Source organism: Gambusia affinis, linkage group LG05 (assembly GCF_019740435.1).
Source record: "Gambusia affinis linkage group LG05, SWU_Gaff_1.0, whole genome shotgun sequence".
In the NCBI taxonomy this organism is placed as follows: Eukaryota; Metazoa; Chordata; class Actinopteri; order Cyprinodontiformes; family Poeciliidae; genus Gambusia; species Gambusia affinis.
In genome coordinates this window covers 21,652,116-21,913,577 of record NC_057872.1, presented here as the reverse complement: position 1 = coordinate 21,913,577, position 261,462 = coordinate 21,652,116, and the positions used below count along the sequence as shown (strand labels likewise).

At 36.9% G+C, this 261,462-nt stretch overlaps 1 protein-coding gene across 8 annotated transcripts; it reads right to left on the bottom strand.

Moving 5' to 3' along the window:
- Window positions 1-35,809: 35,809 nt before the first annotated feature.
- Window positions 35,810-194,311, bottom strand: sema6e (sema domain, transmembrane domain (TM), and cytoplasmic domain, (semaphorin) 6E). 8 transcript variants are annotated; one of them, XM_044116565.1, is made up of 22 exons: window positions 194,071-194,309; window positions 177,003-177,079; window positions 153,943-154,062; window positions 128,614-128,782; window positions 102,694-102,895; window positions 99,729-99,843; window positions 98,088-98,145; window positions 94,770-94,826; window positions 94,424-94,525; window positions 85,332-85,422; window positions 83,596-83,718; window positions 81,441-81,529; window positions 81,065-81,282; window positions 79,269-79,400; window positions 78,844-78,999; window positions 76,411-76,587; window positions 75,975-76,112; window positions 67,729-67,806; window positions 57,879-57,937; window positions 57,111-57,161; window positions 53,048-53,203; window positions 35,810-39,989 (listed from the first exon to the last, which is right to left on the bottom strand). In XM_044116565.1, exons 5-22 carry the CDS (start codon window positions 102,833-102,835, stop codon window positions 38,671-38,673), a joined length of 3,261 nt encoding a protein of 1,086 aa, XP_043972500.1. In that variant the 5' UTR covers window positions 102,836-102,895; window positions 128,614-128,782; window positions 153,943-154,062; window positions 177,003-177,079; window positions 194,071-194,309; the 3' UTR covers window positions 35,810-38,670. The 8 variants fall into 8 exon arrangements, with proteins under 8 accessions (XP_043972500.1, XP_043972501.1, XP_043972502.1 ...); XM_044116566.1 differs by having other exon boundaries at window positions 177,003-177,085; window positions 194,071-194,293; XM_044116567.1 differs by having other exon boundaries at window positions 153,936-154,062; window positions 194,071-194,293.
- Between the last annotated feature and the right edge of the window lie 67,151 nt (window positions 194,312-261,462).

Sequence of the window (261,462 nt, the reverse complement as noted above, 5' to 3'; positions counted from 1 at the left end):
AGTCAGCTATTTGTTACAATGTTATGTAATTCACTTCAAAGCCTTGAACATGTATTTGATCAGTGACTGCATGACTAAGTACTTCGAGTTTGGGATAATTTCTTCACAGCATTTTTCTGGGGGAAAAAAAATGGTTAAGCTCCCAGTGACAATTCAAAAAGGAGAGAAACCATCTGAAAAAGGGCATATTATCTGTCTCTGCTCATCAACAAATACTTTCTGTGACTATTTCCAAAAATAGTCACAGGATGAAAAAGACTCAAATACACTACGGTATGTCAGGTTTTTGAAACAATTCACTAGAATGAGTTATTTTAGTTCAATAGCAAATCAAGGACTGGTAAAGATGTCAGTCTAGACTCAATGTGACAAAAATACTGAGCTAAATTTAGAAAAACAAGGAGGTTATTTTTGGAATGCTGATGTAAGCTGCAGGCACTGTCTGTGTTTGCCATAAATAAGGTTATAAAGAATTCAAAAGGTGTTTGTGTAGGGGGAAACGAAAAGGGTAATAGAATCCCTTAGCTTTGAGAAAAGTCATTTCTGTTTGTCTTTTATCATTACTCTACTGAAAAAATGAACAGACATTGTATATTCAATTTTAATAATATATTCACTTCAAAGCCTTGAACATGTATTTACTAAAATTACAATTTTATTCTCAGACTTTGCATTTCTACATTGCTTTACATTAGTGAATAAGAGAATGGGATAAATGGCTGTGTGTCTTGCTTTTTTGTTTTTTGTCAAGAAATGCAAAGACAAATATGAACAAATAGAATGACTTAACGGGACACCAATAATAGCCAAAAATAAAAGTAACAAACGTTTTCATACTAATGGGGTCTTAATGTTGTTAATACATCTAAATATAAGGAACATAAGTGTGATAATAGGTAGACACACCCACCGATTTACTGATTCAGCGCAGAAATCTTCAAGAGTCTCAGCACAGTGATGTCGCCATTTCAATATTGCCAAATGCTCTTTATTTAGCTACGAGCATGTTGTAATAATCTAGCTGTAAAATATAAAAAGCCACCTTTGGGTTCAACACAGCGGGGCTCCTCGCTGTGCACGTGCATGCAATTAGAAACGTGTCCAAATTCCGTTTCTTTTCCTGCAACCGGTAAACCTTCCACACTTTAAATCTACTATTTTTGGTGATAAACCGCGTTAAAATGCCTCCAGTTTCAGTAGAAGCCATAGGAGATGCAGGAGAAAGTGAGCGAGTCCAAACACTAACCTGTTGTTATCAGGGGAGCTTCACAGTCTCCGTCAGCGGCAGATCTCCATTCCGGTGGATGCGACGGTATCCTTCAGCTTCCTTCACCGAAACAAGAGGCAGTAGCAAAAAGATGCGTCCCGGCAGACCGCGGGGATCCTCAGTTCTGGCAGAAAATAAATCCTTACTCTGGGTATTTTTTTTTCTGTCTTTGCTGACTGAGCCCGGCAGACCTCACCCTTTACTGCTACGCGATGTTTTTTTTGTTTTTTTTTTTCACGCCCCTCTCTCTCCTGACGCGCCGCTCATTGCCACAGTAACATGGTCACGGAAGTACCCTGTCGCTACTGGCAACCTGTTGCCATAGCAATCCTCCAGGTACGGTATGGATATTGTAAGTAGATAAGTTAAAGGTGTGGTCATGGTCAAGCTGAATGACAGATGTATGACAATGTACAGTTCCACACACATACATGAACACAGATGTGTAAAAATAGATGCATTACAATGTTACTACAGTAGTAAAATCTGACACAAGAAATTATACAGTTTCATCCTTCTATTATCTATACCTACTTACTCTCTTTTCATAAGGGTGCTCATATCCAGCGATCATTGGCTGAGAGGCGGGCTAGATCCTGGACATACACACGTAGCAGTCATATTTTTAGACTATGAGAGAAAGCTAAAGTACCAGGAGGAGAGAACCCATGAATTCACAAGGAAAACATGAAAACTCTGAGCAGAAAAAAACCAGGCCAAGATTTGAACCCTGGACTTTCTTGCTGCAAGTCAGCAGTGCTACCAACTACATCACTGTGCCTAAACATTTCCAACCAACATTTTAATTTCATTTATTCAGTGGCAATAAAATTCTCATCCCCAGACCCACTTAATTGTTTTCATTACCCTTCTCAATAGCCAATGGACACATTGGTCTACAGTATCAAAGCACTTTTGGAATTGCTGACCAAGTTTTTACATGTTTTCACTGTTATTTTGGTGATGAGCACTAAGTATTTAAGGTTGAAAGGCCTCCTTGCCATCATCCTAATATTCAGCTTCCTGTGGCATTCTTTCAATATTTTTATTTTAGAAGGCTAGAGTGTATAAGAACTATAATTATTTTTCTATGACTCTGTGTTTCCCTGGAATGTAAATATCCCCATAAATTAACAAAGTACTAGAGCTAACTTATCCCTATATTCAATTAGAGAAATTACAAAGATTAAAACAACTGAAACCAAAAAGAAGCATGTTGCATACACTTTGAGGATGCAGGCACAAAAGGTTAAAAACAATCTCCAAAGCAACTGATTGAGAACAACAGTTTTTTTTTCAGTATATCATTCTACTACCATAAAGGATGATTTTATTATGAGGCCTTGATGAAAGTAAATCTGGAAGGCCCATTTACTGTCAGTCATGTTTAGCATGTTAAAAAGCAATAGCAAGTACAAGGTAAGGTTATGCAACGTTCAATGTATGTTTTCTTTTTTTCTAAAACAGATAAATGAAGCAAACTAAACAAGGTTACCTTCTGAATATGGTGTTGGAACTATAGATTTATGTGTAGCACCTTGTAATTTATAACAAAATATGTTATAAATTGTCGGCTTTTCTCTGCCTTGTTTTTTTAGCTATATGAGCAATTTTTGGAGGGACTTGGAGAAAAATAATTACCATGGATAAAGCTACAGCTCCAGCAACAACACTAGGCAACTAAAAAAGAGCTAAATGAGAACATACCATGCTCAATATGACCTACCTGACCCGAAAAAAGGCAGGATTGCAGAACATATGGAAAACCTATTGTGCACAGCCACTAGGCTCTTACTGATGTGTCACCATCCTCTGATGATTTTATCACATTTGCTGATAACTACACTATGTTCTGGTGTCTGTACTGGCATTGGAGCCCAGTAGAATGCTATTTTACACCAAGGGGATCACACAACATGAGCACCGTGTTTTTCAGAAAAAGAAAAATTCCACTCACTGAACTGGGCATTATTATTTTCACATGCATGAGGAAATAGATTTGATACCTGTAAAGAACATCCTCACGGGCTGAAAAACTGACATTTCTGCTGGTTTGGTTGCAAGTCATTGGCAATTATAATGCAACATCCTGACCAAACAGTATGTCGTCTACAGTAATTATCTGTGTAATGATTGTCAAAGATAAAAAAGTTTGTTATTTAAAAAAAAATAAGTGTGCTCTTTTTTTGTGTGACTTTTTTAGTATTATTCTCTTATTCAGTGCTAGTGCTTAAGGGTAAAAAAGGGAAAATATTGTAACTTACCTTTTTTTTAAAAAAAAATCTATATCAGACCTACTTCTAACATTTTAACTTGATCTGTCAACAAGTGTGTCATCATTAGGCCTGTCATGAAATTTTGCTGAGCGATTAATTGTCTCACAAATTATTGCAATAAACGATAATATTGTTTGAAGACCTTTGTACACTGATTTAATGAAAATGACATAATAATGCATGCGATTTCCTGCCATAGATAGAAACTTTTTTTCAAAAGAACACTTAACACTGGAACTGATAAACAAAATAAACAAAACAACCAAAAACAACCAAAACCAAAAATAAAATGTATTCTCAGTCTCCATTAACAAAAAACGCACTTGAATAAAAACTAAACATAAAGCCAAAGTGGAAATAAATACTGCATTCAACCAAAAGAGTGCGGATTATGAAGTCTGTATACTATGTTGCCCTTTAGTAATCATTAGATTTAAATAGAGACGATGGGCACATCTGACTACCTGATGCAATAGTTCACACTACACGATTTTTTGCCCTTATTTTTCACCTTACAACAGTCTTAAAACATTGGTCTTCTAAGATTATCGCTTGCAATTTCGTAACCGATCATCCTGTAGTGTGTGGTGTTTTATGGTAGATTGTTGTGGCCGCTCGGATCTAAATCAGGGGTTTTCCGACTGAGAGCGTTAACGCAGCCTGTTGAATGTGACAGGTAGCCAATCAGAAAGCGTGAATTCCCCTCCATGCTTTCTGAGGGGAAATTACAGAGGGGAATCCCAAAAAGCTGACAGCGCAACCCGAAGTCCAGCGGACATTAGAGATGATATGTGGAAACAACAATAATGTTTCTAAAACATTTTGTGCAAAGAATACAGAAATGACGAGGGGAGGAGTTGGAGCGAAATTGCTAGTGCAGTTGATAAAGCCGGTAACTTTTCAGCTGTTCTTCCTTAACGTGACATAAATAGGTTATAATGATTTTCATTCAGTCAAGACTGACAATGGCAACATGCATTGCAGGTAGATTGTAGTAAAGCATTGATTAATGCCTGGTTTTAAAATTGGTTAACTGGACTTGTAGCCATTATTTTGTGTCCATTGTTGGACACCACATGGCACGATCGAACCCGATCGAACCCGATCGAACCGTAATACCTAGGATTTCTGTTGGCTAATGTGTGGTCTCTGAGGTTTTGAAAATGGGCCAACAATGGGCCAACAGCTCTAAGATTATGTAGTGTGTGCTGGGCAATTACACTAGGAAATGAGGAAGGGGGGTGTCAATGGAGAGCAGTGGAGTTGAGCCTTTTTTCATTCAGTGTCATCAACAGAAAGAGAAAAAGGCCGGAAGAAATGATAAAGCCGATAATTAAAATGAGGTTGATAGTTTTAATTTATCATACGATTAATTGATTTATTGTTTATAGCGACACGCCTAGTCATCATCACAATACTTCCTGCAGCACTGATGCTATCACTACAGGTATTGTGTACCTGCTTCAAATTCTTGATAACCAGGACCTGTACAGGGATAATATTTTGAATGCTCTTTTTAAAAAATCCACCAAGGACCCTAAGGTTTTGCTATCACAACAATACAATAAACACTACATATGTTCTGTGTATTCATAACAGACTTGGGGAGCTCTCACCCTTTGTCAAGTTGAATGAATTGCCCCCAAAAAACAACAAACTAAAGCAAAACAAAACAAAACACAGAAGACCTAGCAAAATCCCTGAAATGACAAGATGTTTCTGTGCACATTTCGCATCTGTTGCTACATAAAATTACATTCTGGAGGTCCGGGGTTGTGGGGTTGGATGCAATTAGTTTGTGTCTTGCTTACAAGAACAAAGAAAAGAAAAGAAAGATAAGAAAGTATTTTGTTTTATGTAACTCAGCTGCGTCCCACTGGTAGGCACAGAAACCGCTGAGATCTTGGAGGAAGCGTTGGTCCAGGATGTGCAGATTAATTGTGATGTGGAGTTTGGAAAAAGGTTTGAGGTTATAATATTTAGGAATCCACTGACAGTGTTCAGCAGTAGTGCTACGTCTCCATCTGGTGGACCTAATGGAGAACTACATGTGGGCAAACTTGATTTAATGTTTAGACTGGGATCACCTTGGCATTTATTGCAACTGACTGGCTAGTATTGATAATAATTCAAGCTTAATATTTTTAAGGAGTAATTTGATGGGGAATACTTTAACCAGAAGTTGATGATAAATACGATTTAAATATATTTCAATAAACCTAATCACTTTACACAGTAATTACTGTTATTCATCGACTCATCTGAAACTCACTAAATGAAACACATCTATTTTTCTTTATTTAGTGAAAACAGAACACAAACAAAAACTGAGAAAATATTTGATAGATTTTTTCTTAGCCTAAAATTACAGTGGAATGTTTCTAGCCATAATGTTAGCCGATTGATCAACTTTAAGCATTAGCTGTTTGGCTTACTGCTTTTATTTTTGTTTTTTTACATATAATTTATTAAGCTATGTGAATAGATAGCTTGTCGTGTAGATATCAGATTAACATAAAAGTTAATCTGATATCTGTGTCTGATTGTGTCTACCTGGCTGTGGATAATTTTGACACAGGTACTGATCCGCTCTGCCTGGGGGTGCCAAAAAAAGTTAATCTTTTATGTTAATCTGATATTAACATAAAATATCAATGTTAATTGCATAAATGTCAGGTCTCCTTATCCAATTTAAATGTAAAACTGTAATGTTGTCTTGTTTCCTTACCATAGTCACTTTTGTTCTGTGAAAGTTGCAGTGATATGCTAATTTTTCTTTATCACTAAGGCAGTCCAAAATGCAAACTGATCAATCAAAATGTATAAATTTATTCAGTGTTCTTTCCAAACAAACAATGCCATCTCAATTGCAAATGCAAAGACTGGGTCTTTCCCTTTTAACTACGAGGTTATTATATCTGTTATTATGTAAAAGTATCTAGTAATTTACTCCACACCTTCAAAGGTGACCTTAAAAGTTTTGACTACTCTAGTTAAATTTAGTCAATTTCGTTACTAAAACAAGTCGTTTTTCTTGAGTGTTAGAGACAATTTAGATAAAACTTTGTGTCTGAGAAAGTTTATTTCAGTTTAACTTTGCCTGTATGCCTTAGCAAGCTCAAACCCTTTTAGATGTGGGATGTTTTATCTTTAATTCAATGACTTCCAAGCCCTATCAGAAAGAAATTAATTATGTTAATTGTTACAAAATAATTGTTGGCTTGGCAGGCATTCTACTAATTGTGGTTGCTGCCTTTTTTCTCTGTCTATTGACAATTTCTCTCACTTTGTTGATAAGAACATTTGTTGGGTGATTTTTAAAAGTCTGAGTTAGAAATAAATTTTAGGATTAGGCATAAGAATATGACCACTCACTTAATGGTCTGTTGGATTCCAATTTTCTGAGATATTTAGAGGCCAAGTTAGCATCTCAGATTCATTTCTGTGCTTCTAAAGTAATTCCTTATCTTTCTGGTTTGTGGCAGGATGTGCTATACTGTTGAAATAGGGGAATAAGATTTGTGTGAAAGGATGAACATGATCTTCAGCAATAATTAGGTAGGTGGTACATATCAAAGGGACACCCACATGGATGTTTCCAAGAAGAATATTGCCCAAGGTATTACACTGCCTCCCCTTCACTTTCTTCATGTACTGCATTCTATTGTCATGTGTTTCTAAGCGACGGATCATCCATATCATGTAAAGGAAAACATAATTTCTTAGATCAGGTAATTTTTTCCCACAGGTCCACGCTCCAATTCTGATTGGACGGCCATTGTTGTTACTTTCAGCCATGAACAGGGTTCTCATGACTGGTCTGGGGCTATCCAACCTCCGAGGCATTGAACTTTGATACACTGTGTACCTGTTTGATACATGTAATAGACTACTCATAGTCAGGTTGAAACAGTAATTAGAAGTTGTTCCATCCCATCAGAAAACATCAGAAAAACATTATACAAAATAAAAACAACAACAAAAAAACCAAAAACGAAATAGCGAGTAAAGTGCCAAAACTTTCAGGCAAAACACTGTGGAACCTTCAGTTGGAACCTGCTCACTCAATCCCTCCCAGAAGCTCAGTTATTCTTTTATTTTGTAAACTGAACCTGGCTTGTGTCTACCTGGCTGTGGATAATTTTGACACAGGTACTGATCCGCTCTGCCTGGGGGTGCCAAATGTCAACCCAAACCACATCTGATGCTGTGGCACTGACTCAGAGCAACTAAAAAATAAAATACTTTTTATCTGTTGCATACACCTGGAGTTTCAGTTTCAGATTCTGTTGTCAGGGCTAAAAATTCAAACTTTCTGTTAAAGGTTGACTGATATTACTTAAGTCTTAAAACTTTGGATACGTGACTCAAAAAATCAGTAGTTCATGACATGGACGATATGAATCATTTCCCAGGGAAGCGCAGCCAAGGGGCTGGTATGCCTACGCAAACAGAAATATTGATCAGCTCCCCCAAAGGCATTTATTTATGTGTATGTATATCAGAGAGGAGAACACATTATCTGTGTTTGTACAGTAATAAAATGTGGTCTTACTACACAGGTGACCAATAACAATAAATTATCTGATTCAAACTTTCACATTAGGTATCTAATTAAAGGACTGCTTAACAGTTTTCTTTAATAAATCTTGAATGTATTTAATCATCTATATATTAAAATACGTAACTTTGCCAAAACTGCCCTTGATAGTTTTATACCAGACTAATATTGTAGCCGTATCAACTTAGGTTGGGATTACAGTGAAAAGCACAATCCTTGCTCTACACATTATGTGCTATATTGTCCCAAAAATATTTCTTCCATTTGTTTTACATACATAGCTTTTTATATTTTAACATAAATTTTAGCATTGTTCTGAACTTAAGTAAAAATTACATGTTTTGTCTATTTTATTTTTTTGCTCATTAACAAGAGAATAAAATATAATTAAAATGTATTGATGTTAAATATGAATCAAATCAGTTTCTATATTTGTACATTTCTTCAGTTGTATTTTTTATATGACATTTCATTCTGTTTGTCAAATATTATCATTTCATTTATTTTTATTGATTTTTGTTTGCATGCTTGTATCTTCTGCATAAAAACGTTTTATTACAATTCCTTTAATAAAGTCTAACTGACTTTTGATGTGAATTGATAGATCAAGAAATTAAGAGCTTTTTTTAGTCTTTCTTAGACTAAGATTTTTACAACATTGCATGCAAATCATGCAAACCAGGGCTCCACACGAGCCAATCTACATGTTTGGCAGGGGGATGAGTGATACAGATGGATACTTACATGCAACCATAAGCAAGCTTTCAGGCTCAGAATGAGGCAGACGGACGGTTTTGACAGACTCCCTCTTGTGTTGCAGGGAAGCTGGATTCCCATGAGCTTTAGCGGATTTGAATCCTGACAGAATCCATCTTCTCAGGCTTAGAGGATTTTATTGTGGCCAAAACACAACAGATGAAGCTAATCAACATCCAATGCTGGCTCCAGGATTAGTTTCAAAGTATGAGAGGTCAGAAATGGTGTCCATGCTACTTAAGAACAGCAGGTCGTTTGTTGCTTGAAAGCACTGCAAATGACACCAAAGGCTTTTACTCACATTTGACTTTGTTCTCCAGAGAATACGATTTTACCAACTGTTTCCATTTAGTTAGTAAAATACAGAGATAGACAGATGGCCAATTCAATAACCTGCCAAGGAGATTTTCAAAATGTCTGTCTTTATCCAGACAGCTTCCATAGATGACTACGTCCTACAGTGACAAACCATCTGGCGAATAAACTTCGACAGCTTCAGTCTAAAAACAGAATGCAGTCAAACAGCTTAAACAGTGTGGCTGCAACACAGATGAGTGAGCCTGAAGGCATGGAGCCTACCAGAAACTATACTGTAACAAGGCTTGGTGACAATGCTCAAATTGGGAGTCAGAGGAAGGTCTAACAGTGAGGTGGCAGAGGGAGGCTACTTTGGCAGGTTAATAGGCAGGAAACAATGCTGCAGAGACTCTGCAAGAAGAAAAGTGAGTCTAGCTACAGAGGCAAACTAATGAGAAAACCTACTGGGAGACAAAACACTTGACCAGAAAGTCTGAGTCCTGCAATATGAGTTCCTGTCTAGTTTATTAGAAACACACAATTATTATTAATGCTCTAACTCACTTATTGCTGGATGATGAAATATAAATGAAAACTATGGCAGAAAAAAATATTTAATTTGTATTCCCTCTCCTTTTTCTGGACAAACATATTCAAACAGAAAAATAACTATTATACATGGCCTTATGTACAAAAATGTATATTTCGAAAGAACAACCCATTCAATAGTTCCAATTTAATTAATCCCAGTTAAATTAAAGTTTAAGCTTGCATCCTGTGCTAAAAATGGATACTTACTTTTGATTAATTGGAGTGTTAGGTCAGTGATTCTCATTCTCCACAGCTGAAAAATTTATTAATTTGTTATTCCGGCATTTTCAAGCTGAAGTTAATTTACTCATGAACTTGCTTATTATTCACAACAACAAAATATCAATGTTTTGTGGTAGAGGATATGTTTAGAGTTTTGCACATAGGTCAACATTTTTAATTTAGTCTCATCTGACCGGAGAAGTCTCTTCCTCATGGTTTGTGGTGAAGGACTTTTTCAAGGAGTTTCACAAACTTGGCCCTCACATTTGAGTCCTCACAGGGTTAATTCATGATTGTACAGGGCTTCAAGCAGAATTCGATTTGGAGCTCCTCTTCTTCTTAAGACCATCCCAACTACAAACAGCAGCTTGATACAATTTGTTGTAATCTGGGAGAGAAGGCCAAAGCTTAATTTTAGCTTCAAAGCAATCACAGCTAATTAGTTTGCTGAGACGTATGCGTGAACAGACCAAGTTCAAACACAGATTAAACTTGTATAGCATCAGATTGTAACTATGGTAACATAATCAAACAATGAAGAATAACCCTAACCCTTCAAACTCTCACAAAGTAAACCTGCCAATTCAAATACAGTTTAAATAATTTGAAAATCTTTCATTTATATATGCTGTAACTTAAATTCAAACTTGATATTTTTCTCATTCTCCATCCATTATCTTTACAAGCTTATCCTAATAGGGTTGCAAGGTCATTCTCAATACTTAAATATGAACATTTTACATCCATAATCTATGGGAGGCCCCTGACGATCATGTACATCTGATTTGTATCTGACTCTTTCCAACATTTATGACATTTTATCTAACCAAACTGCTTCTCTACGGCTTCACCTCTGACCTAGGAGCCAATATGCTCCTAGGTCCTCTTGATGCTGATTGTTCACTGATAAATGTGTGAGTCATTTATACAAAGGTTAAATAACACACAAGTGGACGTTTAAGTTTAAATACATTCGTAAAAACACTTTTTACCAAGGGAGAGTGGGATTCAAAATACTTGAAAAGCAATCATTTGTGCTTATGCTCCTAAAATAGCATACTAAGAACAGTGTTATAACAATGACTCATGGATACTAACAGGGTTGGGCCAGGTCTAAATGTTCTCAGCCACAGTTCTGCTGGACTTAATGCTACTCTCATGTTAAACATAGCAGTATTAGTCATACTTTCGATGAATGTGTCAGACTCAGCAATCGTTTAAAAACAGCTCTTGGTTCCTGTTTTAACAGCTGCTTTGGCTGGGAGGTTGGATATTTGCATTACTTGACTTTTCCCTATTAAAAACACCTACTACAATTTACTGTATAATCATGTTGGAGCATATTAGACCATATTTCTAATAATTATTCATTCAAAACATCTCACTAACGATAGACTTCGAGAAACCTTGTAAGATTGATGTGTGAACTAAAAAGATCGCTTTTTTGCCTGTTGTTTGCTCTAACAGCATAACGACAGCTTTTCTAGAGGCTACAAAGTTTTCAAAAACATTTTCTAATAAAACTGGCGTATGTGAGAAAGACGTGTCAGCTATCCAACTTTTCAAACTTTCTGTTAGAGTTTCTTGAAACCCGCCTGCAGGAAAACTTCTGTTCACATCTGCCATTGACAGTACAAAAAGAGAAGCTCAGGGTGGTATTGATTTCCTTCTTTTCCTTCCTGGATTTTCCTCTGATGGGTTTCTTTGCTCGACATCTTTTCTCTTACAGTGGTTCATTGCTACTGCATTAAATGAGTGGCCCCATCTTCCCCTCAGCATTAATTAATAGCTTTGTGCTTCTTTCGGCTCATCTACTCCCATTGACTAATTGCCAACAGAAGCATCTTTGCTAATCCAATTCGGAGCCCTGAATAATCTCCAGGAGCATCTCAGGCATTATCGGGAATTTGTGGGAACCTGCAGGCCTAATGGCTACTGCACTTGCATTTTATTTATCGGATCTTGCAGACGGATATCTTCTCTTTTGAGGTTGCTTATTCTAGCCATACAACGTTCTTTGCACTGCAGGGCTGAGCAAATAAACCTGTTCATGAGAGACCTGTGAGAATTTTTGTTAGTATATATGTAAAAATTTTGATTAAGTATTTATCAGCAAGTAAGCTAATTTTAAACCATCAGAAGGATTTAGCAAATTTTTAGCTTGAAATATTTTTTATTTTTAGGACAAGTGAAAATTCATTAACATCCCAAACTTGTCAACCAGTCAATTCACACTACCTGCACAAAATGCTTTTCTTATCTTTTTATTATTCTGCACATTTTGAAAGGATGAGTGTTTATATAGTATGAGTCCAAACTGCACTGGCTGCATTTTAAAAAAGAGACATACTAAAAGACAAGCTTGTTTGTCTTTATGTTGTGTAATTATTCCAGCTGACTGGTGTTATTCATCAGAGGACATGTCAGTGGCGCTACACCTGGAGCATTTTATAAAGAGAAAATAGGCCATTTGATGTTAGTGTTGAGACTGAAATCATTTAAGCAACTCAACATGTGTGTTGTGTGAAAAGATACAGTAGTTTGACAAAATGTCAAGGCCAAAAACTTAAGGAAATAAAAACATTTTCCAAATAATACCAAGTCATACCCTGTCTGCACCCTACCTGGTGGCAGACACAATAATATAGCTGCACAGTGAGAAATTGATTCAGTTAAGTAACCAACAGTTGGAAAGACAGCTGAAAATACATCTTCTACTGCAGGAGTGTGATTAAAAAACATGTTTAAATTCAGAACATCTTACCTGCCAATTACAGAATGACCCGATATTTGACAAGGACACAAAAGAACAATGCAGATGAAAAACCAATTTCTGATCTGGAGGAATCTTGCAGAATGACTGAAAAGCCTTTCTGCTACAAATTTAGATAAATACTGCTGACAGGTAAGTGTTCCTGAGCTTCAATGTAGGAACCTGAATGTTTGCTTTAGACTTTTAAAATTAGCAGTTGTCACAACCCTGAGTTGTTGCAACCATGCTTTCTTTTTCAAAGTAGACTCTTGCATGATTAGATATAGTTTGTGTCACTTGTTTGAACAAAGATATAGATATATACATTTATTAATATTTATAAAAGTTTGAGGATATAAGGACAGGTTGCCAAAGGTCAGGCCGTCTCACTTTACCGATCTCAAAACTGGCATCAAAGGTTAGTGCTGTATTTGTACTGCTAAAACCTTTGTTTGTGCCAGCCTCAGTTTAAAAATATTAAAGTATAAAGGTCATCCAAAGGTCAAGCAACCTCCCACTCCTCCGGTGGTGGAGACAAACATTAGGCTCATCACAACTTTGGATTTTTCCTTCATACTTTAATGTCTTTCAAATATTTTGCAGCACAATAATTGCCCAACAAATTGGCACCATTTTTATTTGATTTTGTTAATAAGAGGGAACCTAAGTGACCTTTGATGTGGTGGTTAAAATTTTCATTAAAACCACTAAGTATGCTCAGTTCTGCATTCTGGTTATTTGTTCTATTAACTTCTTTATACCTGAGCTGAGGTACAGTAATAGAATTTAACTGTAGGCTTGAAAAAGGCAATGATGAGAAACTGGTATAAAACTTAACCTTCTACTGTGCTACGGTGGTTTGATGTTGCAAGATAAATGCATACAATGAAAAACGATATATTTGCTCACACTGAGCAGCAATTACTTGTAAACAAAAGAAATGGACTGTTCTTGATGACAACAGAGCTGAGGAGTCATAGACTGCAATAACTAAGTGCAGAATATTTGCATACATCCAGGTTTTCCTCTCGTTCCACTTTTCCCTCCAGTCAGTAACAGTAAATAAATAAACAAAGCTACAACATGAATTACATTTCTTAGACTTTTTGTCATTTCTAATCAAACATTTAGGGTTTTAGAACTTATCTCTGTAATGTTCTGCATCAACATTAGGTTGGAGCTCTGGTTTTCCAGCATTGGCTTTTGTTATTGGATTGAAGTGTATTTCCACTCTGTTCCCACAAGGTGTCCTTATGCAGCTATGGCTGTTTGTGCTGAGACTTTAGTATGTTTAAGAAAAACAACTGCGGTTGAATACTGCTTAGATGGGACTCAGAGGACAGTCAGTTAAGACCCTGATGAGTTTTTGCTTTCCAAGTTTTTAATCTTCTGAAGAATAATAGTCTGCAGTTTTAATAATCTGCAGTAATAGTGGCTTCTTCACTCAAAACTACATAAAGTCTAACATACTCTATATAAGTTATATAGACGTTTATATAGATGTATATGTTTGATCTTTAGTAGTATGTTTGAAGTTTTGACAGCTTCTATAGTTGTCAAAACTACATTCTGGACACTTTCTGTGTCTGGCTTTGTTAGGATATGTAAAAGAATACATGTGATTAATTGTGTTTTACTGAAAATATATTTGAAATGCGTTTATGTCAGAGCTGTTTTTAAGTAAATAAATCTAGGATTTATTCACAACCTAGGTTTCTAGAATTCCCTCCCTTCACCTCTGGAATATTGCCAAAATTAGACATATCTTGTCTAGGAGTGGCTGGAAAACTTGTCAGTGTATTTGTTACTTCAACTACTGTATTTTTTCTATTATCATGCAGTCATTAAAATGCAGGCAAAAGCCTCTGGCTGATCCAAAATGCTGTGGCAAAAGTTTTTATGAAAATTAGAAAGAGCGATATTATTTCTCATATTTCCCCAAGTGATCATAAAGGATGCTGGTTGACGAAACATGTAGAGATATATGGAAGTATTAAGTCAGCTGATTAAAAATGATACCTTTAAGTCAGTGTTAACTTATTTGTTTTTGCATCCTAGTCATTTTTCTATATTCCTACCCCTAGCTTGTTTCAGAGCTGAACTGTACACATTATAATTTACACTTTTAAAAGCTTTTCTCAATTTTTTTTTATACCACAAAATCTGCTGTTATTATGGCCTGTGTACACACATTTAACACCCTTTGCATGCATGAGCTTCTACGTAAAAATCCCAATATTGTTTTCGTCATTTGTGGCATTTCAAGCATCATACGAAGAAGCTGGTTGCCTTTATGTCCTACGCCAGTTTTGCTCTGCAAAAATTAATATCTAGAAAAGGTATCTTAATTGTAGGGTTGATTTCAATCCATCAGCGTTGCAATGCAAATACATTTTGGGATTGGATATAAACACTTAACTATGAATCAAGACCAAAGATCTAAACATGTATAAATCTAAATGAACTTCTTTGTTTACGGGAAATTAGCTAATTTCCTGCTTCTGCTTTGGTGAGAGGAAATCAACATTCAGCTTCTCCTCTCGTTCTTTGTTTGCCTCATAAAATGGTTCAGTGGCTTTGTCTTCATTTATTGTTTACCGTGCAAATGGAGGGCATCAGAAGCCCTTTCAAAGAGAGTGATCAGTCCATGGCCACTTGGAAGCTAATTGGTCGGATTAACTAACTTTCTGATTGCCACAACAAGGTTCTGTTGTGTCGTATCATTTGAATTAATGAGGCAAGTTTATTAGAAACCTGAAGTGACAGAAATGGAGGGGAAAAACTGTCGCTTCTCTCACTGCACTGTGATGAACATCAGTCACTTCTCCTCAGTGCTTAATCTCTGCTGAAGGGCCACATTTTCATTTAGTTTTAGAGGCTTTTTAGAATCAGTGAAGGCCTTCATTGATGATAAATTAGCAAGAATGTTTGGTACTCATGAAATTAGAGCAATATTTAATGGCACTCTGCATTCCTGTCAGTCAGACCAAATCTTTCACTCTGAAAATGTGCTAAACATAATTGATTTTATGCTGTTAGAGAAGTGCATGATCAAAATGTAAAAATTAAGTACTACTCATAGATTCTTCAGGCAAATAGACAAGAAAATGAGCCAATAAATCATTACCAAAAGGGTTTGCTGTAACTAAAAAGAAACCATTAGTTTAGTGGTTTGCAATAATTTTGGAAACGACATCACATTATTGGAGTGCTTGGTTTCTTAAGGTTCACTTACTGTATCAAAGGCTGGAAGTGGCTTAAATATTTCAGATTTGCTGCTTGAAGTGCAAACATACATTAAATACCAAACTGACTTGGTCCCTTTTCAGTTGTCAGTGGTGTAGAAAGCATTTGTGAATGTTAAACAATGCTGTTACATGTGCAGTTATGTGATCATATGCATACATACATCTTCCTCACAGCAGGAGATCACTGCATTGTTGTGTAGCAGGAGAGCTGGACTGTAAAGCTGCGCTTCTGTTTTCATTTTGCATCATGACCAGTGACAGATGTAGCCAACAAGTACAGCTTTATGCCCTTTTTAAGACACAATAGGAGTCCTGCTGTTATTTTGGTTTTGACAGTTGATTTTTTGCATCACTTCATATCTGAAGAAACCTTTAAAATGAAATATGCTTCTTTTCAGTTTTTATCAGAATAAATTTACATGCATAAATGCTAAAAACACATTGTATCATTCATTATGTAAATTACTATAACATTGTGTAAATTGCTTTAGCATCTCCTTTTACATATAATTGGAGACACTTAATTTGTGCTCTTGTACATGGTCCATCTTTATACAGATAATTAACTGTATAAAGTTAGAGTTAACTGGAGAAGATTTAACACCTATTTATGCTTAAGATCAGAGTATAGCGCAGGTGTTGGTCAAGGCATGCACAGCTAATTATAGCAAATGCATGCTAAAAATCTGTAAAACAAGAATGAGTATTCACATTCTACCTTCGTGCTTATTATGAAACTGCAGAATTTATGCATCTGACCCAAAGTCTTTCTGTCTTTGAGGCATGCATGTAAATATCAGCTTTTGTTTCACCTGGCTTCATAGACAAATATATGAAGCCAGGTGATAGCAAAGTGTCATCTGCATAACAATTGAGATCCATACTCTCTCCTGACATTTATGCCCAACGGAAGCCTGCAGAAAGTGGAAAGGATTGTTGTTGATTTTCCAAATCCATTAGATCAAAACATTAAAGAGAGTTTACACGTTTTTCTTCATTCATGCAAAAAAGCACAGTATGGTACCCTGTAATGCCGCTCTTAAGATTAACTTTCACCACCTGCAGCATCTACAGCTGGTGAACGTAAAGCATGGAAACACTGATACATGAATGTATTGATAAAATCACCAATCTACCAAATTGAAGACCAAATTCACCATGGCTACCATGACACTCATCACTGGAACAAACCCACTAAAATTTATTGCAATTGAATTGCATTTTGAAGCCAAATTTGGCTTCAAAAATGTTGTAATATTATTAAAATGTTTTTGCCAGGAAGAGGGTGTTTTCTGCAAGAGCTTTGATAGATAGTATTAGGCAATAAAGATAGATGCAGAAACTCAACACAAAGCTGCCGGCATCGAATACATGCTATCACTGTTCATAACCAGTTTGTTAATAGCACCTCCTCTCTGTGTAAAAGGGCCATTACTAATGTAAGCATATCTGTTGATACATGGAACAAGAAAATAAATAGGTGGAAGGAAAAAAGAGAAAGAAATCAATGAGGTGAGTCTTTTAGATCAATCCTGTGGTTGCTCCCATGGTTTCCATTTCCTTCTCACACACACTTCACACAAGCCTGAGTTCATTTATAATGACAACGACTCAAAATGTTGCTGCCTGCACAGAGAAATCTACATGCTTTAAAACCGTCATGTCTTCAATCTCATGCCGACGGTAATGATCCTGGGATGGCGCTTTTTAGGACATGTAATTTGAAGAAAAAATTAGCTTAAGCAAGGAGAAGAAATGTCTTACAGTGAATAGAGGAGAGAGATGAAAATAATGAAAGGGGAGAGAGCGAGTGGGGTGGTGTTTTATTTTTTTGTGAATCATTAGCTCAATGGGGCCGCTGCTGTTCCAGGGCTAATTGAGTATCAGCGTGAACCACCAGCAGACTAGCCTCAAAGCTGCTGCCGTCAGCACAAACAAGAAGGCGGGTGTGAAAGGTGAAGTTAGCAAAACTGAGCCGAAGGGTGGTCATGGATATTTAATGAAACGGAGACATAAAGCATCCAGGTGAGCTTATGCAAAGGGTTCTATATATGCATTTGCTTTCAAGATTAATCAGCTTGTTGACTTCCACTACAAAGACTCATGCAACATATGTCACACGTCACAAAATGTGAAAAGGGTTGAGGTGTAGGAATTATTTTGCATGACTTTGAATTGCTTTGCTGCTGAAAATGTGCTACATGAATAAAATGACCCTACCTCACAATATACCTGAGTACATGTCGTAGCCATGGAGTACCTTACAAAAGTAATCTTACTCTTAAAGCCTTCTCACATTTTGTCTCATAGAACCAGCAAGAGGAACTGGGCAATTCATAAAATAAGTGGGATTATAAGGAAAGAACACTAGGTGGAAATAGTAAAGTAACATCTCAAGGCAGAAAGTCAAAGCTTGGGCACAAATGGGTCTTCCAAATGGACAATGACCCAAAGCATGAAACCATAGGGGTTACAAAGTGGTTTAAGAATAACAAAGCTAATGTTCTGGTCTGGACCACAAACCTGACCCAGTCACACAAGTTCTGTTCGGAGGACTGGACCAGAATTATTGAAAACTACTATGAAGCTCATGGAACCTAAAACCTTTGATCCAAGTCAGTTAAAAGCTAAAGCCACCAAATAATGAGGAAATGTATGCATTCTTCTCAATTTGAAGACATTCATACATAATTTTCAAACATGTTCTCTCATTGTAGTGTTTTTTTTAATCAGATAAAAAATATTTTAAGTGATTTTAAATGTGTTAGTAGTAAGTTTGCTCTGATTTAACTTCAGAAAATGTATTTTTATTTGAAGTATATAGACTGTATTAGTTTGAAAGTCCATTCCTTTTTATTCCACTTCACACTTCTGCATTACTTTGAGTATTTTACATTACATCCCAAGAAAATGAACAAAAGTTTGTAACTATTACATGAAAAAAATGTGGAATAAAAATGCATAATTTACATTTCTGAAAATACACATTTGCAGAAATGTATATACTTCTGCAAAGCACCCCATGTAATCTTTAGGGATATTTCTGACCCAACAGAGGAGAAAAGGAAAGTATGCTGCTTTCTGTCCCCATTACTGTGGTTTAATCCCTGCAGGAAGAAACAACAAAAGGCTGAAATATTTTCCATATTTTCTATCTTTAACCTATGAAGTTAATCCCTTGTTAAGGATTTTATTCCTCTCCCAGTGAAGCATATGAGATATTCCCCGCCAGTGTTTGAGTCGTATAAACAATTAACTTATGACCTGCAGAGTAATCAGTTCTGCTGCTGACACTCAGGAGAAGCAGATGAGACTGACCTCACATCTCCACACTTTGGTTTAAGCCAGAACTGTGAGTGGATTGGTGAGTTTATAGAGACTACTGTCTAATCTCTATTTAATCCAAACAAATAAATCTCAGACATAGATTTGTGCTTTAACTTTATTATTTCATAATGGTAAGTTTGTCTTACTACATTCAACCTGTTTGGTTTCTACAGGCCATGTTAGACCAGGAATTTTTTTTTTCTTAGAAAGACGATATTAGACCTATTATTTTTTTTTTTTTTTTTGTTGTCAAAATGCCTAAAAGAAAACTGGTTACTGTTCAGAGATTACACAATTCAAGGGAGAGGTTTTCGCATTTTTTTATGCAATCAATTTATTTAGGATGAAAAAAATATAAGGAAAATAAATCATTTCACACACATTCAGTATCATAATAATCATTACAAAAAAATAGCTTCTCTTTACAAAACTTCTTAACTGGCCTAGGACTGTTTTAAAGTAGGATTTAAATTAAGGTAAAGCAAGTCAAACAAAATCCCATTAGCAGGTCTGCTGGCTTACTTAAGAATGATGAACTCCTAAACATTATCCAAACTTGCTGTTTTTCACTGAAGCTCTTCAGGTGTTAAGAAAATGTGCTCTTTGGCCCTAATGTAGGAATTTGACCTTGGCTCAGTGTTTGTCTTTCACTCAATTTTGTTATGTTTAACTTTCAAGGCATGATGGATGAATGGATATAACACACTAAAACGCTCCTCATCCCCACAAACCCTTGATTTTGGGTCATTTTATTACAAAAATATTCTCACTTTAAGCAAAGCTGTAATATAATCTTTAGAGTACAACTATTTTATCACCCCAGTTATTTGATGCTCCCTTCTATGCGACTCTTTGTTGTCAGTGAAAATAGTAGATCTGAAGCAGTTCAACAGACTGCTATTAACGTGCATGGTTGAATCTCCTTTGATGTCAAAATGTATAGAAAGTGTGGAGTTGTGAAGTACTTTATGTGTCTTTTTACACTGTCATGAGAATAACACTCAAAAATGGTCCCAGCAAAAGAAAGAAGAAAAAAATCCATACCAAAACATTTTTCCATTCTAATAAATGGAAAAAAAAACATCACAGGTTTATTGTTTTAAAACTCTACCTTCTAACATTTTACAAGAAAGCAGTCCTTCACATGGTTCCTAAGATTGTAAAGGTTGCAGAACCATGTTCTAGAAGTATAACAGCCTGCACTTTCTCTCATGTGGCAACCATGCTTGTTTTGCTCTTGCTATCAGAGTAAAAAGCTATATCTTTTAAAGAGAACCTTGGACCCCAAGTTTGTTGCTGTCTCCGGTAACCATAAGAACCAAAAGGAAACTAGCTGCCTGAACCTGGGAGTTTGAGCTTCTGCAGAAGAAATATGAGCATAGATCCTACACAAAAAGATAGCTTGTCTTTAGAGATGGGTGAGAGGGTTGTTTATTCTAGCTGCCAACGCTGAAGTTTTGCTAATGATAACACAGATGCAATCTCACACCACCACACCCTCTTTAGGAGGGTGTGGAATTAAACGTAGAACAAGGGGCTGCTTTTTCCCAGGCTACCATCTTAACAGTCCCGAACCCCCTTGAATGATTACTGTGATGGCTGACTATGACATATTAAAACTCAATTCCATATGAATGCTTCATTTTCCCTTCATCTATACATTGTGGAATGGTTGTTAGCATACCTTCCAGCAGCTTTTTCCCCCCTCAGCATTATTGCTAATTTATTAACCTATACCTTTTTCTTCATTATTGTTCTTTATATTTGTGAGTTTATTGTGGGCGACTGTGGCTACATGGTAGAGTAGTTGTCTTGCGATCGGAAGGTTGTAGGTTTGATTCCAGCTTCCTCCTGCCACATGTTGATGTGCCTCTGGGCAAGGCACTTAACCCCTATTTGCCTACTGATCTTTGTATCAGTGTATAAAAGTTTGTGAGTGCAAATGGGTGAATGTGACTCTAGTGTGAAGTGCTTTGAGTTGTCAAAATGACTGGAAAAGTACTATATAAGTTCAGTCCATTTATTAGATTTCTCATTGTTCTTTTCCTTTACTTAGTAGATTAGTTGAATGTTTCCAGCCTAGTTGAAGAGTTTATTGACTGAAGTATTCTAACTGGATCAGGATGTTTCTGTTTGAAGGTGTCTGTGTAGACTGTCTGTGTCTGATGTTTGTATGTTTGTGTAAACGCACTGCACAAACATACCACTTTAATATGGTTTCTCATTCCACATTGGCTGCATTATGACTTTCCAAGAAAGTAACTAATTGTGGATAATTGATGTTCTGTAAACATAACCTAAAGTGAACTTTTTTTTCCACATTTACTTGATTTAGAATTGGCAAAGAGTGGAAAGTTGTTTAATTTGGAGGGAGCCTGGGATTAAACAAAATTTTGGCTTTACTTTGTGGGGTTTTGCGTTTATTGATAATTTATCTTTGGTGAACACACAAAATCACTTCAAAGCAAACATTTTCAACAAACAGAATTTGATTAATTACTTAGGCTTGCCCACAAGGTTCTTCTTAGCAAAGACAACTATTTTGTTGAAGCTCAATTTTCAACACAAACACTTAGCTGCTGAAAATCAAAGAGCTTTGTAGGTGCCAGAATTCCAGCATGGTGAATGATGAGTAAATATATAGTAAAACAAAGCACAATGATTTGAAATGTTACATCAAGTCTGAGTATCTGCCAACTTGACCCCGGGGAGTTACTTACCGATGCTAAAGAATTATATTATAGCAGCTTTAAGGTCAGGGTTGTCTTTATAATGTTGTGGGAGAAAGGATCAGAAAGCAAAACAAATCAATCTTATTATTTTTTAAGCCTACGGCTGCAATTTTTGAAGTATTGATTGTGTGTTTAAATATGTGAAATGTTCAGTGTTTATGTTATTTGGATACTATGGTGTTGAGCTAAAACAATATGACCACCAATGGATAAATTATCTTGCAACAGGAGTGCAGTTCAGGGTAATAAAAGCACCAACTGTTACAGCAAATTGGAGCTAAACTCCACCTCAGAGGAGAAGCTTCGTCTTCGAGGGGAACCGCTCAATCCACCCAGGTGTTTTGCATAGCTGAATGGTTGCCATGGGAGATTCAAAGATTTCTCAAGCATGCATGAAAGAATCAAAGCAACACCACAGGTGTGTTTTTGATGGAGGAATAGCATTGGACAAAAAAAGGCATAATTTTCAATTGATGCCTTTTCAATTAATGAATCAATTACACATAATTAGTAGTATGAATGCCACAACTTTGATTGTTTTCTATTACATTATTAATGCTATTGTGATGCAGAAAAACATTGACAAAAAATGACAATTGATCTGGACTGTGATGTTGAACAGCGATTACTTTGAAAACAACTCTATATGACATTTAAACAAAACTTCTCTTCAAATGAACCAACTACTCATTAAAAGAAAAGAAAACAATGAAAGCACTCTTTACGCATCAGAAATATTAGTTTAATGTGTTGGAAAATGCATAAATTCAAACAACTGCTTACAGGTGTAGAGTAAGTAAGACCTCTTTGAACAGGTTTACAGCAACACACGTCTTCCACTACTGGTAAACTATGCTATTCAACACTGTAGCTGACAGCTGAGAGATTAGCTGTTGTGTTTTTATCGAGGTAAGTGAACCTTTTCTGTATTTTTCTGTATGAATTCGAATGTTGGTCTCTTAACTTTGATGGTTTATGGTACCAACAATCACTGAATATTTCTGCCTGCCATAACGTTTTTTCTCTCTAAATATTCACAGCATTTTTTCAAATCCAAACTATCACCGCATGAGTAAAATCTGTTTACAACCACGCATAAACAGGCTGAGATTTCCAGCTGAGGAAATCTAATGTGCCAGTATCAGTGTCTGGTTATTGATTCTGGCTTCTGTACCCATAGAGAAGGAAAAAGAAGAGCTTTCAGTTTGCCATGGGAGGCGATGCGAAACTACAGCCATATAGGAGAGGTTTTATGCATGAATAGCATGTTTATGGTCATGCCACAGCATCTCAATCTGATTTAATTCAAGACCTTAATTAGGTCACTTAAAATTTATTTATTTATTTTCTTGCTTTTCTCTTTGAATTAATCAGACATGGATTTGCTTGTGTGCTCTGGATCATTGTCCTGCTGTATAACCAAAGTGTGTTTCAGTTTACGGTCACAAATGGAAGGCCGGAGATTCTCTTTCAGGATTTTCTGGTGGAAAGCAAGGTCTTTTTCTGAAAAGCTACATTAATTTTACATCAGATGCAAGTGGACACACTTTTAAAACGTTGCACTTTTGTCTCAGTCCACAGAATATTTTCAAAAACATTTTAAGGATTTTCAAGATGTTATTTGACTAATTTGGAATGGATCTTAGACTTCTTATAGTCAATAATGGTTTTCAATTTTGAACTCGCCAATTGATATAATTTGTTGTTTAACAATGATCTCAACTCAGTTGGGGTCTAAGCGGATATAATTGTTGCTGCGGTCTCTTTTGTGACTTTCTGGATGAGCTATTGTTATGCTATTGAAGCAATGTTGGCCACCATTCCTTGGCAGGTTCACTGCTGTTTAATGTTTTCTCCATGTGTGGACAATATTTAATTGGCTTGCTAGAGTCCCAAATGACTGTGTGACTCTTTCCAAACTGATAAAATCAGCGACTGCCTCTCATGTGTTCTTGACTTTCTTCAAATAAGGGAAATTCTGTGTTGCATTTTGGGATCTTTTAGCTCAGTTTATGCAGTCAGGCACGTTCAACTTAAATAGTCTACAGGTGTCACACTGACCAGGTCTGGTTGATGTCAGATAATTCATGATTTGACCAGGAGAGAAATTATGTTTTCACAGAAAACCCAGGATGATTTGGATAGCCTTTCTCCCTCAATAAGTAATACCTTTAAAACAAACAAACAAACAAACAAACAAAAAAACATTACTTAGGTTCTCTAAATGTTAAAATTAGTTCAGTGGTTTATACCTATGAAAAAAAGCTAAAGACTTCTTTAAGAGGAGAAATACTTTTTCATTATGGGAGATGATTAGAGCCAAAAAAAGAGAAGAATTCTGTTTATTTTTTTTTTCTCAAAATTCTGACTTTAAGACATGAGGACATCTGTGTCGTCATGCCGGCTAAGAGGTGAAGTTTGCTCTGTTTTCTCCAACCTAAATATGGAAAATATGTTCTGGATAGAGGAGCTGTGTTCTGGAAAATGGTGTACAGAATTTCCAGTTGGCTCAGCTGGAACAACGAATGAGTCCAGACCTGCAGGGGAGCGCTGGCGGAGAGGTAAGGTGGAGTAAAATATAGAATATCTTGTTGACAGGAGCAGCGAGAGCAAGTTATGCCAGGCAGAGTGAGTGAGTAGAAGATGAGCCTTCGTGTGAAATCAGATCCTGGGTGAAACGGACAAGCACAGGTGGGTCAGTGTCTCCGGGTGAAAATGTTAGAACTGCTGGGTCCTGACTTGTCTGGCCAGTCTGTACTGGATTGAACTGGTCATACTGATACAGACACACTACTGTAGTGTTGGAGGTGGGCTCTGGACCAGGCCATGGGCACCAGGCATGTCAGGCATACCGCACACCTCCCAACTGGCGGCAGCACTTGTTTTGGCAAATAGAAGCTGATAAAATTATGAGAAATGACGCAGAAAGTATCACTTCAGTTTGGGTTCTGCAGGTTAAAATGGAATTGTTAAATGCAGCATTTTGGAAGAGTAGTAAAACCCCTTGGATCTTACACAGTGTACATGCATAAAATTGTGTGATTTATTGAGGGTTTTACAGGATAGTTCAAAACAAAGAAGAAAGTCATAGTGAGGTGAAAGAAAGGACATATTTTCAAAATATAACATCAGGTTTTTACAAAATAAAAACCTGAAAACCCATGACTCAATACTTCAACAACACCTACTGCTGCCAATTTTTGAGGTATATTTCCACCAGCGTTGCACATGAAGGGACAAATTATTTTTTATTTTTGCGACCCAAGCTTAAACTTGCATTGAGGCTTTGGTTCAGAAAGCATAACTGCAACAGCATATGAGTTATCAGAGTAACACAGATATAGAGGTTGTTGATTGTGCAAAGCTATAGTGCCATTAGATACAAGAATGGATGAGCAGAAAGGAATACAAACAGCAGCGGAAATGAAATTGTGATGAGATGTTTAGATGCAAAGAGCAGAAAGGAGCTTTAGGAGGAGACCAGCTAGTTTCTGGTCAGGCAAGAGCAGAATGAACAGCATCCTCCTGTGTCAGAGCTATGGGGCACCTGATCAACATCCAGTGAATTTCCACCTTGACTACAATGTGGGCTCAAAGTGAATGCACTTCGCAGTGTGAAGAATTATCCTTCTCTATGCTAAGTCCTTGATGTACGAGTTTGAAGAAGAGTCAGTGAATTGAATTCATGAATTCCATTTATCAATACCAAAATACATTGTGTATTTCTCATGCAACTAGACACTCTTTTCTTTAGGAGATACCAGGACAAAATGGCAACACTTGGTAACTTCCTTTATTAGCCTCTGTCTAAGCTACGCCCTAAAGAGGGCGTTTCCTAGTGTGTCATATTCTTTAACCCTAGCTTTCCTTTGCATTTTCTAATATGCCATTTCCTTTAGCTTTTGCTTAGCAACTAGCTAAAAGAGATAGAAGGAAAACACAGAATTATTTATTCTCAACATGCACACCACACAAAACCATAGTTGTACATCAGTTTCAATAAAAATGCATTGGCTTAATGTCACAGTGCTGCTAAAACCACATTCAGTCTATCTGTCCCTTCAGAGTTATTTTCCAGCAGAAACTACAATGTTTATGCCTGCCAACCTCGAGAACCTTTATAAATGTTCCGAAAAGGAGACTGTAAACCCAATGTTTGCAAAATTGCAATCACCAACTGCTAGGATGAGGTAAGACACATGGCTCAGAGCTCTGAACTGAGATGTAAGCCCTTCCAAGTCAGAGCTGAGCCACATTTTTGGTGAGACAATTGACAATGTGTGAACTAACATGGAAAAATAAGCCATTTCTGAGACTCCTGCCCAACAGTAGCCAAAAGGTTTTTTGTTATCCGCTTGGTGTGTCCTATTTGATCAGTTAGGAAGGATTCTCTGTGATGCACTAAGCCATGTGATGTTCCTGGCAGCCAAGAGTCCGTATGAAAGCTATAATTTCTCCTCTCATTCGCCTGAGCATAAAAGGCTTTTTTTCATGGAAGTGCTTATAAGAAAAACCAGCAGAGGTACATCAGATTGAAAAATGCAATCATTTTCACTGAAGCCTTTTTCGGGGAAAAGGAGTAAGCGTTTGGCTGAGTAAGGGGAAGTAGTGGATAGACATCTTAACAGTATGTGTGCTGGAGCTCCATGTGTTTCTTCTTCAGTGTTTATGGGACATTTAAAAACCTCCAAATGTGCAGCGGTTTACAGCCCACAAGTCCTTCCCAAAGCCCCGGGCGAGCTGCCAGCACAGGCTTACAGTTCAAATGGGACACAGTGGAGTGAGAGCTTGGAGTTTTAGCAGGAGAGGGGGGAAGCTGCTGACTTTTGTCTTAACTAAGCTTCCTTTATGCTTCAAATGTTGACAGTGTAAGCAGCTTCGCTTGCTTTTATTTCCATTTTAACATTAATGCATCTTCAGGATGTTTCAGAGTTCACATTTTATGTCCACTTACTGAGGCTATCAAAAGAGCTGAAACTGTTTCTCTTTGAGGTACATGTTCTGTACCGTCTGTGGACACATTCAGGCTTTAAAGAGACTTTTTACAGCTACAGATGATGATTAGAACTCTCCATATCTTGTTGCTTTTTCCCCAAACAGATAAAAAGAGACCTACATCAGAAATCAGCCTAGTTAGAGCCTTCTAGAAACCACTTCTGGACAAAGCAAGAAAAAAGACTTTATGAAACTTGCTGTTAAAAATATGCTTGAATTTGTGGAGTTTAGCATACAACTGGGAGAAACGCTCATGCATGCTTGCCTAGAGTCTGTCAAAAGAAAAATGGGGAGCAAAAAACGTTTTTACAATTTAGTTAAAGAGCAACTTTTGTGTTCACATCAGTTTCCTAAATCTTGTCTGAAGTTGACCAGGTTCAATGTTACAGAGTTCACTGCTTCAGCATTGCAGCACGAGATTTACACCTCAAAAGTGAATCTGGAAACATTTAAAAAGTTATATAAATGTGGCGACTTGGTGGTTAAACTTGGCTCACTCGATTCCCTTCTGGGTCCGGAGAATATAATCGGTGTGGTGATCCTAATCTTGGAATGATGACCTTGCCATACACTAAAATTTTTTTTATAAAAAAAAAGAAATAGTAAAGAATCACTTTAAGATGCTTCACTGAAGAGGCTCATTGCAACTGAGGTATAGAATAAAACAAAAGGACTAAATTTTACCACTTGGAGCTCATCACCACAAATAGATAGTTAAAACATCATCAAGGAAATGCAATTGAGAATTCTCTTGAAATTAGTTAACTGGTCCAAATTTTAGGTTTATATGTAAAGCTCTCATATAGATCTATTCAGTTAGCATTTGCTAATCAGAAAACCTTTACAAAACATGTTGAAAGAAATGGCCCAGGAGACAACTTAGAAATTTCCAAAGTGAACAAAGCTGCATACCAGTAATAAAAATAACTGTTGTATACTGTGATGAAAGGTTTTAAATCACAATTTTTTTATATAAATGATATATTTCAGTAATGTAAAAAAAAAAAAGTTCTTGGTGACTGCAAATGTAGCCTAATTAAAAGCGCTATTATTGGATAAATCTGAAAGCACGGATTTTACCAAACTCTGACAGCAGCTGGTTCTCTAATTGAAAGACGTGCATCCACTGAATCGACGCTTTTCACTTTAAACTCTGGAAATGAGCCTAATTGGAACAATTTCAGTATATTGGTAAAAAAAATAAAAAAAAAAAAAACAGAGGACACTGAGCAAAAGGAAAGTTCAGGGCTAGAATTTTAAACATCCATAAGCAGTGGATGTTTTTTCTTTTAACAGAGTTTCTTCAGCGCAAGTAGAAATATTTGTACTCAATGAACAAAAATCCAAACCTTCAGTCTATTTTTCATTAGGACTTTAACAATCAATTAAAGTCTTAATTCTTTAGTGCATTTGAAGATCAAGACAGTAGACTCATATGGGCTGTCAGTGCTGCTGCACAACAAAAAAATTACCTTATAGTTTGGTTCCATCTGTCATGCTGAAAATAATGAATAACTCTTCACCTATTAACCTGAGCAGCTGCACTGACACATGCTATCATATTCACCATCTATCCATTGAGGTATTGCACACTAACCATAAATGCAATTAATTTCATTTGTGGGACATACACTGTATGACATTCATTTTTAAGAAGAAAAAACGTTGTTTAACTTTTTTTTCCCAGGAATTAATCCAAAAGTGCACATGCATTGGCTGTGACAATATTAGTAGAAATAACTTTAGCTGCAACTAAACCCCCAGGTTTCTACCACTATTGCATAGAAAGAGATTGTTCCTATTTTGTCTTTGCAAAATACTTCAAGCTCAGCCAGATTGGATGGAGAGTCTTCGTGAACATCATCTTCCAAGTCTTGCAACAGAATTTTATTTAGATTTTCTGGAATTTGGACCATTCTAATAAATGGAAATGCTTTGAACAAACAAATTTCTTTGTAGCTTTGACCCTGTGTTCAAGGCTACTGTCCTTCTGGACAGCAGCCAAACCGGGTTCAAGTGTTTTGTGGCCTGTAACATGTGTTCTTCCAAAACTGCTTTGTGTTTGGAGTCACCCATCTTCAGGCCTTCTCAGAACATGAGCCTGATGAAACAAGCGTCCCCCACAGTATGATGCTAACACTAATTTTGGTCTCATCTGACTGGAGTACTTGTGGCAACTGTTAAATGAATCTTTTTGGCTTTCTTTCAGTAATGGCTTTCTTGAACTCTTTCTTGAAGAGTAAAGGGTCATAATTACAAATGTTTGAGATTTTAAGGATCAAAGCTCCATAAAAAAGTAAAGACTTACCAAGTATACATTTAATGTGATATCCTTGTGTGTGATTTTAGCCATTTTAAAGTACAATAAATGTGGGTATGTCCTAAGTTATTCTTCATTTTAAAGAACATATGACAAGCTCTTTCAGTTTAAACGGTTACATTTAATACCTCAAACTCACCAGTATTGTTACAATAGGAAATAAAAAACACAGGCTTTTATAGAGTGTCTTAACCTTTTCACAAGACTCATGAACTCAGTATCCAGAGGTTGTTAGATACAATGGCTTGGACTCCTACCACAAACATGTTAACTGTTACTCTTGCATTGCTTTTAGCCTAACTGCTTTATCACTGTTGCCTTGCAACAAGAAGGTTGTGGATTCACTTTCCTCATGGGGTTTACCTGTTCTGCCCAAAAATGCATGAGTTCTCTCATCAGCTTCCTCCCACGATCCAACATGCACGCTATACTTATTGTTATCTGAATGTTATTTTTTCATATTTGTTTATCTTTCATATTACATTTTTAATAATGCACAAGTTAAAATCAAACTTCATATCATAGGGAGAAATATTTAATTGGACTGGAGCTATTTAAAATGACTCACCAGAACTTCTTTACTGGCTTGGTGCGATTTTTGCATAGCTGTTTACTTCATTGCACAAGAAAGTGCAATATATTTTTCCTTCTTTAGAAGCTGGTGACAGTGATGAATGAGAAAACGTAAGGGAGGGATCTTGGAAAAACTCATGCAATGCTGATGCAGAGCAGGAGCGTGACTTCAAGTAGGGAACAAGGAAGTCTACGCGTGTCCTGAAATCAGAAATCATGTTCTACAAACATCTTTCTGCTTTTCTGGAGAAGAAAAAAGATATATATATGTATATATATATAAATATAAAAACACACTGGTAACCTGTCAATGTCGCTGAAATAATCACAGACACTGACATGGTGAGGGCCTCTCTGTGGCCTTTTGAAGCCTCTTCCGGCAGAGACATAATGAATTGTGATGCCAGCTGTCAGAGAGCTGCTGTCAAAGCGCAGACATGGGGAATTCAAAGTCATTATTGGTGCAAAATAATATTTTGGGGGGGAGGGATGCCAGAGGGTTGCAGGGAAGGTGTGAAGGGTCACGATGGAATAGCTGACAAAACAAAAACCCATTTAGAAATCCAACGAGTCACCGGTCAGACAGATTTGAGAAGGAAAGCGACCGTGCATGCACTGTTAATGAAAACAGTTTTTTCCCCATCAATCACATGGCTGTTTTTTTATATAGTTTTCTTGTTTTTTTTTTGTGCTCTTTTGCTGCAGAAGTGCAGAGGCAGTCACATCCGGTAACTGGATTAGAGATCAACATATTTCCCTGGAGGTCTACGTGGTGAGTTGACAACAAGAGAACACAGAAACAAACTCACCGCTTTAAACATGTACAATCTTGAGAGGAAATGAGTGATATGGATGCTGCTCCAGGCTACAGAGAGGCTGGTTAACTGGTTTCAGACCATTATATTAGATGCTCCTGAGAACACTAGACATCACAATTAGGATTTGAATATTCTTCAAAAGAGCAATATCAAACAAACAGTATATTTTTCTATATAACAATTAATTAAAAACAGCAATATGAGAAGCAGTTTCCTTCTTGTGATATTGTGCTCTATTTGAGTACATTTGTTATTTAACTCTAATAATATAACAGCTGCACCTATTTTAGTTTCCACAGTCATCAAATTACTTTTTGGCTCATTTCTATCTGCATACACTTCTGTTTTGTATTTCTCAAAACTAGAAAATGTAATTGTCACCTACAGTATAATTTTAAGCTTTGTTTTTTAACTTTCTGATCAGATATTAGTGTTCCATTAAGGATGTTAGGAAAAAAATAAAAATTTATTTTTTTAATGGAATAATGTATCACTGCAGATTTGATTTTAATTCAATATTTTACTGTGATAGATCATTAGGATGGTAATACAATAGTGCAGTAAAATACGGTTTTTAACTAAATCAACCATAAGAAAACAAAAGTGTTGATCTTCAAGAGTCAGAGAACAAGCAACAAGAAAATAAGTGCTGGCCTAAGCTTCTCTCCATTTACAGTCAAACCAATGACTCAAAGGCTTAATATACAACAGATTAAATACAATAGTTCTTGACTTGTAATAATATGTAAATATGTCGGAAGAATAGCAGGAATTTAAGGGTTTTATTGGGTTTGTTGGGACACATTAGAGTTGCAACAAATGCTGGGAACAAAGACCTGTCATATCTCCTGTTTGTTCATCTAGAATACAAAAATCTATCAGTGATATTTCTGCTAGAGTTGGTAATGTTTCCCAGCACTTGTAGTAGATCGAGGGAGCATCCTCTGACAAAGCTGGCCTTCCTGATGAGCTTATCCATCTGTTTCCTCAGATTTTAAACTGCTGCCCCAACATAAGGGAAATGTTAGTCTGCTTTACTTTACCTGTGATGTTGTTCTTTGATTTCTTTGGTTTTTCACAGTCCTCACATTTATCCTTGTGACACATTCCAAAATGCTGTCATGTAAACAAGGGATGACCCTTCTGGAGAGGCAGTGCTTTCTTTTTTCATGCTAAATAATTACATCAACCATTTATGCTGAGAGTTCAATAAGCAATACATATTTTAAGAGCTCTCTCAAACAATTGTTAGCTGAAATACTGGGGAAATAGGGCAAACTCCCCTGCTGTTTCCACCACTCCAAACATTCAGCAAGACAAGAAGACTGAATCTACATCAGTGCAGAGAGACTATGGTTGCGTGGCCTAGAATAAAATAGTTTGCAACATTCAGAGTAGTGGCACATTTGTTGAACATATAAGAAGTTGATATGCTAATGGCTTTAAAGAAAAAAAAAAAAAGGCATTTTTGCATGTTTAAATCAGTTGCTTCAGTGGAGTGACATAACCACCAGGTGTCTGACTAGAAATATGGAAACAGGTTTGAAAAAAATCCTAATTTCCCAGATGCCATGGGAGATCGACATGTGGTCTGTCGGAACCCAATAAATACACCGTGGATAATGACTATCCATCATCGAGGGTGGTTTCCGTCTTTATTTTAACCAACATAAGTCATCTCCCAGCAACGCTTTCGACCAGCACACAGCCAGGAACTCACACAAACAGAGAGATGATCATCTAATAGACTCCAGGGAGTATAATTGCATAAACGGATCAATATCACCTCATTAGGAGGACTGTTTCAGCTGAAAGGTCAATCCTTTCACTGGAACGCATTGTTTTACTCACACAAAGATACCGGCTTATCCGGGAACATCTCAGCTGCAGCAACAGTGGAGTGCTCTTCACTGACACTTTAGCAAGTGTAAAACCTGCTTTCACACCAGCAAAAAATTCAGCAATAAATGGAAAGTGACACAGATCAAATGTGTCAGTCATAATCTGTGCTATAATGTGTTTCTCATCTGTTTCCTTAGTTAGGCTGCTTCTGGTAAAGTGCTTTTAAAACAGACTTTTAAATAATCTACTGTGCTGTGAAAAAAGCACTTGTCCCCTCAAACATTTCTTCTCTTTTGAGTTTTTGTTACACTTTTATGTTTCAGATCAAACATGTTATAATATGAGAGTGCTAAATAAAGTTCCTGATTATTTCATTTATGATAAAACCAAAAAAATGCTTTCCAAACCAAACAGGCCATTTGTACAAAAAGTCCTTGTGAGATAAGTAGATTGACTGTAATTAGTAAGAAAAGTCACACAGAAGCCTAACTACAGCCAGATAAAAGAAATCAATATCACAAATATAAACCTTTCTGGCTAAAATACATCACATTGTGCTCTAATCTAAACCAATTCAAGAGCAAATTAAACATACAAAAATAACCACCTTATATCACTCTGGAAACTGTACAAAAACCCAAAACAAAACAAAACAAAACAAAACAAAACAAAAAGAGCAGATTCTATATGGAGGGTCCAGCTGGGTTGATGTAAAGATCTTCACAAATTAAATCATGATTTTAAGTCTGCTTTTTGTATTTACTCAGCTTATGTCTGTCTAATTATTACATCTGTTTGACCAAAACCATTTAGGAGTTGCAAAAAAAAAAGAAAAGAAATCTGAATAAATCTGTAATTCCTTTTTGGCAGCATTGCAGTCCTGAGGTGCATATTAGTTTTAAACTCAAAACAATTTTATTCACATAAATAACAACATAACTATTGTGGTCATAGATCCCTTTTGGTGGTATTCAAGTGAACTTTTATATAATCATATTCTTCTCTGAATAATAGCAAACAATCCCCCATATACAGCCCTCATAGCAAAATAAACAATACAAAAATAAAGTCTTTCATCAAGACTCCGAGCCTCTTGGTTGTTTTCTTACTGCAGGAGTGCCATCACACCATGACTCTTAATGCCTGCAGGGACACCATTAGCCAGCCTGAGTAAGCATGTGAGCTGGAATTTTACTGTAAAAAGGTTTAGGGCTTCATTTTCTTATATAAAAAAAAAAAAAAAAAAAAAAAACTATCTAAAACATGGTTCTACAAACTTCATAGTTAGTTTTAAGTTTATCTTAGAAGTTAAGATGTTATTTGTTTAAAATTAGGAGGCCAAACTTGTGGAATCCTTTTTATACAGTCTAAAAGGTTTTTAGGATTTACACGGGAAGATAAGGATTTTAAAGAGCTCATTTTATCTAGTTGATATAGCATGTATTCAGGTTATTGCCTAACTCAAATCTAAATTTAGTTTATATATTTTCTTTCTCTTTAAATCCACAGTTGTCGTAATAAACTATCCAAAAGATCCAAGTAAAGCTGACGCTAATTGAAGAGTTTTACAAGCTCTCCCAACATGAAGAAGGGGAGTGAAGTATTAAATAAATCCTTTAAAACACATCTATTTAATGCAATCTGTCTCCCAGAAAAAAAACAAATGTTAAAGTACCCAGTTGAAATTTAACTCTGACTGATTTGTTCAATAATATTATTATTACACAGCCAAATGTTGCTAGTAGACCATCCACCAGGCATTGTTATTCCCCGTACGGTGCTATACTGTGCTGACAATGCGCCAGCTAATTACTGCCTAATGTGTCTATCTTCTACAAATAGCTGGAAGCTGTAGCTGCACAGAAGGTGCGTAAAGAATGATACACCTGTGCATATCCTCAGTGCATCTCCACCAAAGCTCCTAATGTCTGTTCATGAAACATTCCTGCAATTTTCTGACTGTAATCTTTCTATTTAAACAATAACTTTTCAGATAATGCAGTCACAATGGAGATTGCGCTAAAGTTTAATCAAAATGGAGCACTTGTACAATGAATCTCTCAAAGATAGCGAAATAATAGTGACAAATAGTGAAATTGTTGATCATCCAACAAATTGCAACATTTTAAAGTCAGTGTTAATCCACTTTGAATCACGCTGTAGATATGTCAAAATTGTTCCAAGTTTGACATATCTACAGTTGTATATAAATGCATGCTTTCAAACCTGCGCTATGAAAAAATCAAATATTTATTTTGAAGAAAATGAACAATAAATGTCAAAAGGCAAAAAATCTGTCATCAAATAAAACAATGTTAATATATCATCAATTGAAACAAATCTGTCCACTGGGTGACATTCACACCATCTATAGAAGCAATGAGATTTTAGTACAAGATGGTTAACCAATTATCAAGCATTGAAACAAATATGTCAAAATCAAAAGTAAATTGCAATGTTGTTAGAACACAACTACATTTTACTCTCCCCATCCTTATACAGACACTCAATCCAATGCTAGGGCATGTCAGTAGTGAAACACATACTCAATAGACATGATTGGACTTGATGTGTCACAAAAGGGGCTTAATTTGCTTAAGTTCAAACCAAATTTTGAGTGCCAGTGGCCTGCGACTTTTAGATTTGTTTAATGTTTTAGTACACCTGAATGAATTAGATCATTAGCAGGACTCTGTTAATGACATCCTGAAGGGGTAATCCACCCATTTGATTTTGGTTTCTTTGAGCAACACGTCTAAAAGTTGCAAGAAACCACCCCTCGAGGACTGCAGTTTGATATCCCTGCTTTGGACAAAGATAAAATGTGTTCTAAGAGATGGCAACATTGATGGCAAGATAAGAAACACAGACAAATGCTTCACTTCAATGTAAACTTGTTAAAGCTATTCTAGAGCTAGAAGGGAAATGTATTGGATCTGTCTTCAATGCCATGGTAGTGTCATCTCTGCTTTCATCTGCAGAATGTTTCAGTTATATTTACCAAAAGTTTAATCCACACAGAATGGAATAAATCTCAAGAGGACAAAACTTACCTTTTCAAGGATAATCATGATTCACACTGTTGTGCTTATGAGCATTGTCCCTTTAGAGTGCAGTTGACATGATACTCTGTGACTGAAAGGGTCCATAGCGCGACACTGCAGACTGTGTAGTCATCACCTAAAGGGATCTTACAAGCATTACTTTGACACATTCACACAGAAAAGATTAGTCATATTTAGCATTTTATTTATTCCTATTATAAGAGACATATAATGGTATTTTTGAGACCAAATTTATAAGAAGTCAAGAGGCATAGCCAGGAAATCAAAGAGAAAAACATAATACTGAAATGAGATCCCGCCCAGAGATAATGTATTTACACAAAATCAAATACTGACAGAGCTTTTAGAGGTGAGACTTCCACTTTTCATTCAACCTATGACCAGCAGGTTTTAAAAAACAAAACATAACAGTTCCACTTCAACAGTGTAGCTGCCGTAATTCCTGTTATTATTCTATCACATGTTGTCTGAAAGGTTGTTTAATGCACTGGTGCTTGTTGATATCCAAATGATCCCCGTTTTCCTTTCATCTTACAGAATAATTGGTACAAATGTTACACTCTGCCTCTCTGGTTTGACGTATGCAAACTTAACTCAGTCAGAAAACATTTATCTTTGAGGCGGTAAATGGCACACAGATGGTTTTTATGGAACTGATCATGGTTTCAGTCAACCTTGAGTGTAGGGACTTTTCTGAAAAATATCACTGGCAAGTTGGTAAGGGTCAATATGTCCGAGGCAGAGTCGAACGGCATCACTCTTTCTGATGTAAATCCTCAAAACAAGAAATACTTTTGGCAGCATGTATCCCAAACAATTCCCAGCGGTTTATACAAGGAACAATCTCTACTTGTCAGTTCACAGGGTGTTGCACTTCTGTGGGATTCTCTGTATTTTTAAAGATGATACAAAAATCTAAACCTGAAGAAGCTGGGGAGCATTCTCTGTTTTCTTCTTTTCATAAAAGAAAAACATTAACAGGAAATTGGAAAACAGCCGTTTCACAAATAAAAGCTAAATGTTCAAGAGAATATGAAAGCCTCAACTAATGATATACCTGTGACTTCTTCTATCATTGGCTTATTATGGCTCAGAATTATTCATACCCCTGGCAGATTTAGATTCAGAAATATTTGGATTCAACCAAGAAGTTTTCTTTCCTGAAGAAGACAATTAAACTTAACTGTTGAAACCAGATATTTCCAACATTCTCAAAAGGAATGTTGAATCCTTTGAGGTTGGAAAGACTCCTTGCCATCACCATAATTTTTAGGCCCCTCAACACATTTGCTAGGACGATCACTGGGCAAATCCAAAATTTTTACGTTCAATCAGAATAAATATGTTTGGGAAAATAAAACATTATATTAAAACTAAATATACCGCAAAAATTGATATTCATGGGCTTACATGTGGAACTTTGAACTTCACCTTTTTAAACTTAAGAAAATAACACACACACAAAAGCAAACGCTTAAAGCAATGGCACTTACAGGAAAGATGACCCAATACATAGACAGTCAAACATGAATGTCTTCAGTCTCAGGCTGTGCATTATCTTTGCCCAACACTCCTCCAAAACGAGCCTCCGGTCCAACAATTTAAGAAAGGAAAATCAGGAATAAATGAAGCCGTTTCATTCCAAAACACTGCACGAGTCTGAAAAAATATTGTCTTTTGTTTATACATCTTCAAATTAAAAATGGCACGTTTTCAAAATAAGTCTTGGGTAAGAAAAATATTACTCCAAATATGCAAAACATAAGACAGTTACTAAGAATTTATCGCTACCTTTAGCCTTTGTCCAATTAGGTGACAAGAATATATTCTGGATCTTTCATTCTGGAATGAAACTCTTCACATAAACAATAGTGACAACGGTAGAAAATCAAACACCTACAATATACTGTAGCATAGTAGCCATTTGAGCCCCTTGCGTTAACCCTCCCGCAACCCCAGTTAACACACTATTATTAAATAAGGCACACATTTACACATACAGTTAAAATTTGGCTAGTAATTATTTCTTTATTTACAACCAATAGCCACAAAGTTAATACCAAGAATAGCTGGAGTCCATTGTTTTGCGCTGTGTCATATTTGTCATGTTTTCTAGGTCCAAAAGTATATAGTCTTGTTTGTATTCCTTTTTTTAAGCACCAATCTTAAAGAAACATTCTTAGGAACGTTAATGGACCCAAGTTTGTCACTTTTGACATGACATCAGCTGAGGAAAGAAAACGAGGGGAAATAAGTCAAGGGAATCTGGTATGGAGATGTATTTTTGTTGTATGTGCATGGCTAACATATCTTCAGCCAGCTGTCGAATTTTGTTTCTGCAAGGTTTGGTGTCTCCCATTTATTTCTAGGCAAGGTTTGGTATGGCCAAACAGAGTGTACAAGTAAGGCAAAGACAAACATACCATCAGGGGAATTTGTTGAATTTTCACCACAGGTTACAAATACTGCATATGTATATGTATACATATACAGTGTGGATATAAACACACATATACTGTATATACACACACATGCATAATATAAACACATTCGAGGGTGGGGTGGGAGGGGACTGGATACAAACACTACATCAAAAAAGGTTAAGCAAAAGCATGAACTGAAGCATTGCAGGAGCCTCTGGCTTTTAAGTCTTCAGGATGAGTGATGAGTCAAGTTTTGTCCTTCATCAACTGTCCAAAAGCTGAGTTGCATTGTAAATCCACATTGAGGACATTGGCAGCCTATTATAACAAGGTGACATCATGTCACCAAGGTCGGCAGTTCTATAATTAGCAAGAAGCTGAACAATACCAATATGGTACAAAGATATTTGTTGGACAAAACAAAACAAAAAAAGCAGAAATAAGTTTGGTTGAGGCTTTTGTCCACAGTGAGACGTGCTACCACGCAATTTGTTGTATTGTCTGATCAGGGTCTGCAACCTCAAACCCAGAGTAATTCAACAAAGAGAAGTTCCTCACAGATGACACAATGAGAGCAACTTCCTCTAGTCCAGGAGGTTCCTTTCTCAGTAGTTGTACTTGCCCTGTTCATTAACTGGGGATGTGGCAGGTATGAACAGGGGTTTTGGAGGGACATCCGGTTTGAGAGAGGATGACCGGCGGACGATTGCGCCTCGGTGCTGAATGTCGTGCTGTTCACCAGTATAGCTATGCTGGCGTGCGAGGTACCCATTTGGGATGAGGGGATAGTGAACCTCGCAAGCACTGCCTGTAGAGTTCATTCGTGCCAAAAGTGGTGGCGGCTGGTGAGGTCCGCCGCTTCGTTGGCTGAAGCTGTGCTGGCGAGGAATCATTCCTCCACCGCCTACTGCACCTGCACTGGGCATTTTGGTAGCTGCAGAGATTAGCGAGTGCCGCTGGGAGGAGTGCCTCCGCTCCAAAGTGGACTGATGGTGTGAGGGGATGTCAGGAGGAACATCCATGCGACGGGTGAGACTGTCCCGGGGTAGAGTGGATGAGCTGTAGTACGGCGCCGATTCCGTCTCAGGAATCTGAGGTTGAATTCGGTTGGCAAAGACAAGCTGTCCACCACCTCCGCAGGCCATCAGGCCTGATGGACTCATTAACTGAGAGGTCTTGCTGCCGTTTGGATCATGAATGTGTTTCAGCAGCTCATCCAGAGACGTAACCTCCATCACCTTCTGAGGGTAGCTGGGGTAAGGCTGAGCTAAAACACGTTCAACATTGTGGATTTTGCGTTCCTCAGGATGCAGATGACCAACTACTGGATGTCCATTGGACAAGCCATGGGAGTAAGGGAAAACCTGCTGGGGAAGCAGGGCCGAACTGGGCCTGGAGCTTATGTTATGAGACTTTGGTTCCTTTGCATTGTTGCAGTTCTGGTTCTTCTCCCACTGGTTCTTAAAGGCTTTCATGCTTTTAATGGGGAGTTCTGGGGTTGAGTCTGGTGTAGGTAAACCAGATAGCTCTGAGGAAGGATGGAGGTGATGATGGTGAGGATGAACCAGGTCCCCCATTGTCATTCCATGATGTCCAAATCTCCTTGCTGGGTGTTGCTCCTTACCATTGGTAAATAAGGAGTTGTAGATCTTTGGAGATGATACCTCCAACTTGTCTTCTTTACTCTGGCTGTCTAGGAGACCATTGAGCTTTGCTAGACTCCGAAGAGATAAAGCATGTGGGATTGGGGCTTCTGGATCCTTTGATAACTTTTTGGACTTGTGACTTGTGTGGTTACAGTAACACGAGACGAGAAACCCAGAGACAAAAGCTCCAAGGACAAAGGCCACCAAAACACAAGCGATCAGAAGGGTGTAATGGACACTGTGATTGGTTCGGTCCAGCTCTGGGGGTCGTCTCACACCTTTAAAATGAAAAACAATTGAGAAAAAGACATTTTAGTTAGAGTATTTCAGATTGAGATAAAATACAATAAAAAAATAAAAAAATAAAATAAAACTGAAAATTTAGTATATCCGGTATCAACTGGGACAGACCGGTTGTATTTACAGGGGCTTCTGTATGTGGGAAACAGCATGGGACAGGTGTTTGAACTAAGCTTCTGGCTTCTTCTTCAACTGTTAACAGATCAATACAACCTGCTTTTCTAGGCACAGCGTTTCCCTTCAGACTGGCAGAGGCTAAGAGCTCCTCAGTTGGAGAGAATCAGCTCTGAGATGAGTTAGAGCTTTAAATATTGATGAAAGCACAGCAGCAGGAACCTCATGTCATTTTCACAGACTGATTTCCAATGCAAGGATCAGGACCGAGAGCACCTGGTTATGATGAACAAGCCAAAAATAACAGCTTCGTCCAATAGTTCACAGAGCGTCGTGACTTTGCCAACATGGACTAAAATGAGGTTGTTATACTTTTCTTAAAGCCATTGGGGCATTTGTGGAGCATTGCACTGAAATCTCAAGGCTACTGAGATGAAGTAAATCTACCATGGAAATGTGCTGGGCTGTTGTGACCCTCGCACTGTGTTTGCCTAATGGCGTGAAAGGCAGAAATGATTGAGAAGAGTGAAACCTGCCACCTCTCATAATCAGAGCTCATTTGCAAAAGGCTGCTGCCATCTGTGGTGTCAGGCCCTCCTTTCCACCCTTAATGACAGTTTCTGTGAAACTGATTAGTCTGCAGCAGGAGGCTGGCGGAGAAGCAGTGAGGTGGGGGGGAGGAGGGATGCAGGTGTTGCAAACAAAAAAATTATACAGTTAATGAAAGCTTTGCAGAAGAAAACAGAAAACAATTAAGTCTAATGATATCTTATGAGATGCATAGAATGATGATGATGATGGGGGTAGTTCAATAATTTGGTTTGCATTAGATTTTAATCTGTTTCAATAAGTGACACAAACTTTCCATTAAATAAATGTCTAATTTATTTGGAAATCTTATTTGAACACACAGAACATAAGAAAAATGAAGAGTTAATCATCTGATTGCATGTCAGTTTTTGGCAAACTGGTTGGTTTCACGTGCCAATGAAGAGAAAATTAGTTTTTATCCAAAGGGTGTTCATTTTATGAATTATAATGAATTTGTTTGTTGGATACGTAACAATCAAATACAAATTCATTTAAAATGTTAAGCTGTGACAACACTGACTTATAAATGACTTAAGAGGATGGAAAATTTTGGACTAGTCAAAATTATCCTCACTGTTAACTTGATATTAATGATGGAACTCAATACATTTTTTTAAAGGTGCCAACTCCTCTTTGCACAACTTGCACAGAATAGGTTTTTCCAACATCCTATCAGATAAAATTTTTGAAGCAAAAATTAACCTCATGGGGGCCAAGAGATGCTACAATGTCATCTATCGTCAGATTTATGGTCGTACTAGAAATGGCTTTTACAACCTTTGTAAATGAAATGTGTTAAAATTTTTAATGCATTAAAGTGTAATTAATCAAAAGTGATGTGTCAAAGTCCTAGCCTCACATTACATATAAATGAGCATACAATACATGGTATAAGTTATATTTTATCGAGAGCTTTCCATGATATTAAAAACAAATACTTGTATATTTTCATTTAAATTTGTAATATTCTCAAACCAAAAGGTTCAGAACAAGGGTTGAGGGATTTTGTTTTGCCAATAAGATTTGTGATTTCACAAACAGTCCCTTTGGCAAAGACCACAGCATCTAAACACCGTCCTTCAGCCAACAAAGAATCTTCAAACTCTTTCTTGGAGGATTTTCAATCACCATTTCAATGAAACTTTCTGAGTCCTGTGAAATTCTTGTACGTTCTAGCTACCATTAATCTCTTTCAGATTTTCTTACAATGATACACTGTGGATCATTGTAAACACCCTGACTTTCTGTCTCTGCAATAACCTGCTAGGGAGTATTAAAGGATTTAGAGATCATTACCCTTTTTCACAAATTTACAAAAGTTAACTGATTATGTTATAGCCTACTTCCTTTTTCCCCCCATTCATTTGCTAGATATTTGACATTTGCATGTTGAATATATGCCAGATTGTTTTTTTTTTAAATTAATTCTTTCTTCTCAGAAAGAACTGCTCTAGTGCCACTGGCCGAAAAACCATTCCAAGGCATAACATTTATGATTTACAGTTTCAAAAGTGTTGTTCTAATAAAAAATCCAGTGTTTTTTTCTGCATACAATTTTGAGCTCCTCTCTTTCTAATACATGTTTAATTTTTGCTAGGAGGATAAAAGTCATGATTACTGCTGATGGCCAGCCAATGAAGGTCATATTTGCCTAAACTTCTACATCTTTGCAGTAGAGAAGTTAGGGTGGCTTAATGTGTGGTCTTGATTCAGTTTGAGTTTTGCATTTCTGTGGAAAATTATAAAGTATATACTGCTAAATTTGACATTGATTTTCACCTTGTTTGTATCTCCTTTGCTTTTGATGCCTGAGTAGGCCTGTTAATGAAATATGACTACTTATGATTTCTGAAAAAAAAGAGGCCATAGACTACATCCTGCTTATGTATTGGAGTCAGACAATCACTTTTTCTGGAAGTTGCTTGTGTGTAAAATAGGAAACTATTTTAAATGGTCAGTTGTATGAATTGAAAAAAGATTGAAACAAAACTTCATTTCACCACCAGAAATTTTAATCCATATGCATCTGCATGAACTTCTTAAAGAACCAACATTTTGTGGGATGCATATACTTTGTATGTCAATTCCTTTTATTTTACTACTCCAAATTGCAGTGAAATTTTGTCTGACAGGTGCCCAAACATTTGCATGCATCAGTGATGCTGAACAGAGAATGTTTCACTCATTCGACTTGATAATACTCCTTTAACTACCGTCTCAAACTCACAAAAGTACAAACAGATAAGATCTAATCTAATTTTTTCCGACAAACGCATCTGACACCCTGGAAATAATCAATATGGCAAGACAAGAGGGGTTTAATTTGGCTGATGATGTGGTGTTAAGATGTGATGGAAATCTAATCATCAGGCGCTTTCCAGCTAAGATGTTGCCATGCACTGCCACCTTTGAATGAATGATTTAAGCAGAAAGTTTAATTAAAAGTTTTGAATTCTTGGGTCATGTATTCTTATGACTGCCCCACATTAAGAAGTCATAAATCATAATTGTACTGAAAGGAGTGAAGTGCCATCAAGAGTGATGGTGATGATGAGCCTATCAATACATCAAATTTTAATCTTGCATGATTTTTGCCTCATTACAACAGCAACCAATCAGCTCTGAAGCCTCTCCAAGCTTCAAAGATCTTACATCTAACTGATCAGGGTGCCGGTGGTGATGCTGACCGCATGAGATGGTGAAAGTCTGCTCTCATCTCAGTGTGCACCTGGCTTTAGTCACCCTGACGTCTCCCTGGGCTCTGAGAGTCATCTGCTCCCGCTGGACCTCAGCATCACCTCCTTAAACTGTAGCTACAGGCCCGTTGAAGTGTTCCTCCTGTTTGAAGGCTATGACTCAAGTGGCACAACAGGAGGGGGTGAAACGCGCAGCAGAGGTAAACAAAACCCAAGCTTATGAACAGCCTGTCACAACATGTTTCATGAGCAGGCTGGATGACTCCATCAAGGGCTATGTGGGACATATGGTGCCACCCGTCACAGTGAAATTAATACCCTGAAAGTGAAGAAAGCAGCTAGCTGGCGCAATGGAAGTAATAGCCATGTTTATCTACTAACATTGCATTCTCTGAGCTGCCTCCTATGTTTTCACACCAGTACACATACGGCTCTGGTCACATATTTTGCACCCTCTTTTAAGATATATTCATCTTTCACTGTAGTCAATTTTTATATGCTGGAAAATATAGAAAAAAGTAAAACTTTTAAAATGAGTGTAGTAGTTAGAAAGAAACATCCCAAGAAATTACTTTTTTTTTTAAACAAATGTCAGGTACGGTTATTACTACCTGTTGATAACGGCCATACATTCCAATCAGAAGTTTTCAGGACCTTTGAATGAGAAACTGGCCCACAGTATGACAGATCATCCCTTATGCTGAACAGCGGGTCTGAATTGATTTCCAATAAATTAATTATTTTATCATATCCAAAACCCCTGCAGTGTTATTGAAAAGTTTAATCTCAGTCTCATCTTAATCACTGCTGTAAACCAACGATATCCCTGATGGTCAATAACATTTTGAACTGAACTGAAGTGCTTACTGAACTGTAGTCTTTAGCAAACTCCCACATCTATATTTGTTATGGTAGAACAAAAAACAAAAAAAAAAAACAAACCCCAACAACAACAAAACTTTCTTGCCTCCCCTAACATCAAGTGGTTGTTATGGATATCTCGTGACCGGAAAAAGCCACTCAGTTCTCTTAATGGTGGGATTTAAATGTATTTTCTGGCACGGATCATATCCCTGACTCCAACATCTCTCCGCCCGGTTTTCTAAAACTAGAGATTTAAAGAAGAGCAACAAAAGCAAGTGAGGTGGATTAGCAGTGCTTGCCAACAACTGATGTTGTCATCCAGGACCTGTTACTGTGAAATATATCTGTTGCCTGGATACAGAGTTGTTAGCATGTCATAAGAGTATCATACAGCAACAGTCTTCAGTCAGAGGCCCCTTTAGATTCGTTGCAAGACTGATTGCTAAAGGAGATCCTTCCTGCCCAAAGCATCTCCATCCATAGCAAATCCTTGAAGACACTGCATTACATGAGATATGATGGCATTCATTTTCGCTTTAGAATAAATTGAGTATGTTTGAATTGATTTTTTTTAATATCTTCCTCAATATCCTGCAAACTGAAGATGGTGGAAGGATGAGTGTAGATCCTCACTGGCTTTGTGGCTAGTGACTTGGAGAAACAGTTATTTTATGAAAAAAGATTATTTCCTATGATAGTATTTTTTCCCCCACGAAATAAATGTACTTAAAGGTTAGTTCCATAAAAGTCACTGCCACTGTATATAATTTTCTAAATCTGTTTATTTCCTTAAATTATCACTTTCCCTAGAGGCCATATTCAATCCCATTTCTTACACTAATTTCACAAGGTTCAATCAGTGTTTACACAGCTTGTGAGTCAGTTCTCTACTCTATCATTATGATATTTCAGTGTCAACTCAACATGGTCTCTGCTCAGTGAAGGTTTAAAATAGCGATATCCAAGTCTGCCAAAAGGTAAAAAAGACAGATGGGCTGCGTGAGTTGAAGCAAAGCAGGGAAGGTTTGAGAGAGACAGCCAGAAGGAAAAGATGAAGGGATGAAATTCAACTTTGGTTTAAGAGCAATGCGAATGTGAACGGACTCATAGAGCCATGAAACAGAGGAGCAGAAGCAAAAATAATGAAAAAAGAGTGAAGAGGACAACCTAAAGAACAGAGAACAAAAGAGGGCAAGGAGGAGATTTTAAAAGCAGAAGAGGTTAAGGGCTGAGGCAGCGTGAGAAGCAGGGAGCCTTGATGAGGTGATTGACAGTCACCCAGCTGGGGTTTGAATCTGGGTGCTCTGCGGCAACTGTGATCCACTATAAGGAAAAAAAAAAAAAAAAAAAAAAAAAATTCCGTAGCGCCATAGGACAACAAGCACTCTGTGGCTTCACCCACACCGATAAAAATAGGCTGCGCGGTAGCAAGGGTTTCCGTTGTGCCACGCTTCACTAATTGGTGTAAGTTTCTCTAAATGGAAATCTGCAGGTGATGAAATCTAAAAACAAAGTACAATGGAATTGCCAAAATGTGTGATAAAATAAATGACTGCTGTCTTTGCAAGCTCCCTAATTGACTTCATTAACAATACAGCAGCCAGAAGCTCTTTCATCTGTGACACCAATTACAGATAATTAGGAAAGTTTGAAATGCCATGCTTGCCTAATAGTGGGGACATTTTTTGTATTTTGAAGGACAATAAAGCTTCACACTGGAATTTAAAATATTGCTTAGTTCTTCTGAATATAGAACACAGAAAAGATTCCCAGAAAAAAAAGACAACATTCTGGTTCACACACAACTCTTAGATTGTTCCTGGTTTGTCCCAGGGGTGTGTTTAAATGATGTGAAACCTGCAGAGCAACTGAAGTGAGGATGTTCCAAAATAAGCTCTAATTAGATTCTGCTTCTGCAAGCTTAACAGAGAGGTGATTGTTCCATTAATGGGTACTCCATTCAACGAGAAGCCAAAGAAACAATATAGCCCCAGGCTTTACATACAAGTGTTTTTTCCCGCCAGTCTGCTAATGCTGAAGATTTATTTGTCCCACACATGGAAAAAAAAAACAATTTAATTGTTGAAGGAGACCCTGAGGTTGAAGATTCTAACAAATGAGCATGTTTCCTATTCTAAACCCCAGTTTAAAAAACAAAAATGTTTGCTAAACTTCCAGCAACATGGTAAAGGCAACAGTTTTAACAAACTTGAGTCTATGCAGAAAGAAGCTGTCTCGCTTACACAGAGTGTATATGCTGCACATGTACAAGATTCTGGCTGTTGACTTAGTAAATTCAATCATGTACACTTGTAATAGGAATTTGCATAATATTCCACCTCAGTGATCAGCCATTTAGATGCAGTTCTAAAAAATAAGAACGCAAGTAAGGGTGATATGGTGAAATTGAACAGATCCATTCCGATTGAAAAATTGTTGTAATCAACACCTCATTTAATTCTGGTGTGTGCTCATGGATACACAGTAAATATTTAATTACATATTTGATTAAATACTGGTAAATTAGCCATGCTAAAGGATCCGATGATCCAAACTATAGTAAATAAAGTGTTTCTGTATGTATGGCGTGCCTTGCTAAGGCATTCACACCTCTTCAACTTCTTCACATTTAGTAACCCCACAGCCACAAAACTCAATGTATTTTACTGCTAATTAAATTGATAGACCAGTGCAAGTTAGTGCAAACTTGTAAAGTAGAAAAAAAGAAAATGGATTTTAAAGGTCTTACAAATACAAATCTGAGAAGTGTGGAACATCTCTTATGTAGCCTCCTGTTTTCTAAAACCGCTGACTACAATTCAGTGCAACAAATTGCATTAAGAAGTCACCAAATTACAGAGTAATTTACTGTCATTATGAATGCAGCTGCTGTGTTGAAAGTTGCAGAAGTTTGTTAGAGAATTTTACAAACAGCATCATAAAGACCTGATATCTGTCATTGGTCTTTCTTTGGTTTTTCATCATCTACATCCATTCAGATAACTTGTATACTTTGGCAAATTTTTAGAAATGATGGCCTATCTTCATTATTGGCATAGTGGTGACTGCATCATGCTGTGAAGAAGCTCCTCTTCAATAGGGAGTGGGAAGCTGTTGAATTGTGCTAAATAAAATGTACGGCTGGAAGAAAACCAGTTTTGGTCACAAAATTTTTTTGACTGGGATGAAGGTTCAACTACCTCTTACAATCTTTAAAAGATACACTCACGTCTGCAATTATGTTAAAAATTTGACAAAAGTAGTGTCAATATTTTTTTGCAAGGCCTCATATCTTTGCTTTAAGTAGGACATCACTTTCAAAGAAGCAGTGTCAAGGTGGGTTTGGAAATCTTTGTTAATCCCCAAAATGAGAAAAATCTCACACCTTTCAGGTTTTATTGATTCAACATTTGAGATATTGATTATTCAATTCAAGATGACACTGAATTATGGCTTTCAGTGTTTAAAAGGAAAAAATAAACCTCTGAAAGCTGTCTGGACAGACTGCATAATAAATTTTATTAAACTGTCATTTCTTAGATAAAACATCTTTTGGTTTTTAAAAATTGTGTGCACCATTACATTTTGATAATGTACAGTAAAACTTGGATAATCATTTATAAGGCAATAACTTAACAGAAGCACATGCAAAGTCCTTTAATATTATTATTACATGCAGCTAAAACCATAAAAAAGAGGATAGGCTGTTTATTTAGCCATTCAGTGGTTGGCCAAACAAACTGCTTCCAGTGCAACTTTGATTGTCATTATTTGTATTTAAAAAGCAAAAAGAGGCACTGGAAAAACTGCGGCTGCACCAACCAACTTAAAGAGGCAGTTCAGGCCAAAGCCACTCTCCTTAAACTTGAGCACCAATAAGTATCATGCAAAAAATTAGAAAACTAATCAAAAAGAATCTAAATTTTGCCATGCAGTGTTTGCTTCAGAGTGAACTGCAGCTTTAAGAGATGGAGAAACTTGCAGAAAGCAGCTGCACAGTTTCAACCAAACTCAGTGAGGCAGATTATTAAAAAAAATAAAAATGCAGAGGTTCAGTGACAGTCAATTCAACAAGGGAGGCAGGTACACTTAAAAGGGTTAGTCCAACTAAAAACAGAAAAACGGAAAACAGGCAGATGAAGTAGGAGTGACACTCCCCAGAGGTCAGTGAGACTGATTGAAGAGTAAGGGGGTCAGAGCGAAGGGTCGGGACTTCTGCAGAGGTGGATTTGATCACTGTGGGCCCTGTGGACTTCAGCGATACTCAGACCTGGGTTTAAATAGCCGACATAGAAAGCTATTTTAGTGGCGATTATGGAAAATGAAGGGTTTGATATGTCCAATGCTTTTTAGGTCAGTTTTTACTGCATGTCTTGAGTTATGCTTTTGCAGATGTCATTTATAATAAAATGTAAATTGCTGAGGCTGAGCTGGATGGATGGAAAATGCTCCAGTGCTGCATGGCCTTTAATGGGCACCATAATACTGCGGACAATGATTTGGGTGGCTCACATCAGCAGATATGTTTCAGGAGTAAGATGTACGTCTGCACATCAAGGCTGGCTTGTGATAAATCATATATAGGAGACAGCCAGTGGGCCAGTGTGAATGTATAAGCTTGGTGAAATTGATTTGATCTCCATTTAACTACCATAATGAACATGTTCAGAATATGTAACATGAGCTTCTAAGATTTAAAACTGTATTAAATATTTTAACGTGCAGTTTTACTTTGAGTAGTTTGAGAGGTAGAAGTTCATCTTAAAGGGATAACGGCACAAAAAAGCAAAACTACTGAAAACATTGACTTTTGGGGTTAGGGTGAGCATTTTTTTTCTTAGCTCCATATTAAAATAAATAAATGTTTATTTTTTCATTTATTTATGTTACAATAGTAGACACAGACTAAATTTAACTGAAGCATTTTCTTCAGTCCATAATTTCTTTTTAAATCTGTTCAGAATTTTTCGGAACTTCTAATTAGTAATTTGTTAATATTCGTCATCCTGGGGTATGAATATGATGTGACACAGGTCACCAAGTCTTGATAATAACCATTATATGACATTTACATTTCAATCTGTTGTTTGTCATTTATGTCAGGAAACTGCATTTTCTGTCCTACCATCACTAGTGTAAATGTGTGATTTGTTAAATGTTGCCGAAACTGAGTGTGGTGACAAAACCCCAGCCGGGTTTGGCGACAGAAAAAGAAAACAGCTTCCTACTGTTGAGCATGATGGAAGATCTGTAATGCTGCGAGCTTATTTCTCATGGGAACATGATTAAAGCACAAAGACATGATCAAAGTAAAATCAAAGGTTGTTTTTGTTGTTACTTTTCTTTTGCATAAGATAAATCTTAAAACCAGCCTGAACATTAAGTAAAGGTACTGCTAAAAATCCACTGTAGGCTGTTTTATTTTTCACACCATGTGAGCTCCACAGGTTCTTAAAATAGAGACACCGTATCGGAAGCCACACAAATTCGTGCCATATCTCTGATGAGATTGAAAGTTTTAGATATTTTCAGGGTGGTTAGAGGGGATCCACAGTCTCAGCTAAGTGACTGACGATCCAGTCTGTGTCTGTTGCCATGGTCTTTAGATGTATAAATAACTCTTTAGAAAACTGGCTGGCATCAATATCCCCCCCTCAGGAAACCAGACTCTCCTCATGAAAAGGTTCAGACCGAGTTCACTCCCGGCTTTCCTTCTGTACTCTTTTAATGAGACAGAAAGTACAAGGTTGACTTGTCTCCATCATCGTCATCATCATCATCTCTCTATGCTGGTTAGATAAATTAGCAGCTAATCCCTTTTTCGCCCAGTCTAATTGACACTAGCTCATCTAAACTCGAGAGAGAGGGAGGGAAGGGAAACGTTAAATCCTAATAGAGGTTTGGAGGCAGAGGGAATGACCAAACCAGAGAGCTCTGAAACTTTTAAGTCCTAATGTGCAGATTTCTGTGTTCACACAAAGTGAACAGGTGGGTGTATTCCCCAGTCAGAAGCAGCTCTACTGCAAACTAACTTCTGCCCTTTTTCTAAATAGCAGCAAGTCAGCAGATTCTTGGCCTTTACTCTAAGTTTGCAATCTTTTACATAATATATTGCACCTGTGTGGATATGAGCAAATGAGTTGCTTCATGAATTTATAGTGGTACTCTTACAATAAATGTAGAGGTCTGTATTTGTATCTTGGTTCATTGAATGTTGTATAAGCTGTTAAAATGGTATAAAGTAAGTTCACACATTTGAGTGGATATTTTTTAAAGGTCAGAGATGACAGGATGATTTTGACACTAAACAGTGAAGAGAGAATTTAGCAGACTGGAAACGTGGTTGTCACCAATAGGTTGATGATCAATTTAACAACTACATTTTTCAGTCAATAATTACGGCTCCCTGGGAAAAGTCTAAGCATAGTAAAAACACCAGAGCTTAAAATATAAGTTAAATGATAAATTTATATTGTTTCATCTATTTTGATCCTTTTTTTATCTTTAAGGATGTTTCTTTTTTTATTTGTCTTGTGCATATTTGGACATTTTCAATAATAGTGACACAATCAAGCTGATTAAGTTTTTTTATGTATTGAAGAGAAGAGTTGTTCCATTTCCATTTTTATAATTACCATCTCTTTATCCTCTCAGCCACAGTTTCTCTGTGAATCTGCTTACAGTTTACATTACTAAGAGTAGATTCTAAAATCTAATTATGAAAGTCAATTTATGTTACAACTTTTATGATAAAAGGGTTGCAATGTTTCTCTGTTTTACCGCAGTGGTCATTTTAGTCACATTTGTGCAACTTTTATTTTCGGGAATGTTTTTCTCTTGTCCAGCTGAGATGTGTGACACTGTTGAAATGTTATCTGGTTCAAAAATGGACAAGAAAATAGCGGGGTAGGAGTCCCTCTTAGAACATGGATGCTGTTTCTTCCAGCTCAGCGCCTCTCCCCGATTATCAACACAGCCATCCGGCTCTCCTGATTGAAGCGCTAGTGTCAGTCTCTGGCAGAAATAGACTGCACTGCTGCGTACACTATACCCTATCCCACACTCTCCCTGCACTCATGTTTTCTGACTGCTGGGTTCAGATTCCTGCTGGTTATTTATTTGTTACGAGCTTTTCTTATTTAGGTCTGAGAAACTCAACATTACAGCCACAGAGGCTGTCTGTGTGAATGAGAGCTTATTTTATTTGCTGAGGTTTGTGGTCTTGTGACATGGTCTGTGTGTCCACACAACAGCAATAAGACCTGTAAACTGTGGAATAAGAGACCTTAAAAGTTTATATCTCTCAATCCAAGCTTCTTGAGGTCAAAAAACGGGTCAATGTCACAGTAGCTATGGCCAGAAATATATAATGTTTAGTGTATAGAAGAGCAGTCAAATGCTTGGCCTCAAATCAGCAAAGGTGCTTTATTATTCAATGCAATGGACTATTGCAGGGGACTCCAAATGGTGGACTGCAGCAACATCTTGACACAAATTTAGAGTTAAACTGAATCAGGTTGTTGGGACGCTTTTACTGATTTTTTTTTTTTAAAGCTTTCATTTTATTTTCTTTCTAGCCTTCTAGTAATCAATTTTATGAAACATCTTTTTAACCTTTATGGTACAGACAATACAACAGAGCTCTGGAGGTCCCCTGTCTCCCTGAAGAAAGAAGATTTAGTCAGGAGAGATTTAAGGCAAGCATAAGAAAAAATAACATAGGTCAGTGTAGCATATTTCGGTATAACTGTCTCGTAATAGAGAATAGGGAAGGACAGGGGAAGCAACATCTTTCAGACAGCTTGAACAGCTTGTAGAGGAAGAGTGGGCCAAACCAGCTGTTAGAAAATACTGACGTCTCGTAGTGAAGTGCAGACCTAGCTTGTTGCAAAGGTTCAACAACTAAATACAAATTTAAGGCTACCATCTTTGTTATCGTCTGTGGCATTTATGATCGTTTTTTATTTCAGGTAGTTCTGTTTTTCCCCCCGAAGTAGCCAAAATTATAGCAGCAAACTCAATTTTTTTGTATTTTTGTTTTCCAGTTTATTGCAATATTTGAAGGAGATCTCCTCTACTTGATTAGTGGAGTTCATTTAAAACAACACAGTACTGTTTACATCATGAAGTTTGCTGAACGAGAGTTAAAAACACTGAAACGCACCAGATTCCCTTTGTAAATTTTGAGTGCATTAGACTCATGGTCAGCTTCTCTGGAGTCATGCTTAACTCTGCATGTGAACAATATGCTCTTCAATTTCCACACCCTGAGCTGGAAGTGAGGCTGGCTGGGAAGTGATGCATCTCAGCATGTAACGCTGAGACTAATGAAGTATATAGGTGATAAAAGTTAATTAGCAATGCTTTGTGCCATTCACTGAGATTGAGAGTTATGTGTTAGTGAGCTAATCGAAATGATTGTTCACCCTGGAATAACATTTTCATTCATTAGCATGCATACCACCACTTGTATCCCTGAATGGCCCCAAAACAGGAGCTTATTTCTGGGCTCTAGTACTCAACATCATCCCTCTCATTAAAAAAATAATTTATAAAATTCAGAATATGTTTATAAAACAAGGGTATTTCACTTGATACAGAGGAGAGGACATGCTGTAAACAGGAAACTGTTGCACCAGAGTGAATCACTATGTAGTTATCTTTTTTTTTAGGTTAGTCTGGTTAGACGTGTGCAATTAGACGATCAGGGCCCAGCAATGAAATCCCCTGCAGGTCAAAGTTCAAAGAGGACGCATGTCCCTCCCCCTTACCCTCCATTTCCACACTGATTGGCTCTGAGTCAGGTGACCCTTGTTCCCCCACAGGGGGAAGGCGATCAGGACCTGTACCTCTTTCAGAGTCACCTGCCTCCTTTGGGAATGCCGCCCCATGATGGGTGGTGCTGGCGCTTGTGGGTGTGGTCTTTCCTGTGGTTGTAGCGAAGGGGGAGGAGGAGGAGGAAGGGAGGGCAACAGAGCGAGTGATTAGTGAAATGTGACACAGCGTGGAGAATAAACTTTAGAGAAATGAGGATGAGGCCTAAGTGGAAAAGAAACCTTCACCCTGAAACGATGAGCAACATGATGATCACACAGAACAGAAGTTAATGAGATCAGATCAGAAGTTTTCTCCTTACCTTCATGGGATATTTTTAGATTTTCGAACAAATAAAGCTCTGCAGATGCACGAAGAACAAATCCTCTATCACCAGTTGTTTCTTTAATACAGGAGACACTCCTGCCGGTGGTCTAATATTAGTAACGGGGAATTTGCATGAGTTTCAGACTAGTTCAAGTAAAATAATAAATAGCTGTTGCAGACATCAGCTCAGCATTCGAAGCAAATTGTCCCTTTCCAAAAGCTGATAGGAGCACCAATAAACCATTTTAGATGTGGACTCAAAAGGAGGAGTTGTAGCAAATATTCCAGATAGAACTCAGAAAGAATTTTCTTTTCCAGGTGTACATCCTTTATGCTTACAGATATACTTCCTATATAAACCAATTTGGATTTTTCTACATTTTGCAATGTAGAAAGATGGGGAAATGGTCCCTGCTACAATATCTAATAAGGGTGTTGAATTTGTATGCAACAAAAACATCTGTGAATGAAGGAGAAGAGAAGAACAAAGTTTACTGTCTCACTTGACCCACTAAAGGAGCTCAGAGCACATAGTTGAAAGGTGATATGTTGTCAAATTCTAATCTACCAGGCATCTGTATATCAAGGTAATGTGGTGAATTGCATGTGGTCGCAAGTATCAAAAAATGCACCCAGAAAATACAATTTCTTTGTTTATTTCTTCAATAACATGGCTGCATTAAAGAGTAGCTAAACAACATCAATGTTTTTATCCAGATACGGTGTATAAATTGGTCAATAAGAGTGTAATATGTTTATGCTCCTGTGGAAATGGTGAGATTTTTATGTAAACTATCTTAATTCTCTCTTAATTTTGGTTCATGTGTACATCGCGGCCTGACGTTCAGGTATAAAGTCACCTCACTCTGTCACGTGCCTCTGTGGCGAGTCGGAATTTGGAGTTGCAAGTACTGTTCAATTGTATTTTTCAAGTTAGCATTTTATTACTCATGAGTTTAGTATATTATTTAGCATAGCTCCGGGTTTGTTGAGTTAGTGTCTTGAACCAGTGGCTTCGACTGAGGAGGCTAAGGTTTGCTGGGCTCCATAAAGGCTCCCTTAACCTGCCGTGACAAGGTGGGTGAAAAATCCTCCATTTCAAAAAAACAATCTGTGGCTAAACTACCAGTTTTGCTCTGGTCACTCTCCATATTTCAATATGCCAAATTACGCTACGCTTTTCCTCGTTCTTATATCCTCGGCTCATCCACACGCCACGCTCCTTAGTGTATCTTGGCTCCACCCACTTTGCTGGAATTTTTCAGAATTTGTCAACTATGGTATTAAATCAAATTTACTTCTAATTTAGATCAAATTATCTCTGTTGTTCTGTGATACGGCCTGTAACAATATGTTGCAATTTTAACCACCCACCTTCTTTCACATAATTGTATTAGCCCATTCTGTCTTTACATGGCTTGCCCACCAATATAAACTCTCATCTTTCCTTGCACCGACTGCAAAACATTTTTCTCTGCTTGATGGGACTCGGTTCTTGTTGTTTGCTAGAAAAATCTGCTCTCAGAGCTGGCATGTTGAAAGACATCACATCAGCAGAAGAAAGATAGTGTTGCCCAGGTAATGTCATAGACAAGAAGAGCTCAGCATAAAAGGAATCCATTTAAGAGTTACCATCCAAGCTTACTCCCAACTGTCACATTGGAGCAGACAAGCACACAAATAAGACATATGCCAAGAAACATGCTGGGCATTATCTGCCACAGGCCTTGTATTATTAACAAAATTAATTTCAATGACACACTCCACGTCTTGACTGAACCAAAAGCTTTCTGTTGTCTTTAAACTGCAGTGAGCAGCATGCTGCTTTTGGCTTGGCCCTAAAGTACTAATAAGCCAGCAGTAACGTTAGCATTCTGCAGCACTGACACTTAGGCTGGAGGGAAAGTGATTGTTTTCTTCCTTGCTGTGAGCCAGTTGACAGTGTTCACTCTGAATGAGGTGCCCCGTCACTTCACCATCTGTGCTGGGCAAATTAAAAACTCACACCACAGGGTGTTTGGCCCCAGCAGCGCTACTACCTCATCATGTTTGTAGTCTATCAGAATTAAATTTTAGCAAAGTTAAATCTTATAAGTCCTATGTTTTTCCCCAAGTATCATGAGATACAAGATCAGAAAGTTAATTTACACAAGCTCCTCTGCCTGCTGTGATTGTGTAGGTGGCAGAAGCATAAAAGAAAGACATGGATCCTGTATACGTTTTTTTTTCTTTAAAGGAAGCAGAACCCCTTGTGATAACAGCTTTGTTCAACTTATGGAGCTTTTTATTGTCTCAAAAAGCCAATAACTGATCTTTAGTGGCGAGACTTAAAGGGCTGATTGTGTGAATCAGTGCAGAAAAAACCAACAAAAAACCCAAAAACAATTAGACAACATTTGAGGATCAGGGTGTATGATGAGCTTTTCAAACAGTGCTGTGAAGCAGCTTGGTTGTGAGAACCCAGCAGGATTAAGCTGTAGGATTGCTCATCAAATCTTCCTATCGAATGAGAGGCAATTCCTCCAGCTGGGAGGCTTATTGAGGGCAGCAGTGGTCCAGAGAGAAGGCTTTGGCAAGAACAAGGCCTCTTTTCAGACAACGAAACAGAGATGAACATGGTTCATCTGAGCTATATCGTGTTATCCTCCAACACGATAGGCTAAACTAATCAGCTGCATGGAAGAGTCTTTATATGTTATTTGAAAATAAAACTTAAATATGCCTGAAAAATGACACATTGGGTGCTTTAGATGTAAATATAAAGGCAAATGTTGCATTGTGAGAGCATCCAACGGCACCGCCTCAGTCTCATGAGATATCGCCATCCTCGCTGCATTTTGCTTTCCATTCCGGCTTTGCTGAGAGGAGCTGCTCAGCCTGGCTGGCGGGAGAAGTAATGGGACGTGACAGGGATGATGATCTTTCTTGATACAGGGCATTAGGCAGCTTGGCCAGCAGAGCTCCTGGTCCATCAGAGGAGTGATGCCCCACACAATGGCTTCAATGTTTAAACTGTCAAACTGGCAGAGAGAGCGAAGAGGCTCCAGCCATTTTGCTGCCTCACTGGAATATTCTGAAACCTCCCATGTTGTTAACTTTAAATATGCTTACATTCTGGATATGAAAGGGAAAAAGCTCATCCACTTAGAGAGAGGGAGTAGGTTTGAAGTTTTTCCAAGAGCATATAAACTCTGAGAATTAATCTCAGAATCTAGTCCGTATTTAAAAGAAAGCAGTGCGAGTTATCACATTTCAGAATCAAGTCTCACACAAAGGGAAGCCTTGACATTAGTTCTGAAACAGTGTAAGCTTCTTTTTAAAGCTGTTTTGTCAGGATTTTTTCCTGAGTCAAGTATTTCTGCTTCCTGAATCAAAATCAAGGAGCTTCTGAAACTAAATGTAAGGCAGAGGTGACTGTTAATAAGCCCAAAACATATTTTCAATTGCCTTTGAGGTTTTTGTACGTAATCACTCCAGAAATAGTTCTTAGGAAAATAATGCTTGAATTATGAGTCTCACACCATATTTTACAAAATGGTCATAAAAATAGCACCTGAGTATCAGAGATAAAAATAAAAAAAACCCCAACAAAATATATTCAAATAATACAATTAAATAAAACTCTGATGATCTGGATCTGCTAAATCAGCAGAAGCAGGTAAACAAAAAAATTGAAAAAATAAGTCCACTGACCAAAAGCTGAATCTAGCGCTGGGTTGTGCTTGCGTGTGGTCGCCAAGACATCTGTAGTAAAAAAAAAAAAAAAAAAAAAAAAAAAAAATACAAGTTATTATTACAAAGTATGATAAGTTACTGTATTTTGTTCCAACTTATATAACACAGCATGTTTATAAGCAAGTTTATATTACAATGTAACATACAAAATGGTCAACACAGTTTGACACAAAGGCTAAAAGCACAGATGGCAAACTTCAGTGGACAAAACTGCTTTTTACACACCAACTTAAGTGCTACTTGAGATGAGCTAAAGAAAATCTATGAAGAACTTTCATTGTAAAGCGGCATCATATGGGAATCGGCATATACTGTGAATTATGATAAGCCGAAGTTTTTCCATCCATCCATCAGAAGGAGATGGCAAGCAGCAATTGTTTGAAGGACACTAGCATCGTTTGGAGAGTCAAGTCGAAATTAAGCAGCTGCGCCTGGAAAACACACCAAAAGGAATGTGACATCTTTTTGGTGTGTTTGGGACAGTTGCAGTGAGACTCTTGAAACATAAAACACAACTTCAGACTTCAGAGCCTCGGTATGATCAACTCACTGTGATCAATGCACAAGTACAGATACTTGGGATTTTGAGCAATTTCTTTGAAATACGCTGAGGCATCATCATAAAAGGTACCAGTGATTTCCAAAGTGGAGGACTCCTTTGGCTACTTTAACACTAATCAGACAAAAACCTGCCGTGCATTAATACTTAAATGGATTCCGTCTCACCGTGACAGGTATCGGGGTGCTGATGGTAGCCGTTCTCCACGTCCTGTTCAAACCCGCCTCTGAACATAAACAAACACACACAAGCAGCAACAAAGAAACTTGTTAGTAAATTTACATCAATCCATTTCACTGTCATGTCCTTCCCAAACAAAGCACCTCTTTACAAAATTGATTTCACTCAGAGGACTGATTGGAGATCGGGAGGTAAGTGCACGACTCAACAATTTAATCTGTTTTGTGTCTGGCGAAGGTCAGCACGTTTCTGTTGTTGGGACAAAGGGGCACGAAGAACAATTAAATTTTCCAACAACACTGCAATGCCACCGTAGCATTTAGCAGATTATAAAAGTTTATTTTTGAGGAGTTGTAGTTTTCTGGGGTGACTTCTATCTTGCACCCAGGTTACTTATTTCCCAGTTTACTTGTACGCAGCACTTTTTGTAGCTGCATCAAGGCTACCACTGGTAAAATTGGTACCTACAGTTTCTCTGCTCTGCAATGAAGGCTTCAGTGTGTGATTCTGGAGTGTCAGAGAAAAATAGTGCAGAGACAAGTGTGTTGATCCAGAGCTACTGACAGAAAAACCTGTCATTTATTTATTTATGATATTTATGGAGACATTCCTCCTTCTGCTGAACCTCCTGCTGTTAATGGCATCAAGAGATTATGCAGAGAGTTGTTTATATATCTACAGGAAACAAATGCTCAGACATGGGAGAATTGCTGTCACAACCTTTTTAGTAGTTTGTTTACCATGGATTTTGACATGAAGAAATTGATTATATTTGGATACTCAAGTGTTAAGCATTAAATTATTTGACAAAACAATGCACTACTTCTCAGTGACTAAATAAAAAGAAAATATACCATACATATCTTCTCTACAACACTTTTATTCAATAATTTTTGGATGTTTATCCTTTTATGAAATACATAAAATAAAATAAAAAACCCCAAACAAAATAAACAAAATAAAATAACTGTGGTTTTTAGTCAACTTGATCAGAGAAAGCATAAAAAAAATAATAATTAAAACAACAATGCATTCAGTGATTGTCAGAGACATCTATTTGCTTAACATTTTTTCTATAAAATGTATCAAATAAATAAATATGAGTGCTTGCCTAATTAATCGTAGCTTTATATTCTTTGGACTAAATCTTATTTAACACCCAGAAACTGAGACACACTTCAATGAAGTGTTCTACTGCAAATGAAGAAAAAAAAAAAAAAACTTTCACTGAAAAATTCTTTTCACTTTTGTTGATGTAGCCAAATCCACCACCCTAATTCACCTTCTGAACCTTTTCAAACTGAACAGAAAGCCTGATAGCCAACTTTCTGCTGTGATGATTAAAACAAGTCTACAATTTTTATGCTGTTCTTCCTCATAAACGCTCAATCTCTCCGTTTCACATCCGTTAGGAATTGACGGCTCATCCAGACTCATCCGCTCGATGGTTGAGTAATGAGATTGAGTCAAGCGCCTTTAACCGTGGTAAGTTTCCCACCAATGCCAGTTATCCTCCCACACGGTGCATTGAACCAAAATAAAACAAACACAGACCTATAAACAGCACAAGCTCAAGTGTAATGATCCAGTATCCACGTTGCATAAGCATTCATGCACTCCTCTTCTCCTGTCACAAACCAATTAGTATGTGCATTGCACTATGTGAGGAAATAAGTTTCTAAATTACTTGAAAAAGCAATCAAAATGTCAAAAAAAGTAGAAAAAAACAATAATGCAGAAGGAAAAATAAACACCAGGCTGCATCTTAAAGACAAGTGAAGAGATGTGAGCACTCTGATCAGCTTATCATTACTACAACAAACACACCTTGTAAAGCAGAATGCAAACAACAAAATATTTGATGCACTATGAAAATAAATCCTTTAAATTAGCCTTGTGCTAAATATGAACATGGTTTAGCCCATGCTAATTATACATTTAAGTATAAAATGTTGCAGAAGAATAAAAAAAATAAGTCCACAACTCAAATCTACTTAAATCAAGATAAAAACATGTCAACCTCAGCAGGAGGCAGGGAACTTAATTTGACCAAATGCAGTGCACTGATGTTTGTAAAGGAAAAGCTGTGATGGCTAGTGGAAAAGCATGTTCCCTTTTTGTTTTAGAAAAACAAGACTGGATAGTAGTAATTGGCTTTATAAGCAGAAAGCAGTTGAACACAAACATGATTAATTTGTTTTAATTCAATCAACTTTCTAAACAAGAAACCAGCTACTTCCCCTTTATTTTCCCACTCTAACTGGTCCTCTCTAGGTAGCTAAAGAGTTGTTAGATCAACATCATCTAACAACATTGGGCAGTATTTTCACATGGCATGTTGGTTTTCCTGGGGGTTCATTATTTGGATTCTGGCTGACAATAAAAGAGTGTTGCACTCAGAGAGACCCTATTGATTTTACTCGACAGATCAGACATAAAATAAGCTGTTGGATTGCAGCCTTTAACTTTAATGAATGCAGTCTTACACAACAAGCCAAACTCTCATCCAGATAAGGTGAGTCTCTGCCAAATAAAATAACAACTACAAGATTCAAAAACATATGGAGCAACATACGGAAGATATTAGACAATGTGTAGCCAACTGTATCAAAAAACACCTATATGTGATAAAGTCACAAGAACTACATGCGTGTCTTTATTACAATATTAAAAATGTTATTGGGAAAGTGAATGCATTTGTAATTTGGAGACAGTCATAAAAGTAGGAACATATTTTATTATACATTACTATAAGTCTTGCACAGAGAGAAATTCTGGGACAGCTGCACTAAACATCTGGAGAAACAGCCCTGCTGCTTTCAGTCATGTCCAAAAATCTGGTGCAATTCTACTTGATAACTCATCTCTGAGAACTTGTTAAAATGTAGAACGAAAATGTAACCATCTAGCACACTATCAATTTTCACCAGTCTGTGCCATTTTGCGAAAATGACTAAGGATGCCTTATACAGTAAACTCATATTTTTATTCTGAACTCTTATCTGTAGTTTGTATACAAAGGGAAACTCAGAGATTGTCCTTGAGAAGTAGTGGTTTGTTGTTAGAATTTCATTAACTAGTAAGGTTGTATTAAATGCTCACATGTAGTTGTATTGAAAAAAAACAAACACTCTAATATTGGATTATTGCATTTCCTATAAAAAACACACTTTATGATTAAATAACAATAAAAAAAAAATCAAAGTTCTAGGGATATAAAGAATTTTGTGCTTAATTACATATTTATATTCATTATAAAACCGGTTATGGGGCATGCTGTGGTGGCGTAGGGGATAGCGCGACCCACATTTGGAGGCCTTGAGTTCGATTCCCGGACCCAGCGACATTTACCACATGTCTTCCCCCCTCTCCCTTCCCCTTTTCTGTCAGCCTACTGTCATATAAGGGACACTAGAGCCCACAAAATGACCCCCTAGTGGGGAAAAAAATAAAAAATAAAATAAAATAAAATAAAACCGGTTATAATAATTTTTTTAAAAAACACTGTGTCCTATTTTTAGTTATTTCCATAATTTGGAACTGTTTGTAAAACATGCACACTGCCTTAGCAATGCAAGCACTTAACAGAACTTTTCAGTTGATTTACTACAATTAAAGCTAAGACTTTTTTTTTAAAGCAGGCATGATAATTGCTTGTTGCTTGCTAATTTCTTTCAAAATATCAAGCAACAGACAAAAAAAATATAATTTTTGCAAAGAAAGAAAATTGGTGAATATTAAAACTAGTGTATGAATATTAATAAGTAGTTAGGAAACTAAATCAATCAACTTTCATGGATGTAATGCGAGATGCACCAATCTAAGCAGCTTTTTGTTTAAAAAGATTTTTCCACCTGCACACCACAGGTGATTTGCTTCCCTTTTCCTGGATCTGTTTCCATCTTTCTGCCTCAGCAGCCTTTTGTTTCAGCGTAAGGCTTTGGTCGAATGCATTATGGATGACACAAGACTAAACATCCAGAGAAAGGAAAAAAAGCAGAGTTTCAGCCACAGTCTTTTCATGTAAAATCTTTCTGTTCTTTCTTCTTTATCATTTTGAGCCACCACAAATCAGCCATTAAAATGTATGTCTCCTCTGGATAGGAAAGGAGGAAAGGAAAAAAAAAAGGACTGATGGTCCATGAAAAAAGTGAGTACCAGGAGGTAGATGACTTTGAGATTCTTCAAATCCAACTGTGGGCTCTGCTGCTGCCTGATTCACATCAGCTCATCATTCTCTTCTTTCATTGCTACTCTTATCATCCTGTATAATGCTCCTTCCTTTTTTCCCCTTTTCCCAGCTAATCTTCGGTTGCCTTGATAAAAACAAGCTATAGCCCTTCATGCAAGTCTAAAATCTGAGTGTCATATTCAGCTGCAGCTGATTGTTTTTTTTCTCTCAAATTTAAAAACCCAAATAAAAAAAGCAGACTTCTTTTTCCCCCTTCCATTATTCTAAAATATTATCTGCAAAATAAAATCTTTACCTCTTCTGCTCAACTCTTTTACGCAGACCTCAATTTTTTTTCCCCATTGTGATGTTTTCTTTCTGTGCATACAGCTCTCTCTCTCTAGCTTTCTGGTAGAAATCTGATACTGCTGTTGGGTTTGGATAAGATTTTCTTGGCTGATCTCTCCAAGGTTCTGGTCCACTGGTTTCCAGCGTAGCTTTGTCCTGCACACTAAAAGCAGCTCATAAATCAAACTTCGGCAAGGAACTCTATGGGCCCCGCTAGCGTGAAGCCACATCGGCACTTCCGTTGCTGCATTTACAGAGCACATCTCGCTGCACTTCAGAGAATGATCCAGCAACAATTGCAGAAGTCTTCATTTGAGTCAGAAAAATCTTTAAATGTTAATGAAAAAAAAAAATAAAATGCTTCCCCAAAGTTTAAGATGCTTCTTTACATTCGGTTTATTTAATTTCAATGACCCATCTTAAGAGATCACATTGGTTATTTCAGCCTGTGGTTGCCCAGACATGGAACTAAATAAACAGGCTATGATGCGTTAATGTGTTAAAGCTCACAGCTGTTTTAACACAGTTTGAACATCTGGGGGCGCTCATCAAATAGTGCTTTGTGGGATATTTGTTAACGTTTATCAACTTATCAAGGATTGCAAGATATGTTTAGTGTGTATTGAGCTGCAACTAGTTGATGAAATTACATCTGAAAACAAAGATATAAAATATAAATTAGGAGTTTGACTTTTTTCCCCAATTTAATGGCCATTTGTACTTGTCTCATCTGCCTCAGCTCCTCACCCTGCTGATAAAAACAAGTAGGTGGGTTTTTAATTTCCTTCATGTCATCATTAGCAGCCTTTCTTGCACTAGTTTATTATGGAGAGCTTTAGATAAAAGGAAAATCTACATACATTTCCTTTCAAAAAGCCTTGGAAAAAGACACTTCTACTTATGGACAAATTAATGTCTTTGACTGGCATTTTCTTCACTGTGAATGGAGCTCAGTACAAATACCCGATTGCAGCATTATTAATGGCACAAAACATACAAATTATAGGTATTACGTTTATTGGACGTGTGAGACTGCAAATCAAGACTGGTGCACTAAAAGGGGGTTGGAAAAATGAAAACAAAATGGGTATGAGAGACAAGCTTTGCAAGATCACATTAATATGTTGTTTGAGTCGCCTGCCACACATAAACTTTATGCTTTCCAGGGGTGAAAATTAACAAGTCAGACAAGCTGTTTTACAGGCCAATATGTGGTATATTTATATAAAAAAGTGAATGAATGAAAGAAACATGCATCAGAAGTTTACCAATAAAGTTATCAAATACTCAGAGTATTATTTTTTACTCTCATGTACAACAATATTAATAACAGCAAACAACCAAATATATTAGCTGATTCCTAATGGGCAAATATCAGAGTGCACAGACAAAACATTCAGTGGGGAAAAAAAAAAAAAAAAACATTAGTCCCTTTCCATGCAAGGGCAGAGAAAGTAATATGTCTGAGTGACCAAGCAGAAGATATGCAATAATTCCAGGTCGGCACATTTTTAGCCTTCAAGATAATCTACTGGAAAGCGGCTCCTTCTCCGACTCTGTGTGTGATGGCGATGCATGCAGATTCATGTCACACAGCAGCAACAGTTTACAACCACTACACATAGGAAGGAAGACAGGAAAAACACCCAGTGTGGTGATTTAGCAGCAGGTTGTACATCAACCACACAAGCACACATAGTCCTTGATGATCAGGACAAGAAAATAGCACTTTTAACAGCCCCCTTCCTCTGCCCTTTATTGCATCCATCTGTCGACCCAACCACCCATCCGTCTTCCTTCCATATTTTCTTAGACAGGGCAGCACACTGCTGTGAAACTGAAACACATGCAGACGAAACCCACTTCTTATTTTATGGGACGGGTTTCAAACCAACGGAAAGAGAGGAGTCGAGGTTTTGAGTAATTAACCTGTTCCTTGCTCATTGAAGTATAATTAAAATTTTACAGCAACTTTGTCCACTGACATGCACCAGTGGTATGAAGTGGATGCCAATCAAAAAGTATGAGATTGTCTTTAATCAATTAATTTTAAGCTTTGTCATAGTGGGTACCTTTCAAAAATTACCAACAATGCGACTAAACTCTTTACATGTGAACAACAAACTGCACCATTTCTGAAAGACACAACAAAACAACCATGATAATGATGTCTGGTCTAAGTAAGTAGAAGAAAGAGTTTAACACCAGCTACAGAAAATTCAACTGATATTCTCCAATATGTTCAACACAGACTGCATATAGATGCAACACAAGAATAGTTAAAGCTCTCAGATATAAGTCATTATAAGATATCCTTAAACCAATGTTACGTCACATTTTTCATTTCAAATTTTCAAAATTTTCCAAAGAGCTGCACAGTGGCATTTGTTAGTGCTGTTGCCTTGCAACAACAATGACATGGGTTCAAATCCCACCCAGGGTCTTCCTGAATGGAGTTGGCATGCTGTCAATGGATGGATTCTATCCTCCCACAAAACATGCATGTTGGATTAATTATTCTCTAAAATGCCCCTCGGTAAATGTGTGTGTGTGCGTGTGTGTGTGTGTGTGCGTGTGTGCATGGTTGTGTTGCCCAGTGATAGACTGGTGACCTGCTCAGGTCCAGGATGTACCCACTACCAACAGTTAGAACTTGGTTTTCAGATAAAATATGAAACCAAAGTAATTACATGAAGAAATCTTTGGCTTTAAACAATGTATTTTTCTCTCCTAATGCTCATCAACATTTTTGATATAAAAACAATGAATAGCAACGTGATGCACCTGGCATTAAAGGTATAAATAGCACAAAAAGCTCCCTACAAATGTCATTTGAAATGCTTCACTTTGTTGTGCTAATCTAACATCAGAGCTAACTCATTACCTTTGCCCTTCAGCTGCTCCACCTGCTCAGATGTTTAGAAGCTTGTTTATAAGTGGATCTATAAAAAACAGCAACATGTGCGCTGCATCCTCTCTTGGACAGAATTCACACACCGCAGCCAGTTGTCAACAAACAAGATTAATGCACAATATGAGTCAACCAACTATCAGAGTAGAAAGCAGTGATCAAATATTCATCATGTTGATGTTGCCCACTTGTCCAGTTCCAGATTAGCTATTGATTATTTAGAGGATGTCCTCGGACCAGATTAAATGGGCATCTGCGCAACTCATTGGAGGAGTTAGAAGAGATGTGAAATTTATTGCTTCTCCGTTTGCTTGACTGCACATTATTGACAAAGTTGCAAATCTGCCCTTTGATGCTTCAAGTTACAAAACTAATAATGTCATTATATGGCCGCTCATGCTATCAAACCAAGCAAATACCTCAGAGACTGATCTCACCACTTATTAACACTCAGACCAAAAAATAATTAACAGCTGCAACATCCTGCTTGGAGCAAATCTGAAAACTTTTGATCTTCAGACATTTCTTAATAAAGACAATAAATCACATCAGGCAGAAAATTACTGATGCAACATTTACAGGAAAAGAAACTCTCGAATGTTACATATTTAAACTCCTGTTAATTCAAATGTCTTAAAAAAGAACGGAGACATAGAAGCACTGTCAAAAAGTATTTGTTATTCACAGTCAGCATGATTTCATTTTTGCTCTCCAGTTTTAATTGGGATTTTTAATGAAATTATATAAATGCTAACTTCATGTACTGACATACAGCAAAGGTTTATTACATCATGATCTTTGATGAGGTTCCCAGGTAAAGCTTTGGGAGTGTAACACAGTGACACAGCATCACTGATCCTTCACCTTACCAATCATTTGGGACTGGGTGATTTTCTACATATGTATCTAATATTTACTTTAAAAAACTGACTCAGAGATCAAAAAGTATCTTCTTTATGCAAATGGCATGCTCTTTTGTATTCCCTTTCTTAAATAGTGGATCATAAGAGGAATGTTACATCATATCTTTCCCAAGGAAAACAAGTAATTAATGGATTAGCCATAGGACTTGACACCGATCGTATTCAAACAGAAAAGAAGGAAAAATAAAACTGGTTGAACTTGGTAGAAGAGCCAATAAATATAATCCTACTGATCATTTCTTATGATTCTTTAATGTGGGATTGTGTTCCTCAGGAAAAAAAAAGTATTCTAATGCCTTTTTTTGGCATGATTATACAATTTAAATTTTATCACGGTGATTACAATAATTGTGCATTGCGTAGATAAACATAAATAATAAATGTCCAGAGAAGTAAAGCAATAACACAAACAACAACAAAAAATATTCAACTTGTACGCCAAGTTTAGAGCAAGACATCCATACTCATTTTTACGTCCCTCAGACATAAAGTTATGCATTATTTTTGCAAAGTCGTCTTTATGTACATATTATACAGTACATACCAAAAGTATGGGCACAGCTGTGTGTCCATACCTTTGGTCTGTACTGAGTACAATATTATCTACAGACACAGTAAATGCTTTTGTCAAACCACACAGAAAAGCAAAATAATGCCCAACTAACCATTTAAAATTTCATATCATTGAAAGATGAGAAACACTGCGAATTAAAAAGGTCTTTTAAACATCCACAAGGGTCTAATTAATTAATTAATTGACTCCAATTGTTGATAATTAGTATATTGACATACTCCAATAAAACAGTTATTCCACAACAGGTCTTATGTCCACAATCCAACAAAATCTGCCACTTTAAACCTTCAAAATTTCTTCAGATTAGTCTATTTTTCACAGAATTCTATTCATAACCACTGTTAGGATTTTTCTTTTTTTTCTAAAGCATTTTTTAAACAACAAACAACTTTTTTAAGCAACAAATAATTGCATTTGGCTTTTGAAATATTAAAATTTTCACTTTATGTGAGCCTGGATCTAAACATGTAGCGTCGTCTCAATGCCTGTGTGTCGCTGTAAGCACTCCCCAGAACACTTTTATTTTGAAAAATAAGCAAAGAAACTGTCACTTTCCATACATTGTTAGCATTAAAGCTAATTGGATTAATTCAAACATATCTAAATAATTGTAAATTTTTTTAAATACATCTACTTTGGTACAAAAGACACAGGGACCTTCATTATTTCCTTTAAAAGCAGATTCCATTAGCTGGAGACTCTTGTGATAATATACTGCATTAGCACTGCTGTGCACCACATACGGGTAAATGACTTTGACAGGCTTTGACATGCACTTTAAAGTAATTCAGTCATGACAGCTAAGAAAGTCAATCATCACCTGATGATTGCATTGCCCTCCCAGGTTACAAGTATGAAACAGCTATTAGCACTAACTGTGTGTGTGCGTGCGTGTGTGTGTATGACTTACTTGAATCCAGGTGAGACTGTGACACAGCTGTCTGACTTGAGCCAAATGCAGTAAGGGTCCCGTGAAGACAAACAGCTTCTGCATAACAGACACAGGGAGATGGTTTGTTAGTGGAAGAAGGAAATGAGGAGACCATGAAGTGTGAAGAACATCGAGTTCACTGGATGTTAGTCTGGTAATAAGACACTAGCCTGCCACCAAGCCAACCAAACAACACCTATCATCCTCTTCAGCTCTGCCTTAACAAAGGCAGGAAAAAGACAGGATCTGTGCAGAGCCTGGCACAAACAGTGCACCTGAAATTCTAACCAACCGAACAATTCAACTTTAATTGCTGTGTTGTTATTTTTTTAGTAAAAAAAAATAAAAAATAAAAAATCTGTTTATTAAATAATGAACACTGAGAAATGTGATAATTATGGTACAGTTATTCTTTTATTACTGGATGAGAAGACTTTCTGCAGTTTCAGATAAGCATTTTAAAAATCTTCTGAAACTAGCAACTTTTAATAACATGATGTGACTTTTATAAATTCTTCTTTGGAACAATTTAAGAACTTTTTGTGTGTACCTTTAAATCTGTTACTGCTGTTACACATTAATTTTTCCAGTACAGGACAATAAAGGCCTTTTCTGTTCTATTCTTAATGAAAACCTTCCTCAACATATAAAAGGAGCTCTACCCAAATATATAGTGTATCTGTACATAATGTACTTTTCAATGGGCCAGCATTTCTGTATTAAAATGCTTTGATATTTTTTAACATTTAATATGTTTTAGCTGAATTTTGAGTTTTCATTATCTCAACTCAAGACATTTCATCCTTACATCTGTTTAAAACAACTTGTGTTGGCCATGTGCTGAATAAAACACCAAACCATTTTCAAAATTAACCAAAATAAAATGTAAATAAACAATCCTAAGTGTAATAAATCTATACACTTTAAGTTAAAGTAAATATGAATGATAATTCCTTCATATTTATATAAAAATGCTAGTTTCAGATTTAACCTGCTGATTCACATTTTTATTGATTCTTATTTTCTTTCCATTACAACTAAAAAATAAAAAAAGTTGTACTATTGTTAATGTTAAAGCACATGTTAGAGGCAGAACTGCTGGTCATATGACTAATCAAAATCTGAATGGTCATATTACAGTAGATCACACGCTTTATCATCAGCCTACAGTCAGAGGATTGTTCAATCATGTAATCCTGTCTGCTGTTCTGTCTATCCGCTCTGTGATTCAGGCAATAACACCGAGACTCAAACCTGTTTACATCCTGCCCTTAATGTCACCAGCATTAACCACAATCAATAGCCATTAGTCACAATCCCCACCAGTAAAGAATCACAACATTTAGAGCTTTTCTTCGACTTTCAGACCCGTAATTAATTTTCGTTGATTAAAACTTTCTTCTAATCAGTAGAATTCTATTTTCCAGCTTGATTTTTAAAGATATTGCTTTACTTTTCTCTCAGCTCAAGCTCCGTGGATCCTGTGACCTTCCTCCTACCATCACAAAACTCCACAGCAACACTGGGTGACAGCGAGCGCGTGAGCAATATTTTTCACAGCTGCACAAGTTATTGTCTGCAACAGTGTGGCATTCACCCAGCAGCGACAACATAATGAGCATAAAGTACACAGTGACAAAAGAACGACGGCAAACAATAAAACGCTTACGTGCTTCCTTCTGTGTCAAACCCAAACCTCCGAGGCAGTCAAGTTTAAATAAGTTTTAATGAGGGGGGGCCCCGTTTCGAGAGTCTGAAATGATTTATGAACAGTTGAACTGACGGTGCACTGTGTGTGCATCTTTATCCCCAGCCTTTAAAATCTGGTGAGGAATCCCACTGAGAACACATCAGTGTGTCAGCTTGGAGCAGGAGGAAATCAAGAGAGGAACTATTATTCCCCTGCTGTGCCTAGAGCTGGAAGCTAAAAATAAAGTGAATTAAAGACAGGAAGATTTTGGACAATGCTGTTTTTTTTCCATCTGCCAGATACTGGAATGAAATAAACAAAAGGTATAGCACCAAACAAAATATTTTAGGCTTTTATTTAAAAAAAGGAGCATCCCTCCAGTCTAGTTAGGATGATCTTGGAATGACTGTCAGCTGCTACACTGGTATAAACAAATAAAAATGAGTTATTTTGACTTGATTTATAATTTTTCATGATAGATTTTAAAGCAAGAAGTATGGGAAATTACAGGCAGATCCTTAATTAGATGGAGGTAGACTAACATGTCTATAGAGTTAATAAATTTTAAAAGTTTATTGAATATGACATTTAAAATTGCTTATCTTCAGTCACTCAGTTCACTAAGTGAAACACATTATGGTGATTAAATTATACATATAATATCTTCAAGCCTTCATTTCTGTTGATTATGACGATTTCCCTCCTAGAGCTAATGAAACACGACAACAAAGATTAGACATCAGACCAACAAAAAAATTATTTTAATTAAGAAAAGTAGGCTTAAAGAAAACTATGTTTAATACATGCCTAAAAGGTGTTATTTTCAAAAGACTCTTCATTCTGTCAAACAAGTTTCATCAGAGCACATATTCTAATTTGGAGTAAAATCTTGGCTTGGGGACATTCTGATGGAGTTTGCATGTTCTGCTCACGCATGATTGAGTTCTCTCTGGGTACTCTCTCTCTCTCTCTCTCTTTCTCCAGACTCTCACAATCTAATACAATGGATGTCAAAATAATTGGTTGCCTTAAATTGCCCTTTGGTTTATATATGTGTGTGGGTGCATGGTTGTTTGTCCTGTGTATCTCTGTGTTGTTGGACTGGTGACCAGCGTCTCTGGCCCAATGACCACTGCAGACAGACAGAAGCTCCCCTATGACCCTGCAAGGATAACTGGATATGTGACTGAAGGATAAAGTTACCGTACATGTTATCTCATAACCTTTAACTGAACAGTTCATATAAATAGATCACCTCCAAGTAAGGCAACATCAAAAGAAATATTTACCATATAACTCAGTGTTTAATAGTATTACAAAGGTAGAAAGAATACAGATATTTTTATGAAACTGACTTTCTCACGTCTATAAATTTACCTTTTCAAAATTGAGTGTTAACTTCTCAAAAGTGAATCAAAGCAGAATTTATTAAAGTTAAACATAAAAGAAGAGGCTTTTTCTTTGAATCAAACAGTTCACAGATTAAGGACCTCTGGTTACTGAAAATCTAAAATGACTCTCCTCACTGTGTGCGACTGCTAATATGTGGCACCGCATACTAAAGTGCTACTTTAATAAATTATTCATATGCTTGCCATAAGGTATATATGCAGATTTCTCTCCATTCTGCCCCTCTTTCCTCCATCAGAGGCATTCATTTACAACAATCTGACAGAATTAAACGACAACCCTGAAGCAACCTGTCTGGAACTTCAGGAAAAGAAGAACAGTGAAATCATTTTTGTTGGGTTCTTTCTTTCTTAGTTGTACAGCATGTGCAGTTCTTGAACCCAACAGATTTATATTTGTCCCATGCCGCTCCTTAAAACAAAACACCTTTCTGGACCTTACTCTCATGAACACACAAATGTGCGTGTGTGTGTGCAGGCTGAAACTGTAAGGAACATCAATACAGCTGCTGAGGGTCTCTGTGGCTCATATTCATGTTGGCAAAAATCTTTGGGATAAGAAAATTCAGACTTACTCTAAACTGCTCAGGAAAAACATTGTAGTACAGAAACAATTTTAACCCTGCATGTGCTTTTACGATTTAAGTATTTTAATTCCAACCTGAACGTAATGGGTTGAGTAATGATACTTTTTCCAATTTGTCTAGAAAAAAAAAAAAGAAAATACTATACTATTTTCTGTCAGGACGACAGAATAGTATGCCAGGGTATCAGAATTTTTTTTTTTCAAATCAAATTTCCTCTGTAGCCCATTTAGTATTAATGTACAAGCTATCTATTCAAAATCTGTTAAATATGAATCTACAGAAAAAAGGAAGGAGGGGAAGGCAGGAGGAAGAAAACAATACTCTTACATGCCTTGAATAATTTTTTCCACACTGCAAAGGAACCCCAAATAGGCCTATTTGTTCTAATATCCTCAGTTTGTATGTTCCCATGTTTAATGGCAGTAATTATGCAATTTTCCCTGATAGAGGAGCTGTTCAGTCACAGAGTGAAATTGTTTGCTACCTCTAAATGAAGTGTTTTGGGACCATTTTATCCCACATGAAAATGTTGTCCAAACAAAACAAATAGGAAAAGAGGCTAAATTGCAAAAGAAAATGAGGATATTGTTTTTATTTTTTGATCTTACAGCAGTCTCTTTGGTTTGAAGTTTTAGTTTGTAGGCACAAAGTAAGCCAGGATTGTGAAAAATAAAATATTTTCTTGTCAATTTCATCACAGGGTCATTTCTTGTCAATTTTCACTTGATTGTGACAACACCTTCTTAGATGTTTGATCCCTTATTATAGCCCTTATTATAACAGTTCTGACTGATCTAGAAGTTTTACCAGGAACAAACTTCCAGAAAACTGAACAAAACTGCTCAAACACTGAGAGCCTTTAAATCAAGACTAAAACCTCATTTCTTTAGAGTTGCCTTTGATTAATAATTAGAGAACATAGATTAAATCTAGTAATTTAATGTTTTTTTTTTCTTATGCTTTTTCACGGAAAGCACTTTGAACTGGCTTTTTGTTGAAATGTGCTATAAAAATAAAGTTGACTTTCTTAAAATATACAGCTTTCTGTCACTCTATGTAAGATTTATTAGTTAAAACTCTATGTTTAGACTAAAAGGTCTAGCATCTTTGTGGAGGATGAATCATGATTTGGCAATGATTAGAAGCATTAGAGGAAAAACAGAATGCATGTTTTTCTGATTCTATTTAAAAAAAGATAAGTTGTGCTCTAAATTTGAGCATAATAGTCTGACCTCATTTCAATGGCCCCCTTTAGGGATTTTTTTTAAGAAAGTAAATGTGACCGCTTATCCACATTATCAATCAAATGCCTATGGAAAGAGAAGCAGTAGATATTTTCTAATGGAGCAAGTTCGTTGAGTTCATATCAAACAGGAAATGTAACTGAAAGGACTTCTCGAGCTTCTAAGACTTACAGGGTTTGGGGCCTCTCCTCTTATTGTATTTTTTTTTATTAAAATTCCCCATTTCATACAGTTCCCTGCTGCTTCTTGAAATGGAAGCTTTTCCTTTTTTTTCTGAATCCTAATATTGGCAGTAAGACCCAGGGTGGAAAAAATAAAAACAGACCAAAACAAACAAACCTGATAATACTCCCCACAGCGAGGGGGAGAAAGAGAAACAAGCCAAGACTGAGAAAAAATTGGAGAGAGAGAGAGATGACGTACATCTGCTCTGGAGAGAAACGGATTCATTGGTGTGTTTCAGGAGGATATGGTGGCAGAAATCTGACCTCCTGGCTTCCTGATGTGGCTTTTGGGGGCCCCTAATCTAAACATGAGATATGCTGTGGTTCTGGTCTCTAAAAGGGATCAGGGAACGTAGCCAGTCAGACAAAAAGAGCTAAATCCCAGCCTCCAACTCCTCATTCCAGCTTTTCCTTCTCTCCTCTATCTTACAAAAGCCAATGCTGGCTACCAGCCAATCAGCTGGAACCAATTTCTGACTAAACAATGTTGAGAGCTTCTCCAGACCTTTGCAATGTGGGGTTTGCATGCTATGAGGGTATACACACTCCCAAAACAAGCTGAAGAAGTAACCCCTCCTCTGATTTTGATGGAGTAAAGAGTGGGGCTTGCAAGAGGCCAACATTCCTCACAGCCCCAAAAATAGATCATGAAACCGGAAACCAACTACATTTGCTGGGGCAACATAGATTTTGGTAAAACAAAGGAGCTGGAGTCAAAGAAAGAAACTAAGATTCAGCTGTATGCTGTTTTTTAATCAATGCTTTGTGCAAGTTTTTATTTTAAACAGTTTAAAACACTTAAAACATATAATAATCATGTTTCTGAGGTGGAAATAAGTATGATTAAAACCATAACTTCTTTCCAAATTGTCAAGATTCTTCACAAATATTTAAGAAAAGTATTGTTTATAAGACAAATTTTATTAAATGTTCATCTTTTAATCATATATCCAATTTGAGACACCACAACATTTTTTGTCACAATGACATATTAACAAATATTGCAAATAGTCAAAAATGTACTTTGAGATATATCCAGATTTGTACAGAATTTAATGCAATGATTCTAATAAACCTAATTTGCATTAACACATTTTTTTAAGAAAACATTTTTGTGAATCCAGTTTAGTTCATACAGTCAATGGAAACAACTAACCTTGTTAGAGAATGCAAGCTAATCTTCTGAATTGCTTCACCAACAAATTTAATTTAATATAATTTATTGCATACAAGTAGGAGGTTATTTACAACGGTTAAAATAAGTACATAAGAAATCAGTGTTTTAATTAGTAAATGTATTATTTTAGCATGAAATTCAAGGCAGGAGGAGGCAAAAACCCAAGAAATCCAAATATGCAACAAAATGATCAACAAGCCACTCCACAAATTAATGTGGACGGAAGTTTTATGGTGCAGAAAATAAGTACCAATAAACCTTCTAAAATTTGTCAGTGTTTTTAAAGCATTCCTGCTCCAGTTATATGAAATCATTACCAGTGTTGCGCAGAGTGGAAAGAGGAAAAGCAAGGACAGCAATGACTGCAGCTGATTTTCTAAACCTATTATTGTTCCTGTATGTACTCCTTGATTCATAATCGGGAAGTGGAAAGAACATGAATTCACCTTTTTAAAGCAAGTATTCAAAGAATACTTTAAATGTACTCAACAGACAAGAGAGAGATTCAAAAAGAGAAGCAGGTACAGTTCCTATCATAAAATCAGTAATTGATAAACTCTAATTATTTTATGTACAATCACTGCATACTACTAGAAAAAAGCAAGTAGAATATACTCCAAGGCTTGATGTAAATTGCAAGAATGTATTGGTTAATCAACTGATGTAAATCTAATTGAAAGTCTAAAGACAAGAAAATCAGAGAAAATCGACTCAAAACCTTCAGGATATGAAGACTTTCACGTGTGTGAAAGAATTGGCCAGAATCCCACCTGAGCAATGCACAGAGATACCTTGAAGTTACTATCAGAAAGGCTTTATAGTAAGAACTTTATGTCTTTATGTCAATTGGATTTTTTAAGCATAACTTAATTTGTGAACAAAGCTCTAATGATTTATTTGCAGGTGTTGATTATTTGGATTGGTTCTGAGATCTGGTTCAAATTTTATGTCAAATATATTTTCTGTGAAAAGCGCTGACATGTTCAATAGTATTTTTACCAGCTGTATATAGTAAAAGATTCATACTCAATGTTCTGAAACTACCCTTGGTCTTTGTGACTCTCCAGTGCACTGTGTAAAATGCAGCAGCGAGATTTTATGCAAAGAAAATAGGAACACATTTTGTATCTATTATTGCTCTCCCATACCAGCAGGGGTTCTGTGGTAAAATAGTAAGCACCAAAAGCATCAGAGTTGGGGATGGGGATTTGCTGAGAAGAATTTTTTCTTGTAAAGAAAATATTTCTTGTTGTAACTCTTTCATGAGTTACATTTATTCAGAGACAGTTTGTTTACATGCTTTCCGTGTTTTTTATGTCTGTATCTTCACAAACAGGAATCTAAAGTTTTGAATCTATAGATTTGATATAAATGTTATTTTCTGAATTCTAGAAAATATAGAAAAACATAAACAATTATACAGCATCAGTTGGAATGTAACCATGGTGCCATTTTTGCGATGACACTACATTTTTGATGTTTCACAAAGGCCTAATAGCAACGTACTTAATATCAGAGCTAAATATAAGCTTTTCACAATTCTTCCTTGTAAATAGCTTCCTGTCCCGGAATATGTAGGTCTTCCTACTTCCCAGAGTAAAAACAAAAAAAGGGGAAACCATTAAAATATTTTAGAACTGACTTGGACACTATTGAGCTACCTTCTTTAGTAATATACATATATGCACTATAGTCACACTTCCCCAAATGCGCTGGACATTATAGGCAAACAAACTAGATGTTGATTACAGCAGACCAAACAGGGATGGTGTGAATGAACCCCAAATCAACACAAATCTGTATGAGCAAATCTCAGTTCTGATCTTTGCATCTCTAATATTGTGAATTCTCTGCATGATACTAATACTTTAGGCATATTTCCCAAGTTACTCACTTCTTGCAGTTTGTGTAGTCATGGCAGCGGCTGAGCGGGACTCGGATCACACAGCTGGAGAATGCCACAAAGAGAGCATGATGATCCCGATCCAGCTCCAGACCCAGAACCCTCCTGTCCTCCCCTTGCACGTTACACCTGAGAACATGAATCAAACAAAAACGGCTTTGCATGCATTTTCTCTACTATGCAACATGTCAGAAATAAATTTAAGTTCATGTTGATGAGAATTTCAAGCTGTGACAAAAGATGGGACAAAAAAATATTCCTCCAGCTGTATAAGACGATGCAAAGTGTTACAACAGACCAAAGATCGAGTGGGAGTGACTGATCAAGGCAGAACAAGGAGGAAGTGGAAGAAACAAAAGAAAAGCAAATGAACAGAGCAATAAAGCCATTGGTAAATGACACTGATATAAAGGATGTGTTCTCTAACTTGTTTGGGTTGTAGACGTCGATGTCTTCCAGTAGTTGGGAGTTGAAGGAAGAGTTGGCTCCTTCTGAGCTGGCCAGGATCTTCAGAACATGACCATTATCTGAGCCCAGGAACACCACCGTGTAGTTCTTATAGGGTCCAGCTGATGTGTCCACAGCTATCTGGGTCAACTTAAACCTTAATGGGATACAAAAGGAAAAAACAAAAAAAACAACAAAAAAAAACAATTAATTCTATTTGCTGGGGAAATGTTGGTTTTCAGCAGTAAACAAAATAAAGAGTGGGCGACCACTGGGCTCATTGTGTAAATCCTCAGTGCGCAATCAATTCATCTGCCAACACACCATCCCCTTCTTCCATCGCCTACTCCCTTTAATCCCTTCATCCTATTAATGCATCTATCTGTCCACCCACGACTATTCAATCGATGCATCTTTCATGCTGTTCAACCACTTTCCCACACTCAGTCTAGTTTTCAGTCCCAGATTTCAACTTTCTCTTTGCATGACGTTGTTTGACATTCACGAGGTTGTCTGGTGGCTGTTGCTTCATTTGCAGCAACACTCTGCTTCATATTCACCGTATGCTTGTGGTTCCACCAGGGATCTGACCAGTATCACCGTCTACTGCAGGCTCCACTGGAGCCACTGGGACTCGCAGGCTTTGCTGAAGGGCACCTTGAGTCCACTGTCTGTTCATTCATTTTCTATGACTGCACTTTGACATCACGGCACGAGGATTTAAACAAACAAATTTCGACTAATAATATTTTTGGCATGACATTACTTCTGGATCCTTTCCCCACAGACTCTGGGAGCACTTTCTGTGCCCTCATTTGTCCCTGAGTCCGCCTCCCAGATGGTCCCACACAGGTTGCTGTGTTTACCCACACACACTTGACTGGCACATCCCTGTAAGGGTTCGGCAGTATGGCGTGATGCGTCTGTGGTGGGATTTCATTTATCTAGCAGGTCCCAAGGGAAAAAACGCAGCAGATGTGATGTTTTTGGCTCCAGATGTGAAGCGGTACACGTTTCCCCAGTGTGGAGACACAGCAGTGTCTGGCTGGCTGTCAGCCTGGCTCTGCTTCAGGAAGCACAGAGGCAGCCCCTGTATGCTGTGTGTCTGCGTGCGTGTGTGTGTGTGTGTGTATGAAGGCTGAATCTGTGTATCTGATGTGTGCGTACAACCCCTGTCTGAGGCCTATGCTGTGGTGAATGAAACACTTGTGGCACTTCATGATTCCATGTCCACCGTATCATCGTCTGCTATCAGTGGACTCTCAAATGTCACAACATGCGAAGCGCTCTCCCACACACCGACGGCTTCCTGCCTTTCGATGCACGCTGCTGTGCAGCGCCTGCAGGTCAGGGCTGCACTCGAAAAAAGACCCTCTCTCTGTGAGCCTTGCCTTTGATGTGGGCCGAGATCGACCGCTGAGTAAATTCAATGGGTTTTAATGAGGTACAAGGTTGAGCGTTCCACCTGAGCTCCCTCATCTATACCAATCAAGAGTCCTGCGTGTGAAAACACCGCTGGTGTTGGACATTGTGTTGTTACAGAGAATAAATGCATACAGCTCATTAAAGAATTGACCACTGCTTCATAATCCTCAAACACTGAAACACAATATGGAAGTTAGTAGGTGATGTTTTTAATCTGATTCAGCAAAAGGGACACTATATGCTTCTGTAAACTGTTGAAAAATAAAGTTTGAGCGCCCCCTGAAAACTACAGTAACTTCTGAAATGATTACCTGAGTGTTCAGTAGAGAAGACCTATGCATGTGTTATAAATCTAACTATAATTATATCGCTGTTGTGACTGAGATTTTAAAACAATTTTTCCACTTTCTTGCAATTATATTGTACTACATGATTGTGACCAATCAACAGTTTAGGTGGAAAATCTACAGTTTGTTTTGTTCTTTTGACAGAATGCTAACATTCAATCAAAAGTTACTTCAATAAAATATCAGCGTTTCAGTCAGCATGCTTGAGCAACATCATTATTGCACAATTTGGCATATTTTTTCCTCTGACAAGTTTATTTCTGTTTCAGTGAATTTGTGCAGGGTATATGTTTCAGTGAAGTTGCCAAAGATTTTTAAATGATTCATCATGTTTTTGATGAACATGATGAATCATCAGAAAAAAATTGCTATTATACAGTGGTGAGTAAACTTTTAATATCAGCTGTAAATTACAGTTCCAGTGGGCCAGTTAGGGCCAGTTTGATGCTCAACTTTAGCGTATGTGGAAATTAAAAAATGATAACCTCTCTGTTCATGATGAGTTATTGTAACAAACTGATAAGCTTAATAACATAGGACTGATGCATTAAGGGATTAAGCAATTGCCTGGTCTTCTTTCCCACAAATTAAACAATTCCTTATTTCTATCATAAGTCCGGTGATTAGAGCAAATTGCCTACCTGCTGGTGGTGCGGGTGAAGAAGGGTCTGTCGTTGACTGAGGGGACAGATTCATCCATGAGTGGATACGACTTGATGAAGGTCAGTGTCTCATCTGGGAAAGTGGTGGACGACTTGTAGGTGGCTGCAGAGCCTTCGCCTGCACAGCTGCCTGGCCTGTACAATAACAGTAAAAAAAAAGAGAACAAGACATAAATCCTGTTCAACAAGCACAGATGCAAAAACACTTGCAAGCCATTTGTTTTTCCGCGAAGAGCAGGCGAGCAGAACAGGTGTCTTATGTGCGTGTTTTGTTTTATTATTTTATATTTTCCACAAGACGTCTAAGCATAATAATGACAACAGCTGCAAAAACTCTTTTGTCAAGCACACAAAAACATGCTGGAGGAAAGTGACAGTTTGCAGCTTAAAGACGCATCACTCACCTTGGCTTTGGGACTTGTTCTTCTAGAACAGGTGTCCATGCTGACTCACTGTTTCTCTGCTCTTTGAATTTTCCATTAAAGGCCTTCTCTATGTCGTCCATGTAGAAACCACACACTGCCGAGCCGGTGATGCTGTCCCAGGAGAAGGAGTTATTCTTAATTAAAATTATTCAATTTCACCACACCTGTATGTATAACTGAGGTTTAATCAAAATAAGAGCCACCAGGATATATCTGTTTACAATATCTATATAAAGTGTGTCTAAATGCTGCTAAAAAATCAAATGCATGTTGGGAGAAAGCTGAAGTTTTAGAAATTCTGTGCATTTAAACCAGTGCATTCATCTTCCTGCTGAGGATCCATAATTATTCATAGGCCTATAATTTTAGAGACGGCCTCAAATGTTAAAACCTGACTTGATGTCCCAACCATCATTCCAAAATAAAGCACCTTCACACTTTCCGGCATGTGTAGTAAAGATGTACAAAAATTGTTAAGATAGATTAATCTTTGTTTGCAGTAACTTATTGTTACATTCAAGAACATTAATTCATTGTGGGGAAAAATCTCATGGTAGGGGAAATAAGAAACAATTGGTTTTAACAAACTATCTGTACAAATAATACATTCATAATCACTTTGAAAAATGTAACTGAAGCCATTTTGTAATTTCTATTATCTCGTAACCAGTGTTTAAATAAATCACAGTCATTTAACCATTACAAAAGAACTTTTATACAATTTTTGTTTTCTTTTTTTGTGGTGTGGATGGTCTATTTTTTAAAAATTTCCTCTCAACTAGACTGTACTGTTGTTAAGTTTTACACTTTAGAAGACAATACAAAACACTTCCATTATTTTCCCTGAAACACCAGGGCATGTTAAACAAAACATTAGTGGTCTTTGTCAGACAACTGAAAAAAATGGCAATCAATAGCTCTTTTATTAGTATGACGATTTAAATCATATGACCAAAGCAGCACTTAGAAGGCAAAGTCCTTGTTTACAAATCTTAGCCAATAAATCTATTTAGATTTTGAGTGTCAATTGACAAAATTTCACTTTTTCAGCCTCCACATATAAAGTCAGTAAAAATATAAATAAATAAATAAATAAATAAATAAATAAATAAATAAATAAATAAATAAATAAATAAATAAATAAATAAATAAATAAATGCATAAGATATGATCTAGAAATATTGTGCAAAGAGAAAATCCATCTTTCTGTATACTCCAACATTGCTGAATGTTACTGGAAAAACTGGGTTGTAAGTATGAAATGAAGGGAGGTCAATAATTGTGGCATGGGAGATTAAGTAAAAATAAAAAATAAAAAATAAAATTTCCCCTTGACTAAGGTAGTTTACTAAAATACTTGTGAATGATACAAACACTTTTAATCTGACTGAGAAACTGGAGAAATTGTTTGTATGAACAGCGTCCATGTGAAGTAATGACATGATCATTTAATCAGATAAAGAAACCAGAGCGGTTTGAATGACTGATTGCACCATAAGGTTGTCACTGATGCAAGACAGGCGCAGTTATGTGTGTAAATTGAGGATGTGAATTGAGATGGACACAAACAACCTTTAAATAATTAAGCAATTATAATTATGATTAAAAGGACGCTGCTGTGGACCAGAAATGCTACATTACCTTTAGTATTGTACATTTCTTTCACCTTCTCCTGGTCATACAACAACATTACATGATCTGTACATCAATGTTGTGACCTTGCATGAGAAAGATTTGCTTAATAGTCACATCCAGATAATCTTCCTTATCCCCACCTGTTTGCTTGTGTGGTAAAAACTCCAAGAACCGCAGGCCGGTGGTTTATCTGGAGGACATTGGTCAGCGACTGCAGAACGTCAAAGTAAAAGAAAGAATCTCCAGGGACAGAGCAATTCAGCCGGGCTTTCAGGAAAGACGTCCAGTACCGTTCCAGGACCCGCGGGGAACCCCCGTTGTCATTCTTACACACTCGTGCAACCCTGGAGAAAACAACCTGAAGAGACAGGAGCAGAAAAATCCTCAACCTCTACCAGATGATTTATAATCCAACACAACCAGTGTTGTGAGAAACAGAGGATGTGATTTGCATGACAAGCGATGCTGTTGTTGACATTCATTCTGCTTAGAAATAAAGCTGTTTATTCCGCTCACCTTGCCGAGGGTGGTGTACTCCACTGCAATCTCGCTGAAGAAAAAGTACACATAGTTCCCATACTCAATGGCGTGAAGAAAATGGGGTTCTAAGGACGGAGAAAAAGGCCCATCATAAAACACGGTTTGAGTTATGACTTACTTCAAATACAGCTCAGCTTCATGAGCAGCCTGAGAGTGAATGTGGTAAACACAGGGCTCAAAGAAATCTTCCTTGATGTGAAATTGCACATTTGCATATTGGGAAAGAAGCGGAAGAATAAACAGTCAACAGAAAACTATTGTACCAAAAGAGCACAGATGGTCCAGGATCAACGGTCACATTACATTATAATCAGCTCGAGTTAGAAAAGCATCAACCTGGCACAGACGTTTTCCAAACTGTTCATTAAGATTCAATCTTCACCAAAGTCTCCCAAAAATTAATTTTGGTAAAAAAAAAATTGTTTTAGATTTTGCAAAATAACAGAAGTTCAAAAACAATAATCAAAAGAAGATGAAATAGTTCTTTATGAACATTGTTTTTTAAAGAGGATGCAGTATTTGTGTGGTTAAACTTAGAATCCACCTTCTGGATCCAATCGGGTGTGGAGATTAGTATTCCTAAATATAAATGAATTTGGATGGTGGTGTAGAGCCACTTGCTCTACACCACCATGTAGCAAGTAACTCTATGGTGGTGTCCTGCATCAGGACCATCCCTGATGCAGGACCATCCTTGGACCATCCAAGGAGTGGATGCACTGTGGCATCTGTGTGCTATTATCCCTACAAAGCTGTTGCAACTGACAGTCATAAATCTGTACAATAACAATGTTAGGGCAGATTTTCAGTCATCAACAGAAGTTATGACTTACTTCAAATACAGCTCAGCTACATGAACAGCCTGAGAGTGAATCTTGTAAATACAGGGCACCGAACCTGGACTAGTGCTTATTAACCACAATAAAGACAACAATGTGTGAGGTGCCAGAGCAGCAAAAAGTGGTACAATTTGTCTTAATTATCAGCCGTTATTCATTTATCTTCCACCATTCTGTTCTTCCAATCCAGTGCTTTTAGACAGAAGTAATGCCAGTGTTTTGAAGTACTATTAATGTGGAAAATTGACAAATTATTTTTAATTTTTTTTATTTTTAAATGAATTAAATGTATTCTATTTAGAGGGTTGGTTGTACTGTGGACCCCAGTTTATTTGCGGGTCAGTACTCATGGATTTAACTGTAGGTTTATCTGTCAAGAGTAACTATAAATTGTTTGCAGAAAATCTTCTGATTTTCAGATTTTTTCATAGAGCATTATTGAAAACATTCAAGAGAAAAAAAAAACATCTAGGGAAGTTGAATTACACAAGCACAACTCTACTTGGCATGCTATTCACTGGTATTTTGATTCATTTTCCTATTTGCAATGCTCTAAGAGTAGAAACAATAAAGACCATGACTGTTAGCTTTTGTGGTAGTGCTAAGATGATTTGCACTGTGTGTGTTAATGCATATTACAGTAAATTTGGTACTTAAACTATTAAAATACACATACGTATTTCAGAGCCTGTCTCAGGTAATTGCAAATTTTGGTGGCAGTGGATTATGAACCCCGTGAATAACTGGGGTCCATTCTACTTATATAACTGCCGGTATTATGAATAAAAATGGTAAAAGAAGTTGGCAAAATTTTTCGTAGTTTCCTACTGAGTTGTCTTGGAAACCAGGACCAAATGGTAGGAGTAAAGAATGCAGATAAGATGACAATGTTCAGGCTTAATCCATTTTAATAAGTGAGATGTACAATCAGTTCTCCTTTTAGATAAAATAGGCTGCAGACTTTACATTCTGTACTTTTCTCTATGTTCAGACAAGCAACTTCTTAGAGCTCTGAATGTGCTTCAAATATTAAACAAGTACAAATGAAGAAGTAGAGAATTAATCAGCCACCGGCAATCAAGAAAATAATATCCAGACATCTCATCAAATGCAACTAATTTTTATCAAAGCTTCTTGAACCTGGTTCCACAAAACAGATTAATGAGCATCAAAAAAACTCTGTCAGGCCTGAAAATTATTTACAGATTTGGACTGATAATGTTGACAAATGGAACAAATGGAATGTGACTGGGTCTTTTCACAGCAGCCTATAATTACATCTGGATGATTACCTCGGAGCCACTTGGAGTCATATTTGACTGTGCGCAGAACAGGACTACTTTCTCCCAGACTTCTGTAAATGACTGCATCACTCGCCAAGAAGTCAGTCATTGTCGCAGAGTAGAAGTCACCACCTGAAGGACACAGAAAATTTAAATAAACCAGAGACTGACATGCACTGTGGGGGAGCACAATTCCGAAAGCTTGGCTTTAAATGTGTGTTTTGATAAAAGATGGCTGCTGATGTTCTTTAAAAGGAGGCTAAGTAGAGCAGATGTAGGCGAACATGCCAGTCTGAATAGCAGCAAGTGTGAACTTTGCTCAGATGTCAGTGGAAACCTGGCAGCTTTAGAGAGCGGATTTGGCTCTCGCTTCTTTTCCGAGTTTGACCCCAGCGTGTTCAGGGTGTATCAGTTTTCATTACTGCTAACATTAGCAAAGAGACTGTAAATCCAACTGCAAATAAGAATCGTAAAGAGGAAACTATAAATTATCTCCGCTGAAGAGCCAAACGTTAAAACTAAAATAACACTCTTAACCACACAAGCCTTCAATGATGTATTCTTTGTCGACATGCACTTTAAATTAAGTGTCATCTTTTGTTTCTTATTGTTTTATAAAGTAAATCCAATAGGAGTGACAAGATTTCTAGATAAAAATGTTGCACAATCCAAAAACTCTACTGTTACTGGTCAAATAAGGAATATTTCCTTTTTTTCACTTACTGATTATTTATTGGTGAAATAACAAAAAAATATATCAGGTTGACTGCAATATCCATCCAGAAAACCAGCCATCGTATTTTCTTTAAATTGTGTTCCTTAACACCCAATTTAAAAATTTCAACGCAATTTTAAACATCATTCTAGCATTCAATTCAGAGTTCAACTAAAAGGTCATTGCAGGCTTTTTTGAAGAATCTGTTCTGCTCTCTTCAAAATCTAAATTAATCAAATCTAAATCGTAAAATTATACACTTACTGGAGAATTATTAAGGCATAGTTTAGCTATAAAGCGTTTGCTTTTTTAGTGAAAGCAGATAAATGGGTTATTTCCCCGTTATATTTGGCATTTAAACCGTCTTAGGTTTGGCTCTACTCAAACACTGCAGTACACAAAGAAGTTAAACCTGGAACTAAATATTTAACACTGATTTCAGGTCCTTTAAAAACAAAACAAATTGTACCTTCTTTAAGGCAGAAAAGATATTAGTACTAGCAGCAGTAGAAGCCATAACATTAGTTCAAAGTTTTCTTAGATTGCCATAATTTGTAGGTGTTTGTGGGGTTTTCTTCACTGAATATGACATATGCCTCAAGAAATACATGTTGCAAGTCATGGAAATACTCTCCTTTCTTTATTTCACATTAAAAATCTATGAGGCATTCAGTATTGCATGGCTGAAAATGAGAGCAGCTTGTTTCTCACAGGATGGGCGAATAAACTTGGTTCAGACTCAAAACATCTTCAAGCTAAATTTCAGAATAGTAGCTGAAAGGTTCTATAAACTTTACACATCGTCATCGAAGTTCAGATTCTGGGAGCAAATCGAAGGTTTCTGTATTTCCAATATGTCGGGAGAATAGGTAGGAAAACGTAATACCTTCAGTGTGACATTAGATGTTTTGTTCTTAGCCTGACCTGTACAATTAAAATGCACTAAAATCAAACAGGACCAGTGGTTGTCTATTCTATGAAAGTTTTATTTTGAATTCAGTGAAATTAATGTCCACTTTGGACTACTCACCTGCGAAAAGGCCAACATTAGATTGGCGGGATTCGAAGGGACATCGAGCCTGTCCCACTACCTCCTCACCTTCCTGCTCCAGGGTCGACATCTTAAACAGAGAGAAAGCTTAATCAATCAATCAAGTTTATTTGCATAGCACATTTCAGTAGCAAGGCAGTTAAGTTGCGCTACATAACTAAAATTGAAAATGTTATAACGAGACCACATACAAAGTTTTAGGGCTAAGGGTCAAAAGCTAACACCAGCAAAGCTCTGCATTGTGGCTGCACCACTGATGACAAAGAATCAATTTGTCCTGTATATCAAAAGTCTGAAAAAAATGAAAAGTGTAGCTGAATATAAAGGATGAGCACTAAATCAATCTGCAGTAGTAAAAGGCAAAACATGCACCATAAAGATTAGTTTTATTTGATGCATTATATGTGGGTCGTTTCCATAAAAGCAGTGTGTGCAAGTCCCGCTGCTCAGGCAGACAGGCCAGTTTATCTCCCGGCCGCAGATATTAAGCTGCTATTTTCCAACCTGCTGTTAACAAGGTTGTAAACTTCAAATACGACAATGCATGAAACCCAGCAGTGCGAGTGTTTGTGGGCTGGGAAAGCTAAAGGAACACAGAGCAGGTTTAATGCCCTTTGTGGCAGTAAGGTGACAAAAATATACACATACTGCACATTAGTAGCCCATTAACACGGTGGCTTAGTTTGTCATGTAAATCTGATCGACACGTTTGTGTAATTACTGCTCTATTGTTATTCTTACTGCAGATTAAAATAATTGATTGGTACTTTTGCATTCAATATTTATAAAACAAAACTAGGACTGTGGGGAAAAAAAAAAACGCGAATAAAAACTGGATGGGCATTGCGAATAGTGATGTTTAAATTTGGCGCAAATAATAACTTGGATCCGACAAAAGACGTATTTCAGGTCACTATTTTGGTATTTTATCAATATGTGTAATTGGCATTAGTTTAACACAAACCAGTTCTGTTGTTAGAACCTCAAAATAAAACATTTAACTTCTATGTGCTGGATAAACACCAACAACAATGTGAATTAGACTTAAAAATATATGAAATGCAAGACAATATCTTCACCATCATCTCTGTACAGCTTTAAGAATTCCAACTGCATTGCAAGTTTGACTTCTTTTGATGAAAAAAAAAAAAACATACGGCACTATTTCCAATTTTATTGTACTCCGCTCTGCTGAAGCATCAAAGGCAAACTTTGATTGGATTTGTTGAGGTTTTCACAAAACCATGTTTCAAAGTTGCAGAAATGAAACAAAAATATATACCACAGATTTCCTAATGCTTGATTCCAATGTTTAGGATGTAGCAACAGTTAAAGGGCAATTTCTCACAACTGCAGCAATATCTAGTTTGTCCTCTGCAGAGCAGCTTTAGTAAAGATGGTGAAGGTTAAGGTGCTGGTGTCTTTAAATTAAATCTAACAAACTGCTGCTAATTTAGTATTTATGCTAATACAAAGGCAGGATCTTGCAAAAACATTTATACACTTTGAACTTCACCAATTTTTTCCACATTCCCACATCAAATTTCAAGATATTTGGGATCAAACTCAAGCGAGTAGGATAAACTCTTACTGCCCCCAGTTACAATTTGTAAGGCCGACTTAGTGTTTCAATATGTCCACTACTTGCATTAGCAGCATTAAGGTCTGGTGGAAACATGTTTAATTTATAAGAAACACTTCTAAAGTTTCATTCACGTAAGCACTGCTTTAACGGTAAAGTAAAATAATTTGGATTCAAAGTTCTTCAGAAAGTGTGGTATGCACCGTTAAGACTTTCTTCGGGATGACTGCATTCTGCAAAGCTATTATAACCATTGAGGTATTCCTTGAAATAAAGTCTAGCAGTGTTAAGAACGTTAGGAGAAATACTGACTTGAAGACGACAGAAAGTTTTGCAGTTTAGACTCCAACCTGCTGTTTTTGATGGGATTTTTCCGTTTTATTGAAATAGGAATCAACTGTATTACACAGACTTAACAACGACTCAGGGTTTAGTTAAATAAAAATAAATTCAGAAATTAGAAGTGATAGTTCTGCACATTTGTGAAGACACCGCAGGGTCATTAGACACAGCACAGAGGAAGACAGACGGTTGTAACGCTTTAAGATTTTGTTTCATCATTAATGCATGCTGACGACAGCCTTTCTGCTGTCTACACACCAGCTGTCTCAGCAGCCTGGGCAGCAAAGCTGCCTATTCATAGACAGGCATCCACTCATGTCTTTCACAGCCACACAAATCTGATTCAATCCTCCACTCTCCTGCACATGTCCTTTCTGTGCAGTTTCAGAAACAGATTCCTTGTTATGATTTATATTTCTTCCCTCTTTCTCCAGCAATCTGAACAGCCATTTCCCCTCCTTTTTCAGACGAGGGAAACAGATGAGGAGTGCAAGGCGAGAGGATGTTTTGGTAAAGCTGTAAATCAGCAGCTCTTTTTATAAAGGGAGTCTGTGGCAGGAAGATGATAACGTGTGAATATAGGTCGAAACGCAGCCCTTTAAACATTTTACATCAACTTCTCTGCAGGACCGCTGGCACATCTGAGCCAGAGTTTGAATTTGGAGAACATCCAGGTAATGTCAACCTGTGGAGAAGCTCTGCTTACTTCATAATCCCTCAGACTGCTCCGGGAATCGGATCAAAACTATGAAATGTTGACACTACGACCTCAAAAAACATGTAGAAAAAGTGGTAGCTTAAAAAAAAGACCTTGTTTAAAATGTTTAAAGGTTAATATTTACTCATTTGGAAAGTCAGTTTGGAGCCTGAAATATATACATAATAAAATGTATATATTATACATTACATTATACATTATACATTATATACATGATGTGCTGTGAAAGAGTTGAAACAACCCTGTTTAAAACTGAGGGAGAGTTTTTTCCACTGAAGCAGACTCAGTGCTAACCAGGTCTGGCTCTAGAGCCAGTTCTTACTTTGTATTAAAAAAAAAAAACTGCAAAAAGCTAAAGTGGTTTTCCATGACAGTCAGCTTGGAGCTACTTTATCACATCACTAAAAATGTCTTTTAATCCTTCGTAGTGTTATGAAAACTGTTTATCTATGCACACCGTTTATATCAGTATCGCTCTAAGCTAATGTCTCAATATCACCGGCTTAGTTTCTAACTGCTGATCTAAGCAACCTCCGGATTTATGAGCACACTTAGACGTCTCAAACTTTGATCTCCTGCCTCAGTGTTTCATGAAGCACTACAAACCAGGTCCAGAGCACAGAAAATTTAAGGAAGGATTTGTAAACACACACAGAGAGTTTACAAATGAGCTCACAAACTGTATACAGATTCAGCTGTAAAAAGGTGATTTGGAGTGCATATCTGTGTGGTGTATTGACCAGTGAGTTAGACTTCAATAAGTCATTTCTGCACATTTTCTAAATCTTTTCTTTGTTTATATTTCTTAAAATTTTTGCAATTACTAACTTTATTTTAATTTTAGAATTTTCCAATAGGTTAATGGTTTAGAACAAGGCTAAAAACTTTAGGGTTACTGTGTTACTGCATAGAAATAAACAGAAAACATAGTCTGGACAAACCTCACCTATCAAAATATACATCTGTGCTTTATTATATCAGATTTTTTATATACATAATGTAGTTCTGGGGGTCCTGGGCAACGCACAATCCAAGTATTGAGGCCTTAGTCCTCGTACCAGTGGTTGCAGGTTCGACTCCAGGCCTGGCAACATTTGCAGCATGTCTTCCCCCTTTCTCATTACCCTCTTTCCTGTCAAACTACTTTCAAATAAAGGCCACTAGAGCCAACAAAACCTTAATATATATATGAATAACTTGGTTCTGTTACAAGTTAAATGGCAAATTGTTTATATATGTTGTTCAAACATTGATAAAATATCAAGAATGAGGTCAGGGCTGAAGCAGAGTAAACATCAAGAGGAAAACAAAAGTCTTTTAGCACTATCCACATGGATCTCAAGGGTCATAAGTGTGAGTTTTGCTGGGAGGACACTAGAGGGTTAAAAGAAGGAGAACATGAAACAGTGAGTTTATTTTCTTTCGATGCCAATACAACATCATGAAGCTAAGTGTTTTTAGTGTTTTTCTTTCAAATTAGGCCATAAAAAATTATTTAGCTTGCCAGTTTTCATGGATCCCTCATATTTATCGGTTTTGGTCCATATGTTTCTATCAAACTCTGATGAACCAGTTCCCAGCAACAGTGTAAAGATTTAAATGGTCGTACACGGCCAGAGTCACTACTTAAGGCAAAGGAAAACCAACTAACAGAATCTTAGAAACTGTCAGAGAACCACCAGTAGCAGCACACCAGCTGTAAATCATTACCTACAAGAGATTAGGAAGATATCACAATTATGTTAATGGGTGCAGTTCTGCATATTTTCAATACTATGTGGAACGTCACCCTCAAACCTCAGTAGATGAGGCAAGCTGTTTACTTGAAGAATTGTGGAGATATGAATGTGTGACTATTTATCAAGAAAATGTTCCAATCCATCTCACTTTAGGCTTTCACTGAATTTGTGGCATTTATTGAACAAGTCTCCCTTTATTCCATGACTTCAGCATTTACAGCTGGGTTGTCTTAGAGCCAACCTTAAGGCACAATGTCTTTTTATTTACTCTCCCACACCCTGTGGGCTTGATAGCTCATGGAATACCGCTGCAAGCTATACTCAGATTAATAGAGAATGCTTGGAGAGAAATCTTCAAAAGATGAAGATGAAAGACAAGCAGAGGTAGCTTTGTTACTCCTGGAGACATGGGGCAGCAGATGGATCTCCAAGGTATGAATAGAAAGAAGATTTTGAGAATGAGTACTTAATATAACTATTTATTCTAAAATATTTATTTTTCCAATTCATATGCATTATAGTACTGGTAGAGAATGTGACTTATATATAAATAGTAAGTAGAAATTATATATTTAGTGAAGAGAGGTTCAGCAAACACATTAGGATTTAATATTCAAATAGAGACAAGTCCACACATAATCATACACAAAAATCCTGATTCTGTATATAATTCAGTTTGTCAGTAATTGTTTGAGACAGTGTTGGCATGATTAAAGCTTTCAAAGTAAAACATGACCATTTCAGGATTTATATTCTTCACACAACAGTTGTAACAAAAAAGGTTTACAGTGTACGTTTAGAAAGTTGCAACTGTTGCATATATGTCTATTTTAACCATTGCATTACTTCATATCTTTCTTTTTAAAAATTTATTTCATGTTAGTTTCACACATACTCTTCTTCAGTATTATTAGGTACATACAGAAACGCTTAAGTCTCACTTATGTTTCAATTTCAATTGATTATGATTTTCTGACAGTTTATTTTATTTTATTTTATTTTTTTTACAGTAAACTAGGAGCAATTTGAAAGGAACAACTTTAAATCATTAGGTGTTGAAGTAGAAACAAAACATCTACATTTCCTCAGCCCAATAAAATGCTGAATATTAGTTTTACACTAACTCTTCACGTGTGTCTTTGATTCACTTGTGCCAAGCTGAGGAAAAAAAATACATCCTTATTTGGGTTCCATAATTGAGACATTTTCACTAAATGCTCCTTGCTCATGTCTAAAAAAAGAAGAAGAAAAAAACAAAGATGCATGCTGAACATTTCCTACCTTTACTATCCACTGTGAAATACCATAATCTTTGATAATTTTATCAACAAATCATGTTCATTCCAGTGAACTTCTCATCTTCCTGGTAAAGCCACTGAAAGCTTGAGGAAGCACAGATTCTCATCACCTCTGACACTTTAAACTGGGGCAATTCACTGAGGATGTGGGAGACTTAAATTTTGTTCGCAGTTTTATTTTGTTTAGGTTTTTTTTTTTTTTTTTCAGACTCCTTTGCACCGTCAGATTTACTGTGTTGCATGAGTTGTACTCCCTCTTCTAATGATCCGGCATGAATCATAGTCCAGACGGGTGATGTCACCTCCAAGGTCACGTCATGCTGGATTTCATTCAACAAAAATCAAACCGTAGGAGTTTTTCACAGGGAACTCATCTAGAAACGATCCAAAATTAAGGCAAATTTATTTCGTTTAACCAACAGCATCTGTGATTTATTACAGGCATGATCACTGGTAAATAAAGCTGAGGTGAAACTGGCACAAACTTGCTTTTCCCACTCCTACTTTTTTCCTCCTTCTTCCTTTTCCACCCTCAGCTTCATTGTGCCAGAGGTGTAAAAGGAGCAACCATCAGCGTATTCTGTGTTCCGTCAACAGATTGCTTCTCCCTGTGTCTTGTTGAGCCAACATATTTTTCACCAACATAAAATACAAACATCAGCTGACCATGTAAAACATAAATACGACACCCACAGCTGTGTGATCAGTGCTGACCTGCTGCTAATATCGAAATAACCGCTTGATCACTTTTTTCAGCTAAAAACATCTGATGCTTCATATATGCCAACAAGAATGTCTGTTGATGCTAACACTTGAGAAGAGTTTCTCTGTATAAGTGCTGAATTTGTGTTGGAATCCTTCCTGTAAATACATTAAATCAGTTGTTTCATATGCACATAGTCAGTGTGAGTTCACAGCTGTTTGGAGGCTGAAGTGCTGACTGACTGACTTTCTTTCAAGATGACAAATTCTGCAAAGACCGTGGGTCGACCTCACTTTGTAGCAGCTTCTGTGGGTGTCATTTCACAGGAGATTTATTATAACTGTAGCTTTTGTGGTTCAGGTCTCCCAAACTATCAAGATGTTCTCAGTAAAGTGGGAGAATGCTGAAGCTGTCTAATCTGATTATAACAATAAAAGCATTCGCTAGATCCTTATTGAGTAATAAAGAGATGTTTTTCTATAAACTAATGTTAACATAATGTGTCAACAGACTTCCACTAAGCACTCTTTGGATTGCTAATTGTATGAATGCCTTTAAAAATATGACAGACAGGCGGGTATGTTACGGTGAAATCAGTCAGGGTCTCTTTAGCTGTACAGGATTAATTACACACAGAGAGAAGATTGTAATTGGAATTATTTCAGAATTACATATAATAAAAATATGACATTTCATTTATTAGATTAAAATGTTACATAGGACCAATTAAAAATGACATTGAAATACAGAAATGTAAGTTTGATGAAAGTATGATGTATTTGTGGGAGTCTGCCTTTAAATCAGCTTTACCTGCCTCAGTTTTGACCTTGTCCTTGACAAAGACACTCAAAATGGATGAGCAACTATTTCCTAGCTAATTTCAAGATGGATAAATATGTAACGATCTTTATTAGAGAAGAAGGTTATGAAATCTGTTCCATAACAAATAATAAAAAAAAAAAAGTCAGATTGGAAAGCCATACAGTGATTGAGAAGAAGACTTCTCATACAATAAGTCTACCATGTTTTCTCTTTTTTTTTTATTATTATGTATTACTCTATTTTTTATTACCTCCTCAATGTCCCAGAAGAGCCTGGGAACAAACTTTTAGGCACAGCTGAACAACCTTACTGTCATTACAGTTAATTTCGTAAGTGATACCGCCGCTAGCTTAAAGCAACACTGAATCTTTAATAGACTATAAAACAAGTAGGCATGGAAGAAAATAAACTGGCATCATATTGAGATTAGCATTGCATCGGCCACAGAGATGCACAACAATAGTGGTGATGATTAAATAAAAACAAAGTTTGTTATAATGAAGATCTTTACTAAACAGACTTTATCATCAGATTTGAGTTTTACTTATTGCTTTTACCCAGTCTATAGAAAACCACAGTAAGCACTGTGTAGAAACTAGAGGTTTACATGTGATTTGCAAATTCTCATTGGAACGCAAAAGGGCACTTTGATTAAACCACATTTTTTGTATTTTAGGCAGTAAGCTAGAGATGATCAAAATAAATCCTGCTTCTTTAAAAGCACTTGAAGAGCCAACATACATCCAAATCAGACACCTTTTAAGAGTAAATGTTATCCAAATCAACATTTTTTGCAAATAAGCTGTCTAAATTGGTTCTTAAGTGTGCTACTTTTATATGTTTGAGCACACTGTGATATGTCTGTGTATATTTGCTTAAATCTGCAATATTTTGCCAAAACGCAGTCTCAGTGCTGCCTTCTTTGGTTTGAATGTTGGCTACTGCAGTTGAATGTTCCTACTGGTTAAAACGCTACAGCTTTGTTGATGTCTACATCACAAAATTTGACTGAAGGCAAGGTTATGCTTTCATAGAGGGGTTAATTACCAACTTTGTGAATCATCTTTCCTGTCACTTCACTATCAAATAAAGGCCACAAGAGCCAACAAAATTCTTAAAGAGAAAACATTAAAAAAAGAAAAACATCACCAATACAGATAAAGATTCCCAAGGTGAAAGACTTAAGCACCAAATCCTATCTGAACATGAATATGCAAAATATGTACTATTCTCTACACAGAAAGTTCAAATAGATACAATAAACCTGCTTCTGAATCTACGTTCCAAACTATCAAAAATTGCTCGTCTGCTTCACCATTTACTAAAGCAAATTTATCATCATCAACCTTGCTGCTAAAAGTTATCCTCATTGTGTCGAGTCAATTCTTACACATGTAAATAATGTGTCAATAGTAAGTTTGTACTGCGACAGACTGGCAACCTGTCCAGGGTGAACCCCGCCTCTCGCCTGGAACGTAGCTGGAGATAGACACCAGCAACTCTCCCGACCCCATTAGGGACAATGGTGAACAGAAAATGGATGGATGGATAGATGGAGTAAGTTTGTACCAAAGTTTATGTTACTGAGTTGTCTAGAGGAAGTTTATACTCTATTATCCAGCTGTGTTGTTGTTACCTGTTGTATCAGTCTGTGATCTGAACATACGAGTTATAAAGGCAGGGCGACACTAATGTGGCAAAAGTGTATCATTTCCATTTAAAAAGAAAAAAAAAAAAAAACACAACACAGTGCAACTGAGAGGATGCAAGGACACTGCCACAAACACAGTGTCTCATTATAGCCCCAAAACAATCACTTATCTGTAATTGAGGCCAGCAGTCGGCACACAGCGGTGCAGTAACTTACCTTATAGTTACGGCAGGTGGGATTGAAGGCATTGGTGCCACAGGCAAACAGAGTTTCGTCATTGCGTGGGACCAGCACTTTGATGTAGTTGTAACATTCATCCTGTCAGGAGAGGATAAGCTCAGCATTATTGCAAAGCAATAAAATCAAATGAGGTTTTAGCAACTTCCTGCAAGACACAAACAACTTTACTGCTCAACAGCACATTATTCTAATCTTTAGGTTTCTTAGTGCAAACTTCCACTGTGCTGAAAACAAACATGGGCCAAGGAGGATTGTAGGAGAAATCAGACCAACAGCACAAGTAGAGAGATGAAAATATATTTCTCTAGATGATGACACTCACGCTGTTCTTCCCTCTCACAGTGCACTTCGCCACATCCTTCGTCTTCCAAGTCAGTTTCTGGAAAACAACAAGACAGGCAACTGTCAGCTTGAAGACAAGACTCTTTCTCACCATCTCAGCTTCCGTCGCTCCCAGTCGTTCAAGTGCCATTACAAGACCGCTGTGATAAAAATCTCATTAATTTCAATAAAACTGTTGTGGGGGAAAAACAAACAGGGAAGTATCAGGGACCCCCGCAGTGCCTGAGCGGCTCATCAGTGGGCAGCCAAACACTGTGGCTCCTCAGAGATAAAAATCACTCAGAGATAAGAACCAATCCGTGAGGCTGTGAATACAAGAGAAACAAAAGACTGCAAAAGAGGAAGCTCAGATCACTTTACAGCCTATATGAAGAGGAGTCAATTAATCCCAATTAACCTTCTGGCCAAAAACAAATTAAAAACAATCCTGCCCTCCATCTGCAGACATGGAAACAACTCACACTTTATGTATCACAGCCTCATACATGCTGAGCTGGTACAAAAAAGATTCAGCAACTTGTTAACAAGCTTTGCCAGCCGAAGGATTAAAGCATTCCTCCTCGCTGTCAACTAATTTACGGATAAAATTCTTCCGAACCTCCTGCATTCCTCTGAGAATTCAAGCAGTTGTCTACATGTCTGCGTCGATTAAGCTCCATTTCTGCCAACATCTCATAACAATATATGATCAGACAAAGTTTGATGTCTTCCTCAGTGGCATGATAGGGTGTGTTGGAACAGCCCCCGACCATGAAAAGCCATTTCCAGTCCGTAGGTTAAAACCGCTGTTGCTCAGCCATCACTTCTTTTAAATATCCCTGAATTTTATCCAGGATAAAACAAACTCTGATTTCCTGGAATCCGTTTAAATGTGCTACAAATAATTAGCCTCCAGATATTATGCAACTTCACATTTATAATTCCTTGTTTTTGTGGCGAATCAATCAAACTGTTAAATTAACCTATCTGTTCTGTGGAAACACCTCACCTTTGATTTTACTGAGAGATAAAATATGCTTTTATTAAAAAGAAAATCTCACAACCAGCAAATTGAATGCTGGAGGCTATTTGAAAATATATAAAGAGAATACTACTTTTAGATTCTATTACTGAGTTATTGTCAACACCTTTAGATTTCATTCTTTCTTCTGTTTGTCTCGAGATTGGTATAAATAAAACAAAGTTGCAGAAGAAAAAACAGGGAATGCAAGGTTCAGCTCTGATTCCAGACCGATGTGAAACAAAATGATACCACAAGGCTCCTGTACTTTGAGTTAATATCTATTTAACTTCCTGCTGATGTGCAAAAACATGACAAACGTTTGCAAAAAAATTAGTTTCTAATTTTATAATTATTTTCTCAACACGACTCTGATTTAATTTTGTGAAGAACTGATACAATTCAGTCAATGTCAGCACTATCGTAATATTTCTGGTCTCCTCTAAGCTCGATTTGGTTTACTAATAAAAAAATACAGCCACTCAAACCAGGGGAGATCAATGAAGGGGAGAACGTGAATGAACGCCTGGTGTGAAAAATGAAGAGGCGGTTTAAAATGAGCTTGCATAAAGGGAATGGATCTGTGATGAGAACATACCATTTTCTGGTGGTATGAATCAGTCACACACTAATGATCTAGTGGAGATGGATAACAGAAAGAAAGGAGAATGAGAAGGAGAATATGGGAACAGGCTTTATAATTTTCCACTCAGTTGCTGCCGCTATATTGGAGACTGGAGAAGTTTGAGTGAATGAATAAAGAATGCATCACGTTCAAACATTTAATACTAAGCTTCTCGCATAAGAGGAGAACAATGTGGTGCTTAGAAGTTCCCATTTTCATTGTGCAAAAGCCTTCACCCAAATCAGCAGCTTAGATCATCCTTGACATCAAGAAGTGCCCTTATCGAAACAAATATTCATGTTTGGGGCTAATCTAAATACAAGCAAACAAAAAGTTCAGACCTCAGAGAGCCTTTATTTAAGTGCAATCATGTTTGACAAATGAGATTCAGATAGGGGAGAACAAGGCACTGTAAGAGCAACAACAACACAATTTCATTTGTGGTAGATGCATGTCTGGAGAGAGATTGCTTACTACATGAATGAAAAAGAAGGCAAAGTGTAGAAAATAATCAGGCTCAAACATTACAAGAAGTTGCTTTTTTGTGTAAACAGTGCGATTCAGAAAGAAAAAAGAAATGCCTTGCATAAATAACTCGGGGTGCTCCATTCCTCACCTTTAAAAATCACACCAGTTATTCTCAACACACAAGGCTTACTGCTAATGTTATGCATGACATCAGAAAAACATGTCACTGAGATACTATTATTAATACTATGATGACAATATTGATGACAATACACCCCCATATTTCTTTTTTATTTATTTCCCATCATTGCAATGACCCCACCATTTCCTGTGGACTTTAGCATCTCAGCCACAACAATCAGATCTAGTGTGGGCATCAACCATTATTTAAGTTCCTCCCTCCAACTGGCTAATTATATTGTTGACAAGTAGATTTTGAATGCATGGTATCTAAAATACATCAGCTTACTAAAACCACATTAAAGTAATCCTTTGCAGTTGCAATATTGCAAACTTTGATTGAGCAATGACAGCTGTGACTTGAAGCATTATGAAGATCAAAAGCTGATGTACAAGTTATGTTGGATATACACATGACATACATCAGATATCATGTGTACATCATACATTTCCCCAACTTATTAATGTGCCTTTAGAATGATGCTCACAATGGAATAATTTAAAGCAAAGGTGAAGGTTAAGCGAACAACTCATTTTTTTGTTGACATATTTTAAGACTTTAAGACAAATTATCAATGAGTAATATCAAAAAAGGGAGCAAAGATGCAAACAGTAGCCTAGCACTTAAGCAAATTTCTGGCTCATGGTCAGCCAGAGCAATTCACTGTAAGAAAAGTAGACACTGCAGTAAACAGAACATCAAAAATACTAATGGACCATGTATTCTTATATACAAGCAGTGCAAACTCCAATTTTGCCCACTAATGGCTAAAAGTGACCAAGCATAGGTTAAGAATTATTGTTGTAAATAATTCCAAAACATCATGAAATCAAACACCTGAATATCAATCTCTAAGTTAAAAAAAAAAGTATTTGCAAGAGGAAAATAACTAACCCAATGTGGGATACGAGGGATAGAGAATCAGCTGTAAAATCTGAAAAGAATAATTTCATATACATTGTATCACATAAGGCAAACCAGCAGAAGCAGATTTTCAATCATGGCAGTGAAAATATTTTCCTACCTGCTGTGGGATTATCTGCTCAGACGAGGTGCCAAGATTGATTGCAAAAACATGGTCCCTGCAAGAGAGAGGGAGTCAAGACAAAAAACAGTCATCTCCTCATGCCTTTATTCATTCTATAGGCTTTCTGAATACAGACTTCAATAATATTTTGATCTCAGCAGTTCAACCACAAAGAAAGAAACTAGCTTTGATTTCACTCAAAGAGATTGATCCCAGCTTCACGCAAACATCTAGATGGTGGAAAAAAAAAAGTTTGGCTTCAAAACCTTACAAAAGTTTTTTTCCCCAGCTATTGACAAAACCCACATGATTCACTAAGTGGAGTGAGGCACACTATGTTGCATGCAGCTGTGGAAAATATTAAGCCAATTTACGTAGATCAGGGCTCTCTATACCTTTGTAGATGGATTTCTTGGCAGGCGGGGTGCTGCAGTTTGGAACGAAGCCAAATGCTGAAGCAGAACTTGTTTAGCAAAAGGGAGAAGGAAAAACCTTGCGCCTTTTAGAAAACTACCTAATGGAAACTTAATGGTGAAGATTACAATTAGTGAAGGTTCTAGCAGGCCAAGAGGTGCCACAGAAACAGAAATAAATGTAATTAAAATATAAAAACCTGATTAGGTGTTAAAATTAAGCTAATTTAAAGACAGTTTCATATTTAATCATATTTCTTAATCCTCCTATTTCAAAAAGTACCTTATCAGCCTCATTTATACACACATTAAAACCAAGACATGAACTTATAAAGTTCACTTTACTTCTTTGTTCATTAAGTTTCACATTTTGTTGTTAGCCCTGCTGCCTTTCAGTAAGAAAGAAAGAAAGTCTTACTGCATTAAATTTTCCTGTTTCTGTAAACCAGATTTGGTGTTAGTCTTCTCAATCTCTGTTGAACACATATGGTGAAAAGCTACATCTGAACATTATTAATTAATGCTGTTCACAGTTGTTCTGGATGTAATGATTTTTCAGATGACATACTAACATTTTCCCCTCACTAAAGTTGCAGAGTTAATAACTAAAGTTTGCTTTCTTCATTTAATTACTGCTATATTCTGAAATATGTTGTTCCCCTCAACTCCCTGTTGAGTTCACAAGTCAGTGAATCAGGTTTAGCAGCTATATGCAAAATGTGAATATGCCCATAAATGAACCATTTTAAAAATGTACTAAGTAGTGGAATTGGCAGTAGTTCTGTGGCTTTTTCATATTAGTTTATATGATATTAGAACCACAAGAACCATTTTTTTTAAATTGCCCTGGATCATAAGATTACAGTATCAGTGGGTAATTAAATTTCGATGATAGATCTAGATGAGAACTTTTCTTTTTCTCTTTTTGTTTTTTAAGTTTTCTCTAGGTGTTCACATACATCACATTCCACAAATTTGGATATAAAAAAAATTGAATTAACCTACAGTAATATGGTTATGATTTCTCACTTATCAGGCTATTTTTAATAGGAAAGAAATAAAAAGCTATTTAATCAGAAGCAAAAACTAACTGACTGAGAGTACAACAATTTAGCATCCACCCTAAATGCCAGCTTTCCTTTGCCTGAACATAGAGGTGATCCAGAATAATAAAATTTCAAACAAAAGAGATTTAAATTACATTTATTCCAGAGTCAAGACTAACCGAGCAGCGATGTAAAGCATGTGGTTGATCCGCAGCATCCTCTGGAAGTCCAGGCCCAGGCGGATAGTGTCGTTGTCTGACATGAGCCCCTGAAAGCTGGGGTAGAGGTACGAGGCTGCATGGGTTGAAAGACGGAGTGAAGGAAACATTTCAGTGGACGCAATACAATAAGTTATAGCAGAGCCACATCTCAATACAGATTAAAACCTAAAGTAGCAATGTAAAGTTGGAATGATGTAAATGACAATAAACAAGGCAACATTAAAACTAAAAGGAAGCCTTTCCCCCTATATTTTTCTTTTAAGTATCAGAGTAATGGAGATGTGTAACAATAGGCAGATATTCAGCCACCGTATAATTATTACTCAAGGTGATAACCTAGATTATTCTGCACATAAAATAATGATTTTAGTGTATGCTAATGTGCACTTGTAGAGGTGGATAAGCAAGCAAAAAAAAAAAAGACTTCCTAAGTTGCAAATTAGGCACTTATGTCACCAAAGTCAATCTGATTTAAATAAATGGCTTCTGGTAAGAGTTTCTGAACAGACACGCCTGGGGTCTGTGCCAAGTAGAGACAAGGAACAAAAACAAAATCATTTCAATGGAGAGACTGTCTGTCTGGGTCAACTTGCATTAAAATAGCAATCATCTGTTTCAGAGGTCACAGGAGTTTAATTTGGTGCAGTCATGAGTGCTATTTAAATAGTTCCACCTTGCAAAAGAACATTTTGAATCCACAGACACTAGAGGAAAAAAAAAGGTACACTACAACTTGAGAGAAATAAGGTGTGTTCAGGCATAAGAAAAATCTGAGTGTGCTGTTGCACAAAAATTGCGAGATAAGATGAAGCCAGTGAGCTGGAGCAAATAGAAATAGTGATACATCAGCTCCATGTTCCATTAAAGAGGATTTTCATTTTTACCTTCCTCTTCTACTGAATGTAAATTCCATTCTCCCCCCATCTCTTCTTCAACAGCACATTAACTCACTAGACGCTTTAACAATGAGTGATGGTGTCCAGAAGTTTAAATGACAAAATGACAGCCTGTCAGCAGATTGAAGTCCCTTGAAAATACTCCGTACTAAACAAAAACATCTACCAACAACAAAAAAGCGCTTTAGGCTAAAATAAGACTGGGCCACCTCAAAGCAAACACCGAGACATCATCCACATCAACCATGGAAGTCAATAGTTATAGATTAAAATCCTGTTGTAAAGAAATGTATATTAACCATGCCAAAACTATTCAATGTCCTCTGTACATTACATTCCCTGGGAATTCATATCCGATATAAAAAATATCAGATATGAATATTTTTCACACACAGGTTTACACAGAAAGCTACTTATAAAGCATGTTTACACAGGGAATGATTAAACTATACGCTCTATGGCTTTAACCGCTGTAAAGAATTAGCTCATCGTTTCAAACCAATAAGCTGTTTTGAAGTAATGCAAAGTAGATGAGCAGGAACATTATGTGTTCTGCAACTTGCTGAAAGGAGTTTTGATGGAAAGGACCACATAAAAGAAGAATCATTAGCTACAGTCATTGGTTTTCTGCGGCATGGCCTTTGATCAGTCAAACGCTTAAACCACTCAGAACATCAAGCTAAGAAACTAATTCCAAAGAAAAGTCCCCAAATAGCTTTGACTTTTATGAAGGAAGTTTCAAGATAAAACATCTTCACTCACTTTAGAAGATTTGCTGACTTTACAGTCCACACAATCTGTCACAAACAAGATTATGATGCTAGAATTGTCCCATTTCTCACAAATGGAGATGTCACTTAGGTGTGATTTCATAGACTTGATTCAGACAAAGTAGTATGATTCATAATGGACATGTCAAAGTTGTGAGAGACCTTGTCCCACTCTGTCACCTGCTTGAACCAGAGGTGACAAATTGCTCTCATTACACCTGGGATGCAGCTCCACATATAGTACTATTAGTGCAGCTATTTCTGCTAATGGTTGCGTTCCTCTACTCCAGATAGATCAATTACAGCATAAGGGCCATCATCTCTGCCACCTCTTAAATCAATTATGGGTCATAATGGTTGGTGGCCAAGGCCTCTTCTGTAGACCTCTCCAATGACAGGATATTACAGATGATTCTCTTGGATATTATGTTAAAGACAGTGTGTCAGACATGTCAAACTGTGCAGTATAACCTTTTCTCAAGTTTTTATTTTATTGTGGTTTTCAGTTACATTTTTTTTTCCATTAGGTTCTATTGGCTATCACTGAAATTGCACTGATATTCAAACAAAATGAATGATCTCAAGTGAAATATAATGAATTTATAGCAGTCATTGTCACTTTTATTTCCTGACTGTCCTCCTGCAAAGTTCACTCTGTTAGCAGCTTCAGGTATTTTAGGTATTAAGTTATTAGAAAACAAATAAAAATACATCTCTCAACCCTACGGTTTTATAAAAGGACATATTTTCAATAACTGCAGTAGTTTTTTATGTTATTACTGTAATTTTCCCTTATAGTACAAGTTTTTTTTTTTTTTAAATGGGACAATACATATTAGTGAACATTTATAGGTTGTCAAATTTATCAAACACAGAAAAAAAGCAGAAAAGAGTTGTTATATATATTTAACATATCAGATGCAAACAGTTGTAACTAACAAGCAATTCAGTTGAAAGTTTAGAGCTTGGACTTGCTAGTTTTGTCTGGTTTGACAGATTTTTTGGACAGTTCAAAATGCAGCTCAGATTCTGCATTGTGTATTTTCTCATTTCATACCAAGATGAAGAAAAAATAAATAAAATGAATTCAAACCCTATAACAAATCTCTGCACAGTTACTTTCAACAAACACGGTCTTACACACATCCACTTTCACTAATGCATGCTTCCAGCTGATGATATATAATCCCTCACCTTGTTTTACAATTACTCCTGGAACAAGGTTCACCATGGCAACACAGACGATTTTGAACTTACTTTCTCTGCCCACGATGCTGATTGGTTCCAGGTCTTGTGGAAACGGTGCAGCTCCCGAGGACAGCTGAAGTAAAAAGGCGGCTATGGTGGAAGCCAGAAAGGCTGGCAGGATGGGTCGAGGCGATCCGGACGTCAGCCTCATTTTGGCAGAATATGAAACTTCACTAGAAACTCATGGTTGACAGCAGGCTCCCCAACTCACCTAAAAGGAGAAATAACATGGCAAAATAAAATAAAATAAAATAATTTACAATCCATGCTAAACTAATGGGAAATAAACTGGACTTTCACATTTTTTTTATTGATCCATGTTTAAATTTGATTTAAACAATGAAAATTAAAGCAAATAATTAACTAAGCTATATAAAAATATGTTTTTATTTTTATTTTTTGTTTTGTTTTTACATTTACTTCAAATCAATTCAGAAATGGAACATTGAGCATCTTCTCAACTACTGAAATAACAGCAAAAAAAAAAAAGAAAGAAAGGAAGGTTATGACATGTCAGAAAAAGCACCAGCACACAATAACGAGCTTTGAAGAAACAGGCTATCGGACCACCTGCGACATTCACCATCCAAGGATGTCTTTCAGAGCTGACACGGCACTGTTACAGCCTTCCATCACAACTTCCTGATTGCGGTGAGAATATACAGCACACCTTCAGGAGTCTAGTGACTACATGTCCTGAAGTGACAGGGACAATGTGCCAGCAAAAAGGGGTTTAATTAAATTTTTTTGTAACAAATTATTTGAACTGTAAAATTGTCAGGACAGTCTAATAAAAAAAGACCATTAATATGAAGGAGTTTAGTCTTGGTTAAAGAAAGGATGAAGAAAGAAATAGTTTAGGTGATCATAAATATATACATTAAGTGTGTCAATGTCAGAATCAAAGTCAGAAAACATTAACTCAAAGAAATTGGTATTCTTCTTTGTGGTCTATCTTCATTAAGCACATAAATGTGCAAAATTAAAATTCATCAATCTACTGCCACACACTAATACTTGAAGAGTTTCGACAGCAGGTAAAGGGAATTAAATCCTGCAGCTGAAAGGATGCAAAGCTCAGCATTGTTCTATGAAGACTGAATGAGCCCCAAAGGAATTATGGGGTTTATATAGTCGACCTACTGTTAGTTCCAGGTCATGAACCATAGAGATAGGAAAGTGTAACCAGACTAATGACTTCTGAGAGAAAGGAATAACTCTAAGCTGGAAAATTTTAAGTAAAGAAGAAATAAATCGTCCACACTCAGCAGCAGTTTTCAGTAATTTAAGTAATGCAAAAATTGCCTCTCATTAGAGAACACAGAAATAATTGGATAACTTAATGTATTTGCCTTTATTTCTATCAAATAACAGGATAACTTAATGTATTTGCCTTTATTTCTATCAAAGATTATTCTTTTAGATGCTTTTATTCAAATGGGGAAAAAAATAAATTCTTTTTTTCCCCTCCCCTCCAGGGGGTCTTTTTGTGGGCTCTAGTGTTCCTTATATGAAAGTAGGCTGAGAGGAATGGAGAGGGAGGAAGACATGCGGCAAATGTCGCTGGGTCCAGGAATCAAACCCACGACGGCCGCGTCGAAGACTCAAGGCCTCCAAACGTGGGTCGCTCTATCCCCTACGCCACCACAGCGCGCCCCGGGAAAAAATAAATTCTAATCGTAAACATATTAATCTTAACTGCTAATACTAAAAAATATTGACACTAATGTTCTAAGTTGTTCTTCAATTGTTCCCAACGCTCTAAAAGACATTCTGTTGTATTTAGCTGTGTGTTTATTGTTTGTGTTGGATAAGAAGTTGTATCAGGAATCTAGAAAAGTGTTAAATGATAGCAAATAACACCCAACTAAATAGGTCTTCTGATACAAACATCATGTCAGGCACTTTAAAACAAGACATTGACTTTTTCAGTCAATGTCCTAAAAACACATTTAAAAAGTCAGCTAGTTTTACTTTGCTTTAAAGTTGCAAACATTAAAATCAAGGCTTTCTGAAGCTGTAATTTCAAGTGAAAACATTGGAAGTTACTCCCCAAACCGAATCCAAATAAAACCCACACATTTAAAAGTGGAGCAATATCTCTATAATAATAAATTCTTTATTTGCTCTCCTGTTTCCTTAAACTAGTCACTAATCATTACATTTTTAATATTTCTTTAAAAATGATGTATGAAATGATGTTCAAGTGTAAAAAAATGAGAAGTATGTTATTATTAGCTAGTGTTGCTATTAGTAGATATCCTGTTCAATGAGCACAAAAACAGGGAAATACAGCTGTTCAACTTGCAGCTGGAACACTGTGAAGTTGGGTGTGACTTTATTCCCAGATCCAAGTTCTGACCTCAGAGTAAAAGCTAACAGCAAAGAATGCCACCAGCACTTATCCCTGGTTCTCCACCATTCATTTCAGGTCTCTCAAATGATTGTGTTTAATCTTTCTTTTGAACAATGTTTGTTTTAGCCAAACTTTGAGTATGAAGACCCTTATGCCACAGTTTGAGAACCATGGGTCTAAAGGTGACATAAAAGGTGATTATCGAAAGTAATAATCAAACAAAAGCTCAAAGAGAACAAGCACATTTGCTGTTAGGTTTGTTTATTAGATGAGCTCTTGGTTTCAAGGGGAACTGGTAAGTTCACATGTGCCAAAAACAGCAAATATTATATATTTTTCTTTACATTTTCTAATATCCAGATGTTCTATAACATTTTGAAATTATTTGCAGAAACTAACTTGAAGTTATTTTAAAAATAATTTGGTAGTTGGTAGTATTTTTAAAGCTCAGTAAATCATATAGACTCTTTAATTCCCCAGAATATGCCTGCATCAAACTCCAAGTTCCATCAAAACAACTCAAGACAATAACTATTTTTCCACTTACTGGTAATTTGTCTCTGAGGTGTCAAAGAGGCACATATCTGCACCACTAATAATAAACATATCCTAATTTTTCATAGAATCAGGAGCATAGAAAAATGAAATAAGAAATTCAGAAACCAAAAGCAGAGAATCTAAAATTAACAATGTCAGATTTGGAACCAAAGGGAATACAAGACGCACTGACAGTTTTATCAAGAAAAATATGCCAAGGCAAGAAACTGTATCTAATTTGTTTATACTGGTGGTAAAAGTTCTTGTATTTGGAGAGAATAAAATTCATTTTATTTAGTTGATGCAGTTAGTTGAGAATTTACTTTAGTTTACTTAAAAACCATAATAAAATGTCAGTCTGGATTGTTGTCATAAATGTTTTGTATCTGATGCTGGTTGGCTGCTACTTTAAACTGTGATGACTTCAACTAGTGCATAAGTTTGTCCAATATACTGGCTACACTGCAAGATTTTCCCACATTTACAAACTTTGTCACTTGGTAATACAACTTTAGCCACATGTTTTTAGGTGAGAACAGAAAGGAAGCCCAGAGAGAATACAAAAAGAACAAATTACAACAGCTTGTGCTGCAAGCCTTACACAGTATATGAGGACAATATCTCATAGGCTGCAGTGGTTTGCAAGCTTTTTTTATCTGATAACCATGAGTTTAAACATCAAAGCAATCCACAGAATATGACCAACGTCTGTTATGGACATGCTCAACCGGTCTTCGTGTGCAGCACATCCAAGGAACATTATTTCCGTGTAAAAAAGATCAAAATCAGTCTGAACTCATTGACATCCAACTGAACTCAAGGAACACTGCCAGGAGATGATGATGCATGCAAAACAAGACAAGGCAAACTGGTTGGTCTGAACTCTTGTAGATCTGACATTATAGAGAGTGGAGCAGATTTTCAGGTCCAATGCAGATCACCAATTTCATTTTCAAACTTAAACTAAATAGAATACTCTATAGTTCCAACTCAATTATCTAAATCAGACCTTTCAAATTAAATTAGGTTGATGGTGTTTTTTATAGAGCTCATTGAGCTCAAAAGGCATCCAAAAAATTGTGAAAACCTAGCAAACATTCACGAGTCAGATGCATCTCTTTCACGTACCAAAACCGAGCTGCTGTATTACATTTGGAACAGAAAAACAAATTTCAAATATGATACTAAACTGCTGAGGCAATAGGATGTGAATAAGTTTATTCAACAGAGAGATATGTTTGTCACATTTACCCTAAATGGTTGCAGTAGGAACAGATCAGCTGCTGAGATCCCTTGTTTACCTGCCATGTAAATGCACCATTGAAACAACCCCAAGTGGAAGTGTTAACTTTCTTAATTAAACCTAACAGAGAGTCGATGGGTTAATGACTACGTGTCTAAAGAGGGAGTGGGTGGCTGATGAGCTGACAGCTGTCAAAGGGAAATAAGCCACCACTTCTCCCATCCACTACTTGCTCTCTGTGTTCGAGGGTTTGGAATGGAGGGCCCCGATCGTTCGCTTTTTAATGAACTGGACTTGTTAAGCCATCTGGGAGACATTGACTGTTGTACCGCTTTAGAGGGTAAAGGCTTCTGAGAAGTGGGGGAACCTTATTGATTATCTAAGATTTACATTGATGAATAGAAAGCTTTGTATCTCTGGGCTGATATGAAATGGTTGTAAAGACATGAGGCATTTGACTAACAGGATAAATGAGTCGACACAATTTTATTGCTTTATAGTCCCCCGCTTGTTCTGGTAATACAGTCTCATAAAATGTAATTTAAAATTCAAACTTCAATTTTGTCCTCAATCAGCTCCATTGCTTTTCATGCATCTGTCTAATCTTAGTATATAACTATATATTTAACCAACACCTGATGCACACTATTAAAAGCAGAGCATTCACCTGACTCAGAACTGCTCTCTGGTCTTTCTGCAATTTCCCAGTTGTATGAAGACTAATCTGCAAAACTATAATAGCCAATGAATATTTTATATTTATACTTGTATAGTCACCAAATGGATATCCCTGAGCTTAGGGGGAACTAATACAGACACTGACAAATTTATTGGCACCCATAGGTGTACTTAAAAAGTCGCAAATAAATCCCCTTTCTTCCTGCACACCGAAAAATTAAAAACAAATTAGAGTACATTAACTAAGACAGGATAAAAATCCCAAGTTAACAATTAATTATTAACTGAAGTCCCTGGTGGCATATTTGCCAGTACCCCAACAATATCTTTAAAGAAATGAAACTAAAGCATTATTTAGGTAGTTTTAAAATCCTTTTATGTTAGCCTGACTTTGTAGCAACTTCTAATTTGTAATGCATAACTTTCTGTTTCTCTGGAATACAAGTAAGTCATGACACAGATGCATCCGTAGTTAATCTTAACTAATGCCAACCAGCCTGGATTTGTACCCACTCACAGTGATGAAGATGGCGAGGATGGTAAGGGAAAAAAGCAACATTTCACCAGAAGCAGATCTTGGTATCACCAATACCCCTGCCAACCATTGGATGCCATTTACATGCCAAGCAATTGTTTCAGAGGGATGACAGAAAAAAACATTTTCTGTTCAACCACCTTTCTTTCTACAAGTGTAAGAACATTTGCTAAATGCTATTAGAACTTTGCCTGGAACTGTGTGCTTTTGTAAAAATGAGACTATTCTGCAACAAAACCTTCAGGTGAGCCTGGTGGGCAACAAAAAATGAATATGTGCCTCCTAAAGCCCACTGTTACACATTGTGACTGATCTGGGATATTATGAGCCAGTTTTCCTTCCAAAGAACTTGGGAACCTTGGCAATGGGATAGCTTCAGGCAAATGCCAGAACATTTTAGACAAGAATCTGACTAACACTTCCAGCAATATGGAAAATGGTTATTGCAAGATTAGCAGAATAATGTTTAAAAAAAAAAAAAAAAAAAAAAAAAAAAAGATCCAGTAAACACATCATTGACAGCAGGGAGATCAATAATTGTGACAGAGGGGGAGGATATATTTCTCAACATATGATTTTTCTTCTGCTCTAAAATGTACTACAATCAAACAGTTACATGTTTGTAAAATTTGCAGTGGAACATTATGTTACTGCAGTAAAAACATTACCGTAATTTATTTTAAACCTTTTTGAAACATGTTTACAATGAGAGCCAGCAAGGTTTCCTGTGTCTGTATGCCAAGGCACTTTTCACTTAGACATATTGTTACATAGAGTGGACCACCATCGAATTGCGGTTTAGTATTGCAGAATTTGTTGTGAAACACAACCTCCAGTTATTTGTAAAAAAATTGGTGATTGGCAGAATTTTCTGTACAGCCCATCTAAATTATTCAAAATAAAATGCAGCTTGGGATCCTAAAATACCTCAGTGCAATGTGACTAGACACAATTTTGGCTGGGCTTTGCAAAGAATCCAGAGCGACATTCATTTTCCTTGAAGCCGATTCCTTGTATCACCCAAATCGTGATACAAGGAAGACTGTGAAAGTTAATGCCAAGATGATTTCCACCGTGAGTACTAATGCATACTAGCACATATTTGGTGTCTGTACTATTACAATAGGGATTCATAAACATTTTTAGAAATGGTCTCAAGTATTTGGAAATTACAACCATTGATGTGTGGCTCTCCTCCCTATTTCCTACAAATACAGTGTTCCACTGTGGTTGGCACAAACTTGGACCTTTTGTAATGTTTAGACATTATTAGTCACATCATCACTTGAACCATAATAATGCCATAAAAGGTGATCAGGTAAATACATCAAGAATTAAACATGTTTTATGAAATATTAGGATTCAGAAATGAAGCAAAGAAAACCATAGGACATTGAAGGTTTAATGAGTATCAGAAGAAACAATTGTAATATTGTATGTGATATGTGATGTTATGAAATGTATGCAAGAAAAAGTATGACTGAGTTTCAAGTAGGGTTTCTGCAGCTCCTCTCGTAGCAATACCTTAGCTGCTTCGAAAAAAGCCTTTAAAGTTTGATAGTTGTGTTTACAAAGAGGTGAAGTTTAAAACAAGCAAATCAAACCGTCCATTTTGTGTGTTAGGTTTTCTGGTTCTCCATGCTTTCCAGGGCCTGTCTGCACCCAATGGTTCCAATGTCTTGTCAAAACAACCACATGTGAGTTGAAATGTGACAGGAGGAAAAGCAGCGCATGACAGAAATGGTTGTTTGTCAGACAAAGATTGTGTTGTTGAGTCCTGAGCCACGTTGTCCCTCCCAGTTCTCCTTTGGTAAGATTCATTGGACCACTGATCTGATTGCAGTCTCATGACAGAAATCACACAGCTCATCCCAATCAGATCCAAGTTATTTTTCTCAAACACTGGTATCATTCTTACATTGGGAGTTAACACCACAAAAACCATCAACAGCTGACTAAGAAAACTGTGGAACTGAATTTTCTGCAGATGAATATAACATTGTACTTGAATATTACCATAATATATGTATTTTTAGCAATTTCTTTCTGTACCTGCAGGTTATTGCAACTCTGCTCTCAACCCAGCAAGGCTGAGGAAACCTTTGCTAATTAGATTTCCAGTGGTTAAGCATCCAGACGTTGCCAGGGCAAACTGGAACTGGGATCCTGGAGCTTTGAACAACAATTGAGAGAACAACCCCCACAGGAGAAAGAGGTGGATTCTATAGACTTGTGTTCACGTGTGTGTCAGACATGGTGCAAGACTTATTCCAGGGTAGATACAACCCGTCCTAATAAAAAAATGCCTTGGCAACAGCAGAATTGGGATAATGACTGAGACTTTGAAATTATGAGTCCAAGATTTAGATGTAAGATTTTTAGTTAATAAAAAAAACCCTGAATCTTCTATCAAAGTATATTTTGTGTACCTCTACTTATATAGTGAAACTCTAGAACTAGACCTCCAGAGCTACCTGACAAGATAGACAATTCAACAAGTCGTCTAAGCAGCTGAATAAAAACATGTTAGATAAAGTTGTTGATTTCTGAATGTTTCAGAGATCCCACAGTGTCCAAAACAAAATGGCTTGAGGGAAACATTTTATTAAGTTCATTAGCTTTTATGGTTGAAGAGGAATGACGGGTGGCTTCTTGCATTTTACAAGGAATAGAAAATCAATGGTCCCTTTAGGTCTAGAGTACTTGGATTAATATATCAGCTGCCTTGTGTCAGTATGATATTATTTTTACTCCCCAAGAGCCTCCATTGTGTCATTGTAGGAAGAGGAGAGGATGGGATCTGGCCTGCGATGCATGTGTCAGGAGGCTGGGACCCTCTTTGCCATTCTGCCACTCAGTTAGTTCCCAAGGGAGCACTACTCTGACCTTAGTATCTATGAAATTCAGACAAGTGATGGGTTGTCCCCTCGCAGGGGCCATTGACTGTCACCCCAAGTCAAAATACTGCTCCTCTGTTCTCAATGAATAATCCCTACAGATTAGGATGTGCTTTATACTTCAGCTTCCATGACAGATCTTAAGAGAGTTTGTGTTAAAGTAAAGGCATGCTGATACAAAGAGACGGAAGCCCAAGAAACTATGTCTGGACTGCTTTGATCCAATTTTCTCCTTGTTCTATAAGAATAGAAATAAAGATGTTGGCTTCTCATAAAGATTGAATATTCGATAAAAATGGATGTTGTTGACTGACACTGAGTGCACTAGGAATTAGTCTTAGGGAGCAGCAGGAGTGCCTCCAGTAAGGCTTGCTCCCAGGACTTCTTTATTCAGACAAAAAGCTGGCCAGACTTTACACAGAAGGATCTAAAGCAGGATTCAGACAGTGAGGCGGTACTCTGATCGATCGGTAAATCGCTGCAGGCATCATCCATCGTCTTCATGTCTATTTGCAATGGGAAAGAAAAAGCCCAAAGGACCATCAGAGAAAAAGGGATTGGGCGTGCATCAGTGAGATCCCTTTCATTTGTCTGCCTGCTGTTAATTATTTACATTAATCTTCAGAGAGACCTATAACTCCCCTAACCCTCTGTGCCCTCTGTCAGTCAAGATGCACCTTCAATCTTCTGGGGTGCTCATGGTATTTAAAATGAGGCTTGCTCTGGTGGCACCTAATCAAATAGATATGTTAAAAAATGCTGGGTGGCATTTGTTCACACCAATAAGCCTCAACTGTCTTTCAAATCTCATATATGGAAGTGAATGTTAACTGGCATCCAATCTCTTTGGCATCAATAATTCAGAATGTTATAGGGACACACAACCTGAACCCTACATTGACAAAACTCCGAGCACTGTCACTCCCTCAAGGACGTCATAACTGGATACTCCTTTGAGGCCCTAGATGTGAAATTCAGCGCAAGTTGAGAAAAAGCTGAGTGTTTCTGTTTTCTGTATTTTGCGTGTTTTCACTTTTACCTTTCTACTTGAGGGTCTTTAATCTGATGTAGCAGCTGAAGTAAGCCAACTTATCCGCTTGAGGAAAACCCCAGGGGAATGCTTAGAGGTGGATGCTGAAGTGTTTAGGTATTCTAACTTTCCCAAAGTGCATTTTGCCAAAGAAAACAGAAAATGTGTTCCAGTGCTGAAATTTTTTCAACTTCACATTTTACTTGACAGCTTTCACTTGTCATACAACTCACTTACCAATGCAACTCAATAAGTTAGAATACCCCCCCAAAAAAGTGTAGAGCAGTGAAATATTTCAGATTGCATTTTATATAGATTAATCAATGACAATCATCAAATGACAGACAGCGTCAAAAGTGTTTCATCAAGGCTAAAGAGAAAAGAAAATGGAATGATCTATATTTCACTTTGTGAGTTGGTTTACTAAAGTCAATAAACTTTTTGATGATATTCTGATTCATTGAGACAGAAATGCTTCCACAGTGGAGGATTGTAAGATTCATATTGCAAACACTTTCATACATCAAGTGAGGAAAAGCCCCATATCATATAAAAAAAAAAAACAAAAAAAAAACAAAGAAAACAAAGAACACAGGAAATGCAGGAAGCCCAGGAATTTGCCTGCATTATAAATGTAGTTTGTATGAGTGCCATTGCATTCATTTGCATGCTGCCTGTCCAAGTTTGGAATAGTAAATAGTAATAGTAAATCAAATGTTTTGATTTCTCTGTTACTAAGGCTTGACTTGCCAGATGCAGATTCTTCTGACAGCATCTTGAACCTAAAACATTTGAAATAAATACTTGAAAACAAAAGAAACATTTCATCCAAGTTGGACAGAACCACAGAGGGAATTACACTTCTGTTGCCCAAATGGCAACACAGAGAGAGCAAGTAGCTTAGTCTGCCAATGAGACTGCTATCTCTGATATGGTTTTACAATCAGCAACATAAAAAAACTGTGGTGGGCAAACCTCCAAAATCCAATTTCTGTCACAACAGATGCAGTCAAACATAAGACTTAGAGACTATTACATTTGTTTTCAAATGCAATCTGTGCATAAACTGGAAACTAAAAGTATGTAGTTATTGCAAAATACTTTCAAATGTCCCCACATATAACTCCTTGTAAAGATGTTCCTTCCTGTTTTGTTCTTTACTTGTCATTATTGTGTGCCATACACAGAGCAAGTCAGGGTTTCTTTGATCTCCATCTTCCCTTTGGTACAAATGATTTTCTAAATAATGTTACATCCTGAATGAGTTATCAGTCTACCGCAGTGTTTTTGCCTTCTATTAAAAGAAATAAATTAAGAATCACATCTTTAAAGGTCAGTCGATCACAATGTGCTACAAGTGATAGCAGAACTAGATTGGTACCTTTTTTTTCCTGTGTAGATCAAAATGTCTTCATATTAAATAATAATCTTTTGATGTCACTGTGATGCAAGAAAAGGGCCTCCTGCTTCCATCTCTTAGTCTTGACAAAAGAGGAGGCCACAGATTTAGCTTTGCCAAAGCTGAGATTTAAACTCCAACGATAAGACACAGGAAGACAGGATGGCGGAGACTTGATCAAAGGATGATAAAGAGCTATGAAGATTCCTCCACTGCCTTTATTCCTTGTTAGTGGAGGTAATCACACAGCCGTCAACGTGAAGATCCATCACTGTCACGTTGTCCCAACAGGACTTTCAGGACATGAATAGAAAGAAGAGGCAGCACAGGCCCAAGGGACAAAAGAACATTTGGCAATATTTATTTTAAATGAGAAGAAAAGCAATGAGCCCTGCTTTTATAAGCAAAGGGTTTTAGCAACCTGACTGGTCTATGCTGATGCGGGAAAATATAAATCAAGAGTAAAAGTGAGGTTTCTTGGTGAGAATGCTTCTCAGAGATAATGGCATCATCATGCCGGTGTGGTTCTCCATTCCTAGGAAGATTAAACACTTTATCATTGTCGTTGGGACAAACATACTCTACGGCAAGTATCCAACCAATTATTTGTCGTTTTTTTTCCACTCAAACCAGAGATCCACATGTCACCTTCATCCCACAAAACAAGCTTTAAAAAGGGAAGATGAAAAGAGACAGCAGTCTTATCAGGACAGTGTTACCTTTCAGGGGTAGTAGCCCACGGTGGCAGCTGACCTCACTTTTATTACCGCTGTCTTTTACTGATGATATCATCCAAACCCATACTGAAGGCCCCCGCAGCTTCCGACCTCAGTTTATCTCATTTTATGGCTGTAAGAACTGACTTCTACAAAAAAAAATAAAAAGCCAGTAGCCACAGGCAAGCATACGCCAAAGAGCAGTGAGGCTCCTCGCACCTCATCAAAGCCTGCAGCGAGTCATGGAACATGTACGATATAAGGTGAGAGAGAGGCATCAAACAAGAAATAGGACATGAACAGTGACAGCAGAAAGACAGAAATCCCAATGAGGAGGGAAGAGAAGACAGGAATGACAGTGTCTCATAGCTCGCTGATCTGGAAGCATTTAGACAATAAATCCCAACTTTCAGATTGACAGGCTGTGTTTTAACAACAAACTATAATTACAGGAGCCACAAAACACAAGTGAATGTGCAAATCCTGGTGTCCAGTCTTTCAAATACATTTTCTGTAGTTTTCTTCTGAGATTAATTAGGCACTCAGAGAAGATCACATTCTCCGTGGCAGTCTCCTGTGGTATAAATTTGACTTTGAATCAAATGCAACAAAATTTTTAGTGTCATCATTTCAACAGGTGAAATCTGAAGCCAAGAGACCAAGTCACATGTCTGTGAAGTTTCATTTTGAAACTGATTGAGCTGATCACAGAAAGAATCCCATTTTACCTTGGATCCATGTTCAAATCCTTTAAGCTTCATCAGCTTATGGGTGCAGCAACAAGAAGAAGTAGTCCTACACAGGGACCTGTTTAAGATTGTAATTATTGACAAAGACAAAAACTCAGACCAACTAAGACCTCTTAATTTGATCAAATATTGCATCAACAGTCAATCATTTAGCACCACTGTACAGTTGATAAATAAGGCAAGTCTCACTGGATGTATCTTCAAGTAAATATTTTGAGATTTTTTTTTAGATTGGTCCATTTTATATCTGCCGAACTTCTCAATTATATTGTTGGTAAAATAAGCTCTGAGGGCATCAATCAAAGTTGTCCACTATTTTGGATACATGAGGCCCTACTGGCACTTCACTCCATCAATTGGGTGCTAATCTTTACGCATACGTCTACTGTGACTGAATTGTGTGTTAACGCATGGCCTTGATCCTGGTATAGATAACATTGCCTTTCCTAGGCTTAAAGAGGATAAGGGCTTATCTCTGTTAAACCTCCAACAGTCATTAGAGGCAGCAGAGCTTCCTTAGAAGTCCATCTAATTGGGGCTCAAATCGTCTCTCAAGCCTTACTTTCCTCAAACGCTGAAATCAGTGCAATGAAGATGTATTTCACTGGCATTGGATCAAGAATGTCATTATTTTAGTGTTAGCATGAATAATACCACTATAGAAAAAAAAAGTTTTATCTAAAAGGGTCAACTTTTCTGAATTTATATTTATTGAGATGGGTAACATTTGAAAACACTCTACCTTGACAGACTGCTCTTTCAAGTTCCCCAAATCAGCAGTACTTCTTCAAGGCTTTATGTCACGCTTCAAATAAAACTACAATTCATACTAGTGGATCAAAGCACTGCACATTATATTTATCTGTCAAATCTCTCAATGTTCAACAGAAGCTGTTTTCCCACTTACTAGAGAGTCTCCTTCCAACAGTCCACACATCCTTCTCCTCCCTTTCTCCTCCCTCTTCATCTTTTCTCTAGCTTTGACCAAGCAGTTTTAATAATAGAAAAGTGAGGGGACAAACGAGGCCATCCATAAAGAGGCCAGACACCGGCGTGAGCATGCTGTTGAGTCTGGGTGGTGGTGTCATTAAGTGCAAGTGCGTGATAAATGCACTGTGCTTGTCGGATTTGAGCTTCTCATTAGTCTGTGTTCAGGAGCAGACCTGGGGCCATTACTCTTGCAGCTGCCTTGACAACAGGCTGATTGTGTCTGCGTTCAAGAGCAAAATAAAGTGGATTTCTATTGTAAAACTTGTATGCAGACAGGCATTTTAAACAAGGCATTGCACCTTTTGGGAACCATCGTTAAACATCTTCCAGGTTCAGACAATAGTTCTGCTGAATTTAAAACTTCCACTTTCCAAAGGATAATTCCAAAATTTTAATTGGGTTAAATTGGTTAAATAAATATTACCAAAATAACACCTAGAATGTTTGCAAAAACCAGACACATCTTCAGTTTACTTAGCCACTTGTAAACTCACATAGGAAATCGGCCAACTTATTAAGATGGGGAAAACAATTTGTGTTCAATCATCTTGAACACAAGATGACTTTGGTGCAATTTATTAAGATTTCCACACATACACACACACCACTAAATGTAGACATAGATCTTAATGTAGACATTAAATGTAAGGAATATTATTTGAAAACTTTGAATCAAATTATAATAAAACACCCTTCAAATAAACAGCTTACCTTCATTTTGCTGGGATGTGGTTGAAAAATTATTATAACTGATCAAAAAGCCATCCTAAATGTGCCTGAAATGAATTGTTTTTGTTTGAACTGCATATGGACAGGTCATCTGACCAAAAAAAGTATCCAATATTTTCAATTCTAGATAAAGATAAAACACCAGCTAACCTGAAATAGCTGTGAGAAAAAGATGCTCCTGGATGTCCAGTGTTTTAAGGGTAACTGCTTCAGTTTGTTGCCTTCAATATTGGAGTTCAGTTTTTAACAGACTTGTCAATCAACAATCACCAAAAACATTCCTCAAAAAACCTTTAAGAAACTTCTAGACCTATTACTTAATATAGTCTGGCTCCTTGAAGGGAAAATCTATACAAAGCCCCCCCCAAAAAAAACAGCTAACATTGGATCAATAAGAACAGACCAGTTTTGGTTTCAGGTTTTAAAGCTTTGATTAGAATTTCAACGTTTTGACGTGGCTGGAAACCAAAATGCCACTGTTATGATGTTGATATGAATAAGATATGAGGCTTCAGAAATGTGGACACATACACATTTCTGAAAAAGCTACACATCACCAGATATTACACTTCAGTATCTTAAGACACAGAAAAAAAAAAAAAAAAAAGATCTCTTGGACATTATCCCCCAAAACTCTAAATCTCTATCATTTCAAACATTCTCTTCTGCAAGTGTAAATCTAAGGGTGTTTCCACTTCTAATATTCTAGTAGACTCAGCTATGAATATGGAACAAATTTGCAACATTTGTTACGTTTTCAGCTGGTGCAGTTTGCTTTCATATAACACTGTGCCAAGCAAACCAGATCCTGGTCTTTGGTGTGCTCTGCATTAACATTTGCTTTCAAACCTTTTACTTTTTTTTACAATCAACAGGGCAAACAAACCAGCAATAGATTAAAGCAGACTTTTGCTTTAATAAGCAGGGCTGGTGTGAATGCACCCTAAATCTTACATTTTTTCTTAATCCCATAGTTTCCATTTGTTGTCCTTAAAATGTTGGTTTTAAGTTTGCGTAAAAACTGTAACACAACTCTGTAGTTTAGTCTTGTATGTACTGCTATCCTTAAAATTACACCACATATTTCAAATGGGCCTGAAATGAGAATGTGCCTGAGACATTTACTCCAAACTTCTTGATATATTTTGAGGCAACAAACCTATTAATATCTACTGAAGATGACAGACTGATAATGTGCGAACGCAGCAGCTGAAATTCCAGTGCAGAGCAAGTGTGCGTGCCTGTAAGAGTCACTGCTTCATACCATTCATGCTTCATATTTCTGATACATCTGGCTTTGATAAACAAAGCATAAAATAACTTTAAGAGTTGTTGACTTTTGTCTGAAAAGCAGAACTCTTTGAACTGAGTTGTTACCAAATTTTCCTGAAACAAACCATAAGAAAAGCTTACTCTAGAGGTAATCTTTTAGCATAACCAGAAGTATTTCAGTGACAATGAATAGAATAAAAGTATATAAAATAATACATTTTTTAAATATTTCACACTTTTTATGTATTTAATCATACTGCATACCAAATAGACTCTTTAACATCTGGAGTCTAAATACCTTTTTTAAAGCAAGTGTTTATATATTGCAAGACATTTGATTGCTGAAACAATTAATTGGTTTACTCGTGATGAATCGATTATTGAAATAATTGTCAAATAATTCAGTAACTAGAATATAGACTCAAAAAGATAATTTGTTGAAATAGCACCTCCAGAGCAGTGATATATGTCATAGCTTTTAAGATGAATCAAACACATTTGCCTGTAAATATGTTCTACCCAAAATTCAAGTGGTGTAAATTTAGCTTCACCTGATTCCATTTCTCTAAATAATAATAAAACATAAAAAAATCCAACTTACGCCTTTTGTTATAAAATTATTAACTGGTAAATTAAAAACATATATGTTAAACACATTACTTTTGTGCTGTATTAATTTTGAATCATATCAGAAGGGTCTGAGCTTTTCACATGTTGGTGTTACAATAAATACTTTTTTAAGCTCCATATTCATCCTTTGCTACAAATGATGAGCATACAATAAAGGGAAGCTGTGGTATTGCATTTTAGCCAGTAACATGCTTCGAGTATTTCATTTGCCAAAAAAGATACACACAGTACACATTTCATCTAATTACGTGTATAACGTCAATAGAATGCTTGTTGATGAAAACTAGAATGATAGAAGCTCATCTGTAAATGCATGACCGCCTCTCTGTGGTATCTGACAGCAGATCATGCTAGAAGCCACACCTACTGGGTCTGCCTGCCTGTATCTGTGGTTAAGCCAGTCGTCTGGTTGTCTGGTATCATCAATTCATAGAGACAAGCATCTGTCCAGGTCTCCTAACTGTACCTCTGTCCTCACTGCCTTTTCAGGCTGTTCTGCAGACAGCTATGTGCTTTTGGCTCAGCAGTGGAGCTTATCACGATCAACACAGGAAATGTGAAGCCACATAGAGCGGCCGCTGACACTTTAATTTGTCACCAGCGATAGGGTTTGTCAAACTATTCATGGAGTTCATCAGCCACCTGGCTGTATTTGCTCACTCTGTCGAAGACTTTTCAGCCCTCTTGAGAAATCTTCCACCACCACGACCTTGATGCTTAACTTTGGCATATTTTTCATGAGCAGGTGCCATGTTCCTCCTCAGCGCAAGACCCTGTGCTGGGTAATGATGAAGTTAAATCAGTGCTTGAAAAAAAAATATATTCCCTCAATAACTGAGACAATCACTTAATGCAAAACAGTGTTATGGTTACAGCAGGGGGGGGGGGGGGGGGGGATAAACAGCTGAAGAGCCACTGGAAACTCTCAGGTAAATGGAAAGAATGACTTTCTGGAGTTCAAGGTGAACATCTTGGAAGCATTCACAACAATCTTAGCGAAAGGCTTTTCCTGGCATAATCACCATCACAAGCCACAAGGAGTAATTGTTACCAGTTTCCTCTACAACGATACATATCATCAGCTGTCAAATTCTGTTCATGAAACAAAATACATAACTTGCTGAAGTTTAAACAATGCATGAGAAGGAGAAGTAAAGGGTGTTAGTGTCATTGAAGATGGCATTATTGTATGGTGGTACGAGAAAAAGTGGTATACTATCAGAAACGGTTCATCTACAGAGTTGTTTTTTAAGCAAATCATCTGTCAGATTTACAGTGGTGCAGAATAAAATGTTATTCTGTCAGAGGTTAGACAGGCTCGTCCGTGATGACAGACAGTCAAGTAGCTGAAATAACCACTTGGTATATCCAAGGTATTCAGAACATGTCTGAATGTGCGACACATAAAACCTTAAAGCACATGAACGGCAGAAGACTAGACAGGGTGCCACTCCCATCAGATAAGAACAGGAAACTGAGGATACAATTTAAACAGGTACACCGAAAATTACCAGACTGGAAAAAAATATAACCTTGTCTGTTGAGTCTTGATTTGCAACTCTCAAATGGTAGGGACAGGAATTGGTGCAAACAAAGCATGGATTTATCCTGCTTTGTACTAACTGTTTAGGCAGCTGGGTAAGGATAAAGAGGATCATTTTTTGGCATGCTATATGACTCTTAGTTCCAAATGAGAATCATTTAATTGCCATAGCTTAAGGAAAATCTTCATCACTAATATGTTACATTTATCAGGATAATGCATTCTAATTCTGTGAAAGTTTAGAGCTACTCTGATCTTTGAAAATCAAAATGAAGACCACATTATATAACAGTATTTATTTTACATTTATATAATTTAGGCAACACACAAAACAGTTTTTACAGTTGGAATAATGTTGACAATATATTGTTGGTCTTTAGATTCAAAATTCATTAAGTTTCAGCACAGCACACATAAAAGTGTATATATAAACACTTGCTTCCTTGACCTTACATTGCTAATTTAAAAGTTTGATTCCTGAAATATTTTATCTTCATAGCCAATGGCCCACTGGCCTTCCAAAAACCAAACATTTGGCCATTTTACAAAATTAATCACATCCATGTTCTATTTAAGCTAAGGCTTCAGGTAAAGAAATGCTTCGCTGAAACCATTACCAACAAGATGTAAGCATAATAGAAATGACAAGTAAATTAGGAATTGGTTGAACTCTTCCTGTCTACTTTCACATCCACTTTCCATAAGACAACAGAAAAACCCCCAAAACAAAACAAACAGAAAAATGGTTGCGTTCGAAAACGATGCATCACTCGGCAAACAGAATGAGATGATTCACTTTAATCTCTGAGATTTAATTTCCTTACTTCTGTCCAAGTGATTTGCTACTGCAGATGTCTTCTCTCTATGCTTAAGCCCTCAGGCCATATGCTCCAACTACACAGACTATGAAGCGAAGGGCTTTTAATCAGTCTTCTCAATGATGGAGCACATTCTGTCATTAGAAGACACAAAGCTTTGTTTGAGTCTCTCACTTCCAAGTATTCCAACTGAAGTTAGGTCTGAGACCCTTGCACCTTTCAGTGCATTGTGTTTTTAACTTTGTGGCTTTCTCCTCTATTCGAGGTGGTAGCCGTCCTAATGTTCACAAACACATTTTGAAGTTTATTTTCGTAGGGACAGTCTCATAAGAACACTGTTAGCATTGATTAATTTTGTTCTTGAACTTAACTTTAATTGTTTCCTATTACAACACGCACACTTGTTTTCTGGGAAAGAACACATGCTGAACCAAAAAAATAAATAAATAAATAAACATAAGAATACATGAAGTGTTTATTCAAGGATAGTTGGAATGGAAAAATGGCTACCATTACAAAGAGCTTTTGATTTTACATCATAGTTTCAGTCTAATCCTTGTCCTTCCAATCCAGTTGGAGAAAAGCATGGAAAGAAAAATATATTGTTTTCCTTTTGGGCTTCACGAAGCAGCTTGATACACCATCAAGCTGAGTACACAGCCAAAAGCTGAAGAAACAATCCCCCCTCTATCTGAAGCAGCTATTTTGGATCTTATCCAAGGAATCAAATTTAATATGAGTTGGATAAAGGTTTTTGACACATTGCATTAATAGGGAAACATGAACATGAAGTTCCTCAGCACAACTGTTTGCTTTTTGACAACAAAATCTAGATAATTTCTGCATAAGGGCAGCCAATTTGAGAATGTAGTTATAATAATGCAAAGGTCGCATAGCCAAAGAATGAGAGAAAGATGTAAACATATAGCCTAATGATACATTTTTAACGTTACTGACAGATCCATTATTTATTAATTGACTTATTGTTGACACGAAATGATGAATAAATAACAATTATTCCATACTGGAGTTCTGTACTTCAAGTTTAGATAGTTTAGGGCAGGGGTCACCAACCTTTATGACACAGGCAGCTACTTCACGGGTACAGAGCAACATGAAGGGCTACTTCTTTGATACAGACATAAATTTTCTTGGCTCAGCCTTTATAACAATAATACATATATGTATATATGATTACATGCTGCCTGATCATATTAATATTAGGGACTATTCACAATAGTTATCAGTAATGATTTACCATGGGAGCTATGGTTAATTGCTATTATGTGATCAGAGGTTCTTAGTTCACAGAGTTTTAAGTTTGATTCCCTTTTGGAGCTTTTCTGTGTGATTCTAAATTGCCCACAAGTGACAGAGTATGGATTGTTGCAGATGTACAGCTGGACGCACTGTGAGATTTTCCTTTAAATAAAAAAAGAAAAGTTATTGTATTTTTATTATCCAACCCTCTTTACTATTAACAAAATAGAGAGAAGAAAAAGTTATTTTGTGCCAAACATCTTGTATGTAGCACTCTTCTGTGGGGGTCAAAGGGCAGCCAAAGCCTAAATCTTATTGGTCAGTTTGCTTTTTCTGTGAGCTAAAAATGATGAATGGAGTTTGACTCTCCCATAGTTCTAAGATCCTGCCTGTATTTTTTACAGTGTGCGGTTCTGGCGGGTTGCCGGTTTATTATCTTTTTTGTGGTTTCGCGAATTAAAAAGCTGACGGGTAACCTCTTGGCTGACACCAGCAGATGTCTCAAAAAAATGTCCGACCGATCGGAAGATATGTACAAAACTATTACTGCACCTGACCTGCAAGAGCACAACCACCTCTCCAACGCCCATCATGTGCGCGTCGCACAAAAGCCACACAAAAGCCACACAAAAGCCGCACAAACCTAAACCACTAAAGCAGCGCACCTTTTTTTCCCCCCGTTTTTAATTTTTTTTTTACACAAACGATGCTAAATTCTAAAGACATGGAAGCGAAGCAGACCCGGTATATCCACGGAAAGAGGAGGAGGCTGATTCCCAGGTTCAGGAGGAGAAGGTGAGGCAACAATGTTAGCTTACGTTTCGAGTACATTAAATTGTTTAACCCACAGTCTTAGCCCAACTGTGGGTTGGGGAAGTAAAGGATCTGCAGGGATCCAAACCGCTCTTAAACTACCGGAGGTCCAAACTCTGCTCATTAATTTTTAGCTTGCAGAAAAAGTGCCGAGTCGCCAAATAAACGAAAGCAAACTGACCAATAAGATCTTAGCTTTGGTGTGTCCACCCCCACAGACTCAGATGTGCGCTGCGTCCAAGATGTTTTGACACATAAAATATTTTTTTACCTCCACAATTTTGTTAATTGTAAAGAGGGTTCAATAATAAAAATTTCAGAATTAATTCTTTTCTAATTTTACTTCAAGGAAAATCTTAAGGTAGGCAGAGTTGGAGCATCTGTACAGCTGCAGGCGCTGCTGCCCTCCGATAAAATCCTGCAGGCGTCTGTGCAGTTCTGAACTTTAACCATAGAAAAGAGTTTTATGCATAAAGGAATTTATTTTAAACATTTTTTATAATTTACTTTAAAAAATCTAAATATAAACAAATGTTATTAATTCAATGTACAAAACATTAAATTCAGTAATTTCGTTGGCAGTGCTCCCTAATGACAATGGCTATTTTTAGAACTTGCTCGCAGGTGACTGACAAGGTCCCCTCGGGCGACCAGGTGCCCGCGGGCACCGTGTTGGTGACCCCTGGTTTAGGGGATCCACGTAACTTATTTTTATATGATGTTGGGTTGAGTATGTTAAAGATAGCATAAAGCTAAAGTACTAGCTAACTTTAGCATGTAAACCACTATTAGTATAGTTCCTGAAATTTACTCTTGATGCTAACATTATAATGCTAGGATAGTAGCAAAATTTGTTAATTGGTTCATGCTTGCATCATAGCCAAACTTTGTCAATGTTCAAATTTTAACTTTTTTTTTAACTGTTAAATTGGGAGTTGATTTTCTCATTGTGGCAACCTCGTTTGAACTACATTTATCTCAGCTTCTGCTATTCTAGATGCTTCAGCAGGCCTACATTTTTGTATAAATTATATTTGTCCTTCCAATATTTTTACTGATTTGAAATTTCCAACTGTGTCTGCTTTTTTCTTAATCAGCATACAAACTAAAGGCTATTTTATTATTTAAAAAAGCATTACCATAGATTTCAGACTTACACTGAAATCAGATCTGCTTGTGTATGACCTTTATTTATTTAAAAAGCAAAATAAATAAATAAATAAATAAATAAAGACTGTTGACGCTTTGCTCACTTAAATTGTAATTATAAACAGCCTTGAGTCAAGCATTGCAGGGCTGCCTGACTTTCACCTCAACATTAAGTAATCCTTGCCTCATTATCCAAATTGACTACATGTTTCCAACCCAAGCTAAGAGATTAAATTGTTAAGAGATGTGAAAGCTGACGTTAAACTGTAGCACCAATCCACAGCTCTTGGGACGGGTTCCTGAAACAGATGTTGGACTGTTTGGTGTATAGCCCTGATTGTCAACACTGCAGAGCTCGTTTTAATCTTTTGGTGGGGCTTCATTCCTTTCACAAGGCTTGATTTATTTAAACTTAGCAGATATAATTTAAACTATGTGGTCTGAAAGCTTTTTGTTTCAGCATGAATACAAAAATGTAAATGCTACTGCTAGACATGGAGCAAAATGCCTGCAGATTGTTTATCCTTACAAAGAGCTATTATAAAACTTGACTGTTTTCTGTTGCTCAAACTGAGACATGTAAGTGCAGTAGTGTGTGCTTTCTCAATCAAACTGACCTTGGCTAAGCATTTTTGGGTGTAAAGCACATGGACCTTTTATTAAAAATGTGGAATCTGTTTGAAGTTTGAATTTAGTGTTTATGTGGGTTTAGTTAGTCAAAGCTCCTCACCAAAGGTGCATAAAAAATAAATAAATAAATCAGAAGAAATGGGTTTTAGAGGGAATGTAATCACAAATCTCATCAGATCACTGTAAAAGAGCATTCCAAAACGTAGCCTAAAAATTGGTAAAAGAGAAAAGTAAAAAAAGGCTTTTTCTTTATAGACGCATGCTGCAAAGACCCAGAGGATTACAGGTTTGTGGATCAATATTTCTGTACTGGGCCTGCAGGCTTTCTAATAAATATACAACAATGTGAATACTATGCCAAATAACTTGTAAAAACACCTGAATTTGGCAATTATATTTTATTTTTTAATTAATCAAAATGTCTAGTAACACTTCATTGGAAGGCATTGATTTCTGTCTTTCTCTGTGAAAATATGACTAAAAGTATTTTTAACCACTCCTTAAAATAAAAAAAACACCATCCTTTTCAAGTACATGTACAGGTAGTTACATATTTATTTGAATGAGTCAAAATTGGTTATTATGCTAAATAAAACTACAAGTCTAAATTGCACAAAGTCAGGACAAAAATTTAAATTTAAAAAATAACACAAACACTGAGGAACAAGGCTGGACATGGACTCATATGTATTTTACACCAAAATTGTGAGGAAGATGGTAATGGGCATAAAAATTAAATTCCCCTAAGCTGTTTGTTGAAGAACTGCCAGTAAGAATGGCATCTAGGGGTTTAACAACTCTTCATAAATTTCTACAAGCCAATATGTTCTCTGGGGGTTCTCTAGCAATTTCTGACTGACTATTGTAAATGTCTATGTGTCTCGTTAAGCATGGTGGAGGATTTCTGATGTTATAGGGCTGCTTCTCTTCCTGAGGATTTTTGTTAGAAGACAATAATAAGGCAAGAATCTTGTGGACTCTGCCAGAAAACTGAAAAAGGGTTGTCATTGGTTCTTTTAACAGGTTAACTATAAAAGTGTTTTTGCCAACTTAAGACATAAAATAGTTCATCAGACAAAGTAAACCTTTTTATTGGCATCCCAGTCACCTGGTTAGAGTACAAAAAGGTAGAGCAAGGATTCCAGATAAATGCTCCAATCTTTTAAAAAAGTAGGGGAAACCTGAGTGTTATTCAACTCTAAAAAAACTCAAACCTATTTAGAGCTCAGACGAACCAATGCCAAATTTCTTGTTCATGTACAAAGCCAATTCTGAATTGGCTTTGTTTGGAAGAGTACTCACGGCAGTAGTTTCAATAATTGTGCTGGGCACTGTTTGTATCTGAATTCTAACTTTTGCATTGCATAGACAACATTGTTCATGCAGCCTCACAAGATTTTAGATAGTGTTTCAAAAATCTATCCGTTGCTTTTCTAAAGAGAACCCAACTTGGGAGCAGTTCCACATCCTCAGGACTCAGCCTAATGAGCAATGGCACTCCTTGTCAGACAAACTATGATCTAACTAAAAGTCATGTTGCAGTGAAAAACATCCACAGGGACTTGAGTCAAGCTTCACCAAAACCCTAAGGGTAAACTTTGTTAAATAAAAGCAGTTCTGTAAATAGAACAGCCTGAAAACATGTACAGCTTGCTGTCATATACAGAACGCAGATAATGCTATGCATCTACAGTAAGTTGTATATTAGGGCTCCCAGAGTCCCAGCAGTCAGCCATTAGTCTAAGCTCTCTGTCCCTGTGTGAAATCCCTCAGCATTCTTTCAGCTTTCTGAGCGGATCCAAGCGAAGACCCTCCGACAGCAAATGTGAGCCTCCACTGCACACATCATTGATACTAATGGGGACGGGTGTAGGGTAGGGTGGCATGCGGATCAGAGTGTGCTGGGGTGTGATGTGTGGGTGCACACAAAGTAGCCAAAGTCAAGATTACACAAATGGAGCTTGTGTGTTTGCTCCGCGGCGCAAAGATCAATTCATGTCACTGCAGCAAATGGTATGACAACCAGTCTCCTCCCCAACACCATCTGCCTCCTCTGTGCCAATTTGTCACAGCACATCGAAGTGTGGCAGTGCCCTCATTTAACACTGAACGATAGCATGGCTTGGAGAAGAAAATGTAGAGAAACAGATGAAGAAGAGAAGAAAATAAGGGCAGAGGCAAAGACTTGAGCCTTTTGGGTAATGAGTGAGAGAGGTCAATGTGAGTTTATAAGAGGGCAAAGACAATGAAATATACACATGGGACATCTTGGTGACTCAAGTGTGAAACAGATACACACAAGAATCTGGGTTTAAATTTGGATCAGGACATTGGATGCTTGACTTTTGTCCCTGAGAGACTTCATGTAAGCTTTAGGGCCAAACTTAAAATATATATATGTGTGAAAAATATATTCACAATTTAACCTGAAATAAGAGAGTCATCTGCAGTCCAACTGTGGCACAAAGTTAAGTATATCTTTCTTTACTCCAACTACAACATCCAGCTGCAGGTTGCAGGAAAATAAATAAACAGGAAACCCATAAATATTTGTGATTACAAATTCTATGATCAAAAAAAATATGTGGGTTAATATTGTATCTCAGTTAATTTGCAGTAAATCTGCCTTCATCACAACAGAAGCTGGGTTTTCAAAAAGCCGCTTTGTGTTTTGACGATCCACACAAAGAGCGTTTCAGAAAGTTCCTGGCAAGTGGGCTTTGAGCAAATGTTCTTACATTTAAAACTATGCTTCTTTCACAGTGGCAGCGACATAGTGCCTGCATTATTAAGCAAGTGGGTGACAAGATATGAAAGCAATGCCCTTCATTCTTTTTGCCTCCCTCTCCCTTACTCCTGCATTTGGCAGAATAACACCTCCATTCAACTCAGCGGTCTGATCGCGTTTCATGCTTGTGCACCCGCACCGACTGCCATTCTGTCCCATTCAACCTACGTTGATGCATCTTTGTGCCATCAATAATGACATTGGGGCCCCTCATGCCACCATGATGCCAGAGATCCAGCACAGCAACAAAACCTCATTCTCATACACTCAACCAGGAATCAGCAGTGATGTTTCCCTGCTGTCAGCAGAGTACATTGCCAACATGGTGGGCTTCTATTCACTTTGACTGATGCAGAATACTCTACTTTGGTCCTGAGCTGCACGTGTGCACAGCCAGCCAAAAGAGGGGATCACAGAACAGTGAAGCTTTGAAAAGCAAGCATGAATAGAGAGAACCAGAATGTGAACATTCAATGAGTGAAAACAGGAGCTCGTGAGGACAAAGCTGGTGTTAACCCTCCACTGTGCTTTTTATTCTTTGGTCAAGCTAAAACAATATCATCATAACCTGCAAAGGCAACACGATCAGAGAAAAAACGGTAATAGCATTACCTAACACACTGCTAAATTTAAACTCCAAAACTTCTCCATTCATCTTTTCATCCTCCATCGGAAACCTTGTGAATTGGAGCAGATACAACCTCCACTGCAGCTACGGAGACATTGTTATATGTCTTTATAATAAATACTGTTCACAATTCCAGCTGTTTAAATCTTTGCATATACATTTCCTCAAATTCATAGCTATGCACTAGTCTAAGACACAATTTTCACATTACAGATATATAAGAAAGGGCTGATCTAAATCTTCAATATACAGAAAGAATGAATGGCTAATCATAAAAAGAGTTGCTATGTGCTGATCCAATCATGTGGTTGGGTTTGAGTCACGCAAAGTTAGGTTGATGTAGACAGCAGAAGCAATATATATTTCCAGCCCTAGTCTATAACAAAAAATCAAAATGAACAGGAATAGTCACAAACACTATGCCTATAAAGTTTATGTTCTAAGGATGTGCATGGAAGCAAACAGAGGGTAAAAGGTCTTAAAATGTCTGACATTTAAGTTACATTACAAGAGGAGAAAAGAAGGTCATGTGATCTTACAGTTTTGTCACGTCCAACGATCCAGTAATCTGTGCTCCTCCTACTCCTCCAAGGTAACGATCTGTCTTGTTGCGTGAAGGACAAACGTGGCTCGGTTGGTGGGCCGTCAAATGAGAAACCTGCTCTTTGAGGATCCTCCTCTAAGAATGCTTAGTCTTCAACAAACTTCCTGTGAAAACAAACAGAAAACCACATAAGAATGCACAATACGAACAGCTGCACAGCAAACCCACTGCTTTAAAAACCTTAGGGGTTTGTCACATTTGCCTAAATGGTGGCCGGTGACCCACAGAGGCCTCATAAAGAAGGGCTTTATGTCTTCTCAGACTAATCTCCTCAGTCACTGTGCTGTCATAACATCACAGCTAACACAAGCAGAGGAGTCATAAAGAGAGCCAGATGTGCTGAGCAGAGCTGGGTTATGGGCACAACTTTGTGATGACAATAAAGAAGCTGAGGATTTTTATGGTTCAGGAGGACTGTAGGTGATGTCTGAGTAGTTTGCTTTTCTGCCTGGAAAACAATGGGTCCATTTGTGAAAACATGCCCAGCTTAATATCCTTACATGAAATGGGCCAAAAGTTCAGAATTGTTTAATTCTCAAGACAAAGCTCCACCCACTCTCCACCGATTGCCAGGAATGTTCTATAAACTAAATGCAGCACCTCGTATAAGATGCCTACACTTGTGTTAAATGCAGGGTACATTATCTAAATCTTGTTTTTGAAACCAATAGTGTGCAGGTTTGTTTATGGAAGATGGGGAAGCAGATATGCTGCAGGTCATTTGCTGCAAAACAAAAACAGTGTTATAGAAATGCGTTGGCGTACAAATTCTTAATCATACACATCAAGAGCAACAAGGCAAGTTTATTTCCTAGACTAGTATGTTAAGAAGGGCTGCAAGTAGCTAGGAATGAAACTTATGAGTTTATCTCACAGTGATATATTTTTAATGTATGTGATATATGCCATAATGTTTTGCATGTGCTTGTTTAGTAATTATTTGTATAATACTATTTACTATCAGATTTTTGTGAAAATAAGATACTTTAAAGAATTCACAGCAACAGAGGACAACAGCACAACATAAAGCAAGTGGACTTTTTTCAACATAAAAATTCATCAGTGGATGCTACATAAGTAAGATGAGTTGTTCCTTTCAGTTCAGAATTGCAACTAATAACTTCCTTTAAGTACCTATTTAAACCTTGTTTTGCAACAGACAGTATGGAAGCTGATAGAACGGCAGACATTTGCTTCAAAACAAACCCTGTGTTCACAATAATAGAAACAAAAACTGGAAAGGTAAAATAAAGTTAAGGCAAATCATTCAAATCCACCAGGGAAGGGGATATGGATGGATCTGTTAAGTTTCAACACAACCAAAAACAACTTTTAGCTGGCTATTTATTCAAGCATGTAGGTCGTATCTCTTTGGTGGTTAGGGTTATTGAAGCATCAGCTTTACCTGCACAAACATATTCCCAAGCAGGCTATTCAGCTTTCCTTTCTCATTCAGTTGTTATTTACACAGCTTTCTATTAGTTCCATATAATTATGAGCATCCCTATTCTCCTTAAGCTTGCTTTTGTTCTTCACACTCATGTATGTAGCATTTCAAAGTCTGTCTCACACTGACATCCTTTACTTCCCCATCCAAATAAACCACATTATACATAGGAGCATATGTTACTAATGAACTTCCTGGGAATCCATTATTGCAATTTCAGCATTCCCCTGACATATACTTAAGTAGTTTATGATGATCATGGCTGAGTAACAGTAACTGGTCTATAGGTTTCCAGTAACTAAAGAAACCCCTGGAGACACTTCATCTGCATGTTTTCACCAACCCGCCCCCCTCAAGCCACTCAACTAAAGCATTGGGAAGAGACATCCTCACTTTGGAGCAATTCCCTACAACCTTAGCCATGGATCAAGCATGTCCACTGACCAACTCCCGCAGCGCAGCAGATGAGCTGCTGTCTAAATCCCTGTTGAATGAGGCAGCTGACTACAGCTGGCTGAACACAGCCGCTCACTCCCATCATAGCACCATAAAGTCATTGAAGGCCTATAAATTCTTAACGACCCCAGACTCTCTGTAAATTAAGCAGAGCTCTGTGACAGCCTCAACATGCCGGTTTGTAGTGACTTAACCTGTGTGCTGTAAAAACTGGAGGGAGCCAGGGGCTGGCTGGTGGAAATGTTAAGGTCACTGTGCCAAATGACCAAATGTCTTAGTCATACAATGGCAGCTCTTGGAGTATCATATACCATCTCTAAAAACACATGGAGAGGAGGATTTATTTAAACAGAACCTTACAATAAACGCCTCCTTTTACAACAGATCTATTACAAAGTTTTGTCTGAATGGCTAATGAAGAATAAAGAAACCACACACTTTAATTTATTAAAGATTTTAAAACTGCTTTAAAATATATTGGTTTAAAGCCATTACCTTTCTTGTAGTATTTTCTTTCATATCAACAATCTTCAGGATGATAAGTTCCTAAAATGAAGTGATGCTACAACATATTAGATGGAGACCAGATTGCACCAACCCAGTCCCACTGAATCATTGCTTTATGTTATACCTAAACAAACTTGAACACATGTAACATGCAGCTGTCCTGGAATCCCCAAAATGCACAGAATATTACCAATTCCAAAACAAGAAGGATCTGCTTAAACTCACCACATGTGCAAAACAAATTCAGACATCAAGGCCTAGAATCCCCATCTCTTAATTACAAACTGTTACTCTTTAGTAGCGCTCAATCAATTTCAAAAGAAAGTGTGTTGTCAAAAACAACATGTGGACTGGATAAGCAACATGATTAAGAGCCACTGGCAGAGAGGTTAGAGAAATTAGGGTGAGCAGATTTAGCTAAAGAGGACACAGAATGAGGAGGACCTTCAGCCTGTCTGCTTGCTTGACTCAGACTTTTTCCACTCCAGTCTGAACAGAGTGGCAACCAGTATTGATTATACGAAATGAGATCAGCAGGTGGGACTTTTATCAAGTGCTGCAACTTCATCTGCTGAAGCTATTAGACAATGTGATTGGAATACATAGGAGATGAAGGATAATGTTGCAGAAACTGTTTCCCTGGCAGACTGTGATCATTGCACCCTTGTGTTAGTGAGATTCTATAATTTCTAATCTTATTTTCAAGGAATAGCCCCACAGAGGTTTTCCCTTATCCTGCCATAATAGTTTTGAAGCCAGCTACATTTCCTTAATGAGCTTTTTGGAGCCCTACATTCCCATTAACACCACTCTAAAAAAACAATTTACTCCTTCAAACACCCACCTTGAGCATACCCTTGCACGCCAGGTCTCACTTTCAGGAGTTTTGTGTCAATTTAATCTCCTCTTTTGAGCAAAGTTGGCAAAGTAATTCTTTTCCAAAAATTGCCCTAATTCTAGTAAAACAAATTTGTAGCACCACAGCCAAGCCCACCACATTCCCCATTATTACTCCTACCACTTTGTGGATATTTCCCCACAGTCCTTGCAGAGCTCATTGGGTTGTGGTCGTGATCAATGGCCCCTGACTGTAGGCGGCAAGGGGGCCCTGGGCTCCAGAAATGGAGGTATTAATAATGCAGGGTCCAGGCCTGTCATATCCTCCATTAGCACAGAAGAGGCAGGAGGCCCAATGGCTGATTGATTACTAATTAGATTAATTGCCATCTTTTAGACGAGGGGAGGAATTGGAGCAGTGACAATTACGAGGGGTGAAGAGACTTACCAAAGGGAAAATATCCACTTACTCTACTAAAAGTAGAAATTTTCACAGCAGAAAAGCAGAGGAATATACAATTGAGGAAAGAAGAGTCAGAATTTGAACACAAGAATTCAATTAAAGGCCAAACAACTACACAGTAGTAAAAAGAATGTCTAGCAAATTACCCAATTCCCTCTAGGCCTTTCCCCACAATGCACCTGCTAAAAGCAAACAGCTCAGCTGCTCTGACCACAATGTTAACTAAAAACAACGGTCGTGTTATTTGCTGGTGTTTTCATTTGAGACAATTTTTCTCCTCCTATTCCCACATGCGTCTTGTTTGCCATTACTATCCAGAAAACAAAAAGGCCCAGAAATGTACAGAGAGCCTGAGCTCAATTTGTTCTCCACACTTTCCCTTCATACAAAACTAATAAAGAGCTCTCATCAAAGCTGCAGAAGACACATTTGGTTCAGAGTAGGGTAAAGAGGGATCGGACAACATAGTGGAGTAAATGTGCAATTATTTACACTGATGCTTCCCAAATAGCAACATTATATTTGTGACACTCAACAATGAAGTATTAACCAGAACTAAAGCATCCCCACATTACCAATACACATCACCTTCTATTAAATCAACCTTTACTATGGAACATATAGGTAAAACCCAAAATTATCCATACAACTTGTAGATTTATATGTTAAATTGTTTTTCATTAAACTTAACATAAGTTTAATGAAGCAAATGCCTGTCTAGGAAATTAGACAGGCATTTGTCAAAAGATAAAATGATGCAAAAATAATGTCAATTTTAAACAACTGAAATATATATATATATATTAAATCTACCCTTGTCAATAATCAATGGCACAATTTTGTATGCATTATAGAAATAAAATCATTCTTATTGTTGCTGGTTAGCTTTTCGCAAGATATTTTAATGATTTTACTATGCTATTCAGATTCAAGTATTTGACATTGGAAATTTTTTTTTCACTCTTATCATTTGCTCCCTCTATAGATGTCATATTCAAGTCAAGGTACTTACCATTACTACAGCAGAGGAAACTATTTCTTGGCACGTCTTTACTTACTTTTTTTTTTTCCATGGGAACATCCAACAGACAGAATGTGAAACCCATTTAGCGTCTCTTTGAACTTATTTGACATAGGTATCATGGATCAAGGAGCCCTAAATTTCCAGTAGAGAAGTTGTGGAATACCGATACATTAAATTATTGTCTTCTAACGTGTCCTCTTTAAGCTGATTCACTGTCAAAATATAAACTCCAGGAAAGTCTGTGGAAAAAACCTTTCCTTCCAAAAAAGCAGAGGAATGTACAATTGGGGAAAGAAGAGTCAGAATTTGAAGAGTCAGAAGGTTACAACAAATTGTTGTTGTAACCATGTGACCCAATAGTCAGAGTGTGAGAACCTACTTTACTTTCTCTATACTCAACAAAACATCAGGTTAATTTTGAATATGGGTATATACAATGTTTATTTTTTTTTTTAAATCAGGTCCTCTTATATGATGATGACATGCAAAAAGGCATGTGCTTACATTGCTGCTTTTTACTACAGATATAATTAGCTTTATTCATAATTAGAAATACTTTTAGTACTAATTCAGTAAACCCCATTTTATACCAATAATCGGGATTGCATAATGCAGACATGTGGCCGACCTGCAGCTTCTGATTTTCCCATCAAGGTCTGAGGTATCAGAAAGTAGCCGCTGGATCCACAGCATTATATAGCCTGCACAGCTGTACTAATATGAAGCTAGAGAAATGTACACATCTCTGGTTTGTGAATTCAAAATCTCTAAATGTTTTCCTTGATTGCTTTCCTGCATCTTAAACGTTGTTTTAAAGAAATGCCAGAGAGAGCCTATATGTCAAGGGTGTAAAAAATATGACACTGTTAAATTAAACACAATAAGTTTGGGTTATTTTTCTATCTGCTGAAACAGTATTCATTAGCCACAAGGATATTAATAATGTTAATGTTATAAAAATGTTTATTTAAAAAAAAACAAACAAAAGCAACTACATTTTTTTTAGAAAGAAATACTGGATTTCATAGCTACAAAGAGTACCTTTCCTATAAAGCTTTTTATTTACCAAAACACCAAGTGAATATAGTTTCTATAATGCATGCATTTAACTTGATATTTTTTTATATCAAATGACAAAAAAAAAAAAGTGTATCTGAAACAAATTGCGTTCAATTTTTATTTCCACAAGTGTTAACGAATGAAAAGCATCACATTTAATTTTGCATCATGTTGAATGATGGCTGTCACTTTTAAAGCAGAAAATCAACCATTTGTTTAAAAGGCACAAACAAAGTACTCTGAAACACATAAATAACCAGTAAATGTAGATGATGATTGCACACAAATGAGGTGTGTGATATACCTGGTTTATTGGGAGGAGTGCTGGTTATAAATATATGATAACTCGAATACTTTCTTATTGTTATTCAACAAGATTTTCCTGTGAGGAGCGATACTTAAATTACTTACTTAGTTGTACTTGCAGTAAAATAATTGAAAAATGTCTGATAGACTTTTTTCCATCCAAGTCAAACACATTGAACAATGCCAAAATAATGTTTCCATTCACAGCATGAAGGGAAGCATGCATGTGCGCAATAGTTTCCAACTAACTGCCACAGTGAACTCGTTGCACACAGACACTAAACATAAACAGCCTCACAAACAGCCAATGAATTTCAAATGGGGAGCAGCTTCATTTGTTTCAAACTGCCACATCAGCAGCAGACCAGGAGTCGTATCCTGCTCTGCTGGTTTTCAGAGGTCTAAGGAGGGAAACATCCCACCCTGCATCAGAGCATTAAGGGCAGCAACTAGTAGCCATTTCTGATGTCCAGGACATAAAACCGATTATTTGTGGCAATCATGCAGACAACAAGCACTGGCTATTGCTTTAAACTCCAAGGAAATATTTGTCATCTTTTTATCAAATAAAAAAAATCAGAGACTGATCTTTATCAGCAAGTTTGACAAGGTGATTGTCTTTGCACCTTCTATTCCTATAAATAATTTCTTCAGAGGCTGTCAGAGTTAAGTGGACTGCTAGACCCATTAATTATTCCACTCTCTCATTCTTCTGGGAGGCATTTCTGAGATGGACCCTCACAGCTGACAAAGTTCATCTCATATTCAACTCCACTAGTTTAGTAGAAAATGTCTAAAGACGAGGCTTTGTTGAGCTGCCATGACTGGAATCTGTTGGCACCCTGTCCCAAGGGACGATGCGGCCAACAGAGCCATCCCCCTGTCAGAAACCGTCTAGAGCTGCCAATGACCTTTAAACGCCTTCATAAATTCTGCAAAACACTGATTTTTCTCTTGAATTTTCTGAAAGAAGGCATTATGCAGTGTTTATGTATTAATAAAAGATCAGAAATTGCTGAAATTCTTGTCTCCCAATTGTACTGATTTACTGTAGAAGGAAAATACTAAAAAAAAAACAAACAAACAAAAGAAATGTTTATTTTCTGAATGTGCTTAGATGCACATTTTCAAGGCAGCAAAAGGCACATTTTTTCCCTTGAAGGAGGGCTGAGAAACTCTGACTTCTCTGTCAGAATACAGCAAGTTTTTAAGAGTTTATATTTCTATCTTGTCTTGTTTGGTCTGTGCCCCCTTCTCCTTCCTTTCTCCTTCTTTAAGCCCACGGCTACAACCAGCCTTCTCCTTTCTGCCCTAGAGGCTCTCTGCAGTGATGACATGCTGTGCTAATTGAAAGCGACCCTGACTCGTCCTTTTTCCAAACCACTCCGGCTGATGCCCTGTAGTTTTCTCTCCGCCGGAGGTTGACAACTGGCGTTTCAGCTGCGATGCTCTGCTGTGCAAACTCTGGCCTCGCTGTGTCGGCCTCTCACCCATCTCCCTCCACAAACACAAGGCCAAGTCCAAAGCTTGGCAGAGCAGAAAGAAACTGCAGATTTGCACCTTTTGGAAGTAGAAGTTTACGTTATGTGTGAAGAGCAAAGAGGCACGGATAATTTTATTTGAAAAGTTTTAGAAAAGAACTTAAAATAAATGTATCTATTTACATGTTTTTGAAAAACGCAACATTTAATTTGAGTGAAATTATTCTTTAGGGAATAAAACCCCTACAAAACTAAAAGGCACAAATGTTGATATCCCCCACTGCCCTTAAAAAAACTGGAACTGAAGCTGTTTAGAAGTTTGTATGCGACTTTGTTTAATCTGATAAAAGTTTTTAGGCACTTTTAACTGGTAATAAATTACTTTATATTTCTTTGATCTATAAAAGAGAAAAACTTGTGAACCTGAAATACCTTTTCTGTATTTTTTGTTATGCTCCATTCTCTTCAGCTCCTGCTGCAGCAGGTTTGCTGAGACTAAGATGATGATGGGAAAAACATAGATTTCTGTCTGGTGTTGATTTACTCATTAAGTGTTGATAAAACACCTAAATAAAGACACAATGATGCCCTATACCCCTCTCTGGTTCCAACTGTATAGAAATATTGGAAAACAAACGGAACCCTGGAAAGATACCGTTTTCCAGACAAGCACATCTAATAATTCAGCTCAAACAACAATTGAAAATTTAATGAAGATGTAAACAGTCTCAGCCCATTCCCCCTTGAATAGGAGCTGCAAACTCTGAAGGACAAAAAGCACAAAAGCTAACCTAATAAATGAGCTACATCTGCTACACAGACAACACGATTACATTCTCCTCATGCATAATTCCATTATCTAAAAAAAGGAGATATTCAACTAAAACAAAATGCTTGTACCTGTGGTGTTTCAACAGAGGTTGGGGTGCTTTTATCACAATCACAGAATAGAACTGGGGCCTGTAATGTAATAGCCTAGCAGTGTGCTCATAAATCACCTCAGGAGGTTATGTGCCACATGCGCTGACACTCCCAATCTGCCAACTTGTGTCTTTATTAAAGAGCGCATTATACTGAAAGGCTCCTTTTCACCCCCACCGTCATCCTGCAATAAACGCCTCCACTAATATTTATGTGAACATAAAGATATGAACACTTTGTTGCAGTCTCAAATAAATGTTCCTAAACCTTCAAGCACATATAGCTGAGCTCCGTGTAAATGTGGATTACTGAGGCATAGAGACGTTGAGTATTTTTATATATTTTTTCCCTCTTTGTTCCCAATTACATCAACTGTCTGCTTACCACTCCCGGTTATGCATCAATTCAAATATACAAATATCTGTTTATATCTGATTAAACCAGGCAGTCAATCTCTGGATATTTATTGGTCCAAATGTATAAACAGCAGATTGTGTTCTGCATTGTGCTTTATTGATGCGTTTTCCTTCTTCATGCTTTTATAAACTTTGACAGCTAAATTGGAATATGTCAAAAGCAAATGTCGTGTGAGCTGACAAAAAAAGTAATAAAGTCAGATGAGGCGTCACTGGGCTATATATATACCAGACAAAAAATAACATTCATCCTAGGAGATTTTATTGAATGCCAAAAGGCTCTCATTTTGTTTGTCAAGTGGTAAATTTATAACTTTAAAAAGCTCTTAAATCTCTCCCCCTGACTCAAACCGACTGAAGAACCCTTTAATTAACTTTTTTTTTCTCATGATCCACACGCATACCTGAAACATTTTTTTCGTGACCTGTTTTTAAAACATTTTTGTTCTGAAATAAATACAAACTAGCCATTGAGTACAGCTTTAAAAGAGCAAATGCCCTTTGAGATGTTGGACATTTTTAGACTGAACAGATTTTTCACTTGGGAAGTTTTTTGAAAGTCCAAAAAGTTGATTTCAGAGAAAATTACAAAATATAAAAGTATTAGGTGCTTTTTTGTGTCCATTACAATTTTTTTCCTCCTGAAGGCAGGAACATCTGGATCAGGGGCCATGAAAGCTTTTGAGTGCCTGGACATGCCAATTACCGGAGGCAAAATCTAGCTTTGCAGACATGGTATGTCACCTCACTGGAGGTTAGGCAGCAAAGCTGATGAGTGAGGTTAACCAATACCAACTAGATACGGTAGGATTCACCTTCAAGCATAGCTTAAAAGGCCAAGGTTCAATCTTTACCCAAGCAGAGAAGTTCAAGTATCTTAGTATCCTAATAATGTGTGATGGGAGGATGAAGCAGGAGATGGACAGATGGATTGTGAACTATTATCCAGGAACGCATGCCCTCCAGTCTGTCATTATGAGAAAAAAAAAAACACAACAGAGCAAAAAAAAAAATCTGAGGTCTCAGTTTAATGGTCTGTCTCTGTTGAGACTCCTCACCTACAATAATGACATTTAATTAAAAGAACAAGATGCTGGGGAGAAGTTACTGAAATGAACTTCTTCCATGAGGTGGCTGGACCAAGTAAGTAAGTAAAGCTTGTTAAAGCATTTGATCACAATGCCCCATGAATCTCCTTCCCTCCCTTGGGTTCAACCCATTGGAAGAAGATTCTGGAAAAATCACTCCTATATATCCCTCTTGACCAAGGAACGCCTTAGGAAACGATTTTAAAATATGTTATGATCTATGTTCTCAATGAGTCATGTCAAATACAGAGAGTCAACATGGTAACAATTCAGCAAACATCCATATGGGGGAAAATAAAAAAAATGGAACAATATCGGAGTTTATTGGCAACACCAGATTTTGGTCTTCAGTTTGTAACAAAACGTTACACATTTTTTGGAGGTATTGAGCAGTTTTACAGCTTTCGTCACCAAGCTGACATTTTGAAGAAGCATCTCTAACATTAAAAGAATATTTTCTGGACTTTACCCTACTGCCTCCTCATTGGCACAATGGGACGTAAAGACACATTCATGGATTTAGTTAAATGAGCTACAGACCAAAAAAAATATTAATAAGCAATGCCCTTAAAGAACAACTGTAGCATTTCATGTCAAAGTTACGCAAATTAAAACAGTGCAAATGGACTAGTTTTAATACCACAAGAATATGAGCGACAGCTCACAACAGTTGAAGAATAGGTTGACTCAATCTTCATCACTAGTATTTTATGTAGTCACTTGGATGGATATGACTTATGGTTAAACTTTTGCTTAGATTTCAGTCAACAAAATGCTTAATCTAATAAGCTAGAGAGGAAACTAATGATTAAAGTAATAAGAGTCAAAAAAATAGTGGCTTCATCACAAATAAGATTTGTTACAAAATTGAATCGTGATTACTTTTTGTTTTCCTTAATCAGCACACTAGACACATCTGCATCCACAAACATGTTTTTAATTATTTTCTTCTCTGTTTAAAATATCAGTCTCGACTCTATGGCAAAAATCCCAAAATCATGCTAATCTTGTCTTAAGATCTGAGGAGAATTTCAACTGTTAAAACGTGTGCTACTTAAAAACTCAAACATTTTTAGGTTCTGAGATTATAATTTAGAAGGGGTTGGAAAAACTTTGGAAAATATTTCAGAAAAAAAATGGTGTGGTCTGTTTAAGATCTAATAATATATTTATTATGCGGTTTTATCAGTCACACTGTGTTTCTCTGTGCCTTCTTGCTCACGTCAGCCAAAAAAGACGGCTGCAAAATGTGTTTCAGCAGCATATGATGAACACATGTGATGAACAAGCCTTCAGTTATGGAATTCCAGTATCTCTGCCTGCTCTCAGTTACGGGTTTATTTGTTCCCAAAATTCTGGAGGCTGCCAGTGTGTTTTCAACTAAAATAACGCAAATTTCAAGCGGGAAAAACAGCAGATCTTCTTCTCCCACTCATTTTTTTGCAAACACAAGATGTATCCCTTGGTAAACACCTGCTGCAGAACATACCCTGTTGCTGCGAAACAGAAATTTAGACAGAAGCGAAGCCATTAAATGCAAGAAATACTAGACTAGAGATAGTCTAGAGGTAGAAAAAAAGCTTTGTCTTCTGCTCTCTCTTGAGGGACATCTTCTCTGAGAACACTTCACCTACAAAGTTGCTGCATGAATGTTAAGTAAAAGCTGAAAAAAAAAAAATCAACCAAACTTTAAAAAATGTATTTAAATTCTTTAAAAATGAGTATATTACTCTAAGCTATTGTAATAACAATAATAATACTAACAAACACATATAATATTGTTAAATAAATAATCATATTTGATTCCGGTTTAACCTCGTCAAATCTCTGGTTCATTCTTTTTTTACATCATGTGAGAAAAACCTCCACGCTAAGCACCATCGTCTCACATTCTGAACTAGAAATAATAATGTATGGTTTTATTTTATCACTGTTGGATTACTGCAATGCCCCATACACTTGTCTCCCTAGAATAGTTGTTCAAAATGCTGCTGTCAGGCTTTTGATAAAATCCTTCAGGGTTTCACTGTGACTCCAATCTTGATTCAGCTACACAGGCTTCAAGTTTATTTCAGAGAGCAATTGAAGATCCTTTTACTGACTTGGAGAGCTCTTCCTGGACAAGCACCAGGTTATATCAGTTGACTTCTGCACCCATATGTCCCTAGGAGTTCCATCGGTTCCTGTGACCAATGACCTCCTAATGCTTCCCTCTACCAAGCTGAAAACAAGAGGAGACACTGTTTATATTTATTTCTGTTGTGTTTTGATGCAATGTTGGCTCTTGGAATTGCTTTGTTATTTTACAACTCAAACAATGCTACAAAAATAAAGTTTTTCTTACTAATTCAACCAATTATCTTGTTTCTAATTGGCAATGACAGACATTGTTCAAAACATAAAACAATTCATACTATTTTGCTTCAATAATTCCTGTTTTTGTTGCCATTTTTACACTAAGTATACATAGAAAATCACCAAAATCCTTCTTCATAATGACTGGGAAAAAAAAAATAAACACCCTACTCTACCCCTGTGTGCTAAAATGTCTTGTCCCTTCCCTGCACAGATCCGCTCCAAACTTGGTCAATTGAGAATTACGAACATAGCTCCCATAGCACACCAATAACATCCTGAGAATTCAGATCAAACACAGCCTCGTCAGAGTCGAGACTGAGCCGATGCCATCTTTTGTGAGGCAGAACATGCGACTCGGAGGACCACGACAACAGGGAGTGAGTCAGACAGGTAATCCAGGATTACAGCACCAACATGTCATTTTGTGGATGCATTATTCCTGTTCAGTCGTCTTTTGTATGAAACGTGGGGCGCAACCCCATCTGTCTGCTGCAAACTCTTCTCTGGCACCCATCGATGAGGCACCGTGGACCGGCATAGACAATGAGATAATGAGCTCTTGTTGCCTTGTCAACGCCATCCTTTATTTTACCTCAGCAGCCACACACTTAAGCTTTTGTTTGCATGCTTGCTGGTGTGATGAGATCCTCAGTAAACAAAATACCTAGGTGGTGGATTCCATTTTCTATTGTTTTATAAAATCTAAAACACATTATTAAATTTCAAAACTATAGCAGTCTTGCAACCACCAATGTATTTTTGATATGGTGAGGAAAAACAGTAAAATGGTTTTGGACCGTAAAGCCAGTTGTTTACATGCAATGTTAATGTAATAATAAAACTACAAAACTGTGCATTGCTGAATTAAAAGTATTAGACAGCCACCTCCCACTTTTCTTCAACACATTAGAAGCACATTTGTTAGAATGCAGCAATCCAGACAGATTTTTTGGTATGACTGACGCTATTAGCTTTTTTGCTTGAAATATTATATCCCACTAAACATTGCATTTTAGCAATTAATGTGTTTTCTACACTTTATCAAAAATAATCATAATCTTGGAAGGTCCTTAATAGGGTTACTGAGACTTAATGGGAGGAGTAGTTGTCTTGGAATCAGAAAGTTGAGGGTTTGATCCCAGCTTCCTTCTGCTACATGTTAATGTGTCCCTCAGGGCTGCACTTACAGCCAAATCTATATATATGTGTGTGTGTGTGTGTGTGTGTGTGCATTTCTATGTGCAACTAGATAGATTTGGCTCAAGAGCGAAGGGCTTTGACAGGTCGGTAAAACTGAAAAATTGGTGTAGAAATTCAGTCTATTATTTCATACCTGTCTTGACAATTTCAAATTAGCTTAAAACTAGGGAAGAGATCTAAATTGTTACCTATTGTACTCTTACATAAAGTTTTTAATAATCTCAGTTGGAATTCCAAAATACTGCCATAAGTACAATATGTCCTTTTTTGAAATGCAACCATTACAGAAGAAAGACATAGTTAAATAAAGTACTTTTCTTTCAGATTTCCAAGTTTGAAAATCTAATCTAAGACTAATTATGCAAAAAAGTACAAGCTATAAAACCTTGTCAAGACTAAAAGCCTGTGCAAAAATAAATAGAAGTTTTATAGTGCTTATTATAAGAAAAAAGATAGAATTGATGATTAGATTTTTATTCCATTCCACTGTGAAATACTCAATTTTACTTAAAGTTAGAGTGGTAATTTTCACATATAATTAACTACAAACAATATTAGTTTGAACTATTTTCTTGAAGGATGTTTTACAAAAATCTCTGATGAGACTTCGGGGTCTGACTTTGGTTATTTATTTTTTTAAGGTTTGTTCCAATGCTTTTAAACTAAGTTATTCAAACCACAATACTCCAAACAGTAAAAATGAAAAACAATCACTCACTGCCAAGGTTGCAGGTAAACGTGTAAAGTCCCATTCTGTCCAAAGTTTAATCCACGTTGGCATAAACTCTTCTGAGTTTCAATAACAATGTTGTAGTCTGTACTCAAGAGTCACCAACTCCTGAGTGCTTGTGCAAGGAGCAGTCACACCACATTTCTGGTTGTCATCTGCAATGTCATCTGCAATGTCATCTTAACATTTCCTGTAGGGTCACATTCTCTTGCTTTGCATCGCAGCAGAAAAAGTGATTGGGACTCTTGCAAGTCAAATTGCAATGACTTGAGCCTTTGGATTTCCACAAATGCAATTTCCGCAGAATGATCCTGCTCTAAAGTGTTCAGGATTAATGCTGCACAACATATCTATGACATGTTGTCATAGAAATTGTCATTGTACCTTTAATGTGGGTAATATTGGACTTGTAAAACACTGCTCTGATCCATTAGCTCTATAACTGCCAGTGTGCTATATATCAATAGTGCTACAACAAGCTTAAATCAAAGGCAAATGTACTTTCACTCAGTTTTTCATTGGAAGGTGCAGAGAGGAAAAGAAAGCCAAGACACCAGCTGAAATCTATCAACACTTGGAAAGTATTCTTGGACCAGTGTAAATTGGTATAAGTTGTTTTGAGCCAAACTTATGGCTTATAAAAGGTTTTGAAACATCTCATGGTGTTAGATACTCTCAATATGTAAATCATTGCACTGGTTCCAAATGCATTCTTAAACTTCTGAAAACTCTACTTAATATGATTGATGCCATATTTTATAAGTTCAAAGAACATTGCTTTACTATAATGAGTTGAAAAACCGAACCTCACAAGATTTTCAATAGTAGAAACAAAAGCATAATCAAAAGACTGAACTGCTGATGAAAAAAAAAAAGTGCTGGATCTTAAAATCTCCTGTTAAGCATATCAATAAAGAACTAGGAAAAAATATATATATTTTCTCACATGAGGTAACTTGGGATATGTGCATCTCTTTGGATGTCACTGGACCATAACTGGAGTACAACCTCTTAGGAGTATCACATGAAGTGTTGACAGAACATCATGTTTCTCAGGATATGGTAGTGGCAGACTTCACGCATTTAAAGAAACCATTTAGAGCAAAGTCTGATAAGAATCTATCAGGATGCTGAAAAGGAAATGGTGGTAACAATTTTAGCAAACATACAGCCTGCTTCAAAGAAAGAAAAAAAAAGCTGCATTACACCAAAACCCTAAAATCTGTTGCAAGAACTAAAGATCAGATTCTCTGGAAAAGGCTCATAGAAGGTAAAATTATTTGAAAAGTGGCACACAGTAATATTACTTAGGCTCATTTGTGTTCCTGGACTTAAATACAACTGCTGTAGAACATTTCTTCCACTTTAAAAATAATTTTCCGTCTGCCCACTTGCCCTCCCCACATCTTACTATTTTCATCTGAATAAAGGAAAATAGAATATTTCCCTTACAACAGCAGTAGCTGAAACACTAAAAGAAGAAAAATCATTGCTGATGTCTGGCAGAGGTGTTATTTGCAAGGGACCAGTCAAAGGTCATGAAGCCAGCATTTCATCTGGTTTGTTTTGTATTAGTTAAACTGAAAAAAATTCAAGTTGACCTAACTAGAAAAAAATGTTTAATGGAAGTCTGGAACAACCTTGGATGGTGTAATTCAGGACATGTGCATGATATATATATATATATATATATATATATATATACATATATATATATATATATATATATATATTTGCTTTGTTTCTTAAATGACTTTGGCCAAACTCCCACTGAAATCATATTATCTGGCTATAAACATAGAGCAGTAAATATTACATGCCTGTCAAAGTCCTCATTTTCAATAGCTAAAAGAGTCTTGTGCCATTTGAATGAGTCACGACAGTTAAATGAGACAACGACCTGTACCCCTTACTGTGTCTTTGGAGGATTTGTTCAATAGTGATCAGTCCTACGTAAACATGGGGTCCGGTGGCAGGGTAGGCCAGAAAGGGCATGAGGTGGTGTTTACAACCACAGCCACGCTGTGGTCTAGCAAAGGAGATTCATGAACATCTGCCTGGCTTAGTTTCAGTCCTAAGTGGTTTGCTAATAGCTGTCCAAGTTCAGGCCTCCCATTTGTCAGCTCGGCTGATGTCCGCACCTTGAGGATGATTCCCTTTCTCTAATCCTTTTCTGCAACATCACTGAAAAAGTACAGTGTGCTATGATGAATACACAACAATCAAAAGTTTGTGAAGGGTGTTGAAACTATATTGAAGATTGCCAGAGCAATAGTTCAGAAAAACTGCAAGGAGCCAGTCACACAATACAGACACTGCTGAGTTGATGTAAAATGTTTCTATTTTAAAAACACAGACATATGAATTACTAATTTATTTGTCAACTCTGCACTAGCACAGCACACTTAAATGCACCAATGGCTTCACAAGTTTGGTCAAACATGTAAAAACAATGACATTTAATATGTTAACTCAGTGCAATTAGGAGTATAGCAAAGTAAAATACACAATAAAGAAACTGACAAAAACAATAGGTTGTCTACCTTGGTCATACATGTAAAAATAAACTGCAACAAGTCATCTTTCTGATGGCTCAAAAGGTGCAATTAGGAATTCTAAATAAAATGTAAAATAAATAACAAAGCATGACATCAGAGAATTAGACTGAATAAATCCTAAAAAACAGGAATATTTTCACAGATCTAGATTTTTTTTTAAAAATTTTCCCCCAATATTGGTACTGATATAAATAATATTGGATTGGTGCATCTCTGAATATTCTATAAGGCATTAGTAAAAAACAAAAAACAAAAAAAAACACTCAGTACATCAAGCTGTCAGTTGATGTATTCAGCCCCAACCCTTGAAAACAGGCTCCAAACAGAAAACGTTACATCCCAGGAAAAAAAGGAAGAGATTCAGCCTGCATAATAAAGTGAAGGGAATGCAGGAATGACGGGCAGAGAGTCAATGTAAAGCACCAGAGAAAGTGAAAAGGAATGAAACTAAGTTGGGGGGAACAGTTGAAAGAGGTTGTGGGGCCCCAGGTGAGCCCTGTGGTTGGTCATTTCACAGCCCTGTAGGCTGAATAACACTGACAGGTCAGCCGGAAGACTCTCTGCCAAGAGAAACCCTCCGTGGAAACAGAATCATCACACAATCTCACACATAAAAACATTACCATCCATACACATACAGTTCCCTGTCTTGACCACAAAGCAATTTCCTTTTCAAATCTGCTTGCTGCACAATAACTAGCCACTGATTACTGACCTTTACCATTCTCTTTCTTTTCATACATCAGCCCCATTCTTTGGCTGAAGGCAGAGTAATACAGCTCCTTCATGATTCCAAGCTGTAAATTAGCCAACATGCTATATTCATCATATATTCTCAGCGTACAGGACACATTTGAACGTGCAGAGAGCATGTTCAGTTCAGGGAATAAAAAGCTGACAGCTGAGAAGATTGGACGATCAGGGATGACAACTTGATGTTATAGCCATCATTATTGCACTAACAAGTCAATTAAAGTGGATTGCAAGGCTAAACGTCTGTGTGCTCATAGAAGTGTGACAAATGTGTGCTCACAGGGAGTGGCGTTTCCATAACATGTGATGGTCACATTCATGGACACACTGTGTGCCACTTCCAAATCCACAAGAAAACATTTATTTTCACAAAAACATATGTTCCCCAAAACATATTGAGCACACTAGACCAAAATTCAACCTTTTGGATGGAGTCTTTTTGCAATCCTTATCTACAGCTGAGACAAATTACAGCTTCAGAGATGCTAAAAATCACAGACATGAAAAAACAGAAGTGAAGAAAATCTGGATTTATAGAAACTAATATCATAGCATATAACACAACCCCACCTCTCTGCACCATTTCAGTCATTATTCAAATGAAACTGAGGCAGGAAAAAGGCCTGGTTTAAAAGTTATTTAAAAAAAGAACTATTATTTTTCAGGGAACAAATCCATAATTTAACTTTTGAGCTTTTTGTAATATGAATCGCTATTTCTCCCACAGTTTTTAAATTGGCTCTCAAGAGGAAAATAAAGGTCAAGTGAAAATGAACTAAATCTCCATCTCATTCTGGAACAGGTAGGATTTCTAACTACTCACTGGTTTACATCTTTTGAGACTTTTACCATTTATTTCAAGAAAATTGGATGTAATTTTCTCCCCGATCACACATGAAAATTAAGGCGGAGAGGCATTTACTTTGGATCCATCCATGTGGCAACCTCCTGATGCAGAATGAATGCCGCAGACAGAGAGCTTGTTCGGATGACGAGCAGTGGGAATGCAGGTGGGCAGGCTCTGGCTTATCTGTCGGAGCAGCCAGAGGTACGCCACACCTCCTGCCTTAAGAGCGGCTACGACTCAACGACCACATGCAGAGAGAATGAGAGGGTGGCAACATGAAGGGGGAAACAAGAGAACAGAGCGGTAGAGCTGCAGCAGGTGCTGCAAGAAGATCAGACGCACAAAATAATCCTGGAGATCCAGGGAGCTGTGAATGAATAGTTTTAATTCAACAGGAACTATGTTGTTGTCGAGCCTGATGCGAACGGCAGAGTTTTTATGTCAGATTTTAATAACTTGGTTCTAAAAAAAATAAAAATAACAGAAATTACTTGACTTGTGATTTAAAGGATACAGATCTATATATAAAGACATATCTACAAAGGTTATGAACTACCTTAACTATGGCATCTTGCATAATCATTATGTGAACAAAGTCATACTGGTCACAAATCACAATCTAGCAAATTTCGAAACAGTCAATAAGCCCAAAATGTGATCGGAATCAAAACCATTGCAAATATGCTGCCACAATAAGATACAATTTGATTTGTAAACCTTTTCTCTGACTATAATCTACTAGAACTCAAGAAACTATTTGACAGAAAAGAAAAATACATACATACATAGACAGACACATGATTTAGTACAGGGAAATTTAATGGTGTGCTTGCAAACTGAAAACAGAAAGAGACTGAATGACAACATAACGGAACGATGATGGCAAATTGACCCAGAACTACAAAAAGCCTTAAAACTACGTAATTGTCATTGAGACCTGATGACCCAAAGGTCCCACTCTCTTTGCAGAGTTTTTTAATGCATTTCTGTCCGACTGACTGAACCTGGTCATAAGATAAAGTTGAGTCATGCCCAGACTTGTCATAGTTCCAGCATTGTATCTTCTCACTCTATAATTATAGCTATGTAGTAGTTTATGCCCGTATCTAACTATGTCAAGAGAAGAAACTCAAAACACATCAGTCTCTTATTTATTGGACTACCCTCTCGCCTTATACGGGAAATGTTGAATTACTAATTACCAACCAGAAATTCCTCACTAATTTCATTGATTTATAAAATTGCGTATTTTTAAAAACTCTTCAGCTGCATAAAGTGTATTTTAAGGTTATTTTCCATGTTTTTACTCAAGATTTCTACTAATTGTGTTGTTGGAATACAGGGATTTTTGTAATCTAATTTAAATTAACTAAAGTCTCAATCAATACAAGACCAGCATCAAAATATTAAAATCATCTTGAAATGTTTAGATGGTCAAGTGTTGCATGCAAGCATAGACAAATAGCTGAGCCTCAGCTATATTCATTTTAAATATCTACTATTGCTTAGAAAGGTTTTACAACAAAAAGGCTAAAGCGGTAAAATACAACTTCTTTTGTTTTTTTTTTCCTTCTGATACACAAATCTGACATTAATCCTTGTTCACCTTTATTTGCCCCACAAATTCCCCCACTAATAGCCCTGAATCTGTAACTCACAGTCGCTTCAGCTGCAGAATCTCACCTGCCTAAATTTATCACCTAGGCTTCTAATGTGTTGACTAAGCAGCTCCAGGCTCTACGACCGGGAGCTCAGTCAGGCTTTTATAGGAATGTGTGAATGTGAGATTCCAGGTGTCACTTTAATTGAGACCTTGATACTGTTGTCTGAACAAAATGGTAAAGTAGTAGGGAAGACACAGCGCTACACTTGTAAGAAGAAAGCTGATTGCACAGTGGGATCAATTTGATTTAAAGCCCAAAACAAGGATCTGAAGTCCATAAATGTTTCATTAATGTACCTGAGTCACGCTTCGTTTTACACTGAGGGGGATAAACATTATCTGAACAGAATGAAAAGGCCCTCCGTCCACGACCGTCTGCTGCATAAAAAGAGAGACTTCTCTTTTTCTGCAGTGTAACAACATTACAGAGGTCCCCCATCTGATTGATGAAACTGCCAGCTCTGCAAGTGCCTCTTTTACATAGCAGAGAATCTTCTCTGCAGCCCACAATTCATCATCTGACAGAGGGATGGTTGCATCCATCTTAATGCATTACACAGACAAACAAGAGGCAGGTCGCACAGTGAAACCGTGAATCCCTTCAGGGTAGTGCAGACAGACTACTGCGGGCAAACATGAGGATCGGAATGCAGTTCACCATTAACATACCAACCCCACATGCATGGAGACAGACTACCAGCATTATGTTCTAATAGACCAGAACAGTTTAACCAGTTGTGAAGATAAAATGCTCAAAACATAGGAAACCACTGTGGAAAACAGTTCCTAGAAGAGTTGGCATCTCTGAGACAGCTTTATTGAACAGGGGAACTCCATTATCTTTACACATAAAATGTGAAATGATGAATGAGAACTTCTGGTTTTAGGATCAGTCTTGTTATGTTGTTTGAACTATTTAGTAGTTTAAAGTGTAACTAACCACCTTTGAACGCATATTCCCACCTCTAACAAATTTTGAATAATTCCACCAAAGTGGGTGGAGCTAGGAGACAATCCAGGGCACGACTAAGTGTGGAAACGAGCGGTAAGAGTACATGAGGCTCTGGTCAAGATGACAGAAACACTGTTGCCAACTTATCCTCCTTGTCATCATCTTTAGCAACCTTTCAGACTCCTCTGGAGACTTATTTAAAAAAGAAACTAGTGATAAATCAACCGACTTTTCCACTGTTATTGACAGTAACAGGGTTACGGTTAGGATAACCCTAACCCTATCAGGCAGCTGTTCTCCAGCTGTGATTTGTCCTGCGCAAGAAATGAATGCTGCAATGAGCTTCCTAAACATCTCAGTCAATCTTACACAATCGTCCGTCCCGCAGCATACTGCTGCCAGCAGTCAGACCAGGAGACCCATTCCAATCTATCCAAATTGCAAATGATTGTCAAACTTGCTAGTGAGTGACAAAAAAACTCAACTGTAGTAGTCATCTTTCAATCTAAAGAGGCCAACACCGAGACAGCATCAGGCAAAATATTGCAGAACGAAATAAATTTACAAGGAAATGTCAAAACCCACATAAAAACATAAACATAGAACCCTAAATATACAATTTAGACAGGTTATCAGAAAAAAAGTTAGCTACACTTTAAGAAGTGATTTATCTGAAAGTCCCTATGTCTATGATATAAAATAATGTTCCAACCAAAAGCATCACCACTCCAAGATAATGCCCATTTCTATCTTATCTTTATAGCTTGACATACTAGAACTGAAATAGCAGCCAATGAGGGTAAGAGCAACCTGAACTCTGTGTGTCTGCTGCTGCAGAAGTCTCATCATACCAGTGTCGTCGCTGGATGCAGAGCAGACTAATGTCTGGAGTAAGAAGCAGCTGTTGTTTTCCTACTGCAGTCTGAAAAGGCCTCAGGTCAGGATTTCCCGATGACATTTTAACTAACCACCATCCAATGTAGTCACAAGAAGCAGAGTCATGATTGTATTTGGCCCACAACATAAACACACCTTTAAGCTGTTTATATTTTCTCACCATAACCAAAAAGGAGCCCGACTAAAATCAATTTATGTTCACCAGTGGTGTTGGTTACGCTACACAGAAGCTCCATTCCAGCAGAAAACAAACAAAAGAATCAGATTTGCAAAGTGAGAACATCCAACAGGATTACATTCTGCTTGTTTCCTGTTCTCTACATCTACTGATGTGGATCTAGGTCCAACTCTTTAAATCATTTTTGCTGCATCTGCTCCATGTGAGGTGCAATGTAGGGAGGGGGAGTGCAAGCTGAAATCTTGAAAGAACAGGGAGTGTGTGAAAGGGCTAGAGGAAAGAAAAGACCCTGAATTCAGGACGTTTATGTAACCCAAAACCAAACTTTTAAATCTCAAAAATATGAAACAGTAGGAGAGTGCAAAACCTGTCAATAAATCATCAAAAAGCTATTTTATTTAATTAATTTAATTCAAAAATTCAAACATGTATTAGATTTACTACACAAAGATTAACACATAAACAGAAAAAACTTAATTCTTTATTAGAAAATTTGATTTCAGAAAACAAATGAAACCAGAATTTCTTTCTTCAGAAATTGTGTTATTACCTACAAAAATGTGGACAAGACTGGTGAGTTGACAGTTGTCCAGCAGTCATTGACACCCTCCAGAAGCCACAAAAGCTTATTACTAAAGAGCTGGCTGGTCACAGACTGCTGTATCCAAGCACATAAATGAAAGGTTAAGTGAAATAGGGAAACTGTGGTAGCAGAAAATTCATAAGAAACAGGGAAACACAGCCTTGAGAGAACTGTGAAGCAAAGATTCAAGAGTTTATAAGAGATTTAAAAGACAATAATGACAGCTGGAGAAGGAGCTCCTACATTATCAAACCTACTTTGACAAACTCATGGACTGACCTCCATTGAATAAATTAATGGAAAATATTATCAAATATTGCCATGAAGCATCTTATGAGAACAAGCAAATACAATGAACACAATAACCATAATTAAGTTTGTTTTAAACCTTTTTTAGTTCAAGTTTAAATTGTAACTTTTTTCACATGCTAATAAATTGTATGTCCTTAAATATAATCCATAAACATTCATGTTCATGTCTTGTAGTGACAAAGAAAAGTTAATAAAGATGACATTCATTAAAGTTCAGTTTTCTACATTCATTTACTTTGGTGGAAATTGGTCAAAGCCAGCTGAATCTCAAGAAAGGAGGCGCTGTGGGTCCTACCCACCAGCAATGCATTCAGAGATTTGTAGTGGTTAATGCAAAGTCAACCCGCAAGTTTGCCACCTTCTGTTGTAGAGCCGCCACACACAGACGCAGCCTGGATATTGGGTACCACTGTTGCATTCCTTGTATTTAGCAACTCTTTAAACTCGACACAATATCAGAACATCCTACTTAGGCCAAGGCACTCTAAATATACTATTGTTTTTAGTGGTGCAACGTCATCCTTTTATATCAAAATTAACTTAGATTACCCAGAAAAGGTCTGGGGAAAAAAAAGGCACAGAATCCAAGTTGCTTGAGACCCTTATGACATTTCCACAGTCAGTGAGGATTTGCAATGCCACGTTATCTGGCGGTGTTGGTCCACTGTGGTTTAAAGTTGGACATGACACCTACCAAGATGTTTTAGAGCACTTCACGCTTTCTGGAGAAGCTGATGTCAATAATCAGCAGAATTTGGCACCTTCCCACACTGCCAAAAGTACCAATCTCAATCCAAACTCAACAGACCAGAAACTCAATAAAGAGTCTATAGAGTCCTGTCAAGAGTACCAACTGTTGCCATGCCATTTCAGTGCAGTAATTCACATAAAATGCATTTATGTTAACAATTCCTATGGGACATGCAAATGACTATTCTAGAGTGTCACAGAGACACCAAAGAAAAGTTTAGACCCCAACAATTTAGCCAATAAGCCTATATTTTGCCTTACAGTCTTTTCCTCTTGACAATAGTGGAAAGACGAGTTGTGGGTAATTGGCATGCAAGGTTGAGCCAAAGGGTTGGATGAGCCAGGCCCTGAGCTAGAGTATAAAGAACACCGGCTTTGCTGTACCTTCAAAATTAGTTTAAAGCCGTGATTCAGCAGCAGGCTGAGACCTGCACAATGCTACCACTGCCATTCATAACAGCAAGTCCTTTTCTCTAGCATAACAACTGAGTCACACCATCACGCTGTACCTCCCACATGTCACAGCAGCAGGTAGAGAGAGGTCCAAACAACATGGCTTCACATATTGTCCCATGTTATGTATATGTCTGAGTCTAAATTTACTCGTTTCTAAAGTTATTTAAATCTTATCTCCAGTATAAAAACACAACAACAGATTTCACAGTGTTACTTATTAAAGAGAAGATTAAGCTCAAATGAAAAAGCAATCCCTGAGAAATTTAATAACCAAGATACGTTCTCTGAATTTAAAAGGAAAAGTTTTAGGTAAATGCTTTTTGCACCTTTATTGCTTCTATTCTTCTTTAGATAGTTTGTACATATGCTACAAAACCATACTCTGAAATCCAAGACCACAGCATCCATAGGTCTCTGTAAATATTGATCATTATAACAAGAAGGAGAAAGCATCTTCTTTCTAAGAAGAATCAAAATGCACAATGTCCAATGGCTAAAGTTCAGCCCAACTGGTTCTTGTTAGACATCAAGCAGTTTTTGAAAAGGAACTGAACCTAAAGTTCTCCACAAAACAGAGGTTGATAAAGTCACAAAAAATATATTTTTGTCTGGGATTATTTAATTTCTGTTCTCAAAAGCTCTTGACCTGACCTTTAAACTTTGGTCTGAATGGTAACCATGGCTGCCATACTGATGCGTGTCATCTAGTATTAACACTCTGCATTTGTTGTTTTACTGAAAATAAATTCTGTATTTCTTTTCAGTTTCCAGCAAGCTGGTCATCTCTTCTGCTCAATGTGTTTGATGCTTGAGCTGTGCAACATTTTTAGAGAAAGTAACATGAAGTTACTGGTTTAAGTCAATATTTAAATACCTTTGTTTAGGGTATTGGTCTGAATGATAATGAAATATATATTTCATGAGATATATATTTCCCATGAAATATACATCTCATATATTTCATGAGTTATAAAATAAATCTCATTATGTGAAGTTTAAGCCACTACTGACTCACCACTCACCAGTTAAGTGCACAAGTCAACGCTGACATTGGAGGAAGATAATAGTTGGAACAAAGGGATGTGGAGGAGCGAGGTGGGGGGTGTCAGTTGATCGAATCTTCTCATTAACTTCCCCCAGGCCTGCAGAGAAACAGAAAAGGAGGAGGGGCAGAGAGAGGACAGGTTTAATGAAGACTCCTGCAGCGAAGGTTCGTCTTGCCTAAGATGCAGCACGGTGAATAAGCCTGCCAGACAGATGGGCTGAGGAATTGATCGGTGGAATCGGTCCACAGAGACACAGCCACAGCTTCAGAGACTGTTTAGTTGAGGTAGAGTGCACAATCACAGATATCAAAGAGGATGACATGTCTGTGGAATTTCCCACAGGTGGTTGAAAAGTCTCCCCACAGTAAAAAAAAGAAAAAAGCACTCTAGAGTTCACATTCTGAGTTTTATTTGAGCTGACAACAAGGAGGAGCTCTAAATATCAAAACTAAATCTCTCAAGCTCATTAGTTCTTCCCCTGACGAGTCAAAGGTAATCCCAATTCTAAACTCAATGCAATTCAGTTCAATCCACTTTATTCTTATGGTACCAGTGTTGACAAAAAAAAACAAAAAAAAAAACGCAAAAAGTCAATTTATCCAATGATGCAGATTCACAGTGAAGTGCATACATTCTCTTCTTTTAAATTACTTTAGACTCTTCATAAAGATTTAAAACAAAACACTAAAACAAGTGCTTATGCAACTTTTTTTTCTTGACTGTCAGGGATAATGCTGCTCCATTCATCTGGATTTTAGTTTATACCATTTTATAAAGACATTAAAACTTTAACTAGAATTCTTAAAATGAGCAACAACAGGCAATAAGCTACATGTGTTTATTTTGCTCTTTATGACTCAATCATTTGTGCATCTCTACCAATGAAAGTTACACAGAATCTGCCTTAGAAAAACAATCAATAAAGAATTTCTCACTGCAAAACTTGGCCTGCAAATTAAGCCGTTTCTGTTCTTCCTGAACATGACAGTCATTATTCTCCTACTTTCAGGTTACTTTGATCAAATGACTTGTTGCACTGAATGGAATTACAAACTCTCATCACTCTTCAATATCCAGCTATTATTTTGGTTCCCCCATATTTGAACATGCATTTCTTTAGGAGTCTCATTAAAACCAAACTAGGACACGTCTGTGTTAACTTTATTGATGAAAAAGCTTTGACACTTTTTGTCAACAAGCTTTTTATCTCGTCTAAAAACTAATAAAATATACATGGAACTCGCATAAATAAACTGGAATTATGACAAAATTGACTGACATTTTCATTAATGAATACAAATGTGCCAAAAATAATAGCCGAAATTTAGTTAGACTCAATGTTAGCTGTTTGGAAAGGCGGGATGAGATGCATGAGACTGGATCTTGTTCCCCATGGCCTGCAGCTAGATGTTTTTTCTTAGCTTCTGCATTGAAATAAAAAAGTAAACTTTTTTTCCCCATTATATGACAAAACTGTGCAAAGAACAAATTTTTCTCTGACTTCAACTAAAACTAGACTATAACTTAAATAACTGAAGGAGAATAAATTATGACAAAAACTAAAACTTCAATCAAACGTCTGTCAAACTTACTGTAACTATAAACATAATGATAGTTGTTTAATGCACAGAAATTAAAGTTTTGACACTCCAACAGATTTCATAACAGATTGTGTGCTGCATGCAACAAACCAATGACAAACTGCTGACACGTCCCACTGACATTCGTTAAAGAATCAGAACTGACCCAGCAAACAAAGTGCATCGCGCACGCCACACTCCTTTCAGATCTGTGTTCCCCTGAGGACTAAGACACCTCCAATGATTCAGCCCAACACTGTCGCCATGGTGACCATGGCCCGACACCGCCGGCAGTGGTAAACAGGCAGAACACACTTGAACATTGTTGTTGTCGCACAAAACACATCACAATCCGGGACGGTGGACTTGAGAGCCGATGCTTTTAGAGAAAGTCAACAAAATGATGGACAAACACAGCAAAAGGCGCCATCAGGGCGTCCACCTCCAGCTGGGATATCGTGGAATGTTAATTAGTCCTGAAGCGACAACACACCACCCTTAGAAATGTCACATCCTTGTGTGGAGAGTGGAGAAAGGGGCCAGCTTCTGTTTGTTCTTCCTGCAGTAACATCTTCTCTCTTCCTTACCCCCAAGCTATTTCTCCGAACCTTCCCTTGCTCCCTCGTGCAGCCTCTCAGTTATACGGTTTACTCTGTGATGAATGGCTCAATTTCAAGATGAGTGTTTGGGTTATTTTTTTCCTTTTCTTTTTTTTTCCCCCTCTCTCCTTTGAGCTGAAATAGATTGCAATCTGCGCAATTGTGCAGAAACAAGATTGATTTCCAACTGAAACTACACTTTCATGCAATAATTTTTTGGCACACATTTTTTTTGTGTAGAATGCAATGGTTCTTGCACATTTAGGTTGGGTAGAACCGGAAATCCAGCTAAAAATAGGAATAATTACCCTTTTCATGTTTGGTTTTCTGTTTTTTTTCCTATCAGAAAGATTAATATTCACCTAAATTAAGATTTAATAATGAAGAATTAGATCATGACTTTGTACTCAGAGTACATGTTTTAAGCACTGATTCCATTTTTATTTTAAAACTAACCATGTTTTACCGTTTGTTTGAACCTTTGTCTTTTTCAAGATTTATAGAAATCCTCAGGTTATCCATATATATTCACTTATATTTAATTAATAAAAAAACAGAAATTACTGAATTAATATTTGGCTTCCTTAAGATTCAACCAAAATTAATCAAACAGAGGCTAGTGAATTGGAAAATGAATCCCTTCTGCTGGAGTGAGAAGGTGAGAATAGAGCCATGGCTTTTAGCAGGGATTCTGGGTTTTAATCATGACAGTTTAATTACAATGTAAGCTAAAACATTTTTAATAAACTTTCTATTTTTGGGAGGGGGCTGTCTTGCAGGTGAAAAATCAAATTGAGTCTGACTCAGAGAGGTTTAAATGAAAATTGCAATAAAAGGAACAGGAGGGAGAAATCAGACACAAACTCCATGTTTCTCTACTTCTTCCAGGAGTAAAACAAGAGAAACTCTGCACCAGCAAAAAGACAAAAGAATGGATAATAAGCCCAATGTGAAAGAAGAAAGAACCCTGTTCAAGGTCTACAGCGCTGAATGGTTTACATGCGAGCTGCCAGCTTACATTTTTGTGCTGTCACTGTTTGCTGGGAAGCATCAGGGATGCTTTAAAGAGAGCGCACTCTCTCCCAAGAAGAGTCGCTAAACGTCACTAACAATCACTGAGCTACCGGAGGAAGGAGAATCAGAAAAACAAGACAACAAAAGAACAGAGGCAGAGTCAGATGAAAAGGGACAAAAAGCAGAAGGTGAAACATAGGAAAGAAAAACTTTTGTTTAGAGGTTTTCAGTGAAGTTTGCAGAAAAGCTACCAAGTCTATGAGTTTAAAGCCTCTAGGGTAGCAACCATGCAGCACAAATAGAACATCTATCGTCTATGAGTTTATGAAAATTTTTAAAGATAAAATTCTGTGGCGTTTTTTTTCTTTCCCTTTTCTTCTTTTTACAAATGCCAATAAAAACAGAGCCAAGTAATGAAGCATTGATTTCCACAGCAGAATTTCACAAAATACAAAGAAAAAGTGCAATGAAATAAAAAAAAAATTAATTCTCATGCATATTTGGGTCAATGACATGAGAGCCGATTATTAGTTATCACTGGCAGATGAGTAACTGAACATATTTGAACAGATTCTGGAGGGTTTTTAATTGTATTTGTGTCAAAGAAAGTTAAATCTTATGGGTTTGAGCTGGCGTTTGACTCTGAAAAATGTATTATTTTCGTTTTACCATACAATATGTCAGTACAATCCCAACACAGTCACTCACTTCCTTTCTTTGGTGTTGACAGGAATAATGGTGATAGTAAAAGCTATACTGCAGATGCATACATAGGAAGGATCTCAAGGCACTGACTGTCTGGGGATCATTTGTGATGGACAAACAATTAAAATAGACAGTGAAATGGAATAGAAAAAAAAAAAAGGTTTTTCACAGAAATACTGATTTTATCTGAGCGGATGCCTCTTCTCATCTTCCCCTCCACTGAAAGCAGGGAGCGTGGGAACTGTTTTCAGAGAGTTGAGCGAAGGTGGAAGTCTGACCCTGACTTATCGACGGCCTTCGCAATCCACATCTTCGTGGCTAATGTGGCTACCTGCCAAATATGGTCCATCTCAAATAAAGCCTACAGAAAAATATAATCTTGTATAGATATTTCTTTGCTGCTTATAGTTAAATCACTAAAATCATTAGAAAAATTGGAACACCTAAGGAAAACAACAGACTATTCCATAAATCTTGTTTTAGGGGCATTTTTAAACGCAAGAGACAACTGGAGTTTTCAGATTGTGCATTTTCTTTGGATCAGTCAGATACTTTTGGTCACTTCAAGTAAATCGACGAACAACTCTATGCGCTCTCATGCAATCTCACAGGACCGAAAGTTGTTATTCCAATTTTGCACAATGCGAAGTTATGATGTATAATTTCTGAAGGCAGCTTTATTATTTCAAGATGTGATTTTTATTTTTTTTTTCTCTGCCAGACCTGGTTTCAGAGGCAAAACGAGTACAGATATCAGATAAAGCCTGGGCTGTCACAAAAAAGCTGTTGACAGCCTGAATGTTTCCCTTCCACTAGCTGGTGTTTAGATTGCAGACGAGCATCAAACAGCTTGTTCCTGTTTGCTTTCAGTCAGAGAGAATGGACAAGGCGATGTTACACAAGACTCCAAAACTGAAACTCTCCTCTTGTTGCATCTGTGAATGACAGCAAAGCATTGAAGAGGGCTTTTTCTCTGAGCTGACACTGCTCATTTGAATTTCAAAACATGATGTAGAGCTGTGATTAAAAGGCAATTACAGCTTGTGTCAATGAAAAGTCAATTAAATGTTTTAGGGTCTGTCAACGGGGATTTTGCCAAGGTGATGTCAATGGAAGCAAGAGTAAGATTCGTGAAGAAAAATGACAGGAAGAGCCTAGGAAAAAAAACAAAAAAACAACAGAGCTGGGGAGGGCTCAGGAGACAACATGAAGATGTGCGAATATTGCCTGCTTAGAGTCGGGATTTCTTCTTCATCACCTTCCACTCCCAAATTATAAAACATTGCTCCAAGGCAGCTTTCAATTAAGAATCAAATCCACCGGAAATATTGAGTGGGAATGTTTTATGATAAAACCTGAAATAACAAAGCCACCCACCCTCTTATTCAAATGGTTCGTTTATGAAGTCCTACAGTCTCCCCCATGGCCATGTTTCAGATGAATAAGCCTGCAATGCTTACTTATACAAAAATAATGAACAGAGAATATGAAAAAAGCAAAACAGAATTAGGAAAAAAAAAAAACTACAAAAAAAAACATGCATGGTGTACCTGCCAAGTTTTTGATCTCCTGCTTGGGGCCTGCAGGAGCAGCTCTGTTTTAGCACTGAAATGCAGCAGAACTGACAGACCGCTGCAGCAGCAGCCCTGTGAGGTGAGGCTGAGTCTGAACATGCTGCTGTCATTCTTCATACACCGAACCAACCTTTGGTCCCAGCAGATATGGTAAAATGGAAAATATAAACAACAGAAAGACAGGCCAATGCTGCAAGCCTTTTAATTACTGAGGAAGCCCTGAAACTGCAGAATGCACATTACGTTTAACCCAAGATGCCTGACAGAAAGTAATGGAGAGGCTTAGGGATAAATTAAAAAGGGTGTCAATGCAGGGTAGATTACTGATGAGAGGGTCTGAGCTGATGCTCCTCCGTTTCTTTCAGTTTGAGTTTCATCCCAGATGTAAATATTCACAGAAAACTTTAAAAGAATTTCACAGCATCAGGATCCTTTATTTGAGCACAGAACTTCTCACTTGCAGCATAGTTTCTCTGATAAAGACTCTGGCAACTACAAAAAAACAAACAAAAAAAACTGGAACTCATACCAGTTGGAGTCACTGAAACAGCGAAGACCAGATGGTCAAATAGTCCAGCTTGTTTTATCATATTAGCCTTTGCTCTCATGCTTCATTAGTTTAGTTTGATTTACAGATAGAAGCACTGTATTTTTAAATTAAGTCATTAGAAACTCTGAGGAGTTTCAGAGTCAAACAGTCAGTGCGGGTAACAACTGTTACTGTAGTTCTCATGTCTACAAATAATAAAAAAAACAATGTTTCATTGTGTGTCTCACCACAATGAAAGGAGTACTTTTAATAAACTGGGCTGACAAGATTTTGAGAATTTTCAGGTGAATTGTATTTTTCTTACACATTTCGACCATTGTGCCAGACAAAAAACAAATACTGTATTGATAATTAAACATCTACAAAGGAAAAGTTGGATTTCTCTGTTTTACAAAGCTTTGACGACAAAGTGTTTCTTAAAGTCAAAAAATAAGTATATATAACATTTTTAAAAATCTTTAAATTTAAATTAAAATAACAAGCAATCTAAGTGACACAATTGCATGTCATGGAATTGGCCTTAAGGACTGAAAAGTGCTCAATGAAGTTAACTTTGTCATTTTCCAGTCAGGGTGCTGAATGGACAAAAGCTCTTTTACCAAGTTCAGTGTGTGCAAATGGAATAGAAAGCAACAAGTGATCTTGCAGACAGAGAGAAAAACAACCATGCTCTTTGTTTCTTTGCATATAAGAGAGCATATATAGAAAGATAGCAAACTGAGAATTGGCTAATATGTAAAGCTAAATGAATGTTCTGCTGACTGGCCAAAGCAGGTCTTCAACCGGAAAGTGAAACTCACAGTGGTGAACCTCAGAGAAGCAATAGAATCAACTGTTGGAAGATATTAAGCAGAAGTATATAAAATCTGATAAAAATATCTCCACAATCCATAACAGGCAAAAATGCTGCAGCAACACGATGCTTCTTTGTAATAAAAAAAAAAAAAAAAAAGAAAAGCACAACTTATTTTAAAAACACACTATTTTTACAAGGTTCTCTATGTGTGGTATGAAGGCGAGGCTATCACTAATGATTGAATCACTGAAGCAATCATTTGGGCATATTCTTTTTCTAACAGTTTTCAAATGCCATGGTGAACAGTGTCAAATGTTTTTGACAACTCTAAAAAATGGTGATGTAGTGGGTTGATTGTCAAGTCTGATTTCTCTAAATATTGACACTCTTATTATGCAAAGTCTTAAGTTTATTTATTTTTCCCCCCCTAGGGGTTGAGGCGTATTGCACACCATAGACAGAGTCCAATTTATTATGACAAGCACTGGAGTTTTGCTCTCTTAACCACATCCCTGATCACTGATGCCATCTGATTCTCTGATAAATGTATAATCTAAAGGATATTTAGAGGTTTAAATATTTGCACAAAAGCATCTATTTTTCATTTTTCAAATTTACCATCAGATGAGGTATGCTGGTCTGAACCATCCTATGTGTAGATCCTCACATCTCCATCTCAATAAGAATAACCATATATTTCTTTTTTTTTTCATTTAATTACTTCACCTTATCTTTGTTGTGTGATGTTCAACAGAATCTCAGACTGCTTATTCTTAACTATACAGAATAACTGACAGGTTTAATAAATGAGTTCTACATACCCTCCTATATTTCTGGTTTAATCAAACAGATGCTGCTGTATTGAAAACTTTCTGCACCTGAAAGTGATTAAATACCTCAATCAAGTAAGAGCATTCAATAACCAACATGAACCCTGGGCAAAAATGATTTTAATAATTTTTTCTGTTTTATAACATCCAGCATTGTATCTTAAAGAACTCTGTGCAGTAAAGGACAGCAGGTAGATTCACTGAATTTAATCAAACAACAATATGTTGCTAAGGTCCTGTTTATGTGCAAGAGACATTGTTAGAAGCCCAGTAGTAGGCGTATGATGGAGTGTAAATCTACTAACAAAGGGAAAAAAATAGGCTTCACCACAAGATGATCTGCTCTTTGAAAGGTTCAAAAATTATATGCAGCTTCAGTTATGCAAAAACTCAATACAGATTCAACACTGTAGTTATTAAACAAGAAGAAAGAGTCATATCAGAAAAAGTACGTTTTAAGATGGACTCGAGAGGAAAAGTAGAGACCAGCTGCTCCAAATAAAATGCACAATCAAGTCTGCACAGTGTGCTTGTCTCAAGTACATCAGCATCAGCTTAAAAGAGCAACTGTTGCTGTCCATTGTTGTGGGCAGGATTAGAAAACCTTTTTTTTTTTATTATAAAGACTGAGAAAAATTATTCACAAGTAAAAACTCTTCAAACCCTATGCAGTCAGAGAACCAAACACAAAGCACACATCAAAGTTCAGATCTCAATGTGAACTAAATGTTTGCAGGAATTGTCTGTAAAATGTTTCCCCATTTTGGGATTTGATTTTAGAAGTAAAAAAAACAACAACATAATTTTCTGAAACAAATTTAAAATATTCTTATATAGCTTTATTTACCAAAATGAAAGGCCATAAACATTTAGCAGAAATTCCCTGCAGTGTTTGTCATTAGGGTCTTTGCAGTATGAATGGCAGGTATTGACAGACAGGAAATTAGCAAAAAAATAAGGGGATGGGGGGGCAACAAAAGGTCCTGAGACCAGGTGACCTTCCCTAATGGACTGCATGGAGGACCAGCATTTGGGGTTTCTGCTCTACCACTATACCACACCTAGTCCTTTCCAAAATTAAAAGCAGCAATAGCAAAATTCTACAAATACTGAAAACCAGAAAAAAACTGCCATAGATATATTTATAATGCATGCATTGTATTTTTTTTAATTAGTGATGTCAAATATTTAATTTATTTTCTTTCAAGACCTGAGCAAGCTGGTTTTAAGGTGGTGCAGTTTCAGGAAAGACTCGCGGAACAAAAATTTTCTCTAGTTGTATTCTGGTAGGTGCTCTGACATTAGATAAATAACAAAGAACTGTGAAAATCAGCTTACAGTTAAAGGGACAGTTACACTGTTTCCTTCACTCTGTAGAGCAGGGGTGGGCAATCCTGGTCCTCGAGGGCCAGTGTCCTGCAACTCATAGATGTGTCCCTGGTCCAACACACTTGAATCCAATAGCTGAATCACCTCGCAAGTGCTGTCAAGTTTTCCAGAGTCCTGATAATGACCTCATTATTTGACTCAGGTGTGTGGAAGCAGAGATGCATCTAAACGTTGCAGGAGACCAGGCCTCGAGGTCGAGTTCCACCTCACTCTTGTTTACTGTTGAAGTATGACAGAGAAACTAATTGCACTTATGTGTTAATGCCTTTTTTCCTTTTTGCTGAAGAAAGTGTAATCATGTCCATGAGTCCAATAAATCAAACATCAAGGAAGACGACTTACTGTGGATCAGATTTTGATTAGAACATTTTCTGAAAAAAAAAAAAGAAGACTTGAGCAAGGGGGGTGGGAAACAACAAGATGAGAAGCCAAGATGCAAGATGTTTATGTTTCCCAAGAGTCTAATTTAATTTAGCACAGAAAAAGCAGCCAACAGCCTCCACATATCAGTGGTTTTTGTGGGGAAAAGACTGGGTGGTAGTACCAAATGGGCACTGGAGCTGAATTTTGTTCCATCACACATAATAATAGTTTGATGTCCATAATGCATTGCAGTAAGCTGCTGAGAGAGTGCCCAAAATGACTTGGCTACAACAAAAAGACCTCTCGTAACCCGCTGGGTCAAACTTTAAAGCTCTGCATGACCATCCATAAATTCTCTTCAAGAAGAGAAAAGTTCACTTCTGGCTGAAGAGCTCCAGCATCGTTCAGTTGCATTAGCATTTCAAAAGGAGACAAGTAAAAGCAATAGCAGGGGGGAAGACGGACCCGTGGCTGATGGGGTTCATGGCAGGGAAAGAACTGCTGATTTGTTGAACTTTGCCCATGGATGAGCTTTGTCCATCAGCAACACAGAACTATTGAGAATTTGCCCTAAAGACACAGCCAGGATTGTGCATTTTTAGAACTTTGTAACAACATAGGGGGAAATAATCCTCTAATTGTACAAGACTTGGAAAAACTATTTTCCATTCTACTTTTTATATGCAACAAAAAGTAGCCCATTTTCCATTCTACTAATGTGATGCTCAACCAAATGCACTCTCTATAATTCATCTGACCTCTGTTTGAGGATAAAGTTCTTAGCCGTTTGTCAGATTATATAATGGAGAATAAAAATAATTTTCAGTGTAAATGAGTATAAAGTAAAAAAATATATAAAAAAAAAACGGTTCGTGCACAACTACATTTTATATAAATGAAACTACTTATTTGTACTACTGGAAAGAGCCTTCAGCTGAAAACATCTTTCATTATGGAATATTCCAACAACAAAAGAGACAATTGTTTCCATCATCAGTATTTGTGTCTTCTGTGATGCATCAACATACAAATATTTCCAAATAACACCAAGCAGTTGAGCTAGATTAAGGTTTCCAATACCTTAATTTGCAGTTCACCAAGCAGGTCCTGATGTTCGATTACAATTTTTTGATAAAACCTGTTCGTTTTATTTTTCCCCCTATTGCATAGCCTTTCATACTGCTAATTAAATGACGATAATCAGATTTCTGTGTGAACAGTTAGTGACTCTAAAGCGTGCCGCATGCGCAGGAGAGGAGCATAGAGGTCACTAACATAAGTGGGATCAATTTTAGATTTGATGAGAAATAGAAGTCAATAATATCGTCACAAGATCTTTACAAGACAAAGCAAGGTAAGAATAAAGAAAAGGTTTTCAGCGCTGCTGGCTTCAGCCAGCATTTATGTCCACATTTACTATGTCTGGCCTCTTCTGGTACAGAATTATGAAGAATGTTTCAAATTAATGATTTAAAAGTTGCATAAAATCAGATACGCATCAGATTTCTATAGAAGTGGCACAAATAGGATTTTTATTTTATTCTCTGGTTGGAAAAAAACTGGAAAATTCAGAATGCCATAAAAAAGTTGCATATGGGTCAAATTATGCCAAAATAAAATTAGATTTGAGTCATATGTGCATGCAGTGTAATTGGTTCCATCACTTTACAGTCACAATGTTCACTAAAATCATTGCATGTCTTCCTAATAATTCATAACCCTAAGACAAGCTTTTAGCATGGTGATACAAATTATTTCAAACAGAAAAATACTGTAAATAAAAATGAGTCAGACTCAGTCTAAAGGCTATGTCAACAACATAGAAAAAGTTCATCCCATAGAATATCAACCTTCTTCAAGGGCTATCTCAGTACCCAGATTTAAATTCTGTAGAAAGCCCATGAGACTGGAGACAACTTGGATTTCTCTAATGTTTTTACACGTTTTCACTGTAGGCTTACACCACTGCAATAGGAGTACTTTATTTTGAGAGTTTTTACATCTTTACCAGGGATGTCAGTAAAAGTGTGGGGCACTGTAGTGATCAAGCTGCAGTACGTTCCCAACTCCCACTTGACCTCAAGTTCCATCAAAACCTCATCAAAGACAGCGCTTTCTGATATCTGAAGGTTAAAGACATCAAAAACTGAATGCAGGAGTAAAAGAATTTCAAAAAATATGAGTTCTTATCGAAATGTTATATATATATACATATATATATAAAAACATTTGCTATTTTAATTAGCAGTTAGTCCATACACAGTTCATAGTATCAGAGTAAAATGAAAACAACAATTATTTCTGACTTTTACTTTCTTTCGAGCAAAGCACACAACTAAAGATGAAGTAATGGAAAAATAAATAGGTTCACTCCCATCTGTTGCCTTGTTGGTTTTGTTTTTGCAAGAACCAGCTTGTTTCCGCCTCGAGGCAGGTGCTTGAAGCAAAACCCCGTAAGTAATGACACCTGTTTCCACCTGCTGGGGCAAAGTTGCTCTACGCCAGCAGCCGCCTCACCTTTCCCTTTCTAGCGCAGTCGCAGGTCTGTGTAGAAGAAGAAAACAAGAATGCTTGCTACAAGTGTTCTGAAAATACACAAAGTAAGGCACCTTCAAACTCACAATATATATCAATGTGGTTCATGCAAACTAGACTAAAGGTACTACATGGTTCAGAACAACTACTAAGAAAAGTCTTACTCACCCTATGAATACACCCTAAAATCAAGTTTAATGGAGCAAATTGGTGGATGTACAAGGGTATGTTCCACAGCGGAGGTTCAATTTTAAAGTTATTCTAAGAAAATCTTCCAGACACCTTGGAAGATTAATAGACAAAAGCAGTGCCAAGGTTTCATCTAAATGCAAGAGCTGGTTTAAAGCAAACAACTTACAGGTGGTGCAATAAAAAACAAGTTTTGGCAGGAATAAAGTTTGTGAGCAGAGACTCCTTTCAATAAAGTAAATGACTTCTGACACTAAAAAATAAAAAGGCTTACATATTGATTTAAAGTTCAAAATCAACCTGGTGAGAATAAGTTAAGAACAGGAAACGCATCTTTGAAAGGGCTCTGCAGGCGTATTATTTTTGAAGTTCACCACTTTGAGCTATCAAGTGTTGAACTCACCTGGAAAACAAAAATGTTGATAGAACGAGCAATTTTTGTTTTGAGACACTACAGGTTTTAGTTGTGCTGCCATTTCTCTAACAGTTATTTTAAACTTCCAATTGTGCAGTGCTTCTCGTCTCTGATCATCCTCCTTTTTATGTCCTGCCATCTCAAAAGGGGATTCATCACAGCCTGAAATGCGTGAGCATCTTAGCTATGGCAGGTGAGGAGGGATGTCAGTAATGGCTGGTTCACCAACAATGAACCTTCCCAGAGCTGCTTGTTTTAGCAGCAATTACAATAGGGGAATAGTGCACCATGACTGGCTCTAAAAAGCTTACCAAGTCTTTCTACTTGTGATGCCATGTAAATTTTTTCAGAGCAGGCAAGGCAGTGTGATGAGTAAAAAAAGGACTTAGAAGCTGAACAGAAAATGCTAAAGAAAGACATTGAAAGGAGAGCCAGAAGGCTGTGCACTAAGTGACACACAAGGTTTGGGAATAAAATGAAATGCTCTGAAGACTATGAATACATATGAGATCAGTTCATTGTGTTCTACAATCAGCTCTGCTGAAGATAAAGGTGAAAGGCTGGTCAGGTTAACAAAAAAAAAAAAATAAAAAAAAGAAATACAAGAGCATAGGCCAAATACTGGAGGAGAGAGAGAGGCTTCAAGAGGCTGACAGAGTGATTGAAAATAACCACAAACTGAATGAAGACTGATAAGTGAGTGTCTGAAAATGTTCTGCTGCACAAAAAAAAAATCCTCATCTTCTTCCTCCCTGGTGCCACTTTTTCTCTAGGCGACCCTCAGTAATCACCTTCTTCACCCTCTCAGCGGCATCGTCCTTGCCTCCTGTTCTCATCCCGTCCGCCCACTCTCATGCCCTGATCTCCGGAACACACAGGTGCTTCTGAGAGCGCTCAAACCCCCTCTCAGTGAATCGTTCCCACAGATAGTATGAACTGAGGTACAAATTCAGGGTGCAGCTGTGGAGAGAGTGTTCTGCTTCCTCACACCACAATTTGGCAGAAATTGGAGGAGTGACTCCAGAGGTGAAGAAGGCACGAATGTAGTTAGGAGCATTAAATGATATTTTTTTGTATTTCAGGAAATTTTAAGCCAGACGTTGTGATTTTCAACTCTGTCATTAGTTTCATTAAATGTTAAATGTGGAAAGTGTAAGAGCACTGCACTGATCGCGGATTTAAATTTGCCAGTAAAAACACTTTTGTACTGGACCGAGATAACTTTACACTTTGAAAATCCAACTACCTGTGCTAAATTGACAGAAATTATGGCAGTCGCTAGCAAAATGACCTAAATGTTTGTGCTGGATTTATCATGAAGACTATTAAAATAGTTTAAAGGATAAGGCCAAGCTTCACTGCTCGGCAATCAATGCGACTAATCAGACTGATCCGCCCACATTATGCCAACAGCTTCTTGTCAATAACCACATGAAGCATTAAGGAAAGTCATATACCAGTGGCTTTTATTGTCACTGAAGTCTCTGCCTCACTGCGCATGTTTGGACTGAGACAGGTTGAGTGACAACTGGGAACAATCCAACCATCTATTTAAAGATTACAACTATAATTATTCTCACTACTGATTAATTCGGCAAATAGTTTACTAGCCATAGATTTTAATCAAGAAAATGGAAGATTCTGCTGACAGATCTTGTTTGCTAACAAGACTTAGCAAATTTATTAGATAAAACAAGCTCAATTAACTTTGTATGTCAGGTGGTGAAGGTTTGAAGGCTTTTCTAAGTAAATATTACATTTCTATCAACATTGAATCATCATTTACACATGTCCAGTCTTTTTTTTCTCTATTATGCTTTTCCTTTATTGTGCTCTCATTTGATTTATTTTGTATCATTTTACAGCATTAAAGCTCTGGTATAAATCGAAAAGACACTCTTAGAGACAAATATTGAAAAATATTTAAAAATTTGCTCACAGGTAGTTAATAAAGAATAATAATGAAGAAAGCATTCAATGAAGTGAACAAAATGCAGATTTACCACCCAGAACAGTGCCAACAACAAGATAAAAAGACAAAGCTCTTCCACCACTTCACATAATACAGAGTTGAAACTAACCAAGCATTATGAAGCATTTCCTTGGAGTAAAAAGTTCTAACAGATTACTGACCCCCCAAACTAATTTGGATGTGTGAGCGTTGATTTTATTCTGATTTTCCTGTATGAGCGACACTTATTTTTAACCCCCTCTGCAGTCCACTTAAAAGTAATTATTGTGTTGCATATGCAAATGAATCTTGAATAAATGAGACGGCAACTTGAGAGCTGTAAAGACTTTGCAATCATTCTTCAGTGCAATCAAGGTCCTATATATGAGGGAACCTTCTGAAGCGTTATAGCAATTAAGACACTTCAATACCTAATAATTTTCATAACAAAAAAAGAGAACAAAAAGGACAAGAGCTGTAGAGCAAATAAAGCATGTATATATGAATTAACTACATTAAAATTCAGAAACAAATTAATATGAGCTTGAGATATTCTCTGAGTATGAATTGAAAAAGGGCTCTAGCTGTCAAGGACTTCGTTTGTTTCATTTTTCATTTCATAAAGTTGAAAGTGTTTCTGTTGGATTAACTGGTCTGGCCCACAGACAGACTAATTTAGAAACTAAAGTCTTACTCTGCAGGTAATGCCAACATGTGGCGCTAGCTACAGAAAGTAAGTTGGCACTATTCTGCTTAAATGGAGAAGGTTACTATGAGATAAAGCACAGAAACGACTATATTTTGCAACAGAAACATTTTAGATCATCCAATTTGTTGAGAACTACCAGCCATTTCATTAATATCAATAAGGAAAATAGTGTTACTGATCCTTTTAGTGTGTTCAAAACAGTACATCAAGAAATGAAATAGTATGCATCAAAAACAACATTGCTAATTTAATGTTTCCTAATATAATAAGTACGATTTTCAACAACATATAAATACAAGTTCAACCAGAATTTAAAGATACAACGAGTCTTAAACTGTACTCAAAAAGAAGAGGAGCATATTTCTTTCAATTCTTATTCTATTTATTGAGAAACAAATATGTGAAATCCTACATAGTACAAAATATATTTTAAGAGCAAGAACTAAACTGATTAAAACCTAAAACAGTATGTATTTATTTATCAGATGTCATGATGGGTGTCATCTACTTAGGAAAACCTCTGCCAGCAATCAACTCAAGACAAACAGTAAAGTTCCTGCTGGGGTCCGACATGGTCAGTAGCAACAGAACCACGATAAGTCTCTTTGGATAAGACACATCTATACACAGGAAGGTCTGCTGAAAGCTGCGCTGAAAGGTCACTTTCACATAGAGGAATGGTGATGCTCTGTTTAGCACAACATTTTAGATGACTGTAGATCTTTCACTTTGGATTTGGAACAAAGTTATTTAACAAATAAAGACACTGAAAAAAATTCTTAAGATATAAATGTGTCTAATGGGAGTGAAAAATACAATTATGGCATTTCACAAAGATTCACTCAAAAATAAACTTAATCAGAAAAAGTTTTGAGGCTCCAGTGACTGGCCAGGGATGGTTTTCTAAATTAGCCCACTTTCTTGCTTGGACGCAGAGCTTTCTTCCTCCTTTGTTAAGTCCTGATTGCTAATTCACAACAAATGTTTTCACAAAACTGACCCACAGGAAGAGCTGGCCAATCACAAGCAGAGGTGTGGCACCCGAGTGATGTCATACAGCCAATGAGCTGAAGAGAATCTGAGAATAACCAATAAGAGTTCATCTGTGACAGAATACCACTAATGAGGTAAGAATTTATCAAAAATATGACACAAAGTAATAGGCTATCATGGTATTTTAGGCAGACGAAGGCAAGTATGATACAACTTTCAATCTTTTCAACAACAACAACAAAAAAGCCATTTATGCACTTCCATAAGTGGTACTAAATCAGATATGTGTCCAAAAATGTTTTAAGTGTTTGCAGTCTGAACAGTACCATCAGATTTTTACCGGTCTTTTACGACACCGACGTGAGACTTGTGTCTAGATCAGGGGTGGGCAACTCCAGGCCCTGAGGGCCGGTCTCCTGCAACTTTTAGATGCGTCTGTACTTCAACACACCTGAGTCAAATCATGAGGTCATTAGCAGGACTCTGGAGAACTTGACTGCACTTGGGAGGTGATTCAGCTGTTAGATTCAAGCATGTTGGACCAGGGAGACACCTAAGAGTTGCAGGACACCGGCCTTCAAGGACCAGGATTGTCCACCCCTGGTCTAGATGAAGTAAATCCAAACATAACAGCAACTTAGAATTCTGCAACTATGAAGGAAGTCTGCATCGCTAAAGTGCATCACGTCACAATCCCGTCACTTCTATGCATCCAGACTCCTCTACAAAAGTTACAGAAAATGTTCCACAAAATGCCTTTGCTATTAGATGTGCTTCCTTTTTTTTTTTGTGATCTTGTGGATATAGCTTTTTGAGCTCAACAACTTTTAAACTGATCCAAAGACAGTGGCATCAGTTATTCTATAGTTAGTCTATGTCCTGCTTATGTTCATGCTGGTCACTTTGTGGTCATATACCATTCACACAAAAATCTGGATATGGTTGAATTTAATTAGTTTTCTCAATGACTATGCAAAAAAAAAAAAAAGAAATTGCGGATAAAGGCCTGTTGTGTGAATGTAGTCTTCAAAACCCTTGTGATCATTTGACATGATAAAATCACTTCTACACTCAGTTTTGACATTAAGCACTAATCCCAATGGCGATTAATTAAAAGGAAATCAAGTTGTAAACCTTGATTTCTCGTTGTCCACCTTTAGTTAGTGCTACTTCAAGAATCATAAATGCATCCATTAACTTTATGGTTTGACTGAATCCAAAACTTACAGCATCTTTGGTCATTTTGTTTGATTTCTTTCTGTCTTCCTTTATTATAATTCATGTAAACAAACATGTTGTGCCCTACTAAACAGTTGACTACTGAACTGAATGTAGTTTGATTAAATAAACAAGACATTGATTTTGCCTAAAAGTTGTTTTTTTTATGTAGTCAAGCTGCTTGGATTATTTTAATCCTGGTTGTACACAACCACTGCATCTCAAACTGTACTGACAATCGTTCTCAATTCATTGAGATTTGATGAGGAACTTTGTGCATTCCACGTTAAACTCTTGTAATTTCAACACAGTTCATTTAAATGATTTGTATATTCTTGTTCCTAAAAAAAAATAAAAATAATGTTTCTTAGAATTTCAGATTACCATATCATCTTTCTGACCAACAAAGCCTGTGTGAGAGCACATTGTGGTATTTTTCATCATCACCTTAGGACCTGTAAAAGAAAAGATGAGGTGAAGCCCTCACTGTCTTTCCTTGTAGCAGACCCAATTTTCTTCCACCTCCTGAAGTCCCAATATCCCCAGAACTTTGAAGTCCAGCCAGCTTTGAACAAACCAGCAGTCTCCCTGTCATGTCCAGGCAAAGGATTAGCCAAGCCCTGCAGGACCGAGTGGAAGGAGGACGAAAGAGGGCTGGAAGAGGAGTGGCGCCATTTTCACGAGGGCCTTGTATGTGCAAGCAGCTCTACCCGCGGTCTAAGCTGTGGGGGATTAACAAGATACTAAGAAAGCAGTGAATAGACCCCCAGTCCCACTTTTTTTCCACAATTTTCACAGAAACCAATTTACAGCAGAGATCTTGGGGGGAAAGCTGCTAATTCTTCCCACAACAGCCTGATGCTTTTAAAGGAAATCTTTGTTGTGTCACTCACAAAATCCCCTTTTGTGAGACGGCAAACATTTTCACACTCAAGTCAGGGAGGCATATTTCTACAAAAGGATTCATTTATTGATATTGATATTTCAAAAAGTAACAATCCAAGCTGTCGGAGCCGCAAAGCGCCTAATCTCAGCATCAGGCTCTGTGATCAGTCATAAGGAAAGGATAGCATGGGAAGTTATTTTTCTGTTGGGAGTCAAAACAAGGGTGAAGAGCAATAATTTTTCTAAACTTTGGATTGTAAATATTTCATAAATGTTCTGCTCTGAATACATTTCAAGTAGGACATTAACTAGATTACTAGATCAAAATGAGCAGTGTACAAAATGATTCTCATTTTAGTTGCAAATGAAAAGAGCTAATGTAATTCTGACTCATGTCTTGAAATAATACTCAAGTATCATTGACACATCATTAAATAACTGTTGATGCAAAGCTAAGAATAACAATTTCATCAATGAGAAACTGAGATATGACTTGAAAGTGATACAAGATATTAAGTCCTTAAATTAAAAGAATCCAAAGATACATACTCCACAGGTTTTTTTCAATAATGAGGTCCTTTGTCTTATGTGCAACTGAAAGGAGCTTCGGGACTTTGACCTTCACCACTTTATTGTTGCAAAGTCTCTTTTGGAAATGGAGGACAGGCGTGGGTGTGCGAGGAAGAGCAAGGCGGCCATGCAAGCACATCAGACCAGAGCGATCTTAATAAAGCTTCCCTCTATCCACCCTAGAGATCCCCTCACCCCAATTATACAACTGACACCTCTACCCTCCTCCGTCTCCTCTTGTTTCTCACAACGACCTCTTCCCTCCACTCCCCCCCCCACACCCGTAGCCCACCAGCCAGTTCCCAGCTCTGATCGTGGTTGTCCTTTAACGGAGCTCAAAGCCTGAGAGGCCTGCACAATATCATGCTACAGATGGCGTTTATGCTTCCCTGTCTTCTGCCTGACTTGTATTATCACTTCTTATATTGACATGAGATCATTCTTGTACTGCCAGGAACTATGCAAACTTCCATTTCTTCCAACAAACCCTCACAGAGAATCAAGTGAGCAAGTTACTGTCAGAAGATTACATTTTGAACTGTTTCATTAGTATTTCTTGGTTTGGAATTGAAATCTTCTTGTGAAACTTGTGACATGCCAACTGAATGTGAAACAAGAAACTCAGCACAAGCATAATGAAAAGTAAAAGCTGCAATTCATTAGAACAAGCTTGGAGGAAGGATATCCATACTTGTAAGAAACTTTCAGCATTATAAGATGAAGAGGGCCTAGTCAAGCTTCAGTTTCTGACACCTACTGAGTTTACCACAGCGGCTACAACGTCACCATGATTAGAGTTGTGCACACACATTAGCTTTTCACAACACCAGCTTGAACTTATTGCAGCTCGCTCTGCAACATTAAACTGCACCCTTAACAGCACTTAACTGCAGATCTAAGCTGAGAATTGAACTTTAGTTGTTTTATGATCCAACAGCTAATCCTTTAAGGCACATATGTCAGAGTCAAGGCCCGCGGGCCACATCCGGCCCGCGAGAAGATTTTCTACGGCCCCTGGGATGATCTTGATTTATTATTAGAACCGGCCCGCAGCAAGCCGGCACCCCGTCTGAAAAAAACGCGATCCTCACACCGCGCGCCCCCCCCGTTCGATCCTCACAACGCACGCCCGCAGGAAATTTACGAAGGCTTGGGCCGGTCCGCTGCACTACACCAAATGCGTCATTTAAAAAAATCTCAATGAACATTCGATCAGTCCGGCCCTCGGCTTGTAGCTAAATTTTTTATTTGGCCCTCCGTCCATTTGACTTTGACACCCCTGCTTTAAGGTAAGCGTTTGGTGACCGCTGTGCATGTGTGTGCATGTGTTTGCATGTAGACAATGTTCAGGCTGTTAAGGACACATTAGTCTTTGTGTGGATAAGTTGTTAATAATGTATTTCTTTCCTCTCACTTTAAACTAAATATAAACTGGATTCTCATGCCATAACCATCAAAAACAGGTTGTGCCATTTTGTTTCTATGCAGAGCATTCTGCAAGCAGGGAGTGATTTCGGGGTGTGGCTTTGCAGATACAAAACCAAGATCATTCTGCAGTAAGTATAACTAAAATAAAGGCATATTAATTTACTAGAAATAATTCTTACAAGCTAATGCATCTTATTATGCAAGCACTTAAGATGCTTAATTTACAAATTACCACAATTTTTAAAATCTTATAAATTGTGGTAATTTTTAAGACCACAGTTAATTAATTTTTAAGTCTTAAAAATTACCACAATTAAATACAATTTTAGTGGCACACCTTTCAATCAAAATTTTAAACTTATTTAACTCTCTCAAAATTAAAATTATGTAAATCATGTCAGCTCAACTCACATCCTCAAAATTACCACAATTTTATTGTGTAAACTTGCAAAGTTTGCTGAAGGATTTTGAAGCAGCCACTGCCAAATTAATAAATGCAATGGATGATTGTGAAATTAGCAACTAAAGGTTTTGATGATTCGCTTTCTGAGGAAAGTAAATGTTCTTCCCAAAAATGTTCGTTTTTTAATTATATCAGGTTACAAAGAGTTACCGATCAGGAATAAGTGCTTTGAATTTAGTTTCTATAATGAGATGTTTTGGTTTGCATAAGACAAGAAATAATGATTACATGAACACATTTCTACATCAATTATAATTTACACACACAAATTGATATCATGATGTGTGGAGTGTAACATTTTATAGCAGTCTGATCACACTGTCAACAAACATACTTTTCCAAAGAAAATTATAGGAAATATATTTAATACAAAGAACTTTTAGCAAAGCATAACATTTGTTAAACCAAATAACTAAAACAAATATTCTTGCACATTCACTTCACCAGTCTTAGGTAAATGTGGTGAAAAATACACAGTTTGAGCTACACAATAATCGGTGAGTTTGAGGAGCTTTTATTCAATTTCTTGACAAGTGCTTGCTTCATTCGAAACAAAACAAATTAGATTACAATGCAGGTCTCTTCTGAATGAAATTTGCTGTTCTGATAACCCAACGATACGAGACTATGAACACTTCAACTCAAGAGAAGCACACAGAATCAGTGTTAATGCTGTATTGTTTCAAAGATATTTCATTGCTAGTATTAGATTCTATCAAGGTCACAGCAGGTCTGTGTCTGGCTAACCATCTGCCTTGAGCCTTCCCATGAGATCTACTGTCATCTCCTTGGTCCTGTCCTCTGCTGTCCACTCTAAAGTTTAGAAGTTAAATTACAAACCAAACAAAGTGACTTTTCTGCGATTGTTTAAGTTACCAACACATTTCTGTATTGAGACAACAAAGTTCATATTACTGTCAGTCTTCTATTAGAGCATATAAATTCTTAGAGAAGACCAAAACAGTTTGTTTTTAAAGAACTGAATTATCAAATACGAAGTGCAATTGTGGAAAGATTGGATTTTTAAAACACTGACATACCAAACTATCTGTTACATTCTTACCATTTAAAGAATGTAAATGGTGCTCTATGAAGCACCAGCACCAACTCGAACCCCATACTTACTGTGAAAGCCATCTCTGCCGCTGGTTCCGGTTCCGGTCCGGATCTGCAGCTCATTTCCACCAGCGAAATGTTTATTTATGATTTCTCTGGTGGAAATGAGCAAAATCACATGAGCTTGTTTGTGTTGCTGCACACAACCGAGCAGAGGGAGTTAAGTGCTTTGGTCCAACAGTAGGTACTTCCTCATGGACTTTGACATTTGCTCTTCAAAACTATTCACACTGCTCTCTAGCTGAAAAAACAGCTTCTGGAAGTTCAGTAGGATGGAGCTATTTTCCACAAAAACAAATGCACTCACAAAAATCTGACAAATCATGCAAAAGGGGGTGAAAAGTGCATTAGGGTGTTGTAGCAAGAAGGGTTAGACGGCATGAGGTTGAGAACAAAATGACGTGATTTTTATAATGCAACTGCAAAAATGAGAACTGGCTCAACTTTTTTCCAAATCTCAGCTCAAGTAAGGCTGAGTCAGAGCCAGAGTTAAAGTTTTCTCCATCAGTAGGGAGCATAGAGTAGCACAGAATTGTCCCTCTCCCACCTGATCAAAATCAAATAAATATAAAAATCAAAATTGATATATTGAAAGAAGTATTATAATACAACAGGAAGAATAATTGTTGCTTTCCACTTTTTAAAAAATCTATTAGATCATGCTCCTGTTTTTTTCTTTTTCTTTTGTAAGTTCTTTATTAATGTGAGGCCTCAGTATTTTTACTCAAGGTTATGTTGTGTGAAACTCCAATGAGGCCAGGTTGGAATGTCGTAAAGAACTTCCCATTTGTATCATCTAGACATAGACATATTGATAATATTCAACCACAGAAGTGGTGGTTGAGCTGGAATAACTACACACTGGAATAACTTCCCCACTGAGGAACAATAAAGAACAAATCTAGTACATTTTATTCTATAAATTTGTCCTTGCACAAAGCACAAACAATGTAGGATGATAAAAAATATTAAAAATGTTATTAACAGAAAAATCAATGATTTATTTTGAAAAGCTGCCAACTGCAGCAATTCTGTAAAGCATACTTTAATTAAGCCATTTCTGTAATGTCTTTAGGGAGCAACTCTCTCTTGTATTTTATGCAATTTAATCTAATCTCCAGCTTTTAATTATACAACATTTTCCAGACTAACAGCAGTCCTTACCTTACAGCGTCAAAACAGTCTGCTGACTGCAGCGATCCTGCAGACAGGGTTGGAAAAGGCTTCAGCCGCAGCTGTCTCTGGATCTGGATGAAACAAAAAGAAAAAAATTATGAGCATTACATTTGAGTATCACAGACATAATACTGAGCAGCTTGCAACTGATGCCACCTCATACTTTGAATTCAGTCATATTTTATTTTTCGAAGGATGCCAAGTCCTGCAATGAATAACAATGAAAACCTATGTAGATCTACCAGAACATGTCATCAGTAAAATGCCTTGAAGAGCCATGTTAATGTGACGCAACCAGCCTAAAACCCAGTGGAAAACGCATATTTTGAGATGCAGAATGCCTTTGCAATAAGTGAACAAAATCCTTTGACAAATCCCACAGCTCAAACTAGCCAATTGTGATGATAGCATCTCAGCTCACAATCTGCTCTGGCAATCTGCTCCAAGAAAAATGTCTTCACCTTGCCAAAACTCAAACCTAAGAAAAAAAAAAAAAAAAAAACGAAGACTCCTACAGTAAGATGTAACCAATAACATGACATCTCCTAAACAGCCAGCATCAACTCCTAGTATGTTTTCAGCTGAATTTCTGGCAACATCATGAGAAAGATTTGCAGAAAGTTTGCTATAAAGATGACCACTGCTCCACACAGAAAAATAATGTTTACATTTACTTTCCAATATTCCGCAGATTCTTTAGCACAAAATCTACAAACATGATTGTACACATAGTATATAAAAACAAGTATCAATACCAATGTTTGTGTTTACACTGAATAAGCAAAAATGCAGAAAAGTTTAAGAGCGTTAAGTTATGGCAATAAAAGAAATACAAACATGCAATTTGGATGTAAATTAATGCTCTAAATCCTTTTTTCAAAAGCCAAAAAGCCTATTTATAATGCAAAAGCAATCACAAGTCTATAAACCTATAAAATTACGTCATACATTCTCAAAGAGAAAAACTGTTGGCCATGTTTACTTAGTTTTCTACAGATGATGTAATAAGTAATAACATTTAGCAAAGCCAAACTTTGATCCATTATTTTCAAAAAGAACATTATAAGTACCTTTGAGCCCAGAAACCTTCAGAGAAGCAGCAACTTCACTACTACTAAACTGTCCAGCTGGCTGTCACTTACTGGTGATGGTTCAGCTGAGGTTACGGCAAAGTCGGTTGAAAGACTTGTTTTTTCTTCTTCACTTTTCCTTTCAACTTCTTTTTCCTTTATTTATTTATTTATTTATTATTTTTACAAGAGGCCCAGAAAAGCCCCAGATAGAAAGCACAATCGTGTTTTGTTTATCAGTAATAGTTTATCCTGGATAATTTGATACTATTAGGCATGCGGTTATTATTTTCTTGTTTCAACAGTTCAGAGTGTCTGCTCACCATCTATGGCAACAAGCAGTACAAGCTGGAAAGAAACAATACAAAAACATCAAAAAGGCAGATAAGGCCTTGTGCAAAACAAAGCCTGTGCCAGCTCGACAAAAGGTCTAGACTGAATATCTCTGAAGCATGTTCAGTCTCCAGACTGAAAATTGCCCTTAAATACAACTGGATGAATTTAATAAGAGTCCTTTGTGGCACACTTTAGGTCTGTTGACGTGGATCAGGCCATATGCTAGATTCACACAAGTATTCAACCAAAAGATAAGGAGAAGGTAATTGGTACATTTTTAGAAATACTGGACATCACAAACTGCTCACATTTCTAAAGCACTGTAAGACAACAGTGGAGAGACATAGACAAACTTTGTCATTAAAAGCCCAATGAGGACAAAATGTGTTAAACTGAAAAAAATAAAATAAAAATAATTGATCCAGTACATCACCTCAACTGAAGAAATAAAATCAGAACTTGGTCAGTACAGTTGCATTGGAAGCTTGCTTTGCTTGTATAAATATTTTAACTCTTTAAACCTTACACACAAAAAGAAGTGGCTCTTATTTTTATTGGCAATGTTTTTCATTGTTTCTGGTCAACAAGCATAAGAAAACAACATGCAGTCACCCAAATGGAGGGAATAAATAATTACTTTGATAATCTTCTGAATGAACTCAAAGAGGCTGGATGGAGGGGCCTGGTTACTATCAAGATACTCTCTTCAGGCATACTGTTTAGCCTGACAACATCTACTTATCCTACTGAAATAGACTTAACACCAGTAATCTACACACAGACTTGAAGGTGAATGATCAGGGATAAGAGTTAGTGCAATAAATGTGTAAAACAGTTTTTAAAAAGGTTCTCCCTTAAAAAAAATAAAAGGAACAAAGAACTACAATTGGTAAGCTACAAAGAGGCATTTCTGTTAAGCACTCAACTACAGTTTGGTGCCTGTCAATGTATTGGCGACATTGGTATTGGCCGATTTTATTAATACCAGCCTACTTTCACTTATTGGTCCAAGACCAATATGCTAAAAAGGAGAATCATCAATGCTTATTTCCACTTTGTTGTCATTTATGTTTCAGGAGAGAGAAAGGAGGGAGTTGGTTATGTGTCAATCGTTTCGTTATGTGATTGTGATCGTGATGTGGTGCAGGATGTGGGGGTGTTTAAAAGAAACAATCAAAGCAATGTTGGTGATGTGGCTTTCAATAAGTATTGGTTATTGCCCCTATCAGTAGAATAAAAATTAGAAATGAAATCCGCCCAAATTTTCATAGCGGTGCATCTGTTTTGGCTACCTTAGAAGAAAGCTAAACTAATTAAACAACTGATCTCAGTTTGTCAGTGTAACAAACCAGACACTGCTCAGACATAAACTTTAACCTAAAGAGTTGTCTTTGTGTAGGGCACTTCAAAAACAGCCTTGTAACAAGTTTAGCCAAAGCACACCTATGATTTCAAAATAAGAAAGATTGCTGATGAACTAGTCTTACAAAATACAGTGTGCGAGTGTATCTTAAACATAACTTAGCAAAAAGTTTCATTTGGTGTAATCTTAGCTAGGCTAATTTTACAGTCCAGAAAGCTTTGAAATAATCATTAAATAACTTGTATTTAACTTGATTAGAGATTGTGTTCAAACTTCAAATGTGATTTTTGTTTCATTCAGGGAAGTATTAAAATGCTTGGGGAGAGAGGATAAGAAAGGAACGTGGAAGGCTCTGTTAACAGATTGTTAATGTATCTATGGAGCTTAGTAGAGTCTGATGCCCAAAGATAAATGTTGTTTACAGTTAGAATGTGGAAGCTACGGTCTTCTTCAGCTGCACATGGGAATTCCCCAAGATAATTACTGGGTTCACCCATATTAAATAGTCATAACAAAATGCAGCCAAATGATTCCACAATTCTTATAAAACATTTTTTCCTGAGATTTCTGTTTCAATATTTCATGATTTTGAGGCCAAAATATTACAGACTTTCTCCATTACACCCACCAGAAATGGATTTATTTTAATCCCATTTAAATAACTTTGTCAGCTTGCCATTCTTGCATGCTTTATATTCAGCCTGTCAAGAAAACAAGTTTAGAATTGAATGAAAAAATTATATATTACAGAGCAGAAACAAGACTTAAAACAACTTACAGGCTTTTTAGGTTACTGATCAACTAAACTCATAAAGTAGTTGTTATTTGCTGATGAACAATTTGGATCAAGCTCAGTCCAATACTAAAATTGCGACACCATGTCAGTCCAGTAACTAAATTGCAACATTTTTGAGCTCAAAGACAAAGCACCTGGATCTACTTTGGTATGACATACCACAAATTACATGTTGTGTAACTGAAATAAAAAAAATCGAAATGTAATATTTCTGGCATATGATGCATTCAAATTCAAATGAGTTTAAACTAAATGTGATTAAAATTTTAGAAAAATAAACACCTACAGAAGATGTCAAGTTTATTCCATATTTAACAGAGGATTCTGTGTAAAGTATAGATAACTGTTGCTCCAAAAGATTATGTGAAAGCTTCTCATATTCACTCAGCTGACATTGAAACGCATCCATTATTCGTCTTCCAGTTCTCTAAACCATGTTTCTAGACAAAAACCCCAACTTCCTTCTTCTTAGATACATTATCCAATATATACCTAGGGATAACTAACAAAAAATGTTCATTGAATATTTGTGATTTTTAATTATGACTACTATGTAGCTATCAAATGAGTCCCATTTTGATTCCTTTGAACTGTGCCAAAGGAATACTTGATACAATATTCATTGGCCAGCCTGGGCTAGTGTTTAAACAAGTAATAAATCCTCCAGAGGAACTTTGTAGTGTAGCCTCTTCTGTCTCCCACCAAATGACAAACAGACCCCACTCATGCCCTCTCCCCACTCAGCTGTCTGCTAAGCGAAAACATGTGGTGTGGTATCTTGTTTCAGGCAAAGTGAAAACACACACCCGCTGAGGTTTACAGTGGAGCAGAAAAGTCAAACAAGTTGCGACCAGGAGCGTTTCCTGTCTTTGTGCAAAACTCCCTTATTCCACTTCTCCACGGGGGGTGAGCATAAGAGGTTTGACTCCCTCCCCCATAGTCCCACCCTGGTGCATACTGCAGAAAAATCAATCAGTATTCAGGTCATGCCACCACCCTTAACACAAGACCTCTGAACCCAGCGGGGATCTCCTTGGAGGGAGGGATAGGGATTTGTCTGTAGTGCCAGTGTCTGCTCCATGTCCGACACTAACAAAGTTCTCGTGTTGAGGGGAGGAGTGCAGCCTGACCCTGTCCACCTACGACACAATAAATCCAGCTGAGGAGTTCAAGGTGGGCTGACCTGTAGCTGACCCAGTCTCTGAAAAACGGCTGCAAGCTCCAAGTGGAGACTTTCCTTGCTGCCATTTTTATTTATTTATTTTTTTGTTGGCTCAAGGGAAAAAGGGAGGATGTGCTCAGGTTTTGTGGGCATGGCCAGTGTGCAAATGAATACATTTACTCATTCAAGTTTCAATTCCCATCCAAACTGTTGGGAAGCCTTCTTTCCATCATGGAAACTGGATGGGGGGCAGAATTAGCATAGCATAATTACACTGGGGAAAGATCCAGGCTCCTAGGAGCAAGACATAACCTGTAATTTGCCACTGTGCTCCCTATGCAATTGACACTCATTCTATGACACTGGAGATAAATGTCGGAATTCAGGCTGATAGTTTAACCGATGGTGCATTGGGAATGATAATAACCAGGGTCTTGAACATGTTCAATCTGATGAGCAGTCCAGCAACAGCTCTCCACCACTTTTTCAACTCTCTTTGGGGTATTATCATGCTAATCTAAAGAAGAACCCAGAAAAAAAGTAAGCTTCTATGAAAGAGGATATTTAATGAGAAGCAAGGTCCTCTGAAACTCTGAGGACACAAAAGAGGGTATTTTCAACCAGCTGTGCCTGAGCAAAGCAGGGTGACAAATGGACACAGACATTACGCTGGGTGCTTAATTAAAAGAACATAGCCTAATTAAAAAGATCTTCCTGCTGAATAGACCGCCTCAGTTCAGTAAGTGACCTGTGTCTCCTGCACATGTCGGGCACAGACCAGTTAGTCTGTTTGTACTCTGACATGTTTCATTTTCACATCAGAAGGGCTGAAGTAGTAAATACTAAAGTGGATCATGTTGTAGGAAGAGCAACAGATCATTGGGAGGTGCTGGTTTAAGTTCATAGACCGATAGTTTCCTTTAAACAGTCAAGGACATTTTTATGACATCAAATCCACTAAAAAGCAAAACAACATCCACTCACTGCATCAGTATCACATGTTCCACATTAGTATTGTAATTGTGCCCCACTTAAATCACTCACCAGGGACTTTGGACACTGCATCATCTCTGAGCCATTTTTCTTAACAACAAATATTTTCTCTCTGGCAGAAAAAGCACAGAATTAACAACGTTAAAAAGTTTGTGTGTTTTAGCAGCCCTTTTTCATTTAGTTTAAAACATAGCCCTGTCTCAACACAGAAGATTAAAAAAAACCTCATATTTTTCTTCATCTGAAGCCATTTGTTGAAGATTTAGACCAATATCAGCAAGTTTGCTTTCCTAATTTTAATTTGTCAATATTTCAGTACAGTTACAGGTAACAGAAAGAACAAGGTTCTTTTTCATAATCTATGCATCTTTGTTTTTTTACTTCACAATCACTGGTATTTCAGCTGCTCTAGATGTAGCAGGAGGTAGGAATAGATCCACATAACAAAGGCAGACAGTGAGTAGCACTGAAAATTCACTTTAAATTGTAAATTTCAAGGGAAAACCTAGAACTTCTAAATTAAGTAGATTTTTTAGGGGTTTACAAAGATGAAGCAAATTAAAAGAATGAAAGCACTTCAGTTTGGGTGACGATAAAGAGGACTGTATGGTATGCAGGTTTCACTGCAAACTCACACGCCATGCATAAGGGGTTATGAGTCAGAATAATAAATAACAACCGTGAGATGTTTCCTTTCTGCTAAATGAAGTCAGAGGTTAGCAAAGTCTTCTACATTTTCTTATTTTTCTCATTTTACTGACTAGTGCTGTGCCTCTGTGTTAAGGAACACACAATTATTTTAGTTTATCTCCAATTCAACCACATTTTACATTCCAAATGATCAAGCTTAATACATGGATAATATGTGCATTGTTTTTTATTTATTCATGTTGTTCTGCGTTGGCACTTAAGATGTATAATTCAAAGCTTAAAGTGCAAAACTTTGCTTACATTTCTTTGTGTGGTATGCAAAAAAGGTTTATTGTAAAAGAAGGGCTATGGTGTTGATGTTAATGCACTACACTATACAATGATCCGACAACTTTAATTTATTTGTTTTTTTAATTGCTTAAATTTTGCCTATGAATTTTATTCCTGCCAAAAATGTACCCGACAGATGCCGACAGAAGAGCTCCGACACCTAATTATCTACCTCAACTTTTTTTGTTTTTAATAAAACTCAGTTACCAAGAACCCAATTTAAATTTACAGGTGCGGTGAAGAAGAAAAACAATAAAACGGCTTTTATGTGCATTAAATTAAATCTACACACTTACAGCTTTGCACTGTGTGAGTGGGAGTGTGTGTCAAAATCTGTAGTGTTGTAATCTGTGCTACATAGTGTACAATATGGACAATCCTACAGCTCTTTGAACATATCTGAGTGCACTCTGCCAGCTAAAATGCGGCCCTATGAGTGGATCTCTATATCCTATTCCACACTGAAAATTACATCGGTCAGAGACCTTTATGAACTGAGAAGAGTGATAGTGGTTTGCAAATATTAGTTATGCCTGCAGAACAAAATGTTAAATTAAGAAAAATGACCAAGCAACAAAGTGAGCTTTTATAAATTTCCTATTTTAAAGATATCACTGGTACATCATGTTCAAGACTTGTGGTCAAACTCTGAAAGCACATAAAGAAATAACTGTCCAGCAAAAAAATAAATAAAAATGTCTTAAGGGTTTGGATCAGTTAGGACTTTAGACCCTTGAAAACATAAATCACACAAAGAGCAAAAGTAAACTATGACATTTAGTAGAACCAAGGTTTTTTAATTTGCAGTACACTGACAGGGCACTGTTTTCACATGAAGAGAATATCAAACAAAATCTTGATGACAAACTTAAGAAAAAGTAAAACATAAGAAGCAATCAAAAAAGATGTTTAGAGCTTAAATGACTTGGATGTAAAACTGGGTTTTAAAATCAGCAGTCAAGAAAATAACTACAAAAAAAAAAAACAAATCCTGCAGAAAGGTTTTTAAAAATTTGCCTCAAACTATAAATTCCTGTGAACGGTCTTTCTGTCCAAGTCTTTAATTTGGACTTTGACATTTTATTCTCCTGGTACCTGAAGCCACAGGTCAACACTAGTGCACAAGGTTTCGCTGGAGGGCTACTGTCAGTCTAAGACATGGCTAGAGTGTGAATGTGTGTTTGCACCCTTATTCTTGTCACATTCTCCCATCATTTACTTGTGACTTTAAAGCAATAGTGTGGTCCGAGATTTTGTTTATACACGGATGGTATCCTTCCTGTCAATCACCAGAAACTAACCCCTCAGGGACAGATTAAGGGAAGTGGGAGAATGTAGGAGGCAATGAGGAGGGAAAGATCAAACCAAAAACAAAAAAAGAATAGATCCATACCCTGGAAAATGCAGTCATCTTGCGTGACTTAACAAGATGTGTTTTGTTGTGTTTATTCATCTCTGTATGAAAACAAGCTTCCACCCTCACAGTAAATTAATGATCATGTTTTGTTGCATGAAGCAGCCATCCACATCACTGCAGGAGCACACAAACACACTTATGTTGAATTATCTGCAATTACTCTGAACCTGTTCAAATGTTTGGAGCTTCACAGTTTGACTCCAATTCAGTTTCATGAAAACCAACTTGACCATCGTCACCTTCAGTTGTTATCCAACCTTTAGTAACATTGTTTCCCATTACATTCTGTAAAAACATTCACCAGAAACCAAAAATTTATGAAAACAACCATCACTAGTATTTTGAGAATTAGCTTTAGCACCAGATTTGCAACTTTAGACATTATAATAGTACCTTGAAATGTCCCTACTGAACTGAATTATTCTATCCAGGTTATAGATTGAATAAAAAAAAAGTCTATTAATTGTGAATCCATCAACATGTGAATCATCCAATGAGCTGAAAGTTAAGAAATTGCCAAAGTTTTAATTTCAGTTCAAAAGTCTTTACCATAAAGCAGATTGTTTTCCATTTTAAAAATGCTGGTTTTGTTTCTCTTCCTCTGTGCAGAACAGTTTAAAAACTCTCCTGCAATATGAGGAGCTAATTTTAACTGTCTTCAAGAAAGCAATCTCCCCCCACACACTTCCACATGCATAGCTGCAGGGGTGAGTCAACACTTGGTTAATAAATCTACACACACATACACACGCCCCACCACGCACACACACACACACACACACGCACACACACACACATATTACTGGAATGGGAAGAGTTTCAGAGTACATGAGAAGAGGAGGGGATGGTATGTTTTACTCACATTGGACCACTGCCCAGTTTGGATTCATATGACATTAACTGAACCCCACCATACCCCCGATAGCCCCACTGAAGACTGTTCTAAAAATAGCCTCAGTTTGATGGAAACCAGCCTGTAGTTCTGGGAAATGAAGGAAAATGACCACAGCATGTGTAGGAGTGTAGACTTATCTAGTTGACAAAGTCCAAATCAAATATTCGCTGCACATATGGTGAAAACCAAAATGTACACCAATAATAGCATGCACGCTTTCATTTTAATTGCTAATTGAAAAAAATAAAATAAAATTCAGAAAGAAACCTGCAGTGACTTCTTAGATTAATTTTTGCAGGTTTCTGAGTGTAACATGTGCTAGGAGAGATCAAAATCTTCTTTTGGGAATTGCTTTCTGAAAAATTAACCACAAGAAAGCCAATAAATTCAAATAAATCTAATGAAATAGGCTGTGAATCATGTCTGAATTTCTCCTTGTCTTGAGAATTGGGAGATCAAGTACAGGGATCATGTTACACCGCTTAGAGAAGAGCATTCAATTTTTGAAAGACATCTGAAAAATCTTTGGGAGGGATGAAGGAGGTTGGGAGATCTGCATACTTAAATTAAAGATATGAATATTTGTCTGTTAAATGTGTGGGCAGCAAGGGTGGGATATAATGGGATCTTACCAGGTGAACCAAGCAGCTTTGAATAAATATGACAAAATAAAAGAAGTCCTTATCTTAGGTTTTTAATTTCCTGCTTCATTTCACCTTTCAGGGCTGTAAAAATTCCCATTTCACAATAATCAACAATAATGCATGGCCATAACTCAGAATTACTTTTATAGTAACAAATCAGCAGAGCTGCCCTGCTTTGCATATTAAATCTAAATGCTTTAGACAAGGCGGAAACCAGAAACCTGACAAGAAAATATTGCTAAATTTTGCAGCAGCACTATAGAAAAACATTTTTATCTCACTCTGTTCTGTAAACAGCTAATGACATTTCAATATCAATGTAAATCTATAGCTATTTACCAAAATACATAATAATTTAACTAATTAGGAATTTGTCATACTAATTACTTTGACCTTTATCCACAAGCTATCTCCACCTACAAAATAATGGTCTTATTCTTGAGTCCTGATTTTTTTTTTTCTGTAGTTGTGTCTTCATTTCAGTTATCAATAACTTAAAAAGTATAAGGATTATTTATTTATTAGTGAACGACTTCAACTTCACAATCTACAATGAACTTGTTTTAAACTATAATACATTAAAGGCTAATCATCACTTAACACAGCTAATTAATGGGTGTAATCAATGTCTGCATACACTGTTACTTTTGTCACTAATCAGAGGATACAATATGTAGAAAAAGTGGAAGATTTTATAAAAATCAGTTGTTGTTTTTTTATTTATTTCTATTTAAATAAAAATATACTCCTTAAAACTGTGTTGTGTCATCAGCTGAATAACCATAATAAAGTATAAAGGAGGCAGCAATGATCATAGAAAGAAAAAAGAAATATTTTGCTTTTCGGAGTTGTCTCACAAAAAGACAGAACTGAGTTTCTGTCATAATGTTTTGATATTTCAGGTATTAAAAAGCTGATGATGAAAGAAAAAAAAGAAGAGGCGCTAATTTTGTCATTATCCCCCGATTGGTGAAGATGCTCTTGGAAGCAGTTTCCTGACAAAAGATTCCCAAAATATCTGCATGAACACACCTCTTTAGATAGAAGTTGTTTTCTTATCTTCAAGCTGCACAAATCAGCAGTTCAGGCATGCTGCCACCTTCTAAGTTTGAAACTACAAATTTCACATTCTGGCTGGAAAGTTTTAACACCTAATTGAGAGCAAATGAAACAAAACATTTTTGATGACACTTACAGTTGTCAATGTCAATGTCAAATTTATTTATATAGCACTTTAAAACAGGCATAGAACTGCACCAAAGTGCTGTACAAGAGTGACAACAACACAAATAAATAAAAACAAAGTATCAAACACTAGTTCAATTAAATGCCAAGGAATAAAAATGAGTTTTAAGAAGCGATTTAATGCAGTTGCATTAATCAGGCATTTCTGGCCAATATTTCTGTTTTTATTTGATGTTTGACTTTATGATTTCCATATTAACACAAACTACTCCTCTCACGTGTGCAGACCCCCAAGGATTCGTCTATAGTCCACTTCTATTTTCCCTACACAAAGTTCCATTTTATTAACTTTTAAAGATCCATCAGATTTCAATCCAGCTGTGCTGATCACTAGAAGGTCTATCTCCTCCTTCTAAAAGGTAATATCCCAAAATAATGAAAGCTGAACCAAAATTATACTGAACTGTAATTTTGGTGTGCAGCGTAATCAATTTAATAAACATGAAAGAAAATTCCTTTTTTAATATCTGATAAATCTGATCAAGAAAAACTGACCATTTAGAATCAATGTCATCTTGATTGGTGCATCACCAATGATAATCAGTATGTTCCATATCATTGTGACATGGAGCATAAAAAAAGCTAAGCTAAATGTTCACACAGAGTGCATGCACCACATAAAAGAGATGGGGAAGACCTGCTGGTGACTGGTAGGTCTCTGTAGCAAAATAACCTCTGGCACAAAGATGGATGGTTACATTTCCTTCAGAAAAAACAGCAGTTTGTAAAGGGGGGGAGGAGAGAGAGTAACTGGGCTGTTAGTACAAAGTTGTGATAGCCACAGCAGTAGAACTGGCAAAGAAAAAACTTCACTAACAGAAAAGAAAACTTCACAAATTGAAAATCCAAGAAAAAGGATCGTTACTGTGCCGCCCACACTGTTTGATTGAGAGCCAATCTCAGTGAAATGAAGCGCAGAAAACCACTCAGCAAAAAGGATGAAAATGAGCTAAAAAAAAAAAAAGTATGATGCACGGAAACTAATATGCTGTGAAAAAAAAGTTGTTAGAAATATACTGGGTTTTTTTTTTCATACAGTGCTGCTTACATAAAAATCAAATTCACAAATTAGACATAAGATGGAAATAGCATGCAGAACAAAAGGCAAAATATAGAAAAAGACTAAAGTTCAGTGCTCACAATGTGGGCCTTTACAGTGTGTAATTATTTATTAGTAATTAAAAATATGTGCTTCAGTGTTATGCAAAACTTCACTAAACTTTTTGTGCTTTTGACACATTATATGTCGTGTGCTACTTTGTGTTCTTCTAAACAAACAATTCAACAAAAATACATGGACATTTTTTATTTTAATGTGGCAATGTGTAAAAACAAATACCACTTTGTACTTTGCAATAATCCTACTTTTGCATCGGAAATGTGATATAGATGCGAGTTCCGATCTGGGATTTCTCTGTTTATGAATTCCACAAGCTAAAAAGAAAACATGGATTCTTTGCTCTGATCTGCAGATGAAGATGATATTACAGAAACAGTGGTGGAATGCTTAGCAATGAACAAAAACCTTCCAAATATGGTATGACACAACAATGAAGTTACTCAAACAGCAGCAGATAAGATGTCTTAAACTTAAACTTGTACAGACAACCCTGCTGTGATTCCATCATGAGTAAGATTACTCAATAATTCTCATTGATAAGAGCAGCTGAAGGTAACAGTGATTCAACTTGCTATACAGTAAATGACCTGTGAGTAAGAACGAACTGGCTGTTTATACACAACCAGGTTGCAAAAAGCATGTTTAATTAACAGAGAATATCTACAGAACAAATCGTTAGCAGAAATTTATGGATCAAGGTTATTAATAAACACACCTTTCCTGAGCTCAGATGTTTCCCATCATTAAACAAAGAAGTGGAAAGGGGATTTTTTTTCTTGCACTTTAAATTAGTGATTAAATCTGCTGTGATTTCTTAATTATCCTTACACGAGAAGATTATGTTTATGCTACACAGAGGAAGATTTTTAGATATAACTTTAAGTACAAGCTGTATGGAGGAACAGTTTTAGCATGGTTGCCTTGCAAAACCAAAGTATTGGGTCTCAGCCCCAGCTGTTGACTCTTTTGTGGAGTTTGCATGTTCTCCCACTGCATGGGGATTTTTTCGTCCATGTTGTATTTCCTTTTTTGCTCCAAAACCTTACCTGGCAAATTTAGAATGCCTCGCTGTAGGTAAGGGTATACCTTGACTCTTGCTCACTGCTCGAGATAGGAAACAGCACCCTAACAACCTGCAAGGATTAAGTGGTTCAAACAAGTTGGATAGTTTCCATGCTACTTTGTGCATAGTATGTGCATCTTTTGAAACACATGATTGAACGTGTGTGAAGGAGTGGGTAATCTCTTTAACAGGGACAACTGACTGGGGAGTGTTAAAGACAAAGCCATGAGTCAAGAATGACTCTAACTTCATGCCAAAACCAGGCATGTCTAAACATTTATGTGAGACAAAGGAGAACAGCCACTTTGAAAATTCATGCAGCATTACAGCTTTCAATTCTTAAAGGTGCTTTTATTGGCCCGGAGCCCCTCTCTGCCATAGAAATATAAATCTTGGGGAATCTGCTGATTTTGCGAGCTTTGGGTTATATGCTCCCCTCTAATTGCTGGACTTCATCCACTGTGCTCCATGAAGCACATAACCAAACAGTTGTGAAGTGTTTCTGCTCACTGCTTGTGGCCTTGGTGGGTTGGCAAGAAAAACCCAAGTCCATGTTTGACAAGGGGTTAACGTTGCAGAAGAATAAGCTGGAGAAACCACAAAAAGACAGCCAGTCTGGATGGACGGACCGAGGGCTGTCACTTGTCCATTTAGTGGTCCGCCACGTCCCGCCTCTTTTTCTATCTCACCCCTCTAGCCTTTCACTGAACTCTGAAGCTTCCCTACCGTAATTTACACGCTCATCAGCTTGACTGTAATTTCCATTGCAGGAGGAACCCACACCAGGACCACAGAAGGGATAAAGCTACACGCCTGTTTTTGGAATCAAGTGTAATTACAATTCTGCCAAGGCTTTGGATCACACCAATGGGAGGGATAACTGTCAGTACTGTTTTCACTTTAACTTCCATCAGTCTGGACCAATAATAGGGAAGCAGATGCAACAAAACTGGCACCATCTATTACATCGGTGCCAAAGGCAATCTTTAAATGAACTTTAAAAATCAGGCATACTAATATACCTGGAAGATTGAGAGCACCAACTCAGCAAAACAGAAAATGTAACACAAAGGCAAAGAAGAGAAGTTTCTTCCTCTCAGGTCTAGGAGCACAAAAAAAAAAAAAAAAAAACACATTCAGAAACGGCAATGATGGAAGAGCCACATGCCATGCTGCATAAGGTATGAGACTGTGCATTCGTTACACCTGATGCAACATGTTCTTACCAGCTGTGGCCTCAACAGGGCCAGACCTTGAGTCCAAGGCCCGGTGGTCTCAGCAGATAGCCCGGCCTGGCCTGTGCTGTGTCAGGCTGGGATTATGGATGGCAGGGAGCTTGCAGGGCTGACAGGTAATAATTCACTCCCCAGGGGTTCCACACCCTTCACTGGCTACAATACACCAGCCAGGAAAGGGTGGAGGTACTGAGAGGGGGAAAAACAAAAAAAAAAAAACCTTGAAGTGCACATCCCCATAACCCACCTACCTTTTATCTTTCCTCCCATGCCCTTCAAGAAGCAAGACTCTCCCTGGCAGCACAGTTGCCACGGGTAACCAACCATTATCAAAATGAAATATGAGGTGTCACAGATCAGTGCCGCTCTCAGGTGCAGGGCCAAACAAAGTCCCATATGTTGTGGATGTGAAGAGGGGCTGGGTTAACTGTTGCTTCCTGAAGCACGGTATTGCACCAACCCATTCTTTAGACATCAGCTGTTACGGATGGTGCTTGGAGATATGAGACACTTCAGACAAATCACTGTTGTTAAGGTGGCACGACAACAGCCTGAAATCTATCATGCAACGCCCTCAAGTTCTTCTGAGCACAGAATGGGGGAAATGGCAGATGAGTGCAGCTATTCAGCAACTTCAAGAGTGCCTGGGGAGAAAATGCAAAGCGTCTTCATCCATTGCACTGAAATATAGCTTTTTTCCTTTTTGACCGATCAAAGCTGCAAAATAAGTTAGAGTGTTCGCTTTATATCCATAGACACGGTTACTGAACACTTCATCTTGACATGAAAATAGTCAAACTGAATGTCCCCCAAGGGGCCAGAGCTCTCAGCCTCCGGTTAGAAGCCTATTTCAACCATCATTACCCTGAGGACCATTAGGAGGATGCCATCCGCACATATAGGGTCCGTCATTTCAAACTCAAAGCAAACGATAAAATGGAAATCGGAAATAAAATTACACACTGGGCTAAATGCACCATTAACCACACAAACTAAGCGACAAACCTATCAGGGCTCGGGGAACGAGGACTGGATGAAGAGAAAGTAATTCTGAGCAATGATGAGGAATGAATGCAATACTGGGCACTTGACACTTTCTCACATTTATGACCAACTCATTTGTCAGCAGAAACAAATTTTCCCTAATGATTATGTGTATAAGCAGCGGAAAAAACAGAGGCCGCCTTATGCCGAGTGTTGACAACCACCACAAATGAGGGCTGAATGTAGATAGGTTTGCACTATTCATAGTGCGAGTGGGAGCGCCACAGACAGACCTGCTGGTAGAGAATCGGGCCACACAGGAGCATCCCACTCGCCCTGCACGGAAGCAGCACTCCTACTTGTCAGCACACCAGCTACATGTCAAATAGAATAACCTGAAACCATACTGCAATACTCTGGAAGCAGCAAAGAGTGCAAAGTCATTGTACAAGTGTGGTAAGAAAACCGCAAGCCATGAGTGCCACCACCCCTTCCCTTCCTGCAAAGTCATTGCAGCAGCTGAGAGGAAGGAGACAAAGCTAAACCAAAGAAAGTCACAAGATTTGTCCACATGGACAGCACTTAAACATCTGACCAGAAAATCAAAACAAAGGAGCATTTAGAATCGGCAAATAACCCAGTCCAATCAGGGCAAAGTTGAACTGATTTTTTTTTTTTAATCCTTGGAAAACTTTTGCAAGGAGAGGACTAGTTTGAGTCAGAAAAATGAGGCAAATATGGGGGGAAAGTAATCATGACGATTGCTCCTGTTGTGCAGGGTGAGATATATTTACTGTTCAATTGTTCTTAGCCTCAGCTGAAACTAAAAACCCACAGAGGGAGATGAGACACCTAATGCACAACAGGCTGAGACAAATCAAAGACCCGTATTTCTGCAGAGCAACTCCGAAGCATCTATTTCAAGGTAAATAACCACCAGCCGCTTCGAGGAATCTTAGGGGTGAAAAAAAATAAGGGTAGAAAAAAAATATTCTAAATCTGTGTGTATTTTTAGCGAGATCCAACACAGGTTGATGTTAAACTCTGCGTGAAGAAGTAGAAACCTGTTAGATTAGAACAATGAGCTCATCGCTTCCCCCAGAGATTCTGGCATCGAGACTAAACTGCAGCTGGAGTAAGAATGATTTAAGAGGCAAAATGTAGGCGAGGTGGGAGGGAAAGGTTCGCCATCAATACAATATAAAACACTTATGCAATGATCGCGTCCTGTCAGACTGATTTGTTTACCTCACCTTTTTTATTGTGCACGGTTTTGCACAAGTTAAAGCTTTCTCTTGGGAACAAGCGGCTGTTTAGATGAAAATTGTGTCCCAGACAAAAGGCCAATCACTGAGATCTGGTTGCAATAACTTGCAGAGACTCCTGCTGCAATAACATGGTGGACTAAGAAAAACAAATGCAGACACACACACAAAAACCAATCTCTTACAAAATTATTAAAGAAGATTACAAAAGTCCACCCGATTCCATCTATGAGAAGCTTGATTCAATTCAGTCTGAGCGCAAAGAATGACTGGACCGCTGGGGGAAAAAATTAAATAAGAAAGGCTTTAACTTGGCGAGAGTTCAAAAACAATTTAGAATTCTTATGTTGTTTATTAGCAGTTAACGCTGCTGCTGTAACATCGCTTCTGTGCAAAGTTAGAGCATCCTCAGAGTCTTAATGAGCAAAGTCAGCACAGCTGAGACAGCACCGCACAGTCCGCAACTAGAAAAGCAGGCAGCTCTTACCTTATTGTTTCCACGGCACTTTCACTGTAGCAAAATGTATCTAGCAGTCTTTCTATGAGGTCGCAGGAACAACAGCAAGCCGTTTTAAAGAAAAAAAAACGAAGAGTTGTTAGTGTAGAAGCTGGTTGTTTTCGGAAAACAGTTAGTATTCCCAGAGCGCCAGTAGAGAAAAGGCGCCCCACAATACTGTCACAGGACTGCAGCCAGTCCGACTGAAAATCACAACACCTCGACAGCCGCCGAAGCCACGCCTCCTTGCTTCACTAAGACAAGAGCTCCAACCAATCAGAAAGCGTACTGACAAAGATTCCCTGCTATGATTGGTTGAATGAGTGAACATAAAACGATAGTCGCGTCCAGCACAGCTCACTTTTCATCCAGATGTTGAACGCCTTAACATCGGTACTATAAACCTGAAAAGCCAATCAGAGCGCAGCACATGGTAAACAAACTCAGTTTGACCTCATGGAGGAAAATACACGAGTAAAGCACTAGAAAAGTCAAAGGCATTTCTTGTAATTGATATTATGAATTGCAATAAACTTGAACTTCTATTATTTCGATTACATACTACAACTAATTTGAATGTCCAATAATGCCACAGTCTAAAACAATATACATATACATATATATAAAAATGCATAACAATAGTAAATATCATTTATATTTATTATTATATATCTAATTATGAGATATATTTCTCTCATGAAATAGTTCCATTTAGGAATTTTTGTTCAGTGAAGAATCAGACTGGAATAACTTAAATGTTTTTGAAGTTGAACTTCAAAACAAAATTATGATTTCCTTTGAAATCATATGTTCTGATAGCTTGACATTGTTCCAGATATGTTACTTATCAAAAAGAAAAATGTTAGGGCTAAAAAGCTAGAACACAGAAAGGCACACAATAAAAGGTAGCAAAGAGCCATATGTTCTTCAAAATAAGAGTCAAAAACAAACAAAGTCATGTTGAAAGCAATTATGGTGCATCTTTACGCCTCTAAAATTTAAACAAATTAATTTAATAAAATATTGACTTATTTAATTATATAATTGTATATAATATCATGTAATCTCAGCATTCATACATTTTCTCTTAATTTAATTTTAATTATAACATGTAAATAAGCATTTTCTTCACAAATTGGTTAGCTTTTGAAATTCAATTGAGAAGCTTTTTGGTGTTGTAGTTATTTGTATTAGTAGCATGACATTTCCTACTGTACTGTCCAAACATTTAAACGTTTGTTTCAGGTGATGGGAAAATATTCCCTTGAGATTTTTTAACATTGACAACTTTTCATTTATTATCCAGGCCAATACAAAATAAATTTCAAAGAAATTTGTTTCAAATTATGAATGTTCTTAACTCTGCCTAGTGAATTATTCAAACACTAAAATATGTTATAATCTTAGCAATTGAAAACTTTCACCAAACTAGTATGTTTAGTATTTTAAAATGCCTTTTGTGAACACCTGGCCAGAAAAACCCAAATTGTTGCCATTTGATCAAACTTGATATAGGCAAAATACCAAATCCGAAGCATAAATCAATCTATAGTATTCCACTTATCAAAAATTGTGTCATAAGGCGGTAAGCCCAAGATTTCCTTGTGACTGAATACTTCTTATGCTGAGCCTGTTTTCCCTTTCTATTGCCAAAATTAAGGCCTGAAACCAACTCTTGTGAAAAAATGGAATAAAATAATTGGAATAAAAAAACAGAACTCTCTATCTGAGCTGTTCAGCAGTTGAATCATAGGGAAGATGACTGAACCAATCATCTTAAGTCAGAGTTTTGGCTCCTGCCCTCTGGCTCCAGGCTGAGGATATGTCTTTTTAGATGTAACATATATAGAAACTCCTTCCTACCCACAGCAATCTCTCTTTCTAATGCAAGAAAACAGAAAAGGTAATAGGATTCGACTTTGGAATTTACATTTTTAAATGTAGTTTTTTTTTTTTTACTTATAACATTTTGTTGTGTTTTATTGTACATATCAACAGGTTTATTTCACATTGATCAATATAATAATGACAATAATAAGCTAACCATTTTTATTCGTACTCTGTTTATTCAGTTGGGACTTCACTCAACAGCCTCTCTGGGACATTTGAATAAAGTTAAGTTGAGCTGAAGGGATATAAATTGTCCCAATGGTTTGACTGAGTGAAGCCATACGATGTAAAGTGGCCATGTGATCATAACTATATGTCTGAATTTAATCAATAAAGAGTTTTTTTTTTCTGTTTTGGCTCAGGCTGATCCTCACCACTTCAGATCAAACATGTGGTTTAGATAGTTTTCTATATTTTACACATGGCAAGCTTCTTGATTGATTTCATATTCTGCCAGATACTTACAACCCATTCTGAAAGTCAATGGTAAAATTAGAAAAAGTCCTTGATATTCACATAAAACATTATGAAGATCCAAATCCCCATAACTTTAGAGATAGAGCAAACCATCTTATGTTTTTGTTTTTTTTTTTCTTACAAAATGAATGACTTGCAAGAAGTTCTGTCTGGCCTGTTACACCACAATCAGCCTGACTTGTGCTTTGTAAGATGATGTACATCTAATTGCAAACCGCCTCTTCTACAAGTTGATGGGAAACTACTTGCTTGCACTCAGCATGTCCTCTAAATTGAAATAGGTGAATTAAATTTGAAAGGCAGGGACAAAGTATACTGACAGCAGTTAATCGGTTGGCAATGATGATGTGTAGGACACTGCCAGAAACATTAATGAGACACCTGTGCAGATATGGCAGCGACGAGACATTTGGTTTGACTGCATCTGTGTTTGATGATAGTCTAATAGATGGACACGACCTCACTGACTCATTCATCCTGAGCCTTCATCTTTTGCATTGCAGTTGCAGTCAGTCTTCCCTGTCAAAATGCGTCAACAACACAACAGTTCAAGTGCCCTCTCCAATGAATATGAAATGTAACCTTGCTGAGCCAGATAGATGAGAAACTTCACTAGTGTTTTATTTACTGATTTTTTTTTTTTAATTTGGCTGAAAAAGAGGAGAAAAGAATCATTTAGTACTATTCAATTGTCAGTGTAATGCTGCCTTCTATGTCGAGGTGCATTTCAATTAAGAAAATCAAAATTCTAAATAATTTAAAACAATAAATAAATCTTTGGTAGAGAAAGATATTGACTCCACTAACTTGGGTGTCCTTAATTTAAATTTAATTAACAATAAGTTTAAAATGTACAAGAATTTCCAAAAAGTATCCACAGGGGTCCCTAAACAGGGTTAACGAACCTAATCAAAATACAAAAGATGATTCTGCTTACCAGAAAATCAACATCTTTTACATCTCCTCTTTCTGTTCGCTGATTGTCCCTGTTGAAATTCATCCAGAGAAATCAAGCTCAATGGCAGAAAGCCCAGATGGAGCACTGAAGGGAGATGAGAATCAAGCAGAATTGTATTTTGAGGCAAAGGCCAGGCCAATTCTTCTAATCACACAACTTAATTGTAACTGTAAGGTGTTAGGCAGTTTATGATGTCAATTTTTTCCATACTCTAATTTTCTGAAGCATTAATAAATCAGTTTGATTTTCAAAACATTTTAAAGTCTCTTAAAAACTTTAAAAATTGCATATGATTTAATTGTGCAAATATACCAGAAAATATCCATTTAGCAACTTAAGCTGCTATGTGTTTTAAAATTACTATGATTAAAAGTAAAGAGAATTACAGTACTAAAAGACTGGCAGAGGTTGAGATCAAGATATTGGAAAGAAACATTGATTGCACTCTCATGCCACTCAGACATAACATTATAACCATTAATAAGTGAAGTGAATCACACTGATTATCTTTTCATCACGGCACCTCTTGGTGGGTGGGTTATTTAGGCTTCAAGTGAACTTTTTGTCCCTCTAAATTGTTGTGTCAGAAGCAGGAAAAAATGGTAAGAGCAAGGACTTGATTGAGCTTAAACAGCACCATGACTGGGTCAGACCATCTCCAAAACTACAGCTCTTACTGGGTGTTCCTGGTCTGCAGAAGTTAGTGTCTAACATTGATGAACCTACCTCAGGGTCACAGCTGGTCAACACTCTTTGATTCAAGTGGGGAGCAAAGGCTGGCGCTTGTGGTCCAATTCATCAGATGAGCCACAGTAGCTCAGGTTATTGAAAAAGTTTATGTTGTTTCTGTTAAAAAAAGAAAAAAAAATATGTTGAAAAGTAAAAAAAGGTTACCAGGTGGAGTGTGATGGTTTGGGCAGTTCTACATGTATTATCAGAATTGTTAGAGACTAACAATAAGCCTAAGGTACAAATGCCTCATATTTCACAGATCCAGGTATCTGTTGAATGAGCTGAACAAACCAATCTCATCCATGGAGGCCCAAACTTAAAACTCATAAGACACAAAGGGTCTACTGTTGGCACTCCTTCAAGAGTCTAGTGGATTTCATGTCTCAGTTGTTCAGGACAGCAGAAGGGCTAATAATGGCCTACAAGGCAAATTGTTTACAATATTATCTCTAACCCTAATATATATTCAGTTAATGTACGGTACATTAACTGAATAGCAAAGTGAAGCCCAGCATTATTTACTGTAGGTTATCTTAGAACACAGAGCTCAAAAGCTAAAGCTCTTCTTACAAGGAATTATCTAAAGGTGAGGAAACCTTTCCAGCAAATCTGCAGATCAGTGATGAATATTTTATGTTTCTGGCACATCTCAAAGACATCATTGTTTCAGGGAGCAGATATTGTTTACTATCTGTAGCCAGGCGTTGCTATTTGATGATACTTTATTTTTTAAACGAGGTCACTTCTGTTTTCTGACTTTCAAGTGTACAAAGGCAGATGTGCTGCTTTTTCATTTCTCACAAAACCATACTTCAGGTATAAACAGCAGATGTGTTGTGAAATTTGTTGACAATGAATGATTTGAAAAGGGCAGCAGTGTTTTGGGCTTTCATCATTTACAACTGCTTGCATGGGAACAAAAAAGCACAACCTAATTAAAATGGTACAACTAAATTTAAAATCATGAATAGCTACAATGCAGTAAATGGATCACAGAGATTAAGTGCTACAGAAATCAGTTTCTCCTAAATTTTCTTATTTGTTTGTTTTCTTATTAGTATAAGATTCTAAACCTTATATGTTGGGAAATATATATTTGAAGTCATAAGAGCTGAAGAGTGCACAGGTGTTAGCGCTGTTACAACTGTCTTGCCACAAGAAGGTTCTGGGGTTCTTTCTGCTAAGAGCTCCTACCTGTGTATGGTTCCTATGGATTCTCCCTCAGTCCATTGCCTTTTTACTGTAATGTAGTAATGTGCGCTGTGTTAATTTGATGGTGCCAACTTTGTTTTAGTTCTTGCTGAAGCTTAGGAGATAAAAATATTTCCCCAATTAAACTCATGAAGGGTCAAAATGAAAAACAGAGCATGCAAACTGAATTTTATGACTCCTCAGACATGTTTTTTTTAATTTGGTCACCTCAGAAAGCTCTGCCAAGCTGAAATGTTTGCATCATCACCGTCACAATGACTGCACTTTCAATTGCAAATATTTTAAATACAAAATGTTCTGGTGACCATGAGAGAGTAAAAAAAAAAAAATAAAGTCGGGACTGACAATCCAACTGCAGTAATTTACTAAAAGCCAGTACTGAGGCCAGGCTGGCAAAATTGCTGAATTCAAACAACCTGTTTTGGAGTTTGCACAAACAGACTCCCAAGACTTGTCTCACCTTAGAAGCAATTATGAAAAATATGCACAAGCTACATACTTTATATTTAGTCCCGTGGGTCTCTTTCACTGAAAGCTGCTTGAGAAATAGGGAGGAAGACATATTTACTATGAATAGCATGGTGACAGTGCTCCAGTAAGCTTTTGAGTCTTGGCTTCTCAGAGGATTTCTTGTAAACCACACAGACTACCTGTATTTGTCTATAAACCGGTCTCATCCCTTTCCTGTCAATTATCATCATTAGATGCAAATTTATTCAAGCAAGTCTACTGGGACTGTGTCATATCAGCAAACTTGGAAGGATGGTATGTCGAAATGTATTGATATAACGAGTCAGATCTTCTGTTTTTGTGAATACAAGTATAGGGTCCACGAGGCGCTCTGTAGAGTTATTTTCACACCTGTCATTCAAATGTCACATTGGTGTTAAATGAAGTATTTTTTAAATCTATTTCTACATTTGTAAAAAATAATAGATTGTTTGGGATTTTCAAAAATTCTGCAGTAATATATACCTATATAATGCCTTTATGAAAAACAACATGGTTTCATCTTCATGTAGCACCACAAAAAACAACAAGGATAATTGGATTTATTACCACAAGAAAACAGTCAAAAATACAAAAATGTTCTGCCCTACACCACTTAATCTGGTGGAACAAAGTAGCCATCTGATGCCTACACCTAGTGACTGTTGTCCTAGATTGCAGGGATATACCAGAAATCATTGGTACAGAGGAAGAAGACGTTTCCAGTCCATCACAGGATGGCACAGAGACATACAAGACAGACAGCCATATATGCAAACACTCATACAAAAGAGAAATTTGGAAAGATTGAATCTAACAGTCATATTTTTTAAATGTGGAAGGAAGCCAAAGTACCTGGAGAGAACCAAAACATGCACAAGGAGAACATCACTCTCTTGCAGTCTGACTCACTTCAACATTGTCTTTGATCAGCATGTACAAATATTTTACTCTTAAAATGTTCTTTTGGGGGTTTTATTTTAAATATTTAGATTTTAATTTTTTGCTTTTATTTATTATAAAGGTGCACAGAAAGATACCTTCCAAATAAAATGCACTATTCGGTGTGCAGCATCTAGAAGTGGCCATTACCTCTAAATGTATTTTTTAGACATGTGGTGGGAGCTTTCTGGGTGTTTCTACTAATTTGCACCTGCATTTAGGGGCAGAGATTGAGAGGCTTGGGATAAATATGCAACTGCACCCAGTTCACCATAAATCTGGATTTATAAAGGCAACATGTGTGGTGACAAGGCATAATAAATCAGATTTTTAAGTATCAAAATTTCTCCCTCCCAAAAATATGGTATCTTAATGGGATATTCCTGGTTAAATAACATACTTTTAATGAAATGCTAACAGATAATTTGCCAATAATTATGCCAGAGGATCCAAAATGGGTTGCTCTTTGTACCTTACAGCAGTGGTCCTAACACTGGTTGGGGTTGGGGACCACTGCCTTACAGAACACCCGCTGATGTATTTTCTAAGAAATGAAGTTTCTTATTTCATCATCAAGCTTATTGTATTTTTATACCAGATTTGTCAAACAGATAGAAGACAAATAAACAAAGGAAGATGTTTAGTTTAACATTGCTCATGTGCAAACAACCACTACAATAGTGCATCATGAAACCGTAACAGGCAAGATTTATATTTATAATCAACTGTTTGTGTCCTGAACAAGGACAAAAACAGCATGGAAACATGGAATATGGGAAGAAAAAAAAAAAAAAAACATCCATGGACCATATAAGAAAAACAGAAGATTCCAACGGGGAGTGACCGAATCTGAAAGGTTAAGTACTTCAGAAAACAAGTGGGACGAGAAGACAATCAAACTAGACACCAGTAGACAGAGTGAAGCTGAGGAGCAGATGAAGAAAATGGCAGATGCAACAGAGTGATGTGGAAGAATGAAACTATAAACATAACAGAAAAGTATAAAGTAATAGACAAGAAATCAAAAGAGGAAAAAAATCTTAAACTAATATGCAAATATACAAAAAAACAACAAAAATAAACTAAGAAACTGAACATTATAAATTGAACTAGTATGGCAACTTCTAGAGAATAATAAACATAGGAATTAACAGCATTTGTCAAACCTAAATGGCAATAATGACCCAGAACATAACCAGAATAATAAACACAAATGAGAACAAGGGCACAGCTATAAAAGGAAGCAGAACAAAAGAAAAAAAACTAGACATGAAGGAGTGAATCCATCTAACAGAAACTGTGGAATATAAGTCACCCACAAAGAAAAAGAACATAAACAGAAGTCAAAACCCAAACACCCATAGATATGACACAAATGTCAACTTTTCTACACAGATTGGATATAAACATATGTAGATCTGAATTTTATCTTTTCTGTCTCTCACAAGACAGAAAAGAAACACTTTTGGAAAATGTAATGATACATCGTAGGTTTGTATATGTGAGTGATTTGTGGGGAAAACAGATGACTGTGGGGATTGTACTCTATTTGAGGCCAAAAACTTTAATGTGGATCAGTGTGATTTGGATTTTAACATCCCACATATGCTTTTCAGTATAAAATAATCTTACTTTTGTGTAAAAGCAGCATTATACTGGATCATTCTAAGCATATGAAATATGAGATTAGTAAACACTGATTACTGCTGCTTTGGGGAGAATATTCGATTACCATGTTGGGTTCAAGCTAGAACAAATTGGAGCAAGCTTGCAAAGAAAATAAAACAAAATAGTAGCTACATATGTTCTTACAAGAGGTCAGATATTACTTTCCTGCAATCTGCTTGGATTATTTGAGCAGATTTGTACGTAGAAATACATAGAGAAAGATTGATGATGTAAAAAAAAAAAATAGAACTCTTCCAGAATAACATGATCTGTTTATCAAATGGAAAGATGAAGATGTCAACATTTTTAGACAGTCCAAGAATACTGTAAAAAAAACATTTTGTTTCTTAAGTCAAGTTCAAGGCTAAGAATGCTTTTGAGGAAAAAGAAAGGAATGCAAGACTCAACAGACAGAGGCAGTGGATCCTGTGGGAGCCAGCCTATGGGGAAATCAGAAGTGTGGTAAATGATTTGTGGATTCAACCTGTTCTTACATGACTGGAGGACGTGGGTTTGCTCTATTGTTTTGTGAGGCTTGTTTCTTGAGGTAACGTTCATGTTTTTCTCAGTGTTTAGGAAGGAAGTAATTAAAATATGTCATCATTCTGATGAGCCTAGATGAACAGATAAAGCCTATGAATGCCACTTAGAAAAATCTTTTATATGCTTTAAAAAATCTGTCGGCATATTCTGGTAATCATCTATGAGCAAAACATTACATGGTCTGATATCCTAATATTTTCCAAGCATTTTTTCCAGTCATCTATTTTCATGAACAGTGCAGACCTTTAGTTGATGAATTCTACCGACGCTCACGGCAAAATGAACTTCACTGCCGGCAGTAGATCACCATCATTACCAGAAACCAACACTAAGAAGGTCAGGGGTGGCAAGCAGAGTGCCCTGGAAACACTACTATGACAGAATGATGAAAGGTTCTTACAACATTACAGAAAGAGAAGCTGAGAGGACAAAATAAAAACTTTCTGATGAGACCATGTGAAAACAAGGAGAGAAGAAGATTATGGAAAAGGAATATGATAGTTATGACGGGAATACTTTTTAAAAGATACTGTCAAAATGTTAGGAACATTCACAAGTGAAGAAACAAACTTTACTTTTCACATTTGCAAAATGCATGTTCAGTAAATCAATGTCAATATAAAACCGAAATCTAATCACATCGAGACTAAAAGTTAATACATTAATTAAGAAATGCCAAATAAAAATAGGTATTTTTAGTTCACACTAAGAGCAAGTAAAAATAATTGACTTTTCAACAAAGACTAATAATGATTGCTTAAGATTGGCATAGTTGTTTGAAAAACACATTTTTTAAATTCACCTTATGTTCAATTCTGGACACATTTCAAATTTAAATCACTTAAGGCATTTGGGAAACCCTATCAGCAGAACTTAATAACTCAACATCGCTCTTTTCTGGTAAGGCAAAAAGCTAGGTGAAGAACCAAACAAGCCTTTTTATTTATTTATTTAGTTTTATTAACACCGCAGTGATACCATGCACACCTCTTTTCTGTCTGTATAGTTACATGGTATGAATTTGAGTATGCACCAAGGGCTAAAATGCATCTCTTTCAATGCTTTTCTAATGTTAAAGCTGTCCAAACGTGAGCTATGTAGCAAGAGGATAACCATGGCACAGATAAAGTTGTTCTGTTGACTTTTATTTGAGAAAGAGTGAAAGGACAGACTCATGAACTTCTTTATTTTCTTACAAAGTAAGACAAATTCTAGTGTCATAGCAACTCTCACAAAGTTCCCACATTTAGTCTGATGACATGTTCCTATTTTGTATACCCAAAGCCATGGGTATGTTGAAAATGGTTACTTTATGGAATGGTCTAAGTTCTCAGGTCATTACAGTTGAAATCAAACATATTCATACGGATAGCATCACTTGGGAGTAATAGGTGTTACACATGTATATGGATTTGAGCAAACTAAAAATTAAATAGCTGTTTTCATGTGCTTTCTCCATCTCTTTCACTTTATTATTTTTTCAAACATTATTTGAAGATGTACCACTGTTTGGTGAGTCACCCATGGAAAGACATTCATTCTGTTTGATGGCATTAATTTGGATCTAATAATGAAGTTATTTTTGTGCCACATTGTTTAAATCAATAACTGTGTGAGTCTCATCAAGAGCAAGAAATAATGTGTCCTGCATGCAGTTAAGTCTTAAAGTATAATTTTATGCCTCATTATTTTATTGAATTCCCTGTTTGCTATTGCCTGTTTGAACCCAGATCTCACCACATGTTGATGGTCCTGCAGCAACTCTAATTTCCACAAAGTAGTGGCTGCCACCAAAAAGGTTCTGTCTCTTCTTGTTTTAGTCTGGATCCGCAAATGTCCAAAAGCAATTGATCTGTGGACCTCACTGCTGTGATTGCAGTGTGAGAGTGTAGAAGTTTAGGTAGGTAAGCTGGTGCAATGCTTTTTAAACTCTCTAAAAACTTGCTGTAAAACTTTAAACTGAATTTCAAAATGGACTGGGAACCTGTGCAAGGAGGTCAAACACTGTTGTGATAAGATAAGGCTGTTTCTTTTTTCTCAGAGATTAAGCACCAGCATTTGGCACAACTTGCTGATAATTGATTGAGCTGTATGTCCTGAGAGCCAGCTTCTGCAGCCGAGGATCAAACTACCAAGCACCTTCCCTTTAGCAACTGCCCATCCCGCAATGCAACCAGGTACTTTGGCCCCTCTGATGTGTAGTGAGTCCATGGGAAGACAACTCATGCTTCCTCTTCCAGGGGGAGGGTCCTGGTGACCCACATGAAGTAATACTATTTCCATTGGTATTTCTCATTATAAAGCTGCTCTTTGTTTGATTCCTCACCTGGGACCTGTTTGCTATAGGTTACCTTATGGTAGTGCTTCTCAGTTCCAGTCCTCAGAGCCCCCTGCTCTGTATTTTTTTAAATGTGCCTCTATTCCAGAACAGCTGACTCAAATGATTTCATGACCATCAAGAACTGAAGAAGCCTGATAATCACCCACAAATACAGTCCTGGTGTGCGGCAGAAGGGAAACACGTAAAGCCTGCAGGGCAGTGGGGACCTGAGGACCAGAATTGAGAAACACTGCCTTATGGAATAATTCCCATTGCATTTCCAGGACCTGAAGCCTTTCTCAGGGATTCAAGCTCACACCTAATGGAGCTTATTCTAATTGTGCCATGTTGAAACATGTCACCTTGAAACATCTCTGGGGTCAAAAGTGTTGGTTCCAGTCAAGCAGCATTTAAAAAGCCTCTGAACTGCTGTCAGGTTTATATTAAATGGTCAATTAAACATACATGGACACTGGACCCTTATCTGTAATTTTCCTTCATTCAGTGGAAAATGTACAAGTTCAGCACAACTTGCCAAGGCTGTTTTAGGTAACAGCAGTGTTGGTGTGAGAAAGAAGCATTTTATCTTTGTTGATTTTTATGCTCCCTTATAGTTTTCATTCAAGCAGTTCATTCAACAGATATGCTTGTAACAGTTTGGTAGCCATGTGTTTCAGGATGAACATTATTGCTAAAGTTTTGTAGACCATTATGGTTCTCAGTGCAAAGGACCTTAAACTTGCTTAAAAATAACTACCGTATAACATGCAAATGCCGTTTAAAAGTTCATGAGTGACATTCATTTTAATTTCAACAAAATCTTTGAAAGTGTACTTGTTTTAAAATGCTAGAAATTTGTTATGGAATCATAACAAATCTTCACATGTTGTTAGCTTTAGCCTTGATAGAAACTAATTTCTTTTCATCCAAACTAAACTGTTTTAACTTCTGTACACAACCCCATATAAGCATATCAATTTAAAGCATTGTTAGCAGAAAAAATGTAAACTGAGCAAAGTACATTTAATTAATTCCTTGATAAAAAGTACGCTAGCTGATGGGCTGTTTTGTGCTCATTCCCCTTATTTCTTGTTTTCTATAGAGTTCAAAACAGCACAGTTTGATTGACAAACACAAAACACTGATATAAATGTAAAACAGAAGGAGTCAACAATCTCCCGTGACTTTTTCGGAGTGCTGTAGATGTAACATTTCATACTCTGCCTCGTTTTTCCTCCTGTGCTCTCACTGTCATTTCCAGTTAGGAGTATGTGTTCTGACAGAAGAAGACATTTTGCTTCATGCAAATGTAAACAAAAAAGTTTTTCTACTTGACAAGAAATATGAAGAAATAGTTGCAGTTTGTTTCTTTCGGCGGCTATGTTTTTTTTGTCATCTGGATCTTTTGCATATAATCCAACTGAAAGACAATGCAAAAAAGATATCAGTGTAAACATGTAGTCATCTTCCAAATAGGCAACAGATTTAATTCGTCTCAGCTGGAAATGCCAGAAAAAGGTTTCAGGAGAACATACATTCAGAGTACGCGGGAGGCACAGCATTATGCAGAAAATAGTTTGGAAATCACTACGTTTTAGCAACAGTGCAATCAGAATAGACAAAGAGGACCCTTGCTGTTTCAGGACTGAAGTTCATGTGTGAAAACAGCTCCGTTCTTCATTTTGTTCCCAGTTAGCCACCGCTGTGTTTATTATAGCTCTTGTTTTTTTCCCCATTGTCCCTTTGATTGCATCTTTTTCCTCATGATTCTTCCCCTCTGTTTTGATAACCTCTGATGTGTATTTGATTTGTGTTTAACCTGCTTTGGGTTTTTTGCTCTCATTTTACTATGCTCTTTATGGTTTTCTGTTAGATTTTTTTTCATGCAGTCTTCAAGCCCTCTCTGTTAGGGCTTTGTTTATGTTTTGTATTTGTGCCAAGTTTGATCTCCAGGCATAATTTTTGTCTTTTTTTGCCTGCACTTTTATGTTCTTGCATCAGAACAAGTACAGCAGCTGACTTTATACCTCTGTAGGCTGCTGAGTGTGAGTGTTTTTTAAATATCTTTTGAAATGAAGAGTTGAAGGGTTGATATAATTGCTTAAATGTTCAAGATATATTTGGACACAAAACACATAGATAGAAACCATATATAGTACAGTAATTTATCAGCGCAAAGAACAGACAATTATATAAACAACATTTCGCAAGTTAATTAATACACTTTTTTACATTTTGTCATGACATGCATATCTTTGATATATGAATTTGCGCTCCTACTCAATTTTTCATAAAACCTGCAACGACAGCTGCAACACATTGTACCATTTTTGCACATCCTTAATTTCAAAATAGCTGAAGCTTATTTAGACGGGATGAATGTTAAGCTTTTCATGAATCTTGTTTTGAACGTTTTTTTAATGTACATGACCTCCCAAAATATTAACCATCCACTGATTCATCCATCCAAGGCTCTATCTTTTGTAAAGCCAGTAAAAAAATTAAAAGTCTTTCTTTTCTCTGTCCTTCCTCTCAACCTCTTTGATTTTTGGCAAACAGTCTGATCTGTTAGTCACTATTGAGAAAATAAGGAGTTCTTTCATTTTTCTATGACTTTGAAAAGGTTATCAGATGACAAAGCAAGTCATTTGCTTTACATGCCAACTAAGAAAGGCATCCTAATCCATACCAAAATCCAATGCTCATTTGCATGTTTTAGCTTAGGTCAGGGGTCCCCAAAGACAGTCCTTGAGGGCCGGCATCCTGCATGATTTAGTTCTCTCCCTGGTTCAACACACCTGGATCAAATGATGGCTCATTAGAAAGCCTAAGAAGAACATTGACATGCTGAAAAGGTTGTTGGTGCAACCAGGGAGAGAACTAAAACATGCAGGATGTCGGCCCTTGAGGACCGAGTTTGGGGACCCCTGGCTTAGGTCATACCTTATAGAAAGGTTACAAAGTCTTTAATTAAGCAAATATATTGGTCTGAAAAGAATTCAGAAATCCACAACATTGGATACACACCATGACACAATGATCACAGCTACCAATAACAGGAGAAAATACAGATTAATGGTCACATTACCAAGCCAGGACAGCTTTCTTAAAAAAATGATCCAACAAAAGAGATGGGACCTGCTCAGAGTGCTCACTGACTTGTTCCTAAGAGCAAACTCTGAAGAGGAGCTGCAGGGATTTCTGACAAATACTTGTGTTTTATGTGCGACTAAAAAATCTCCTGTACTCTACTGACTTCAGGCATAAGAAGTCGGGTATAAGACACACATTTTCTTCTAAAATAAACACATAGACTTTGCTAAAGTCTTTCCAAACCTTGTGCTAAAATGTTTTGTGTTTTAATAAAAACAAATTAAACCTTCTGTAAACAGAAGACCCAATTAAAGGTACTTAAACTGTTAGCTTAAGAATGTCAATTCTTTTGGTACCAGTCACTCGGCTGGCCTGGGAACGCCTTTGGATTCCTCCGGAGGAGCTGGTGGAAGTGGCTGGGGAGAGGGAAGTCTGGGCCTCCCTTCTGAAGCTGCTACCCCCGCGACCCGAACCCGGATAAGCGGAAGAAGATGGATGGATGGATGGATGGACTTGCCCATTTTAATTTTTTTCCTTTTATCAGACTTGGTTAGTTAGCAGGTGGACACTAAATCAAACCCTAGTAAAAAAAAAAAAAAAAAAAAAAAAAAAAGCCACTGTATATATTTATATGTAAATGTATCCATTACCAGTAAAGTGTATCCAAGATCAACTTCCTTGTTTGTGTGCACAAACCTGGCAAATAAAGTTGATTTTGATTCTAAAGCTGATTCTGACAAATGTCACATTGAAGGTGCATGCAAATAAAAAATGTCAGAGGATGTTGATTTATTATTTACTTACAAATTCTTTAGACTTTGATTTGAGCTCAAAAGATGGATTAGTAATTTTACCCTATGTACAGTTTTCTTAAACTAGACAAAACTCAAAACCACTAAAAAATTCAAGAAGGTTTATGTTACTTTTGAATGTCTTAGACGCAAATATACAATACAAGTATTTATTTAAGGAAGCCTGCTTTATTGCCAAACAGTTCACCAACATAGGGAATGTTTTACTGCTTTCATTTTAATATATTATTACATTGAAAGCTATAAAAACAATATACAATGTATATAGTGGCTGCCTCTTATGGCTCACCCATGAAACATGCTTAGTGCCATCCCATCATCATTATCATTGTTTCAAAATAAAGCATACATCCGCCTCCCAATGGCTTCCTCACCCTTCTGTACTTGATGAGGCGTCAGTAGATACAGCACCGCCTGAAGACATGCTGATTGTTATGAGCAATCATAATCTTCCAAACAGTCACCTCACGCAACGTTTCAAACTCTGTTGACAGTTGGTGGCAGCACTTCAATTTCAGCAGACAGTAAAGAAGGGGGAAACACGTGAAATTGAGTTCATAGAAAAGTCAGCATCCAGTAACAATCTGTTCAAAAAAGTAAATATGTTACTGTAAACAACTACAACAACAACAGAAAAAAACTGAAGAAAAAACTGAAACAAATAGCAGTATGGCAGAAGATGAAACTGAGATGGGAAACGAATGAATGTTCTCAACAGCACTTCAGAAAATGATTATCTTGGCTGTTGAAAGGCCCAGTTTAAAGAGGAGAGGATTACACTGACAGATTATCACAGCAGATGTATCAAGATGGCCTCTAAAATAGCATCAATTCACATTAAGCAGAAACCTGGTGTGCAGACTGAGGTGCTACATGGAAGGGCATCTGTCGTTACATCATTCCCACAGATACTATGAGGTTTGTGATCTGCTTGGTGGTTTACATGACTCTAGGATTACTACTTAGAGGAATCCTCCAGTATTTACTGTCGTAAAACAAACAAAAAAATAATTCTGACACTCAACAACAGCAAATGTTTGAAAAAGTTGAACTTCCTCTTTAGTCTAAGTCCTTTTTCCACCCCCAAAAGTTGCCACATTTCAGTGAATTTTATGAAGGAAAGTATATATTTTTTTATATTCAGTTCTCATCCCTCCAAGATTTCAAATGACAGAAAGTGAGGGAAAAGTCAATTAAAATCTGTCAAAATTGTGTGATTGGAGCGATCGCTTGAGAAGCACAATTTAATCACCGCTCAAGAGTTGAAATTCAGGGAACTGTAGAGATCTAGGCCAGCGGCACAAAAATTGTCTTTTAGTTATGTTGCTTCTTTTTTTATGGAAATAAAATTCACAGCTGAGAAATAATTTACATGCATGCAATGTGAGCAAAGTTAAGGAACTAAGAAGTTAAATAAATTACCATTAGAAGTCAAAATGTACTGAACAGCTCATTAAGCAGTGAATGAGGACACCTTTCTTACTTAGAATTGACTGTATTTTAATAATCCTTTTTTATTTTAACATAAAGTAGCAGCTCTTGCTGCATTTTATAATAAATATGGGACTATGTATCATATGAGTAGAATGTGTTACATTTAACAAGGGGTGTCATCTGTACATTTTGCTGAATACTAAAATGTTGAGCAATAAACCTTTGTCTCCACATAATCCGGTGTTCCTTAAGAAGGAAATGTACTTTACAGCCATAGAAACAATGAATATTAAAATTATGAAACATAGGCATTGCCATCCACCATGGCTTTTCAAAGGAGATAAGTCATTTTAAAAACATGGAATCAAATTCCATTTAAAGATGATGGTTTGCAATCTGGTTATAAAGTTCCCAGTTGACTGCTGCAACTATTTCTTATCAACACCAAAACATTTTGAATGAATGATACTAGTTTCCTCGCATGTGGGACAATAAAGAACTGAACTGGGTTAATTTCTCAATATAGATAAAACTAGTATGAACATTGTGTTGAAAGCAGATGCTCTATGATAACAGAAAAAAAAATAATAGACTAAAACATCTATGCAAATGCAACTTACTCTATCAGGAATTAGTGGAACCATCCAGGTTTACTGATTTTTATTTTGATACTTGTAATATACAAAGCAAAGTAAGAGACAATATTATAATAGCCAAAGTATACCAATTACTATATTCTCTATCATCATCATCATCCTATCTTAGAAATACATCCACACCACGAAAGCCTTTTCATATTTATTTCACCCCACTGTATAAAGAGAAGTCCAACTCGCTGGACATTCTCCTGCTGTTACTCATCTCCATTGTTCCCACAACTTCAACTTTGCTTTTGTCTTCCATTAAACCTTCATGATCCAACTTTCGCCTCTGAGTCTGCTGTTCCTTTTCCCACGTATTTGACACATTCCCAAGTAGATAAAATAAAATTTTATAATTCAAATCTTAATCTGACTATTTTTAGCTGGTTGCAGTCTGGACACATGCAACCCTGGTGAAATTATTTAGTCAATTAAAAGAGCATTGTATCTCAACTACATTTTTTTTTTAGATTGCATCTCAATAAATCAGTATCAGATGCAGTTTAATCCGAGATTACCATATTTATCCTCTCCCTTAAGTTATTTTAAGAGTGTATTTTTATTATCAAAACGTAATAAAAATATATTTTTGTATTATATTTTATAATAAAAGAGTATATATTATACCCTATGTAATGTATAGAGTATATTTTTATTAACAAAAAAATATACTCTATACATTTTTAAGTGTTACCCGTCATACTTTTTGTTTCATCACCAATTTCAAAATTTTTATTCCCTGAACTTTAACTTGATTTAATATTTAGTAGATGTGTGGGTAGCAGTCCAATTAACCTTTGTCTTTCTAATTTTTTTAACAATCTTATCAATTCCCCTTTTCTATTAAAGCTTTCAGCACCTTTTAAATGCTTTTCCCTCCCATCTCATGCTCCCTTTATTTTCCCCATCTCAGCAGCTGACCCTCATTTGAGCAAGGTGCAATACAAGGACAGCAGTTATCAAAAATACAATGAATCCAGCTCTGCAGCTAAGGCTTGGGATTTGGAGAAAATTATACAGAAACATGTAATAGTCCCAGTTTTTGCAGATGTACATAGGGCAAAGGCTTTATTATGTCTGCTTAAGTATTATACGAAGGAAGGGATACCATCAGGCCTGTAACTATGCTACATGTCTTGCCTTAAAATGAGCTCTGAACAGAAGAGCTGCACACAGGCCAGCAGTCGAGGGAACAAAATAACAGGGAGCCAGTGAGAAAGAGACACTCCTCTCTGTTGATCATTCTCTGTGTCAAATCACAGATAGTTACTGTCTGGTCTAATAAAGACATTTAAAACCATCACAAGTATCTGCAACAGAGAGGGAGCTGCTGTCACCGTTGGAAATCACACCTTATTCCCACAACTGTCAAAACTCTGCACAAATATGAATAAATTACAAATAAATATAGAACCCCCTTCACTTTCATGTAAAAATGTCAGTTGTAATTGTTTTAAGCTACACTTTTCCATCAGCATCTTGATATTATGTCTGGGAACAACAAAAGGAAATGTTCTGACTGCAAATAATGAGATATAAGGAATAGTTTTGAGCCAAATATGTCTGCGGAGAGACTGTTACTCAAAAAAGTAATAATGTACTTTGATCTTTAATATTTTGTTGTCAGCATTCTGTCCACATTCTTTGGCTCCCAGTCAAGCACTTTTCATGTGTGTCCACTTGATGTTTTCCTTTTTCTTTCAACAGTCCTGTTCAAATCCAGCAGACAAAAATAAAAAAACTAAAACAATTCTGTAGTATAGTTTTTATGATTATTCTATTATGCATTAGGTTTTATGTTTTCAGTATTAAAGCCATGTATTAATGTGGATAAATTTGTTTTGTATCTATCAATGTGTCTCAATGACTAAAAACACTCTCATAAACTCCCAACACACACTGATAGAAAAAAGAAGAAAAAACCAGCTGCAGCAAAAGAAAAATATCCACTATGTTTCCAGTTATCCATTATTTCGCCATGATTACTGGTAAATAAGAAAACATTACTGAGCTCCATGACCTTCTCTAAGTTTCCTTTCCTGTGAAGCATCATAGATCACAGTCCGGATGGTGCTTCACTTTATTGAATTTCAAAATAGATTATAAAAAAAAGAGCAGACTGAACATGTGAGTTCTTGAAAGGAAACACTTTGCATGCCAGCACATCCAGCATCCACATGAACAGTTTTCAGCATATAGAGAAGTGGCTTGGATGAGATTCAGCTCGTCTACGTCCGATGTCACGCTTGGGAACCGGGAAAAAATGAACTACTCCAACTGGGTTTAGGGGTGAGCTTTTCCTCTGAGTGGAGTTCAAGTATATGGGTGAGGGTTACACAGAAAGGAAATTAATGCTCCAACTGTTACCTTGTCTGGAGCCATGCAGATGTTATTTTATCTTTTGTGCTGTGAAAAGATATTTAAAACCATCACATAGCTCTGGAATTACTGGTGTATCTGGTTTTACCCTAGTTAAGCTTGTGAGAAAGTGGACATGATAAAAAAGAACAAGATCCAGGACACAATTGGAGATCCAGAGCACAAACAATCTCCAATAAGGAGATCTGTTATCCAGCCTAAACATGGACCAGAGCTGCCATTCTGCAACTAAGAGTCAGCTGTGGTGGTCAGAGTCTCCCACTGGGAGGAAACACAAGTGGCAATCATCCATCCATTTTCTGTACACCCTTGTCCCCAGTGGGCGTGGGAGGGGTGCTGGTGCTTAAGTCCAGCGAGACATTGAGGTGAAAGGTGGGGTCGCTAGTCCATCACAGGACAACACATAAACAGACAGGACAAACAACCATGCACACATGGTAAATGTCTGACAGATTTTATTACCTAGTAAATGTAAGGAGAATTTAGAGAGACCAATTAACCTAACAGTCATGTCTTTGGACTGTGGGAGGAAGCCGAAGTCCCCGAAGAGAACCCATGCATGCACAGCCAGGCCGGGAATTGAACCCAGGACCTTTTTGCTGCAAAGCAACAGTGCTACCAACTGAGCTACCCTGCAGCCTGGTCTGCAATCATTTATAAATCAATTTCCTACAAAAAATAAAAACGAAATATGTATATTTTTTTCAATACAATATCACATCCTTAGTTTAATATTGAGCTGGGAAGGCAATCGTATAGTATAAAAAATAAATATATTTTTGGTTTGTAAGGACTTTTGAATTGACAATTTTATTAAAAAGTCTTCTCTAGTTAACCTGGAGAGCGTTCCTCAGGAAAGGCCAGTTTGGGCTATATTTGCTGGACGTGTTCCCACTTCAACTTAATAATGGAAGACAATGGATGGATGAAACTGCATCCATTAAATTAAATTCAATAAGTTATTCAGGATGAAGTGTTTTTTTTCCCACACAATGATGGAGCTCAGATGTAGAACTCAGAACATTATTTGAAGTCTCTTAGAGTTGCATTCACATCCTTTTTATCTGAAAGTGGAGATAATCTGCTCCTAATTACAAACACTTTTCTTGATATATTTTGATTCTTTAGATCTTTCCAGCATGCCACATAGGGCAGTGGTTTGAGGTATTGACAAAAATACACTCCTAGCTCTGGCTCCATTTAACTGTTCTAAACTAACCAATCAGAGGCTTGGCTGGTTTAGATATCATCTGGGATTTCACAAATTGTTTAAATGCACAGTGATGACAGTTTTATTATAAAATACAGAAACTTTTATTTGCTTTTGTGATGTTGGGTATAAGAAATAAAACAAAAATGTGAAAGAGTGAATATTTTGTTTTGGTTTAAATTAAAAATCAACGTTCTCCATATCAAGTTGTTCATGAAAATCTGCCTGCGTGTTTGTTCTAGGTAAAAAGGAAAAAAAAACTTTTGTGACCCTGGAAACTCTGACTTTGACTCAGTGCACCAGGGTGAATTAATCTCACTTTGGTTTTTGTCTCACCTCTGTTTTCTTGTTGTCAGGGCTACGTGATTGGAGGTCGATGTGCTGGTTTAAAAGTCAGCAAACATAAAGAGTAACAAAAAATCCTATCTAACTCAACTTCATGTTTTGTTTTCTTATTTATTTGTCTTTCATGTCCACAAAGTAACAGTTTCAGATTATATTTGTCTGTTCTGTGTGGCCATTAGGTATGACAGTTGCCATGCTTAAATGAAAAAAGGAGTGCCACCTGCAGAGACGTCGACTGAAAATCAAAGTGAGAAGCCGGCACACGATGAAAACTCCATTTGACTGACAGCGGTTCTCGCAGGGAAAGAAAAAAGTATTAATCTGTGGAAACAGAAAGACGGTCACAAAGTGACAAAAAAATCAACACGCTGTCAAGGATTAACTCTTCATAAAGAATTCTCATTTTCACCACATCCTGTGTCATCAGCGAGATAAGTTTTAATATCACAGCCACTGTCTTCTCAAATAAAAGAAAAAAAACCTGTTGAGAACATGTAATATGTTTCACCCACATCATCCTTCTGCTGTCACTTCCCTTTCTGTGATGTTTTGTTTATTTGCTGCTTTTATTCCTTCAACAAGAGCCTGAAGAAAGAGTTAAGCTGCCATGATGTGACAGTGGGGCTGTCACCTTAAGGTGGATGTGGGGTGAGTGGGCGACTGTGGGCTGAAGGGAAGTAAGGGGGGGTTGGAGGGCAGAGAGTCACATGCAAGTTTCATTAGTTGATATCACTTTACACAAAGAGGACAAACTCTTTCATCCTGGCAGTCTAATTAGAGCTGCGGACACCTTTTTCTGTGTTAAAACATGCATGTATGCATGAGTTTGAGACCCAAGTAGATAAGAAAATGAGGAGCAGACTTTACACAGAATGAGGAGAGGTGGATATTACAAATTCTCCTGGTCAACACTATCTTCTTTACTGCTAATCAACCTCTCACTGCAGTGAACAAAGACCTTCTCCTGTTTCCCTTGATGTGAAACCAGAATCCGTTTACACTCTTTTGCAAACCATATGCAATTTGGGTAAATATTTATCTAATTAGGAGAGGTAAAACAGTGAACGTTTATTTTATATCTATGGTCATTTATTTAAAGCACTATATACATAAATTTCATTAAAATGTAAACAGAATATAAAACTGTTTAACCGGTATTGCTGGAAGTCAACTACCCAGTGCAATCTGTGTTTCTTTAAACAGAAAACCTTTTGGCCAATTTAAATAATTGCTGAATTAGCAATTGATTAAATAACTGAGTATGTACTAAGGTTGAAAGGAAATAAAGAGTTTTTGGAATTTAAATAAATACATTAAATATTATTTGGACCATAAGTAATCCCTCATTTATGACAGGGTGCAACCAGTTTAACATATTTCAAAACTTACAGATGTAATCATCCATACACAATGGAAAGTTATACATTGTGTGATTGGACCTGTGTAAGCTACCGCTGTGGTCACTCCAGTAATGTAACCAAACTCATTACCTCCCTGTTTAACTGCCACCACTGAGTGAGGGGAGTTCCAGACAAGGAATGCAATGGAAGGTCAGTCCAATGTGGGACACAACTTGGCTTGGGATCCGTGTCTTACCTTATGCCTTTTCAGATAAGCAGACCAATGCTCCCACAAAAGTATGTAAAAAAAGTACCGTAGTAAGTTTGTTACTGTTATGCACTTATGGTGCATTATGAGTGCAATTACTGCCTACTGATACTTACGGCAGAATGCTTTTTGACAGTGTATGTATGAATAAGTTAACAGCTCCCTGAAACGCTGTCATACATGTTAACTTATTTTACAAAAGAAAAAAGTGCTTCAAATCTCACAAAGACCTTTTATCTGCATGACATTAAGAGGGGAGTAGCATTATTTGTCATTAATGAATCTCCAGGCAATTCAGGGTTGTTTCCCCATGAGCTATTTCTGTATTTGTTTACTTGAGTTTGATGGATATGACATTGTAATCCTTTAGACAAACTGACTGCTTCAGGGAGATGAGAGCAAACAGCCTAACTTGCATTGCTAAATGGTGCAAAACCTTGATTATGAACACATGACAAAGGCTGTTGACACCCTAAAATTCAGAGAAACTTAAATATGGGCTTTTCAACGTCACAAAAAATTAAGAAAAAAAAAAACAAAACATGTACCTCATGGTCTTTGTCAAGATCTCCTTTAATTTGTGAAGTTTCCCCACTTGAAGAGGGATGAATACATGTATGCTGATTTTTTTAAAATCAACTGGATTCCACTCAAAGGACCAACCAATGTTCTTAATTTACCTTCCATTTATTTAACAGTGTCAAGACATTTCTTATACAGTTTCTACAGAAGCAGGTAAAAATCTTTAAATCAGCCCCAAAAAAGAAGAAAAATAAATATTGCTAACCTGTATTATTTAAGCTCAGATAAATGAATTTTACTCAGATCATAAAGAAAATAATACTGAGCAAACCACAAAAAATAACTAAGCAAACCATTGTTAATCAATCCACAAAGCGCTGAAGTCAAATGCACAAAACACCTAACTTAAGTTCTTTAATTTAAAAGTGCAGCATTTCAAATTAATATTTACGTTTCAAATGTGTACTTTTTGACATTAATCATGAATGTTTATTTTACAAACATATAAATATGGACTTTTAAGTTATTATTTTATCTAGTTTAAATTAATGTTTAATTAATATATAGTTTATCTGTAACTCTGCTTGGTTGTAGATGTATCAAGCACCACACAGGTCCAGCACAAGAGCGAATCTCTATTCAAAACCAAATTAGACTTTAGAAATTTTTTTAACAGTTCACAGAGGTTAATATCTATTTTTTACATGTTAAACTGAATGTTGTTAAGATAAAGATGAATGTTCGTCTTTTGGTCCAAATTTGGTTTGGAAAAAAACAGTGACAAACATCTATTTCAAATCCAAATGCAATTCATATTTTTCCTGTTCCATCCATCCATCCATTCATACATGCATACATAGTGGCAATGGGCTGCAATGAATCTCCAGCAGCCATGCATAATTTGATGTGTTTTTATCACTCTGATTTATAGTTAATCTGCTTTAGAATGTGGTGAGGGCTGTTGGACTGTGGGTTGAAGCAGCATACTCTGGCTTCCCACAGTCCAAAAACATGAGTGTTAATTTATCTCTCAAATTGTCCTTAGATGTGTGTGTGTGTCTGCAGGGTTATTTGTCCCGTCTGTCTCTATGTTGCCTTGTGATGGACTGGCAACCTGTCCAAGGTGTAACCTGCCACTCAACCCATGATTGCTGAAGATATGCACTGGTCCATCTTACGGCCCTTCAAGGACAAATGTGTTGAGATAATGTATGGATGGACAAATGACTCATAGCCAAGTTTTTGTGCTTCAAAGTTTAGTAAGACATGATGTGAATTCCTTGCTCTTGAAACGGATGGGAAGGATGCTGGAATGTTTAGGATCTTCGAAGTGGAAAATTAATGAGTTTAAGTTCTTGGTACACTGAGTGGAGAATGCCTGGAGTGATTTGAAATAGAAAGCTACCAGAAAGACAAAAAGAGAAGGTTTACAAATTGGGAGTGAGACCATCTATGTTAGGTGTGTTGCAGTCTGTGCCACTGATGAAAAGACAGGAGAAAGGGTTAGAGGCAGTTGAGTCAACGATACTAAGATTTACTTTGCGAGGGATGAGGATGGACAGGATTAGGAATGAGTATATCACAGGGAGAGAGCTCAGACGTGGAGCGGAGAGGCTGGGCGTATTGGGAGAAGATGGAGCTGCCAGGCAGGAAGAAAAGGGAAAAGATTTATAGATGTGGTGAGGGAGGACATGCAGGTTACTAGATGCAGTGGGCAGGAAGAAATGGAAACGGATAATCCGCTGTGGTGACCCTTAACAGGAGCAGCCGCGGGAAGAGGAGGAAGAACATTTCCCATTGATGTGTTGGTGCTTTGAGGATGATTTTCAGCCATTTTTTTTTCATTTCCCTTGTCTCTTAACTTTACACGGTACAATGAAAGGGCTACGCTGCTGAATCACACAGCTGTCACCCACTTTGAAAAATAAGAGATATATTTATGGCACAAAATAAACTGACTGCTTTTGGTGTAGCTCTAATCATAGGTGAGAAAAAAAGCACATGACTTGGGGGACTAAGATAGACAAATACATAGTACTAGCAAAGTAAACAAGCAAATATTTAAAGGACAAGTATCATCACAGTTTGGAGATAAAAATTCTAATATAAATACAACTTCCATAATGTTTGAAGCAGACAAGTAATTTTAAATTGCACTTTTCGACACAAAACCAGCCTTTTGAGCCTTATCTAAAATGGAAATGCATAAGAAGCCTCAGAAAGCAACTGCAGATTCTTAAAATGTATACTGTTCTGAATATAAAAATGCTGAATGGATTCATATTATCACTATTTCACAAAACAGATAAGGACATAGTATGCCTTCCTACTTTCTTTGCAGAACTAGGAAAGATGGTTTGTTTTGCATAACAGACGAAGATGGAGATTTGACATCTGACATTGCTTATTTCAAAAATAATTTTGCCCTTAAATGATGAAACATTTGAGTCTTGGGCTCAAGATACATTACAACTGCTGGCTGAGGAACAAGAGCACGTCATAGTTCATGTCAACAGAGAAGACAGAAAACTTAAACAATGAGTCAGCACCAGACCACTGTTGAGAGTGATGTTATTTGAGAGTATTATGAAGTTCTCAAATAAGAATAGAACATCTGCTTAGCTTATTAAATTAAATCCATAAGTGCTTTGTTAAAATATCCATCCTTTACGCTTGACAATTATCCCAGGTTGCAAAATTGTTTGGTTTTGGTTTGCTTTGGTTATATCTTGGTTTGTTTGGGTAAATATATGGTAAATTATTTATAACTTTGTCCAGCTAAGTGAAAATGAGACTGAAGTATATATTTTGGACCTATCAAGGAACAATCAAGAGTCAGCACATAGCTTCAGCTAGAAACTGTTTATCAGGCCAAAAATCTGAGTGTAGAGATGGACTCAGACCTAAACCTTTCAAGACTCGTAAAGAAAATTATAAAGACAGCTTTATATTGCCGGAAAAAGAGAAAAAAAGAAAATTGTAGGCAGATTCTTAATATCTGCCTACAACATCTTGAGAAACTCATCCATGCATTTCTCTTTAGTCAAATTGATTACTACCACAGTGTCTTCACAGATCTGCCAATAAAGTCAGCCAGACAGCTGCACCTGATCCAGAACGCTGCTGCTCATGTTCTCTCTATAAGAAAATATAACTCATCAGCCCATTTCTGAATTCGTTACACTGTAGATCAAATAATAGACTTTAAAATACTTCTGTTTATTAATCACAGACCTGCTGCACAACAGTGCATTAAAGATATTTCACATACTTTGTTGCTGAAAGGGTGTTATAGCCTAGCAATAAAAGTGCCTTGTCTTGCTTAAATTCAATTAAATTAGCACAAGTTAAAACTTATGCTCTGGTGTTGCAGTTGTGGACTTTTTCAATATTTCTACAGTACAATCTGTTGCGGAATCTCATCTGTTTCAACATAGAGAGACCAATACTTTTCAGATTTTATTACCTAATACAGTACATTATGAAGGTCAATACAGATTGGTTTCATTACAGCTGCTTTTCTGCCTTGTCAACTCATACTAAACCCACACATGTGATATCTAACTATGGCCCAGCCCTGTTCATGACATCCCACATCCTGCCGAGTCATAATTCAATAAGGATGATACAACCGACATGCCACAGGCAGTCGGTCACTCAATCTCATCCCTACCTATTCTCCTCATTGGCAGATAAGAGACAGTGATTGCACTCTGTCACTTTTATTTCCCCGCTCGATGGAAGAGAGATGGATGGCAAAGAGCGGGGTGGGGAGAAGTCGGGCTGCCTGCTGCTTGATCGAATCAGCCCTCCCACAATATCTCCCTTCTGCCAGTTCCCCCTACAGCTCCTGCATGCCTGCTAGCATTTGAAATGTGGATCTCTTGTGCAGCGGTGGCAAAAAGTGAGAGAGCCGCACATCAAAATGGTGGCATTACTCTTTGTCTTCACAGCCTTTTCCTGCAGCGTTCATCAGAATGAAAAGATAATGAAGTCATCGGAAATTATCGCTACATTTTCTTTAAAATGTAGAGATAATTTTAAAGATCTCTACATTTTAGGTACCACTGGCACCCTGGTCAGTGGCATAAACTGGCCAATGTGCCATTTTTTCGCACCCTGGCATAAACTGGCACAAATCACACATGGATATTTAAAAACATACATTTTCCTAATTCTTCCACCAAAGGTCGCTAAAGGTCTTGAATGTCATTTACTTGATAAAACAAATGTCTATTAACTTCTCATTAGCTATCATTTCTGACTTCGAGTAGAATTCCTTGCTTTGCCAGATTTTCTTGTCAGTATTTCCCCAAGAACAATGGTGATTTCTAAGAAGAGGGTAAAGTGTTTTGAAGCCATTTTTAGACAACTGGATTATTCATACTTTATGTCTACTTTGCCAAAGTCTGAAAGAAGACCCAATCTGTCATCCAAAGAAAGGAAATTGGCTAAATGTTCATTAGAAAAACTAAGGCTCCACACTGGCATAAACTGGAGACTGCTTAAACACCAGTTTTACAGTCCATTTTTATTAAAATCAATGTTACATTAGCATGTATTGAAAGGGTAACAAGAAAACCCCAGCTTCAAAAGTGTTGCCTTCAAGGAAAGAGAATATTGGCCTGGAGCATGGAGGTGGTAGCATTAGTCTGTGGAGCTGTTTTGATACCAATTGTACTGGTGACATCTTTAAGAAAGACACAATAATGGAAAATGATAATTATGTCAAAATATTTCAACATTATCTTAAATTATCATCTAACTGATGAAATATTGACACAACTGGCTTTTCCAGTCCAACTGGATTTCTTATCAGTAAAACAAAAAAATCAATTCTTTGGAATAGGTAGAACAGGTTTCAGTTGAACTTCTGGAATGGCCTTCCCAAGTAAGGTTTGCCAAGCAATTTATTTCTACTATTTCTATCTACATTTTCTATAAAGCTTGTTAATGCCTCTTTTTATAAGCCTTTTTGTTGAGGTGCAACTTAATGGGAGTGAGATAAAATTGATGGGAGTATATATTTGTAGAGTTTGCTTTTCATTTTGAACCCATTTATATACTCAAATTTGTACACCCAATTTAATTTTTGAAAACTGACCAAAGTATGTTGCATAATCACTCAACCTTAGAAAATAGCATTTTAAACATGTTATGGAAACTAAATCTTAGCTTGCCAATTTAATGACACTTATATTATCTTGGTTTAGAAAGAAAATATACTGATTTGAACTGGGAAAGAAACACTTCAGGACTTGGTTGGCTTTGAGGAATCCTGGAAAAACTGGCCTATATTAATTGGTGGTCAAATCGATGGCTCTACTTGATGATGGGAGGAAATCAAAGAGGATAAATTGAAGGATTTTTAGATGGCCTCACGGAACATCTGGAAAACTCTGTGAACTTTGAAGGGGAAAATGGGGACTGGACATTGTTTGACTGCTGGACTTCACACAACATTTTAATGACACATGGCGGACTGGGACATACATTTTTAAATACAATAAAGTAAGGGTACCTAGGTGTGTGTTCAAAATATTGAGAAGACACTGTTCTGGAAGAGCTTTCTCTGGGGTGTTGGTAAGTAATTGTTGAATCTTTCCTTCAGGATGAGAAATGTGTCTTTCATCCTGCCTGCAGAGCAGAACAAAACTGCGGAGGGTGTCTTGTCTGTTTGGGTACCAGTTCACATGTGTTTTGTGGATTTGGAGAAGGCTTACCTGTATCTCCTGATGTGTTTTCTGGAAGGTGTTTTGGGAGTACAATGTGCTGGGGATGCTTTTGAGTCTAAAGTGAAGCTGGGTTTATTTTCAAAACTACAAAAAGCCCTAAGGAAAAGACAGAGTTCTGACAAACCTTAGCCCCGTTTGAGGACACCAATTAATAGACTTGTTTTTCTCACTACTAGTCCTGTTTTGCTGTGATACTCTTCTAGTCTTTATGTGCATCTCTTCATTACTTGTGTGTGTGTCCGCATGTTTCTCTGTGTGTGTGAGCACTTCACTGTTGCCCAGAAATCCTCCAAAGACAACATGAGAACAAGATAATGACCTGCTGCCCTTGGTCAAAATAATATAGCTGTCTGTCTCACACTCCAGGGCTGGTTTTGGCAGACATGAAAATTCAAACCTCGTTCAACACCTAAGGAGAGTTTGCTTGGAACTGACTGATATACAACAGATGGGTTGAACTTAAATTGAAGCCTAATTTCTGGTAAAATGTTAAAATAATTGCCACTTAACTGGCTCATCTTGACACAAAACAGACTGAGTGATGATCGGCTTAATGCTGTCAAACTGCAAAGCTCCAGATCTGCATTCATGTCACATAGAATGCATAAGTGGCTCACTTTGAATTTCTTATGACTGTCTTCATGACCTTATGTGTACAGGAAGGAGAATCTGCCTTCCTTTATCTCTCACTCAGTCTCCTCTGTCCAGTATGAAGCTGAATCCAGATCCACAGAATTAAACACATTATTCATATTCATATGCATATATTTTTGCAAAACAGCCACCTGCTCACTATTGACCAGCATTTATTGAGTGGAGGTCAAAGAGATGTACTGAGACTGGCTTGTTAGAGCTGCCTTAATGTGCTCTAGAGGATCTCAGAGCATAAAATCTCATCTCCATGCTGTCACATCTAAAAACTGATATTTCAGTTTTTTCAGGTCTTTTTATTGTCAAGGATTGACTTAGTTTTCCAATGTGTGAAAAAACAACACTCAGATTCAATGTTGTAAGTGCATATATTGCAATAGAGTAAAAGTCATTAGATTTATTCTGTTGAGTGACAGCTGATTCATTTGCTCAGGTTTTATTATGTGGCTGCTTGTATTTCCTCCAGTTGCTCTCACACACCTTGTTGATAATATGAGATTTATGGTTTTCTTTTTAAAGACACAAATCCTTTAATACTTATGCAAACTGGTCTCCAGTCCATTGTTGTTGGAAAATGATACATAGTTAATGAACAATATAGTTGAATGCATTGACCTAAATTGCAATAGTCACCTATATGCATCTTTTTTGTATCCATTTTTTCTTGAAACCTCCAACGTTCAGTAAGTCTATAATTAAAAACTGTGCCCCCTTTTTCTAATTCAGAAATATACATGAACACACACATGCTTGCCTTTTGATGTTATACCTAAGCAGAGCACAGACTGAGGACGTTTACACGCCCACAGCATGTGCTTGCTTTTATCTGTTCTAGGTCAAGTCCCTTTGCTTATTTGTACTTTTAATTATGTAAAGTACTATGGATATCCTTGTACCTGAAATTAAATTGCCTTTCCTTCCACATATTAAGGTTGAAAGACAGATAACAAGAAAAATATACAGTTGTTTGTGATGCCAACTACTAATCTTAAAAGGTATGCAATTGTGTTTTCTTGAAACAGCAAGACCTGACACATAACAAAATAAGAAGAAGCTGCTCACAAGGGCAGGCAGATCAAATCAATCCACTCCTAATTACTGAATATCCATTCACTATATATGCTGCAGTTTGTGCATGATAATACTTTGCATCTTCTTCTTGCTCTTACTGTAAAGGCTCATTATTTTATCAGGTAAACCTATTTCAATAATGATGTACTACTACGTTGCTAAGTTACTTTGGTATATAGAAGAGTATCTTTTCTTCTCTTTTCTTTGAAGAATTTCCAAACTTACAGAATATTTCTCATAATTTCTTCTTGCCGTCTTCTATCTTATTCCTTCACACTAAATGGATCCTGAAGCACAGAATGTACAGGAATAACAGAATGTAACTTAAACAAAGCATCAAGTCAAAGAATCTGCACCCAGATTCCCAGGATTGTTTTAAGATTGAGTCATTGGAGTTCCTTGAATTGTTTCTGCCCTAGATAAAACATTTAAAGTGACTGATGTAATGATGCTGCTGCCTTCATTTTACAGCAAAGAAAACTGGCAGTACATAAAAAAAAAACATTTAGTGTTATAAATCACTCTTGTATTTTGTTACTGTCACAGTAGTATGAAAACCACCCCAGTAATATTAGCAGGTAAATCTTGCAGCTGTTATGCAGAAAAAAAAGGATCACAACAATATTTTGCCATTAAAAGCCAATCTTTAAAAACTATGGCCATAAAGAGGATGATGGGGTGCGATGAGCTCTGTTAGGGAAACCGCTGATCCTGGCTTTTTAAAACAACGAATGAATCTGCAGCTCTTGGGCTTATTTAATGCATCTAACAAGATTAAATGCCCAAAATGGTGAATAATTTAGTAGAAACCTAACAAGAACTTTGCCAGAAAACCTTTTGTTTGGTTTGAAATTTAAATTTGAAGGTAAAGCTGACCTGTCAGAACAATTAGCTGTATTGTTCTTTCTACAGAATGCAGCAGTCAGGATTTCCATTTAATGTGAGCTTTACACATTAAATGTAAAGCTCACATTAAGCAAAAAGGGCCCCATTACTGCAAAATAACTGCCTTACTGCACTATGTATTATTTTTTTGACTTTATTCTCTCAGTATTGCATTCTTAAGGTTTTCTTTCATCCTCAAATATCTGAAAAATGATTCCAGATTTATTATATGTAGATTATTTCATACTAAATAGCAGATTTATGCCATCAGTCACAGCAGCTCTCAATTTAAACAATGCAGAATGAGCTGGAGCATCTGGCCATCAAACACGTATTTACACAAATAAAACGATAAAACAGCACCTGCAAACATTGCAGGGATGAAGCCTGTATGGAAACCAATCTGTTTTATGTTGTCCTGGTTTCTGACACAGTTGACTGCAAAATGTTAATTCATTTAATTTCATACATATTTTTTTAGTTTTGTAAAAAAGTCACTAACTAGTGTACAGTAAACTATTCAACTTGGGAGAACAAATTGAATGCACATTACTCAGTCCATAAGCGATGCAATTGCTCAGGTCCAGCAGTGCATCCACAACCCAGTTATGTTTTGGCATAATTGATGTACTTTAGCATATTATTTAGTTATTTAGTTTTCATGAAACTAAATAACTTCAATGCAATCTAAACTTTTGTGTGATAAGTATAATGCATAACTGCAGCAAATCCAAAAAACACTGAGAGAGGAAGTTCAAATGACCACCAGAGCAACAAAAGCCTTCAAAGCACCGAATAATTACTTAGGACTCAGCTTATTTGATTAATTTCCAACACTTATTGCTGAAAACTGTATATTTATTCTGCTGAACAGTTGTTGGGAAGTTACAATAACTAATCAACAAGGCAACACCAATGTATAAAGTTGTTCTCAGCTCTTGTGAAAAATCTTTAAAGTGTCTTATTGAAATGAGTGAGGCAGGGCTCAAATACAAAAAGAATCAAACATTAATTTGCGAAGATTTGTAGAAACTTTAAAGAAACTACTATATCGTCAAAAGTGTGGGGTCAATTAATTGCAGGTGTTACAATCACTTAAAGTTGCCTTCCGATTTGCTGAGTAACAGTGTGTATAGATCTCCTTATTATGGGTTTCCATGGCTGAGCAACTGCATTCAAGCTTTTATCTTGATGCAAAGCATCAAGATAAAAGCGTGTTCTTGGGTGTTCTTGGGTCGAAGGCAATACCACGTTTAATGGTGCAGCAAATCATGCCTCTCTGAGTTCACCACTTGTCTGGAGAATGACACTTGCCCAATTACACTGTTCAGTGTAAACCTTGGTGCAAAGGGATAACAATGTGAGTTGTTTTTTCATCAGTTGAGTTTCAGTGAAAACCCCTCCACATAACGAGATATTTTTAATAATTTTGTGTCCAGTAGTATGGGACTAGTATGGGCATGACCCCTTCATGTTTCAACATGACTGGACACCTGTCATGTTGGTGTTAGTGTTATTAACAGCAGCATATGTCAATAACAACAACATACTGGCCTCCTTAATGAGAGCAATAAGGACATGATGGATTGGTGAAAATTTAATTAACTAATCTGCACCGAGTCCTGACCTCAGCACCTTTGTGATCAAGCCTTCCTATCCAACATTAGTGTCTGACCTCACAAATGAGCTTCTTGGAAGAAAAATCTCCATTTTAAAAAGTCTTTTCAAGAGTTGAAGGTGTTTCAATTGCAAACATGGAGTTGCATACATTTAATAAATGTATGCATTAAGATGGTTTGTTTTAATTTTGTGTAACCAGGTTGTTTCGTGTTGCAGATTTCTGCACAGGTCCTTCTTGCAAATTAATTTCAATGGACTTTTACCTGGATAAATAAAATGAAAGGAAATATTTGTACAGCCTTTTCCTTTATTTAACCAGGTATGACTGACTCTATAGTAACTGATGTTCTATTGTAACATCAGTTAGCAAAAAAAGGCAGCATTCATGTGGTATCATGCAGTGGCAATAGTCTGGTATTGTTTGTTGTTTGTGGCATGGTGACTATGTACTCTTTTACTGGAATTTTTAAGAAAATAAAACATCTACATATCACAGCTTCCCAGGAGTCTTAAAGACAAGCTGTTCAAGCAGAACGAAACATAAAACTATCCACAGGAAAATGTCTGATAATGTGACACCTGCAGGTTTCAAGAATAATCCCCAAGGGAAACTCAAAGATGCTCATACCTTTTGGATGCATTTAAAAATGCAGTTCCCTGCCTCTACCAATTTCAGTGGTGTTTTGAAGGACTGTTTTCTGGAACCTGAGATAGGAAGTGGTTTCAATTGCTATCTATGTTATCTCAAGATTATATGCTAATTATTTTACATTCGTAATATAACAAGGCTTATTTTCTTGTGATAATTTGTTTATCAACATTGTTGTCTGGAGAAATCCTTTAGTGTTCTTCAGATCAGATAAATTAACTCATTATAAGGAGAAAACCAAAAGCTTGATAATAAGTGGAAAAGTGAATGAAAAGTAAGACTAAAAAAAAGAGAAAAATTGCCTAATAAGGTTAATAAATATAAATCTACATGTAATGGAGATGACAACTTATAAAACATTAGTTCAGCTATTCTTATATGGTCGCTTTCATCTTGAAAGAGAAATAATTTTATTTGCTTTTACAAAAGGAGATTTGATATATTATCAGTCAAATGAAATTGAAATTAAAACTCTGAAATTGATTTCTGCTTAAACAACTTACCAAGCTAAATATATTGGGTTATTTCACTAATTAGAAAACATTAAATGTCAAAACTATATTTCAGCTGAACTTTCTATCCATGTTCTTTGTCCATATTCATAATTTTCTTATAACTGCTTCTGTTTGACATGTTTTAAAATGCATGTGTTAAACAAAATTTACATTTTGCACATTTTTGTACTTCCATTTGGGTTACTATTGCTTCTAAAAACAGTTCAAGCTCTTGTAAATGCCACCCCGTTGGGTTTTGGAAATGAATTACTGTCTTTTGGTGTCTGGAAAAAGTCTGGAATGTAATGTCACAAATCAGCAGATTTAGCTCTCACCTAGCAACCCCAGCGAAGCCTAGTCCAACACCTAGCAACCAAAGCTTAATTCCAGGATGTTTGGTCAGCTGTCCAGCTGACAGGCTGCTGCAAGACAAGTGTATTGTTGGTGCCTTCTTATTGTTGGTGCTGGAGGCTCTACTTCTGCTTTTCAAAGATGTTTGGTAGTATAATTACCCATTTGCAGCCGGTTTCATATGGAAGGTTAAAGGTTGAGTAAGCAGCTTGTTTTGTTTTAAAGTGATACAAAGTCCTAAAATAGCTTATTCTGAAAGGAGCTTGACATATGCAGAACTGAGCATATAAAATACAAAATCTGCTCAGTTCAATGAGCTGCACAGTTTGATTTTGTGCAAAAAAAATGTAAGGAACATGTTTTGTATAACCCATAGACCTAACCTAACCTGTTCAAGGAAGCCTAATGTCACATTCAAATAGCTTGAGAATTCTTTTGGTGCTTTTTGTGTCAAAACCTTTAATCCCTAAATGTGTTGCTCGTTTTCTTGACATGTTAGCACAATTACATTCTCAGACAGTTATAGTAGTATGGCTCACTAATCAAAACTTGAAGTCCAACCACTGTAGTTGGTAAGTGTGCTTAGCACCCACATTTTCACTTAGAATTTCTTGATTGCCAAATGAGTGGCCATCCATGTTCTTCACATATCAAGTGTGTAGTTTGCCTTGTGTGACTAATCCACTACAATGTGGCTCTTGTGTAAAACAGCTACACAACAATAAAGACCACTACACAGTTTGCTAAGCCTCTTAAATCTGCAAAAGGTAGTAGGCAAGAGCCAGGATTTTATGGTGCTGTTCATTTATCTAGCAGTGAAATGTAACCATTATGAGCTGGTGACAGGGAATGTTACTGACGAATACATCTGCAGAAGGCATGAGAGAGAAAAGACATATTACATTGAACTTGACATTTATTCATTAGCTTGGCAGTAAATAAAGAAACATCTGCTCTGGGTTCTGATGGCCTTCTTTTGAAGGAACACACAAATACGTACACCTTTAGGACATGCATTAAAGCTTTTGCATGATAAGTTCCCATTTTCCATCTTTGCATTAAAAACAGAGGAGACAAGCTCAAAATCAGGCACATAAAATGATGATGAATGAAGCGTTGTCAAAGCTATCCTTAAAATATTTACAAGATGCCCTAAATAGCTGTTGCCCTGACAGTTAGTAGTCAGAAAGCAACAGCAAAATGGAAAAAAAAAAAAAAAGTAAAATATAAGCAGCACTGTTCATTCACTTCAAAGTAGATGTAAATAGGATGGTATTAATTCAAGCTCACCCTAGATTAAAAACCTGTACAAACCAAATTTTCGCAGTTGTAGTACACATTTCATAATTGATCTCATTGTTAAATTAGAAACTTCAATGGTTCAGTTAGTAACTTCTATGGTTTGGTTGAATTTAGGAAAACACAGTGATCTTGTCACAGTAACAAATTGATAGATGTTGTAGCTCTTGACTCCAGGCTGTTATGGGTTTTAGCCCTTGAATTTCTCTTTAAAGTTGTGAAAAAAAGATTTCGACATGCAACCTTCGCAGGGGAAAACAACTCCAGGCACCTCCAACAGAAAGGTTCTGACAGTGCATCTGTTTGTGTATTAACAGAAACGTATCCATTTCTAGAAATGTGGGGTGCCCAGGATGCAGGCCCTCGAGGACCGACTGTGGACAGCCCTGGTAGGGCAACAGACTCTCTCTGAAACGATTTCATCTGGACTCTTTTCTTGGGAGGGACAGCCTTGACCAACAAAGAAAATGGAGTTAAAAATCAGGTGTGCTGTGGAGGCGCACGTATCGAGGCCTTTGTCCTCGACACAAAAGTTGCAGGTTCAAATCCTGGCCTGATGACCTTTGCTGCATGTCTCTCCCTCTCATTACCCGCCTTCCTCTCCATTTGCTCTCCAAAGGTTTGAGCCCAAAATAACTTTTAAAAAATCAACAATCCAATTTATTAAAACAAAAATAAGTAAGAATGTATAGAAACAGAGAAATAGTTTACTATTGACCACCACAAATCTTCAAGGGAGCAATCACAAAGTGACCCCGGACATTACTTTTCAATTCCTTTTTGCTGATAGGTAAGCTATGACCAGAAGAGGCATAGTTGTGAAATCATTTCCTTTACCTTACATGTATTTGCATGCACAAATGAAAACAAAAACTTTCAAAATAAACACATAACACATTAAATTAATAAAAAGCAGTACTGATTAAAACAAAAACTTAAAAGTAAAAACCTTAACATGCAAATGCAATCCTATAACAAAACAACTAAAAAAGGCACATGAACCCTAACGTGAAACTCTTGCAGCTCACACATTTCACTATATCAAATAGATGCAAACAAGGGAGGCACATTCAATTGTTAACTGTAGAAAAATGTTGCAGGACATAAAAACCCATTATAATGTTCCTTTGTTGCAGTGAGTTGGTTGGGCCATTCTAGCAGCTTTATTTTATTTTTCTAAAACCACAAGTGGCTGTGTGTTTGGGATCATTGTTTTGCTGACACACCTCCACTCTGCTTTCATAATCTTTTTGGTAGATGGCAGCAGATTTTTATTGAGAGTACATTTGTTTATTCACTCTTTCCACTTTAGACAAATGGCCTTGACGGTGCCTTCAGTAGTTTGGGAGATCTTCTGTAGCCAGTGTCATATGTGTGTATTCCAACAATAATGTTGCGAAAGTCTTGAGAGAGGCTTTTCATGTGACACCTTGGTAGTGAAAGAGTTTATTTTGTTACCCAATACTTTGGTTCTGGACCAGCTGATATCAATTTGAACTAAGTGGTGGGATTGCTTCCTAATTATTGACAGATTTCAGCTGGTGTCATGACTTTCCATGCCTTTTACATCTCCCTTTCCCTTTCTTTGCAGGGTAGCCTGGATGAGTTTTTAATTAATATTTGAAGAGAATTTTGTGTAAACAACATACAAAATATTTTTACTTAGAAGAAAGTAAATAGTAAAATTAGCCAGTAGGCACAAGTAGGTTTGGACAATGATCTTTAGCCTACCGCCATGTAAAGGTATTCAAGGACAACAAAGCCGTTTCTTTCAATTTTTTCCTGGAGTGGAGATTACAAACCACATATTGCACTCTAATAGAAATTTTGGGGGCAGAGCTAAAAATAATGTGAGAAAGGTAGCTTACAAACATCACTAAGTTAAACCACTTCTGTGGAAGAAAACCCAAAACATTTAACAATTCAAAGAAGTGCAATGTCAATTTGACCAAATATTAATAGAATTTCAGTAAGCTTAAAGTATAAAAATCTTGAAATAGCCCAATATTTTTACACATTCGAAAATTTTGCCCCGAAACAGGAACAGTTTGAATTAATTTAATGCCACGCAACGAGAAAAATAATAATAAGACATCATATGTAAATACGTGCTTCTAATTATTCAAGCATATTTTTCTTTCTTTCCCTCAGTGTAACCAAGAATGATGACTTCCATAACAAAGAACATATTAAAATAACTTTTTTCAGTTTATTACTGTCAAATATTTATTAACAAAGCCCATCAAACTTCCCAGTTCCTCATTTATTCTTCAATTTTTAATCAGATGTTGGGACATCTCTGTCTCACAACACAATGGTGTTAATGATAAATTGTGAAGTTTGTGAAAGAATATCAAGTGTTCCAACTTAATACCATACTTAGAATAACTAAAGAGTTTACCATTATCCAATGCACCCTGTTGACTTTGCAACAAAAAGCAACATAAAATGTAAAAAAAAAAAATCCATTTGGTAGGAACTGTCACAGATTTGCATAAAACTCTGAAGTACACTAAACATTTTCTGTTTATGTCTTATGGATGCGGTCGCTTTTGCCCACCCACTCACTGGCTGCAATTTCACAAATAATGTTCTGCCTCCCCTGTGTTGTTTATGTCCTAACCTGCAGGTTCTGCCAAACTGAAGTGTCTCTATTTATTAGCAGAAAGCAATGTACAGTCAGCTGCTTTCAAAAGCATGAAGTGTTTATGTCTTTATTGTTCAGGCTTTGATGATGTCATGTCAGCATGATGAACACGTAGTGTTGCAAGCACTCGTGAAAGAGAACGAGAGAAGGGAAGCACAAGAGACAGAGACGAAATCACGTTGTAATGTATGTGGACGGCGTAAATATATTGTTATGAGTGAGGTAGAAGGAAGAAATGCACACAGACAATGACAGAGGTTTAAGGCAACATAGAGGATGCCAAAGAAAGCAATTGCAAGTAAACACATAAAAGTGACAGTCTATAACTGGAAGCGTTGTTTCTATTTCATAAAAAAAATAGGTATTACTTTACAAACAGAAAACAAGGTTGCATGAACCACAATTTACCTTAATATCTCAAATGACTGTAGTAGCTCAGACTAATCAATGGCATGTCTCTGAAATGCAATGGATATGATGTTGGAGAAATATCCTTCATCTTCTGCTTATTTATGATTAAACAGGTGCTTCCACTTTTAGGTGAGCAAAGCAAAATAGATAAAACCAGACTCAAAGAACACGAGACAAGATTGTCTTTACATACAATTAGGAGGCAATAAACTTTAAATCACAATTTTTTTGAGTGTGTTTATTTTAAATGGTGGAACGTATAAAGCATTAACAGATTGATTCAGACGTTGTTATGTGGTCATGTGATCCATAGTTATGTAGTCATGTGGTCATTTATGACTGTTGTTTGCAAATTCACTTTTGTTCACTGATAAGATGTTCAGTGCATTTTCAAAGTACCGGTATTCACACCACTTCACTTTTTCCACATTTTGTTGTTGCAGCCCTAATGTAATTGTACTATGTCAATCTCTTTTCTGAACGTTCAAGACCAAACCTATTCTGACTTTATGGAAAAAGATTTTTGAGATTTTTGCTAATTTATTGCATTCACGCATGCATACATTCAGACATCGGATACTTACTATTTCACAAGGCATGTATCAGTTTACAAATATGATGGAGGATGAGGGCATTTTTTTGCTATGGATTTTATGCAGGACTTTAAGAGTAAAGACGGATACATACAAATGCATAAGACCCCTTTTGGATATTGCATTTATAAAACACTTTGGAAATGGTATTTTTTTTTCTTCTGGTTCACACTTACTGTATGCAATACATTTTGTCATAAACAATCCTTAATTTATGCTTGACTGTAATGAGTCCAATTGTGAAAATGTCTAGGGGGAACAAACTTTCAAAAACAAGTGGTCTTCATTATTTGTTTTGCCTATTCTTCTTTGATGGATAGCATAATTTACTGTGAAAAACATAGTCATTCATCTGCTTCATTGTTTCAACGACTTTGTTTGAATAGAGTAAACTAAAGTGGAAAATTTTGGTAAAGCCAAATGAGAGAAAAAAACAATCAGCGAGTCATGTAATCATGCTATATCATATGGGCACCACAATATCGTTCCTTTTTTTGTTGAAAACAGAATCCATAACTATACTCAAGCAAATGTCAGGAATAAGTTATGTGGTGGGATGATGCAAAGTAACGCGTGGGTCCAGGGTTGGGTTGCAGAGGTAGCCTGAGGTTTTTGTTATGATTTAAATGAACTGAGAGGCTTTGGGAAAAGAACAAAGCCAAATGCCAGAGTGGAATATTTTGACATTTTCACACATATCACCAACTTCAAGGCAGGCTGGTTTTATTCACTGGAATATTTAAAGTGTTTTGGCTTAAAGCAAGAGATTATTGTAAAGGCTGTGTAATTCCCCAAACTACGACCCTGAACTAAGCCAGTCTGATCCAGTGTCAACGGACAATTAGTATACAGCAGCATAGCCATAAAAGATTGCCTTCTTTTCTATACATAGCTCATTTGAAAGCTTGCAAGATGAACATTTTCGTGGTTGGTTGTTTATAGGAGATGAACATCATATTAGAGCAATAGCTTAAAGTTTACATATAAATTGAGTAGGGAATTAAAAGTGGTAAAAAGTCTAAAAATTATTTTTAACCTTTTCAGCGTTTCACTTTTGTAGTTTTTATGAATCAAATTATGCCGTATATTTTATCTTTTCTTTAAGAAATTCTTGACTGAATGAAAATAATTTTTACTAACTTTGCCAGGTGTATAAATAGTTTTGAACCAAGCTATTGAATGTTGGTCAGTAGTTGAGATAATTTTCATTAATTTTAAATTTAAAAAGAAGATTACAAAACTAGTTAAGTTGCACTTTACTCGAACTGGACCTCTAGATGCAGAAGCAAAGAGTAATTTGTTAAAATCATTAGTGTTAATGGCATTAATGATTTTTTGTTAACACTCCAAAAACAAGCATTTTTTCTTTAGGCAATGAATGAGTTGTGTTCAGTTTTGTTCATTTTAATTCAAATGAAACTGAGCAACCTGCAGTTGCTAGATTATGTATTGATTTATTCAGATTTTCATGCTGACTCACCAACATTGCATAAAGAGAGAAAAAAATGTGACAAGTTGATTTGTTTCAAGTGCCTGCTATCAAACAGTCGAGTCTACATGTTGGACATCTGTGGAGTTGATCTATAACCCAAAGAAATGTGAATATTTGTAAGGCTTGAAAAGAAGCTGTCTAATTTTTATAACACAATCTGTTGGTACATCAATGTACTACACACAGCAAAGCTTTTGTAAAGTGTAAGCTTTATACCGTCACATCTTTGTGACGATATAAAGCAACTCATGCAGATTGTCCTGTAAGTTTCTGAGTTATCCTATTTTACTTTAAAATTTAATATTAGTACAAGATATCAGCTGATATGGAAGTGGAGTGATTTTATGTAGTTAAAAAGAACATTTCCTAAACTAATGCTTGAAGGAAATGTGTCACATTGGTTAGGGCTTGGCTGCTTTGGAGAACAAATTCTTTGCAGCAATGCCTCCAGTACTTCCTCTCTAACTGAACTTTTTGTGACCGTATACACAAGGACAGAGTTGTGCCTCCAGATGGAAAGTCTAAAAATACTCATTCTGAACACATCTTTATGTATGTAAGACACTGCAGGGGACTGGTGTGTTGGTGGGAAACTTCCACACTATCTAGTTAAAGTCGTACCGCTCACTGCACCAAAGAAATGACAACCTTCCCGTGAAATCTCACTGCAGTTTGATGCACCGCTGGTAAGAATTTAAAACTACTGCTTCTTGACCCAAGAAACTTTTTCCCCCAAAATCTGATGCATAAAATTAGACCGAAAGGTGGGATTTTCAGTTAAATATTTTTTAGCAAACAACTGACATACAGAATATGTTGTACAAGTAAAAATATTCTTGATCCTACCAAGGCTCCTTTTCCAAGGCCTCAACAAAGATAATGAAAGGTTTCTAATAAATGTCCCTCCACTCAAATAAAACAAAATCCAAAGCATCAGGTTGACCATTGATAAACCTCTTCAAATTGAGCTTTGATTGCGTTTCAGAACACTGTTGTAGAAGTCTAACTAAGCATCTTCTATCGACAAAAGTTGGTTCAGATGAGCATACACATTTAGCTTTTTATAAAAAAAAAAAAAAACTCATTCCACTTCAGTTTATTTAAAAGTTTTATGAAATTTTGCACCAGAAACCAATATTTTACCAGGTGTTGTGATAGGCATGTTTACATCTCGAAGATTCAAGTCTTGGGACTGAGATGAGCATGGAAAGGGACTGCGTCTGTGTTTGGAGAAATATTTTTGCTGATTTGCTCTATTGTTTTGGCTCAAACGTGGTAAATGCCCTTGGATTTTTATTTAAAATGCCCTGGTACAGGGGTGGGCAATCCTAGTCTTTGAGGGCCGGTGTCCTGCAACTCTTAGATGTCTCCCTGGTCCAACACACTTGAATCCAACAGCTGAATCACCTCCCAAGTTCAGTCAAGTTCTCCAGAGTCCTGCTAATGACCTCATTATTTGACTCAGGTGTGTTGAAGTAGAGGTACATCTAAAAGTTGCAGGAGACCGGCCCTCGAGGCCTGGAGTTGCATATATTCCAGATACTGACAATCTGTACATGATAGACAAGTTTATTTGCAATAAACTTGTCTATCATTGTTCACTCCATATCTGATCTCTCCCTGATGCTCAAATCCTGTAAAATCGCAGTTTCCCAAAAAATAAAATAAAATAAAATAATATTTTGATAACTGAAAACACTATTAAATAATTTCTCAGAGGCAATGTCAGTAACATCAAATATTTATAGAATTGTGACTACTGGCTTTAGGAAAGTATATTCAACTCCTTTAAGCACAGCGGTGTATTTCTCCCATTAAGAATTGTTTGTGTGCTTTTCAAAGTGCCATGGGAGTCTTGTAACAGCAACAAACTTTAAAAGTTCTGATTTTACATTTATTTTATGTCATAAATTATAGCATAAATGTGTGTGTGTACTCTTTGGATTCCTTAGATTTTAAGGGAAGGTTTACAAACACTTTAAATTGCTGAATGCTTTTTAAACAAACCCTCCAGTCTAAATGGGTTAAGATTATTACAGATCATTATTCAAAGCTTCAAAAAGCAATACTGCATTTACATAATGTCACTTCATTGCATCTTCCATTAGACTCTCCCTTCATCACAAATGTGATATTCCTCTAAACTCCTCTTATGGTTTGTAACATTAAAGACTCAACATCAAACAGTCAAAATGCACCAATAATAACAAATGAACATGCAAAAAATGAACATGGATAAATTACAAGGTGTAAGGAGAAAAGGCTTGTTGTGCCATTTAATAGTCTTTGCTGCTCTTTTAAAAAGCTTCTGTAACATTCTGAAGAGCAACTAACGTCTGGTTATCCTGAGGCTTGCTAACTATGGCAGTGCTACTGCTGATTCTTAATTAGATTATATAAAGTGTTATATGTAGAAAAAGGCATTTAAAATGTCCTGATTTGGGTCTTAAATGACTCATGCTGGGACCACCGTGGAGCAAGGGGAGCTTTCTGGTGACGCCACGGCCTCCTGTGGTTCTTATATTGGAAGTCCTTGGCTGTAGTTATTGAAGGGAAACCAGAATAGCACCACTGACATGCTTTGTACAGGAATTAATGGTTATGAGATATCATAAAATTATCCAAAATATCGCATCATCTTCAGCAAATTTTGGGACACTGAGTTTTTCTGGTTTCAGTTTTCACTTTTCATAGGAAATGTGAAGTTGACATAGATTTAGTCAGTTATGTCAGAATATAAATCTTATAGATTTTCACTTCTGTATTTGACATACAGCTGAAAGTTGACACTTACAGTGTATAAAGACATTTTTTCAGTCTTCAGTTAAGTCAGAGAAAAATTTCCCAGTATTTGGTATGTTCAGATGACCACAAATTCTGTTTGCTAAATTTCTGAATACGTTTTTTTTTTTTTCAGATTTGTTAGAAGCTGACACTAGCTTCATAAGGTTCTGAAAGGTACCAACAACAATTGTGTTAAACATGGATGTGTTTTAGAGCACATATCAAACTGCACTGCAAAGACATGACATTATAGATACTCTTGAAGCAATCTCACCCTGAAGACATTCAGACATTTGCCCCATGATTTCTCATTTTTATAAGTGAAAAAAATTAGCTAATAATTTTTCATCAATGTTAAGGAAATAATGACCTAAGCCCAGCTCCAATATTGCTGAAAAGTTACTTGTAAGTCAGTTTTGTCTTATTTCAAGTGTAAGATATTTGCACCATAAACTAGACCAGATTTTTGAGACCAGTAAGATTTTGCTTGCAGTGCACTTTATTATAGACAGGGCATTGGTTCTTCAAGAAAACAGACCCAAACACATTTCAATTGTGTGTCTTGGATTTGACCTCCACTGCACCAAAGTGCTGCTGTCTGAAATGTGCTCTGTAACAATGTTTTTGAAGTGTTATGGTTATGGACTTCATACAAGTCACGGCATAGTAGCTTCATTTTAATTAGCAGCGTTGCACAGCATCTGCAAGTTAATTTGCTTCAATAATTCAGCTCAAGAACTGGAACTCGTACACTCTATAATATACATTCATTACTTACAGCTATGTAGTGATATGCAATAAATTTGAATATCATTGAAAAATTAATTCATTTCAGTAACTCGTTTACACACAAGCTGATGTTTGCATGCCTTACTTTGTTAATTATAATGTTTTCTGCTTACACCTCATGAAAACTCATTTATGATTACAACATTACATAAGCTATGCGACAGACTGGCGACCTGTCCAGGGTGAAACCCGCCTCTCGCCTGGAACGTAGCTGGAGATAGGCACCAGCAACCCTCCTGACCTCATTAGGGACAATGGTAAACAGAAAATGGATGGAAGGATAGATGTATGGATGGATGGATATTACATCAGCGATATAAGAAAAAAACATGTTATTTATTTATTTACCAATAAATGCAGGCTTAATGATAAGATGTGTAATGCTTTAAATGATAATGATATCACTGTCTGATTGGCCAGCAAACTGAAGACACACGAGAGAACATTTGCTTTACGGTCAAAAGGAAGATGAGCCACCCAGGCCAACATCACAGGCAGCATGAAGGATGTCACCACAGCGACTTGCGCTTTATTTTCATGACATAACACAATGAAGCAGTAATTCATACAAAAGGAGCCCTGTCTAAGTATTGACTCAATTAGTACTGCAGTGCAGTGCATTGACAATTGTTGCATTAAAATCCTTAAAAAGAAAAGTCAGCTATTTCTAAGAAACTGAATTTGGGGTGTTTCATCTTTTTCAAGCCTCAATCATCAAACTTATTTGAACAAATACATAAAACCTGTCATGCTGAGTAATACATTTACATAATTGAAGAGTTCCACTTTTTGACTAAACAAATAACCACTGCATTTGTTTACTGCAAACAAAACCTGAAACCTATGTTGGGTAAAAACTTTTCAAGCCTCAATCATCAAACTTATAGTTTGAACAAATACATAAAACCATGTCATTTGAGTAATACATTTACATAATTGAATTAAAGAGTTCCACTTTTGACTAAACAAATTTGGGAAGCAGGATGATCTTTAGTGATGGATAGTCTCAATTGATGACCACTCCCATGTTTACTGCAATTAAACGACAAATTGTCACACGGAGGTCTTCATGTTGCAAACCTACCAAACTATTGGATCAGCATTCAGTATTTAAAGGCAGCATTATGCAAAATCAACTTTCCTAAGCTTTACATCATGTTATAATGTTGTCCCCATCAAAAACATTTCTTGAGTGTTGCTTTGATTCTTTCATGCAGGATCAGCATGCTATTTTAGGAAAAAGACAACAAAACAAACCCTGCATTGGATGCAATTAATACTGTCCAATCATTCACCTCAGTATTTAAAGGGGCAGCATTATGCAAAATCAACTTTCCTAAGCTTTACATCATGTTATAATGTTGTCCCCCCATCAAAAACATTTCTTGAGTGTTGCTTTGATTCTTTCATGCATGTTAGAAAATTCTATAAATCCCCATGGCAACCATTCAGCTGTGCAAGAATTTTAGAGAACTTCCTTGTTTGTGCCTCTCAGAGCAGCCTTGCCCTGCAACTCTCTCACTCAGCTCCTTCAGAGTAGTCAGCAAAGATTAGCAAACACTTGGCGGAACTGCACATTTGCTGAGCTCATTTAATGAACTATTTCTAAGTGCAATGTTCATAAAAACAGATTGCTAAAAGATTAATAGAAGGGCATTGTGATGATTTCCTGGAAGTGAAGTTTCAGAAAGAGCAGGAGTTTTTAAAGACACAGAGGCCCAATTTCAATTTCATTTTTAAATTAAGGAAATAATGCAAGTGTTTGAGCCAAAATTTTAGAAAGAAAAGCTTTGTCTTTTTATGTCCAAGCTGTTTTTGCAAAACACTTTGTTTTTGGCTCTAAAATTGGGTCAGAGCAATGGATAGCACAGAAAAATGGAAAGTAATTTATTGCTGAAGTTTATGCAGGAGCCTGAATAATTCTAATAATCATTAAATTGTTAGTATCTCTGATGATTCAGTTTAATTTCAAAGGCATCTTTCTGACAAAACTGAAATAAACAAAAGCTGAAAAAAAAGAAAAAAACAACAACAACCAAAGAACAAAAATGAGAAATTGTAAAATAGCAGGAAAATTTTTGATGGAAATAAAGTAAAATGTGAGAGCAGCAGGAGGTGGCAACACTTTCCAGGACAATGTTACAATTAATTTACATCTATTTAACTGCATATCATGTATATTGACATATTCAATTCACTTGCAAAGAACCAATGTAAGCAACTGACTCAAATTTGTAAACATTTTATGATATAATAATTAGCCTTCAATATTCGGAAGAGACAAAGGCCCTGATTTATCAAATGTGGGATTCTTCAGAAAAATTGATCATTTTCCCTTTCATTTCAGAATGCATCAACTTGAATCTGAATGTAGGGTGCAAACCCTCGACAGCTCTCATCTGATGAATGAAGGTTTTTATAAGTGCAGACTTAAAGTGCAAGATCGGAAATAAAGCTGGGTTTATTGGGGGACATTTCTAATTAATGACGTGACTTATGTATTCAGAGAGACTGGCTGCATAAATGTTGCATAGGTCACATAAAGTTGTGACATTGCAGTAGTCTAAATATTATGAGAAGCTTCAACAAAAAATATTACACATACAGTTGCCTACTTGTCTGACAAGATGGAGAAAAATAGGGTGGAAAAAAAATAAACTTAAGCTTTCTAAAATGTAAAGTATTTTAAGACAAAAGTGACTGAGCTTAAAGTTTCTCAGGAGAGTGGCTGTTGTACCTAGGGCAGAGTAACAGTAGGAATCTGGACTGTGTGTACGATTAATTGCTGACTGTTTGCTCAGAACTTAAATTTCACAAGAAGATGCCAATATGTCTGTGACTGTGGATTTCAGGGGTATAATTATATAGAGGAGGAAATTGTTTCCTAAGTTGGCCAGAAACTGTTTAGGTGCTTTCCATTTTGAGTTTTATGGACACCAGAACCTTTAAGCAGTCAGGTACATTTAGCCTTAACTTGGGCTCTCCAATGGAGCATTATGAACTAATATGAGTTGGGGGTCTTTCTTTCACATGGACACAAAACTTCCAAAATTTGACTTACTTTCTGGGTCTATTTTATAGTAATAGCAAAACAACACACAACAATTGCAGAGACTTTATTTGCATAAGAAGTTGCATTTAATTTGTGTCTTTTACTTTTCCATAAATGCTCTGCTATGTTGCTGTCATTTCAAAATCTACCATCTTAGCTGTGTTACTAATTCTCTGAGCTTGGCTATTAAAACCATAAATAAGAGAGGGTACGACAATTGTTTCCAGTTTTAAATGAATGAGGTGCAATGTGTTGCCTTGAGTTTGAAGCAGCACATCTTGTCCACACCTGTAAAACCTCAGCAAAGTTCCTCATCTGTTCCAAAATGAATTACCTCAACTGATTTTATTCACTGCAAAACCATTAGAACAGATTTATGCAGTGGTGATAGACAATTTCTTTTTTTTTTCTGAACAGATGGCAGTAGCTTCTGCTGTTGGTGTAGTTCCACAACACAAAAGGCTTTATGATCCAAAACTCAAATCACAAAGTGATTTATTTTTTCTCAGATAACAAAGTCATCAGGTGATTAATAGTTCCAGGTCACAAAAATGTGTGGTCAAAATTTCTGTCACTGAATGGAAGCTGTCATCAGCTGAAGGAGAAGCCTTTGTCAGCCACTTTTGAAGAAATCTCAAAAGACCTTCAAAAGTACCACCATCTTCTTATAATTACTGACAAATGGACAAGGAAAGAAAGATTTCCATCTAATGAAAGCACAAATTCAGTGGAATAATTCCATATATGCAGTTTATGTAGCTTATCCAAGCCTATCGATCCTTATTGCATGATAAAATCTGGTCTGAGGTGATTAAAATTGGCAACTGAACAATTAAACTTTCCAAAACACTGCAAGTGGATGACAGAGTTTACATTTTTTATTGCCTTTATACATCTAATTTGCAATGAGCTTAGCTTCTCTTCATTATCATAAACCTATAACTCAATTACTAAAACTTCTCCAACCTTAAAAGGCACAGTGCGTTATTACCAGACGAAAGGAAACATGGCAAAAGCAAAACAAAGTTGACAAGAATTTTTGTCTTGAGACACCACATTATAAGAGAAATGACATGTTTATTACAGAAAATGGCTTGAGATAAGGCAAAGGTCATTGCTTAACAAGCAAGAGATGTCCAACAAACACACCTGTCCATAACATTTAAAGGTTTCACTCCATCACCAAGGTTTTGTAAATACTATTTTTTTAATGATAGTGTCACAAAACAAGGAAGAAAAGTCCGACAGATGCAAGTAGAAAACTCAGGGGGAGTGGGTCACCCGCAAACGTTTAAGGTATGATAAATAAGATAGCAAACTTCTTGGCAGCAAACAGGACAAGTGAATCCAGTGTGAAACAAAGAATAAAATATGCAATAAGAAACCTCATACCTTCTGCTAACCATCAAAGAAAATAAAGAAAAAAAAAGTAAAATAAAGAAACACGTCTACTTTTCTGACCATCTTTACATTATGCAATTTTCACTTAAATCAGAAAAAGACCTTTGGTTTACAGAAGTTTTTACCTCATTCTTATCCAACCACATGAACAAGTGATCCCAAGTTAAGTTTACTGCTTGATCTATATTGTTACTTGATTATACACCTACACAACACTAAACTACATGATCCGAACATAACAGGGGAACATAATTAAAACAAATCCTAACACTTGTGTTTGTAGTCCTTATGCTGCTGATCATTATCAAAAACAGGGAGAGTGGTTGAGATGACACGTCTTTCATCATGCGTGTGAGTCAGCCTCAAAATGTGATGATACGATTGTGAGGCGGAGGGGTAATTAAGCTCAAAGCTGACAGAGTAAAAACACTCCAGCTTGACCTCTTGCCTGTTGGCTGACTGGAGGTAACAACCTTCAAATCCCAGTAGGGAATTCCAGCTTAAAATGGGTGAGATTGCAAAAATAAATATACAGCAGCTGTCTACACAATATGTTCCCTGTGGCACCAGTCTAAGAAAATCTGGTCTTTGAATGGTGTAATATGCCTAACTTGGAGGTCTACAACGTTTGTAAGGACATGCATAGAGCTTACACAAAACAAATAAGCTAGATGATCTAAAGAGGTTTGTTTGCACATCAAAACCCAGGGGTATTTTGATGTGCAGGTAACACATCAAAATACCCCACTAAACAAAAGTGTGTTTAACAACCGACAGAGTGCTGACTTCACAATCAAAATGTGGAAAACTAAACAAGGATGAAGACTCCAAGAGCAACGGTTGAAAGAAATAAGGAGTAATGATGGTTGGACAGAGGGCTTAAAGGTTTACGTAAATTGTAGTAGGGCAGGGTGATTTATCACCAACATTCTGCATATTCATGCTTTGTTTCAAGTGTGAGATCAATAATGACAATATTCCCACAAACCAACGAACCATCTGTAGAGGCATATGGAACATATAAACATTCATTTAGACACTGACTCTGAAGAGCAATTCGGAGAGTCTAGTTATCTAAACACTCATGTTTTTGAACTGTGAAAGACAACCAGAGTACAGAGAGAGAACCACCAGATGGACAAGGAGAAAAAGTCAACCATGTGCCTAAGGAACCCAGGCTGAGACCAAACCCAGAATGTTGCTGCTGCAAGACAACCCTAATGCTGCTCCACCATGTAATGTCACACATTGTCCTTTTGTATTTGGTTTGCTGGACACTTCTGATGTCTATCAGGTGTTGACAGAGCATAATGGCCCCATTACAAACATTAACAAGGCAACAAGGGTTGCAAGTTGTCAGCGTTGTGGATGTTTAACCAATAGACAAATGGGTTATTAAACAACATTTTTCCTTGTTTTACAGAGAAGGAATTATTAACAGAAAACAAAGTGCATAATGAACTTAATTATTACTCCATTCATTGAAGAGTGGGTAATTTAGTCTTCGGTAATTTGCTCAGCTGGGTGAAAATATTTTTTTTCCTCATTTTGTGTTTGTTATCGAGTCTTTGACCTCACTGTAAACACTTGTCATATGACTTATTTAGAAGACCTAGTCACACTGTAGGCACAGTGTTTATTGTAAATATTGCTTTAATACTGCTCATGTTCAAACTCTCAGGAACGGCTTCGAGCAGCAATAACATGGTAAGTTGTTGGAGTTTAAGATCCAAAATTGTTTCAATCTTCTCCAAAACGTCTTTCCAATAAGACTTGATCTTTATGCAGGACCAGAAAATATGGGAATGATTTGCCTCTGTGTCCCCACATCCTCTCCAGCATTTAGAAGCATTTGAGTTTCTATAAAACTGCTGCTTTGGTGTTCTAAAAAAACATAAGTTTTTCCAACTGAACTCACGCCAATAGTTTGAGGAGGAGGTTGAAGCAGCGGATTCACACATATTGTCCAACTGTTCTTGTGCTATTTCAGTATTCAACTCTTCCGCCCATCTTTTCCTAACATAATATGTTGACACTCCTTTGGATCTCAACAATCCCTTATAAACTTAGGAAATGGTGAGCTTGCCAGGTGTGGGGTAAGCTTGTGAAACCAATTGAATTATCTCATTAGAGTCTGAGATGCAGTCTTTTAATATGGGGTTGCTGGTTCCTATCCCCAGCTACGTTCCGGGCGAGAGGCGGGGTTCACCCTGGACAGGTCGCCAGTCTGTCGCAGGGCATCTAGAGAAGTCCCTTTTTTCTAAATCAAATTTTTATTGTAGTGTGTAGAAACTTGGTAGTGTATTTTTGTCCAGTATCCTGCAATAAGCAGTTATTCCTTTCTGTGACCAGTTTTAAAACTGGAATATAATTGGTAAGGGGTGAAATCTGAGTCAAAGGCAGCCCATCGGAGAATTTGCATTTGGTTATCAAAGTTTAATTCCTTATCCACTTCAAACCAGGTCAAAAGGATAAATGACACCTGCATTCATTTTTATCACTGCATAAGATCTGTGTATCATATATTGAGATAAATTTATACTATATTGCAAAACTGATTTGAGGTAATATGACCCAGTCTTAATGTGTCATGTTCTATTGATTCATTGTACGCATTAAGTAGTTAAAAGTTTAGTTCACTTCCCTCAATTAAACAAATTTAATTCACAGATCCCAACGTGCACTTTTTAATTTTTGTATTTAACAAAAATAATCTACATTATTTATTTGATCTATCCCTGCTCATTGGGTTCACATATAATGCATTTTGATGTTTGGTACATTGCCACCCAGTAGAAGCATCAAATATTTGTAACCAAGAAGGACATTTAAGGCAATCCTAGAACCAGTTTTGAAATGCTACAGCACACCTGCAGATTTCAAACATACAATAAAACTAACAAAAACAAATACGGAGCTGCGGTGCAAGGAATCTTTCATGGATTTTCTAAACGAAGATTTAAATTAACAGTAAATTTTAAGGAGGAGGACTGTTGATGCTGTCACATTTGGAGAGTGGAACCAAATAGCAGCAGCACAGAGGTAGACATGATGGAGATATTTAATGATGAACTAAGAACTCAGAGGATGATGGAACAACAAGGAACCAGGGAAACAGTAGAATCCAGCAGTGAGTCAAAGAAACCAAGGAGATTATATACTGTGTGAATGTGGCATGGAGAGCAGGTGAGTATATTTAACAGAACACAGAGCAGCTGGATGAGAATCTATGCAGGGAAAAAAAGGGAGGCAGAATAATGGGTGTGGGAAAAACTGAATGGAAACACAGTTTCCATTAACCAAAAGCTAAGGAGTAATTCTAACCTAAGAGACAAAACCAAAAAGCCCAGAATAAAATGCAAGAACAACCAAAGAAACACATTGAAATCAAAGGAACTAATATCAAGAGACAACGAACATTAAATTACTTAATTAGAAACAAAACACAAACACTCAAATATGTTTTTCTCCAGATGAGTAAAGCTCAACATTTCCTCCTCACCAACACGTACTCTGAAATCCAAATGAGGTGGCAAATAATAAAGATACAACTGCTGTCAATCTGTTTGTAGATGCTCCTTCTCAACACACTCAGCGTTGTCTCCCAGAGGGACTTAATCTACCCCTGCCTCAGCTCCCTCACCTCATCTCAACCCAAAAATCCTCCTCTTTTGCTCTCACCTACAGACTGAGTCCTATTAAACAGCGGGTGATGTAGGAGGTTACTGGATAGCTGCAGGCTCATCAGTGAGTGGCTTGATTTAATGAAGAACATATGGTTCAAATTGAAGTGTGTGTGTGTGTGTGTGTGTGTGTGTGTGTGTGTGTGTGTGAACCTAGAGGTGGTTCCTGCTCAGTAGGTTCATCGCTATAGAAATTCAGCTTGTTTTTTTCGGGAGGCAGAAATCTGTAGGGAAGAATGCTTAAATAAAACAAGCAGTGTGGGAGTGAAGCTGTTCAGAAGTTTAGCAGAGAAAAGATTGTCTTTTATGTAATGACAAGACAAGATGGAATCTATTATACCTTCATGTTCAAAATAATTGCAGCTTGTCCTCAGAGACATCAATTTGATGTTAGATAGATGTCAAAATTGTTTTTATTAAGATATAGATTTCTTTCAATTCAAGTGTTTTGCATAGACAAAGACAATAAAAAAAACGATCTGTTCTTTCAAGTGGTATAATTGTTTAAACTAAATTGTACAAAACCAGAATGTGAGTAAAAAACAAATCTGTGAGAAAAAATCTAAATACACCTTTAGCATTTCATACTAGATATGTTAGGAGGAAATCAAAACAAGGACAGTAGGCTGACGAAAGATCATTGGGTGCATGAGATGTGCACTATCTCTCATAGATTATACTCGATCAAAATAAGTCGGTTAGTGTTCGTTTTTCATGGTTGAAAATTGGAGCACTAACCCCTCAGGCATGGTGTGGATAGGTAATCTTGGAGTCTTCGAGTCAAACCATAAAACTAAAGAGCCCCAAAACGATAGAATATAAATTAAGTCCATCAATCAGACAGCTGAAGTGCTGCCAAAACTGGGTCACCAATATAGGAATTATGTCAAATGTAGCTGCAAACCTGAAACAGAATAACTAAAGAAGAAAAAGAATGATGATGCTTTAACAACCCAGCTAAAAATTTGCCTACAATTGAGGATTTATTAGCTTTGATCTCTCTAATACAACTTTTTAGAACTTATTTTAAGACATAAGTTAAACATCTTCTCCAAGGTTTTGATCTTTTTAACATAAAATTAAGAGGCATACATTATGATTTTTTCATTTGGGAGGGTTGTATATAAAATACTAGTTAATGCACAACAGATTTGTTTCAGCAGTGATTGTACAAGAGGCAGGAAACAACTTGGACATGTTGCCAGTTTATCACAGGGCAACACAAGACAAACGACCATGCATGCCCACACTCATACATACTGGGAAATTAGAGAGACCAGTTAACCTTAAACTCACGTTGTTGGGTTGTGGGAAAGCCGTAACATCCAGTGAGAACCCCACAGAAAGACCCCAGGCCAGGATTTGAACCATAAACCTTCTTACTGGAAGGCAGCAGTGCTACCAATTGTTCCACCGTGCAACCGCCATAAAATCCTTCCCTTATACAAGCACTGCTTCTCAACATAACCCTCTAAGGAGTTAGCGGGTTATGTTGAGACTGAGAGCTGATATGTTTAGGGGGAGTTATGATTATTTTTGGCTTGTTTTATGATTCAGCATCTGGAGGTGGTGTTGGCCTACCTATTTGCAGGGTAGTGTGTTAACAACCTTGACCATTCCATTTAACACTGGTTTCAGCATTCTGCCTGAAAGAGGGAACAGTAAAACCTTTCCATGTCTAAACTGCCAACGAGGGAGATGCAAGTATTTGAGAATAAAACTGCCTGCAAAGTAATCAATTCAGTAAATGCTGGTGTGGGTATTTTGTATGTTCCCTTGTACTTCAGAGGTTGTCGGGTGGTGCTTTCACTAAAGAAGGCAGAAGCTGTTAAGCAGAGAGAAGGAACGGTTTCTTCCATGTGATTAGATTGGCAGCAAATGCAGCTTAAAAAACCAACTATAATCTTAAAGCTTCTGCAAGAGACAAAAGCATAATTCAGCCAACTTGATTGATTGATCATCAGCAAACAACAGCATGTGTATAAAAACAAAGCAGTACAACATCACGTTTGGTCTGTTTGCATGTCCTTTATTTTAACAACTGAGTCACAAATTAACTGATCAAATGCAGCAGATATGAATAATTTGCACCTACTTTTGCATCTGTTCTCAGCTAAGTTACAAACAGAAGATGATAAGATAGACTGAGAAAATAAAAACAGTTTCAGTATTTTATTGTTTGAATTATGCTGCTGACCTAATTAGAAAATTAAAAAATCATTAACTTAATCTAACCAGACATATTGGATTAGAACTGCATTTCTAAATGAATAACAGATTCTGAAGAACTGAAAAAAATGTACAAATTTGCTATATTGTAAAATTACAATATATGCTTCATGCAAAACCATTGTAACTTGTAATTGTATTAGATTAACAAAACATTCATTATTTACGGGTCCGCTGACGTCTTTTTTCTCTCCATCTCCTGCATCCTAGTCCCTCATCTGACACCCGGAACAACTCCTTAAATTATGCAATGCAGAAAGATTTAGTTTTTCTTTTAACAAAATAATTTGCTTACTGTTTTAAAAATAATAGTTAAACAATTTATTTACAACCTCACTTTATGTACGTGGTACTTTTAAGAACAGCTATGCTGACCAAAATAATTTACAAAAAAAAACAAAAAAAAACTAAATAAATATAAGAGAATAAAAGATGCACAAATATTGAAGCAGAAAAACTGACCAAGAAAAGTGTTTAAAATAAATAAAGCAAGTATTGCCTCATACTTATGAGTGCATAACATCAGATATGAAATGGGCACAACTCAGCACGGGGAGGTTACACGTACTTGCACTGGTTCCGGGTGTTTTTACATTTCCTTGCCATTATTTATACAAAATCTCCTTCTTATGTCAAAACATCAGTATTCTAGCATCCCGTTAATTCCAAATCACCGCTTCAATGTGACTTTAATCTTATTATGTTTACCGTTTACTGACAGGATTTTTTAAGTCGCAGGTGCTGCAGTCCACACAGTTTAAATTTGCTGTATACTCCACTTTTTTTTATCAAATTTGTTAAGAATCCTAATTCTGAGCTTTCTAACCACAGTCAAATGCAAAAGTCTAAATTTATTGCGAGGAAGCTGCTACACATGAACAAAAAAGATATAGCCACTCAGAAATGTGAAATATGAAGATTGGAAGGTAGTGAGGCTGCTGATGTCTTGCTATATTTTCTTTGGACAGGAGATAGGAGGGTATTCGTAGCAGTGATTTGGGTTACTTTTACTGCAGTTTGTTGGATGTAAAAGAAAATTATTAGATGAAAATTTAAGAATAACTTTACAAGTAATAAACAAAACTATAGTCAGTGTAATCAGTTAAAAGTTGAACAGAACAGGAAATGTGACAAGAGGGATGGATAAGTATCTAGGTTTGTCAACAATCACAGTAAATAGGATGGTAGGGCAGTAAATCAATCTACAAATTTACTGTTAAAGAACGGTAGAAAATGTTTTCAACCATTATACCGTAAATGATTGATTTTAGTTTTAATTTTAAAACCTTTTAAGCATTTTTACCAGAACCGCAGCCTTTGCAAGTTACTAAGTTTCTAAATTCCAAGCAGATTTATTTTCTTACACATGACTTATGAAATTGGTCCTTACCTACTTCATGGTATTTTGGAAAACTGAGATACATTAATCTCATCTCTCCAAGTACTTTTAAGAAAAAATATACAATCTGCTGGTAGAAAAATACACATTAGAACAAGAATTTATTCTATTTTTACAAATATGTGCCTCTTTACTGTAGCACAAAATGACCGTGTAATACACCAGTAGGAGGTTGATAAATCTGTAATCACTTCAAGTGAATGAGCTATTAAGTCAATCAGACCTCACATGTAGGGTCACAGGAAGAAAAGGGGCAGGAACGCAGAAAAGAGTAGGCAGGACTGTGTAGTAACAGAATGATTGTTTAAATGACCTGTTGAACAATCTGTTAAAATATGTCAAATCTGTCTGAAGCAGAAATCTACAATATTTTTCTAACATCTCTTTGCATTTCTATGTACATTTATCTGCTTTTTTCCTTCTGCTCAGTTGCAAATATAAAATTTGAGAGAAGACAGAAGATGTCAGTTTCTTCTGTTCATTTCAGTAAAATGAGCAGATGTTCTATTACTGGAACAACAAGTAAATATATATATATATAATATAATAATTGAAGTCTTTTTCTGCTAAGAAATGTTTGGCTTTGAATGAGATATTAATTTAATAAACATGTTATTTTGTGAAAACAGATTGTGAACTCATTTTAGGATTGTCTTGTATAGCTTAAAGAACTTTGTGCATTGTGCAATGAATTTTACACATTTCTAGCTTTATGAAACAGGAAACATTTTTCTGGTTTAACACTAAAATTGTTATGCATTACATTCAAACTTCTGCTTGCTTGTTTAGGCCTGCTGTTTCTAATTCCAGAATGCCTCACTTCCTTCTATCACATTTTCTATTAGTTTTAAGCATTGTTCAAAACTTGTCCCAGCTTTTAGAAAAGCAAGATCCTTAAGCAATTATATATATATATACAAAACTCAAAACAAATTTTAATTTAACTGAAGCAGCTGATATCCAATATCATCTGAACTGTTGTATCGGCACCTTGCCATCTTGTAAATTTGAGATAAACTACAAGATCCTGTTAATCATCTGCAGCTCACTGCATGTCCTTCTTCTCATGATCGGATGCCTTTGTTCCCCTCTTCACTTTTAGCCCACTCATATCCTCATCTCAGCCTTGCATCGATCCCCCACTCCAGCGGAACATCACGGGCTATAGTACTTTTTGCTGTTTTAGTGCCAACCATCTGGGATTACCTTGGCCTAAATCTAAACTCCACCTTGATGGAAAAGGCTTTTTATAGACCTCAATCCCACTTGCACATTTCTTTTCAACAGGCTCAGTCTGACTCTTAGTCTTTTCAACCTCAAACACTGTTGCATTTCTATTTGTTTCGTGCAAAGGTGCAGCACATCTGGAATTCAGGCTGGGACAAATTATTTTATTATGACATTTTCTGATCTTGTCACTAAATTAAGAAATGGGGCTCTGAATTGAGACTCAGTCCAGAGTCACAGTAACACAAAACAAAGGTGTTGAATTTAGCTGAGGCATAAAACCACAAACTAACCCAAGGACAAAGCAAACAAGGACAATGAATACAGATCAGACTGTTAGAACTGAGCACCTGTATTTTAACTACAAATAATCCAAATATCATTTTTCCATGCATACGAGACATCAATATAGTTAAATATGATGATTAATCTTTGGTGCATTATTGATTCATCTAAACTGAGTGATGAACTGACTTCCTCTGTTGTTCTGTTTTATCAGCTGGTAATTTGCTCTTCAGTTGCATTCACCCGACACCACAGGTGCTAATCTGATGAAGTGGCCAAAAATGACAAAAACAGCAGGATGCTGAATGCTAAAGGACCCTCTGACACCTGCTCAGATGAAAATGCATGAAATGTGGGAAAATAATCAATGCTGCACTGAACTGAATGTGATAAGGACACTGCATTGTGCCGGTGCACCTCAGTCCATCTCAATTAGTGGAGTTAATCACCTGGAAGCATGTAAATTCATGTGTGGTGTTGGAGGTTATTTCCCAAGGTCTGACTGGCGATAGGTAATGAAGACAATAACTAATCTAGCTTCATGGCATGCCAGGCTGAACACATTTATTGGCAACATGGGCATAGATGTGAAGAGGATCCAAGCCCACACCATGATGATGTAAAGGAGCTTTGAAATAAACAAGAAATTCAAAGATGCCTCTTAATGATCTGCACCAGTGAGTGAAACATTTGTGTGTGTGTGTGTGTGTTGGAGAATTTGTGAGCGTTCTATTTTGGAGTGAATGAATAAAAAAGATAAATACCACAAAAATGCAGACTCTGGTCTGTCAACAGAGCTGGAGTCTGTTTGCCGAGTGCTGACAGCAGTAAGACTGAGGAGCTTTGTGATTGTGAGAACCTCTGATCAGGAGAGCTGACAGACCAGTAATGAAAACTCATCAAGCTCCTACAAATCAGGAAGAATAGCTTCTCACAGCAAAGAGTTTCATCATTTATCCATCTGTTTTCCTTACCCTGAACAAGCCGATAGAGAATCTCAGAGGCTTAGAAGTTGGAGGTTTTCTTGCCTTGCTTTCACAGAGTTTTATATATTTGCTAAATGTAATATTGGGAGTTACTTCAATTGAATGTCAGTGTTCCTGTCAACAACGGCAGATGAAGTCTTGCTAAAAGACATCAAGTTTAATAAAAATATATACACCAAACTGTCTCACATGCCATCAGTGGGAGTCTGCTGGCATTCATCTTTGGCTTCAGAGGCAACCTTGCCTAAGAGAATATTCAAAAATACACTTTGCACTAAACAGATATTTGAATGCCAAGTCATAAAAAATATTATGGTTCGCATCTGTCCAGTTTGATGATGTATTCTTTACTGCACAGTTATCAGGTGAAATAAATTACTCACCACTTCAGAATTATTTGTTTTTAACAAATCAAAAGCATATTAATAACCTATTATTTGGTAATACGTAGTCTTATCTGAAATGTATAATTTTGATAAAATAAATCTCTTAAATGTTGCTTAATTCTGTGTGTAGTGGATTTAAGTTCCTCTGTGAAGGATTTAGATGAGGTAGAATCCTTTATTCCATCTTTCTTCATTGAGGTTATGCATATAATAAAAAAACTGTTTTGCATGGACATTCTGCATTGTTGTAAGTCATCTTATTCATTCATTGTCACAGTTGTAACAGAATCTGTTTCAAACATCACCCTCATTTGGAAAGCTCGATGAAGCTCTCTGGTAATCACAATAGCCTAGAGAAGGACTATTGAGAAATTACAAATTACATTATCAACCATTAAAGGTGCCATTATGCCTCCTTGAGTAGAATAGTTTAGGATAAGTCTTAGGTTTACTGGTTTGGCTCATTCTTCAGTCAGTTCTGGCAATTTTGTGGTCTATTCAGAGCGATATGTTTAGGACCTCTGGTTTTTTAAATCCAAATAAGTTGGTGCTGGCCATGACTCCCAACTCAACCTTTTACACTTGCAGATGAAAATGGCTGCAAACAGCAATTTGCAAACAACCGTACATCTTTGAAAAGTAAAAATAAAGCTGCTGGCACAACCAACAAGAAGACAGCAAGTACTTTTGCTGGAATAACAACAAACTTATCTTTTCCGGCAGCCACCGTACAGAGCATTTACAGCGTAAATCATCTGATCGAACCTGAAATAGTAAATTTCAGGTTTACCAAAAACAATAACTAATTGCCAAAAACCAAATGGGTGTTTTTTAAGGGCTGTAGCTGTTTTTAGAAGCAGTAAAAAACAAAATGGAAGAAGAAAATTGGGAATAATGTAATTTTTGCATGATAAATCCCCCTTAAAAATGGATTTGATGAGTTTCTCTGGTCAGTTATTCATTATGGTCATTTTGATTCAGTATTCCTTACCTTGTCTTTACTATAATGTCTGCTTAAGAGTATGTTTTACAATATAAATGATTAAAGGTTCTAAAATTAAGTCTGTACTCAGTAAATCAATATTGAAATCAAATTCACAACTACTAATCAGCTGAGCCACAATAATCCCACTAAATTGCATTATGTTAGCAGGAGTCAGATTAATTTATTGACTAATGGTTTAAGCATTATACATTTTTGAAATAATTTTTTTGTGTAAAAGCAGACAGAACACGAACCAGTGTTTTTAATTGAGGCATGACATTAAAAACACTGACCCAAGTTTGGATAACATCCAACATAACTGAACGTGGTGAACACAGAGCGGATACTTTTCAGTCAGAATTCTCTGCATACCAGTCTCATCGAATCATTACTCCTATAAAATGTATTTAGAAATGAATGAAAAAACGACAGCTTTAAAATGAATCAAACACTGAAAGTGTCAAGTAGTGAACTCTTATTCAGCACATTAACTTATGATCAGTTTACCTGTGAAGACACTTGTTAGGTTGTTGCATTAAATACGAAACCAACTTTATAACCTCACCAATTCAATTTCTTATTAAATGTATTAAATAAAAAAGGCTTCTAAAAAATATCTGACTTTTTCGAGTCACTATTTAAATGTCTGTTGAACAAATGTAGGCTACATGCAGAGAAAGTGATGGAGCATTCTGTGAACTAAAAGCTTCCCAAAGTGTTTATATCAAGCTTAACATTAGTTTTCACTGCCAGCTCTCCCTCTGCGTATACTGATGCACATCATTATTGAAGTACCTTTTAGACCGAGTCCCGTTGTGCATTTGCTGTCCATTTGTTTAACAAATGCAAAGCTATAGCGGTACAGTATTTGGCTTTTTCACAAAGCTTTACATTTACCGTTAATGCAGCTCTCTGATCACTGGAAGAGGCTTTTAGGGAGCTATTCTGTGTCCAGAAATAACCAAATGTAAATTTTTAAACCACATAAAAACTACTGTTTTCTGCAAGATAATGTTATTTAACGAGTGTCTCAGCTTTCAAACTCTGCTTTTAACTGAGATCAAGGTAAGCTTTACAAAGACATTTAGGAGAAGCATCAACAGAGTATAAATTCTTGCTTCTTTCTTTACAATAAAGAACCTCTCAGGATGTTTTTTGACTGTACCATGTCACGAGAGCCCTTGAATCTCTTTTTATTAAAGTAAAAACAGGAGGAGCTGAAGTCAGCTTAAAGTATTAACCTTGCTATATAAAATACTCTTTGGAAGAAGATGTGTAAAGCAGAAGAAAGACTAGATTATCCAAATATGCATGCTGCTCATCTTCATGTAAAATTATATCTTGGGTAAATGTTAAACACTGTCTGGAAAGCTTACAAAAAAAAGAGCAAAAAATAAAAAAAAATTAATGACACCTCCTGAAGATGGCAGCAATCTAAATACATGTAAATGTCATAATGTGTGCATATAGAGGACGCAAGCACAGAGAAGCTTGCAGAGGAGAATCTTTTAATAGGAAAAAACAATGGGTGACTTACAGCATCAATGTGGGAAGATACAAGACATGAAACAAAAACCTGGAAACAGTGAGAACAGACAGGCTTATATTTTGAAGGAGAGCTGTAACTGACAAAGCAACAAGGAGGACTAATCAATTGAAAACAGCTGGGAAGAGGAGCAAACTGATTGGCAGAGGAAAATGAAACATAGAGCAGAGACAGCATACATCCAGCGAAGGTCAATTCCATGGCAAAAGAGGTGAAATAAGGGAATAAATTAACTAACATAACAAAAAGTTGTAATAAATAAACAAAAAAGAAGTTATCAAAGCAGAAACACAATGAAATTCAAACCACTTTTTTTTTTTCTTTAAAAGATGAAGTGATTGACTATGAATTCATGTTGGTGGCTATTTTTTCCTTTAAAAATAGGCGCTAAAAATTCCATAGAGTTTAGAATGAACGATCCCAAACAGCACTGTGGGGGTGATGGAAGTGCTTTATTTTGTATTCTTCCATTTTGTTTTACTTTTTTTTGCCAGTGAGATTCAAGCAGACTAAGAGAGGAAAATATTGGAAACGGTTTAGTCATACTCAAAGAGTGAAAGTTGGCAACCCGGGAAGCAGTGGGCCAAAAAAGGGGTCAAAAAGGAGAAATAAATGATTGATGGATGGATGAGAGAAAGAATTGATAAAAGAAAAAGACTGAGAAAAACAAATAGATAATGAGTAGAGGTGGGTCAAGAGCACAAATCTAAGTGTGTATGGGTGAGTCGGTTATAAATAGAAGAGTGTGATAATTAGAGTTGTGTTTCAGCTCCCGGTCCTGCTCCTGAACTTAACTCTTTAACAACTTGTGATTAAAGAGCTCTCTTTTAACATAAGAATTCACAATTTAGGAAGTCGATTCTACAAGGTCTACACATCTCTTTAAATCAGTGACAAAAAAAAATAATGTTTTCCCAGAATTTACACGGGAAAAAAATGAAACCCATTTGGGGAGGCTGACAAGATCTGGTTAGGGTTGGAAGACAGGATCCTTCCTTCTCAATAAAACATTGAGGTCACGCTCCTCCTAGCTTGAGAGAGAATGTGTTTTCAATGAACCACACTGGGATATTGTGGTGATTAATTCAATGTCAAAAACATATTTATGGCCATGACTGGGCTGAGTAGTATAAACAAATATATTATAAAACCTACAATTTAATAAATGTATATTGGAGATAGTCTAGATGCTTTAAAATCTGCACTATAAACATTTTAAAACATTTATTGATCTGGCTAAACAATAATCTTCCTGTTTAGTCCAGAAAAAATTAGGATGTTTGTCAAATCTTTGCCTAAGGAAATTTTGCCACCCTTTCATAGTCCCTTGTCACATCCTCCTGGATGACAGGAGCTATTAGAATCCCAGAGACGACGGCTGAGTGAAAGCACCAGGAAGAGCAAGACAGAGATTAAAGAGACAGGAAAGTGAAAAAGACAGGGAGAGGAGAGGCGGAACAGGGGTTGACAAGAGGACAGGGTGACGAGAGTTACAAAGTGATAAACTCATGACTGCAGACAAGACAAAAAGCTTTTCCATGACTTGGCCAAGCTCAGCATCTCACAGATTTCAATCAGGTTGAATTTTGGTTTTACATAAATATCTGCACATATAATCCAACTTAGTATATTGTCATGTTTGGTGTATTTTAGGAAGAAGCAGAATGGAGAGCTGACTTAATACTTGCTGGATTTCAGTGGAACAGAAATATAACTTACTGGTCTTGGAGAGGGACAAAAACAGTAGGGAAAACTGGTATAACACGGAGCTCGAAACAGAACAATGATGACTGTTTATTGTCATTATTGTCTGCTTTTCTTGTTTATTTTCCAAAAACAAGAAAATATGGAAAATGGATGGAGGATATAGAGTAGAACAATGAAGACAGAAGAGTTTAAATAGTGAGGGATATGTAAAAGTGGCCAAGGAATCAGAAGAGCTAATCAGGGAGAAGTGGACGCAGCTGAGTTAAGGTTGAGGCAAGGGAGGAACGAGAAACAAATTTAAATTAATGAGATCTGCATCGAAACTTCCAAACTTTCTGCTGCTATGATGGTGCCTATATCCAGTGGTCTGTTATGAACAGGTTCCCATTGGATCACAGGGCAACACAGAGACACACGGGAAAAACAACAATGCATGCGCACACACACCTGTGGACAATTTGGAGAAGCAATCAAGTTTTTGGACTATGGGAGGAAGCCGGAGTATCTGGAGAGAACCCATTCACGAATGGGGAAAACATGCACACTTCAAGTAGGAAGACCCCAGGATTCAAACCCGGTATCATTTTTTCTGCAAGGCAACAGTGTACAGACCACAACACAACATTCCCAAAATAAAAGAAGAGGAATGGCTACAATTGCCTCTGCATCTTTGAGAAAGTACTATTATTTTTATTTGTGTGCTGAAATGGAGGAAGGGCTGTGTCATTTTGTATGCAGTGTTGAGGTGAAACAGCTGGAGCTGCTGCTGCCCTTCAACTGCTCTAACCCAATTATTTTCCAACCTAATATAATTTTTCTGCACTTTCATTTGATTAGTAGGTACTGTGCGTTTATTCCCTCTTCATCCTGTGGAGCCGTTGATCATTTGCTTCTGTTTGTGAGGAACGTTTCTTAAAGGTCACCCTTCCATTGTGAAGGATAGAGTGGCTCCAAAGAGGCTGCACCTATGTTTATACATTGATTCTTATCTCGTTCATCCACCTGACTGCGGTACGTGCGACAAATTATTTGGGATTAATTGCCTTTGTTTACAGTTTTCATGGCCAGCAGCACTGCAGGCGTGCCTCGATGGATGCTTGCAGATTATTTGTGTGCAAAGGTAAAAATAGCCCGGCATGTGTTGACTCAGTCAGTCAGAGGACAAGGCTTTGTGTGCTTCACCTAGCATTTTCCTCCACTGATCACTGCTTATTGATCACATGTCTGCTTAATCAATAATTGCTGTGCATGGCATTTCTATCTTCCATCAACATCTCAAGCCATTGGTGATGATCCTCAGGGAAACGGATTATTTGTCCAAACAGATGGTGACATTGGGAGAGTAAATTTGTATAAGGAATCATTCCCCTCCTCTGCAGCACAGGCAATATGTCTGCCTGCAGGCTGACTTTTTAATATTTGCAGCAACACTGAAATGCGGGTTATAAAAATATGAGCGATGATTTTATGACATTATTCAACATGCTTTATTAACATTCTGGTGGCGGTGTGTGCGTACTGCCACAGCCGGTGACTCAAACAGCCATTTGAGAGACAAAGAGAGGGATAAAGTCAGAAACTTCATTTAGTATAAGGCAGTGAACACAGATGAACAGCAGGGGAAAAGTATGAGTGAGAATTGTTGAAATACTGTCCTGAGGGAAAGTCATTTAAGTTTGTTCTTTGCCACAGTTTCTTTCCAGAGTGGTTCTCTATGGGCACCAAAGGAAAAATAATTAGTTCATAAACCCTTTAAGTACTGCGGCTCTTTGGCTGTAATTCACAATTATTCATTTCCAGTCGTTGAGTTTGAATGGGTGCATGGTGTGACAAAAGCACACATTGTGTGTTCATGCAGTGTGAATGACACAGAGGCCAACATTTGCAGTGTTCCTTCATAAGGTTTATCTTTAAGCCTTTAGAGAAAACCAATCAGAAAAAGAGGAGCTATCATATAAAGAAATTAAAGTCCATTATAAATCAGCTTGAAATGATTCAACACTTTAACTAAAACCAAGCATTTTATTCAGACATATTGTTAAGAGTCACTGCAAAGTGCAGAACAAGACAGGGTTTGAAGATTTTACTTTAACATATTGGCTGACAAAATGTTACAATATTGCTCTAGAATTTGCGTATATGTAAGATGGGCGAGATATTTCCATCCAGGAAACTGATAACAAATTGTCAAAACAATTCTGGTAAAGGGGAGTTTTCCTTTTCCTATCGACAAATGCAAAAGGATTGCTGCAGAGTTAAAGACTCAATGCAAGCGACAGTTCATTGTCTCTACAAATTTGCAGGGTAACTCAGATCAAATTTGAATATTGTTCTCATTTAGAAAATTGCGCATTAAACCTTTGAAATGTAAATTTATATCACCTTGGCCAAGTTCAATGCAATTTTATGATAGAATTTTATGGAACGGCAGAGGGGAGACAGATAAATTAAGAACAGAAGGAGAGAGAAAGCATCACCTTGGTATAACTTAATGGTAACTTTTACAACTGGCTCAGATTTGCCCAGCAGAATTATCTTTCGCATTTCCATAGAGCTCACTATGAAGGCCAATCTTCACAGCCAGTTCAATGAAGTGTCGTATTGGTGCTTTACAGTTCCAACAACTCCGGGTTTATTACCATATCTATGTATAAGCATCTTAGTGTTAGGAGTTATTGTGTTTGCTGTTTGACACGTCTTTGAAAACATCCATCCATCCATCCATCCATTTTCTGAACACCCTTCTTCCCTAAAGGGGTCGGGAGGGTTGATGGTGCCCATCTCCAGCTGCGTCCCGGGCGAGATGCGCGGTTCACCCTGGACAGGTCGCCAGTCTGTCGCAGGGCACCTTTGAAAACACATTAGTGTATAAAGAAAGAATTTCTTATGACCAGAGGATGGTGAAAAAAGGTTGTTTTTTGGGGGGTTTGTTTCCCTGCCACTTGCATTTTATTAATTGCAAGATTTTGTACGGTATATGCAATTAAATTGAACTCTCCACAGCAATATTACATTACACCATTCTTCTGCAAGCTGGTAAAAACATCTAGTGAAAACATCAGCCTGTTTCTCCATGAAAATAAATATTGTTTTTCTGTTGAAAAGAAGCAACACAAACAATTTCCACCCCTACTCTATATTAAATAGGTTTTCATTCAGTAAGAGTCAACAACAACAGACAAAAATCCTTAATGATGAGTAATCGCATCAAAAAACGCATATCAGTTACCTCCCAAATGAGTCAACAAAGCAAATCTCCCAAATAACAAATGGTGGCATGCCACTAATCGTTAAGCTATTATAAGCGGATGGGCTAATTACTGTACATCTGCAGGGAGCAGGGGAGGTTGCAGTTATTGCAGATGATTTCCCACTGCTGTCAGTCTACCTAATGGGAACCTGCTCCACAGTCTCCAAACTTTGGTGCTCATTTAATCTCCTGATGAAGTACTGCTTGACCCTCACTTGGAAAACTATATTAGGAAAAAGAACTTTTCTAATTTCTTTCTGTTGTTTTGCTTCTCAGTTAGGCACCTGACAGCCTGATATAATTCACAGGTCTCATGCAGTGCATAAGTGAGAGGCTCATTACTAATCTAACAGTGAGCAGATGCCATAAATTTACACTGCAAACGTTCAGCTAATGATTTTACTCAGCGTATACAAAATGACAGAGTAAGAAAGATGTTGCCCCAACAGAAGCCGTCCAGCTGTGTACCAGTTAGCAATTCAGGTCCAAAATAATTTACAG

Coding starts and splice junctions, on each gene's coding strand:
- sema6e (XM_044116565.1), bottom strand. CDS start 102,835: ATGAGGCTGACGTCCGGATCGCCTCGACCCATCCTGCCAGCCTTTCTG. Junction 76,113..76,410: donor GACGTCTACAACCCAAACAA/GTTAGAGAACAC, acceptor TCATGTTCTCAG/GTGTAACGTGCAAGGGGAGG. Junction 57,938..67,728: donor ACAGTCTCACCTGGATTCAA/GTAAGTCATACA, acceptor GTTTATGTTCAG/AGGCGGGTTTGAACAGGACG.